Source organism: Alligator mississippiensis, chromosome 12, assembly GCF_030867095.1.
Source record: "Alligator mississippiensis isolate rAllMis1 chromosome 12, rAllMis1, whole genome shotgun sequence".
NCBI lineage: Eukaryota > Metazoa > Chordata > Crocodylia > Alligatoridae > Alligator > Alligator mississippiensis.
The window spans coordinates 46537638-46820640 of record NC_081835.1 but is presented as its reverse complement, the minus strand read 5'-3'; the positions used below and the strand labels follow the sequence as shown (position 1 = coordinate 46820640).

General features: G+C 49.4%; 7 protein-coding genes across 15 annotated transcripts; 2 read left to right on the top strand and 5 right to left on the bottom strand.

The window, feature by feature from the left end:
• Positions 1-4683: 4683 nt before the first annotated feature.
• Positions 4684-17991, bottom strand: GPR62 (G protein-coupled receptor 62). Its single transcript, XM_006275146.4, has 2 exons — positions 13678-17991; positions 4684-7363 (listed from the first exon to the last, which is right to left on the bottom strand). The coding sequence occupies exon 2, from the start codon at positions 7247-7249 to the stop codon at positions 6023-6025; it is 1227 nt and encodes a 408-aa protein (XP_006275208.1). The 5' UTR covers positions 7250-7363; positions 13678-17991; the 3' UTR covers positions 4684-6022.
• An 81-nt stretch (positions 17992-18072) lies between these two features.
• PARP3 (poly(ADP-ribose) polymerase family member 3) lies at positions 18073-39793 on the bottom strand. 7 transcript variants are annotated; one of them, XM_014600143.3, is made up of 11 exons: positions 39660-39793; positions 28332-28547; positions 27846-27971; positions 25142-25333; positions 24387-24522; positions 23471-23697; positions 22542-22700; positions 21826-21912; positions 19702-19879; positions 18858-19004; positions 18073-18565 (listed from the first exon to the last, which is right to left on the bottom strand). In XM_014600143.3, the coding sequence occupies exons 2-11, from the start codon at positions 28518-28520 to the stop codon at positions 18396-18398; spliced, it is 1611 nt and encodes a 536-aa protein (XP_014455629.1). In that variant the 5' UTR covers positions 28521-28547; positions 39660-39793; the 3' UTR covers positions 18073-18395. The 7 variants fall into 7 exon arrangements, with proteins under 7 accessions (XP_014455629.1, XP_059571391.1, XP_059571390.1 ...); XM_059715408.1 differs by lacking the exon at positions 39660-39793 and adding an exon at positions 36359-36497 and having other exon boundaries at positions 18073-18461; XM_059715407.1 differs by lacking the exon at positions 39660-39793 and adding an exon at positions 36359-36493.
• A 171-nt stretch (positions 39794-39964) lies between these two features.
• RRP9 (ribosomal RNA processing 9, U3 small nucleolar RNA binding protein) lies at positions 39965-55710 on the top strand. Of its 2 annotated transcripts, none has more exons than XM_006275147.4 (15): positions 39965-40092; positions 40180-40265; positions 40914-41032; positions 45718-45785; positions 46458-46499; positions 47907-48033; positions 48777-48898; positions 49823-49915; positions 50706-50806; positions 51400-51534; positions 52309-52371; positions 52460-52617; positions 54077-54156; positions 54509-54582; positions 55500-55710. In XM_006275147.4, exons 1-15 carry the CDS (start codon positions 40003-40005, stop codon positions 55603-55605), a joined length of 1464 nt encoding a protein of 487 aa, XP_006275209.1. In that variant the 5' UTR covers positions 39965-40002; the 3' UTR covers positions 55606-55710. The 2 variants fall into 2 exon arrangements, with proteins under 2 accessions (XP_006275209.1, XP_019331430.1); XM_019475885.2 differs by having other exon boundaries at positions 39966-40092; positions 52460-52605.
• A 1836-nt stretch (positions 55711-57546) lies between these two features.
• Positions 57547-79577, bottom strand: LOC102568116 (metabotropic glutamate receptor 2). Its single transcript, XM_019475884.2, has 4 exons — positions 78777-79577; positions 69650-70713; positions 62489-62663; positions 57547-61683 (listed from the first exon to the last, which is right to left on the bottom strand). The coding sequence occupies exons 1-4, from the start codon at positions 79480-79482 to the stop codon at positions 61610-61612; spliced, it is 2019 nt and encodes a 672-aa protein (XP_019331429.2). The 5' UTR covers positions 79483-79577; the 3' UTR covers positions 57547-61609.
• A 19295-nt stretch (positions 79578-98872) lies between these two features.
• Positions 98873-101606, top strand: LOC109280253 (IQ domain-containing protein F5). Its single transcript, XM_019475886.2, has 3 exons — positions 98873-98963; positions 99851-100012; positions 101131-101606. The coding sequence occupies exons 1-3, from the start codon at positions 98937-98939 to the stop codon at positions 101545-101547; spliced, it is 606 nt and encodes a 201-aa protein (XP_019331431.1). The 5' UTR covers positions 98873-98936; the 3' UTR covers positions 101548-101606.
• Positions 101607-108356: 6750 nt separating this feature from the next.
• GRM2 (glutamate metabotropic receptor 2) lies at positions 108357-109352 on the bottom strand. Its single transcript, XM_059715411.1, has one exon. The coding sequence runs from the start codon at positions 109222-109224 to the stop codon at positions 108682-108684; it is 543 nt and encodes a 180-aa protein (XP_059571394.1). The 5' UTR covers positions 109225-109352; the 3' UTR covers positions 108357-108681.
• Positions 109353-153302: 43950 nt separating this feature from the next.
• Positions 153303-281954, bottom strand: TEX264 (testis expressed 264, ER-phagy receptor). 2 transcript variants are annotated; one of them, XM_014600114.3, is made up of 6 exons: positions 281854-281954; positions 279988-280082; positions 278455-278743; positions 252729-252950; positions 179909-180080; positions 153303-154191 (listed from the first exon to the last, which is right to left on the bottom strand). In XM_014600114.3, exons 3-6 carry the CDS (start codon positions 278710-278712, stop codon positions 153869-153871), a joined length of 975 nt encoding a protein of 324 aa, XP_014455600.1. In that variant the 5' UTR covers positions 278713-278743; positions 279988-280082; positions 281854-281954; the 3' UTR covers positions 153303-153868. The 2 variants fall into 2 exon arrangements, with proteins under 2 accessions (XP_014455600.1, XP_006275202.1); XM_006275140.4 differs by lacking the exon at positions 281854-281954 and adding an exon at positions 281320-281427.
• Positions 281955-283003: the final 1049 nt, after the last annotated feature.

The window sequence follows — 283003 nt, the reverse complement described above, 5'->3', positions numbered from 1 at the left end:
AGCAAAATGCTCACAGCCATTGCCCATGCCCTGGACACTGGCATGGGGACTTTCAGGCTGGTTTGGCAAAGTGCTGACTCTCAGGAATCTTGATGCTTTCCTCCATTCTCTGGCTCTTGGAGCGGTCAGAGAGAGGCATCTCAGCAGTCATTTAAATAGAAAGTGAGTTTCTTCCTTGTTATGGAGAAAAGCTTGAGATCATGATTCAGGTCCCACCTCCAGATGCCAAAGCCAGAAGAAAGCAATGGAAAAGAGCCCAAAGCTACTGCTTTTGAAACTGTTTTTAAAGCAATGTCATGAACATTGAGGCCTGATTCTTCAATGCCGTGGGTTAGTGATACTGGGAAAAGGCCAGTTCATCCCTGAACCACTTCTGTGGCTTGCAGTCCAAGGGGTTTATGGGACCTCAGGGCTTTACTGCAAGGAATGTTGGGAAACAAGACTGTATGCAAGGGTTTGACCCTTCTCAGGGTATGACTGCTACAGGTGGTCAGGGCTTGAGCCTAAAGAATCACAGCCCAGAGAATCAGGACAGACAAGGGCACGTGGCAGGGGTCCCAACTAGGGGTCAAGGAGCAGGAGGGTCAGGAGGCTAAGGTCAGTAAGGGGCTGGGATGTAGGCAATCAGCCTGAGTAGAACCATGAGCCAGCTGGGGTCAGGAACAAGGGGCAGGGAACAGGACTGGAGCCATGGGAGCTGGAGCAAGCAGCTGTAACTGTAGGGGACTGGGACATGGGTAATTACAAGATGAGCCAGGAGCTGGGGTCTGGACTGGAGTGTGGAAGCTTAAGGGGTCAAGCAGCTGGTGAAGAAGTCGGGAAGCAGGACCCAGGGAACAGGAACCCAGGAACAAACAAGCAGGATCCAGGGACTGGGAAAGCAGGAACCAGCAGGCAGGGCTTAGGAAGCTGAGCTGAAGGACCCAGCAGCCAAAGGCTAGACAGGGAGGTCTGTGCCCTGTTGAGCAGCCTGCTGGGCACTGAACATGCTGCAAGCAGGAAGCCATGTCCATGAATGCAAGAGGAGCCAGCTGGGACAGTTAGGCCCCTGGCAGCCAGGCCTGCATGGGAAACCAGGCTCAGCTGAGGGCAATTCAGCCTGCCTGCTGCCCTGGCTCCTGACAATCCTCAGCAAACCCTGGGATGAGGATTCTGCTAGTTCTGGGAGGGGTCTTGCAACCAGTAACAGGTTGTCAGGATCTGGGTAAGGACAAGAGAGCCTCAGTTCCCAATGACCAGCAGCTCAGCTCCTGGGCTGGGCAAAGCCTGCTTTGGGAAGCTGAGGGGTGGCTGCTTAGCAGACAACAGGTGCTGCCCTCCCCTGAGTGCCATGCCTGTGTCGAACATGAGATTGGGCAGTGCAGCTTCATCCACTAGGCTCGGTGCCTCCAGCTTTCATCATGAACTAGATCCCGGTCAGACACGACCCCTTGCTCACCCCTGACCAGGATGTGAGGCAGAGCGGGGAGCCCAAGGAAGGGCATTAGCTGGAAAGTGCCTCCCCCTCCAGCACAGCACCTGGCAGGGCATTGGCTGAGTTTGTGGTTGGGACCTTCAAAAATGCTCAAAACATCCGGCTTGCCTGACAAAAGGCTTCCAAGAGCCATTGCCACAGCAGCCACCATTAACGCATAACCACACCAACTGGGGGCAGTGCCCCCAAGGTAGGCTTGCTCCAGCAGTCTGGCAAAGTAGCTGCCGCAGTGGCCCTGGTATTAGAGACGGGGCCTCAATGGCCCCGAAATGGGCACCCAGCTGGGTAAAGGCCCCTGGAGAGACAGTGACAGCCAGCCAGCCGGGTGCTGTTGTTCTCCCTTGAATTAACATAGCAAAGGGGAATGTCCTGCGCTGTGCAACCGGCCTCTCCCCAGGTGGCAGGGGCCTGTGGCCCTCAGCAAAGTCACCTTCATCCCAGAGCCCATGGGGAGCTGGACCAGTTTGGGATGGTCACTGCTCAGGAGGGTGGGTGGGAGGAATGGAGAATGACACGAAGGCAATGGTTTGCATTTAACCCCTTCTGTGCTGGTGGTCTTTGTGAGGTATGGTCACCCCTTCACCCTCTCCCCATTGTGCATGCTGTATGAGGGGAGGGGGTTCCTACCCCTTGGAAAGGGGGAATCTCTCTTTGCTCTTCTCCCCTCCCCACAACATTGAGTCAAACCAAACTCTAGCATCACCTATCTGGGGGCAGGAGCTCCCTGGTCTAGCAGGAGATGGGCTGAGCAGGCCAGGTGCTGTGGTTGTGCAGAGAGGCCCATGCTGCAGCGTGATGCAGGGAGGGAGGGAGGGAACAGAGGCCAGCAGATAAGAGGGAGAATGCAGCTGCTTTATCAACAGCATCCAGTACAATAGAGGAGCTAGTCGGAGGCTGAGATGGCTGCCTCCAGCGCAGCCTGTTGCTATGTGAATGGGCAATGCGACCTTTCCCCTGCCTCCTGCCACATGCTCCAGGCAGGGACTGTGGGGCTTGGGGCCAGTGCTGGCTGCCATTGCACAGAGCAGGCTTCTTCCTTACTCCCAGAGCCAGCTGGGGTTTGGGGTGCCCACGACTGGCCAGGTCAGGGGACATCATCAGAGATCGAGAGAGGCCATTTGGCCTCATGGAACACTCCCCACCCCGACCACCGCCGCTCTCTGGACCCCCTGTCCTACAGTCTAAAGGCAGCTCGCTCTCTCCACAGAACAGGGAGGGACCCAGCAGCCAGCAGGTGGGGGCTACGCCCCAAGCAGTGGGGAGGTAAAGCTGTCTGCTCTCCATGGAATAGACCAGGGGCCATGGCAGGCTAACCCCAGGTTCAGTGTGAGCCAGGGAGCTTCCCACATGCGTGTCATGGGCATCTTGCACCTATCTGGCTGGGACATCCTCCTTTCTGCCTCCACACAAGTGTCAAAAGCCATGCACTGGACAGAGGGTTGCATCTGGCCTGCTGGACTCAGATGAGGGCTGGAGGGCTTGGAGGCAACAGAGAGGGAGCAAGAGGCACACGAAGACCAAGGAGGCTCTACTTGGGGGCTACGGTCGTGGCTGGGGAATGGGAGTGGTTGTGCATCAGGTCAGTGCCTGGGAATGGCAGGGAGGCCTTTGTGATCAGGACATGCATCCTCTGCATGCATGCCTGCTCATGTACTCTTCCCCTTCACATGAGAAAAGAGATAGGGCCCTGGACTAATGGGCTGATGGTCAGACCTAGTACAGCACCTTATGTTCTAAAACCCCTCTGATGTGTCACCAGGCAAAAGAAATAATAAGGAGTTAGTATAAAATCTTCCAGGCTGGGTTTTCCAAGTGGGTGACAGGTAGCCAGCCCCATTACCTCCTGGTCCCACAGGCCCCATCCCAGCTGCCAGCCCAAGGCCCTTATTCTCCACCCATCAGTGATCCAGGGGCAAGGGTCATTTTGAAGCTGTGGCAGGAGCTGACCCCTCTGCTCTTGAGCCTTTTCGCTTCATCCAGTACACCCCATCCCTCAGTGGGATCCTGGAGCCAGAGCTGGGCTGTGGGGTTCATGAGGCACAACCGAGTTCAGCTCACTCCCTGGGGCTGGCAGCGTGTCCATTTGTATCAGTAAACACGGGGCTATGACTCACCACCCATGCCGTGGGACCCAGTTCCTGGTGTGATAAGATCTGGAGGATACCTCCTGCTGCAGGAGAGCACAGGGGAAGGCAGCCTTCCCCCCAACATGGACCCATGGGGAGGTTCCAGGATGTGGTGGACAACCCCACACAACGCACATAGCTCCTGATAGGGGAGGACGGACAGTGCCTGTGCTGAGGATCAGGACGGAGGTCTGGCTGAGGTCTAGGAGGTTCCAGCAGCACTAATTATGCTGCCCAGACACCCACTCCCAGCATGGACACACTGCACCAGGGTGAATTGGGGCTGGGAGCTGTGTGGCTTTAGCCCAGCTTGTATCCACGTGCAGACAAAGTCTTACACAAGCATCGCCTGGCTATCCTAGGGCTGATGCTGGCAGTTGCACCAGCAGGTACAATGCCCCAGTGGAGGTGAGATTTTGGAGCCAAGGTCTTCTGCCACTGATGCTGGGTGAATCATTTCACCATGCTGCATGTAAAACAAGGATGATGATACAGGCTTGTGTCACATGGGAGGGCTGTCTAGCTTAATTTCTCTCTTTGCAAAATACCTGGAGACAGTCCAGCCTCAGTCACACAGAAGGCTCCAAGCTGGTCAGCTAAAATCACTTGCACTGTTGCACGCATGTTGGGAACACCTGAGCATCAGGGTAGGGAAGGTATCTAACCATTTGCCATCATGGTTATTCAGCGGCATGTTACACCTCCTTTACATGTGGAGAGTGGAGAATGGGGCCTTCTCAATGACTAAGGAAGGAGAAATGGACAATGTGGCATTACAGGTGCTTTACAACTTGAATTCCCAAAGCAACCTAGTCTTCCATTTCAGAAAGACAAGGGGATCTTGGCAAAACCCAACCCAGTGAAGAGTTTGGGCCATATGTGACAACCTGCCAGTGAGCAGCATCTGTCATGGCTTCTTCATTCCTACTATTGGAGACCCCCTACCCCAGAAACACCCTCTGCAGCTCTGTAGTCAGATCTGTCAACAAGCAGTCTCATTCCCTGGTGTGGCCAGGTGGAGAGATTGTGAAACATCACATGGAAGCAGTCTCTGTCAAGCAAAACCAAGCCATGGCTCCAAGCTGTGTGATCAAGTCTATTAATAGAAATCGGTTAAAATCGCTCTTTAAAAAATACATTAGCAGTTAATTAAAAACCTATTACATGTAACCTCAGGCAAGTCCTGCTGTGTGGGCAGGGGAAATCCCCACTCACCAGCACCCGGTATTTAGGGCTGGTTGTCTCTATAGAGAAAAGCATTAACCTTTGTACTGCAGTGGGCTCCGAGCCTGGCACCGAACTCCTTGCTGGTGTGTGATTTGATTGTGATGGCTGCAGGCCAGGTATTACCCCTGCCATGATCCTCATCTGTTACTACCTAGCACCCTGAAACGTGGCAAGCCTCCTATGGTCCCTGAAACTAGGGACATTACCCCACAGATGAATCTGGCCCCCACCATAAGGAATAAGGACACAGTCCCTTCCGCGTTCCATGGCAACCTGCATTTGTCTCATCGAGTCATTGCAGAGGCTGCTTTCACTTTGGATTAGGCTGAGTGTGCATGAGGTGCCCCTAGGCAGGCAGGAGCTGGCTCCCTGCTGCTTTCCACTAGCTCCCATCACAGCTTGGCACAGCAGCTTCACCTGTCCTGTTTCAGACCTCACAGGCTTTCGAACAGAGCTCTGCTTGCCCAGAACAAGTGTCCATTTCTAGTGTCCACCTCAGATGGCTGCCTATTGAAGTCCCTTTGATGGCACATTCTCTGATCCCATGGGCAGGCACAGCTCTGAGGTCAAGAAAGTGAATCCACACTGAAACCCTCTCTCCACAAGAACAGATAGGGGCCTGGCTACCCCTCACTCACAGCTAGAACTTATTAGAGCTGCCTGCCCATCCCTGCTCCTGGAATTGCTGATCCGTAGATCAGAGGGAGGCACGGTGATCTACCAGACTGAAACAAGGGAGAAGGGGACAGAAGGGACCCACAGACCTTCTCCCCCTCTCACAACTATCCAAGTTGTGACTGATTAGGTGACCTCTGGTGACCTCTTGATTTCCCTGACAACCCATCTAGAAGACAAGGTTGTGGCAGGAGCTCTCCAAAAGCTCAAAAGCTCTATCTGGAGTGCATAATGAAAAGTGCTTGGAGAAGAACAGGATTAGCTCTCATAAACACCCATCCCTCCTCCTTCCACCCTCCTGCTGGTTTTCCCTACCCCACTGTGGAACAGCATTGCCAAGTCGGCTTTACCCTCCCATGCTCAAGAAGATAAATCCTCTCAAATACATCATCCTTCACCAGATCAGAAAATGGCCAGTCAGGCCTTCCCGTGAGCTGAAACCCCACATCAATCCTCCATGCTGCAGCAGCCAGGATGCAGACCACAGTGACCTGATATCCACCCTAACCCCTGTCCCTTCTCAGTTTGTTTCTTCTGGGATTTGACCTGGAATTCTGAAGCCCATCATGGTCTGGTCCACTGTGTTCCTGGGGCTGGAGTTGATGTAGCTGGACTGGGTCTCCAGTGTGCAGCCAGTCCTTTGTAAGAACTGAAAGAAGTTCTCATGGATAGACCCCTCTGGACTAGAGAGACAGAGGTCCTGGGTCAGGGATCTGTTGAGGCAGTTCCTCCCTAGTCTGGACAGCTCTTCCCGTATCTGACGGTTCAGTAGCCCGTAGAAGAAGGGGTTGATGGCAAAAGAAGAGTAGGCAAGCCAGGTAACAACAATCTCCCCAGGGCCCCCAGCAGGAGTGACTGAGTTAACAGAGCAGTGTAAGTGAAAGGAGAAGAACGGCAGCCAGCAACACAGGAATTGGCCCACAATGAGCACTAAGGTCAAGGCAGCCTTGCTCCCTCCAAACACTCGCTCTGGGGACAGCCGGGGAGGCAGGTTTCTGGTTGTGATGATAGTCACTTGGCTGTTAATGGAGTCTGATCGTTGCCTGGGAGTGGCCGTCCAAGAAGGGACAGGGGCATGCTTCAGGGAAGCAATCCGGGCCACTCTGTAGATGCTGCAGTAGACGGCAAAGATAATGAAGGTGGGCACGATGAAGCAGAGGGTGCTGAAGACAATGACAAAGATCTTCTTGTGGGCTCCAGGGCTCCAGTACACTGTGCACTTACTGGCACTGGTGGCTCCATTGTCTTGGGGCCACCCCACCAAAGCCAAGACTGTGATCAGGACAGATTTAATCCAGATGAAGACCACCACAGTGACTGCCAGCCCAATGGTCATTTTGACCTCATACCTCATTGGGTGGACGATGTAGTAATACCTCTCCACACTGATGACTGAGATGGTGAGAATGGAGGCGCTGATGAAGCAGATGTTCAAAAAGATCAGGGTCTGGCACTCTGCAATGCTATAGATCACCCTGTTGAAGCATGAGGAGCTGGAAATGATCCCCAGTGGCATCAGGAAAATGGCAGACAACAGATCTACCAGGCAGAGATGGCAGACAAAGATAAACTTCCTCAGGAGAGGGGTCTTGAGGATAACTACCATCACAGCTGTGTTGGCGACCAGGGCTATGACATTCAGCAGGACCATGAAGAAGAGGCCGACAGCCTCCTGGAATGTGGAAACCTCAGCTGCTGAAAAAGGGCCTAGTCCCTGAGTAGCATTGAGCCCAGTTCTGTTTGCCATTGCACCCAACAGCTGATTCCAATTTCCCAGCACCTGGACAGCAATAACCGCTTGTCACCACCTTCTAGAATCATATAAATCCATCACCATCTTCACGGACACATCTTCTCTCCTCTGTGGAAAAAGTGGGAGGAACAGAACGTAGAAGAATTGTAAATGAGCAAAGAGAAAGCCTTACAACTGATTCTGACCCCAAATGACCCTGGGGATGGTGAGAAAACTTCACCTTTCTGGGCATCCACAGAATCCCATTTAAGAGTAGTTCTGTGGTTCTAGGGTTGTTGGCTGTAGCCATGTTGGCCTAAGGACATACTCGGGCAAGGTTCTTTGGATAGATGTGATATCTTTTATTAGACCAACTAAACTATTTAGATATCACATCTACCCAAAGAACCTTGCCTGCATTCTGTGGTTGAATGCAGTCCTTCAAGCCAACAAAGGCCAGAGAGATTCAGGAAGTGGCACAGGAAAGAGCAAGGCCAGAAAAGGAATCACAAGCCAACCTGGTGAGCCTTCTCAGAGCTACAGAAATCAATGCACGGTGACCTTATCTATCCACCTGTGTATGCCACATTTAGAGATGTTCAGGACCATAGCCAGACCTTCCAAGAGACATGAGCTCTGGCTGGCTGGAACAGTTCAGCTACATTGTGTGCATTTGTCCTGCTGCATTGGGGGAGCACTGTATGGCTGAAGCTCTTAGAATGGGGTGTAGACCCCCACCTCAGGGACCAGTGAACAACAAGCTGTCTGGTTTGACCCAAGCTATTTAGCATTAAGTAATCAACCTAGGCTGGAGTGAAACTGGTAACCCACAGGTACCTGGCTCCAGGTCCCATCTGATGTCTGGGAGATGAGTAAAGGGGGACAAGAGAAAAGACTGAGGTATAAAGGAGGGGTGTCAAACATATGGCCCATGCACTGGATTCAGCACATTAAGCCATGCCATCTGGCCTGCCATGCTCCTAGAAGAGGTGGGAATGGGGGGGGGGGAGTGGCACTGCCAAAATCCAAGGTACAGAGCCCCATTGGGACACATTGGGAGTTGTGGGACAATGGCTGCATTAACACCTGCAGCTACCTGGCATTGCATGCCCCATCACCACATCCAGATCCAGTCCATGAGAAAGCCCCCACAGTCAGAATCCAGCTTGTGGGGATAGAGAGAGCAAACCAGTTTGACAGCCCTGAATAAAGTCTATGAAGTCTGGAGAAGAGTGACTGTAAGCGTCAGTACAAAACCAAGGGGTCTCCAGGAGGGCAATCCCTCAGCAACGAGAGGAAACCCCATTCCAGACCAGGCACACACTGCCCAGGAAATGCATAGGTGCAGCAGGCTGCCAAGATCTTGCATTAGGCAAGAGTCACTGAAGGACTGGGCACTTCCTAAGCAGCCAGGATACCCAGAGGTTCTAGAATGAGAGGCACACATGTAAGGGAGGTTCCAGCTGATGCTTCTGGGAATAAGCCAGTCATTAGCTTCTGGGGGGTCAGGAGGTTTCCTCCACTACTCTGAGTCAGCTCATGCTGGGTCCTGGTGGAGACAGGATGTTAACCCTGATGAACCCCTGCCTGATCTGACCTGGCAGTCCCTGGGCACCCATGGCAATGAACTCAGGGCATGTGTGTGTGTGTGTGTGTGTGTGTGTGTGTGTGTGTGTGTGTGTGTGTCCTCACTCCTCACTTCAAATTTGCTGTACCTAGAAAGGGAGATCACTTCTCCCTAACCCTGAATGGCTTTGTGTAGTTGAGGGTGGAGACTTGTCTATTGCACTGTGGGCAGGAACCCCTACAAGAGCCTACTACAGCCTCCCAATTGAAGGATCTCAGCTACACACTATTTCATGGAAATGGGGGATTTCCCCTTAGCTTGCTCCTTTGGCCTTTTGTCTAAGGGCAAGCGAGACTCAGGGGCATCTGAACCCCAAAGCCTCTAGGCTTGGGGCTTGCACGTAGGATGCCTGCCACAGATCTGGGAGTATCTGAAGCCCCAGGCTGAAGAGTCTGGGAGGTAGAATACTTGCTGGTGGTAACATCACATGGACCTGAATGACTGAGCTCTGCTAGTCAATGGAATCTGGAACTGATTTGACTAATTTAGCTTGAGACATGAAATTAAAAAAAAATCCAGCTGTGCTGCTGCTGTATCTATATTTCTACACACTTTCTTCTGACTGCCCCTGGGCTGCCCTGGCACATTCTGGGCTGAGCCAGTCCTGTCCTCAGGCATCCAGGGCTGGTTGCAGCCCCCTGCCCAGGTTACACAGCTTTAATTTTTCTGGAAACTCATCTGGGCTGCTCCTCCAAGGGGACTTTCCCAATTAAGGATCAAATGCATTCCAAGGGTCTCTGCAGGGCTATAAATCCACAGGCAGCCTTGGAAAGTAGCCAAGGAGGCACTGACATTTCAAGCCCCTCAGGAGCCAGCTTGCAAATTAATTGCCACTTCAAGGTTGGAGCAGTGTCCAGATGAACTCACCCAACTGGCCCCTGGCAGCTCAGATGAACTCTGAAGAACTAGCTGAAAGATTCACCTATCCAAAAGGGTCTAGTTGTGTTGGAGTTTATGGCAAACATGGGCTGGTTGGGAGTCACACCTCTATCATCTGCAGCTTCCCAGTTCAGGACCTTGTACTGCATTGCTGAAGCCAATGCAAGCTTTGCCATCTGCTCCAGTGGCTACAGCAGCATGTCCTAAATACTGAGAGGGAGCATTATTTTCTCCATTTTTAACCTAAACATCACAAAGTTGCTGCATGTTCTGAAGCAAGAATTGGTACATGTGACCATGGCTGAACTGCTGCTGGTGAGTACTCAGGGCTCCTGGGGTGGTGGTGGGGAGGATAAGTGGCTTTTTGCTGAGATAAGCCAGGCAGGTGCTTTGTGGCTCTTCAACATACCATCTTTCTGTACTGCCCTAACATCAAATCTGATGCTGCACCTGCCTGTTCTGATTGTCTCCAATGGATGCTCAGCCTTTTACCTACCTGGACAATTTCTAATCAAAGGCAAATTTCCATCATAAGCTGCCAGGTTACAAAGCCCCAGATGCTGTCTGCCCTGATGCTGGGCATCCCAGAGCCCCCTGCAGCAAGTCTGTGAAATTGACAAGAATGTCAATTTCACAGGTGCTATTAGCCACCGAACTCATCAGAATGTCAATTTCACCCAGCAGCTGCTGGGTCCAGGGGATGACCTGAAGTGTGGGTTCTGGTTGAGGAGACATTTTCATGCTGAAACCAAATTTAGAAAAGGTGACATTTCCTGGAAACCAGAACCCAGCTTTTTGCCAGTCGCTACTCAGAATATTTTGCTTCCCAAACTTCTGTGCATGAACCTATAATGGCAGCATTATAGAAATATCACCCCCAGCCCCCTCCAAACCAGCAGCCCTGCAGGAAAGGGCTGTCCTCTCAGAATCCTTCCTTAGCTATCCTGTTTCCCCTGGCTTTCAGATCCATCCCCTGAGCAATGACAAGGGAGGGGCTCAATTCCCAGCTGATTGTTCCAGGATGCCCTCCTGGACCCCTTTCCCTTTCTCCCCCCATTGATCAGCTGCTCCAGAACCAGACAGTGGCTCTAGTACAGCTTCAGAGGTGCAGGGAGATCTCCCGCTGCTCATATTCTTTGAATTTCCATGATTCAGATCCTGGGCCAGTTCCCTCTGTGTTCATAGCCATGGGTGCTGCTGAGGGAGGGTTTGAGGCATGAGGGTCTGAGGTCCCACTCATGATCTGGAGCAGAGTACAGGGCAGGGCAGGGGAAACAAGGCAGACAAGAAGGGGGCCTGTGGGCCATGCTGGGGTTGGGTGAGTTGCATAATGGCTGGTCGGGGAAGGCTTTGGGGGGAAAGTTGGGCTCAGAGGGCTGAGCAGTGTTCAGGTCTGGAGAGGAGTGGCAGATGAGTGCAGAGCAAACTGTCAGAACTGTGGTGATGGGTCAGCCTGGAGGGCTGGCTGGGCCAGGGGGACAGTGTCACTGCACATGAAATGTCTTCTGGTTTAGCCTGAGAGCCAGGCTTTGGATCTGGGGCAGGAGGCTGGGGTTAGTCGTGGCTCTGTCTGATCCAGCAGGACATTTGGGATCTGACAATCCATGGCCTTTGGATGGGACAGGGTGTCCAGAGTGCCCAATTGTGCCCCACATGCAGGCAGGGAACAGCTGGGTACATGAATGGCCCTGGATGGGTGCAGACCAGGGCCTGCTACCCTGAGTAGCAGGACATTCCCCAGTCCCAGTGGCAGATGGAGGGATGTACCTAACTTTCCCAGTGAGCTCCCAGGGTATGCAGCACTCTTAGGGCTGGTAGTGCTCTGATTCTGCAAAGCAAAGACCACTCCTGCTCTTGGTAGCTGGGGATGCCCCATTCCCCCATGTGAATGCAGTGCTGGGGCAACTGCTGTATCCAGCCTGCAAAGCAAGGACCCTGGTCCAGACAGCCATAGCCCCTGTGCTCAGATCCTCATGTGCCACATTTAGTACAGGCAGTGCCGGTGCTCTCTGGTCCCAAGACTCCCTGCTGGGCTGCAGCTGTAGATTGAAGGTGGAGCACCCCTGAGTCTCCAACCTGCACCTCTGAGTGCCTGGAGTTGATGTAGTTGGACTGGGCGCCATCCATGGGGTGCCAACATCTGGTGAGCCTGATGACATGGGGTCATTTGGTACCAGTCACTGTTGTTGGGTGTTTGCCCACGAGCAACTGGACCAAGGCCAGAAAAACCCTCCAGGGGCAGCTTTGCTATCATGCACACAGTATATTCCCCACACCAGCCCCCATCCAGAGCACCCCATGCCATCCCAAAACACCTCCATCTTCCCCAGGGAAGGGTGTACATTCATGCCAGGGAGGGCAGCATCCATGCCCCATACTGCTGGGTCAGTTCAGCCCCCACTTAAATACAGTGCCTTTTTCCCAGCATCCCCTCCCCAGCCACTTCAGTGCCAGGCTTGCCTATGGGTCCCCTTGCTACAAGTACCCGGCAAACTCTTTATCAGCAGTGCCCTTGGAACAACTCCAGCCCTACTGCCCAATCTGTCCCCAGAGTCAAACCATGCCAGCCCCCTGAGGCATCCCTCATGCTGGCAGAGGACACTGGGTTTGATCCCAACAGCAGGAGCACCCAGCTGGGCTGAGGGCTGGCAGGGAATTTGGAGAGAGCCTTGCAGGGGACTGGGTGCTAAGCAGCAGCTGCAGATTGGAGGGCAGTGCCAGGCCACCAAAGGAGCCAGTTCTGGTGTATGAAGGTAATCTCAGCCCTAAAGGAGCCAGGAGCAGCAGGGCTATGGGGAAGGTGTGAGACCATTACTAGCATCTCCGCAGGAAGCGAGGCAGGATGGGAATGGTCAGGGATGCTCAGCAGCAATACCAGGCTGTGTGCCTGGGGTGGGCTGGCAGATCCAGGCTGGGAAGGATCCCCTTCATTAAGTGGTGAATGTGTACCCAAGCACCCACAGCCTCCTGTCTGTCTGGGCACCCTTTACCAAGCCATTTCTAACCCAGAGCTTGTGCACCAGCAACTTGCAACAGGGTCTCAGAGGGCACATAACGTCTGATGCTTACAAGAGCTGGACAGAAGTAAAAGGAGCAGTTTTGTGTGGCCAGTATCATAGGTCCAGATTCTGGACTTGCTCCCCAGAGCACACCAATGAGCACACCCTTGCACACACACTGCAAAACTACACAGCGTACCAATGGGGCCCTGACACAGCCAGCAAGTGGGCCACAGAATCCCCCCTGCCCGGCTCTATCAGCAGCCAGCTCTGCTGCTGCTACCCCTTTCCTGTCCCTCCCTTGCCTCCCCTCCCCTTCAGCAAAACAGAGTGAATGGCAGGGCAGGGCACAGGTCTGGGAGCCAGGCAACCTGTTGCCAACTCTGTCACTGATTGGCCGAGCAACCTTGACCACAACAATGTGCCTTGGTTTCCTCTTCCCTGAGCTGGGTGCAAGCCCCATCAGCCACTGCAGCAGAAGACCTAGGTCTCCAGTGCTGTCACTGGGACAGCGTCTTCCACAGCCATGGCTAAGGCAAGTCCTCTCTCTCTGGACACCTGTGCCTACAGCAGGTCTACTCCCAAACAGAGGCACCATTCAAAGAATGACTCCCCCCCCACGTTACTGCACCAGCCAAGGTTCCTAGCACAGACCTGCCCAGAGCAGTGCCAGCTCCTCTCCCTGCCTTGCCACTGCCCCATGGTAATTTCATCTTCTCCTGTGCCCCCCAGTGCCTCTCCCTCTCTGATCCTTGGTTACTAGCCCTGGACACATGGAACATGCTACACAGGAAGACTAGAGCACTGGGGAGGGTCCTGGGCACCTAAGAGGATCAGCACTCGCAGGGCATTGGGGTGACTAGCATCAAGTCATTTAGCAAGACACCCATCCTCCCTGCCTGCCCTGTACCCCCAACTCCTGGGAGGAGGATACTGACCTGACTGGAGTGTCCCTGAAGCCTCCTCATTGGCTGGGGGCTTCCTCAGCTCATCTCTGCCAGGCTGGGGCTTCGTCTTCCCCTGTTGAACACGAGCTGCTGGAGGGGCTCAGACCACTCCCTGCCCCAGACTCGGGGGCACTACAGGCTTGCCCCAGTCCTGCAGGTAAGTGTGACTGAGCAACGTCTTTGGCCACTGCCTGGCATGAAGGGCTGGCAGCTGCTGTCCACGCGCCCAGTTGCTTTGCAGATTCGAAGCTCTGCCTTCCTGCACCTGCCTTGAGTGAAGCACCAGAGGGTCTCAAGGCATCTGCCTAGTGGGGCTGTGCCCACCTAGTGCACCTCTGTCTGGCATCAGCTCCTGCACCCCAGCCCTGGAAAGGAGCTGGGAAGCTGCGGGCAGCTGCTGATCTGCGCTGTGGATGGCACAGGCTGTCACTCCAGGTCTCCGCCTGGCCTTTTAAAGCGCTGTCATTCACATGGAGAATTCTGCTGGGTCCTAACAGCCCCACACTCCCACAGCCACGCAAGGGTGGCTCTGGGCAGGGAAACCCAGTGCCTAGGGGTCACCCTCTCTTCCAGGGCCTGCTTCTGCCATGTTGCCCCTGCAGCAGTAAGCCATCAGGGCAGCAGGAGGGCCTAAGACACAAGCCCCCATTAGCTGGCTCAGGCAGGGAAGAGGACCTGGCAGTACCTCACAATCCCAGGGTCTTGAAACCCCACAACTCCTCACAGAGTTTAAGGGCTCTGGGATCAAAGCAATTCCACCCTCATCCCAAGCCAGGCAGGGCATCCGGTACTCGGACTAAGGGACAGTGTCCCCCAGGCTCCCCTCTCCTTAAGGGCACATGGCACAGCAGCTCCAGGGGATATGGACCTGCCTGGTCAAATCATTAAACAGGCCAGTGAGGGGCCCATCGTATGTGTGGCAGGGGGCCTTACCAGCCCATCCACCACTGTCAGACCTCCTCAGTGTACCAAAACTGCAGCCTATAGACAGAAAGGGGCAAGATTTCCAATGCGATGAGAGATCTGAAGCGCCCAGCCAGGGATGTCAGAAAAGAGCTGGATTTTTTTATGAGAGCTGTGTGTCTCCCCACATCCCCCTCACCCACAAGCCAGGCCCTTACTCTCCCAGAAATGAAGCTCCCAGAAGGGAGGGACAAGAACTGCTGGTTCCTTTGGAAACTCCTGGCACAGACAGAGAGATGGCCAGGACTGCTAATGCCTTTGGAGACAATGGAAGGGCATGAAAGTGCCACCACAGTTATCCTGGGATCCAGGACTCCCAGGTACTGTTCCCACCTGAGGTATTGTATGACCTTGGGCAAGTTACTTCCCCTCCATGTGCCTCACTTTCCCCACCTGGGAAATGGGGAGAAGATTCAGCCCATGGCAAGGAGAAGGGTGTCTGGGGTGGAAATGTAATTCCTTAATGCCTGCAACGTGCTGCATGACCCTGAGCTGGCAGAGTGGGATTCAGAGAAGCCCAACAATGCTTCTTATGGCCCAGAGCCACAGGAACTCCAAGCAGCCCAGCTCTAGCTCCCCATGGCACTGAAGCTGGCTGCACCGTATAGGAAGCCCACTCAGCTGGGCACAGCTTGCTGCTTTCATCCCTCACAAGTGGGGCTGTTCCTGCTAGGACTTGGCTTTGCAGGAGCCACAGGCAGAGCCAGGGTAGGAGCCTCTTGCTGGATGCATTTCACCTGTCAACCCCCCAAACCACCACCAAGTCCTGTTTCCTCAGACAGGCCAAATACTGCCAGGGCCCAGTGCTCATGCCATGCCCATGCTGATAGCAGACAGCTGTCAGAGAAAGGGCCCCCACCAGTCCCTCCCCACCCCCAAAACAGGGCTGGGGAAATAGCCCAGCTCAAAGAAGGGGCTGATGGATGATGTCTCCCCCCAAGAAGCAGGGCTAAGCAATTGTAACAAACCCTCAGCTGAGAGGATTTCTGGAGGTATGGAAGGGCTGGAGAAGCAGGGCAAGGGGGAGCCTGGTGTGACAACGGGGCTAGAGGTCTAGGTTTCAGTTAGGGCAGCCTCCAGCCAGAAGCAGATGGCTCTTCTTGTAGGGAGGGCGGGCAAGCATCAAACAGCAGCTCCCAATCCTGTCGCTCTCAGGCAGCAAAGCTTCCTGCCTCAAGTCCAATCAAACGGTGCCAACACCAGGGCTGAGAACTTGGCCCCTTCAGTATGCCTGTTTCCATAGCAAATAAGGAGGACCAGCCCCTGGGTAAAGATCAGAGGCTTGAACAGCTGTTTGATGGGCAGGAGCCAGTCATGGGGAAAGCCTCAATGCAGGGGAGGACTCCCCCTTCCTCTGGTCGACCAACCAGGCTCCCTGTTGACACTGGAACATGAAGTTTGTTTACATTTTTTTTTTAAATGAGCCCATTATTCTCAAGTTGTTTTATCGCTGGATTTAACTGGCCTATGGGCCACAGATGCTGCAAGGGGATTGGCTGGTTTGGATAACAAGGGGTGGGGAGGGCATTGGGGCTGGACAGGATTTTGCACCCATTGACAAGTGATGTCATGCTGTGGGAGAACAAAGCGATTGATGGCAGTCCCAAGGCACAGCCTGCTGCCAACTCAATGCCTGGTGGGGGTGGCACTGATGGAGAGCAGCGCGTGGGGCACTACCAACAAAGGGTAGCTGCGCTCAGGTCAGTGCCCTAGATGCAAAGGAGGGCTCTGAGCACATGCTGGGGGCCTCTGGGATGCCTTTTTACATAGTTAGCACAAAGAGAGCACAGAAAGGGGGACAGGGCTGATGGAGGAAGACTGTCAGAACTATGCAGGCAACCCTGGGTGGGGATAGCTAGTGGGGGTGAGGAGGGAGCAGCAGGAGGCAATGTGCCTGTCTGAACGTGACTCCCAGCAGCACTATTGACACTGAAGCCTGGGGCTTGGGAGCAGGCTGGAGAGTGCGTGTCTATGAGGCCCAGATGTGCGGGCTGGGGCTGCTGGAAGCTGCACGTTCCAAGTCACAGCTTGGGGACAGAACGCCACAGCTGCACTCAGGGACAGACACAATGGAGCACGGCCACCAGAGGGGCCAGGCCAGGGCCCCGCTGCCAAGATCAGCTCACAAGCACTGTGAAGGAAGGAAAGTGCTTCAGAGATGGTCCCTATCCCCTGTCTTCCTTTCTCCCCACATCTGCATGGGTCAGAGACTGAAGTAATCCCAAACCCCAACTGCATGGTGAAAACTAAAAGACTGTCTTAGGAAAGTACTGAGGACGGGTGCACGGGAGCATGCAGGTGACCATTGTAATGGGTGTGTGGGTTTTAAATGCATTTTAAGGTTTGTGTAGAAATGCTCATCCGGGATGCTGTATATAAAATCTCAGCCCCAAGGAGCTCCTGGCTTCGGTGGAATCAGGCTGTCAGCCTCCGACTCTCCAGTGCTGCAGAAGCCATCTCCCCTATCCCTGCCAGGCATGAGCAGGCTGAGGGCCAGTCTCTCAGGCCCAGCTTCAGTAATGCCATCTACGTCAGGGGCGCTCCCAGGCTCAATACCCACCTGCCATATCCCAGCCCAGGTAGCACCAGAAGCCACTGCATGGCCCTGTGGTCCCTAGCCCCTGCGGTGTGCCCTCTCATACCCCCACTCCTTCTGTGAGTCAAAACTTTACCTAGACATGGCCCTGCCTGCCTCAGCCATCGCCTCATATCGACACTGCTCCCTCTCCCCACACAGAGCTGCACCAGCCCCAAACACCAACCCACAATCGCTGCTCTGGGCTAGGAAGAGAGGGAGGCTGTTGTTGTGCCCTCTCTGTCATGAGAGGAAGAGCCAGGGATGCTATGGTCATAGGAGCCACACAAGACCCCAGAATAGATAGGGGAATGTTTCTCACTAGTCTTCTTGCCGCCAGTGCTTGGACTAGCACATCCCGTCTCCAACCCAGTGCTGACCCCAGCTCCCCACCTCTCTTTGTTGGCTCCTCTTCCATAGTCTCCAAGGTGCCACCTGCTCTGCCTTCTTTCTATCTACCTTTTCTGCCACCTCCACAACCCCACCTGTGTCTTCTGCCCCAAGCTGCCATCCCCCTTCCTCCCTGGCAGCTGTCTGTGGAGGTGGGGAGCTCTTGCATTCCCAGCCAAAGGAAAGCCCCCTCCCTGCACCCCGCTGCCAGCTGCTCCCAGCCTAGACCCCTTTCCCATGGGCACCACCATGAGTCTCACATTTGGCCCATTTTCCAGGGAAATTCCCCTCCACTGCATCGCCCCTAAGTATTGGAGCTCTAGAGAGGCCACTCTAGGTCCATTTCCTGCTGGGCAGGTGAGGGGGTGTGCACAGAGATGCTTGGGCACACCAATGGGACAGGACTGGGTCCATGGTGCTGCCTCAGAGCCAAGACTGGGGCCCTTCTCCAGCAGGGGTGCAATGGCATAGACTTTTATTTATAGTAACAAAAGTCCTGAGGGCATCGGCTCCCAGCCCAGGGCCCACTGTTGCTCCTCAGATTTTACCTGGCTCAGGCACCAGAGCTGTGATCTCCCAGAGTAGGATTCCCCTCTTTTGGGGCACATCATGCAGCACACACCAGCACGCCCTTCACCCAGGTCAGCAGGGCCCATTGGAGCCAGCAGGCAACGGGCACTGGCAATGTGCTCTTGCTGCCAGGGACATCAGTGCCGTCAATGCCAGTGAGGAAGGTTCCTGCCCACGGTGCTCCAGGTAGTCCCAGCCCCTGGGAAGCCACTCAGAAGTGGAGCTGGACAAGGTAGCGGATGCGACACTGGCTCTCCTGGTAGATCAGGTATTCGCTCTGGGAGAAGGAGGAGTCCTGGTATTGGGGCATGGTGATGGGTGGCCCCTGGGACACCAGCACCTTCTTCCCATCTATGATCAGTTCCCGGTCATAAGCAGGGTCTGGGGGATGGGGCGGGATTAGTGCATAAGAACCTCACCCCCCTCCTTGTCCCATCTTCAGTCCCATCTCCATCACCCCCACTCAGGTTTGGCTCCCCCCCAGGTCCTGTTCTAGGTCTCGCAGCCCAGTGCCTGCCCCAGACCCCTTCCACTCTAACTGCTCCATCTCCATTGCTAAGTCCCCACCCAGATGCCAACCTATCACCTCCATACTGCCCTGCTCCCATGTCTCTACCCATGAGCTGGCAAGGATGGCCAGCTGGAAGAGCAGACTGGGAAGCTGTGGGTTTACCTGGTTCAGTCCTGCCACAGGCGATCACGCTGTTGTAGTTGGCGGGAGGCTTGCGCAGTGAGGAGTCATCCTGCGTGATGCGATACTCCTTGCCCAGGGCTACCTCATTCAGGAACATGATCCCAATCTGCTTGGAAGTACAGCGCACTGCAGGGAGACAACAGGGCTGAGAAAGGGTCCTGGCTGCAGGTGGCTTCCTGTGCCCAGCCTACTTCTCCCCAGGGCACACAAGGCTCTATTTGCCCTGTTGGCCCTCTCCAGAGCTGACGTCTGCTAGGAGGAAGAGATCAGTGCTCTGTAGTACCCTCCTCCTGGCTGACAGAAAATTGGCACTGAGGGCCAACCCTGTCCTACCCCACTTGCCAAGGAGGCAGGAGTCTGGGCTGCGAACTTGGGGGTGACAGCAGAATGTCATGAGGCTAGGGGAGAGAGGGGATACAGTGAGACAAAGGCTGCTGGCTGCCAGGTTGCCATCCAGCTCCCTGGCTCTACCCTCAGCTGTTCACTGTGCTCCCCAAGACTCCTTTGCATGGCCTGCTTTCAAGGACTCAAGTAGAGTGAAGGGAGACAAGAGGACTCCCCTCCCTTTTGGCTGATAAGGGCCTCTTAACCCCATTGCTTGCAATGTCCAACTCAATCCAGCCAAGTGGACTGCACCTCCAACAGGAAATGGAGGCTTCAATGACAGCATCACACCCCCTGGACAGATCCTCGGCCTGAGGATACTGCCAGTCTCCCCCGAGCCCTGAGGGAAGCGAGACTGCAGGAGCAGGTGGGGAGCACAGAGTGGAGCAGGAGGCGGCCCTGGGGGAGTTGCACTCAGCTGGGGGAACCAGAGCCTTACCGTATCCTGCCGATTTGCTGTTCTCTGAAGCAAAGTAGAGCCCCTTGCCCACACGGCCGCCTGAGTGTGGCATGATGCGCAGACCACTCTTCAGGATGGCAACAATGACAGCCACATTGGTGCCATGCCATAGCAGGCGCCGGTTCTCCAGGCTCTCATAGGCCTTGAACCGCTCACCCTGTGGAGACAGAGAGGTGCAGCACTCAGTTCTAGGCAGACTCAGGGCTGTGAGCTAAGCTCAAGTGTAGTCACTACACTGGTCTGGTACCCGAGCCAAGATGTACTGGTACTACAGGAAGACAAAAGGACAATGGAATTATTAATTTGGTAGCCTTTATGTATTACTAATGATGGAGTTCAAATTTCTGCTAAAAATACTGACGTCACATGGGGAGATGATATAATATAACCTGGAGAGGGTCCAGAGAAGGGCCACTCATATGGTTAAGGGCCTGCAGACCAGGCCCTACGAGGAGAGACTAGAGAAACTGGATCTTTTCAGCCTCTGCAAGAGAAGGTTGAGAGGTGACCTTGTGGCTGCCTATAAGTTCATCACGGGGGCACAGAAGGGAATTGGTGAGGATTTATTCACCAAGGCACCCCCAGGGGTTACAAGAAATAATGACCACAAGCTAGCAGAGAGCAGATTTAGACTGGACATTAGGAAGAACTTCTTCATAGTTCGAGTGGCCAAGGTCTGGAACGGGCTCCCAGGGGAGGTGGTGCTCTCCCCTACCCTGGGGGTCTTCAAGAGGAGTTTAGATGAGTATCTAGCTGGGGTCATCTAGACCCAGCACTCTTTCCTGCTTATGCAGGGGGTTGGACTCGATGATCTATTGAGGTCCCTTCCAACCCTAACATCTATGAATCTATGAAAAGAAATGGCAGACCTCATCTGGTGGAGAGGGGTCTGGCATAGACTTTTACATGGGCAGGCCCTCTGGGGAGAGCAGTGGGTTGGGGTATGGGTATAGAGATAGGTAGTGGGTATGTGCTGTGAACTGTGCAACAGGTTTTTAATGATTTAACTGTCAAAGTGTGCTTTGATCTGCCAAGTGAGACACAGGGGCTGCTTGGCAGAGTGTTGGAGGTACAGTTATTTATACACACACACACACAAGCTTTTTTTTTTTTTCCAAAAAGAAAAGGATTTGAGCAGAGATAGATTTAAATGGAATTGTGTAGTGGAGGGTGCATCCCTGTCCAAATCCACTGCAGACAGGTTGCCCTACACTGTTGTAACTAGCTTCCCACTGGCCAGCTTCCCAGTGGGAGGGTCTCGATTACATGCCGACTTTATGAAAATGGGAGACTCTTCCCTAGCTTGCTCCTGCAGCTGTTCGGCTGAGGGTAGCTGAGACTCGGGGGCATCCAAGCCCTAAACCTCTGGGCTTAGGTTTGCACGTAGGATGCCTGCCATTGGATTTGGGAGGATATGAAGCCCAAAGCTGAAAAGTCTGGGGTGGAGGATACTAGCTAATTATAGCGCCATATATGGCCTTTGAATGATTGAGTTTTGCTCAACTGAAAGGATTTAGAACTGATCTGGCTAATTTGACCTGGAATACATTTTTCCCCAAAATATAAATAAAAAAAGTCAGAGCTGGTAGAAGGGCTGGGTCCTTGCTCAGCAGGTAGGACTCAAAAAGCAAGTATGGAGAGGAGCACCAGCAGGATGAGTGACCCATTTCAGGCAGCAAGGGGAAAGCTGAAGCTTCAGGGCCCTATTAGTTGAGGTTGTATGCAGACTGCCACACATGGGACACTTTTCAAACACCCATCCACCAAGTTACCTTTGCCAAGTAAACCCACTGGTGTCAGCAGTGCTAGGAGCCCTTGCGTGGATAGAGCTCTCCTGGACACCACAGTTGCAAGCACCAGACCAGCAAGACCCAGGACAGTCTATGATTAACACAACATATGCAGATGTTTAGCTGTCACCCTGAGAGCTTCCATGTGCCTGTGTCCATGTTAGCAATGGCTATGTGGCAGGGTGATCAGTTCTCAGCAACCAATTCCCAGGCACATTCTGCATCCCAAAGGCTCCTATTTGCTCCCAGTGTGTGAGCAAGGCTCCGAGTTCTCTTAAACCAGCCTCTGAGTGGTCTTCTGCAGACCTCTCACCTCCCCCTCCCGGTCCACCTTCCAGATGTTCAGGATCTTGAGGTTGTGGTAGGTGCAACCAGTCTTCTCAACATAGGTTTGGATCACCTGCAGGAGAATAGAGTGAATCCTGGGGTACAAATACTGCTCTAGCCACCCCCAGCACAAAGATCCATGTGTATCCTCTCAGCTAAGGGCTGGAAGCTGGTCTCTGCCCCACATATGTAGGTCTTTCTGCCAGGTGCTGGTGAAGGCTTGGACACACCTAAACCAGCCATCTGCTCCCTCAATACCCAGACAACCCCACTCCATGCACCCACTGGCTGCTCCCCAAACAAGGGATTAATCAGGCTGTGGCTCCCCCCACACTTGACCATCAGCTCCACTACTAGGGCCTGCACCCCTAGGTTGCCCACCACAGCCTCCAGGTTCTCCCTGGAGGCCCCCTCAGCCATGCTCTCAGAGCTGGACGGGGAGGGCACCCACTGAGTAGCTGCCTACAAGGCTGAATTGTGCCCTGGTAGGAAACAGCTACCTGCCCACTTTCCAGGTTCAGCACAGCCAACAGGAGGGCTTCATGGGAGGGAAGGGGGGCCTCCAAGGACCAGCCTGGACATGTAGAGGGAAGACATCCTTGCTGCACTCCTGGGGCCCACAGATCCTCTCAACCTGGACTAACATTTCTCCGCCCAAACTGCTGCCTACACCTGCTGGTATGGGGCCAGCTGCCACTGTACCTGGTAGTCCTTGGATGTCGGCACCAGCAGGGAGAGCTCACATTTGAGGAGCGCATAGTCCTTATCCAGTGGATGCGGCACTTCAACCTTCACCTGCTCTTTCTCCTCCTCCTTCTTCTGTGCCTGCAGGCTCTGAGCCAGCTCAATGTCTGCCAGCACCTACCAAGGCAGAGACCCAGCCTGAGCTTTACTCTGGAAGCACATGGCAGGGCATCTTTAGGGAAAAGGGGACAGCAATCCTGGGGGTTCCTTGCCCACTGCTTGTCCTAGTACCTCACACAACCTAGCTGAAACATGTGTGCCCCAGAGGTCCTCACAGGAGGCTGTCTCTAAAGAGAAGATGGCACTACACTCCTGATGGCTCATAGAGAAGGAGTTTTTCCTGAACACATTAGTGGAAAGGGCTGGGGCCTGGGGGCAGGAGCCTGGCAGTGCTGGTCCCTACTGCCACAGCCCACAGAGCAGCAAGCAGCAGACTAGTTGCTAAAGATTCCACACTGGGGAGCTGGCAGAGCTGCTTTCCCCACATGCCAGTCTCCTGAAGGAGCAGAAGACACATGCAGGCAAAAAGAGGACACTGCAGCTTCAGGGCAGTCTCTGGATGGCTATTTCCAAGCCTCTTTCCTGCACTGACTGTGCTTCCTGACTCTGACCAGAAAGCAAAGCAGCCAATGACACTTCCAGCTGCATACAGCACTGGGCAGGAGGCACAAGGACAGCCACGGGCAGGAAGGGTTCCCCTCACATCAGGTAATGCCATACTCCCTGTCCCCCAGTCAATCCAGCCTTGCACAAGTTTGCCCTCCTCTGAGCCATGCAAACTGCTGACACCCCCCGCAAGGCAGCCCCTATTTGGCTGCACAGAGACCTGGCTGCAGCCCTGTGGGAGATGCGGGGGAGGTCATCCCACCCATGGAGAGGACCCTTACCAGCAGCATGTCCTTCTTGGCCTGGAGGACCTCCTGTGTGTTGATGGAAGGGGGTCGGGCCCGCCCAAAGTTGTGGGGAATGACTGTGTAGAAGTGGGAAGACAGCTCCTCCAGCTGCCCGTAAGGCTGGGACGGTTTCTGCAGGGCCTTCTCAATGGCCTCCAGGGCCTCAAAGCCCTTGGCAATCTGCTGCTTGCTCAGCTTCCCCAGTGGCATCTTCTTCACATCTGCAGGAGGCAGGCAGCCACGGGTGTATGGGATGAGCCAAGTCAGTCGGGGCCCAAGCACTCCACCCATGCCCACCCCACACCCTCCTGCTGGTGAATGACTCGCACAAGCTCTCGAGATCAGGCAGAGGCCTTGACATCTCCCCAGCAGCCTGCAAAGGTTGGGAGTTTCTCTGCCACATGAGAGAAGCTCCTAGGATCCCTCCAACTTCCACCAGCCTCCCAGCTGAGGGGCTTGCACTGCAGACTCCTTCCTCTGAGGCATGGAGGAAAGAGCAGTGTCTCACTTTAATTCATCTCATCCAAACCTCAGCAACCCTCCAATTCCAGCTTTGGAGACCCTCAAACATCCCCCTGCCCATGCTTCCCAATCTGGGGTGAAGCTGTCCCCAGCTCTTCTAGTCCCAGACAGCTCCTGAATGGATATCCAAACATCATGCAGTTCTGTGATGCAGGCCCTCTAGGCAGAGGGCACCACACCCACCTCCTGCACTGTGCTTGGGCTCACCAGTGCCAGAACTTGGCCCTGGCTGAGTGGTGGCAGCATCACAGCCCAACATCCCATCACAGCATGAGCTACAGAGCAGCAGCCTGGCCTCAGGGACAGTTCATGCCACCCTTTAGCAGTGCCCCACCCCTTTGGGGTGTGGGGCCCCTTGGGGACCCTGGCCCACTCCCCTAGGCTGTACCTAGGTTCATGGTCTGCATGGCTTCTTTGAACATGTTGTTGCTAAAGATGAGGGACACCAGCTCCTGGGTGGCCTTGTTCAGAGTACAGGGCAGTGTCTTCTGCAAGCAACTCTTCTCTCCATCCACACTGTCTACCTGGGGAGGACAGGAGACAGCCCAGGGCCAGATTGGCAGAAGAGCACTCTTTTGCACACGTGCACACACACACACACACACACACACACACACACACACACACACACACACACACACACAGAGCAAGAATTTCCCACTTACCCAATGGGACCAAGCAGCCTAGCTGCGTGGGGAAGACCCCCTCCGCACACACACTCCACCCCCAAGTTCACTGCCCTCCCCAGCGGTGACCATCTCTGATGTGAAACAGCCCAAGGAGTCAGGACCACTGATACAGGGTTCCTTCACTCCAGCAGCCATGGGGATGAGCCGTTGCATTGAGAGCCAACCACAAAGGTGCCTGTTTAGGCATTGTGCAGGCAAAGTCCCCCCCTCACCCTGTTGCTCCCACAGATGAAGTGACACTTCTGACAAGACCTTGGCAATACAGCCCCACACTGTGACTGCACAGCAGGGGTGGGTGGGGAGGGTGGGGCCACTGCTCTCCATCTCTCTAACAATGCCAAGCCAGCCCTGCAAGCCCTGGGCACATGACACCCTGGTCCATGCTGCCTCAGACAAACACAGTTGACCCAGTGTGGGAACAGCTGGTGAACCCACCCCCATGTGCACTGCTCACCTTCACAGACACTTCCCCCTCCTCCTCATCCCCAGGCTGCACTTCGATCAGCGTGTACTTGCCAGCGTGGGCCACAAAGTTTTCCCGTTCGGCCCAGCTGTTCTTGGTCTTCTCCCTAAACTTCTTCTCAAAGTCCGTCTTGGCTGTTTCCAGGGAAGGGAAGCTGGTGAGCTTGGACTGGCCCGGCTCTCCCTAGGAGAGGCGGAAGGGAGCAGGGTCAGGCTCAGCTGTCTCCTTTTGCCCTTTCCCAGGACTTTCCCCTAGACTGGGACTGGCAGCTGAACTGTATTGTGCAGCCACAGGCACCACGGTTTCCAATGCACGGCTGCAGCCTGTGGGGACTGCAGGACCCAGCATGTTACTCCCCACTTGACCGGGGCAACAAGGTGACACTGCTCACTCGGGACCCAGAATTGCTGCCTGCCGCACCCCTTGCAGCGTGCAGGGGTGCCAGTTCCAGCAGACCTAGCTCCCCCCATGCTGGCTTTGGACTCATCTGCATCTCCAGCTTTGCCAAAATTGAACTGACTCATCTCAGAGCCACACTTGTGCTCTCGTGCCCAGTTTTTCTGGCTACTCTGAGGGAAAAAGTTAATTTTCCCTACCTCTGATGGGGGATGAGGGAGGCATTCATGTATCCACAGTTGTCTGCAAGCTCCCCACAGCCCCAACCTGAACCACCACAAAGAGGAAAGCAGAGACCAGGAGACTCAGGCTGAGGGAAAGCAGGCCCATTTGAGAAGAGAGAACAAATGACTCGGTCCAAGGGGTGAGGGACCATGCCATGGGGGGACAGTGTATTCTTATGAGAGGCGGCACGCGCCTGCATGAGTCCTTGCCAAGTAGGGTGACCACCATCCTGTTTTTTCCTAGGACAGTCCCAGATTTTGGAGGCTAGTCCTGGGTGCAGTGTATGGTCCAGCAGCACAGTACCCCAGGAAGGCAGCCAGGAAGATCGCCTGTCACAGCATGCCGCTTCACCTCCACCTCTTCCTGCAGCCAACCGCTGACTTGGAAGGGAAGGAGGAAGGGATGTCCTGTATTTCCAACTGGGACAGACGGTTACCCTATGCTGCGGGGCAAGGATAAGGCAATCTACAGACGAAGCAAAGCCTTCCTAAGGGTGGGGCCTGGCTTCAAGAGACCCAACTAAGCTCCCTGGAAGGCTCCAGAAAAAAGCCAAGACCAAACCTGGACTCTGGGAGAGCTGCAGACTTAAAGCTATGGTTCTATAAGAAAAACCCTTCAAATGCCTGGAAATGCAGTGCTCAGGCCAAACCCGGCTGACCCTGCCCCAACCACCACCTGGCATTTGCGTGCTTTTCTTCATTGTCCTGCTCAACTGTCAGGACAGGCCAGCTAGGTCTCTTCTGCCAGGGAGTTCAAACAGCACCCATAAAGAAGCTGCAACCAGAGCTCTGAAAAGTCAAGAAACCTGGCCTGAGGGCTCCTGGTAATGTGTCAAGGAGGCCTGGAAATGACTCACGCTTTTGCAAGCAGCATGGTTTGGCCTGTGACCGGAGGCAAGCTGATGAAGTGGGGGAAACTCGCAGCACTCACGGGCATGCGCGCGCGCACACACCCCCTTGAGGCAGCTGGGCTCCAGGCACTCAGACAAGCAGCATTCATGATGACAATGAATGGCCTGGGCTGCAACTGGCTCTCTGGTGGCAGCAGCAGCAACTTTTCTGCCTGAGAAGGGAGTTCCTAGCATGAGGCAATAGCTCCAAAGCAACAATTCGTGGCTAGCACTGCAGCCAAATGTCTGTTATCCCCCCTCTTCCCCACAGCAGGGTGCTGAGCTCATGAGGGTCCCTGTTTAGCAGAGCTCACCACTGAAGCAACCAGGCTGTGACTGCCATGAGGAAGGCAGCCAACTCCCCCACCGCAGTACCTCCCATGCTTTGGCAAAATGCTGTGCTGCTTTGGTCCCTCTCTCCTGGTCTGTGTGGAGGGGTGGGAACAGCACGCTGTATCCCCTCTGACCAAACCTCCTGGGGGAGTTTACCCCACTGTTACCCCAGTGGCCAAGGGCCTGATTTGTTGGTGACTATGGGCCAATGCCAATGATCTCCCGGGGGGAGGGGAATGACAGTGCCATGATCTGCCTCTAAGGATGGGGGAAGGCAAGAGGATGAGAGGTCGAGTCACAATGTGTGACTCAACACTTCTCCCTCTCCATTTCCCGGAGAGAGCAGTTTCCTGCCAAGATGATTATCCAGGACAGGTTCCAAAACACATGGCCCACGAGAAGATGAGCCCTGCATGGGGAAAAAGAACAACAGATGCAAATCTGGAAAGACTCAGCCATGCTCAGTCCCACGGGACAAAGCAACCCAGTGGTGGTGGGTGCTTTAGCATTATCTGATGGGAACCAAGACAGATGAGCAGCCAGCTCTGCAGACACAGCCAGGAGAGACCAGGAGCTGAAAAACAAGTTCAAGGAAGAATTCCATTTTGCAGGTATAAGGACCTGGCAAGTCAAACCTGTTAATGAAGCACCGAGGACCCAGACTAGAGGAGCTGCCAGCACCACAGAGACCAATTGCTGGACAAGTGTTAACACCCCAGTACTGGCATGGGCGGGCAAAGACCGCATCACCCCTAATAGAAACCTCCTGGTCAGAGAGAGGAGCTTCCCCTGATGGGTGGGCAGGAGAGGCCCTGTCACATGGAAGGGGCAGGTGCTTGGGAAAATACTCACCACACGGCCCCAGTGGGTCCAGCAGCTGTAGGCGCCATTCTGTTCAATAAGCTGGATGATGTAGAACTTGTTGTTGTTGTGCCCAATGTTGGTTTGGTTCAGCGTGCACTCATAATCCTCGTGAATCTAAACCCAAAGTACCACGGCATCCACTCAGCAGAAGTGAGGATGGACATTGCACCACTCTGGGGTCTAACAGGGAGGGGTCCCCCAGGCCTGTCCTGAGGAGAAAGGTGAGCTGACAGGGCTTTTGCTGGGCACAGAGGGGGAGCAGCCTCCTGTCAACTTTGCCAGTGTGCCTCCAGATTCACATGGAGTGAAAGCCCCCAGGAATGCAAAGCCAGAGTTCTCCAAGGGAGGGAGCTTCCCCTCCAGGGCAGAAAGAAGCCCTCTGAAGGACAACATCTAGCCAGGTGAAGCAGAAAGGTGTCTCTGCCCCCTGACTGTGCCAGAGGGGAACATGAATCCAGGTAACTCCCCTCTTACCTGGGCATCACTGGCACTGCTCAGATGACAGGCAGAGTCAATTTTGGCTTTAAGCTTCTCCTTGGGTGCTCTCTTCAGTGCCTCCACAGTGGAGTGGAAGCTGTCCACTTCTGGCTCTGGCTCTGGCTTCACCTTCTTGCCCTTGGTTACTGCTTGAGCCTTGGTAGCTGCCTTGCGTTTTGGGGCCATGGCTCTCTTCAGGTAACAATCAGGCTGCTGCAACAAGAATTGGGGCCACCATTAGACTGTACCGAGACATTTATTCCCCGTAGAGGCAAAATGGAAGGCAAGAGGTTCAATCTCTGCCACAACCCAGCAGTCTGCACAACACCTAGACACAGCTTCAATCTAAACTAGCGGTAGGAGAGAACATCAAGAGATCTGTAGGGCCATGGACAGAGAAAATAGAGGCACTGGCAGTCAAGGCAAAAGCTGGAGGTCTGGAGATCTGAACTGCCACCAACTCAACCTTGCAACTTCGTGCAAGCAAGTCATGTTGCAACTGTTCCCACCCACAACATGGGAATGAAAAGCCTTTCCCCACCTCCAAGAGGGGAAGTATGAAGTTTCAGCGCACTGACTTGTGAGGAGTGCTTAGAGATGGACACTAAGCAACTGTATGAAAACTCACATTTGCTAGTGCTCTTCTAGCTGGACTGCAGAGTCTTTCCCATTACCTGCTCTTTCAGAGGAAGCATCTGAGTCAACTCCTTATTTCCTGGCACAATTGTCATCCTGTCCCATCCTCCCCCTCCCAACCTTGTGTACCTCAACAGATCCCAGTAGAAGGGAGGAATCAGTGGTCAAGTCACCCCCTGGTATCATGTCTGTCAGAGCTGCACTTGGGTCAGCTCCACCAGTTACGTTTCACCCCTCTTGGGAGCAATCACAAGGACAAACCAAGCCAAGAGTCTGGAGCCTTGTGGAACTGGCCCTAGGCCCTTCTCCAACCTAGGCCTCAACAGCCCTTGGCATGTAACCTCCAAGGCCATCACTTCCCTATCTGCAGGACAGAAAGAGTCCAGGTGGTTTTTGGCTAGCATGACTGTTTTGTCTTGGGTTTTGGCCTCATGTCTTTGCATGTGCTCTCTTACCACAGAGAGAAAAACCCAAAGCAGCTGCTCAAGAATCATCAGCTGTCATAGGTAGGCATGACCAACATTCAGGCGTCAGCCCATGCTCAAACATCTAGCTTGTATTTCTCTTTCCTGAACAGAGGCTGATACATTTCCTCTTGGAGAACAGCCAGTCCTACCTGGCTTTTTCCCCCCCCTCGGGTAGTCAAGGGCTACCTGGCCATCCAAACTCCTCTTTGTTCCTTGGGCCTTGGTTGTCAGGACTGGCATAAGGCACAGTGCATGGTGGGAGAACCTCAGTCTGCCTTTTCCTCTGTCTGCCAGGGACTGCATTAAATAGCTAAGGACTGTTCTTTAAGATCTCCCAATACTTCCTGAGCTGCTATCTACCTTCTGCCAGGGGCCCAGAGAATCCCCATTTTGCATTGGTCTGGAACATGAACAGGTCTTTATTCCAGAGAAGGGAAGATGATGATCAGATGCCCCATTCTCTGCTGCTCATGGCCTCTCTCATTCTTTCTAAATACCTGTCCACACTAGTTTGAGAATCAAGACTGAAACCCACATTGTTTCAACTTGGTTAAAAGTAGATCCTATAACACTAGTTTCTAACACTCCTCACCTAGCTATACGAAGAGCCCTACTGCTTGAGAACAATCAACCCATGGTAGTTTTGAAGCACAGCAATAATACAGTTGAACACATCCAAGGAGAAACCTGTTTAAAGAATTTTTAAATGCTGATCACAACCCAGCTGTCCAAAGCCACAAGTATGCGCCCCTTGTGAACTGCAGTACCTAGCTGAGTCCAGGAAGCACCCGCACCAGACTCAGCTTAGCTGACCTGAGTTAAACTTTCAGATTTTATTCACCTCTATTTGCAACTCAACAAAAAGTGTCCAACATGAATATAAAGCATTCCAAAGCTAGAGCCATAATATCCTCACAAACAAAACATCCCACACAACAAATAGCTGGCTAGGACTGTCCTTGGACTAGCTAGAAGAGCTTCCCTTACAGGTTCTCTCTGGCATCATGCAAAGCAGGTTTCTTTCTTGACCAAGGGCCTATTTAGGAGGTTTTAAAAGAAAAAGATGATTCGTTGTGCCCAGTTTTGCTTTGTCAAGTGCATAAATAAAGCCTGATTTTTCAGAATTATTCTAATATTAAAAACATATGACAGCTCCTAAAAGTAGTGGATACAACCCTGGAAGATTCTGTGGACCACCTGCAAAGTGGCAGAATAACCAAGGAAGCAAAATCCAACTAATGGGAAGTAAAGAGGACTTTTATCAACTCCTTTAAATGCCGCTGTCATCATTAAATGTGTTTATTTCAAACACTCAACAAACACTTTGGAGAAAAGTTCTCTTTGGTAAAGATTGCAGGAGCAATCTGCAGAAACTGTTTCCAAGGATTCCCCCAGTTTACCTAAGACAAAACATACGGAAAGCCAGAGACAAGGCAGCCTAACCCCACCAAAGGATGGTCCATGAGTAGAGGGCCTTTTCTTCCCACCGCAGCAGAAAAGAGAAATGAAAACAGCTCCAATGTAGCCCTTCCTTTCAGTCCCAAAGGTAAATTGAATCCAGCTGGTCACCTAGCAATCTTTTGCTGCAAATTCTCTCTTGGCTTCATTTGCCTGCACTAAATCAAAGCAACACAGTGCTGGCACACTGCAAAATAAAGAGGAATTCTGCCTTGGAGACATCATTTGATTCAATCCATAAGGCACTTGGAAGGGAATTAAACATAGAAAACCAAAATGAGGACTAAATGGCAAGGCATCCATACTGCAGAAAAGATCTGGGGATCAGAGCAGCCCACGACTGAATAAGGAGTCAGCTATGCGAAGCTGCTGCAGACTAAGGCAGATGTCGTTCTGAGAGGTACTAAACAAGGGTATCGGAGACAGGACCACAGGAGGTACTACTGCCCTTCACTCAGCATTGGCAAGGCCTCTGCTGTGTGCAGGTTTGAGCAGTATGCTTCAAGAAACATGAGGACAAACTGGAGAGTCTGGAGCACAGCAACAAAAATGATAAGACGGTTGGAAAATGTCATCTAGGAGGTGAAAGAATTGAGTGTATTTAGGCTAGAAAAAAGATGAATGGGGAGTGGTAACTATCTTTAAATAGGCACCAGGTTGTTAGAAAGAGGATGGTGATGGTGATCAAGTGTTCTCTAGGTCCGCTGCAGGACAAGAAGAAATTTGCTTAACTCATAGCAAGGGAGGTTTTGGCTGGATATGAGAAAAATACTTCTAGCTGTGATGCAGAAAGACTACAGAGCAAGGTGGTGGAACCCCCTTCACTAGAGCTTGTTATGGCCAAGGTAGACAAACATCCATCAAGAAAGGTTTTGGTACACCCGAGCCTGCCTTGGAGGAAGGGAATTGGTTGGCTGACCTCCTGAGGTCCCTACCAGCTCTGTGTGTGTGTGTGTGTGTGTGTGTGTGTGTGTGCGCGTGCGTGTGTACGTACACATATGTACACATGCACAGAGCCAATGTATTCCAATCTTGTCCCTCCCTACCATGCCCTGCAGTCATTATTCACATTCTAGAGCTCCACAGGACTCCATATGAACATGTGTGTGTCATGAACCCCATTACATGCAACTGTGTACAAATAGGACAGAAGTACAACTGCAGAGCAGAATGCACTAGGGTCTGGCCAGCTTTTGACCTGCCCCTCTGGGGAAGCCTTGCCTCAGCACGGGTAGTAGCAACAAGGTCAGGTAAGCAGGTATAAGCCTCACAGGTACAAAGGGCAAGGTGGCACACAGGAGGGAGGGGCACAGTTTGTCCAAGTGGTCTGGTACCCAGCAAAGCAAGAGGGGCATTGGAAAGGCAGGGATACAGGGAGAGGGACAAGGTGGCACAGCAATTATCATTTGCTCCTGACCCAGGATTTCTTCCAGGACAGGAAAACTGGGAGTCTCACTCCTTCAGTCAGTCCCAGGGCAGACCAATCCTGACCAAAACAACAGATTCAGACCAGCACCCCTGGTGTCCAGTCATGCTCTAACAGGCCAGGAACTGAACGGAGAGGCAGGATCCCCTCACTTGCCTTCTTAACCCCCCCTGGATCCTGGCAGCACAGGGAAGCAGAGGGAGCGCTGCACTCACCTGCGGGAACTACCTGGGAGCTTGCAGGACTAGGGTTGTTCTTCTGTGTCCGCAGGGAGAGGCTGGCAGGGCCTGATGCAGGACAAGTTTGGACAAGCTGGAGCTGGTGCTGCTGCCTGCTCACTCGATCCCTCCCTCTCCCCTCCTCCTGTGACTTCAGCCTTCTTATGCCAAGCAACTCCCCCAGCAGGAAGGGAGCCAGCTCAGTCCGGCAGGCAGACAGGAAGGGAGCTGGCAGCACTATACCTTGCTGTCAACCCTGACTCTAGCACCAGTGGGCAGCTCTTCCTCTGTGGACACCTAGCCAGATGGGACCCTAGGGCTGCTGGGAAGCAGGCAGGGAAAGGAAGTGAAATGGCAGCTAGAGAGATCCTCCCCACTAGCAGGGAGGCTGGCCTGGGGCGGCAGTTTTCTGGGCCCAGCTCAGATCAGATTCCTATAGCTCAGCTCTGAACACAGCTGCCTCTCTGCAGAGTACAGCAGGCAGTGAACACCCTCAAGCTGAGGGCCACCAGTGACCCATGGTGCCAGCACCTTCCCTGGTACCATAGGTGTGTGGGTGCAAGGAGTGTGTCTGTGATCCTCACCACACAGTGACCTAGACTACTTACCACATTCCTCAGTCAATGGGAGAGTCCAGGAGTCTTCCCTGTGCCAGGGGGGCTGACATCTGCCTGGGCACACTGCAGTCCCTGCACCTGTCTGCTCCAGCCCTGTCAGTCAGCAGCAATGTGAAGGTTATCACATTCAGAGGAGCACTCCCTAGCTCTGCACGGACCCCTATGCAGAGGGGCACCGCTCCTTACCCTCCCCAGCCAGCCACTTGGTGCAGGGGGTGGGGTGGGGTCTCTTACCATCTGCCCAGGCCCAGGGAGCAGCAGAACTAGAAATAGGGTCCTGCAGGCGGCAGCAAGACCTGCTGCACAGCAGGCTAGAAACAAGCACTTGGCTCCAAACAGCTGAGGCCTGTACAGGCAGCTGTACTCATTGCCCTGTGCTAAGGGCCTCTGCAAGGGAAGCAGAGGCACAGGGACCTTCCAAGCAGGGACCTCAGCTCCCCCCAGCAAGGTCCAAAGAAAGGCATCTGGCCCAGCCACAGTCCTGCAGCTCCACTGCCCATTCAAACCTGCATAAAGAAAGTGAGACATACCCCACCATCCCAAGCCCACAGAGTTTCAGCCTCAGACACACACCCAGCTCAAGCCCAAGGCTCTTTTCCTGTATCAGAAAATGAGAGTAGCATTGGGCACTGCCAAGAGGCTGAGATGCAGTGCCTAAAATCTGCCTGTCCCCTACTTTGCAAGCCCCCAGGCTCAGCCCCTCTGTACCTTATCACCTGTTTTGTTAATCTATTCTGGCTGGTACCTGTTTTCTCTGCCCCCCTCCCCCTTACTGCCCTTCCTGATCCACCCCACTTCCACCCACCCACCCACTCTCTGATCTGAGGTCGTCTCTCTTCCATGCATGAAAATGCAGTGAGGTGAATGGAAGCAGGGCAGAGAGCTCAGGGCCCCTCCCTACTTCAGCTGTACTACCCAGGCCTCCTGCAGGACATGCCAAACAAGGCAGGCATGCTCTGCTAGCAGCAAGGTTTGGCGTTTCTTCTCTGTGCAACTGTTTCTAGGTTGGACATGCAACCAGCCAGCAGCTCCACCAGGTATGATGCAACTTGGCTTGCGTTCTATAAACAGCAGCTGATGGCTGTGCTGGCTAGCAGGGGCAGGTACCACACACACACAGCAAAAGAAACTTCTCTCATTGGGCTTTCTTCCACACCCCACTGGTCTCTGCATTGGTACAAGACAGTGTGAACAGACAGGCTGCTGCAGAAATAGTGGCCAGCCTGGGCCTCCCAGCCTTGTGCCACAGGGTACATCAGCACCAAAAGGAAAATTCTCCAGCACCTTGCAAAATTTAGGGATGGGTGCTGATGAGTGTGAAGATTAAGCTGAACTGGGCCTATTCACAAATGTTAAAATACAAAATACCGATGACAACTGCATAGTGCAAGAGGATGCAATTTTGTATCTGGACCTTCTGAAAAGAAATAATGAGGCATACTTCAGGGGTGCACTTGGTAGCCATGTTTATCTGAGATAAGAAGACATACCAAAAACTAGAACTCTTGGTTCCAAAATGATACCTTTTATTAGACCAATTGGGAAATCACAAGAAAATTGTCCCTTTTTGCAAGTTTTCAGGATCAAAGTCTTTTTGTCAGGCTCTGGGAAAAGAATAGATGGTACACGATGGTAAAAAGTCCCCGTAGGTGGGAAATAAACTTCATTTTTGCACAAAGGGAGCTGAAAATGGAAGGCTGTCCCTTTGGGTTCATGAGAAGACACTCCCATGGACTACTTCCATTTTATCTCACTATATCTATGATGGTTTTAAGCAGGCTCCTATGTGTCTGGTATGTGACTGTGTGAAACGTCTATCCTTAATTAATTATTATAATAAATATTTCTTTGCAATTAACTCACGTTTATGTGCAGGAAGAGACATCCTCTATATGGGTTTTGATAGGTGCCTCCTGATTTAATTTTGTTTTGCCACAGTGGTTCCCTTGATCTTCCAAGGGCAACTCCTCAAAAACTGCAATTTTCCCAGTTGTTAAACAGTTTCTCAATATGTTCCAACTCAGTAAAAACTGATAACCTCCTGTTACTGAAGAAGGGAATTCAATCAAAATTGGGACTTTCTGATACCTAATAATGAAGAGTTTGATTAACAGGATTTTCCTGTTAATTATTGCTTGGGTTTCTCTCTTGATTTACACAACTGCAAGAAATGCTTTGAAGATGCTGAGCTAAATGGTATAAAAGAGGAACAAAACAGCTAACAGGGCACGCTTCAAGATTGAGAAATCATTCTGACAACTACTGCTGTGCCCAGCTGATCTTCTGGTGAATGGATTGTCACCTTGAGAAGCTGACAGGACTGAGACTGTCTCTTTGCCTGTATTGGTGAGATAATATTAGGGGTACACCAATAGAGATTTTTTTGGGCAGATACCAATAGCTGATTTTTAAGGAGGCATATCGGCTGATACCAATCTGATTTCCGATATGCAACCCAGCAGCTTGAAGAGCAGTGTCCAGCCGGTAAGTCTGTTGTAGTGCAAGAGGACGGGGAAGGGAAGGGTTGGGGGGGGGGGCAGCAGATTGAGACTCCTGTGGTGAGGGAGGGAGTGACGCAGGGGCTGTGGCAGGGCAGGGCAGGGCATGGGATGAAGCTGTGGCTTGTACAGGGGGTGCCAGGGGGGTGGCTCCTGCCACTGCAAGCACCCCAGGAGGGCATGGGGGGGGGGGGGGGGTGCCCCACGGATCTGCACATGGGGAAGGCCAGGCCAGGCTGCTCCTGCAGGCTGGGGCCAGGGGCTATGCCAGGCTCTTCCTGGAGGGGACTGGGCTGAGCTGTACTGGGGCAGGCAGCAGTGGTACAGGGAAGGAGGTTGGGGGGGAGGGTATGGCGAATTTTGGCATGGCTGCAGCACCTCCCCCACCCCCGTAGACCCTTCCCAGCACTGCTGCCACCCGCCCCAAGCACAGCCAGCCCCAGCCCCAGCCCGCAGCAGCCCTTGCCCTTGCCCCACATAGATCCAGGAGGTACACCCCCCATGCCCTCTTGGGATGTGCACAGTGGTGGGAGCTGCCCACCCCCCCGCACCTCCTGGATGAGCCGCAGCTTAGTCCTGAGCCCCACTCTGCCCCAGTTGGGCAGCACTTGCCCCAGCCCCAAACCCGCCCTCACTGCGGGGGCCTTGATCTGCCCCTCCATACGCCTTCCCTTCCCCCTCCCCTTCCACCACAACAGACTTACCAGCAGGACACTGTTCTTCAAGCTGCCAGGCTGCATTTCGGAAATCAGATCAGTATGGACCAGCAGGTCTCCTTAAAAATCAGCTATTGGTATTGGCTCCAAAAATCTGTCTCCCTTGATTGACACAACTACAAGAATGCTTTGAAGATGCTGAGCTAAAGGGTATAAAAGAGGAACAAAACAGCTAACAGGCCACACTTCAAGAATGAGAAATCATTCTGACAAGAACTGCTACCATGCCCAGCTGATCTGGTGAACAGATCAATGCCTTGAGAAGCTGACAAGACTGAGACCGCCTCTTTGGCTGTACTGGTGAGATACTAACACTTTTACAGCTAAATATACTGGACTTTGCTTTTTTTTAAGGTTCATTTAACCGTGAACAGTTGCATTCTGAATAGTCCTGAATCCCATTTCATAACTTAACAGGTGCAGCTGCCGGGGCTGAGGTCCACGTGCTCAACAAAGGGAGAACAATGCCCTCTAGTGCCTACAGCACAAGGAACCAGACATCTGCAGGCAGCTCTGTGGCAAAATCTCACTCATCCCCTCTTGTAGGCGGGGCATGCCATTGCCACTGCTGAATTTCCTGCGTGCTCTAAGCTTCCAATCCAAACAGAGCCCTGGCACTGCTGTAGGCCAACTTGTGGTGCAGTGTCACAGAGACCCTATGCAGGGGGATGCTTGCTCAGGACCAGTGCAGCCTTGCCTAGTCTCTGAGAACAACCCCTGAAGCCAGACCAGGTGTGGCTTTGAGAACAACTGAGGAGGAGTCAACTTCCCACTCCAAGACCCCCGCCTTTCAGCCTCTCACTCTCTGGTTCTCTGTGGCCCTAGCTTAACAAGATGGCATCCAGTTCCTCTTCTGAGAGAGGGGCTTTACCTTTTAATGGGAAGAACATGCATAACCTGTTTCCAGCCTTGACTCCAAGGCCAAGCTGGAGAAGTGTGGCTGAAGCAGAAGGCCCTGAGGCCTATTTCTGCATGACCATAGAACAAACCTATGCAAACATAACAACTAACTTGGTCAGCAAAGGAAGCAATCAGCATGTCCAGTTAAGCCAGTAATGACATTTAACTGAACAGAGTAAAAGGCCTGAATATTAGAAAGACTTTGAGGTAAGTCTGGACCATGGAGTCTTTCTCACTCAACTTGCCAACTCTGACCTTGATTCCTACCAAACCAGGACCCTGCTATAAAATACACTCACTTCTGCCCCTCTCTTGCATATTGCTTCCTGTGGGAAGCTCCCCTCCATTTACATGCCTCCCCTCTAACCCCTGGCTCTTTTGTTCAGCTTTTATTTTCCACTGCTCCACATCCCAGCCCCTTTATACAGACCTGGGCAAAACAGTTTGCCTAGGCCTCAGTTCCCCCCCAGGCCCCAGTTTTTTCCATCTCTATAACTGCTACAAAGTAGTACATAAAGCAGATATGTTCCATTTCAGTTGTAAGCATGCTAATAACATTTAGCGAATTATGCAAATCTATGTGGTGCCATATTTTAACCATATGTGTATGATAAAACTTAACAGAAGTTCCCAAAAAACCTCCAAGGCAGGCCAAAAGAACCAGAGTGCTCATCAGCTTTTTTTTAACCTTGTTCGTATGAACTGTTTAAAGTGCATTGGCAAGGGAAGAAGTTAATTTATGGACTACTGAGCACCACCTAGTCTAGGAAGATCCAATTAATGGCAAGACCAAATATAAGGAGGCTCCTCTGTTACATTTCTCAGTGCTAAATCTTGGCTAATTTACACCTTGCAATGACTGCTGAGGAACTGGTTTGAAATTGCTCTCAGGGGCATTGGGAACAAAGTAAGTTTTTTAAAATGTATAGTCCTTTAGCTGAGAATATAAAAATTAGACCTTCAAACACTCCAGTTGGAGACTGTCTTTTGAAATAAATGTAGCCGTTAGCCCTCTATTCTGACCTCGGACAAAACGGAGAACTGAAAAAAGCTGGGTAAAGAAGCATATGCAGTATACCTTCCTATACATCTTTCTGTTAAAAAGACTTATTGGGCCTGCACTAAAGTCTATTTTCATTTGCCTGAACAGTCTTCTAGTTAGTTAAAAGCCGACAGGCAAATGGCTCCATTTAGCAGAGTTCAACTGGTTAACAGGCTGATGATCGCTTGCCTCAAAACCAGGCTGCCCACTAACATTTAATGACTGTCCTTAGTCTGTGAGGGATATGGTGGAGGTCTTGTCCACCAAAGTGGACAATCATTTATGGCAGGGGTGGCCAACCTGCAACATACGAGTCATTAATAGCACAGACAGCCCTTCTGTGCGGTAAAAGGGAGATCAGGGAGGGGACAGACATGAGTGGAGCTAGGATTTTAAAAACAGGGGTGCAGACAGTGTGGGGAGTTCTTCCATATAAAGCAGTACTTAAGTTTTCTCCAGGTAAAGAGAAACAAGACGCTTTACTAATGTACTAGAGACGTAGGGATATATTATTCAGTTTAACATTAAAGAAAAAAACAAATATAACTTCACTGGAATGGGTTACACATTGTCTGCAGATCTCCATTGTCAGGAGCAGCTGACAGGAAGCAGCACCGCAGAAGAGGAGCTAGCTGGATTGGTGGAACAGGAAAGACCCTCAAAAAGGAGAGGGCTTTGTTCCCAATGCCCAAGGAAGAGTTTAGAAGGAAGCAGGTAGATTTTAATGAGCCATGAATTCAGCTGATGCTCTCACGGCAGCTCAAATGGAGGCGGCTGGTTTGCAATTTGGCTGGAGCAGGAATCAAGGAAGGGTGCAAGTGCACTACTGCACTGCCTCTGGAGAGGGCAGGGAGCAGAGCAGCAACCTGGGGACAGGAGGGTGCAGAGCTAATCTGTGGCCCTGCCGCGGGCAAGGCAGCCTCCACCAGCCAGCGCGACCACACTGCCCAAGATAACAGCCAGGACTCGCACTCTGATGGGGCCAGGACGCATGGCTCACATCAACCCCCCCGGCCCCAGGTCAGCTCCAGCTATCTCCAGCAGCCAGCGCCGCCCACCGTGCTCCCGCCTCCCCGGCATCGCTGGCTGAGGTGCCAGGTGAGACGATGCCCCTCAGGGCAGCAGGTGCTTCTCGACCAAACTGGGACTAGGGGCATCACTCCCAAACTGGGCACCAGCCACTGCTCAGAGCCGGGCCTGCGCCTCCAGCCAGGACTACGCACCCCAGGCCCAGGTCTCGCTGCCCCTGCCTGGGCCCAGGCCCTACTGCTCCCCGCTGCCACAGCAAGGCCGCGCCGCCCCCTGCAGGCCGCCGCAGGCTCCTGCACCCTCGCGGCACGCACTTACCAGCAGCCCGACAGAGCGCAGCGCACCTGCGCCGGAAAAAAACCCGCCCCCCTCGAGGGAGTCTCTCTGATGGCAAAGACGGTTTGGACGGACAGCGCAGGCCGCCAATAGGATATGAGGAGGCGTGGCCCAAAGGAAGCGCTATCCTATGGGGGAGGGAGGAGAGGCCGGAAAGGAAACTCAGAGAACGAGGCTAGACCGCCCGCCCCCGGCAGCTGTCCCAACCAATGGCGAGGGGGTGAGGGGCGGGGCCGGAGAGGGCTGTGCCCAATGGGAGGGCGCGGGGCCGCGGCTCGGGGCGCCACGTGCGGGTGAGCGGGGCTGGAGCGGGGCCGGGGTCGGCATGGCGGCGTCCGGCAGGAAGAAGCAGCAGCAGCAGGAGGCGGCGGCGGTGGCCGCGGCCGCGGGCGGGGCCGGGCGCAAGCGGCGCAAGGTAGGACCGGCTTGGGCGGGCTGGGGCTGGGGCCCGGGGGGCGGCTGCCCTGCCCGGCACCGCGCTGACCCCGCGCTCGGTCCGCAGCTCCCCGGCGCGGAGGAGAAGCCCCGGCAGAAGGTCGCCGCTGCCAAGCTCAACGAGGAGATCTCCAGCGACTCGGACGTCGAGAGGTAGCGCCGCGCGTCCCCGTGCTGCCGCGGGCAGGGCAGGGCAGCGCTGCGGCCCCCGGGTGGTGCCGCCAGAGAGGGGGCCCAGGCCGGGCCGTGCCCGCGCTCTTGTCCCTCTCCCCCGCCCAGGGTACACGCTGCATCCTTGGGCAGGGGCTCCGCAGGTCCCTTCCAGCCCGGCTTCTCTGCGCCCCGGCGGGAGCGTGATGTGAGAAGCCCCCAGGCGCAGGGGCGGGCGGCTCTGCCCCGAGCCCGGTCCTGGCTGCTAGCGAAGCCTGGAGAAGCAGCTACCTCCCCTGTCGAGGTTGCAGCCGGGGCTTGATTCCAGGCCGGGCTCTCGCGGGCCCTGCTGGGTGGAAGGGGGTGGAGGAGACTTTCAATGTTGGGCCTGAGCACAGGGTGCTGTGGAAATGCTTCCCCCATCAGTTTGTAACTGCTGACATGACACCTTGGGTAGAAATGTCCTCTTCCTGCATTTTAAAAAAGGCCAATGGGGATATTTATATACTTCACACAGCTGCTCTGTGCTCGAAGGTCCCTCTTGGCTGGGCATCAGGTAGCAAAGCATGTCTGGAGTACAGTCAGTATGAGTAGAGAGGGGAAAATTATTCCTGTGTGTAATTGTCCCCTTTCCTTGTCTGCTGTTTCTAGCCCTGCGTTATCTGGGAAGCGGAAGAGGGACAATGAGGCGGAAGAGGAGATCGAGGAGACAGCTCAGGAAAAGAAGCTGAGATTAGCCAAACTGTACTTGGAACAGCTTCGTCAGCAGGGTGAGCACCTGATAAGCTGGGGGGCGATGTGGATGGGTGGTGTAGGGGGTGTTAGGGGAGAGTGCGCTTAGTGAGCCGCTGTCTGGCTGTGGCTCATCCTTGGCTTATACATGGGGAAAGTGGTCTTCTGTGCTACTTGGAGATGTTGTGCTGGACTGATCTAACTTGATGAAACTTTCTATTGGAAACAGTCGGTATACAAAGATGAGGCTGTGTTCCCCAAGGATTTCTCAGTCTGAATTGTTTGATCCAAATTAATCTATGGCAAAGCATAGTTTGTTAATTCAAACTGTTAATCATGTAAAGGAAATAAGATACGGTCTCTTGTGTATTTGGTACTTCCTTCTTTGCTTACTTTCCTGAACATGGCACTTCACTGTTGTTACACAGGTATAAAATGCAAGGCTTGGTTTCTATACATCACAGCGGTTGTGCTGCGTGCGGTGCTTGAGGAATCTGAAGGGAAAGCTCTTCATAGCTATGATGTGGAGCCTGTTGTAAAACAGTCAGTATTTCTCCCTGGAACAGTCTGGCATGGAGGCACCTCTTTCTTTTCCTAGTTTCTGAGTGCTTCTCTGTCCAGTACTACATCCTCGTTCTCCCTCTCTGACCAGACCCTAGGTTACTGCACCCTGCGCATCGGCCATGACTGTCTGGGCTGTGATTTGGCATGTGTGGGTTTCTCTTTGGGAGTCTGAGTAGCAGTGAATAGACTGACCAGGTAGCTTTAAAATCCAAGTACTAGGCACAAAGCTATTCGGACAGTTTTAAAACGGCAGTCTGTGCACATATGTAATACAATCCCTTTCAACACCAGCAGCTGGCCAAAGCTTGCAGTCTTGTAGGCTCTTCTGGAGTCCAGGGTTTAGTGGCATGGTTTGCTTGCAAGAATGTAGAAGTCTAACTAAGCAGAAGGTTTTAAACCATCAGAGACGGGCTTGGAACTGTTTGCATTGGAGAGGTTTACACAGAGCTCTATCAGCTGGGGACACAAGGCTCATACCCTGTAATAAAGGTGCACTGGTATATTGGTGGCATATCGGATTGGGATTGATTAAAAAGAAAATCGATGTTATTGGCAATCGGCTTTTTTTGGCCGGTATAGCTGATAATGTCACCGATTAAATGCCCTGTATGTATGCACAGTTGCAGCATGCACGCGGCCAGGAACACAGCCTTGCAGCTTGGAGAGCAGGCTTCTGGCAATATGTCTGTGCAGGAGGGAAGGGGCATGGGTGGGGGTGCAGATCAAGGCCCCCACGGTAGGGGAGGGAGTGGGGCAGGAGCTGCAGGCAGCTCGTTTGTGGGGTGGGGCGGTGGGGCACCTCTCTGCTTCTGTGTGCACCCCTGGTAGAGTCATGGGGAACATGTACCCTTCCCCCCCAAAATATGTGCACAGAGCAAGGGCAGGCTACCCACAGCAAGGGCCTCTTCCCAGTGAGGAGGCTGGGCCAGGGCTGTGCTCAGGGTGGGGTGGGCAGGCATTGGTGGTGCTGGGAGGGGGGGGCTACAGGGTGGGCTACAGCCACCCCAAAACTCACCATAACGCACCCCTCCCAATCACTACTGCCTGGCCCCCCTCCCCCTTGGGGAAGAGGCCAATGTAACCCCTGGCCCTGAGCCCACAGTGGGCATCCTGCCTTTGCCCTGTGCCCGAATTGGGGGGGGGGGGGCATGCCCCCCCAGGGATGCACGCAGCAATGGGGAGACACCCACTCCTGTGCCCCTCTGACAAGCCACCCATAGCTCTGTCCTGTGCCCTGCCCCATTTCCTGCCTTCACTGGGTGGGCCTCCATCTGCCCCTGCCATGGTGCCGCCCCCCCCCCCCCCCCCCCCCCCATGTATGCTGGATGCTGCTTTCCAAGCTGCCGGGCTGCATATAAGCTATCAGATTGGTATTGGCCAATATGTCTGGCTAATAATCGGCCCTTGGTACTGTCCAAAAAAATCTTTATCATGGCGCACTTGGTTCTTCCAGTACCTCCCGTCTCCCTCTCTTCTCCCTCTCTTCTACACAGCCACAGCTCTGTCAAAAGAAAATGGGCTGTGGAGGGGGGGGGGCAGGGGAATTGGGGTATCTGTGATGGCAGGAAAGGAACCTCCTTCTGGCAAAGCTGGCCCCATACCATGGCACCCAGCTGTCTTTATGCTGTGGCAAGAGCAGCCTTTGGTAGTGTGGACATAGCCCTCAGAAACCTCTCTGCAGGCTTCTCCCAGGGTCATTCAGTGCTGTTTGGATGAAGCTTCTGCCTTCCTTGCTATGTCCTTCTCCACCCCCATCCTCACACTTTTTCTCAAACTATACCTTGCTAAATCCTTCTGTCTAGAGCTATAGAATTCCTGAGTGGCCTTTCAACTGCCTTTTGTTTTGGGTGGAAATGGGGGCTTAACTCTCCTAGTCTTACAGCCATTTCAAATGGAGATCTTAAATAGAGGGTGGTGGCCAAATCTCATTAGTTTAACCCTTCCTATAATGTTGGCTTGCCTTTTCTCGTGGTAGCTGAGGCAGGCCTGACTTCTTCAGATACAAAAAATGGGCTCCATGCCTTAGCCTGGTTCCCCCAGACAGTTGCCTCCATTCCTACCTTGAGAGAAATGCTTTACAGCCCTTCTTTGGAGCTCTCCAGTTCTTCTGTTCCCTGCCCTGACCCTTAGTCAGCCACAGACCTATAGGAAATTGAGTGATTAGGCTGGACATTATCCCTTAACACCTCTCAAATGTTTTCAGAGCAGTGGTGTATGTTTACCTGTTCCTTGTCTTTTTGCCTGCTTTCCCAAACTGCGTAGTTGACTTACGTCCTGTTCACACTGTAGCTGTAGGAACCAGACTGGCATACATTATTCACAAATTGCAGAGCAGTTCCCTAGCATCCAAGGTTGTCACTCTCCAGAGGCTTTTGGGGGAGGCAGAGAATGGGTGCAGTTCCAGGACCTGAACTCAGCACTTGCCAGGTGTACAAGACTTGTCCAGCATGTCTGAGAAGCTCTGTGTGCTCAGAACTCTTCACACAGGAGCAGTTCAGCTTTTTGAAACAGTTTAAGAGTAAGTGTAGATAGCTTACACTGAATGAGTGTGAATGTACTGTTGCTAAAAGGACCTTATTCTGAAATGCTTAATAAGAATGTGGGGGAGATGTTGGGTAGAGAGACATTCAGGCCTTAAATCTGCTACTGATTTGCTGTGAGATCTTGGATGAGGCACTCGGCTTCTCAGTGTCTTCATTTCAGCTCTGGCTTAAAATGGGGACAATCCTGGGAGAGGAAAAAGCAGTGAGCATGAAGGTTTGGCTTTCATCTGCTTGACACCCAAGTTCTGTCTCTATGGACAAGACAAATTGTTTCTTGACCATAGCAAGCTACCAAATAAAAACAGGAGTGTCTGTTAGCAGGCACTTCATTTAAAACTGCTACAGCTTTTATGGGTTTGTTTTTTTTTTTTAATGAAAATTCACCTGCTTAAAATGGCAGAGCATTGGGTGTTTTCATGTATGGCAAGCGTAGGCTGCCATCCCTTGCCCCCACCCACAGTGAGAGAATCTCCTGGGATGGGCCCACAGATACAGTGTCCTTTCTTGAGCAGCCTTAAAATGTATCCCTGCAAAAGCATGCTGAACCTTTGTGCAACCAGGCAAAGTCTTAAAGGCCTGTACCGTTCTGTACTGAAAGTATTGTCTGTACTGGGGCAGGGGTAGGCGCTGCCCAGCCAGGGTGCAGGGCAGAGCTTCTGACAGCTTTGGGGGGGGGGGGGGGGGGGCGTCCCGCTGTGCATATCCCCAGAGAAGGAATGGGGGGGCATGTGCCCCCTGCTTTTGTGTGCAGGGTGAGGACGGGTTGCCCACTGTGGGCTTGGGGCCGGGGGCTGCACGAGTCTCTTCCCTGGAGAGGGTTGGGCCAGCACTGTGTGCAGGGCTAGCAACAGTGGCACTGGGACGGGAGGCTATGGGGTGGGCTACAGCCACCCTAAAATTTGTTGTAGCCCACCTCCCAGCACCATCATCACCCAGCCCCCTTACTGGGAAGAGACTGGTGCAGTCCTAAGTCCACAGCAGGCCGCCTGCCCTTGCCCCACGCACACATCTGGGGGGGCACATGTTCCCCCTGCCTCCCCTGGGGGTGTGCTCAGTGGTGGGAGCTGCCTCTCACATGAGCTGCCTGTGACTGTCCTGTGCCCTGCCCTAGCCCCATTGGGGCTCCCTCACCATGGGGGCCTCAATCTCTGCCCCCCACTCTTCTTCCCTCCCATCAGCTCCATCCCCTCCACAGACTTGCCTGCTGGACACTGCTCTCCAAACTGCCGGGCTGCACTCCTGTCCATGTGCATGTTGTGGCTGCGTGCATATGCGCAACATTTATCAGTGACATTATTGGCCAAAAAAAGCCAATTGCCAATGACGTCAGTTTTCCTTTTATCAATGCCAGTACAATATGGACTGATATATCAGTGCACCTCTACTGTTTATGCCTTTTGATGTGGGCTTGGGTAGTCTGGTGTTGAACAGAATACTATGGTACAGGGAGCTGCTGACCTTTGGCTCAAGGTGAGACTTAAGTCTGGAGTTGACTGCCTAATGAGGGATGCAGTGAATAGGGATCAGTGTACAGAAGTCCTTGTTTTATTGTCGTCTTATCCCCCAACCTCCCTTACCCTGTGCCTTAAGTCTGTGTCTCTGCTTACCTTGGACAGAGGAGGAAAAGGCTGAAGAGGAGGCTTTCAAGGAGGAATTGGTGGCTGGCCGCCTGAAAGAAGATGTGGTGAGTAAACTGCATAGGGGAGGACAGCTGGTAGGTGCAGGAGTTCCCTACTTGCACAAGCTGGCTTCCCCTCATGCACTCCTTGGGAGTCTCCACAGCCTACTCTGAGCGCCTGCCTTGAGGAGTCCGACATGTGGGAGGGAGCAGATTCTCTGCATTTGACCCCTGTATGAGGCCCTAGCTTCTGTAGCTGGCCAGAGCAGAGATAAGTAGCTGCAGCGGGGAGAGGGGATTCCAGGGCAGGGTGTCTCAGTCTTCTCTCAAATTGGTATACACTCTCTGATGCTAAGGCAGACAACTGTTTCGTGCATTGGGGTCATTTTCTCTGCTAAACTGAGCTGTTCAATCCCTGGAACAGCTCTCTTCTAATTAAACCACATGAGGGCCAAGCGAGATGCACCCCCAAATTTCTCCATTGTCAGGTTTCCTGGCTCTACCCTCCAGAAGCCGTTTGCCCTAGCAGCCTATGGGCCAATAAGCATGGGACTTGTTCCTTACAAGACATGCCCATTGGCACTCTATCCATGGGGCAGTTGGGCATCTCACTTCCACCCTTAGTAATTAAGCTGTCCTTGTTCCCCACTTCATAATGGTAAAGACCCCTCTCTGGAGCACAGGGGCTGAGGGTCTGTGCCTTTTCTGATCACATCTAACTTGTTCTCCCCTCAACAGCTCGAACAAAAGGGAAAACTGCAGCGACTGATCGCCAAAGATGTAAGTTTGCAAAGCTTCTCCCTGAAAGCTCCACTGCAGACCTCAGCTGAGGCCTCTAGCCATTCTGGGCCAGGGAGGGAGCAAAGCTATTTACCTGTGCCTTGGCCTGAGTTTCCCTTTCCTGGCTGGTACCATCTCCATTCTTTGAGATTAGTTGTTTTCCCACCATCTACAGCCATCTATGAGTATGCCCTTCAGTGGAACTGAGGATCCTGGTGGGAAAGGTGGTCCAGATCTGAGGTTTAGATTTTCTTTGCTCTGCTTCAGCTTCCCTGAGTGACCCTTGAGCTGTATCATGCTTCAGTTCCTCTTCTGTGAGGTTAGGGTCGTAGCTCTGTTTGGCCTTCATGTCAGCTGTGCTTGGTCACCATGTTGATGTGGAGGGGTGTAGAAGTATCTTAAATACTTAAAAGGCCTACAGTTCTACAGTTGGGTGTCTGTACTTAAAAGGTCAGTGGTCCTGTCCTCTTGCTGCTCCCAGTGAAGTCAACAGCAGATGGAAATCCAGAGACTGTTACCAATAGGATTCTTTTTGCCAAAGCCCCCCAAGGATTGACACAGCCCCTTGTCTGATTTGGCATCAAGTGAACTTTAATAGTAACTGCTACACACTATTACAAGCTTCCTCCCTGTCATATGACCTGGCAAGTGGTTTCTTTAGTAGTTATAGCAGTGACCTTTGGTGGCACTGACTTCAAGTCCTCCTCTGGGTGTGTGGGACATTTGTTTCTGGCTTTCCCGCTAGTCAAGCAGAAATTCCACGGCTGCCCTCCATCTTCCTAGAGTAGCAGCATGAATACACACTGCTCTTTTGTTTGTCCATTGCTTTTATAACTTTCTCATCCTAAATCGTCCAATCCCCAAATTCTTTACCTCATCATTTTAGATAAGGTTCTCCAATCCTATTCAGCTTTCGGTTTTGTTTCCTTTTAGGGAAACTGATATATCTGTTTCACCCACCATACCAGTCACAGCACTCACTTTTTCCCCTGCCTTATAAAATTGTACAGAGTACCTTATTGCTTGGTTCTGGGAAGGCCTAGACTATGGCTAAGAGCCTTTGCATAACTCAGTTTGCCAGCTACAGGGACCCCTGTGCAGTGTATAAAATGGCTTGAAGCACCACAGACCTTGCATGGTGCTGTTTCACAGCAGAAAATAATGGTCCAGAATCATTTGTGGTGTAAAGCAGTGTATTCCTAAGGTAAAGCCAGTAGAGCACTTTGGCCTAGCAAATCTAGCTGGCATAAAACTGAACGTGGTGCTCATTCCAGGTCAGAGTTGGGGGTGTAGAATCAGTATTGCTAAGGGCTCAGTGGGGACCGCCAGAAGCTTTCTTCTGGAGGAGAGGCCCCAGTAATGGACATGTGTTTGGGCCCTTGTTAATGGGATGCTTTGTATGAACAGCTGCAGCCTCCAGATCCAGCAGAAATCAGGGTGCTACGAGGGCACCAGCTGCCCATCACCTGCCTGGTCATCAGTCCAGATGATAAGTACATCTTCTCAGCGGCCAAAGACTGCTCCATCATCAAATGTGAGTTTCTGCCTCCCTTCTTAGCCAGGGCACTGCAGAGTCCAGTTCAGGCAGTGTGTCCCAGCACTTCCAGAGAATGATAGTAAAGAGCTACCTTGGGCTGAGCTCCCCCTGTGAATGGCATGGACTAATGGTGCTGCAGCGGCCCATTGTGGTGGGTGGGTGGAATAGCTACGTGGTACCCTGCACTGTGCCCCATACTGTGCAGGCATGGCCACAGAAGCAACATGAATCTGGACAGGGGGAGATAGTGTGGGGAGGGCAGGGGTAGAGGAGTCTGCAGTATAGGGCACAGTCCTCCCTCAGGTTTCCGGTGGTGTCTGGCAGGCCAGACACAGCCCGCAGATGTAGAGGGTAAAGTTAGAGCAGCATGCACTGGGGCTAGTGCAACAATTCACTTGGAACAAGTAGCCTGTTAGCCCCAAACCTCAGAATTGCCCCTGGCTTGGAGCAAATGAGACCTATGGTGCTTTGTCAGGAGTGAGGCAAGCTGTGTAACATAAGGAGCCTGGGGGAGGGGTTCCTATGGAATGTGGTGGCTGGAGACTAGTGGCTTGTCTGGTTCATCAGTTCATCCTTTGCTTCTCCACCCACTGGGGAATGGAGATCTTTTATCTCCTTGTGTATTCCAAGAGGTGGTGCCTGGGGTCTCTGGCACAGCAGCCCATTTAAGTCTGTAACCTTACTAAAGCCTAGTCCTACAAAGGCAAGGTGGAGGTGACTAGTGGAATCTGGTGTCACAGGGGATGTGGAAAGCGGGAAGAAGGAGCACGTGATCCGTGGAGGGAAGAAGGGCACAGAAGGGCATGTTGGCCACACAGCACACATTCTCTGCATGGCTATCTCCTCGGATGGCAAATACCTGGTAAGAAGAATTGTCAACGGCTTGGCCCTCCCTTGCAGGTTGGCTTTGAGGGGGTTTACATTGTACCTCCTGTAACCTAGTTGCATTCCCCTCCTCACCCCCATCCCTCTAATGTTAGTCCCTTGCTTGGGCACTATGTATTTCCCTACCAGCTTTGTCATCTTTTTTGGATTCACAATCCTAAACATCTACTAGTAATAGTCCTCAGTTATGCTGGGATCCAAGGCTTCAGCCACCATGAATTCCTGGCTCTTGCTATTACTATTCTTACAGACTCTAGACCCCTCCTTATCCCCAGCCCTGCCACTCACTCTCCATTCCTGGCCCACTTCAGAACATGGAAGGGGGTTTGGCTCTGGCAGACCCAGCTGGGCAGTGTTTCCATCTAAATTCTACACGAGTCACATACTAGCTGTACCTAGGAAGGCTTGTGCATAACTACCCATGTCCTGGTAGCGATGCCTGTCAGGCTCCATCTCTTCTCTCTGCCCCAGATCTATCTCTTGTCTCTGTCCCAGAAGCTTCGTGGTAGCCATGACCACATTGTAGTGATCTTGTCTGTGACCTGCAACTGAAACTTGCCAGCCTTCATCTTCTCTGTTTCTAATAGCACCAGACTGACAGGACCACCCTGAGATGATGAGGAATGGTGAACCTAGTAGTTCTTTGCTCTTCCCAGGGAAGAAAGGAATCTGGGAACTAAACCCAAGTTGGCTGGAGTTGAAGCCAAGTTGGCTGGGACCTTGCCTGCTCATGGGCTCTGTTCTCTGAGCTTCTTACTGATAGTCTTTATACCCATCAAGCAGTGAGGATGGCTGAAGTGTAATTGTACATCTGACTGTGTGGGGCATGTGACCATTGTTATCTGGGAAGGCTGGCTTTGGGCTGAGGTGAGGTTGGGGATGAGTGTCCTCTCTCTGGCAGGCCACAGGAGACAGGAACAAACTGATCATGATCTGGGAGGCTGCAACCTGCAAGCACCTGTATACATTCACCGGGCATCGAGATGCTGTATCGGTGAGTGTGATGGGAGGGGCTTGGGGGGGGCGGGTCTGTATGAAAAATGGTTCTGGGTACAGGCACCTTCTAGCACCTGGACTCAACCCACAGACCCTGGGATTGCTGGGCAGTGACTGTGGAGCTGGGCCCCAGAGCAGAGTCACTTGGGGAATTTTGGTGGCCTGTTGCGGGCTAGGGGAGTGGGCGTGGTACTGACCAAGGCTGCAACAGCTCACCAAAACTCCTTAAGTGCTCTTTTGGCTCAAATAATTGCCCACCCCTGGCTAAGACCCATGTTTCTCTAGGTTGTGCCTTGGGATGCCTTGTCTCCATGGGACCTTTGTTGTCTTAGTTACAGGAGAGGCTCTTGGAAAATGAGGAAGGGCTGAGTGTAGTGGGGTGGGAAAGCAGCTGCTTCTGGGACCTTCTCACAGTGCTGTCTGTCCTCTTGGAAAATTACTTTCTGAGTTGGTCTCCTGTTTGAACTTAAGCTGCCTGGTTTGCCTCATTCCTGAGCTTGTCTTTCTCCCTGGGAATGTGTTGTGCGCCTGACAGCTTAGTCCCTTGGAGGGTTGAGGAGCTGAATGTGCCCCTGTTCCAACTGCTCTGTGAGATCATATTGTTAACCTCTGGGAGCACTTCCTGGGCTCAGAGGGTATGGGCACTGGTGGGTTGGGGCATTGGTGTGCCTGTGCCCTGGGGAATGCTGAGCCACTGACAGTTGCCCCATACTGCAGTCCTGGCTGCTTTTGTGCCAGTCTGCTTATCTCGCCTGCTGCTAGTTGTCCTCTTTCTCTCCTGCACATAGGGCCTGTCATTTCGGAAAGGCACGCACCAGCTGTACAGTGCCTCACACGATCGCTCTGTCAAAGTCTGGAACGTGGCAGAGAACGCCTACGTGGAGACACTGTGAGAACTGAGGCCTCTGTGCCATGGGCTGGCAGAGCTGAAAAGGCTCAGTAGCTTCCAAAGGGGCTCTAGAGATGGAGAGCTGGGCTTTTGCAGGTCTGGGATTCATGGGTGGGGCATCCAGAAAACTGGGGCAGCAGGGTGCACCTTATTTGGTCCCCAAGCTGCTGTCTCTTGGCCCGTCTGCCCAATGAGTGGTGTAATACTTAGGTGTTGCTGAGTTGTCCTTGTGTGAGAATGTGACCAGCAGCTCAGAAACCTGCCTCAGTGCCAAGCGCCTTTGTGTAGCTACCTTCGACATCTGTGCTCGCTCTTTACCACATCGGTTGAGAGGCACAGCACTGCCTGGCCCATAAGCCCAATAAGGTGCAGCCAAAGGCCATGCTAATCCAGGAGCACATGCAACAGGCCTCCACTGTGCCATGCCCATGAGGGGAGGAGATTCTCTTGGCCACAGAGCTTTGGCAGGAGAGGGGTGAAGCTGCCAAGCTGGGCTCCCTGGATTATTGAGGTGCTCTTGGGACACGTACATGGGAGCCGACAGTTGTACAGCAAGCTGAGGATTCATACTCCATCCTCTTCCTTCCCCACAGGTTTGGACACCAGGATGTCATCACAGGACTGGACAGCCTGAGTCGGGAATGCTGCGTCACATCAGGTGGGAGAGATGGCACCATCCGGGTCTGGAAGATCCCTGAAGAGTCTCAGCTTGTGTTCTACGGGCACCAGTAGGTCTGAGAAGCCCTAGCCCCTGCTTAGGGTTACATGCCATGATGCCTGCGGTCTGCTCTGCTTGTGTTCTCCATCTCTTACAGCAGTCTCCCTGCAAGTTGCATCTTAGTGCCCCTGCCTGTGCCATGCTGCAGAGATGGGATGAGGGTCTGGACTCCCATCAGTCCATTATTACACTCAGTTCCTCTCAAGCTGGGGTTGGTGGATGTCATGACCACAGCATCCTCCTTTAGCACATGCATTGACTATTGAGTGGCATGCGATGCATTTGGTACATGCTAGCCCTTGGTTATATCAGCAGTACCATCTGATTCATGGGACTTCTGCTTCGAGCTTGCTGGAGTGCCTCCAGGGGTTTGGGAACTCTGGCCATGTTCCCATGTTGGAGCAGCATATAGTGGAACAGTGCCAGGCTGTGCCAGATGGACTGATTCCAGGGATATAACTGGGAGTCACAGGGGGTCGCATACAGTTAGATGTCTGGATGGGATCAGTCAGTAAAAAGGGGAGATCTGCACTTCTTGGAGAAAACCCAGGGAAGGCCAGTGTTCCTCAGGCTGTCTCTCCTTGTAAGTGTCTGTCAGGAAGGCCTCTTAAGGAACATGCTGAGTGTGTCAGTGGGAGCTGGCACTGTGGACAGGTAATGCCTTCTCCTTTAGGAGTTACATCAGAACAAGCTAGTCCAGGCCTCTGGCATCTGCAGGGAAAGAGTTTGGAACAGCAAAGAAAGACCAAACAAGATCTCTTTTCCTTGCTCCCTTTCCTCCCAGGGGCTCCATTGACTGCGTCCAGCTGATCAATGAGGAGCACATGGTATCTGGTGCAGATGATGGGTGAGTACCTGTGCCAGGGCTGTGGCATCCTGGCGCTTTAATCCCTGGGGCCACTGTCTCTGGCCTCACCAGCTGTTTCTTCTTTCAGGTCTGTTGCCCTTTGGGGTCTTTCAAAAAAGAAACCACTAGCAACTGTGAGGCAAGCACACAGTAACCATGGTGCTCAGGGACTGGAGCAGCCGTATTGGATCTCCTCAGTGGCTGCCATGCTGAACAGTGACGTTGTAGCTACAGGTGCCTCGCGCTGTGAGACCCTAGCTTTTGCTGTTGCTCTGGGCTGGGGGCTATGCAGGTGGGAGGGGGAGGGATTCCCCCCCCCCCCCACTCCCTCCCACCATTTGAGGTCCGGTTTGGAGCCAAGAAACCCAAGGTTTTCCTTTGGCCTTGGGCAGGGTGCTGTGCTGTGCTGTGCTGTGCCGTGCCATCCTCTTGCTCTGTAAAGCTGGAACAGTGTTGGTCCGGCAGGGAGGGGAGGGTGCTGAGTAGCAGCTTTATGAAATGCTCTGGAGTCACTGCATGTCAGATGTCATCGGGGAATGTATCTAGTGTCCTGATCTATCAGGGCTCCAAGTGTGGCTCTGCTTTCCTGGGCTTGCATCTCCCAATCAGCCTCAGGGTGTCTGCAGAGCAACAGGCTGTGCCTGCTCTCCTACATCTGGCATGGGGTCTGGCAAGAAGAGCTGGCATGATCTGTTTGGGGCTGGTCCTGCTTTGAGCGAGGGGTAGACTAGATGACCTCCTGAGGTCCCTTCCAACCATAACTTTCTATGATTAGCTTGACACAGGCTCCCACCTGCCTAACATACAGTTTGGTTGTACCTGAACTGTTCTGAGCCTGGACAAACCAAAATGTCAGCCAGTAAATAACCAAATTCAACAGGCTTCTTAAAGGAGGCACCTGAGAGCAGCAGTGCGGGCAAAGTTATGAGTTGGAGGAGAAGGCGCTTCCTCATTGTTCCCTCTCTCCTGTAAGGAAAACAGGCCCTCTTAGTTCTGGCCTAGGTTCTGAGAGGACAGCCCTCCCTGCTGTTGGGCTCAGCAACTTCTCAGCCAGTCCCTGATCCTTGCTGCTTGGGGGTTAGCTAGGTCATCAGTGCTGCTGGGCCACAGCCCTAGCTTAGAAGCTAACTGATGAGTGAAGAAATATTCCCCACCTCCATGAAAAAGGAGTGATGGGAGCAGGCTGGGAAGAGAGTATGAAAAGAAGAGGGCAGTAAGCTTGAGTTGGCCTCAGATGCATGACACACAGGAACCGACTGGTGAGCTCTGAACAGGGATGATACCTCTTGGGTGGTGGGGAAAGTTTCTGGTGATACCAGCAGGGCCTCTACAGAGACAGGGTCTGACCTGTCATATCTATGTGTTGCTCCACCCAGTTCCCCTCTTCCAGATATGCATGTCCACTTGCTATTGATCCTGTACAGGGCTACATTCATCCTGATGCCCAGACTGGTCCCAGTGCCTGCCCAGCAGCTCCTGTTCATGCTGCAAGGGGAGGGGGCCCTGAGGCTTGTGGGATGCTCTTTGTGGATACTGTCTGTGTCCTAGGCCCTCTATAAGCAGGGGGAGATGGGTGTAGTCTGAGGAGGCAGGTGCCTGGTTTGTCCTGAGTGCCTCAGTGAGGAGGGGCCCAGCCAGAACCAAAGGGGCTGCTGGGGGTGCCCTGTGTAGCCCTGTGCAGTTCTCATCTGCCACTCTGTCGCAGGCTCATGCAGCGCCAGTGTGAGGCTGTGGAAGTGCAACGAGGGATTCCGCAAGCTGGAGCTGCTCTTCGACATCCCCCTGGTAAGGAAAAGGCGTGGGCACGCTGGTGCCAAGGCTCCGTCTGGCCTGGTGAGGGAGAGGAGAGGGCATACGGGAAGGGAAGGTCCTTCGTACCCAGGGTCCCCCATCTCCAGACAAGTGTAGGGCCAAGAGGGGCAGGTGTTACTGAGCACAGGAATGTGCCCAGAGAGGCTCCCTCCTACTTTATGCCTGAATCCTTCAAAGCACCCCAGGGGAGCTGCAAAGACTCCTTACATGCCAGACTGGGATAGCATTACCTCCTGGGAACCAACCACCACAGCTGATCAACAGTCCTAGCCTATAGTGGCCCTTGCCTCTTGGAGCTTGTCCTCAGGGCCTTTCTCTCTTTCAGGTGGGCTTTGTCAACAGCTTGAAGTTCTCAAATGCAGGGGACTTCCTGGTGGCTGGAATCGGGCAGGAGCACAGGTACTGGCTGCTTTTGTGCCCTTAGGGCATTCGTTCTCCCACCTTCTTAGGGCACCCTCCACAAACGTTGGGCTGCTTCAGCTTACCTCGGTGCTTCTCAGCTGGAGTGCTGCCACATGCTCCTGCCTCTGTAAGACTTGTCTGATGAGCATAAAGCAGGCAGGAGCAGAGTAATGAGCAGAGATCCTGGCTTTCTCCTCGTCCTCTTCAGTGTGCCTCCTGCCAGGAGAAGCATGTGGGCTCAAATCAGGCTGCAGCTGCTTCCCAGCCTGCCTCTGTAGGAGGCATGTGGGACACTTCAACCTGGCCCCAGCATCACCCACGCTGCAGCACTCAAGGAAAGGGTTTCAGCACTGTCTCCCCATATGTCATGGCCTGGAAGAGCCTTTCTGGCAAAAAGGCAGCTAGATTTGACTTTTCAATCAGGCTTTTAGACTGTCTCAGCAGCAACAAAAGTTCAGTGATGTACTGGAATGGGGGGGAAACCTTCAGGGTAAAGGATACAGGTGGCAGGGGGTGGAAAATGAACCTCCTCTAGCCTTCCTGCCAGCTGACCTGTTCCTCCAAAGGAGTGGCTAGAAGATTAGAGAAATATCCTGTGTAGTGCTGCAAGCCCCAACCCCGCTGCCAGGGCAAAGAGGTTCTAGTCTAGCCTTGCCAGTGATGGGTGTTTGAGCTGGTTGTGGGGAGAAAGTTCTTGTTTCTACTTCCACTTGTGGACTGGAGATGGCACCTCCTGGGTGCCTGGGAGTCTCCTCCCAGCAGATCATGAGGAGCTGTGCAACCTGTTTAAACTGCAGCACCCAGGCCCTTCTTGGGGAGTGGGGGCTAGCATTGGCAGCAAGTGGTGTCTTCGGACTTCTGCCTGGCGTGTTCCTCGGGTGGTGAAACACAAACTCGGGGCATCTCTCATTCAGGTTGGGCCGCTGGTGGCGAATCAAAGAAGCCAAGAACAGCATCTGTATCATCCCCCTGAAGAGGATGGCAGCAGCTAGCAGTGTGCAGACGGGTGAAGGCTCCTAACCCAAAACTCCCTCCTGCCTCTGTCTGCACAGTTCTGTTACAGCTGGAGCTTTTGGAAAGAGACTTCGAAGTTTGGTTTTTCATTAAACCATCCCCTCATTTGTATGCCCTGCTGTCTTTGTCTCGCTGTCCATCCTACTTGCCAGAACCTAGATGGCAGTTGCCAGTGTTGATTGTACACTGGGCATGGGAGGCAAGTGACGGCATTTGGAATGGAGGAGAATATCAGGCCTCCTCGGTTCTTGCCTACCCCTCCTGCAGCTGCCCACTCGCTCCTACCCGCAAAAAAGAAAGTGCAGCTGCCAAACCTGTTCACAACAGTTACGGGCAGAGAGATCTTCTGTGTCCACGGGGAGCATTGTGCCATGACGGCCTTGCTTTGGCCCCTTTCCTTTCCGGCCTCCAGCACAGCTGTGCCACACCTCATCTCTGAAGGAGAAAGTCCTCTAACCAGGTGAAGCCCTGCCTCACAGCAGGGCTGGGATCATCCAGTGGAGGCTGAGGGGAGATTAAAGGGAGCAGCACAGGTTTGGGATTTATGGCAGAGATGTCATGAAGAACTTGCTTCCTGCCTACTGAAGGTGGAGCTCTCTGGGAGTTTTGGCCCTTCCTGCTCGTCCTTGGCAGGGGATAACTTTCTTTGGGCAAAGTTAGAGTCAAGCTTGGCTTTGCTGAGGACATCGTGTCATAAGGGAGGAGCTGGAACTTGGCCAAATTGAATGTCTTGGGGTTATGTGAATAAGCAGTGTTCCTTCGGCTTGAGATCAGTCTGGGGCAGTGCACGGGCTGAGTGACAGAGGGACAGGGCACCTAGTACCCTCTGCTGCCTTGTCTTCGCACAGGAACAGACCTCTGACCAGTCTGGTCTTGGCAATATGACTTGTCCTGTCTTCCTGTGCTCAGTTTGCTTTGGGAGATTGTGCATGACTTAACAGTAGGTGAGTTGATCACTGCTGTACTTGAGCCATGCAGAACAAAGGTCACAATAGACCCCTTTCAGCATTTAGGCTCCTGTACAGAGTGCTGCTGCACTTGTTTCTGCCTGGCTCTGGTCTCTGAGCCTAGAGCTCTTCAGTCGGAGAGGGACTTAGACCCTCGGATGATGCATCGGGCTACTTTTTTTTAAAAGCTAAACCAGAGAAGTGGGGGTCTCAGAAATAGGTGCCTGGTGTTGAAATGCTGACCTGCAGGAGAGTGACTTCTCTCGCTTCAGCAACAGCTAACAGCTGCTTGTTTATTCCTGGCTTCAGGGAAGCTGAAGCTGACTACCAGCAGCTCTGGCTTTAGTCTGTTTTGTTGCCAGCCCCTCCAAGATTTGCCCAGTCTCTTGGTCACAATGAGTATCTCCTATGCTGGTGAACTGTCAGCAAGCCAAGCCCTTTGCATAAATCCCCAACTGAACTCGGTGCTCATACATACTGGGTGCCAGGAGAGAGAAGAACAATCATTAAGTCAGACCCCTTCGTGGATGCTGTTGCTATTTAGCACCTTTTCATCACTTTGGTCAGTGTTGTCCTTCCTATTTTAGAGATGGGAAAATAGGCACAGAAGGGGAGTGATGGTTCCAATGTCACCCACTTGCCCTTCTCTGTACAGATACTGCCAAACAGGCACCAGCTTGTTACTGACCAGGCATTGACTGGAGCCAGGGACATATCAATTGCTTTGTGACTCCTATATGACCGTGGTATCTTGAGGTGCCACCTGAGCATGGCACCCTCAATGCATTGAGCAGCTTACATTCTAAGAAGCAAAGTACATAAAAGAAATGGTATTATCATTTTACTGGGGGAGAGAGGAGGGCTGTCTATTGCTGAAGGTTGCTTGTAGCTGTTTGTAGAAGAGCAGAGTCCCATGAGCCACCCAGCCCCTCTGGTTAAGAGCTCATATTCCCATGCTCCCTCTCCCCTTGCTTTACACAGAGACTCTATGAAGCCTGGCTGCTGCAAAGTATTCAATTAAAAAAAATGCACTTTATTTACATAAATTACAAAAATCACAAACTTGTTCACAAAAAAATCTACTCTTAAAAACTCGCATCGTTGGAAATACATGGATCACACTGAGAGCTCTAGCTGAGGTTCAAACAAAACTCACCATTTCTTCTGCAGCCTACAGCATGGGAATTTGCTGTTGTCTGAAAGGCTGCTTCCAAGAAATAGCTTATAAAAATTAAAAAACACCAAGAGATAGATATAGAGTTATATTCCCCAGCCCAGTCTGTCATTTGGTTTTCAGTATTTCCTACTGACCTGGAGCAGCAGGAGTGATGAGCAATGAACAACAGCAGGGGTTGTTCAGTGACATGGAGTAGTGCGCTGATTCTGGGGCTGTTCAGTACCCTGCAGCACATGCCTAGATAGCAGCTGCACTAGCAGTGTTGGAGCTGCTCTGCTGTTAGCTACCCTCCTTTCCTCTCCGTTAGAAGTACAAAGGTGGCAGAAACCCCAAGATGGCAGTGCTCAACTGCTGCATTTCTTAGAGGTCTGTTGGATGCAGGCAGATCCTGTGGTGCCGCCTCATTCTCTAGTTGCTTACCTTGAGATGGGATATGGGGCTGTGAATTCAACTTTGCCCCTTTGTGTGGTGGTACCACTCAGCCCTTCCTACCCAAGAGAATCAGTACAATGGCTAAGGTGAGCCTGCTGTCCTGGAGGAAAATGCTGTGGGAAGGTGGTGTTGGCAGAAAAGTGCAGCATTGGCACTGGCAGTGTGTCTGAGCTCAGGACGTTGGCTTTCTAGTGCTTAGTACCACCATCCTGGGGCTAGTGGGAGAACGTATAACTGGCAGAAGCCTCCTCAAAGGCATTAGATGTACTTTTGCTTAATTCCTCTGGATTAAATACGTTGATATATATAGATGGTGAGTTTTCCAAGCGGCTAACAATGTAGTTTGGGACAGGAAACGTATTCAGAAGCCGAACTACATTCAGAAGGCAAAAGACAGGTGGCTGTTACATTAACACACTAAGTAGCTTGCGTCTCATGCAACAGTTACCCCTGTGTTTTATAACTGCTGTGTTCCTTTTCCTGCTTCAACTTCCTATGCCAATGGGCAAGACAGTTGCTCCTTGTGTTGTTGCCACAGACATACCATGGAGTTGAAATCAAATTGCTTAACATGGTGCAGTAAAGATTTTCTTATGTCCCCCTGCTGATCCTTGTAGCCTTTAAATCCCATTGCCCTGTCTTTCCACAGGCTGTTGCTCCCTGTGTTTGTGACAGATGCACACAGACAACAGGAAAACGTCCAACCAGGGAAAAAAATACAAAACCCTGGACCTCTATGCAAGCTGCTATACAAAAAAAGAAACATCAAGGTGGTTGCCCTACAGCAGAGCCATCTCACTGAGCCTGTGGGCTGCATGTGGCTTGGCCTGGGAGGGGTTAAGCTGTGGCCCCTGGGCTCCTGCCCAGTTGCCACTCCCTCTGTGCTCCCCCTTCCTGTGACTTATGCTGTGTCCCTGCCCCAGGGGGTGGGAGTGTGGCATGGGGAGCTGAGGGTGAGCCTGGGACCGTGTGTTTGGTGCAGCAGAAGCAGGGTAGAGTGAAGGGAGAGGTCTGCACAGCATACAGCCCAGGGCGGGGGCCATGGCTTACCCTGGTATGGCCCTCAGTCACTTAAGTTGGACAGCGCTGCCCTATAGTAAGCTTTGGAGCTATTTGTAACCATAATAAGTAAAATAATTCAGTGTGAAATTAATGTCTCTTCAAGGTTCTTTTCTTCTTTTATTTTTATCTCTTCTGCTATGTAAAGAAGCCCTGGAAGGATTGCTTTTCTATTAAAAAAAAATTAACAGCCCTGTTTGGTTTTTACTTTATATATATCTGGGCTATCATCTATCAGACTATAGATATATTAGAAGAAAATGAATGATGAGTAATCAGCATTAATAATCTTGATATCCCTGTTTTGGCTAAACATTTTGAAGGATTAGAGACTGCAGATAAGGGCTTTTTTAGCCCTCAGTAGAGAGGGATCAGATATGACATCTTTGGAAAGACAGTTTTTCTCCCGTGTGTTTGCCAGGTGTCAGAATTCATTGGTCATTTACACTATAAAAAAGCAAAAGCTCTTTAAAATGCTGTTAAAAAAAATCCTTCTACCTCTTTCAATCTTATGATGTCTTCAGTGTTCAGTCCTAGGGCAAGCACAGGGGGTATCAAGACCTATGGGTAATATTTTGAACAGGGAAAGTGGGCAAAAAAAGCAAAGCATTATTTTTTAAATGCCTTTCAGGCCTAATTTAGCCACTGGGCAGGAAGGAAGCAATTGGCGATGGAAAACGAAGAGATTGAAAAGCTCTGAGCAGCTTTCTTAGAAATGAACAAAATGGAGGCTTCCTGCCTTTCTCTGCTGGCTCTTGGGTGATAAAAGGGCCAAGAGGAACGCAGAGAGGGAGGGAAGCAGATTAGCCATCTTTCCTCTGATGGCATCTTGGAGCTGCTTGGAGAGCTTGGGGCAGGAAGGTTCACTGCAGTTTTCCTTTCTTCACAAACACCTGCTCTCCCTGCTTGTCAGGCTTCCTTCATGTCAGAAGCTCTGGTCGGGGTTCACTGGGGCTATTTTGATCACTGCCTCCTCCCTGCCCCCCGTCCCAGTTCAAAACTGGGTTGGTTGGTTTTGAAGCAAGTAGTGACTCACGTGGGGTCCAGCTTTGAAGCCCCCTTTGCCAATATACAAAGTGCAGAAGCAGTCCATACAGTGCTTTCTGCTGCAGATGGGAGCAAAGAACAGAGAGGGTGCCTAGGGGATCTGGCCTGCTGCCTGGTTTGAATATATCCTAGGGAGCAAAGGATCAGCAGGGGACACAGCAGTGAGGAGCAGTGAGTGTGCCCAGTGGGTCTGGCACAGCATGAATCCTATCACCAAGTACAAAGGAAGCAGCAGACCTTGCCCGCTGCCTCCTACATTGCCTAGGAGCAGCAACCTGTACCCATCGTTCCTTGTCCCTGCCCAGGGGGAGCAGGAGGCAGCGCTCCCCTCCTGTACCTGCCCAGATGTCTTGTCCTGTCCATTTCCCTTTCTGTAGGATTTGTTTCATCCTGTTTCTTAATCTTCCCCTCAGCCCTTCTGCCAGGCTCCTGAATAGCAGCTATAGCCACCCCTTATCACAGGTGCCCCCTCCCTGCCCCCTGCATCATCATAACATTTGATAAGGATAGGCCAGGCAACAGACTCATCCACCTTCCATGGCATGTATGGTCCATGAGTCCTCTCCCTGCCCCGGAGAGCTGTTGTTTAAGAAACCTATCCTGGAAGCACCTTGATTGTCTGTCTCTGAGGGTGGTGGAGTCATATTCCACATGGGGAATTCCCTGCAAAATGAGAGATTGGGCCTTGAGCCCCCAGTTAGCTCACCTTAGTTTGAAATCTTTCCCAGTGCCTCCCAGCATCATGGGCTGCGAGGAGGTCCTGGCTTTTACCTTCAAACCATAGCACCTTGAATCCCTTGGGATTGTTCTTGCAGGGATGTAAGAGTGGGGATGGAGGGAGTTGCTCTTCATTCTGGGGAAGAAAGGATCAAAAGAGAGCAGCCTGCAGGATTTGTTCCCTTCTGTGGATGCCCCCAGGCTCCTATTTCAGGGAAGAGAGAAGACAGGAGCTATAACTGCCTGGGCTTTGCTCTCTTCAGTAATTTGTCCTGTGAGAGCTAACATGGGGCTGAAGCTGCCAGGAGAGACTTCTGATTCCACAGAGAAAGAGTATGGTCCATCCACAGCTCAGCTGGTCCAGTAAGTACAATCATGACTGCAAGAGTAGGTCTGTGTGGCTCCGAGCAGGGGTTTGGGAAGAGGAGGGGAGCAGGACAGCAGCAACTGCCACCAAGTTCTCATGCGACGGTTGCTTCCCTTGGGGATAGCTGGCCCAGCAAGGCATTGCTGGGAGAGGGCTGGGAGGACAGCTTGGAGAGACGACAGGCCCAACAGGAACGCAAAAGGCATGTCTGCAGCGGGGACCACAGAGACAGCACCTGCTTGCCCAGAGCGGACACCTGGCGCTTCATAAGGACGAGGTTGTGGAGTCCACCACCTCGCGCCCATTACACACGGTGGGGACGTACTGAGAGGCCGACCCTGGCAGGGGAGGAACGTAGAAAATCATCAATAAAAAGCAGGTCTTGATTCCCAGCTTAATCCTTCCTCCCCCTTCATGGTGTATCACATCCCCCACATCCCCTGCATTACCTGGGGAGTCACTGGAGCCACAATGGGGCTTAGCTGGGGCTAAGATTGACCACAAGCTTTTGCCCAGGGGTAGACCCTTCCTGGCTGTGGCCCCAAATGTAAGACAGTGCAAGTCACGTGTGTGTCCCTGTACCCCAGCAGCTGTACCCTGCTTTCACACCACCAGGCTTCCCCTCTCCCTCACCCGGGCAGCAGTCACTGGCACTCTGGAGGCCTCAGCAGCATTAGCAGCCATGCTGGTACCTGGCTATTAATGGTGGGGGGAATTGGAGTGGCAAGAGGGTCTCAATGGCTTGTACCATTAGTGGGACTCGGTGCTTGTTCCATTAATTGGGAGGAGGTTGCTCAGTGGTTCATGCCATTAATGGAGGAGGAAGGTTGCAATGACTTGCGCTATGAATGGGAGAGAGGGAACCCATCGAGTTGTCATTACGGTGTGGAGTGGGCCACTTGATGGCTTGTTCCACCACTGGGAGAGGGCAGACAGTGCTGTCAGCCGTTTTCTGTCTGAAGAGTTGCTGATGTGTGAATTTCAGTGCTCTTGAACCAGAGATAGAGCACAAGGCAATATAGCCAGGCCCCTCCCTGCAGCACTTGGGTCCCCTTAGCTCCGAGGTTCCCCCAATGGGACTGCTGCAGGGCCCCACCCCCAGGCTGGGCTGGCCCACGGTGGCTGGGGCCATCAGTCACTCACCATGTGAGTGGCTGGAGCCTGCGGCAGTCGCACTGAACCGGTTCGTCGCAACGCGGTGGCTGGCGACATTCTTCTGAGGCTGGAAGAGGATGATGTGCAGCTTGGGTGTGAAAAGGCAGCCAAGGACCACAGTGCCACTGAGACTGACAGAGATACACATGGTGGTGGTCTGGACCTAGAGGAGTGAAGGGCAAGCATCAGCCCAGATGCACACAGAGAGGGGCCAAATATGTATGTGCTGCCTACTTTGCTCAGCTGCGAAGACATGGCAGGGCATGCCCATTGCAGGCCAGAGTTAAAGGCTGCTCCACAAGTGCCAATGTCATGTCCCCAGCCTGGGGGGGGTCATCCACATATTCTTTTCTAATGGGCACTACTTTACTCCCATCATGGTAGAAATGGGCCAGAACAAAAGCTCTGAGCTCTGGGGAAGCCTGGATCTAACTCTAGCTCTGGACGTGGAACTTAGCCGGCTATCACCTCTATCATAGGAAAAACCCAAATCCTTGTGCTGCAAACGTGGCAAAACCCTTAACTTATACCAGCTGAAAAATGTCCATGTTCAGCCTCATGTCTGCTTCCTAACCAGATACAAATCTTCATCCTTTACCATGAATGGCGCGTGCCCCAGCGGCTGTCGGAGCATGGCAGTGGCAGGAGCGCAGCAGCAGTAAGTGCGGAGCTCCCGCAGATACCGCTGGCACTGTTGGCGGCAGGGGGAGGGAGAGGTGGCGAGCACCAACCAGGGGTCAGCGACCACCCACAGGCGCTGCCAGCAGCGGTGGCCAGTGGGGACTGCTGACCACCTGTAGACGAGGTGGCAAGCAGCGAGTGTCCACAGGTGCCACCGACAGTGTCGACAGCACCTTTTCATAGGGGTGCACTGCCACGCTCAAGGAGTGCACATGCACCCACATGCACCCCCCACGTGTCGCCAGTGCCTTTTACAGACTCACACACTATGCCAGAGTTGAATGGGACTCAGCCATCTAGGCTTACAAGGTTTTGAACTGCTGGAAGGAGCAGGAGTGGGAGGTATGTACACATAGGCAAACAACCATTCATATAGTAGCCCGGACTACTAGCTGTGCGATGGTGGTGACGTGCCGTACCCCAAGAACCCCATACATTCAAGAAGCGTTTGCATGATTATCTTGCTGGGGTAATTTGACCCCAGCTGACTTCCTGCCCTTAGGGCAGGGGGCTGAACCTGATGATCTCACAAGGTCCCTTCCAGCCCTAAGGTCTATGAAATATAATTATATATACAATATAACCGTATATAATACAACAGCAACAAAAATAATGATAGAATCATAGAAAAGTATGGTGGGAAGGCACTTCCAGAGGTCATCTAGTCCAGCTCCCCTGTCTGAGGCAGGATCATGCCTGTGCAAATCATCCCATACAAATCCATTGTCTAACCTATTACCAAAACTACGTGGTTGAATCAACCCTGTCACACATGCTGAAGTAATTGCTCATCACTTTTCAGGATCAAGCAACATTATTTAAGAAGAAATTATTTCATGTTATCCTGTCCCAAGTCACCAGCCTCATTAGCTGCCACACCCGCTACCTCTCTTGCTTGGTGAACAGCGGATGAGCCTGCCACTGATGGAAGATTTTTTGGCTGTCAGTGCACGTAGCTGAGTTCTGTCAGTTTCTCATTCTGAAAATGTGCCTGCTTTTGTCACATGCCCTAATGCAGGGCCAATATCCTCTGTACACCAGGGTCCCCAAGCCACTTGGCCTTATGTAACACTCGAGCCAGAGACTGCTCATTTCTGCAGCAGACCAATGCCCGGGAGTGACTGTTCAGTCTCAGTCAGAGGCTCCAGCACTCCTTCCCTGAGGTGCTCAGTCATCCAGATTCAAGGTCTCAGGAGGTGGAGGCTGAGGCTGGCCTGCCTTGCAGCCTTCTGCTCTGAATCCAGGCTGCCGCTCTGCATATGACACATGCACCTCCTTCTCTTGTCCTCATCTCACATTACAGATTGTGTTCTAACGGCTTGAATTATTATTATTTTATTTTCTATTATTTTTCCATAACTAACAAATAAGTGAAAGCGACAAGCTGGCATTTTCCAAGGAGTGAGTTAGGGCTAATAACAGGTTTCTTGGGTGCATCTATATGAGACGCTTTCCTTGAAATTAAAGCAAATTATGACACAGTAAGCATCACCATCTACATGTGGAGATGCTTACTGCACAGTAACTTGCTCTAATTGCAAGTAAATTTGCTACCTGTAAATACAAGTAGCAAATTTACTTGCGATTACTTACTGCGCTGTATGGCACATGTAGATGGCTGACCAGGAGCAAATGTGCTCCTAGACAGCAAGGGGTGGGGGACTGCTCCCTGTTGCTGGGAGCTGCCTGCTGCTGGGGCAGGCTCGACCACTGGAGCCTGGGCGGGGGCAATGTCCCCCTGTCTGGGCAGCAGGCAGTTCCCATCTCCCGCTCCCCGATCACAACTGGGGAGTAGGGGGGTGAAAGTTCCCTGCTGCTGGGGCAGGGGGACGTTGTCTCTGCCCAGGCTTCAGTGGTGGAGCCTGCAGCTCCAGGTGGCAGGGAGCAATGCCCCAGCCCCCTGTCAGAAGACACCTGTCTCCTAGCCCCATGCTCCCTGCCAGCCCCTGAGCTAGCATCCAGGGTGAGCCTAGAACTCCCTCTGGCTGCTGTAGGGGGTGGGTGCAGGGCTGGCAGGGCAGAAATACTGCTGCCATGAGCAGCAAATCTGCTCCCACTTCCCTGCAAGTGTAGATGCCTGCCCGGGGTGGTTTTACTCTAGAGTAAATTATTCAAGAGTAAACCCACCCCAGAACATTTGTACATGTAGACGTGCCTCTTGACTCTAGAAAGGTTGAGAACCACTGCTCTACACCCTAGATAGCAGTGTCAGTCCAAAATTACAACCCAACCAGCTACAGTCTTAAAGATGCTAAATAGGCTCATTTGGAGCTAATTTGATTGACAAACACACCATTCTGCCCATTCCAGATAATCACGTATTTTCTGGACCATTGTGGCTGCAACAGCTCTTCAATCCTACCACATGTAGACAGAGCCACAGAAGAGCGCTTGAGGAAAGGGTCTGAGCCTACATAAGAGAAACTCAATTGAGATCAACAGGGTTATGCAACTATTCAAGTGCAGCAGGGTTGTCATCCTCCAAAGGACTTTGTCCCTGGACATCTACATAATGTGGGAAGGGGATAACACCACTCTACAGATATACAGCCATTTCTGGGTACTACGCTGAATGATCAATGGAATTTATTGATTTCTAGGAAAAGATGCTTGGAGTTTTTATGGGCTGATTCTGATGTCACCTACATCTTCACACTGTAGCCAGTAGTGTTACACCAATGGAGTATTATTACTGTGCTTTCTTATACATGTTGCACTAAGACCCAGTATACTCTTAAGTGCTTTATAAGCCCCAAAGAAGGGTGGTCTGGCTTTAAGCAGATCACAGTTTAAAGAAGCCAGAGCTATTTTAAGTCTTTTAATAAGAAGCTCATCAGGAACATCTTCAGCCCCTGTCACCCACCCTCTGGCTTTGATTCATGCCCCTGACTGCTTCATTATGTTTTATATGTTAGGTCAGTGATGGATTAAAGGCTGTTCAATGCAGAAAGCACGAGGACTTACTGTCACGTATGCTTAGGGTATGGACATTACACAGGGTATAAACAACCACTGCCCAGGGGCAATGCATAGGGGGTGTACGCGGGTGCACATGCACCCCCTGCGCATGGCGGTGCATCCCCGACACTGTCAGCGGCGCCTGCGGGCAATCCACGATTGCCCCTGGCCGCTGCCGGCAGTGCCTGTGGGTGGTCACTGACCCCTGGTCAGCACTTGCCACCCCCAGCTTCCCACTGCTGACAGTGCCGGTGGCATCTGTAGGAGCTTCGCACTCCCACCACTGCACTCCCGCCGGCACAGCCATGCCCCACCCCCAGCCACCGCAGGCATGTGCCATTCATGCCACTGTCCATGTGTACACTTTTATCCACATGGAATTAGACCCATGGTATCTCTACTTCACTGGGGGCTAAGCAACCATGGGTGAGCTTCCACTCACTGGGCACATTTACATAAGATGCTTACTGTGCAGTAGCCTAATAACACTGTGCAGTAGAGTGCCAGTCAAAAAACATGCTAATATGCTACTGCACAGTGTTATTAGGCTACTGCATAGTAAACATCATAGAAAAACTGCTCAGTAGCACGAGTTACTGTGCATTTAGTTAGTACTTCATTAAGCAAGTACTAAATTAAAAGCGCAGCAACTACTGTCCATTAATGAACATGTAGATATGCCCAATGTGATATAAAGGCATGCACATAGACAGTTACTTTTGAGCAGATGATACTCAGTAAAGCCGATCCCAGTTTAAACAATGGACACATGTTTGTATGTCTATACCTTAAAAGTGACTGAGGTTACCGTTCTATTACACTGGACAATGACTCCAAAAGAATATTAAGATTAAAAGTCAAGTTCTCTAAATGAAGGAAAAGCCAGAATTAAGGTTGTCCATGCATCCCTAAATTAGCCCGCATTGTAGACATGCATTATAATATAGTCCTTAATGACATGATCCCACATTATTTTTTCCATGGGACCCCTGCCTGATTCAGCGACCAGGATGGAAAGTGTTCAATGAATGAGAAGAGCTTCAATATTGTGATCTCTGTCACTGCTCTGTGCATGGCCTCAGGCCTATTTACAATTCAGATTCTGCTTTGAAAAGAGAATTGTTAATTTCCTCCTGGGCTTCTCTACAGTGCTCATCACTGTAGTAGCTGAGCACTTCACACATATTAATGAATCTATTACCCTAGTTTTATGGATGGAGAACTGAGGCACAGAGGCACTGATGGCCAAAGTGTCCATGGATTTTGAGTGCTCAATTTGAGACCCGTAGGAGTTCAGCTTGTAGAGCACTTAACAGGCTATGGCATTTTCTGTGTTCAGAGCACAGCTCCAACTGCCTTCATGCTCAGCCCTGCTGTATGTTGGGGCCCAAGTACAAAAATATATCTATATGCCTCTAATAAAGCTTCAAAATCTCCATCAAAATCCCCATGAGGTTGCTCATTATCACTGTCCCCATTTTGAAGACAGGAGAAGGGATTTTACCCAGTCATTGATAGGATATGGAACATGACCCAAGGCTCCTGGATCCCTGCCTGTTTTACTAACACTCAAGCCATGCTTCCTTCCAAAAACACTGTAAAGCATTTCTCCAGTTTGTATCATTAAAGATTGTTTTCTGCTGAAGAGCTGTAACATGGCTGGGTTTGGCTCTAACATTCATCTTATTTCCCACTAGGTGCTGCTGTTCCTCTGCAGAAATGCAAAAGTAAATGAGCATTTCCTCAGCATCTTTCTGGACCCCTGGCTTCTGTCTCCTAGACATTGCATTACCAAACACTGCAATGAGCACAGGGGCTAGTGATTAGGTTTGAAGCATTCCCTTCTCAGTCTGACTCCATTCCAGAGGAGGGAACTAGTGCTGCTGTTCCTCCAGGGGCTCAGCCCTCAGAGTTGCAGTCTGCAGAGGGCATCGGGCCACGAGGCGCGAGTCTGAGGGCTTCGCCCTCTCTGCCAAAACCGCGCACTCCTCATTCTGCCACTTTGTTTTGTGTTGCTCCTGCCTCCCCAACTACTGCCATGGTAATGCCTAGTTTTCTGTTTCAGTTGCATTAGTAAAATCAGTTTCTTTGACTAGTGACTCCTGCCAGTAGGCATTTAGCTCTGTAAATAAAGGGGAAGCCAGTGTGTTGGTCTAGTCCTATGTTACAAAGCCAGCCACACCAATTGGTGTTCAGGCCTGTAGCACTGGCAAAGCAATGTAGAGCCCAGGGCTTGAACAGGGAGGGAGGATTGTAACAGAGGTGTGGGGAAGCAAGACCTTGCATAGAACTCATCTGCATTATGGCTCCTGTGAACCAGCTTACCCCTCTCATCAGCACCCCGAAAGACCCATCCCCTTCCTCTTCTCTAGCAACTGAGTGAGAGCTGTGCTTAGCCCTAATCCTGATCAACGTGGGTCATGACAACTGCCCTCAGGAGCTTTTCAAGAAGACACAGTTGAAGAGTGGGTCTCTAATAGGCCTATGCGAAGTGGCTAGTATTTGCTTCAGATTTGGATTTGGGTATTTCGGGGAACAGTGATTTGATTCAGTGATTCAAATCACTGTCCCGAATCAATTCAGCCGAATCTGATTCAGAGATTTGGCCGCCAACAAATTGGCCAAATCTCTGAATCGGCCCCATCCCCCATCTGCTCTCCCAGCCCTGTCAATGGCTGCTCTGCCCGATCCCAGCTCCCAGCTCTTTAAAAAAAAAAGCCCGGCACTCCACTGACCCCCAATGCCCTACACTTGGTGGGGGGCTCTGCTCACCGGCAGAGTCCCCAGAAACCCCAATGGCTGCTGCAGTACCCGGTGAGCATGGGGCTTTTTTTGTTTTAAGAGCCAGGAGCTGGGGCAGGCGGGGCAGCCATTGGAGGGGCTGGGCAGGGGTTGGGGGGCTCATGGCACAGCCCTCCACACAGTGCAGGGCAGTGGGGAGCAGCAGGGATTGCCCCCCCTGCCCCCCGCCACCACCTGGCAGCAGCCAGTGAGTGGGGGGTTTTTTAAAGACCCAAGAGCTGGGGCAGGGCGTGGCAGCCATGGGGGGGGCTGGGAGAGCGGGCAGGGGTTGGGGCCTGGCTGGAGTCCCCCCATGGTCCCCTTGCCCCCTTATGCAGCCCCCCTCCCTCACCCCCTATTTACCAGCACAGAGTCCCAGTCCAGCTCCCTGCGGCAGCGAGCAGGGACTGCCCGAATCTCCAAAGCTCTCCAAATCTTTTCCAAATCTATTCAGAGAGCTTCGAATCGATTCGGACCTTTTAATTGGTCTCCTGATTGGATTTGGATTTGGAGATTCGGCCACTGAATTGGGCCAAATCTCCTCTGAATCGAATCAGTACCTGAAGCTTCGCACAGCCCTAGTCTCTAATGACCAGGAGTCCTTCCTGTTCCTTTCCCCCAGCACTGCTGCAATCCACGGGGACTTGGAATACAAGGCCGTAGCCAGGCTGTCCATTACACATTTTCTCACCTTGTCAGCCATAGAGCCTTACAGATAGGATCACTTACCCGATAGTCACTGGAGGTGACATAGAAGATGGGCAAGAAGGCCAGCCAGATGATGCATGTGGTGTACATGGTGAATCCAATAAATTTGGCCTCATTGAAGTTTTCGGGGCATTTCCTGGTCTTGAAGGCATAGACTGTACACAGGACGATCAAGAGGACATTGTAGGTGAGTGAAATGAGCATGCTCGAGTCCCGGTTGTTGCACTTGAGGGTGACAATGTACCTTTTGTCAGGCTCTGTCTCCTTTCCTGTGCCAGGGGTCTCCACCATGAGCCAGATGATCACAATGATTAGCTGGCAGGAGATGAGGGCCATACAGATGACCACCTGTGAGGTGGGGCTTATGAACCGTGGGCGCTGAACCCCTTCTTTCACCCCGCTGAAGATCCTAGCAATCCGGTTGGTCTTGGTCAAGAGGGCAGAGTAACAGACAGCAAAGGAAGTGCCCAGCCCCAAACGCCGCAGGGTGCAGACCTCAGTAGAGGGCTTTGTGATGAAGATGAAGGTCATGCTGTAACACATCAAGACCCCAGTGAGGAGGATGTAGCAGAGTTCACGGCCCGAAGCCTTCACAATTGGTGTGTTATTGTTCTTTATGAAGACCCCAAAGACAAAAAGGGTTGAGATGAAACCCAAGCAAGAGATGGTGACTGGCCCAATAGCCCAGACATCCTTCCAGCGGATGTACTGCTGGGGCAGCTCAAAGCAGCCATTCAGCGTCTCATTGGGCCAGTACCCAAGACCACAGTCCATGCAAGTGAATTCATCCAGGAGATATTCGTAAGGCTGGCATGGGATGCAGATCCAGCAGCACATATCTCCTGGCTGCATGCTCTTCATTTCATTCTTCTTGCAGGGATCGCTGCACTGGGACACAGGAACAGAGGTCTTCACCCATGGGATGAGGGTGATATTGAGGATAAGCCCTTCTGCCCAATAGCCCACCTTCTGGTACCGGTATCTCCCATCAGCTCTGTGGTAGTTGAAGATATTGTAGCGGCCAATTCCATCACCATATCGGTCGAATCTAACCATGTTTTTGGTGTCTGCTGGTCTGAATGGAGCTGTGGGAGGAGGACAAGAGCAAGAGATTCAATATTCAGGAAGGCTGAGCTTTCTCACTTATTTGGTCAAAAAGTTGAACATTTCTTCCACTGCACCCTTGACACTAGGATTCAAAGGAGTGGTGTTATATTAAGAACATGTCAATGCCATGTCCTTGGGGCTTGTAGGGGAATGAGATGGAGAAGATAACCAGGAGGTAACCACTGCCATTGCTCTCAAGCTGTCAGCCTATTTGAAAATGGCAGTGGAAGGTGCCCTTGGGGCAGATTTATCACCTCATTCCTGGCTTGGGTGTGGAGTGGGACTGGGTGCACTGGGAGGGGGGAGATGTTGTGTTTGCTAGCTGCTTCTAACTAACACCTTCAAAACCTTGAGTCAAGATGAAGCAAGCTGCATTACCTATCACTAGCAAAACCACCCTGTCACTTCTGAGCAGAACTGACTCAGTCATTCACAATGAGAAATGTATTTGAGCAAATACCTTTTTTTAAGATCATGAACAAGTCTCTACATTTTCAAATCTCTCTATTTTCAGAATTGTTCACATGTTTGCTTCAGCAAGTAATTCTTACCCTGTGGCCTATATAATTCATGAATATTACAATCAAATCTTCAATCTGTTAAGTTGTCCTACTAATTTATGAGGCTGTACTTTGATTACAGCATGACTTGTGAGATGCATAGTTATTTGAATATTCTTAATTCACGCTCTGTTGGTCAGTTACATAAACTATCCAATCAGGGAACATAATTAATGCCACATGCCTTGTGTAATTAACCAACACAGTGTGAATTGCAAATTGTGAATTTTACAACTCAGTATACCATCTGGAATTCATTTTCAGTGACTCCCCCTGCATTCAAACTAATATTTGCTTACTGTGAGTATTTGTGCTTGTAAAGGAGTGCTCAGATGTTACTAGAAAGGAAACATGAGAGCATCATGAACACGACTGCATCCAAATTCAGGTTGAATCTGAGCAAATATTCACAGACTTTCCCCCCACACAATTCACATTTTTCTGCCTTGAATGTTGCACTGATTGCTCAGTGGTTATACTACTGCTGAGATCTGATATACAAAGCCTGGTGTCTTCCTAACATTATATTTCTTTTTGCCTAAATACGTCCTTTTAACTTGATGATCAATTCACTCCCCAACTTCTGCTAATATTTCAGTTTGGCTTAAAACCTGTCATGTAGAACTACTGCATTTTTCTCCCAGAGATTCCTTCCTAATGAGATCTATGATATAGTACATTCATCCAAGAAGTACTGACTTCTCCAATAGCAGCCTGGCATCCCCAGGAGGCTCATATATAGGCTGACCTTAAGGAAATTGGGACATCTGGGACATTTATCTGGGACATTCCCCCTGCTCCCCCCCTGCTCCCCCCACATGTCGGTGAGGGTGAGGCAGCATGCCAGATAGGCAAGCAAAGCAGTCCATGTTATGCCAACTCCCAGCCAGACTGCACCCCACTCCCCTGCATTTCCAGGACTCTCATTATAATTCTCTACAGCCAGCCAGGACCAGCCTCTGAAATCTGGGACTGTCCAAGCTAAGCTGGGACATATGGTCACCCTACTCATATATGAAACCAAATATAAGCAAATTGGCAATAGCTCCATCTACATGGCCTCTCAAAAGACTTGTTGGGAGCTGAGTTTTATAGCCAGGTACTCAAGGATAACACCTCCAGCAAGGTGCTCTTCACAAGGTTGTTGGGAGATGAACTGTGTTCATGTTACACTGGATAGCAGCTCCATTAACATGAAGCTGGGCTATGGGGAGCAGAGAGTAGACAGAGAGCAGTGTGCTCAGCTCCCAGTCTGCTCCAGAAGCTGGGATCCCAGAGGAAGGTTCCTGCTGGGGGAGGGCTCTCAGGGCACTGTTTCTGCCCATTTTAAGGCTGGCACAGCAGTATAGAAGGACTTTGAGCCAACTGAAATTCAGGCCCAGATAGAATCAGAATGTTACACGGGATAATACGTCTAGAGATAAACTTGTCCCCTCCCCAGTGGAAGCCATGCTAAGCTTTCAGACAAGCCTAACCCCTCAGTCTCTCAACTGTCTGGAGAGACATTATCTCAAAATTTACTACTTTATGGAGCTGCTGCCACTATAGCTATGCAAGCAACAGTATGTCAGGCAGAGCCCCTAGTGGCGACACAACATGTGTCAGTGAAAGGGGACTTTCTGCCTGCTCTGCTCCCCTTGAAAAACTGAAGTTAAGCTGGCAGAAGCCCTCTTGTGTACAGAGCTGCACCCACACGGTGGGGCTGGCCAGCAGTGCTACATCAATGAGAAGTTATGATCTTATCTATCAGTCACTTGTGTGGAAATAAGTTTAACCAGGCCTCTTACTTGACTAAGAGGAGAGACAAAGAGAGAGAAAGAGAAGAGAAAAAGATGCTGATGCTATGTGTTTCAAAATGTTCTAAGATAACAAGATCTGTGGGCAAGGAAGGAGCTCCCCAGGGGACACTTGCCTGCCTGTACACTAATGCCAGGAGCCTGGGGAATAAGCAGGAGGAACTCATTCTCCTGCTCAGTGCAAACAATTACGATGTCATAGGGATCACGGAGACCTGGTGGGACTCCACCCATGACTGGACCACGGGGATAGATGGCTATACCCTGTACAGGAGGGATCGTGTAGAGAAAAGGGGCGGGGGTGTAGCTCTCTATGTTAAGGAAAGCTACACATCCCTGCAAGCCGATATTGGCGACCAGGGTAGATGGCTGGAGACCCTCTGGGTTAAAATCCGTGGGGAACACGGCACAGGGGACACAATGGTGGGAGTCTACTACAGACCTCCCACCCAAAGTCCTGAGCTTTACCAGGAGTTTGCCCAGGAACTGGCTGAGGCAGCTTGCTCCAGGACCATGGTTGTCATGGGTGACTTCAATTACCCAGACATCTCGTGGGAGGATCGCTCAGCAAAATCTGAGCGGTCGCAGAGCTTCCTCTCATGCGTGGATGACCTTTACCTGACTCAAGAAGTCTATGGGCCAACGAGAGGCAAAGCGCTGCTCGACCTGGTACTGGCTACTGGGGATGACCTAGTCGGCGACCTAGTGATCGATGGGAAGCTGGGTGACAGCGACCACGAGCTGATCACCTTCACCATCCGCCGAAAAGCTGGCAAGTCAGTCAGCAACACGCAAGTCTTTGACTTCAGGAAAGCCGACTTTGACAAGCTCAGGAGGCTTGTCAGTGAGGCCCTAAGGGACCATGACCACGGGGAGAGGGGAGTTCAAGAAGAGTGGTTGCTCCTCAAGGGAGCGATCCTCAATGCACAAACTAAGTCTATCGCATCTCGGAGGAAAGGCAGCAAGAGGGCACAGCAGCCCCCCTGGCTCTCCAGGGACCTAGCAGACCTCCGGAGGCTAAAAAGAAAGGCCTACAAAGGATGGAGGATGGGAGTCACCTCCAAGGAGTATTATTCTGCACTGGTCCGGTCCTGTAGGGAGCTGACCAGGAAAGCCAAGGCTGCAACTGAACTCCAGCTAGCTTTGAGCATCAAGGACAATAAAAAGTCCTTTTTCAGATATGTGGGGAGCCGGAGGAAAAGTAGGGGCAACGTTGGACCCCTGCTGAACCAGATGGGGCAACTGACAACTGACGCCCAGGAAAAAGCCAACCTATTAAATAGGTACTTTGCGTCGGTCTTTCATCAGCCCCATGGGACGCCCATGCCCGCTACAGGGCTGGGAAGTCCGGGTGAGGGTGATCCCCTGCCCTCCATTAATGCTGACTTTGTGAAGGAACATCTTGAGAAGCTGGATACCTTCAAGTCAGCCGGCCCTGACAATCTTCACCCCAGGGTACTCAAGGAGCTGGCGAGCATCATAGCCCAGCCTCTAGCGCGGATCTTTGAAAACTCTTGGCGCTCTGGTGTAGTGCCCGAAGACTGGAAGAAGGCCAATGTGGTACCTATCTTCAAGAAAGGGAGGAAAGTGGATCCGGCTAACTATAGGCCCATCAGCCTGACTTCTATCCCAGGGAAGGTCTTAGAAAAGTTTATTAAGGAGGCCATCCTTAATGGACTGGCCGACGCCAACATCTTAAGGGATAGCCAGCACGGGTTTGTTGCGGGTAGGTCTTGCTTGACCAATCTCATTTCCTTCTACGACCAGGAGACCTATCACCTGAACAAGGGAGATGAGATTGATGTCATATATCTTGACTTCAAAAAAGCCTTCGATCTGGTGTCCCATTATCGTCTCTTGGAGAAACTGGCCAATTGTCGCCTTGGGTCCTCCACGATCCACTGGCTGGAAAATTGGCTCCGGGGTCGGACCCAGAGGGTAGTAATTGATGGAAGTCACTCATCGTGGTGTCCTGTGACCAGTGGGGTCCCCCAGGGCTCTGTCCTTGGACCCATACTGTTCAACATCTTCATTAATGATGTGGACACTGGAGTCAGAAGAGGACTGGCCAAGTTCGCAGATGACACCAAACTTTGGGGCAAAGCATCCACACCAGAAGACAGGCGGATGATCCAGGCTGACCTGGACAGGCTCAGCAAGTGGGCGGATGAGAATCTGATGGTGTTCAACGCCGATAAATGCAAGGTTCTCCACCTTGGGAAAAAAAACCTGCAGCATCCTTATAGGTTCGGCAGTGCTATGTTGGCTAGCACTATGGAAGAAAGAGACTTGGGGGTCATCATTGACCACAAGATGAACATGAGCCTGCAATGCGATGCTGTGGCTAGTAAAGTGACCAAAACGCTGGCTTGCATCCATAGATGCTTCTCAAGCAAATCCCGGGACGTCATTCTCCCCCTGTACTCGGCCTTAGTGAGGCCGCAGCTAGAGTACTGCATCCAGTTTTGGGCTCCACAATTCAAAAAGGATGTGGAGAAGATTGAGAGAGTCCAGAGAAGAGCCACGTGCATGATCAGAGGTCAGGGAAGCAGACCCTATGATGACAGGTTGAGAGCCCTGGGGCTCTTTAGCCTGGAAAAGCGCAGGCTCAGGGGTGATCTGATGGCCACCTACAAGTTTATCAGGGGTGACCACCAGTATCTGGGGGAACGTTTGTTCACCAAAGCGCCCCAAGGGATGACGAGGTCGAATGGTCACAAACTACTACAAGATCGTTTCAGGCTGGACATAAGGAAGAATTTCTTTACTGTCCGAGCCCCCAAGGTCTGGAACAGCCTGCCACCGGAGGTCGTTCAAGCGCCTTCATTGAACACCTTCAAGATGAAACTGGATGCTTATCTTGCTGGGATCCTATGACCCCAGCTGACTTCCTGCCCTTTGGGCGGGGGGCTGCACTCGATGATCTTCTGAGGTCCCTTCCAGCCCTAATGTCTATGAAATCTATGAAACAAAAACCTTCATGCCTTGTTTTGCCTTGATATATTAAGCTTTGTGTGCAGATTTTAACCTCCTCCTTTCCTTCGAACTAGAAGCTGATAACTGTTCCCAAAACATAGTGTTTTCTTTCCTGAACAAGTAAACTGCTTACGTGTGACAAACAAATGATCAACATCTTTCTGTTTCTCTCAAGGTTGCTATGTCTGAACCCTGCATCTTTTCTCGCTGTCTAAAGTATAAATACGCTTGTAAACTTGTAGAGGTCAGAGTTCCTTTGAGAACTCTCCTTGTGATCACTTATATAGCTTTAAATAAACCTAGATGGCTCTGCCAATTCTAATACAACCACAACGCGAAGTTTGATTTCTTCCACATTTGGAAGGAAGGAAGGAAGTCCTTGGTCTGTAGAACACCTCAAAGGCACATCCCTCTAGTGAACTGATCTTAATGAGGTGCAGGGGAACATGCTTTGCCTTCCAGTTTAGCACAATGCAATTCTCAGCAGCAAGTCATTCCTGTAGAGTGCATGACTTTTAATTACTCACAGGCAGCTGGAATAAACCCAGGATGCAAAGAAGGATGCAGCTTGGAAAACACTGACTCATCCTTGCTTCTGTGGTATCTAAAACCAGGGGAGCAAATGTTTCAGAGCTCAGAGCATGTGCCTGAAGAGTCTCCGAGGAGCTATACACCTGGGGTATCAGTCAGCTGCACATGGGGTCAGCACTATATCGCCTCACCAGAAAAAGGCTCTGAACTACTTTAAATTGCTTTGACTTGTATCTGAACACTGTCTCCCTGACGAGAACGCTGAACATAAGGAAGAAGAGACACAACCAGTCAATTCTCCAGGCATGCCTGTCCTAGCTGGTTATATAGATGCTTCAGAAGAAGGGCAGGATTGATGTGGAACATGTGATCAGTCTTCTCCAATATTTTAGTGCTAAATGTTAAGAGTTAGGTTATTAAAGTAATTGCGAGCGGATCTAGGATTTTGAAAGGTGGGGGGTACAGATGGTTTGGCACATCGTCACATTTAACACAACAAATATTCTTCTTCATTTAAAGAGAATCTAGAAACTTTACTAATATGCTTGGGGGCCACCACTACATTATTCAATTTACGATCAAAGCAAGAAAAAACATAATTTTATTGGAATGTGCACTTATTTGTTAGATTATATATTAAATTTATAAAGCACAACCTCGGCAAAAATAGTCAAAATAATTGGTTTCATTAGTCCTGTAGTCATTATAGTTAAATATGCACCTCTTATCCAGATTCATAAAGCAAAATATAGTCTTCCTGCGCATCCTCATATCGCCTCCCTTCCGCTCAACTACAAATCCTCATTTATGCCAGGGCCTTACCATCAAACTTGATATTGACACTGTCAATCATTTCTACACCTGAATTAATATTACCACGCCTGAATTAAGGTTTATAACTAGAGCTAAAAACAGACTGTAGGGCTGGGAAACAGAAGAGAGACATTACCAGGAATGGTTAACAGACAGCAACATTGCAGAAGAAGGGATAATTTCAATTGTAGAACATCAAGACCGTTAAAAAGGAGAGAGGGTGTTAACATCTGTGAATTGAAAGGAGATTAGCAGGAACTGAGGAGATTATACTGAGGCATGAAGTCAATTGACTCCCCCATTGCTGCCTGAAAGGTCACTGCTTCTACCAGGTAGTTGGTTTTTAAGGTCTGGATGGAGCAGGAATGAAAGGGTGGTACAGCTGTCCCTGGATCTGCCCCTAAAAGTAATAATGGAGGTGGCTTGCTGGAACAGCAAAGGGCCCACTGAAGAAAATGGCTTCAAAAGCACAATTTACCCAGTCATTCTGGAAGAAAGGCAAAGACTCATTCCCAAAGACGTCCAGCTTCTAACTGTAGCCAGTCAGAAGTCTAGGTTTGGGGGCAGGGAGGGGTGCACTGATGCACTTGCACCCCAGTTTGATTCCTGGTCACCCAATATTTAAAACCAACTGTCTGGTTTTAAAGCATTTTAAGTCAGGCAGTGCTAAAGGAGTCACTTGTCTTCATGGCTCTTTATAGTATACCTGATCCCTTCTAAATTCTTCATTCCAAAGGTGTTAACACCCATCTCTTCTTTTTAATGGTCTTGATGTTCCACAAGTCAAGCTATCCTTTGTTCTGCAGTTCTGCTGTCTGTTAGCTGCTCCTGGCAATGAAGTTCTGACTACACAGCCTTTCAGATTGTTTTAACTCATTCTAATGAAATTATATTTGTTTTTGTTTCAATCTTAAACTGAACAATACAGCCCTAGGCTCCTAACATATTAGTAAAGCTTCTAGTTTATTTTTAACTAAAGAATAACATGTGTTGTTTTATGTGTGATAATGCACCTCATCATCTGCACCCCTCATTTCCAAATTCTAGATCTGCCCATGTCTAGATACAAACTGTATCATGTTTGTAGTATAATCATGGCACCAACCTTGCCCTGTTTGCCTTCGTTCTGTGGCCACAGGATTCTCTAGGTGGGGCCAAGATAGGAGGAAGCATCCTGTGGAGATCCCAAGCCCAATTTGTTCATCCCCATGAGATTCCAATTTGGGTTGGCTGGTGCAGACACAAATGGCTGAAATTTCCCCAGCTTTGATTGACCAGTCAAGTCTCCCTCTCCCTCCACCTCCCTGCCCTTTCACCCAAGCCCTTCCGCTCAACTACAAATCCTCATCTATGCCAGGGCCTTACCATCAAACTTGACATTGAGCATGAAGTCCTTGTAGAACCTCTTGCCATTGACGGGCTTCATGGAATCACACAGCTTGGTGGCATTGGGGCATAGCGCCTGGTGCATGTTATGGAGGGAATGGGCCATGGCATAGACTGCATTGACCACAAACATGATCTTGGATTCCTGCTCGAATTTGCCTGTCTTCAGGGAGTGCCGGCTGCAGTCCTGGGTGTGGAAGCTGCACTGAAACTTGTGCTCCCAGAACTCCCGGAACCAGGGGTTGCGGCTGTTGTTGTAGGGGTCAAGATTCCGAAAGTAGGTGGCAAATTCCTTTATGGGGTAGGCTGCTAGTTCAATGGTGATAGCTCCCTCTGCCACTGGCTCACTTCCAGCCACCACGCTCTCCAGGGCACCCCAGCCATCACTGGCCACCCACGTGAAGGAGACATTGATCCTCTGTGCAGCTGCCAGCAGCTCCCGAGCATCTTCACTCCTGGTGAAGAGCACCACCACCTTTGCACTGGGCTTCTGCAGCAGGGCCTTGATCACCCCGTCAAAGGTCTTCTTGTTCATAGAGCGGCCCACCTTTTCAGAGGTGGCAATGCAGATGTTGCGAGCACGGGCTTCCTGCTCAAAGGCCTCGATGCCTGTCTCACCGTAGTCACCCTCTGAGGCCACTGTGGAGACATAGGTCCAGTTGAAGAAACGCAGGATCTCAGCCATGGCCTTGGCCTGGTAGAAGTCTGGTGGAACAGTACGGGCAAAGTAGTCATAGCGAGACTTGTCGCTGAGCTTGGCACTGGTGGAGGCATAGCTGACCTGTGGGATCTGGAAGAGTCGCAGCAGATTGGCCACCTACATTGAAGATGAGAGGAGGGAATGAGTGAAATCACAAGGTGTGCATGGGGAGGGGGGGGGAGGGTGGGAAGGGAGGGGAGAGAGACAGAGAGATAATGTATGCCCTGCCCCTGTTTGCTGGAGAGATCATTACCATCCGTGAGGAACACCCCAGCTCTCATGGATCTCTGGAGGGGAGGAAGCTTGCTCCTGAAGGTCTGAGCTCCTCCCAGCTCTAACAATTACAGTGCTATACACTGTTGGCAACATTCATAATCTATTGCACTGTAGGCACAGAGATGAGGATGAGCATGGGAAAAACACCCATCTGAAGATCCCTGGTGCCCAAATTGCATAGCATTAATCCATGCATTAGGAATGGGACAGACAGACAAATACAGCTTCTTTGGCTGCACTTTATCTTCAAGGTACATTTATAAAAGGCTTGTAAGCAAAGGATTGACAACGTCAGAAGTATGTTATAACATGAGGTGTTATTGGTGGTTATCAGTGCATCCTCATAAGGTGCAACAGTTGTTTTTAAGCCAAGGTAAAAAAAAAACTTACTGGTCTGTTGCCCTCTATAACCATTTATAACAACTTATCAATCATTTACTAAAAGTCTATGAATCCTTTGCTAACTTTTGCACTGGATTCTGCCCCAGGGCCCTTTCTCATTCTGGTAATCAGAGAAACTTCTCCTCAAGCACTTATTGGAAACATAGCTTTATCCCAGCATATCATGTCTGCCAGGGCATCAGACAAAGTCCTCCCTTTTAAATGCAGTTTAGCTCTGAAGAGTGACTTTAAAAAGTGCCCTTATAATTCAGTGACTCCTCTCACAGAGTGTCATGATTTCTGGCTTGAACGGAAACAGGAGTCTCTAGCTCTTTGCTCTGAAAAACAATCACAACAGTGATGTCTGACTTACACTTCTACAGGCCAGTTTTTATTCCACCTATTAGTTATCTAAGTGCCACACCAAGGCCCCTCCCCCCCCAGAGTTGAGCAACAGGTATGCACCTCTTGCCGCTCCAGCAGAGCCTGCTGAGTTGCCGGCCCCCACAGGCAACATGGGCCCAACTGCAGCTCCTGCCCCTGCTCTCCCCAAGACAAAACGTAAGGTGTTTGTTGTGGGAGACTCTCTCCTGAGGAGGACTGAGGGGGCAATCTGCCGCCCCGACCCCTTAGCCCGGGAAGTCTGCTGCTTCCCAGGGGCCCGCATCCGGGACATTGCGGAGAGGATCCCCAAGCTCCTCAAACCCACAGACCACTATCCCATGCTCCTTATTCATGTGGGCACCAATGACACGGCTCGGAGCACTCCCAGCCAGGTCATGAGGCGCTACAGGGATTTGGGAGCGGGGCTAAAGGGTCTGGGGGCACAGGTGGTGTTCTCGTCGATCCTCCCAGTCTCAGGCTATGGGCTGAGAAGGGACAGGAGGATCTATGTGGTCAACCAAAGACTGCGGCGCTGGTGTCGTCAGGAAGGCTTTGGCTTTCATGACCACAGCCTGCTCTTTGGCGAGAAAGGCAGTGAGCTGCTGGGAAGAGATGGTCTCCACCTCTCTCCCCTAGGGAGGAGGCTCTTCTCAGCCAGACTGGCTGACCTGCTCCATCGGGCTTTAAACTAAGCCCGTTGGGGGACGGGTGGACTACCGCCACTGCTGGCCCACTGAGCAATCCTTGCAAAGCCAGCGGATCACGGCACTCAAGGGAGCCCGCCCCAGCCCCAGCCCTGGTAAAATCTGTGGGCAAGGAAGGAGCCCCCCAGGGGGCGCTTGCCTGCCTGTACACTAATGCCAGGAGCTTGAGGAATAAGCAGGAGGAGCTCATCCTCCTGCTCAGTGCAAACAATTACGATGTCATAGGGATCACGGAGACCTGGTGGGACTCCACCCATGACTGGACCACGGGGATAGATGGCTCTAACCTGTACAGGAGGGATCGTGTAGAGAAAAGGGGCAGAGGTGTAGCTCTCTATGTTAAGGAAAGCTATGCGTCCCTGCAAGCCGATATTGGCGACCAGTGTGGACGGCTGGAGACCCTCTGGGTTAAAATCCGTGGGGAACACGGCGCAGGGGACACAATGGTGGGAGTCTACTACAGACCTCCCACCCAAAGTCCTGAGCTTGACCAGGAGTTTGCCCAGGAACTGGCTGAGGCAGCTTGCTCCAGGACCATGGTTGTCATGGGTGACTTCAATTACCCAGACATCTCGTGGGAGGATCGCTCAGCAAAATCTGAGCGGTCGCAAAGCTTCCTCTCGTGCGTGGATGACCTCTACCTGACTCAAGAAGTCTATGGGCCAACGAGAGGCAAAGCGCTGGTTGACCTGGTACTGGCTACGGGGGATGACCTAGTCAGCGACCTAGTGATCGATGGGAAGCTGGGCGACAGCGACCACGAGCTGATCACCTTCACCATCCGCCGAAAAGCTGGCAAGTCAGTCAGCAACACGCAAGTCCTTGACTTCAGGAAAGCCGACTCTGACAAGCTCAGGAGGCTTGTCAGTGAGGCCCTAAGGGACCATGACCACGGGGAGAGGGGAGTTCAAGAAGAGTGGTTGCTCCTCAAGGGAGCGATCCTCAATGCCCAAACTAAGTCTATTCCATCTCGGAGGAAAGGCAGCAAGAGGGCACAGCAGCCCCCCTGGCTCTCCAGGGACCTAGCAGACCTCCTGAGGCTAAAAAGAAAGGCCTACAAAGGATGGAGGATGGGAGTCACCTCCAAGGAGGATTATTCTGCACTGGTCCGGTCCTGTAGGGAGCTGACCAGGAAAGACAAGGCTGCAACGGAACTCCAGCTAGCTTTGAGCATCAAGGACAATAAAAAGTCCTTTTTCAGATATGTGGGGAGCCGGAGGAAAAGCAGGGGCAACATTGGACCCCTGCTGAACCAGATGGGGCAACTGACAACTGACGCCCAGGAAAAAGCCAACCTATTAAATAGGTACTTTGCGTCGGTCTTTCATCAGCCCCATGGGACGCCCATGCCCGCTACAGGGCCGGGAAGTCCGGGTGAGGGTGATCCCCTGCCCTCCATTAATGCTGACTTCGTGAAGGAACATCTTGAGAAGCAGGATACCTTCAAGTCAGCCGGCCCTGACAATCTTCACCCCAGGGTACTCAAGGAGCTGGCGAGCATCATAGCCCAGCCTCTAGCGCAGATCTTTGAAAACTCTTGGCTCTCTGGTGTAGTGCCCGAAGACTGGAAGAAGGCCAATGTGGTGCCTATCTTCAAGAAAGGGAGGAAAGTGGATCCGGCTAACTATAGGCCCATCAGCCTGACTTCTATCCCGGGGAAGATCTTAGAAAAGTTTATTAAAGAGGTCATCCTTAATGGACTGGCCGACGCCAACATCTTAAGGGATAGCCAGCACGGGTTTGTTGCGGGTAGGTCTTGCTTGACCAATCTCATTTCCTTCTATGACCAGGTGACCTATCACCTGGACAAGGGAGATGAGATTGATGTCATATATCTTGATTTCAAAAAAGCCTTCGATCTGGTGTCCCATGATCGTCTCTTGGAGAAACTGGCCAATTGTCGCCTTGGGTCCCCCACGATCCACTGGCTGGAAAACTGGCTCCGGGGTCGGACCCAGAGGGTAGTAATTGATGGAAGTCACTCATCGTGGTGTCCTGTGACCAGTGGGGTCCCCCAGGGCTCTGTCCTTGGACCCATACTGTTCAACATCTTCATTAATGATGTGGACACTGGAGTCAGAAGTGGACTGGCCAAGTTCGCAGATGACACCAAACTTTGGGGCAAAGCATCCACACCAGAAGACAGGCAGATGATCCAGGCTGACCTGGACAGGCTCAGCAAGTGGGCGGATGAGAATCTGATGGTGTTCAACGCCGATAAATGCAAGGTTCTCCACCTTGGGAAAAAAAACCTGCAGCATCCTTATAGGTTTGGCAGTGCTATGTTGGCTAGCACTATGGAAGAAAGAGACTTGGGGGTCATCATTGACCACAAGATGAACATGAGCCTGCAATGCGATGCTGTGGCTAGTAAAGCGACCAAAACACTAGCTTGCATCCATAGATGCTTCTCAAGCAAATCCCGGGACGTCATTCTCCCCCTGTACTCGGCCTTAGTGAGGCCGCAGCTGGAGTACTGCGTCCAATTTTGGGCTCCACAATTCAAAAAGGATGTGGAGAAGCTTGAGAGAGTCCAGAGAAGAGCCACGCGCATGATCAGAGGTCAGGGAAGCAGACCCTACGATGACAGGCTGAGAGCCCTGGGGCTCTTTAGCCTGGAAAAGCGCAGGCTCAGGGGTGATCTGATGGCCACCTACAAGTTTATCAGGGGTGACCACCAGTATCTGGGGGAACGTTTGTTCACCAAAGCGCCCCAAGGGATGACGAGGTCGAATGGTCACAAACTACTACAAGATCGTTTCAGGCCGGACATAAGGAAGAATTTCGTAACTGTCCGAGCCCCCAAGGTCTGGAACAGCCTGCCACCGGAGGTCGTTCAAGCGCCTTCATTGAACACCTTCAAGATGAAACTGGATGCTTATCTTGCTGGGATCCTATGACCCCAGCTGACTTCCTGCCCTTTGGGCGGGGGGCTGCACTCGATGATCTTCCGAGGTCCCTTCCAGCCCTAATGTCTATGAAATCTATGAAAGTGTAAGTCTATTCCACCTGAAAAGCCATGAATGCCTCTATTTTTGTAACATCCTCTGGCCCTTAGGTCTGAGTGACAAAAAAAAATCAGGGAGGAGGAGGAGGAGGGAGCCCCACCCACCTTTGGCATGATCAGGTTTTCAGGGATTTGAGCAGGTAGAACAGAACCGCACTTAGGCACCTGAATCCACTTGTGCACCTAAGAGATGGGACAGATTCTGGCCCTCAGTGTCCACAGGGAAGCACCACTCCCAGGGAAGGGCCAGGAAGGAAGGAAAGGAAGGTCCAAGACCCTCTGCATTGTCCCATTGTATTAGTTTATATGGCAACAGAGGTGCTGAGTGCATGGCCCGAGGGTCCTGCCCCCCTTTGGGAAGAGGGCTGTCACCTGAAATGTGTAAAACCTTCCACATGTCCATCATCTAAGGCCTCTCCCCCCAGCAAAAATAAGTTAGGTGCAACATAGTATGGCAACATAGTATCATGATACAACATTATCATGCAGGGAGAGGAAACAGCAGTTCACTGGGACCAAGAGAAAGGGAAGAGGAAGAAAGACTAGGCACGAGATCCTGCTCCAGGAACGTAAGCAAGCCAGGGCTGTCTGTGTGTTTGACTTGCTGAGTTTGTTTGGTGGGCTGTGTCTTCGGGTGTGTGCTCTGAGCAGCTGGGAGACCTGCTAGCTGAGTGTCCTGATTGCTGCCTGTGTCTGACACATGCCCTAACAAGGGGGTGGAACCAGTCCAGACCCGGCAGGGTATAAAAGGAGACTCCCCAAGTAGCCAGGGAGTGACTCCACAAGTGGCAAACAGGGCAGTCTGCAGGTCAGTTCGCCATCCCCCTCTTTGAAGGAAAGCCTTTAAGATAAACTATTTCTTTAATTAAGAGTAGCTAACCTGCATATATTTCATGTAAGTAGCTAAAGCTCAGCAGTTAGACCAAGGATGGGCAATTATTTTGGGTGGAGGACCGCTTACTGAGTTTTGGCAAGCCATCAAGGGCCACATGACAGGCAGCCAGGTGCAGATAAATATTAATTTTCTAATTTTTTTAGGGGCCCTGCGGCTGGATAGAATGGCCTGGTAGGCTGCATCTGGCCCGCGGGCCGCATTTTGCCTGCCCCCAAGTTAGACCGGTACTTAGGCCCTGTTGCTTAACTAGAGTCTCAAGTGAGGGCAAGGCCAGATTAACCCTTTAGTGGGCCCTAGGCAAGCAAACTCATCGGCCCTGAGCTGGTCGAGAACTCTTTTCCCACCCCAGTGCTGCCACCCATGGGAAGCAGGGCTCAGAGCTGATGCTAGGAAGCAGCTGCAGTAGCAGTGAGGCCAACAAAGGGGAGGGAAAGGGAAGGGAGGAGGACGGGGTCATTCGTGCCACTGCCACGGTGTGAAGGACCAGCAACCCCTCCCTCTCTGCCCTCCCTGTCACTCAGGGCCCTGGGCATGTGCCTAGCTTACCCATGCATTAATCCAGCCCTGAGCAAGGGGAAGTCTGCTAGGGAGTTTGCCTGGAAACTCTCTCTCACCTTCCTTCACTGTAAGCTTGTTCAGAGGAAGCAGGCAAAAGAGAACCTTTTAGGATCATGGAGCAGCGAACAGGCCAGTTTACAGGGAAGTTTGCTAGGGAAAGCCTACTCAGAACGAGGCTTCAGGAAGAGAGGTGATGGGCTGAGGGACCCAGAGAAAATGGCTGGAGGATGTTGCAGTACCAGAACCACTGCCAGATCCTCTTCTGCTTGCACCTGTGACATGTCTGTCCTGGTAGAAACACTCACTGTCGAGGCTTCCACCCAGGTCCTGGCTTGGTGTTTTGGAGACTGCAGCTTGCAGGTTCCTTCCAGTGACAGCCAGGTGGGGAGCGCCTGTGATGTGAGCAGTGCCTCCTGGTGGTGTCCCTCAGGGAGCAGGGAAGAGAGCTACAGGAGGTAGCAAGGCTCCAAAGCATCCTCCATTGTGAGGACTTCATTGATCCAATGTTGGAGAAGACCTCTAAGATTGCAGAGGTACAGCTGCCAGAGACAATACCGGAGAAGGAAGAGGACATGGACTCCCAGGAAGGTGGAAGTTGGAAGCTCGTGACCTCTGGCATCAAGTGGAAATCTTCGCCTTCACCTGCAGCAGTTTGCCTGGAGTCCTAGCAGTAGAAGAGCAGCAGCACCTTCTGTTGGCAGAAGAGCCCAGGCCAGGCCAGGCCTCCCCAAGGTTGGGAGGATTGAGACCACTGCCACCAAGAGGAAGCAACTCATAGTGTTGGTTGGTGACTCCCTTCTGTGGGGGATGGAGGCATCTACCTCGTGGCCTGACCTGTTGTTTCAGGAGGTCTGCTGCTTGCCACAGAGCCCAAGATGTCACAGAAGGATAACCAAGACTCTTCCGGCATCTGACTACTACCCCATGTTGCTCATCCATGTGAGCTCCAAGGATACTGCCAGGGGTGATTCTGAGCAGATCAAAAGTGACTGCAGGACTCTGGGTGCGAGGCTGAAGGGGCAGATGGTGTTCTCCCCAATCCTTCCAGTCAAGAGGAAGGGCCCAGGTAGGAGTGGACACATCCTTCAGATCAATGCATGGCTGCACAGATGGTGTTGGCAGCAGAGCTTTGGCTTCTTTGACCATGGGATATTGTTCCAAGAAGAAGGATTGCAGGGAAGAGCCAGGATCCACCTGACAAAGAGAGGGAAGAGCATCTTCACAGACAGGATTGGTAACCTAGTGAGGAGGGCTTTAAACTAAGTTTGTCAGGGGATGGAGACCAAAGCCCTGAGGTAATTGGGGAAGTGGGTGACTTGAAGAAAGCACAAGCTGGAGGGGGCAACAGGGGAAGTGCTCTCATTCTTCTTGAGAATGTAGAACAATCAGCTAGTTACCTCATGTGTCTGCACACAAATGCATGGAGCCTGGGAAACAGGAAGAAATGAAAGTCCTTGCACAGTCACGGGACTATGATGTGATTGGAATAACAGACTTGGTGGGAGCTCGCATGCCTGGGGCACTGTCATGGATGGGTATAAACTGTTCAGGAAGGGCAGGCAGGGGAGAAGAAGAGGAGGAGTTGCACTTTATATAAAAGAGCCATATGATTGCTCAGAGCTCCAGTATGAAACTGGAGATAGGCCTGGTGAGAGTCTCTGGGTTAGGGTCAGAGGGGAGACCAAGAAGGGTGATGTCCTGTTGGGTGTGTGCTATAGACCATCAGACCAGGAGGAAGTGGTAGATGAGGCTTTCTTCAAACAGCTAACAGAATTTTCCCAATCACAGGCCATGGTCCTCAACGGGGACTTCAATCACCCTGACATCTGCAGGGAGGGCAATACAGCAGTGTGCAGACAATCAAGTAAGTTTTTGTAGACTGTTGGGGACAACTTCCTGGTGCAAGTGTTGGAGAGGCCAACTAGGGGCTGTACTGATAAACAGGGAAGAATTGGTTGGGGATGCAGTAGTGGATGGCAACTTGGGCAGCAGGGACCATGGGAGGATTGAGTTCATGAACCTAAGGAAAGGAAGGAAGGAGAGCAGCAGAGTAAGGACCCTGGGCTTCAGAAAAACAGACTCTGATTTACTCAGGGAACTGATAGGCAGGATCCTCTGGGAGGCCAGTCTGAGGGGGACAGGAGTCCAGGAGACCTGGTTGTATTTTAAAAAAACTACTGAGTGTGCAGGAACAAACCATCCTGATGCACAGGAAGACTAGCAAGTATGGCAGAAGACCAGCTTGGCTTAGCAGCGAGCTTTTCAGTGAGATAAAACACAAAAAGAAAAGCTTACAAGAAGTGGAAGCTTGGACAAACAACTAGATAGAAGCACGAGAGTATTGCTTGGGTATGCAGGGTGAAATCAGGAAAGGCCAAAGTACAACTGGAGTAGCAGCTAGCAAGAGATGTAAAGGGTAACAAGCAGGGTTTCTACAAATACGTCAGCAACAAGAGGAAGATCAGGGGAAGTGTGGGTCCCTTACTAAATGCAGGAGGCAACCTAGTGACAGATGACATGGAAAAGACTGAAGTACTCAATGCCTCTTTCATCTCAGGTTAGGGTCTATTTAGAAAACCTGGACATGTACAAGTCCATGGGGCCAGACATGATGCACCCAAGGGTGCTAAGGGAGTTGACTGATGTGACTGCAGAGACTCTGGCCATTATCTTTGAAAACTCGTGGCAGTCAGAAGAGCACCTGGATGATTGGAAAAGTAGTAATATAGTATCCATGTTTAAGAAAGGGGAGAAGGAGGATCCAGAAAACTACAGACTGGTCATCCTCACCTCAGCCCCTATAGAAGTCATGCAGCAGGTCATCAAGGAATCCATTTCTAAGCACTTGGAGAAGAAGGTGATTAGGAGCAGTCAGCATGGATTCACCAAGGGCAAGTCATGCCTGACCAACCTGATTGCTTTCTATGATAAGATGAATGGCTCTGTGGATGTGGGAAGAGTGGTAAACATGGTATACCTTGACTTTAGCAAGCTTTTGATATGGTCTCCCACAATATTCTTGCAAGCAAGCTAAGGAAGTATAGGTTGGATGAATGGACTGTAAGGTGGATAGAAAACTGACTGGATTGTTGGGCTCAAATAATCAATAGCTCAATGTCTAGTTGGCAACCAGTATCAAGTGGAGTGTCCCAGGGGTTGGTGCTGGGACTGGTTTTGTTCAATAACTTCATTAATGATCTGGAAGATGGCACAGAGTGCACCCTTAGCAAGTTTGCAGATGACATCAAGCTGGGAGGAGTAGTAGATATGCTGGAGGGTAGGGCTAGGATTCAGAGAGACCTCAACAAATTGGAAGATAGGGCTAAAAGAAATCTCATAAGGTTCAATAAGGACAACTGTGAAGTCCTGGACTTAGGACAGAACAATCCCATGCACTGGTACAGACTTGGGGCTGGCTGGCTGGGCAGCAGCTCTGCAGAAAAGGACCTAGGGGTTACAGTGGACAATAAACAGAATATAAGCCAACAGTGTGCCCTTGTTACAAAGAAAGCTAACAGCATACTGGGCTGCTTTGGTAGGAGTATTGCCAGCAGATCAAAAGAAGTGATTATTCCGCTCTATTGAGCACTGGTGAGACCACATCTGAAGTACTGTGTCCAGTTTTGGGCTCCCCACTACCAAAAGGATATTGACGAATTGGAGGTAGTCTAGCAGAGGACAATAAAAATGGTTAGGGGGCTGGAGGTCATGATTTATGAAGAGAGGCTGAGGGAACTGGGCTTATTTAGTACGGAGAAGAGAAAACTGAGGGGGAATTTAATAGCAGCTGTCAGCTACCTGAAGAGGGCTTCCAAAGAGGATGGAGTTAGATTGTTCTCAGTAGTGACAGATGACAGAGCAAGGAGCAATAGTCTCAAGTTGCAGGAAGCAAAGTTGATATTAGATATTAGGAAAAACTTTCTCACCAGGAGGGTAGTAAAGCACTGGAACAGGTTACACAGAGAGGTTGTGGAATTTCCATCCTTGGAGGTTTTTAAAACCCAACTAGACAAAGCCTTGTCTGGGATGATCTAGTTGGGGATGGTCCTGCTTCGAGCAGGGGGTTGGACTAGATGACCTTTTGAAATCTGTTCCAGTCCTAATTTACTATGTTTCTATATCCTGGTGCAAGGTCACGAAGGGGGTACATTTTGTGACTCATATATTTTAGGATTCTAGGATCCTATTGGACAAAGTAGATAAAGGTCAGATGCTACTGGGACTCTGTGATGGATTGTGTTGGGTTCTGCTGTGTTTCATGCACCTTCACTTGTCCTATTACAAATCCCAGTTATAGAAACATTGTTAGGTGGGGTGATTGGGCAAAGCAGCCAGTTGAAATTTCAGGTCCAGGCTGAGTTTGAAAAGCATAATCTTTTGACTCGTTAATTAAGCAAATTAGGTCCTGTATCCTGATAATATCTCATACACAATTGCATTTACCCTTCCTGTGAATGGAAGTCATTAGTTACAGCAACTGCATGCACAAAAGGCCAGGTTTCATAGTTTCATAGTAGCTAGGGTCAGGAGAGACCTGAACAAATCATCTAGCCTGACCCCCTGCCACAGGCAGGAATGAATGCTGGGTTCACAAGACCCCAGACAGGTGATCATCCAACCTCCTCTTGAATTTGCCCAAGGAAAGGGGCGAGGACCACTTCCCTGGGAAGTTGGTTCCAGATTTTGGCCACCCTAACTGTAAAATATTGCCTTCTGATCTCTAACTTAAACCTATTCTCCATCAGCTTATTACCATTGTTCCTTGTCACCCCAGGTGGTGCTGGGGAGAAAAGACCTCTACCTATTTGCTGTTGATCTCCCCTGATGAGTTTGTAGGCAGCCACCAGGTCCCCCCTCAGTCTCCTCTTGCTGAGGCTGAACAGGTTCAGGTCCCTCAGTGTCTCCTCGTAGGGCCTGTCCTGCTGCCCTCTCACCAAGCGGGTAGCCCTCCTCTGAACCCTCTCCAGGCTGGCCACATCCCTTTCGAAGTGTGGCATCCAGTACTGGATGCAGTACTCCAACTGTGGCCTGACCAAAGTTACATAGAGGGGGAGTATCAGCTCTCTGGACTGGCTTGAGATGCACCTTTGGATGCATGACAAGGTATGGCTGGCCTTGCTGCCTGCGGTCTGGCATTGGCGGCTCATGTTCATCTTGGAGTCAATATGACTCCAAGATCCCTTTCCGTCTCTGTGCTTTCAAAAAGGGAACTCCCCAGCCTGTATGTATGCTATGGATTCCCTCTCCCAAGGTGCAGCACCCTACATTTGTCTACGTTGAACCCCAACCTGTTCTCGTCTGCCTACTTTTGTTGTCTGTCTAAATCTAGTTGCAGCCTCTCTCTCCCTACAAGTGTGTCCACCTCGTCCCACATCTTAGTATCATCAGCAAACTTGGACAGCGTGCTTTCCACCCCCTTGTTCAAGTCGCTGATGAAGATGTTAAACAGTGCGGGCCTAAGGACCGAGCTCTGGGGTACCCCACTGCTCACATCTCGCCAGGTTGAGTACAACCCATCCACCACTACTCTCTGGGTGCACCCCATCAACCAATTTTTTACCCATCCAACTGCGTAGGCATCAATGCCACAGTCGTTTAATTTATTGATGAGGATGGGGTGAGAGACAGTGTCAAAGGCCTTCTTAAAGTCTAGAAAGACTACGTCCATGGCGACACCATTATCCAAGGATATAGTCACCTGGCCATAAAAGGCAAGTAAAAGGTCAGGTAAATGTCTACCTGACCATTTGCCTGTGTAGCTGTGACAACTGTGTACACAAGTGCTACAATTGTACATGGAGATTATGTACCTATATTTTTGCATGCGATGGGCATACACAAGTGTGTGCAATTTGTAAGATTCTGTTTCTTGTTGTGGACAGTTACTGTGGACTCCCCACCTACTGTGCTATTTTTACGGTCTCTTTTAAGGAAACTTTAGCCATCTCAAAGGAATGGCATGTGGGAAACTGGGGGCTGGAAAGCTTTGACTGGCACCTGGTCCTGGGTAATAAAGAATAGTTTCTCATTCACCCAGTCAGAGCCTTTCATTCCTACATGTTCTCCCACATTAAAAACTTCCAGAGGGAGGCTGCTTTATCTTCATGCTTTGTCTTTGCAAAATATCTTCCACAGCAATAAACCTTTTCCCAACCAAGCCCTCCCCTACAACAGAGCTGATGGTAACAAGTCAGCAGTCTAACCTGTCAGCCCTCCCCTACTAGTTCTACCATGTTCCCTGTCAGGATGAAGGTCACGCATTACTTTCAGTGACATGCTGAAACTGTCTTCGCTCCTCCCTTCCTGAACCATTAGGGCTTTCTGAAAGCTGAACTTCCAGTTTCTTCATTTTTTTTTTTTATATTTCTCTCTTTTTATTTCACATTCTGTTCTCTGAATCTTAGGGGCCAATAACTTGATTCTGTTGCAATGTTTGAAGGGTCCACTGCACGCAATGTGTGGGAACATATTAATTTTCTACGTGCTTTTCAATAACAAAGTCAGTGTTTCTCAGTCAGGGTAAGCAACACCCTAAGATACTTTGAGATCATATTGTGCCATGGGGTGCTGCACAATATTAGCACTGTTAGGGGTGCAAACACCTAACACGTGATTCACAAAATAAACCCAGAGATTGCAAATTTAAATCATTGTATCTAAGCCATTTTGACCTGTTGGGGGTCTCTCTGCATTCTTTGCAACAGAAGAATTGCTTTAGTATTTTCTGCAGTCAAGAAACAAGTGAAAGCTACAAGCCCACATTTTCCAAGAAGTTCCTCCAGTCTAACAAGGGAAGCTTTGTATGTGTAAAGGTTGAGAACCACTGAAGTAAGTTATTAAGCCTCACAATATTGCTGCAAGGTAGATGGGTATTAGCCTGCTTCTCATTTTACAGGTGGGGAAACTAAAGCAGCTCCAGTCATATGTTTCAAATGTCAGTGTCTAGCATCTTAGACTAGTATGCCTGTGGACATAAGCCTGGTGCTCTCTGTCACAAGGCAGCATATGTGCAGGATGGAGATGAGCAGGCAACCAGCCTGATTCACTGAGCTCTTGTGGAGAACCCTGTAGGGCTGACACAAAAAAGAGGGTTAGGATTTTGAGGAAAGCTCTAACAACCATTTCAGGATGCCGTCAATCTTAATTTCCAGCAACAGGGGTCTCCCTCAGCTCATAGGATATCAAATACCTCCCAAAATACTGAATGTGACTTGAAGATAACGCAACTTCATTGTGCCATGATAGGATGTTCATCATTGTGACATGGCAGCACAATTCCAATCCACTGGCAAGGGCTAACAAGAGGCCTACATAGAACTTATGGCATCCCTTGCACCTTGCATGATGATGTCTGAGGCATCTCAAACAGATCATGAGCTCACTGAAAATCTCTCTGGAAAGAAGGGAAGACCAGAGAAGGAAGGGAGGGAGGAGTCTTCCTCTACATATGGCAAGCGTCTCTTGTGGGATCCCCTCACTCCTCATGTGTTAACATTCCTGGTAGTTCCATAGTTTGTTGTTAATGAAAATACCCACATATTTTATGTGGGTCATCAACCCCAGTGATCCCATTGCACTCCTTCTGCTCTATTTCCTGATAGTCCACCTATGGTTCACAGCAGTCATGAGCAGTGAAGGCTACTCACAGGCATCACCTGTGCAAATGAGCCCTGAAACTAGAAGCCATGAATCTGAGCTCTGCATCTACAGGCAGCCTTTTGAGAGGAACTGTCTATAGTGAGTGTGTTCTGTACAAATGTCTCATGGCAAGCTGACGTGAACTCACAGTGAAGCTCGCTCCTTCCCTTTGACCCATTGCTGTATCCTTCCTAACTGCAGCTGCATGTTCCTCTGAGCACAGGCCCTTACCTTTTTATATGCAATACACCATGCACACCTATATCACTGTAGAACTAACAGTAAGATATGGCCAGTTGATCCCATCTGCCATGACCACAGTGCTGAGAAGCTCTGTAGGACCAGCCATTGGTTGACGTATTCCTTAGGGTGATGAAGAAGGGACAATCCTATGAGATGATTGTGTGGGAATCCCAGTGGAGCTCCCACGATCAAAGCGGTTGCTGGATCAGTACCACAGTGTTCATTCCAGAGCTGTCCTTGGTATGTGTGCTCATGTAAACCAATAACAAAGGCTCCCAAACTGGCAGCTACTTCCCAATCACCATGAGAAGGGGTGAGAGGGGAGGCATCATCACACTGCCTGCCTCTTAATGAGCAGGCTATTTTCTGACACTCCAGAAGACTGTAATCTCACTGTTAATCCATGAAGTATAGCTTCATAGTAGCCAGGACAATGGCCTTGGACCACAAGGGAAATAAGGACAAGCTAAGGTTAATGACCAAAAGCAAACTACCCTCCACCAGTCATTAACTGCTCAGAGAGGGTGTGGACCTCAGTTGCCCTGTGTGCTTTCAGCAAGATGCTTTGCTTCAGTTGAATTGTTAGATCTAATTTCTCTGGATCTCTTTTCACCAGATGCTGGGGAGATGCAAGGTGAAAATGGAAACCTTACCTTACCAGGGAGGGAGATTCTTTTGAAAAATGTTGCTCTTGAGGATTCTGCTCCCTCATTTTCCTTCTTCCCTGTTTTCCTTGCTACATAGAACCACAATTGGCCAAGGATAAGTCAAGGCTAAGGGGGAAAGGATCAAGAAATGCAGCTCTAAAGGGGAGTGCTCGGAGTTCCAGAATGGCCTGTAATGACAGCAGAACTAGCCTGGGCATTGCTTTCCAGCCCACCATCCATGCACATGCCCCATTCTCCACCACTGTCCCAACCGCTCAGGAGGTCTTCCCCATACTACTCCACCCTTTCCCAGCTCCTACCAGGAGCTCTGGGAGCTTGTTTCCCTGCCCCTCTCCCCCGGTCCCCCAGCCCCCCAGCACACATTTATCTGGCCAGGAGTTCTGTCCGTTGGTGTTATATAGCAATAAGAATTGCAGACACTGGGCCACTACCTGGTTCAGGCAAGCTCAGACTGGAGGGAGGTAGAAACATCAGCATCATCATAGGCGACATATTCAATCTCCCATTGAAATATTGCAAAATTCTTCTTTGTCAGAGTAGGAGACTTCATAAAATTGTCTTTAAATGAATCCAGGAAGAGCAAGCCCGAGCAGGTCTGGCTTAGTAATTGGAATATGTAGACAGGGGCCAAACCCTGAGAGAGACGGTGCAGCAGCTACTCCTCTCATCATAATTCCACCCTACAGAAGTCTTGTCTGTGCTCCAACGTGGAGCAGGTGCCTTGCCACACAGGCAGTTAACAAGAAAGCGCATATGGAAAAGACAAAAGGAGACAGAGAGAACTATCCTACTGCATGCATCCAGCCACTGAGGGCAGAACAAGGGCTTGCATGCCTGTCCCAACCCCCTGCAAACAGCTCACATTGTCCGCTTATTCCAGATGCTCTGCAGTAATTCTCATTATCTTCAAAGGGAAAAAAAATCCCCACTAATGAGGCTGTTAAAAATACAGACTGTCAAAGAGGCCGGCGAGAGGCAGGCTTGTGATCTGATTGGCTGGCGGGAGCCTGGAGCCAGAACGCACTTCGCAGCTACTGATGTGGAAGCCGCGCTGGTTAATTAACATGTACAAATATGTTTTTAACAGAAAATTACATTCTATAATAGCAATAAGGCACCAGAGACCATGAATTACCCTGCATTACTTCATACCAGGCTGCGCTGAAAGCACTTGACCCTAGGCCTTGTGCTTAACTGTACACAATGTGTAAATTAATGGACAATAATTCACACCCTGTCATGATTTCAAGCCAAATTATTGCACAGTCCCATTCCAGTGTGCTCTGGCTCTTGTTAGGTGTGGCAGGGAATGGGCAGGTTTATGACAGTTCAGCTGTAGATGTTCAAGGCAGCTCACGGGGAGTGAGACTGAGAATTCAGACACATCCAGGTAGTGGCAAGGTGTCGTGGCTGGTGAGCTAGATATCTGGGTGGTACCTGAACATGTAGGATGTTCTTGGGGATCTCACGCCAATTGGCAAGAGAGCTGAGAGCCACATCTCCTCAGAGAGCAGGAGAAGTCAGCTTGGTATACAGGAGGCACACATGGTATCTTGCCATAAAGGGCAGTGACTGTTCCTGTCATTGTAAGCTAGGTAGAAAAGTTTCCCTCTTGTCCCCTCCACTGAATGTCCTCAGATATCTGCGTCACTGTCCAACAGCCAGGGCCTCAGGCCAGCTGGGAGGGTTGGAGCTGTCAAGCCAATGCGTGACGTCTAGTGGAGGACTGTCCTTGTGCTTTTCCATCTCTCTCTCTAATTGTGGATGTCCGAGTGCCCAGGCTGCACCCAATGACTCCTGATGGCAGTGAGCTCTGAGGGTTTCTCCATCCTCTCCTCTTTCCATTAGACCCACTTGACTGCTTTATGGCCTGATTACTCACCTCTGTCCCATTCATCCCACATTTAGCAAGTGGCACTTCCAAAGCTAGGTAACAAGTGAAAACTCCTTAACACGATGAGTGCACTCTGCATTACCCACCTGGCCAAACTTCTCTCGGTATCCTAGCCCTTCAGGTCTCCCCTCTCGGTGCATTTTAGTGATGGTCTCTCAGAACTCGTGGGCACGTCCCCATGAGCAGGAATATGCATTTCCCTGGGGACAAATAGCAGCAGCACATATTTGTACCACTGATAGTTGTCCCTGGGCATGCCCCTGCGTGTACACTCTGATGTGTGGCAAATTGCCCTAGGTGGGGAAAGGGAGGCTGGGGCCAGCACCTGGGCTGGCCCCAGCAGCCTTATCACTTATCAGAGGCCCGGGGGAGAGGGGGTGGTCTCCTGGGGCAGCAGCAATGGTGATCTGGGCATGCAGAGCCTGACTAGCAGCTGGAGTATGGCTTTAGCCAGCCAGGCTCTGGTTTCAGGCAGCACACGCTGCAGCCATGTGTGCCGCCCCACTTTTTTCCCATAGGTTTTTTTATACTGGGATTCCCATAGGTTTTTTATACTGGGATTTTCCAGTATCTAATTTTGCCACCGCACTGCAAATATGCAGCATTGTGAACTGAACGATGAGCACCATGTGCGTTTTGTGCCACTTCAAAAGGCTTTGAGGTACCACAAACCGGATGTTCCCACTCATCTGAATGCTCCCCATCAGTTTTTCACATGATTTGTTAAAGTGATGCTCAAAAGTCAAAGGTCTGTTTCTGGAAAGATATCTTTGCATTGTCCAGTCATTAAGAGCCATTTCTATAGGGATGCTCAAAGGTTCCAATCAGGACCGAGACCCTATTGTGTTGAGCACTTTACAAATGTATATGGGGATGCAGTTCCTGTCATTTAGAGCTGACCAATGTCATTTCAACTAAATGATGAATGAGAAGGAGCAAAGGGGCTGAGGATATTTGGGTTTTGTGGTTACACAAGGACAACACTGCTGGTTTCTGCTGGCAGCTGGTGTCAGCTCATTTGAAATCAGAAAGAAACTTTAAAGGGGAGTATAATGAGGGTTACTATCCCTGTGTTAAAAACAGAGAAAATAAAGACCCTTGAGGGGAAAAGACTTGTCTTCCATTGCACTGTAAGTCTATGCCAGGCTGAAAGCCAAACCTCCTGACTTGCCACGACATCATCTGCAAGCATTTCTTGTAGGACTGTATCAGTTAGAGGGCAGTAGCCATCTTAGAAAGTTGTTTCCTGACCTATGAACTCAGGCATCCTTGTTACCTGGCTATGCAGAGGTTTGACATTTTCCATGAGTCTTTGGCTTAGGCCAGGCTGGAGGTCCTCTCTGTATTAATGAGCCCAGACACCAGGCTGTCAACTGGAATTACAGAGGTGCTTTCTGACAAGGTTTGGCCTCCTGCTGTGGATGAAGCCTGTCTCCACTGAGGGCAGAGTTGGAGTGCGAGTCCTCAGCAATAATTCACAGCAGCTAGCATGGCTCAGCAATGAGCCTGTCTGCTGCATGTGACACTTGCTGCAATGGTTTTCTTTCATCAGTTTGGCACCTGCCTCACACTCATAACTTTTATTTCCATCTTTATGAGATAAGCACTTTCCATCATTGCAGCACTGCAGTGCTGGTTAGGACTGCTAGGTTTTAAATCCACAAGGGCAGTGTATTGCATGGCTGCTCTTGTCTGCCAGCCCTCCCTCCACCCTTCACTACACGTTTGAACATCCTGGAGGTTGAGGCATAAAACAGACAAGGTTGTGACAGTGTCTTGTTATGGGATAAGATTTCTCCTCCGATGGGCTGAGGAAGTAGAACTGGAGGCAGGACCATTAATGTCCCCCAAGCAACACACCCAGTGAAGCAAGAAGTGTAGCGAGAAGAAAACCCCATTCCAGGTAAAGTGACTGCTCCCACCTGCCTGCCCTACCACCAAAGTCATGGTGGGGCTCAGAAAAAGAAATCAGAGCAGAGGATATTTTTCAAATGAGTTCAGTACCATTGACAGGAGCCAGCCTGAAAGTCCTATGTGCTTGCAAGGTGGGCAGTGTTCCTCCTCTCAGGATGCCCCATCTCCAAGGCTCCCTTCCGATCTGGAGATACGAGCCATCTGAGTGGGGTTTCAGTCTCCACAGTGACCTCTGTCTTCTGGATCTTTTCTGAGCTCACCAATAAGGCTGCTACTTCATCCCAGTTGTGGCCTTGGACACTAAGAACCAAACGTAAGACCACCCACTTGTCTCATATATGTCACTGAATGGGTGCCTGTAGATGTGCAGGATGCCTCCAATGTGCTGTAATTACAGTGCATCAGAGCAGACTTGATTAATCAAGTTTGTTGGAGCATGCTAATTAGCATGCCTCAGCAGCCTCGGTGTATTGTGGATTTAGTGTCCACATGCTTCAAAATGGTGGCAGGGGTGCTTTAACTAAAGCTTATCAAACGAGCTTTAGTTAAAGCACCCCTGCTGCCATTTTGAAGCATGGGACACTAAACAGAAGAGACGCTGTGGGCGCTTTAATTAGAGTGGCTCCTGAGCGCCTCTCTAATTTAAGCACCCACCCCTGGAGCACATGTAAAGGTGCTCAAATGGCCCACCATCCACAGCAAAACCTTCAGCCCTGATCTTCAGCCTGACTGAGCATGCCACAATGTCCATTGTGACATCACAACTCTGACCACAGGATACCACTGCTATTATTGTCCTACGCGGCCCTCAGCCATTGGAAGGTGAACTCCAGCCACCTTTGGGAGCTTGGTCCTTCTCTGAGGAGTGAGGTGCACCATGGGGACACAAACAAGTAAAGCTCCTGTATGGATTGCATTCCTCACTGATACACCGCGGTTTACCTGCTAAGGGAGAAAATCTCACCCCAGAAATGAACACTCGCAAAGCTCAGATCCCTTCACCAGACATGGTGTCCTCTTCTCCACCCGCACAGTCCAGGAGAGGACAATCTCTTTGGTACAGGATGTTGTGGGTTCTGGATGCAGCTGGGGTAATGGAGGTAGAGGGAGAAGCCTCATACTGAAGAAGCATGGGAATGATGCCCTCCAGGAGAGGGCAGTTCACTCAGGGCTGAGCACAGCATGACTCCACTCCCTCCCTCTAAGAAAGGAGATGTCTTGTTCAGAAATGGGTTCTGCTGGGGGAGCGTGGAACATAACAGCACCTGTCTTAGATCTCCCTCATTCCCTTCAGCAAGCCAGCACTATATTCCTCTCACCCCTGCTTCTGTCCAACATACCTGTGGGCACACACACGCAGCACACACGCAGTTGATGCAGTGATGCAGCAGTTGATCTCTACACTTGCTAAAGGGTTTTTTCCTCTAGAGCAAGGCGAGGCTACAGGGAGCTATTCTAGGACCTCCTAATGCCAGCCCTGGGGCCTAGAATCAGAGCTTCCTGTGGGATACGATCTGGCTGACTGCAAAAATACTGACCCCGTTGATGACAAGGGCACTAATGAATAAACTGGCAATGAAAACAGCTGCAGCTGCCACACGATCTGTTGACTTTCCTTGGCTACTCCATCTCCAGCTCATATCCATGTAACTTTGTTGCTTGGGTTGTCTGGATAATCACAGCATGAGCTGAAGAGGAAAAGGCAATGGAGCAGCTGTATCTTCATCTTCAGACCCAGGAACTTTCTCCCTTCCTTAGGCTCAGCACCTCTTTACTTCCCTTTCTTTGTAGGTAGATGTGAAGGCCCTCAAGGACATCTCCAAAAAGAAGGATCCTAAAGAGAAGCCTGACATCCAAGCACTTGCAGGGGGGGACGGTGCTCAGAAAGAGTCCTCAGCTACTGCATCCCCCCCAGAGCAGCTGGGCTGTCTGGATCAGGGAGCTGTTACTGGGGTGAGTGCCCTCCCCTCACACGTGGGGTTTCTTTGACTTCAAAGGCCAGAGATGCACCCTACCCTGAGATGTCTGGGGCCAGCTCCCAGTGGTAACACTGGGGGTTGTGTGCACTTTAGCCAGCATGGAAAGACCCTAATATGTCTCATCATAATACTTTTTAAGCTACCCAGGTGCTGGAAGCCATATGTGATATGGAGACCCCAGCCTCCCCCATGGCAATTGTGGGGGAAGAGCTGAATAACCAGTTGCTAAATGTGTAGTGTGTCAGGAATAGTTTTCCCTGCATCACATACAGGGACCTCCCTTTTTCTTTGACACAGTCACCTTCTACCCGAGCTTTCTCTCTCCATTTCCACTCCTCACACTGCAGAATGGAAGGGCTCTGGTGAGGTCATTTGAGCCTTTCTTTCAGGCCTATTTGTTATGCAGGTGCAGTGGGTTTAGACCCACCAGAAAACTACACAAGCCCCCCTCAATAGTTAGAGAAAGGCTTTCATTCAAGGAGCTCTTCACCCCCAAGTCAAGATATTGCACTTTGCTGAGGAACTACAGTGTATCACACCCCTCCACCCAACCAGTCACAGCACCACACTGAGATTGTTTAATTTTTTGAGCCCATCAAGATGGTATTTCATGCCTGTTTAATGCTCCCCCAAAACAGGAGGTCCCGTAGTTCCCTGGCAACAAGGAGGTGCCTGGTCTGCAGAGCCATGATTAGTTGTAGGGTTGATCTCACTGCCATACTTTTAAACAGGCCTGGATATATCTCTATTTGGATGCCTAGTTCTGGACAAAAAGATGTTCAACAAGTATGACCTGTGGGACTGTGTGTGTGTATCTTATCACCTTGTAGTGGTCCCAAAGAAGATAGCAGCTTACTACTCCCACTGACCAACAGAGTCCTTCCTCTAACATAGGTGATAGAAGCCTGTATGTTAGGTCAGAAGGCGCCTTGCTGATGACCCATAGCTGGGGTATGAAACACCCATAGTGGTGACAGGTTAAAACTGAAGTTGCTTCCCATGTTTGAGTATTGACTTATTGAGGATCTGGACAATATTCAGGGACAACTTTTGTCTCAGAGCAATGGCCAGGTCTTTGTCTTCTATTCACAGGAGGAAGTGATTGCACCTGCAGAGCCTCCTGCTGAAAAGAAGGACCCCAGAGACCAATCCGCCATTACAATCCAGTCATGGTGGCGGGGCCAGCTGGTCCGGCGAACACTGCACCATGCCACACTCTCTGTGCTGGTGATACAGAGATGGTGGCGCCAGGTTGCCTTCAAGCAGAGGGAGGAGAGACGGGTAAAGGCATTGATGACATACATGAGGACTGAAAAGGCGACAGTCCTCCTGCAGTCACTGGTCAGAAGGTGGCTGGCCAGGACCCAGTACAAGAAGTACCAGAGGGCAGCTCTGGTCCTCCAAAACAGCTGGCGCCAGTACACCTATCACAGAGAGTCCATGGTGTGGGCTGGGAAAAAGATGGCAGATGAAGCCGTGGACTTGATCATTGAGATTGCTGTTGGCTAAGGAAACTCCACAGGGGAAGGCTCCTTACAAAGACAAGCACCGAGAGTGAAATAAACCCCTCCAAGACACCTTCCCTAGGAGAGAGACAATGATCTCAGAGTCTTTTCCTCAGTTCTGCTTTCATGAAAGTCTTATAGATCAGGAAGCAGGGGGCCTCTGAAAGTGCAAAGGCAAGATTGGCATCTAAAGGCACAGTCCTGGCCATGGTGTAATCCAAGGGTAAAGGTCACATGGGGAGTCTAACTCCAGAAAAGGGGGGCAGCAATTCATTCCAGATTTGTTTACTCCAGGCCAAGGTAGAGAGGCTGGCTGACAATGCTGGTCCCTTGGTGCATGCTGGAGAGCTAACATGTCAGTCTGCCTCCATCAAAAGCTACCTGTGCTCGCTTTACAACAGAACAACACAACATACCACCCAGCAGAAAATCCCCTCCCCCATGCTCCAATGCAGCCACCTCTGGTGTGCACCATGTTTAGAATCATAAACTTAGACGTGAACTCAAGGGTCATCCAGTCCAACCCTCTACATAGATGCAGATATGTTATTGCTAAAGCACCCCTGACGGCTACCTCTCCAGCCTCTTTGTGGGAATCTCCAGTGAAGGAGATTGCACAACGATTCCACAGAAACAGTGAACAGAAGCAGATCCATAGAGATCAGCAGAGGGAGTGTGGGCTGTGTGCTTAGACAGGAACCCCTGTGTCCTGCACAAAGGAACAATACCCTGCTTTTGCACCAGTGGTTTGCTATGTCCTTTCTGAATCAGGGCAGGATGGATACTCAGCCTGGTATCAGGGGCACTGTGGTCTTTTCAGTGCATCATGTTCACAGTAAGTGTATTGGAAACCAGCTGCTGATTCAGCGAGTGGTTCTTTTGGTACCAGTGCTGGTCCAAGGTCCTGTAAGGTCCAAAGCTAGGCAGCTGTGTGCTGCTGGAAATACCATCTTCCAGGAGAGATGGAAGCCTTAGACCCCACCCAAGCTAAATTCCAGCCAGTACTGCAACATACTGTACTGTCCTAGCTCTCCCCCAGCAGGCTTCATTTGGTGTAGCAATGCCCAACTCCTAGCACTTTTCATGTGAGGATGGAAAGGCATGTTACAAAGGAGGTTGGCATCATTATGCATCCCCATTTGACAGATGGAAAGGGATACTAGTGCAGAGAAGGGAAGTGACTTGCCCATGGTCACCCAGTAGATCAGTGGCAGAGCCAAGAATAGACTCCAGGTGAGTCCCAGTGCTTGATCCAATAGCCCACGTTACCTCCTATAATGATTTTCATCTTGCATCCTAAATAACTGGCTTCCAACAGCTGCTGTCCTGAGATAGTGTCCCTGCAGGGATGGTTGGGTGAGTCCTGCATAGCCAGGGTCTGATTTTGCTTCCAATTACAATGATGTGAGTCTGGAGTAGTCTTACTGAGTGCTTCCAGATTTACCCCAGTGTAACCAGGAGGAAAGCAGGGCACGGCTGCCTGTGAAAGGGCTTTAGGGCTCTTCTGGATGACATCAGCAGCATCATTAGCTGTGATTTTGCAAATCCAAAATACTCTGCATTGACAGCTCCTCCAAGAGGGTCTCCAGGCTGCTTGTTAAAACTGAGAATGAAGCATGGTGGATTCATTCTATGCCTGCTCCCAGCCAGGAGCTGGTACCAGGCCTAAGATGGTGCAGGCCAGTGGGGAAAAGCTCACACATGCCCCCACAAGAGCCAACAGTGCATGAGTCCTGAGACTGCTTCACCAGAACCTGGCAAGGAAGCCCCCCACTACAAAGCCAGCTCCACACTGTGCCAATTCCTAGCCCCTGTGTATGGGGCATGCTGCAGGCAGGGGCACCAGGAGGTGAGCAGGGTATGGCAAGGATTATTGCACAATGGCTAGGTGCATAGGAAGGATTATTGCACAACTGCTAGGGAGCCCTTGGGACACTGATGTCTATCAGGGCCCCTGGGGCCTCTCTAGTTGATGCCGTGTTGGCCCTGACTCTAGGTTTAAAGCCACCTTCATGCCCCAGGCTTTGGCCATGCAAGCTGCATTGCCATTCATCTCAGCTGATAAGCCCTACCAAGATTGTGGACTCAGATGCTGCAGCTGCCAGTGAGGGGGTGTTTGGGGTTGGTTTGTTTAACAGGAAAGTGAGGTGTGGGGGTGGTGGGGAAGGGGGGAGGGCATGTGTGTGTGTGCCTTGACACAGGTGCCTCTCCTCGCTCCAGGCAGCCTCTTTCAGTGACCTGAGGGATGCCGGCCCATGTGGGGGCGAGCAGACAGCAGGCAGGCACGGAGGGTGCTAATTCCGAAATGCTATGTCTCAGCTGGATCAAATCTGCAGCTCTGTGCACAAAGCCCAGGGGACTCACAGGAGAGAATCAGAGAGCGAGTGAGCGAACACACACTCGGCCGCCTTCCAGCCTGGGGGGGGACACACACAGCACTAGGAAAGCCCAGGCTTATTAATAACTGGCTCTGTGTTATCAGCACCACCACACAGTTCTATCTCCAGCTTGGCCAGGGTCTGCCACTACAGCTAATGATCTGCTTATCTTTTTAATGAGCTTCCTAATTATCTATTTTGCCTCTCCCCTGTCCCTTTGTATAACTGTCTGCCCAGCTACATACTTAACTGCTTTCTTGGCTATCTATTTCTCCATCTAGCTAGATATCTACTCTATCTCCAAAGAGAAAACGATCGCTTTATTTCCTGCCACCCACTTGCATTGTATTCATGACATTTTAATCAGAAATCACTGCTGATCATTTATTCCCCATACCCTGGCTCTTTGCCTCCTACAGCGTTCTCCCCTCCCCAGCCTATACCTGTCTTTTCTCCCCCTTCCCCACTCCCTTCTTCCCTCTCTCCTGGTGCTGTTTCCTTCTCTCCTTTGAAAGGTGCTCTTCCCTTATCTCTTCAGGGCCCCTTGGCTCTGAGAGGAGCAGTGGTTTGGGATCAGGGGTTCCCTCCGCAGCCCTTGGGGCAGGCGTCTGGCTCCAAGGGACCTCCTAATGCCTTGGAAGTGGAGGGAGAGCGATGGCCCCAGCTGTTCTGCAATCTGCTGCAGAGGGGAATTTGCAGAGTAAATCAAGCAAGCGCTGCAGGGAGGGAAGGCGGATGTAGGGATCTCATGACGTGGGACCTCCCAGTGGGCTGCAGTCATGCTTAGGGTCCTGCAGCCCCATCCAGGGAAGAAGGGGAGTCATACACAAGCAAAGGTTTCAGCCCTTCCTGTGTTTATTTTGCCCCTTAGCCAGACAGGGGCCTGGTCCTTCCTGCCTGCCCACATCTTGCTGGCTCCAGTGCAGTTCCATGGCGGGGGGGCAGTGTTTGGCCTGGGATAGCCATGGGATGCAAACAGCAGATGGCAGGGTCTCAGGTGTGCTGCCAGGGCCCTCTGGTACCCCTCCCGCAGGCAGGCAATGGGGTCAGAGCTGAGGCAGTCGCAAAATGAAGCAGAGTATTAGGAGAGGACACGGGGACAGAGGAACGGAGAACCTAGTGAATAGGAGCTGGTAAACCACTCCCCTCCCCTCTGTGCCAGCAGTGGCTCAGGGCTCGAGTGAAGGAGTGAAGGGGTGAACCCCCATGTAAGGCGGCAGCCAGAGGAGACCTTTCCCATCAGACACTCCTCTTAGCTCTTGCAGCCACAGGACCAGCACCTGAGAGCACTGGAGCACCACCAACAGGCTGGCTGGGTCTGCATCTCCATGCAGGAGGTGTTAGCAAGGAGTGTTCCCTTGCTCCCCCAGTAACAGCCTTACTATGTGCTAATGATATATTAATTTGCATTCATTATGGCATTAATACAGCTGCAGAGGTTCTCTGAAGCAGCAGCTAATTACCCTGTTGCGAGGAACCACACGCAATTGAATGCCTGGGGCCCAGCACCCTGTTAGCCTGCATGCCTGGCGCTCTCCATGGGAGGGAAGCCTCTGGAATGCGCTGGTGAAAGCAAACAGCCGCTGGGCTATAAAAAGGTTACACCCGCCCCATGCAGGTAGAGGAGTCAGGCTGTGATTAGTGTCAGCACCGCGGCAAGCAGGGGGGGGGCTCGGAGAGCATGAGGGAGCTGCAGCAGGCCAGGGCATCTTGTAGGGCTGAAAGGTGTTTGGTGTTCCCTAGGGGAGTGTTTGCTACAACTGTTCTTGGGGCAATGTATTACAGCCTAGGGGGCTGAGTGTATCTGCAATGCTCCCTCACCATGAGCCCTATCCTTACCCCTGTCATCTGAGTGTATCTGGTATAACTACCCCGGCACAGGCCACATCCCTGCTGAGGTCTGAGTGTATCTGCTATAGGCCCACAGCATGTGCCATGTCATCCTCTCTGGGATACAAAAGAATGTGGCTCAGCCCCCACTGGTGCTGTTTTCACCTCACAACCTACCCCCATCTCACTTGCTTTTATTTACTGCCCCAGGGCCTTGCAGGTCCTTTTGGCTTCCATCATTTATCCTTAGTGAGCCAGCCTCTACTTCAGGACAGACTTTCCTACTGTTTCCATTCCACGGTCCCACACAACCCATGGCCCTAACCCTCAGGTCCCTGTAAAGCACTGGACACACATGAGGGACACAGCTGTTCCTTGCCACTGCAGTTTCGTTCAATGGAGCATTGGTTTAACTGCAGACTCTCAGAGCCTAGAGCAATCCCATGGGTAGAGGGAATCCAAGCACATCAGCCACCCTCTGGCAGCCAGGACAGTTGAGGCTCAAGTAGTGAGGACACAGGGCAGCTTGGACATGCTTCCCCCATCAGTCACCTTCTGCTCAGTGCAATTCCTTGTGGAGAGCTGCTAGATCCATCATTGCAAAAGTCATTGCCACAAATGTAACTAATTGCTCTCCAAGCACAGAGGTTGGAGGCCAAGTGGGCCATGGAGACTGGGCCTCCAGGTTAGGCTGGAGGCATGTTGGTGGACAGCATGTCTGCTGCTTGTGCTGTTGCTGTCCAGGTAGTCCCTGGTCTGTATTTAGGAGGTTTCCGTCTCCAGGGCCATGGAAGAGCTACAGACTTGCCAGTCCTCCACAGCGTTCAATTGCTATTCTCAGCCAGTGGAGGAGAACAAAAGGAGGCTACCATGATGGAGTGGATGTATGCAAAGGCTCCTGACTGGGGCACAGGGGAAATGCCAGCCCTAAAAGCTGCATCTCTCTCCCCTCCTGGAGGAGCACCATTCCCAGCTCCATGGCATTGCTCTGTTTCACTGCACACATGATACACCCTGGAAGTGACAGGCTCTTTCTGAACACTGATATTATGGGAGCTGAAGATTGCATGTTAGACCAAGCAGTGCTCTGAGGAGGGAGGCACCTGTAATGATGGCATGCCATGCCACCTCTCACAGCAGCCTGGGTGAGCGAGCTCTGACAGTGCTCTCTGCAGCACGGTTATTATCTGGATCCTTGTGTTCTTTCTACTTCTCTTCACCTTCACGCTCCTTCCTCTGCTCAGCTGGGACAACCTAACTCAGGGGCGGGCAAAATGTGGCCTGGGGGCCAGATGCAGCCTGCCAGGCCATTCTATCTGGCCTGCGGGACCCCTAAAAAATTTAGAAAATTAATATTTATCTGCCCCTGGCTGCCTATCATGCGGCCCTCCATGGCTTGCCAAAACTCTGTAAGTGGCCCTCTGCCCAAAATAATTGCCCGCCCCTGACCTAACTGATTACAAAGGCCCCCCACCTAGCAGACCTTGCTCCTCAACCTCCTCTCCCATCCTACCCACAATGAGGGGTCTCAGTCAACCCTGCACCCCCATGACCCAACCTGGACTCAGTGGAGTCTCAATTACACCTGAGACCCATGCTCTGATCAGAGGTCTCCAGCACTTGATTGAAGACCCCCAAAGATGGAAAAGCTGATGGAATACACCTGGGGACTGAGCAGGACTGGGAGCAAGGGGCTGAGCAAACTGGTTGTGGTGGAGCTGCAGAGGCAGGAGGCAGGGGAAAGCCTGGAATGCCAAACTGCTAGCTGGCAGCTGTTTTGGGGTTATGACTTACAGAGGAGAACCCCTGGTGATACTCTCTAAAGTTAAGGAAAAGCTGTCCAAAGGGTGCTGCTCACAGACTTGCCATCACATAATAACCACCCATGCACTGGCCTGAGACCCCCTCAAGCATGGGTCTGTGAAGACAATAGCTTTTGGATGGATGGGATCTTTACAGAGCCACATTGCTCTGGTACACAGCTCTGGCAAATCCCGCCCTCAGTTGTCTCCATGGTCACTATCCAACCAGTGGCATCTGAGAGGCAGCAGGCTGAAATTCTGCATGCCACTTGGTTAACCAGTGGGCTTGTTCAGAAGCAGCTCTTCCATATAATTCAATATTCAATAATAAACCAAAGCAAGGTAGCTGTGCAATGCCAGTCAAACAACATGCCTGCCAGAGAGGTTCTAGCTTTGTAATCAAATGCCAAGGGAAGCAGTGTCATCATCCTCCATGAAGACATGGAATGATTTAGGGCCAGTTTTGGTCCTGACTCGTGCCATGGTTTGCAGAGTCTGTACACTGCAGCAGGGTTTGGCCTAGAGAAGTCAGTGCAGGAGGATGGGTTGGGTCACTGTTTCTCAGCTGTTTCCATACTATGACTTCCTCCCTACTCCTTGCCATCTTGCTAGGAGGCTCTGAGACAGGCAGGGCGGGTCAGGGAAGGGTCATGGCAGCCCCAGCACTGGATCATGATTCTGCTGAGAGCTGTAACCCCAACATGAGAAACTGGCAGGTAGATCATACTGTCAAAACCAAGCAACAGGCATTCCTGGTTCTTTATTTAATTGCAGTGAACCTAATGCTGCTGTAAGGTGGGGACTGACAGCCCTAGGGACTATACAGAGAAGAGATACAGAATACACAGCAACAGGGCAAGACCCGCACCCCCCATACTCCAAACCTGACCTTGAATAACCCAGTAGGAGTGGGAAGGCAGATGGGCAGATCTCTGTGGGCTGTCTAGTCCTTCATCACTCTGCTGAAGGCTTTGTGCTGTCTTGGCTGTGATCTGGGCTAAGACCCATTCAATTCATTTCACATACTATAGCCTACCCCTCCACTGTCAAACTGTAATGACTTTTCTTTTCTGCCAGTAGAAACTGGGATCAGCCCTGTCACAGAAGACTGATTCTATAGCTTATTTGCTAGTGCCGGTGTCCAGGGCTCTGTACCCCCTGGCTGCCCCATGCCCAAGGTCCCCTCTGTACTAATGGTACCTGGATGGAGACATCACTGTAGGAGCCCCCGATGACCCCAGTGATTGCTGTCGGTACGTCATCATGGATGGCATAGGAGCCATCAGGACAAATGTGCTCTGAGCCGTCCGCTCTGGTCAGGGAGGCACGGACAAAATCCAGGGACTGCTCCAGGGCATAGGTGTCCTTGGAGCAGGTATCCAGGATGTGGGCCCCAAGTGTGACCCCTGGCAGGATGGTGGGGTCCTTGTTGATTTCATCCAGGGCAAAGAGCATGGCCTCAAGGCGCTGGATTCCCCGGTGCTCATTGATCTTGCCGCAGTCCTCGCTGGCCCTGCCTTTCTCGTGGACTGGAAAGAGCCCCCCTATGACCAGGTCTCCCTCCATGCTGATCTCCTTCTTGACCACCGTGCTGTAGCTGGGGTTCTGGCTGTTGGCAAGGCACATGGCTGTGTGGAGTAGCCAGACCCACGAGGCAGCAAAGAGTGCCATGGCCCTGCCACCAGGGGGCAGCAAGGTCCACGCCGAACCACCAGGCAGCACTTCCTGGAGCGATGGTGCCCGACGTCCAACTATGGGCTGGCGGGGCACAGATAGTGCTGCCCGTGGGGAGAAGGGGAGCGTTCAGCACCTGCAGAGGCAGAGGGAGGAGGGAATCAGTGCAACCCATCCAGAGGAGAGAGCTGTTGGGTTCTGCCCCGAGTTTGTGACAGTGATGGGTGGTGGGCTCACTCCCACCTGAGACCTAGGACCACGCCACCAGCATTGACAATAATCAGCCTCTTGACAGCACATAAAGAGGGAATCAGCACAGCTGTGCCCCAGGCCTGGCCTGACTGCTCCATGCTCATGAATCAGGCCCCCTAGCAGTGCCCTAACAGCCCCCTGCCCCTTAGACCACCAGCTCCTCCTTCCTATAGGGAACAAGGACAGGAATGGTTGCTTGAGGGATCCATGGAGACTCTACATCTAGGGCCCAAGGTGGATCCAAGATGCCTCCCATATACAGCACTCAGCTGCAAACATGTATATGAGCATGGGAACCCGGAGGAGCCCAAAGCCCTCACCAGCCTCCTCACAGCATTCTGGTACTGCTGCTTTCCCCCTCTGTACGCTCCTGTTCCCCATTTCTCAGCATCCCTTGGGGACATCCAGATAGAAGGCTGCTCCAGGCCTGGGGTCCTGTTCTCTCTGTTAGAGGCTCCTGGGGAGCAGGGATATGAGGATTAGATATGTGACTCCACCACTGACACAGACAGTCTCCTTGGGGCTGTGGCATCTGTCCTGCCCATCACTAGAAAGGAGCTCCGCTTAGCTCGCTGCAGAAAGGGCAAGGGTGAGGTCAGAACATAGAGGTCATGACAGTCCCTACACCAAACTGGTATATCCTAGATACCAGAGAAAGAGCAAGCTGGAGACAGACAAATACAGGTAGATGGATAAAGGCACAGGCCCCCATCCTTGAGTTTAGCCAGGCTGGGCTCAACACTGGGCCCAAGGGAAGGCAAAAGTGCCTTTCTGCTTTGCCAGCCATGGGGGCTGCATGAGACCAACTTGCCATTTAATGCAAACCAGAGCAGCCTCAGGGCTGCTCTAACTGATGCTGACTGGTAACAGATCCCCACAAGCCATAGCGACAGCCAGGCTTTGCTGGAGTGCAGCAGCATCCTAACCACATCCCTCTCAGTGCCCTGCTGGGGGCAGACAGCTGCCTTGGCTCCTTCCACTCCTAGCTCCACTGCCAGTGTGGAACAAACTGATCAGGACAGGGATGAGAAACTAGCCTGACGAGTCAGAGCCTCAGACAAACAGCACAAAGGAAGCCATTCCTCCAGATTTCCTCATTTACTGTATGAGTTGTGCTGTTCCCCTACAATCCCTGCCCACTGCAACGAGACCCTAGCCAACCAGTACACAAAGTGGGACAGTCCCAGCTCGAACAGGTCCTAAGCAGATGCGTGGCCTCTCTTCCAATGAGTAGCCACACTGGAAACAGCTGTTGACGTCCTCTAGCCCCAGTGCTCCTCCCAGAACCATCTCAACACCATAGCATCCCGATGGCAGCATTAGCACTTGGCAGGAGCAACAGCTCGGAGCCAGTCAGCACCAGGGCTGAAATTAATACCCAGTCACACAGGTAGAACTGCTGAAGGGAGCTTCCTGCTCAGCACCAAGTCCCACCTGCATTGCATAAGGAGACAATCTCGTTTAAGCAGATGTCTGATACAAGAGAGACAGTCCTGTCCTGGAGCACTCAGACTGGTCTTTAGACTGTGCCAATAACTGATCACTCCCAGTCTTGAGCTGGTGTGTGGGGGCATATGCCCCTGTCAGGGGTATGACCAGGACATGGACAGTCAGGGCTTAACCCTAGAATGTCACAACCTAGGAGATCAGGAGCGGACAGGTCAGGGAGCCACAATCTGTAAGGGGCCAGGGCATAGGTGGTCCTCCTGAGTTTAGCCAGAGACCAAGGGGGACAGAGGCAGGAAGCAGGGATCCAGACTCGAGTCATTGACCAAGGGGTCTGGAGCATGCAGCTGTAACTGTAGCTGTACGGGACTGGGATGTGGGTCCTGACTAAACTAAAGCCATAAGCCAGGAGCAGCTATCAGAAGATGTGGGGGCTGGACTGGAGTCAGGAGAAAAGGTGGTCAGGAGCCAGCAAGTCTGAAGCAAAAAGCAGGGAGAGATCAGCAGGCAGGGACTAGGAACACACATGAAGCCGGGAAATCACAAAGCAGGACCCAGCAAACATCAGCAGCCTAAGGCTAGGCAGGGAGTCATCCCTTTTGCTTATAAGCAGGCAGCTACACCCATGCAAGCAACCAGGGTCAACTAAGGATAATTAGGCCTCTGGCAGCCAGGTCCACTCAGGTAACTAAGACCAGCTGGGGGCAGTTTAGCTTGCTTGCTTGCTGCAGAGGCTCCTAACACCATGTTCTGTACACATAGGTACCATAAAGAGAATCGCTCTATGGAAATTAGCCTTGTTTAAAAGCTATTTCTAATCTTGTGTTCTGGAGGAAGGCAATCGCATCTAGCAAAAGCTCCATCTTCTATATATCACCTATATCTGCCTGAGTAAAGACATTTAATACATGTTATTCTATATGTACTTGTGCATCCATGATTTTACGATACCACTGTGTATGATACAACATGCTCCATGTGTGTGATTTTGGGTCAGGGGATGAGTATATAATGTAAACACATGGCTCATATGTTGCTTTTTTAAGGGTGTGTGAATACACAGGTGTCTACATACGTGAATTCATATGTAGCAGTGCATGGTTACATACACAGAAAAATTATTGTGAAGGTGTCAAGTCCCACATATATGTGATTTCAACTATGGATGTTCAAATTCATACATGCATAGACTTGTGAGAGTGTAGATGTCTGTGAGTGAGGCTTCCTGCACACATGGATTTGCAGGTATGCGTAGATTCACATACATGTGTGGATTTTGTCTGTGTTTGCAGGTTTTCACACACGGGTCTGTGAATTCCTCTATGTCTGGCTTTGTGTGAGCGTGTAAAAAGCAGCTGGTCACACAGTGGATTTTTTGGCCCTTGGAAAAGGTTGAAATTTTGAAAAATAAAGTTCATGATGAATCAGGTTAGAAAGCCAAAGCTTTGAGGATTCTCATGAAAGAAAATTCACTTGGGGTCAATTATAATGCTTTGGTTTGATACAGCTGAAACATTTCCTTTTCATTTCAACCCCTTTATATGATGTTATAGAAAACCCATGTCTAGCCCAGAAGTCCCCTCCAAATGCAAGTCAAAGCTTTGCATTTCAAAAATGTCAAAATGAGGCATTCTGACATTTTGAAACAGTTGTCCAATTTCTTTTCCTGAGTTTTGTCAAAATCAATATCATTTCACAAAAACCACTGGATTCATGGAAATGGTCTTTTCCAGTGGAAAAGGATTTTGATGAAATGTTGCAGCTGGCTCTCTAATATGTGTGGGGCCAGAGGCACAGCAACTAGCAGTGCAGCTCCATGCCCGGGGCAGCTGTGCAGTGCTACCTCATGCCATGTCAATTGTAATGGTGTGATCAGCTGCTGCTGCTTTTGCACCCCTTCAAAGGCAGTGCTGGGGACTACTGCCCTGGTCCCAGCTCCCTCCCCTGCCAGTTATACTACTATGTTTGGCTTTATCTGCATGGGTCCGGACTTGTGTGAGGGTTCAGACACATGTACAGTTGTGCTAAGAGGATGGATCCCTCCTGGCTGTGGTGAATGAGTATGCGTAGGAGTATGTGGTCATTAATACCTGTTAGACTGAGCTGTTTGCCTCTTCCCTACTATGGGAATCAATAGGAGAAAATGATATAATAATTGTGTAATACTATAATTAAAACCCCATTAGGCAGCAAGTGTTTCTGTTTATAGCTGAGGAATGAGTAACATAATGATCAGTATCAATTCGCCTGACCCACTGGCAGGCACAAGGAGGAAGGAACAGCCATCCCTGCAGGGGAGAAATGCAAAGCAGGCTCAAAGGAAAGGAAGAGACAGCCAACAAAGAGATGACCTTGCCTCTTGCACCTCGTTTCTCAGCTCTCCTCGTTAATTCCTCACCCAGGCACAGCGGAAGGCAAAGAGAGGCAAGGATCAGTTGGTGTTATAGCTCTAGCCTGTGCAATCTCTTTCAGCTCCCAATCTTACTGCATCATTAAGCAAAGCCTAATCAAAGGGAGCAGAGCAGCCAACTGGGCCAAATTGGAAAGCCAATAAGTGGGCTGGCTTGGAAAGAATGATAGATCCGTGTAGCCACAGGTGCAACAGTTTCACAGCCAACTGGCTGGTCCTTCAAGGTGATGACAATCAACAAAGAAGGAAGGAGCAGTGTTTGTGCCTTCCCTTTTACATACCTACAGGAGCAGGCTCCCTCCATATCTCCATCCACTCACCCCAGGGGAGAGACCACTCACCCCAAATGGCTGCCAGCTTCCTGCAGGTGTGGGAGGCATCAGAATCTCAGCAACAGAGGCAGTGACAGGAAGATGCTGACCTTACATGTGTCACCTACCCTTGCTATTCCCCCTTGCCCATCAGCTCAACCTGTTTCATTGGCTTGCCCAGGCTGGGTATGAGTGATTTCTTGGTCACTCATAAATTTCATAGATTTCATAGACATTTCATAGATTTTTCATAGACATTAGGGCTGGAAGGGACCTCAGAAGATCATCGAGTCCAGCCCCCCCCCCCCCCCCCAAAGGGCAGGAAGTCAGCTGGGGTCATAGGATCCCAGCAAGATGAGCATCCAGTTTGCTCTTGAAGGTGTTCAATGTAGGCGCTTGAACCACCTCCGGTGGCAGGCTGTTCCAGACCTTGGGGGCTCGGACAGTAAAGAAATTCTTCCTTATGTCCAGCCTGAAATGGTCTTGTAGTAGTTTATGACCATTCGACCTAGTCATCATCCCTTGGGGCGCTCTGGTGAACAAACGTTCCCCCAGATACTGGTGGTCACCCCTGATAAACTTGTAGGTGGCCATCAGATCACCCCTGAGCCTGCGCTTTTCCAAGCTAAAGAGCCCCAGGGCTCTCAGCCTGTCATCGTAAGGTCTGCTTCCCTGACCTCTGATCATGCGCGTGGCTCTTCTCTGGACTCTTTCAAGCTTCTCCACATCCTTTTTGAATTGTGGAGCCCAAAACTGGACACAGTACTCCAGCTGCGGCCTCACCAAGGCCGAGTACAGGGGGAGAATGGCATCCCAGGATTTGCTTGAGAAACATCTATGGATGCAAGCCCACGTTTTGGTCACTTTACTAGCCGCAGCATCGCATTGCAGGCTCATGTTCATCTTGTGGTCAATCGTGACCCACCAAGTCTCTTTCTTCCATAGTGCTAGCCAGCGTAGCACTGCTGAGCCTATAAGGATGCTGCAGGTTTTCCCTCCCAAGGTGGAGAACCTTGCATTTTTCGGTGTTAAACACCATCAGGTTCTCGTCCGCCCATTTCCTGAGCCTGTCAAGGTCAGCCTGGATTGCCCTCCTGTCCTCAGGTGTGGCTGCTTTGCCCCAAAGTCTGGTGTCATTGGTGAACTTGGCCAGTCCGCTGACTCCAATGTCCACATTATTAATGAAGATGTTGAACAGTATGGGTTCAAGGACAGAGCCTTGAGGGACCCCACTGGTCACAGGGCACCATGACAATTGAGTTCCGTCAATTACTACCCTCTGGGCCCGACCCCGGAGCCAGTTTTCCAGCCAGTGGTTCGTGGTGGACCCAAGGCCACAATTGGCCAGTTTCACCAAGAGGTGATCACGGGACACCAGATCGAAAGCTTTTTTGAAGTCAAAATATATGACATCAATCTCTTCTCCCTTGTCCAGGTGATAGGTCACCTGGTCGTAGAAGGAAATGAGATTGGTCAAGCAAGACCCACCTGCAACAAACCCATGCTGGCTGTCCCTCAGGATGTTGCCGTCGGCCAGTCCATTAAGGATGGCCTCTTTAATAAACTTTTTTAAGACTCAAATACAGGTGGCAGCATTGGAAATGGAGGGATGGATGAACTGAGGAAGAATTTACCTTACTCAAGGCTCTGTCAGCACCTAATGCTCCTTGGGCTCTAGCCATTGGATCACAAGGACAAGGTCTTGCTATGGATTACCTTCTACAGGTGTCTAGCCATGTCCAGCTCTGAAGAGTCACCTCTCCCTCAGGGGAGCAGTGGCTGGTTCTAGCTCAAGGCAGTCATTGCCTATTTTTGCTTCCTTTGCAGTTTATGATGAGCTGCAGTGGATTTGCCTTGATGCCACCAACTTCCTCGGGTGACATTGAAAGGCTGAGTTTGCCTTTTGGAACCTGCCCTCTGACAGTGCATTTTCCTTGCACTGATCATTCACATTCAGACTCCATGCCTGGTTTGAGTTCTGGGTTGAAACTGGGGTAGGGCCTCCCAGGGCTTATAAGAGGATTGAACTTGTCACTTCATGCATCAAAGCTTTGCTAAATGTGAGTCCAGTCACAGAGCAGGTGGGATGATGTCCTTTTGCTCTCTCTCTCTCTCTCTCTCTCTCTCTCTCTCTCTCTCTCTCTCTCTCTCTCTCTCTCTCTCTCTCTCTCTCTCTCTCTCTCTCTCTCTCTCTCTCTCTCTCTCTCTCTCTCTCTCTCTCTCTCTCTCTCTCTCTCTCTCTCTCTCTCTCTCTCTCTCTCTCTCTCCTCCCCCCCCTTACAGGTCAGAAGCACCAAGAGTATCTTCTGCGCAGTGGAGAAGGCAACACTGGGAGAAGGCATCTGCAGTGAGAGGGGCAGCATGAGAAGGAAGCAAACATGCAGCACAGCAAACATTGTGGGTTCTTCCCCTGAACGAAAGGAAGCGTTTCTACTTATACATTAATTCTTTTACCGTAAATGAAGTGGGAGGTTTCTTGGGGCTTCTCTAATAACCTTTTTTTCCCCTGTAGCCAATAACATGTCATTTTGTCCACCACCCCCAACCATGAGAGTTTGTTGTTCTGTTTTGTTTTTAATTTTAAACATAGATTTTTTCTCTCTCCAAATTAAGCTATTTTAAATTAAAAATCTGATCAGCTCCCCCTCTCCCTCTCTGCACGGACAACTGCGGGGGTTGGAAATCAAAGGCTTTTGCAACAGACAAGGATTTTTTGGAAATAAATAAAGTCTCCTTAGAGATTCCTTCTTTTTTTCCCAAACCAGGCAAGTGTTTTGTTTTCCATTTAAAGTTGCCTTTGAACCCCAGGAAGGTTTTCTTTTATAATCTGTGCTGGCTCCCTTCTGCAACCAGTACGTTTCCAACACATCTTCATTCCTTGATATGTTCATCAGCCCCATTAGCATAAACAGCAGCTTCCTGCACACAGCGAGGCAGACGGATGGGAGAGAGGAGGACGAGAAGAGGAGAGACATCCTGCCTGCGCCTTTGTGAGTAAACAGGACCACATTTTCCCTTTCTCTGAAACGGCTTGTGCTGGCTTCTGTCAGAGGCAGGGTAGCAGGCTGGAGAGACCATTGCTGTGGTCCAAGCTGGCTGTTCCTATGCCCTCAGTTCTCTCTGAAGTCAGGATGGTTCTAAGGGTCTGACTAGAGAACAGGATCAGGCCTGTGTTCAGGCAAGTATCCAGGGATTATTAGCAAGTAAAGGAACACAGTCCTCATTCCTGACTGCTATGGCAATGCCAGCAGCCCCCAGCCCATTCCTCCAGTCTCAGCCTCACCACTGACCTGTTGGACATGGCATATCAACACCCTGGATGCAGACAGCCATTGGCCTGTGTAACAAGGGGACTCACTGGAACCAACTGTAATGATGAGTCCAATAATCGGGATAGTTGCTCAGTGGGAATCGGGTTGAGAATACCAGCTGATGGCCCTGGAGCTGGGAAAGCTAACGGCTCACCAGATGCCTCCTGCTGGGGCTGGATATCATCTCCTAACCTTCCTCTGTGCATGTGAAGGTTGCTAAGGAAGCACTTCATTCATGATGGAAAGGCACAAATTCGGTAAAGATGCACCCAATGTGCCAAGAAAGGAGGCTGGAGCCACAGTCTCTACCGAACCATGGCTGCAGAGCAGATGGATGCAAGTTGCTGCTGATGGAACTGAACCAGGAGTGGAGTCAGGCTGCCTGGAGAGAGACTCCCAAGCCAGGATACAGAGTGACACAAAGGTCCTGGGGACAAGAGACACAGTCCACCCAGCCAACACCCAACTAAGGAACTTTGAAAACCAATCAGGGCTGATCCAGTTCTGCGCCTGGCTCTAAGGGATTCGTTCTCACTGCTCGTGGACCCAATTGGATTTCAGTGACAGGAGGGTTGGAAACCTCAAGGGAGTTTATCTGCATTTCCTACTAAACCAGCACTAATGAAGGAGTGAGGCAGGAGGGGGAGGAAGACAAGAGTGCAGGAAGTTACCATATAAAGGAACTCTGACCTTTCCCTTCAGCAAAGCTCCTTAATTACAGCGCCTGTGTGTGCATGTCTGACTGTCACAATCTCACTGTGAAGAGCTATTGTTAACTGCAGCAGCACTGCAGTTCATTTACTCTGTTTTGCCATCTATACCATTACTTCCCCAGCTTCCCTACAGCATGCCACCTGCCTTCTGCCCAGCTACCTGCTCCCTGACTGCCCTGAGACCCACCTTGCTACTTCTTTGGGCAGCCAGACAAGCTAGAAAGGCAGTACTGATGAGCCCAAGCCTAGTGAACTCAATAAAAAGACCCCTGGGCTTCCATGGGCCTTTGATTCCTGTTTCAGCTTCAGGCAGTGATGGCCTCAGGTTTTAGGCTGTGAAGCGGGTGATCTCTCACTTGGCTACTGGAGGGTGATGAAGACAAAGTCATTGCTAAGTTTCTGATCTCAGGACACTTGTGGAACATAAGGTTGTGGACAATTCAGTTAGGAAAGAGGTCTGTGACAAAACCACTGGAGACACAAGGTCATAATTTGGGAGATGACACAATAGATGACATATACTCAGCCCCACCTCCTAATGCAGTGCTGACTTCCTCCACAAAGACAGTCTGTGCTTTATTTTTTAACACTTTGTTTTAGTAATTGACTCGTCCCTATACCTATTTGCAGATATTTTATTTGGTCTTCAGTCTTGTTTATATGCATGACTTTGGTTTGCTGTTTCCAACATATCTAATAATTCCAACACACAATTTGAGCACACATCTTTCTCAACTCACTCCTGTGTTATGATTTGGTGTGAAAATTAAGGGTGCATTGTGAAGGGAAGCCACCAATTTAACACATATACCTACAATTAACCTGCTGGGGCCCCATATACCAGTATGAAAATCTTTGTCTGCTATTGTACCAAGAGGTTTCTAAAATTACTTTTACTGGAACTGATCACAGAAAAACTATTTCTGGTCTTGCAGTTTGTCTACTCAGTGTTTGTAGCATTTTGTGTGTACGGATTCACAACAGAGAATTTTTATCTCTGAATCATAGAAAAATGGGTCTGGAAAGGTCTTCATGAGGTCATTTAGTCCGACCCCCTGCTAAAGGCAGGATGGTCCCTAGCTAAACCAGCCCAGCCAAGTGTTTGTCTAATCTGTACCTAAAACCGTCCAATGAGAGAAACTGTACAACCTCTCTAGTAATCTGTTCCAATGCTTGACCACCTTCATAATTAGAAAGTCACTCCTCTTTAAACTGCAACAATTGAGAGAGGACTCAGTAATGCCAAAAGCTCCTTGGAACTCATTCATTTGAAACAGACCAGCTTTCTAGCTGACAGCGTTCCTTTAAACTGGTTAAGCCAATGAGTGTCTTTCCTTCCACTATCAGAGTTTCAAAATTAGGATGACCCCCCAAGTCTGGCCTGATTTCCAGATCTCCCACCCACGCCCCTGTGGCTGGCAGTTGCCTTCTTGAGCTGTTTGCCATCACATCACCAGCTGATTAGAAAGCTGAAGCCATTGGCTTCAATTTTTTGGTGCTTGCCTTTCACCTTGCAAATACATCTCCTTTGTCTGCCCACGGAGCACCTACAGTTAGCTGCATATGGGAGCCAAGTGAGCTCCTGCTGTGCACACATGCTACCAATTAAAAAAAAAGCATCACTCCTGAATGTGAAGCAATGGGACTCATGCTGCAGATGCAATGGACAAGTTTTGCTGAGGCAATTGAGAAGCAGATTTTATCTGGTGGGGCTCTTTGGAGAAATGGTCCCTTACCAGAGCTGTTCACATCCTAACTCCATCACCTTTCCTCCTTCCCTCCCCACCCCCAACACAAATAATGGGCCGTGGGGAAGGGGGAGTGGGCATCAGAAAACAGGGTTTGGCCTTGTGATTTTGTAACCTGGTCTGAACTAGTCCTAGAGGTCTGCAGAGGTGGCTAGAACTCATGTTTGTTCCTGAAGGATCAGAGGAGGAATCTAACTCCTTTGTACCACCTGAGCCATGAAAAAGAGCCATAACATAACTGAAACTTAGTCCAATATATCCAACCCCCAAATACAATACTTTTTTCAGTGCTACTTCACCAGCTACCATACCCCGATCGTGATGACTCAAACTTAACACCAGGATGGCCCAATAGTAATTAGCACAGAGCCAGATAGATGGAGCCTACACACCTTGTCCCTCAAAGTCCACCTCTGGATTTCTCACCAGCTTGTATGAGGATCCATTGGCCACCATAAATTCTGGAGCTGTAAGACTCCTTCCTCTGCAAGTGAGGAAGGGGCAAACTTTCTATCATTGTCTTGTCACAGATCCTGCTTGAAGATGCTCTATGAAAGCAATAACAACAAAACTCAGAATCTGCAAAGGGGGGTGAGGGGGAGGAAGCAATCAGAGGGAGAAAGATGCTGTCTTTCAGTACCTGAGAAGGAAACAGATGCTGGAAGTGAAAGGTGACACAAGCCATTGATTAGTGGTTTTAATTGTTTTTCTGTTCGAGGCCTGAAACCTATAGCATATGATTCAGCCGTTGTCAGTGTTAAACACTGTCTGGAGGACAGCCAGCAGGAGTTAACTGCAATTATTTAAAGCCATTATAGCAAAGCCCTGAAGAAGGAATAGTGTAATGGAGGGTATAATTTGGGTGGTACCAAAAAGAGGATCAGACGGATCTTATACACACACTTCCTTGGTGTCTACCATCAGGTGTGAGTGCCACCCTCATCTCCCTGTCACCTCCACTTGGGTTAAGGCGACATGCAGGTCAACAATTCTTTTCCAGCCTAGGGGAGGTGAGTGTCAATGAGTTTCTTTCAGTGGCCAACCCATGTCAGTCGAGGGATGTCTGGGAAGCCGGGGGCTCTGATGAAGAAAATAAAAGCTGGGAAAACATTCTGCTGGTGGGCTCCATTGGTCAACAGAATAGTTCTTCTGGGGGAATAGTGGATTTTACAACCAGCTGGAAAAAGCACCAGGAAATATACTTAGGGACCAGCCAGTAGCAGTGGGGCGATGGAGCAATCCCATAACTAGGGGGTTTTTTCTCCTAGCTCTAGTAGATGTGAAACAGCAGGTTGTTAAAGCTGAAAAGTGGGAGTCAGGATCTCTGGGTTTTATCCCTTGCCCACCTTCCAGTGTCACTTTATCCAGACAAGCTCCCTTCTCTCTGTGTCCCACTGTCCCTCTGTAAAGGTGACTTCCCTGCCTTCAGGGGCATGCTGGGAAGGGTGATGTGTTCATGTTTGCTTTGAGTCCCTTGGAGGAAGGGCTAAAAATATCTCCAGATGTTTCAGAAGCCATTACCATTGGGTGTAATGTATCCTGCATGGTTATGGTGAAACGTTCACCTCAGCCTTAGTGGTCCTTCTGGCTGGTATAGCTAACATACCCACTTCTGCAGCTAATGGTACACAAAGGAAAGACACTAACAGCATCATATCCAGCTGCCTTTAAATCTCCAGCCTAGATGACCATGCACCCATTTATAGCTCTTGCCTCTGGATCAATAGCAAGGCACCTTGAGAGCTTTGTGATACTCTGAAAGGCCTGAAACCTACAGCATTTCCCCCTCTTTTGCCCTGTATGATAGGGAATGTATCACCAGCCTCCAGTTTAGCTCGAACAGCCAGTGAGGGCCAAGCAGAATATATAACAGGACCAATAGGGCACTTAGGGCCTTCCTTTCCCTTCACAACTCATCTCCCCATCTGTGAAATGGGGAAAATGGTACCCATGCCTACCATACGGATGTTGTGAAGACTAATTAATTAACGTCTGTGAAGCATTTGGATCATCTTGTGATGAGCGCCGCAGTTAAGCCCACAAGGAAATGAATAATTCTGCCCTCAGAGCAGCATTTGAATAATGCACAGTAAATAAGACCTAGGGCTGCACATTGAACAATCAGGCGGAAACAAAATATTGAATAGCTGCTCATTAAGTGGGCCCCAGCCTTCCCGTGCATGGACGAGTCGGGGGTCCCCCAGAAAACTGTATGCAATCATGTGGTTAAAGCCTGTCTCAGAATGCCTGTGTACAAGGGACCGAATAACTGTTGCACTGACAGTCAGAAATCTGCCTTCCTGACTTTTGACCTCTAGGCTTTAGTATTAGCAATGCTCTTTTAATGTATTTTTATCTATTGATACAGATTTCATTATAGAGGCAGACAGAGGGAGTGAGAGAGAACAGAACTGAATGGATCAACCATTCAGAGAGAGAGAGACCTGAATAAGAATGGCCAAAGCTAATTCATTTGCAAATTCAGATAACCATTCCTGGGAAACTATGTCCATTTTTCTCTCTGTGATTTTCAGGCTGATGGAAGAAGCTTGCATTATAGGAGATGCAAGTGACTGGGGGCTGTGTTGTACATGGCAGAATATGTCCATTTGCCATCATTCATGAATGTTTGACAGAGCCAGTCAGAAAACAAGTTATTCCTGCCTAATTTTTTGGAAAATAACAGTTTTTCTCACTTTTTATCCCCAATAATTTTCACAAATATTTTCCAGATTTTCTAAGAAAATCATGAAAACCAAAAAGGTTTTGGCTACTGGAAGTGAATGGGAGTTTTAACATCAACCTGAGTAGGATCAGGATTGAGGCCCAGACACAGGTTCGTTTGCCTTGTGTTGACTGAGGCCCTCCCTGTACCAAACACCTCAGAACTAGGGATGGGATAAGACCACCAGGAGGGAGAGAATCAGCTCCATTGAAACTGGCCCTGCTCCATCTGGCTTCATTCTCCATGTACGTCCATGCAGATGAGTGTTAGTGGCACGGATAATGTGAGCAAGTTATTACGGTCGATCTCACTCGGTACCTACCTATTCTTCCAATCAAGGAACATAACCAATGCCATGGGGCACACCTGCCCATTCACAGCAATTCACATCAGCTCAGAGAGAGTCAATCCAGATGCTCAACACGAGATCCCACTTTCCTCTTACCTAGTACTTATTCTGAGGGTTTGATCAATGTCTCAGCCTAGTACAGAGCCAGTGTTAGACTCAAATGCTCTTAGACAGAGATTTAATATGGACCCATCTCACGTGCTAAATGATTTCCACTCACCCTAGTGGAGCTCTCATGGCCTTGGGCCCTAGGCAATTGCCCTGGCTGCCTGTCCCTAAAACTGACCCTAGCCAACCCTAAACACTCCCCAGCCACTCAGCCTATCCATCCCTCCCAGTTCACAGGAGCAAACTAAAAAAAAAAAACAACAAAAAAAACCACTGAATAATTTCAAGCAATGAATACATTCAAGGAAATACTGGTTTGCTCACGGGGATTCCTCAAGCGAGAAAGAGGCTAAACTCATCAAATGCATTATTCATGAAGAGTCTTTCACTGCTCCGTCCCTCCCCGTTGCTTCCCTTGCATCCATCTAGCTGCCTAAATATATCCAGTATTTGAGTACTTAGCTACTGTCCACTGGGCATTAAAGACCTCAGTTGTACTACTGGCTCTGCTACTGCTCTGTGATGTGACCTTGGGCAAATCCCTTCACCTCTTAGTGCCTCTGCCTCCCTGCCATTCTCCCTGGCTATTTTGCCTAGAAGCTTCTTGGAGTGGAGACACACTTGCCACATGCTTGCACAGTACCTAGCATTGTCTCAGTCTCAGATGGGGCTTCTTTGTACTGCTATCCACACACAGGTCATCTATAGTCTGCCAGAACCTCAGGTCTGGCTCACTGCAAGATTTGCCAGCATAACTAGACTGCATAACGGCGTGAAAGGATCACACCCCCTAAGTGCTGAAGCTCTGCCAGCAAAAACCAGCTGCCAGCCTGAATGCACCTATGCCAACAGAGAAGGGCTTCTGCCCTGTTAGCTCTTGCCCTTTAGGAAGTGGTGTAGCTCCACTGGCAGAAAACCCCCTTCTGCTTGTTTACCTGGCATCTCCACTAGGGGGCTCTGCTGGCATAGCTATGGTGGCAGCAGTTCAGTAAGGTAGATAAATGCTCAGATAAACAGGCTGCAGCCATGTTCCCCATAGCATGTCAGGCCTGAGCCCCCTCTTGGTTGGTGGTTGGCTTCCCCAAACCACAGACCTGTCTACTGCTTGGGTAGTACAAAAGCCAGACCCCCTGACTATCCACAGTTTGAAAGTACCCCAAACAGGTAAAACACCTGGAGCCATCCAGGGCCCTGGCCCTGTGCCTTGATGCAACAGAACAGACCTCTATGGTGGTTATGTACTTGCATTCGAGGGCTGTGTCCTGTCAGCAACACTCCAGAGGGCAAATGGCAAGCTTAAGGCTGTCAGCTCCCAGCACCATCACAGATAGCCAGAAAAAAGCAGAGGGTTGATGCAACCAAAATGCTCCTTCCTCTCCCTTTCCCTCCCCCCTGATGTACCACCCTGTCTTTCTCTTTTTTCTTGCCTCCCACCCTTTCTCCATCACTCTCCTATCACTCTTCCCCACCTCTAGTCTCTCCAAGACCAGCCTAGAGCCAGAAGACAAGACATCTGTGGATGGCTGATCCCATGGGAGGCCCGTTCAGTGGCAATGGGACAGCTGGAGCACCCTGTAGACCTGACCCTTTGTGAGTCAGAAGTATGGGTTAGAAGGTGTGATCTAGAGGGCATGAGATCAGCCCTCATGTGAGACATCTCCCAAGAGCAGTTCTCAGAAGGGTGACATCTACAGTGCATTCAGCAAGCCCAGCATATCCCTTGGCCTCTTCCATCTTCCTGGTACTGAGGCCAATTTCTTTTACAGAAGTACAATGTTGGTTTTTTTCCCCAGCTTCTCCTCCCCCTTTCATGCGCCAAAGGAAGAATGCTGCTGTGCCTCAGTTTACCTCTCTGAACCTCTCTGAGGTTGAATGACAGCACTGTGAGATTTCTACATGTGAGGTGCCGTATGAGTGGTGAACCTGAGCAATGACTAACAGTGACACATATGTGCAGCAAACAGAGCATTTAACCCTCTTTCCCCTTCTGTGGGGGTGCCACGGGCACCTGGGGTTCCCAGGCAAATCCTCCACTCAGCTGAGAGGGGCCTGCTGCCTTCCCAGAAATTCACACCTTCATGTTTACTGTGCTGCTTGTTTGCATGCTCTCCGAGCTGCCGACACCTGTCCGCCTCGCCCCCAGTCGCACGCCTTTCTCACTCCTCACTGTTTACACACTTCTCCCGATGAGGCTCGTCAATTATAAATGTTTACAACTTGCAAACAAGCAGCTCTCTGGCTGCGACAAACACTTCACAGCTCCTCTGACCCAAAAAACTCCAAGCAGCAGCAGTGGAGCCTGCTTCTCTGCATCCTGGCCCTGCAAATTCCTCCCGGAGGCTGCGGGCAGGGCACTGCTCCACACTGTGTCCTAGCAGCACAGGGGAAACAGTATCACTCTCCCAGCCGGAGCCCTCTAGATGCTGGTCATTCCCCTGGGGTTGTCATCAGTTGGTGGGTGAACTGTTAAGTGATGACTGTTGGGAGACCCTGGACTCAAGTTTCAAAGGAGGGCAGCGGTGGAAACATGATGACCCAATATAATACTTTGTCTTTGGGCAGCAGAGGCTGAGCCGAAAAGGTTGGCTCTTTCAGCTTGGTAAATATAGAAAGTTGCAGTTAGGATCCAGAGGTTCTAGGTCTGGTCCATGCTGATGATGACCCACCCAGGGTCTCCCACTCATGCAGTGGCAGAGCCCGAACCACAAAATCCTACCCCCCCAACTCTTATTCTAGCTAAGCCAATCTTATTCTCTCTGTTCAGCAAATGAGCTCTCAAATCATATGCTGGTGGTCCCCATTACATACCACGGCAGTCAGAATCAACTGCCACAGTGTTACTACCTTTTTCTTAGCAGCACAGGCTGGCATGGGGGACACTCAAAACAGAGCTTGCCAAGCTCACCAGGATGGCAGAGGAATACCAGGTATCAGGGTGCTGAGGGCAGGGATCCCTTCAGTTCCATCCCTCAGTGCTGCCAGATCTTAGAAACACGCCAAGTCACTTCAGCCCAGCACCACATAAGCAGCTGAGCTGGAGTCCTGCTCTTAGAACATGCACCACCAAAGCTCAGCCTGCGGCATTCCCAGGAGAGGTCGGCTTCTCCCTTAACAAGAGCGCTAGCTAAGCCTTTGTCCCTCCTGAATGGATGGGCCAACTTACAGCAGGGGCTAGGGACAGACTTTCCAGGGTTCACACTCAGCACACTGAGCGGTCCTGCTAATGGGTGCTGAGCCCTTCTGAAAGCACCAGCTCATCCATATCAACCAATAATGAGCCAGCCTAGGATCAAAGATCAGCAAAGTCATGGCTGGCCTGGAGATCAGGGCTCTTCCTAAAGCAGTTGGACCATGCTGAAGGCTTCTTATCTGGGCAGCCTTCCCTTGCAGACATACCCATCCAGCAGGCCTGATCGAGTCCTGTAAAATGTACTCTGTCCCAGGGTGTATGTAGCCTTGGGGGCTGGAGCCATCCTAGAATAAAAACCCAGGACAAAGCAACCCTGAAGGCAGCCTCCAGCCCTCATGCTCGGGACAGTGCTACAATAGTGAGCCACAGAGTACACATCAGCCACAGTTTCAGGGCGGGCTTGTCAAGTCCTCAGCCCAGCTGCATTATAACAACAGCATGGATGGAGCTGCCATTCATCAGGTCCCGGCAATTATGCTCATTTCAGCATAATCCCCAGAATCCCATTGCTGAGAGATCAAGGCAAAAAAACTACTGCTTAATAGGCTCAATTTCCTTAATGTCTCTGTCTGCTTAGAGCCTGGGATGCAATGCATGGGAAGGCTTTGTGCTGAGGCTTACCCAGGTAGAAGGAATCACAAGTATTTTATAAACCATCATCACAACACCTTGCAACTGGAGCAAAGCACAGGGGCAAAAACATGTGTCTGGATAGGAATAGGGTCTGGCTAGGAGCAAGTAGTCCAACCCCTGTGCACATATACACATGACCATCAAGAGGCAGGATTCCTGTGTGTATTTCTGTGAGTGGTATGTGAGCATGTGCACACAGACAGTGTGTAGATACTAACCTGTGAGGCAGTGGCTCCACTTGGGGAGCAGCACTGTGGCTAGAGCAAAGCCGGCATCCCCCTACCCTGCTCCCTGGCTACAGCCCAGTAGTGTTTGCCTCTATTCTGCTCTGCCCTACCCTGCTCTTGGACCTCACTAAAGACAGCACAACACAAGCCTTTCTTTAATAGCATGGCCTTTACCAAAGCAGAAATCTAGCTCTGGGGTAAGCTGTGGCTCTGGGAAAATCACCCACCCAATGGCCAGTGGCATCATCAGAACCAGACTTAGTATACAGCTTGGAGTCCAGAAAGAGCAAGGTTAAGAGATGCTGTCAAGGGAGGAAAAAGAAGAAGAGGAAGGGGATTGGGCTTGAAGAGATAGAAGATCTAATTCTGCTCCAGATTTCTCTAGTGGGACGCCACTGGAGGCAACATTGTTACATCAGTTCACACCTGGTGGCATGAAGATTCAGAAACCTGAGCCAGGCACCATTAGGACCCACCACCACACCTGAGCTGTAGCCTCTGCTTGCTGCTTCCTCACCTACTCCATCCCTCTGCTACTAGAGGAGGCATCAGTGATACAACATGTGAGCAGGGCAAGCTGGGTCAGGGTTGTGGCTCAGAGATCAAGCTGATGTCCCATAAGCAGCCAGGTGCAGGGGGCATGGGGAGAGGAGTAGACTTGGACAAGGCTGATAGTTGGCTTTGGCACTAACAATCCCACAGAAGTGCTGATGCTCCAAGCTAATGCACTTCCAGGGTAGGAAGTCCTTGCTACCAAGGCAAGAAGGCCACTGGGAAAGAGGGTGCCTGTGTATTGTAGGGATGGGTCTAATAGAAAGAGAAAGAGTGGAAAGGGATTCAGTCCCAAACCAGCTAACAGGCCTGAGGCTTCTGAGGCAGGCACTGGGCAGAGCTCTGGGCAGCCTGGCACACGGTGCAGGCTGTTGTGCTTGTTGCAGTTGGGATTAGCTTGTCTCTGCAGCTGGGGCACTGCCCTTGCAGGGGTAAGGGTGGAGGGCTCAGCTGCCATGGCTAGATCAGGGGCAAGGGGACTTTTCTCAGGCTGCAGGCAAAACCTGGTGGTTCCCTCTGGCCTTTCAGTTCAGCTCACCCCCTACGACATCTCTGACTCCTGGCCTGGATCGTGGCAGCATGATGGATGGGATGGCTGGCTGCACAGTGCTTTCTGCTTTATTCTGAGATAAACAGGACAGTGAGGGTCTGTGGCAGGGAGGGCCTGCCTGGGTTTCCATCCCTTTGTTCTTATCTCGATTTGCCCCTTTTTTGTCCTTAGCATCAGGCCTAGGGGGCATGGTCTCAGAGCGAACCAGTTATGAAGCATGCAATATTAATTGCATCACAGCAGCAGCTGGAGGTACAAATCTTGGCTAGGACCCATCCTGTCCTGCTCTGAGCAGGCACACAGGGAGAACCAGCCTCTGCCCATCCGAATGGACAAGACAGGCTGAGCAGGGGAAGATGAGCAGGAGCCCAGGGAGGTAAACCCTCAGCTGGTGTAAATCTTTGTTTCACTAACTCCCTCCAGAGGCAGGAAGTGCCTGGGAAATGTCACCCAGCAGGTCCATGGCAGAGCTGGGGACCCCAGCCCTGGCAGCTGTTTGGGATCAGAGCTCTGTGCACCCTGAGACAGCAACATGCTCCCTGACCACAAGGCTGTACAGAGCAAATGGCATCCCAGGAGGTTTGACAGGCTTGCCGTGTCAACAGCTGGTTCAGCCAGCGGGCCACGTGTGAGACTGCTGCATGCTCCCCATCAGCTCTGCCAGGCACAGACCTCCCACAAGGGCCAAGGTGCTTGCTACAGCCCAGAGCCATGCCAGGGCATGCACAGCCTGGGGGAAGTACCAAAAATTCCCAGCTAGCATCTTGCTACACAGCATGCAGGTATGTCCCTTTGAATGCAGACCCCAGCCACAGCTCCCCTGTCCCTCCCCTAAACCAGAGGCCTTGCTGAGAGCCAGGATGCTTCTGTGGGGAAGGCTGAATGAGCCATAAACAGGCCAGAGTTGGCTTCCTTTAATTAAAGGTTTGCCAAGCCCCTGTCCCTCCCCCTTTTGCTGGAGTGCCAGCGTGTTTGGGTGTGTTGTGGCAATTCAAGCAGTATCAGTACTGCAATGTTGTCACAAATATGGCTGAGCAGAAGGTGGGTGATGGGGACTGGAAGGTGGCAATGTCTGGGAAGACACAGAAACAGGCAGTGGCTAAGGACTGAGCAGGGGGTGGTCATACAACATGCCCCCAAATCACATGCATCAGGCCTCTGGGGCCCTCTGAGAGGCTGCATGCCCTACTACCCGATGAGCCCCCCTCTCGTGCCTTGGCTCCCACCAGCCCCTGCTCACGCTCAGGGCAGTGGTTCCAGCCCCTACAGCCACTGTCAGCTCCAGCCTCCAATGTGGGCTCAGATAGCAAGTGACAGAGCCTGCCTTTCTCCAAGCTCCTGCAGCCGGAGGTGTGTCCCCTGTGCCATTGCAGAGAGGATGGACACACAAGCATGCCCTTGCCTCCAAGGCCCAATGTCAAGCTGGGTCTGACTGTCTCCTGGTGTGGTGGGGTAATGGCAGGGGGTGAGAGGATATGAGCAGGCAGAGGGCTTTGCCTTCCCCAGAGGATGGCCTCTCAGTCAGGCAAGGGGATTTGTTGGGGCCTGCTTTAACTGTGCAGTTCAAGGAGTGCCTGGGGGAAAGGAGGGCACATGGCACTAAATCAAAGAGGGATGAGCATCTGGGAATCTGAGGCAACCTGCAAGGACAGCAGCACTTTATGGAGCACTGCTCAGGGCCAGAGTCCCCACAGCCATCTTAGGAGGTATTATGCCACTGAAGTCAGTGCTGTCCAGTTCCACGGCAGCACAAATGCTTATGCCCCAGGTGAGTGTAGCCCCTAAATTGCAAAGCACAGCCCCTTGAGGCAGCCCCAGAACCACACTTCCATCCCTGGGGCTGACGGAGGCCTTTCCCTAAGCTATCCCTAGGAGCAATCCACACCACTTTACTTACCAGGGGATCAATCCAGCCCCTCACCAACTCAGCACCTGTTAGGAGAAGCTGATAGCCTTGATGAATTCAGGGAAGAAGAGTTGTTAGGATCTGGTAGCCAGGGTCCGGTGCCTTCCTGAGCCCAGAAATATTCCACCGATATTCACTGGCATTGTCAGAAACCTCTTTTTTGGTTCTGTTTGGGCCTCTTTCCAAGATTCCAAGATTCTTCTAACCATCTAGTTACCTGGCAGGAAATTTGAACATCCATATACCAAAACATTCAGCACCCCTGATCACACACCTACTGAACTCACAGGTCAGGTTCCCAAGTCATCAAAGTGACTTAAAAATCTGCAGTGGAGTCATATTTATCTGCCACTGTGCTTTCATCTTCTGTGCTGCCCAAAGAACTAACCTGTTTTACAAACAAAAGTGAGATTCTGGTGTGTTCACAAGGTGCCCAGGGCCAGCCTTCAGAAAAACATCGGGTATCACAGGAGAAAATGGCAAGAGTTGGCAACACCATCTTCACACCAGAGAGCTGGTGGAGATCCAGAACATCTGTGCTAGCTCCCCAGCACAGAAGCTGGTGAACAATCACTATACTGTAGCACTTAACAGCCATTAACCAGTTCATCTGCATGCTTCTGTTATGCAGCAGAGGGTGGCATTGCTAGACTCACTCCATAGATGGGGAAAACCAAAGCCAGCAAAGGGTGTCTTTAGCTTAACAGCAGGGGTGGACAATTATCTGGGCTGGAGGGCCACTTAAGGAGTTTTGGTGAGCTGTCGTGGGCTAATGAGGAGGGGGCAATTGATCCTATCTGACCCAGGGCCTATCCGCCCTGCACTCACCACCAGGGGCACCAGACAGGGTGGGCGGGCAGGGTCTCCCAGAGAGAAACTGAGGCCTAAAGTGGGGAAATGATATGCTCATGTCCAGGGCAGAACCTCCCTCTTCTGAATCCCAATCTAATGCACTATCTACTAGCTCACCCAGTTTTTCCTTTGAACACTGAGAGACATGTGTGACTGGAGACAGTGCATTGAGGTAAGTTTTCTGTGCAATATAGTTACTAAAAGCCCAATATTATTTGGAGTTGGCTCCTCAGAGGCCTCTGAGAGGTGACAGCAGCTCTTGGTGTGACCACAGCAGATCTTCAGCTGGTGAACGCTAGTGAAGCTTAGGATCTGCCCCACTGTACTCAGCCCTGGGGCATTTCCCAGCCAGAGCAGAACTGCCAAATTGTAGGGAGCTCAGAGAAAAGCATGGAGGATGGAGGGAAGAGGGAGAGGGTGACTTAGAAGAGGGAAACCTCCATAGCTGCTCTAGGTATAGTGGAGAGGAGAGGAGAAGATAATGACCTGCCAATAAGTGAGGGCTGTGAACACACAGAGGTCCTATAGTGAGCCCATGGGAGTAGACCTGGGATCAACAGGACAAAGCTAACAAAGGACCATGCTGGATGAGTGTTGTTGGGACCCTTCTGGCAGGGAGATGTGCTAGGCTAGAACCAGTCCCCCTGGGCAGCAGTGGGCATTCCTGGACTGGACAAAGTACTGAGGGAGGACCCCACCCTGGGAGGGCATTCCAGCAAGTGTCATGCTCCTCTAGCTCCCATGGAGATAAATCAAGACCTCTCCTGCACAAATACTGCCCTTTTAACTGGGCAGGGGGAGGAGGGGTCCATGCTGCCTCCTTGGTGGCAAGGAGAGATTCAATCCTTGCTCAACTGTGCACCCTCCTTCTCTCCCCACCCCGGCTGCTCTGTCACCCCCAGCTGCTCTTTTGCTCCCACGGTTTGAAGCCACTGATCATTTTATAGCTATTGCATTTGCAGCCTGAACCCAGTGACTGTAGACCAAAGAACAGACCTGGACAAGACACCACCTGCCTGCAACTGGCCTCTTCTTATCCACCTCCCTCCGCAGTTCCAGGTCCTGCCCTCACCTCTACTCAGGCATGCCAGAGCATTGGTGCCAGGGGTGGGGCAGGGAGGTTTCAGGTCCAGGTGACAGTCAATGCAGGTCTGTCTCTCCTTCCCAGTCTGAGGGGCCCTGGGCAGACCTTATGGGATTCACCAAAAGGCAAGTGAGAGGCCATCCCGAGGCCTCCCTGAGTTGTGCTCTTGCTCTTGGTCCTACAGGGCCAGCACAGTGTACAGTGGGCAAGCTGACTCCTTCCTGCCATCTGCCTCATCAGCCCAGCACTCATGAGCTCAGTCCCCAAGTAGACTGTTATTCTGGGTGATGGTGGTAGAAGGCAGCAAGGCCCCAGCTGGATCCCCAGGCCCTGGGGGAACCTGCAACCTCAGGGCTCGGAAAGCCTGGAGAGCTCTGGGAGCAGTCACTAGGCGCCAGAACTGCAGGGAAGCATTTCTCCCCTCTCAGGGGCAGAGCAGCTGGCAGCTCCTTCCTCTGCACCCACTACAGATGGAGGCAGGGCAGTGCAGACAAAGGACAGGACCTGGCATGGGACACTGCTTCTCTCAGTGCCCTCTCTAAAGCCAGGGGAGCTGCGCCTGCCCCAGCCTCACTCCCAGGCACCCAAGAGCAGTGGAAAGGCACTTCCATGAGCTACACATGCAGAATGCACACTGCAGCCCCATAAGGCCTCCACACTGAGGTAAGCACAGCCCCCAGGGAGCTGCCTCCTCCCTGGAGGCCTGTGCCATGCTCCTCACCCCAGCTGGGCCAGGCCAGCATTCCCACTGCAGTCATTCGACCATGAAGCCAGGCAGTCTGGAGGAGGCATGGCCTGGCAATCACGGCACCAGCCCTGCTATAAGCAGGGGAGGGTCAGTTCCTGTCACAATTCATATTGTGCTGAGCACCCACAGGCTAGTCACCTCATCTCAGGGCATTTCTGCCTCGCCACTGGCAACCCCGGGGGTGACAAGGCTCCCTGCCCCAGCAGGGTATGGAAAGGCTTCATTTAATAACTTGTGCTAGGTGCTCTGGGATCCCGGGGTGGAAGGGGCCAGAGGAGAAGGGGGCATGACTAGACCTGGGGCTTTAACGGGCCCCTTTCTGCACTAAGACGTGAGTTTCCTCCCAGGTGGGTTCCCTCTGGGGCTGTGTGCATTTCTGGACCCATTGTCCCCACAGTGAGGGAGATAATGGAAGTGCCTCTGGCTGGCCCTAGCCCACGTTTATCCTCTGCCGTTTCAAGGAGAGACTCCTTAGGTCACAGCAAAGCACAGCTGTGGGATCCCCCATATGCCTGTCACTTCCCAAGGGGATCTAGCTGTCTGTGAACAGCGCTGGCACAGGGTGGTTCTGGACTGGCCCCCGTGGTCCTGCTGGCTCTAGAGCCAGGAGGAGCTGCATTGTTACTGATTTCCCATGGGCCAAAACCTGCACTGAAACCACAGGGGCCAGCACAACTTTTTTATTGTGGAGCTGTTCTGGAGCTGAGTCTCGCCCCTGAGATCAGGGCATTGAGGTCACAACTCAAGGAGACCCTGGAGCCCATACAGGGATTCACACCTTGTCAGGAAAGCACTTACATGCTTCCCTTTGAGCCTGACTCCATGCATAGACTTAAAACATGTGCCTTCATGCCCTCCTGATTTGGAAAAGGCACTATGGTTGGCAGCCCTGCTCCCATGGTAGTAGCTGTGTCTTCATCTCTACCTATTCAAGGGGTAGTGCCTGGTTACCCTTGGCTGTTACAAATGCCCTTCAGGTTTACAGAAGCCTGGAAAAGCATCAGTGGCAGCCTGCTTGGGAGGGCAGCAGACAGTGCGTTTTACATGTAGGAGCAAAGACAGCGCAGGTGCCATCCAACCTGCTGCAAGCATTAACTGAGCTCTCCTGTTGCTCTCTTGTCTTCCAGCCCGACAGCTCAGACTCCGCTGCAGACTCCTCTTGCGGCAGTTTTCTGAGACACAGAAGATGCAAGGAGACTCGGAGGTTAAGACCCCATCTCCTAAGGCCCTTTGTTTAATTGACACCATCAGTCATTTCAATAAATTGCCCCAAAATAGTTGTCCTGCTGGGGCTGCTTTATGAGAGGGAGATAGTGTGGCAGCGAGTGCCTGATGGATGGCTGTCCAGGGTGATTTCAAATCCACCCAAATTAATTCCAGCTGCCTTTTTTGGACTAGCTGGTCAAATAGTGTTTGAAAGACACAGCTGGAGAAGACAGGCAGGTTTAGCTGCTTCCTTATTCTCTGTTTTGTAAGTGGAGGTGAAGAATTCAAAAGCATCATCAGGACTGGGGGGGGAGGGAAGGGGGGCTGGGAGCTTCTCCCTAGCATTGCTAAAGCAAAATCAACTTTTGGAAAGAAAGGAGTTTGTGCTCATTGTACAGCACCTGCTGAAGAGCGCACTTTGATGTCCATAAATTCTATTGCAGGGTTCATGTGGCTGTGACTCTGGGACTGGCAGGCAATGCGCCGCCCTTTCTCCATGCAGGAGTTTGTTAAATGTTATACCTTTATCTTTTTAGCACATTCCTGGCTCTAGACTGAAAAGGAGAGTGAATGCCTTGGAGTCCTGCTGTGACCCACACTCTATAGGACTGGGGAAGTGTTGCTGCTTTTTTATTGTGGAAAAGACAAATCGACTGCTGTGTTTCAGGATGGGTAGACAGACAGACAGACAGACAGACAGATATGGATTTTCTGGTTAAATTTTTCCTCATTTAGTTATTTTTGCTCAATTGTTAATTGTCTGGTGACTTTTTGACTGACAATAATGACACAGGTCGGTAAACTGGAAGAAAATAAAAACAAACACACCTGATGGCCACCTTCTCTTCACCTTGCTGCTGTGTGAACCCTGTGTATTTGCAGGGGGAAAAAATTACAGAGGCCGAGGAAACGTGGGTTCCCAAACTGGAACATAGCAGCAGTGGGGCTGGCCACTGCTAATGAGTCCTCCACAATTGGGTCTCCAGGACTGTTGTCATTTCTGGTCACTTGGCTTCCTTCCTACTTTTCCCCTTGCTTCCCCCTTTTTCCTGCCTCAATACCCGCCTCCCCCCATGTGGTTTATTTATTTATTAAAAACACATGCGGGGAATCCTGCCACTTCAGGGGATGGCAGATATTCATACTTTTTTAGTGTTACCCGAGAAGGACACTGAATAATTAAAGCTCAGCAAAACCTCATCTAATAGAGGTGACAAGCGATGGGTGAGCTTAAAATAATAATCGCAATAATCACAACAATAGTACTATTGCTTTCCTAAGAAAGCCAAGCATGACACATTCTCTTCTCTGCCACCCATGGGCTCTCTGCCCAGGGAGCTGTGCTTGGAGGGGGGGAGCTGAGTTCCCGAGTGGACCCCCCACAACTTAAACTTTGAAAGAGAACGGAAGATCAGAAAAGACAAAGGGCGGCCAGCGCAGCCTGCCTTGCTCCCCACACAGCCTTAGCTTCTACATCTGTCAGGCAGAATAAGCTTACACTATATCAAGGCTGTCTATAGGATTAGAAAGCCCCAGACAAGCAGTGTGTAGGAATCACGGAGACACCCCCCCCATCCAAAATATCCAGCAAGGAGGCTGAGACCAGAACACCTCCTTTAGGGCACAGGGGCCAAGGGGACAGTATTGTGCCTGGAAGTCCCTACCCCCACCCCAAAGTGCAGCCAATATTGCCATGCCTGAGGCCAGCAAAGGAAAGGGAAGGCTCTGGTTATCACCAGCTGCCAATGTAGAGGAATGGGGCTTACCTCAGAAGCAAAGAGCACCTGTTAGTCTCTGGGAGGCTGCTCCCTCTGGTGCGATCTTCTCTCTAGGTTTCCCATCAGTCGGGCAGAGATGCTCCCACTGGCTTTGCCCGAAGAAGTCAGTGCCTGCTCCTGGCTGAGGAGATGCTGCCTCTGTCAAGGGCTGGAGGTGCTGTGCCTCATTCCTCTTCGCTTGCATAAGTCGCTGCCCACAGCTCTGGTGCTGGAAGCTCTTGATGTGCTTCGCTTGCGAGCAGGTCTGCCTCCCTCTCTCGCTCGCTCGCTCGCGCTCTCTCTCTCCTCCTGTGATGCTCACAGATTTGGCTCACGTTTGAAACTCCTCCAAAGAAGCTGATGCCAAATCGCTTGCACGGCTTTTTTAGCCCTCCCCAAGGAGCTGTCCGGAGTGAGAGCTGCTGACAGGGAGCGCCCAGGGCAGCACTGGGCTCAGCAGGGCGCAGAGAGACAGGGATCAGGTGCCTGAGTGCCCAGGCCACAGCAGGGGCAGCCCCACGGGGATCTGTCCCCCTGCCCTGATGCTGAGCAAAGGGCTCAGCCCTGGGGCCCTGCCCCAACTTTCTCACACCCCCTGGATGGGTCTGAGAGCCCAGGCTGGGCAAAAGGCTCATTTCCCTGGAAGGACTGGGAGTTGCCTGCATGCACAGCCCTAGGTCTGTGGTTTTCAACCTGTCCATGGGTTTTAACCCCCTGGGGGTCCACAAACTATATCTAAGGGGTCCATGAATGATGACTATGATCAATCAAAAGTATATGAATACCCACACTTACAGTTCAAAGGGGTCTGCACCTCCATTCAAATTTTGTAGGGGTCTGCAAATGAAAAAAGATTGAAAACCTCTGCCCTAGGTGATCATGGAGGGGTTGTCCCAGCTGAGATTAGCTCAGGCCCCATCCAACATGCCCTACTAGGGCAGCAGGAGGCCAGCAGGGCTCCCAGGAAGATGCCAGTGCCCCTGCCTATGTCTATACCTCTTGGGTGAAAAGCAAACCCGGGGCTCTAGCACAGAGGGACAAGGCAGAGTTTGGGCAGATCCAGGCTTCATTTTTGGCATGGGATCACTCCTCTGCCCTGCATCCAGCTGTAGAGACAGCCTGAGGGCTGAGGACGCAGCTACTCCCCGCACAGACGCATTGGCCTGATGATATAGAAAGATGAATTAATGCCTTGACTCACTCCCAGCCTGTGGAGAGTTGGGCTGGGACCAATATTCCCCCTTCCTTATGCTGATAGGTGCTAACCAGGCACTCACTGCTCAGTGCTCAGTAGGGCCAGGCAGTTTGGTCCAAGGCCCCTGCCCTGCTGCGGTAGGGGAGAGGGGTGCTTTACATTGCTGCCACTTGGCTTTGGCTCATCTGCCTGCCACCTGCTACCTCTACATCCTCAAGTGGCTGCCTGGTCCTGTCCCCCTGCTCTGTCCTAGTTGCCATAGGACCTCCATCTCCCTGACCCCAGGACACCTGCTCTACATCACCTGGACTCCTTGGGAACAGGCCATCCCATGTCCATGAGGTTGCCAGGCCCAGGCTGCTATGGTAGCTGTGTGTGCTGTGGCCTATGGGCTCCTTGGCCAGAGGGAGGCCATGCTGTCAAGGCACCTTGTCCTACAGCTGCCCAGCAGCCCTGACCCCTGCATTCCCACTGCCTCCAGCACCATTGGGGAGTTCATGGAGTGCATGGGGGGCTGTTGTCCCAGGGGGACCTGTGGGGGAAGGGGGAGTGGACCTGTAACTCTTCTCTTATACCACAAGACAGGCTCCTACACCTGAGCAGACTCTAGGGAAGATGATGTCAAAGGGTCCCCCAGCACCTACCCGCCGCATGGCCCTGCTCTGTCACACGTACACACTCCCTTCCCTCCACTCACCCCCTCCTCACACAGCTCCTCCCCAGGCATCCCAGCCTTCCCACACACATCCTGCTTGCAACCCTGTTCCCTCTCCATATACTCCCCATCTGCAGGTATTCTCCTTTCCCCAGGCCCACGCACACTCTGTCTTTACAAACATCGAGGAACCCCTCCCCCTTGCACACACCCACACAGCTTCCTCTTCACACATGTACACTCTGGGAACACATGTAGGGCCTTCCTCTATGCCCACACACCCTCACAGCCTCCTCTGCGTACACACGCACAAGCTCAGTACTCACTGCATCTCTTGGACAGGCACACGCCTTCTTGGTGAGCACATAAGCATACAAATACCTACTTTTTCTTGGTGTGTACATGCTTGTCACACATCGTGCCTGCACACACACACCACACATGTGCACACTCTCTCCACAGCCATCCAGAGGCACACCCCTCACACACGCACATATGCAGACCTGGAAAAGGATAACAGTCTGTCAGACTGGCCCTGGTCCTGATAGTGACTACTGGTGAAAACAGGCTCCCCACTTTCATTCTCCTCCCCGTACCCCCTGCCAAGACAGTGCCACTCTGCATGGACCCCCTCAGCAGAGTGTGCTCATATGTTCAAGCCAGACCTCACAACCCCATTGCAGCTTGTCCTTGGAGCTCACTGTGACCAGCACCCCCATCTCTCTCCTCTAAGCTTCTCCCCCATCCAAAAGGACCGGTGGCAGGGCTTTCTCATTGCCAGCAGATTCTCCAGTGGAGTTGGGAGCTAAAATAAGGGACCTTTTTAGCATGTAGAGACCAAGGGGATGGACTCAGGGGGCTGGGGGATGCTACTGCATACAGGGGCCCCATGATTGGAGCATTTTGCCATCTGTGGAGCAGCAGCTTCATCTCAAGAGGTTACAGTACAAGCCCCCGCTCTCTGCAAGCTGCCTGCAGCCTGGCCAGCCCCTCTTCCCCTCCCCAGCAGCACAGCAGGTCCCCTAACCTGAGCACTGCTCTTCCCTACCTTCCCAGCCCAGTATTCCCCATAAAGGGGATCCAGTCATCCCCAGAGATTAACACCCCTCAGAGGCTCTGGGAATTCACCTATGATCCCAGCCCTGCACTGGGATCCCAGGCCTGGCACACTAGGGTGCCTGGGATGCTGCACTGCATGCTGGCACTTCCAACACCACCTCCCAGCCCTAGGGTTCCCAACCCAGCACCCTGGCACCCAGCACACTGCACCATACTCATGGCTGGCACCCTGGGCCAGGCTGCCCTACTTGATGCCCTAGATGAGGCCCCTGGCACCCAACCCCCGCCATCCACCCCACACCCTGCAGATACAGCATTGCCCCACACAGCCCCCAGCAGCCAGAAACTGCCCTTTCACCACTGTGCTTAGCCCCATTATCACTGTTAATAGATCTTGGCCACCCCCTGGGCTCCTGCCATCACCATCTGCCCAGCCCTTGCTCAGCACTCCCGAAAGAGTGACTTTGTCTTCACTTGTACTCCCTTGGAGCTAATTATGAGACACTAATTATCTCCCCTTTGCACTGAACTCAGTCTGAAGCAGCCTCTTGACCTAATGTGCATGTAGAAGGTCAGCCTTGTGTTACTGGACTCTGCATCCTTGGCCAGTCTCTGTGGATGTGACCCCTGCAAACTTCCAGCCTGGCTAGTACATTAGCCATACTGCTGTCCTTTGACTCAGGTTACTAAGCCACTGCAGGATCAATTCAGAAGAGTTCCAGAATGAGCTGCTCCTCCAGTACAGAAAATGCTTCCTGGGAGCACTTCTGCCTGCTACACCTCCCTTTGAACCTATGTGTCAGTTCATGTGCATGGGCATGTGTGTACACATGCATTTATATATGTATGTATGTGTGCGCAAGTGCATGCGTGTTTGCCTGTGTGGTGCATGTGTGTGCACCTGTGCATACACAAGTGTATGTGTATACTCAACTGTGTATATATGTATGTGCACAGGTGCATGCAGGTATGCACACATTTTTGTATGTACACATGTTTCTGCAAGTGTATACATGGGGGGGAGGGTGTGTGTGTATGTGTGTGAGTGTGTGTTGATGAACATATCTGGGAGTCTCTGTGCCTAGGGACAGCAAACTAAACTCTGCTTTTCCCCCTAAGGAAGTTGCTTCCATCCCTCCCAGCTGAGGGGATCAGTGGTGCACTCAGTTCTATAGTCACATGGGAGGGAGCAGTCACTGATGACCAGCTAATGACATGTCACAGTACAGCCTAGCAGTCAGAGCAGGGAAATCTGGGCTTTATTTCTGCCTCTGCCTCTGCCCCTGACTGAGCATCCCTGAGTTGGCCATATTCCCTTTCTGCACCTTGGTCTTCCCTTCTGCACAACAAGGGATAGTGCTAGTTTCCTCCCAGGGCTGTGTGAGACAGTCTTTGCAGACAAAGGTCCTGAATTGCCATGTGAATGCTGGGGCAATGGGTCCAGAATTAAGAGAGTGCGGTACCAACTTCTGCTCTACCCCCAAGCTGCGATGGACCTCTGTGTTTCCCCTGCCAGCCTTTGTTGGTCTTGTCCATTAGGAGGGTGAATTCTTCAGGGCAGGAACTGTCCCCCAGGAAGCATTTGTACAGTGCCCTGCACAACAGATCCTAAGCTCCTCAGGGCTTCAAGGCACCAGACATCTCCTGAGCTAGGAAACATGGCTGCTGGGCAGATGCAGGTTTCACATTGAGACCGTGCAGCTGCCACAGCTTGTTTGCTCAGCACATGTTGTACAGCTGCTGAGTCAGCAGGTGAAGCCACGGCTCTGAGCTGTGCACAGGAACATACCAGGAGAAGAGGAGCGGATCCCCCTGCCTGGGACACACCTGGCAAGTGCCTGCCCTGCCACTCTGCTATCCAACCCCAGAGCAGATGGCAGGGCAGAAGGATGGGCCTGTGGACAACACACAGACCTGGGCATCAGGGCTCCTTGCATCCACTCCTGATTCTGACAGGCCTCATTCCAAAGTCACCTCCCTGATCTGTGCCTCAGTTTCCCTCCCTGCCAAATGGGGTTGTTGATACTAAGCAGCCCCACCAGGGAAGCTAAAAGGGTGAATCTACTGATGCCTGGGAAGCTCTTTGCAATCCTGGCTCTGGAGCTGCTTCAGAAAAGCTGCCACAAATATGGCTCATCTCCCTCTCCGGCACATCATAGTGATACTGAACAGATTTCCAGTGAACCCCTCCCCTGGCCACAGGACAAGGTGCCTTTAGGAGCGAGTGCCAGTCAGGCCCCAGGCCCCACTGTGGATTCAGCAGTGCATGAATATTTCAGGGAGTTTTGTTATTTTGTAATAACCAGCCACAAAGATAAACACATGGGGAGAGCAAGATTTTCCACCCGGGCTGGAGGAGTTTAATATTTCATCAGGTGCAGCACAGAATGTTTATGAATGAGCACATGTCCATCGCAGGTGGAGGATGAATCGCAACCTTTTAAAACCAGGATGTCCGTGTCTCCTTCATGAAAGTGCCAGGAGCGCTAAGCCTTCCCTGGACTAGCCTTGCGCTCCCTCCCCCATGCCATGGCCTCTCCCAGCAGTAGGGAAGGCACATGACCTTGAACATCCTCACCTGACATAGGTCCAGGCCTGCCATGTCCTCTCTCTAGGGATATGGCCCTCGCTGCTGCAGTGTTTGAGCACCCCAGGATCCTTCATGGACCTTAGCATCACAGAACCCCATCTGGTGTTTAGCACCAGTTTAGAGATTAAGGGTAGATTAAGTGACTTGCCCAGGGACAGACAGAAAGTCTGTGGCAGAGCTGGGAACTGAGCTTGGCTCTACTAAAGTAATCTGCCCATGGGACCTCCTAGTGGATGAACTCATACAAGGTGCTCAAGGCCCATCTCTGAAGGTACCCAGCACAATCAAGTGACAGCTCAGGCTGCTCCCAAAGGAGAGCCCATGCAGGTTTCTCTGGCGTCCCCAAGGCTTTGTATCCCAGCTCCCTTTTCAACCTGCCACGCTCTGGTGTTCTGCTGCCCCCAGAGCACCTTAGCATGCCTTATCCCTTCTTCCTGATTGCTGTTCCCTGCCAGGGCCATGGCCTCCCAACTCAATGCTGCCTTGGACTCTTCACCTCATGCTCTCAAAGGCATCCTGGGCTCCTTTGCACCATCTGGAGCTCTGCTTCAAAGGAGCTAATGCAAAGGTCACCCGACCCAGGATGTCAGGGTCTGACAGGGACCTCCTGGGTCCTGCAGTCCAGTCCCCTGCGATGGAAGGTGTCCGGGCCACAGAATGCATTCATGAGCTGCCCAAGCCCCACCTTCCAACCAGCAGGCTGCTTGCACCTGCTCTGCTCTCACCGGACAGCTGTTCCAGAGCGCCACCACTATCATGGTCTGGAACCTGCTCCTACTTTCCATCCTAAATGTATGCACGGGAGTAATAGCATGCCTATACTTCACCAGGGTATTGTGAGGATAAGTACATTGAAAGGGGCGACATGCTCAGATCTTGCAGTGATGGAAGCCAGAATCAGTAGTTAGATCAGCAGTTCTCAACCTTTTTAGACTCAAGGAAGCCCTTAGAAAATGTCAGGTTTTAGTTTTCACTCATTTTTTGACTCTGAAAAAATAACTACAGTAATTTTTGTATTGCAAAATGGCTCAGAAATGGCTCAACGGGTCAGAATACTTTTAACACTATGGGTTGTTATTTGAAACTATTGGGTTTATCTTGTGATGATGTCTGCACACCTAACAGTACTACCACTGTATGGCATCCCATGGCACCCCTGAGAGGATCGCAAGGTAACCCAGGGTGCTGCAACACTCTGGTTCAGAATCACTGCCATAGGCAGATGGACACCTCCCAGACACTGGGATTCACCACCTGTGAGCAGGAAGCTTTGGGTGAGAACCAGACCCTCCAACTTCACTCTCGCTGATGGCTTCAAGCCTTTTCACTGTGAAGCTCCTTTTCTGTGTTCATCTGCCTTCCTTACTGTGCTCCTGCTGTGCAGCTCCTCTCTGTTCACAGGCTTCCAGGCCAGAAGGGAACTTTGTGGTCAGACACTCCAGCCTCCTGCATAACCCACATCATGGAGTTTTCACCCAGTACCCCACTACCGGGCCCATATTCCTCTTTCCCTCCTTTTCCTCCTCACTTTCTAATTCTCTCCTTCCCCTCAGAGTGTGATTCTAACCTCACTACATTTGTGCTCAGCTGCCACCTTCCTTCAAGGTCAGCCCTCAACCACTCATATCCGGTGCCTTCCTGTGTGCTGGACTGTTTCCTTCTCTTCCCTAATCTCCCCCTCCCACCTTTGGAGATCAGTTTGACATGGAGTTCACCGCTAGGCAGAAGTGCCTGACTAGCTGCCTTGCAGAAGGGACATACCAAACCATCCCTGCCATGGACAGGGGTGAGGGAAGAGTCCTTGGAGTCGTAAATACCCAGAAAACTGAAGCAAAAAAAGAAAGCAATGATAAGAAAGTACCAAATGATCACTACAAACATCCCAAACTAGCACCAGTAACCTGGTACTACTGCACCAGTAACCTGGTCAGGAGAGTAACAACACAGGGGCAAGTGGGGTGCAAACCCTGTGCACTGCCTAAGAGGGGTGCAGAAGTGGAGCCAGAAGAGTTCCTCTCCCCCTGCATTTTCCAGGCAGTGGCTCTGCCTCTGGCAGTGACGTGGTTGATGGGTGTGCAGGTGGTAGTGTCATGCCATTCAGGGGCAGGGGCTGGCAGAAACAGGGGAGGCATTAACTGTCTTGCCTCCTTTTGCAGCTGAAAATTGGTTGTTAAGTGGCTGTTTAACACACGTGTCAGCAGCAACGAAAAAAAGGTAATATCTCCCCCTGCAGTGCTGAGCCACCAGCCCCACCCGCAGACCACTGCCTCCCAGGGGGCAGAATTGACCAGTTACACCTCCAAGCATGGTTGTGGGTGGCCCACTTATCATGTGTTAGATGTGGTCCATCATCTTGTATATAGCGTAGGCATATGCAAGGATTGGCCCAGACTTGAGCTGATATCTCTTCCATACTAATAATACAGTCAGGTCTCTATCCAGAATGATGATGATGGTTTTGCAGTGTGAATGGAACATTAACGGCAGTCTTTCATCTCCACAATGAAATTCTGTGCCATCCCCAACACCTATGTGTCTAAGCCTGCTTGGTGCATCAGTAGTTTTAAGCCTTCTGCATATAAAATCAATATTTAAATACAGACAGAACAAGATTTTCATTTCAGGACAACCCCCCCCCCCCCCCCCAAAACAAAAACAAAACCCAAACGAATCAAAATTCTCCAGCAGTTCAAGTACCCTAATGAGTGACAAGCACCAATACTAATCACTTGGCTTTGAGCTTTAGGCATTCAGTCCCAAATAACTTCTTCAGACCCGGCTTCCAGACTGTGGCCTCTTGTGCATGTGCGTGGTATTAGCGTACCGGCATCTTGGTGTGCACAAGTGATAGATTTGAAGCCCAGACGCCCCATTTGTGTCCACAAAGCCCAGGCCAAGGGAAGTTACATGTAGACACCCAATCCATTCTGCATTTGCATACCATTTGTGCTCACAAAACCAAGGCATGCAAAACAGAAATGGGACATGCAAATCTTATGGGTGGATGGCATGTAGAGATGCATGTGCACAAGGGGATGAAGGGCAGGGATGAAGTCAGGAAGGCCAAAGTACAACTGGAGTAGCAGCTAACAAGAGATGTAAAGGGTAACAAGGAGGGTTTCTGCAACTATGTCAGCAACAAGAGGAAGATCAGGGAAAATGTGGGTCCATAACTAAATGTGGGAGGCAACCTACTGACAGATGATGTAGAAAAGGCTGAAGTACTCAATGCCTCTTTTATCTTAGTCTTCACAGGCAAGATCAGCTCCCAGACTGCTGCACTGGGCAGCACCATTTTGGGAGGAGGTGAGCAGCCAGCAGTGGTGAAAGAATAGGTTAGGAACTATTTAGAAAAGCTGGATGTGTACAAGTCCCTGGGTCCAGATGCAATGCATCTGAGGGAGTTGGCTGACATGATTGTAGAGCCACTGGCCATTATCTTTGAAAACTCATGGTGATCGGGGAAGTCCTGAATGCTTGGAAAAGAATAAATTTAGTGCCCATCTTTAAGAAAGGGAAGAAGGAGGATCCAGGGAACTACAGACCAGTCAGCCTGACCTCCGTCCCTGGAAAAATCATGGAGCAGATCCTTAAGGAATCCATTTCTAAGCACTTGGAGAAGGAAGTGATTCGGAACAGTCAACATGGATTCACCAAGGGCAAGTCATGCCTGATCAACCTGATTTCCTTCTATGACAAGATGATGGACTCCGTGGATGTGGGGAAATCAGTGGATGTGATATACCTTGACTTTACCCAGGCTTTTGATACCATCTCCCACAGCATTCTTGCAAGCAAGCTAAGGAAGTATGGGTTGAATGAATGGTGGATAGAAAGCTGGCTGGATTGTCAGGCTCAATGAGTAGTGATCAATGGCTCAAGATCTAGCTGGCAGCCGGTACCAAGTGGAGTGCCCCAGGTGTCAGTTCTGGGGCTGGTTTTGTTCAATATCTTCATCAACAATCTGAAAAATGAGATGGAGTGCACCCTCCGCAAGTTTGCAGATGACACCAAGCTGGGGGGAGTAGTAGATATGCTAGAGGGTAGAGATAGGATTCAGAAAGACCTAGAAAAATTGGAGGATTTGGCCAAAAGAAATCTCATGAAGTTCAACAAGGACAAGTGCAAAGTCCTGCACTTAGGATGAAACAATCCCATGCACCAGTACAGGCTGGGGGCTGACTGGCTGGGCAGCAGCTCTGCAGAAAAGGGACCTGGGGGTCACAGTGGACAAGAAGCTGAATATGAGTCAACAGTGTGCCCTTGTTGCCAAGAAGGCTAACAGCATACTGGGCTGCATTAGTAGGAGTGTTGCCAGCAGATCAAGAGAAGTATTTATTCCCCTCTATTCTGCACTGGTGAGGCCACATCTGGAGTGCTGCGTCCAGATTTGGGCCCTCCACTATAGAAAGTATGTGGACAAGTTTGAGAGAGTCCAGCAGAGGGCAGCAAAAATGGTTAGAGATGAGGAGAGGCTGAGGGAACTGAGCACATTTAGTCTGCAGAAGAAAAGACTGAGAAGGGATTTAATAGCAGCCTTCAACTACCTGAAGAGGGGTTTGAAAGAGGATGGAGCTGGACTGTTCTCAGTAGTAGCAGATAACAGAACAAGGAGCAATGGTTTCAAGTTGCAGCAAGGGAAGTTTAGTTTGGATATTAGGAAAAGTTTTCTTGCTAGGAGGATGGTGAAGCACTGGAATGGATTCCCTAGGGAGGTGGTGGAATCTCCATCCCTGGAGATTTTTAAGGCCCGGCTAGACAAAGCCTTGGCTCAGATGATCTAGTTGAGGATGATCCTGTTTTGAGTAGGGGGGTGGACTAAATGACCTACTGAGGTCCCTTCCAACTCTCATTTTCTATGATTCTATCATTCTATGGTGAAGTACAGCCCTTGACCAACACAGCCAAGTATCAGATGGAAAAGATTTATTCAATATAAATTTTTTTCTTCATGGGATCATAGGGAAGTAGAGCTGGGAGGGACCTCTGGAGGGCATCTTGCCCCCAACTCTTACAAGGATCAGTCGTGTAACCCATCCCAGGTAAGTGTTGGTCTAACCCAGAAGTGCTCAACCTTTAGTGCACAGGGCCAACCTGTAGCCTAGTTTGGTGCACACAGTCATTCTGGAGTCTGATCCAGTGCATGGGATTGGTCTTCAGGATCTGTCTGTGGTCCAATTTGGCTATCTCTTTGCATTGGACCAGGCCTCCAGACTGGCCCAACTTGCCAACTCTGCATCCCCAATCCAGTCATGGAACCAGGTGGCCTGGGCATCACTGGTCTAACTTATTCTTAAAACCTCTGGGAAGAAGCCCTCACACACAATCCCTACTTCTATGAACAATTAGCAGGCACGCTGCCAGAAAAATCAAACACACCCTTGAACTTGCTACAGGGAAAGCAGAGGGATGAGGGCACTGTCAGTGTCCTGCCACTGCAAGGGCAGGAAGTACTGCTAGTTTTACAATACTTATCAGGAAGGCACAGGTGATTCCGCCTCTGCCTTCCACAGAGATCTGCACTTAGGCTGTTCAGTATCAAAGAAGAGAACTAGAAACTCTAGATTTTTAACCACAGGAACTGCATGGAGCGCCCCTGGCTTATACCTGACTCCTTCGTGGGCTTCATGGGAAGGCAGTGATAGATTTGCACCTCTGTGTCTGCAAAATCCTCATGCCAGCCCAGTTCTCCATGCAAAGTGATGCCTCGTGCAGCACTGGGCCACTATGAAAGGTTTGCTCTGTTCTACTCTCCATTCAGCCAGTTTGGCAACTCAGGTTTTCTCTCTGATCCCAGTCGGAATTTAGCTGGTGGGCTTAGGCACACAACATGCTCATTCCAGCATCCTGAGCCATCACACCAGGATAAAAGAGTGGCAGATGCACGATGTCCAGCTTTATGCTGGTGGAATTAACTTGAGTTTACCATAGAGTTACCCCAGCAGACATCAGGGTGAAACTACGCTGGTGCTTATCTTCTGTGCGCATAGCTAATGCCATTTATACTTTTTACTCAGAGCAAAGAGCCTATTATCTGCTTCCCTGCCACCTGCTGGTGAAGCACAATAACAGCTGCCTACGGTGTGTGACTGCCCTGAAATAGATGTTGGTCTGTCTGCTCTCCATCCCAGGGTAATTTATCAATGTACACACTGTGACACCATCAGAAAGGAGCTGGGCATCTCAGCCCTGCGTTTGGAGACAGATACTCGAATTGAACTAGAAAGAGATGTGACCTAAAACAACGTTAGGACCCAGGTACTGGGAGCTCACTTTGGTTTAGGCCCATTTCCATGCATCATGCCTCTCTCTCATTCATAGATACCACTTCCACCTTCAGAAAAGCATGCAGCGCTCTAGTAGAGACCACATGAAGCAGATTCCTAGGGTTTATAGCCTAGGAGCATAGGTCCTGCTGTGATCTCTACCTCTGCCCTGAAAGCAGATTTCTGGATCCAAGCTTCTTTCCAAGACAGCAGGTCCAGGGTCTGGAGGGGGCAATATCCGAGAGCAGCCAGACCTGCAGACTGCAGGAAGGGGCCCCTAAAGCCGAGTTGCATCAGGGTCCCATTTTGTTCTTCTCTGGTATAAATCCTTGGACTCCAGTGGATCTGCCCCAGAGGTGAATTTGGCCCTAGGTTCCTATCTCTCCACTGGCTGGCTTGCTGTGTCCCCAGCTGTGCCCACCACAGGCCCAGTCCAAGCTGACATCTGTGGAATGACTCTCCTTGACATCAGTTGGCCCTAGGTCAGATCCCTTGTGTATTTCCAAACTGAGAGGCACCCATGGTTACCACATGGCTTTCACCGCTCCACATAAACAGATTGACACCTGTGCTGGGTCAAGTCACCAATGAAGGTGAGGGTCTGGCAGCAGTGGGCAGGGCCAGGCAAAAGGAGGGCAAAGTGAAAGCTGCTATGAGCAGGCTCCTGCCATTCCACACCTGGGCTCTGGTCTGGCTCTGCTGATGCACTCGTGCCTTTCCCAAGGTCCAGGCCATGTTGTGTATTGGCCAAGGGTGGGATAGGAACAAGCCATGAGGTTTTTCATGGGGCCCAGTCAGGACTAGAGGCCTGATCACCAGAGATGGCAGGTTGCTGGGCACCTACATGCACAAAACAGGAGTCACAGTCCTTAGGAGGAACCAGCCACCTCAGAGCACATTGCAACAAGACGGATTGCATCTGGCTCATTGCTGTCTTACCCCCATTAGACCTCAACAGGCAGAACAATGGTCCAGAAAGACAAGCAGATGTGGCTTGAAGCAGCTGAAAATCTATAGCAAACAAGTCCCACCAGACCAAGAGTTTGCTGTAGGAATCTGCAAGCCCATGTGTCCCCTGTGGCACTCCCCAGGCTGGAGTGCATGGTCTGGATCCACAGAGAGCTGGAGAGAGGAGTTATGGGCCAAAGCGCTGTATCAGAGGTATGGTGGGGACACAGCTTGACTGCAGAGGGTAACAACTCAGGAGACCAGGAAGACAAGGCCAGGAAAGCCAGAATCCTAGCTAGAGTCAGGAATCAGGAGCAGGCAGTCAGGAAGCCAAGGTCTGTAAGAGACCAACACATAAGTCATCACCCTGGGTAGCCACAAGCCAGGGGGTTTAGGAGCAGGAGGCAGGAATCTAGACTGGAGTTACTAGCTAAGGGCAGGCAGCTGTAGCTGCATGGGACTAGGACAGGGTGGGCAAAATGTGGCTTGGAGGCCGGATGTGGCCCGCCAGGCCATTCTATCCAGCCTGCAGGGCCCCTAAAAATTTAGAAAATTAATATTAATCTGCCCCGAGTTACTTGTCATGTGGCCCTCAATGGCTTGCCGAAACTCAGTAAGCGGCCCTCTGCCCAAAATAATTGGCTGCCCCTGGACTAGGATGTGGGTGATGATATGTTGTAAGTTCAGCAACACCACTCTGGACACTGCTGTGTTGAACTAATAGTAATTTATTATTATAACTCTCTGGAATCATATCCAGGGTGGATCTTAACAGTTGCATCAGTACATGTATACAGACCTTCTACCTGCTCTGCCTCTGACTTGACCCAGCCCAGTCCTGTGGAGGGAGAGGAAACAAGAAAACCTCTGGCTACTCATGGCAGAGAACAGGGAGTCCCCAGTGCTGCAAAACTGCCACAAGCAACTGAACCCTGCAGTGCTGAACAGGAGGGCTTTGCCCTTCATGGGACAGTGCAAGGAAAATCACTTTAGTGATCACTAAAGTGACAAGCCACAAGCTGGCTGTTAGCATACAAAGGACTGGGCTGGAGCCAGGTCAGTCTGGAGCAAAGGGATCTAGGGTGGGATCTGGAAGGAGTCAGCAGGCAGGAAACAGAATGAGGAACAAGGAATCAGCAGTCCAAAACCAGTCAAAGAGACACCTGTCCTGTTGAGCAGCCTGCTGGCAGTGAACAAGATGCTTCTTATAAGCAGGCAGCTGAGGGCCAGCTGGAGGTCATTAGGCCACTGGCAGTCAGGCCCAGCCCAGTATCCAGGGCCAGCTGGGGGCTAATTGGTTTGCCTGCTGCCAGGTTCCTGACAATAGGCCCCTAAACTTAACTCTTTTCTAGCATATGGTAGGGGAGGCCTGTCTTACTCAATGACCCCTCAAATACCCCTTCTCCAGGGGGAGGTTGGGATGGACTGCACTGGTCTTTCTCCCTCCCCCTGGTTCAGGCTTCAGGGCTCCCATCCCCACAAGGTGTGCTCTCCAGGGCTGGGCAGCAGTGGTTTTACCAGGGGGCTGGTGCTGTCTTTGGCTGCTGGACCTTATGTTGAGAGAGCAGCATCCCTGGCTGCTCCAGAGGAAGGACTTGCACTGGGGGCAGCTGCATGTGTCCTCCCACCCCGCTGCCCGGGTAGCTTCTGGTGGGAGGAAGCTGTTGACCCAGAGGAGGTCACTGGAGGCCAGCACTGCTTGGATGCTCCCTCCAGCTCCTCCTCCCACCATGGGACAGGGCAGTCCCTGGCCATTCCTCATGACAAAGGCAGGCCCATGACTTCAACTGCAGAGGGAGCATTTGGGCAGCAGCAGGACAGTTGTTGCTCCCCCTCCAAAAGAGAAAGGAGAGCCATGGGGTGTCAGGGCTGGGAGGGAGGAGCTTGCCTGGGCCAGCGTGCAGGCGCACTGTACCTGCCCCATGCACTCAAGCCTCCAGGATACACGGGTTCCCCCCTGACTGCTCTGCCAAATGAGGCTGCATACATTGGTATATGGCTGTGGTCATGCACCCCCTACCCACACCCCTACACACCTGCTCTTCCATGTACTTACACATCCATACTCATACATGTGTATCTGTGTCATACACAGCATCCACACATGTACACATATAGGGAAGGCCTTAGGTGAACACAGTGGCCAGGCAGGTATGGAGGGCTGAATGCACACACACATGCACCACTGTAAAACAGGATTTGTTTCCAAATGACAAGACACGAGCTCTGACAGCTCTCCCCTTCCCCCCACCTCACAGCAGGATTCCCAGACAAGCTGCCATTACTGTGAAATGGAGCAAACTTCCTTTTTTCCTTTACAGCCCCCCATGCAACATGCAGCAAGGGGATGGTCGTGTGGTACCTCAGCCAAACCTGGGGGAAGGGTATTGTCTTGTCCAGCCGAAGCTTCTTGCTGTTGCTTCCTCTGGGCACTTGCAGCAGCCCTCCTTGCTGGAGAGAGATGAGGAGCTTGATTGCATACACTCATACAGACGTGTACACAGACACAGTGAGGTGTGTACAGATATGCATGGGGGCCCGTGACTTCATGAACATAAACTTACCTTCCTGGACACAGGAACATGGATGCACTACCTTGCATATAGGCTCATATGCCTGCACATTTAGATACAGATAGGCATATAGCCTTGCATACAGGTGCACATAAAAACACAGGGAAACATTCACACCCTCCTGACTATTTACATGCACCTGTATGCATGCATAGAAACATGCACATATACCTGCACACAAAAAAGCTCCCCTACACACATGCTCACAGAAACAGGTACACACCTGCCACGTATATAGACACGCGCACACGTTTGTTCTCACAGGCTTTGAAACTGTCTGAGGTCTCTGGTGTAAACACTCCCCTAAGGCTGGCAGCATGAGGTCCTGCTCATTGAAGTCCCAAGTGTGCCCAAAGGAAGTCACTGGATGCCAAGTAGCAGTGCCTGATGATGCTCAAGTAAGTCCACAGACCTAACCAGCCTCAAGAAACCCACCACCATGGGCAGGTGCAGACATCCCAGAGGTCCCATATGCCCTGGGAGCTCCCACCAATATGTCCATGGTGATGCCACATAAGAAAATCCCCTGGGTGCCAAAAGGTTAGTGCCCAACCAAGTCCCTGTGTTCAGAGTATGTATCTGCTCCAGCTTCTGGATGCTGGGACCTCTGTGGGGAGATGAGATGCAGACAGAGCAGCCTTCTGCCTCTGTGGATTTTGAGGTGGGGCTTCCCACCCAGGTGCTCACAGGAAATGGGAGACAGCCTGAAATGCAGTGGATGGTGATGACACACAATGGACAGGATGGCAGCCACAGTCTGACTGTGGATTGCTCTGCACAACACCCCCTGGAAGGATGAAAATGTAACAGTCTCAGTGGAAATAGTGATCAATGGACTTGGAGCAGCAAGAACAGCAGCAAGTGCACGGAGGAGAGGAAAGGTTCAGTGGGAGCGTTTGGGGAGGGGGCCGAGCTGCCAGCTGGGCCGAGCGGGGCAAGCAGGTCATTTTGCTAACCGTCACCATTGATTTCTCTGCAGACTGGGTCGATGCTGAGGCACAAGGCAAGGCTGAAGATTGCTGGGTGCTGAACTCCATTCATGCTGCATGGATCTAGGTCCACTGACAAACACTGAGCAAGTCATTGATCTGGGGCTCCTACAGGGAGGACGTGAGCTGAAGAGCATATTGGCAGGAGGGAAGATTGGGACTTTCAAGCCTCCCTCCTGCCCTCTCCCTCCTCTCTCTGGATGTCTCCATCCAGTCAAGAGAACAGAGCTCTGAAAATGCTAAGGGTCTCCACAGATCATTTTTCACTGATCTCAGTTCCAAGTTGTCTCCACTCTATACTACTCTATATCCATACAAGAGCCTTAGCCAGGAATGCATCCTGACCAGTGCCTCCTTTGACCCTCAATGCAGATTAGGGTCTGGGTCACCAGGCTGACCCAGTTCAGTCTACAGGCTGCATCCCCAGCATTACTTGGGTTTCGGTGACAAGCTAAAGGATATGCTATGATATAAAATCTGATCTACAGTGATGCACACCACTGTGAAAGCTTTCAGCTCAGCACCTGGGAACCTCTGGCAGTGGGAGAGCAGTACATAAGCTCCACTCAGCAACAGCCTCTATGAAATCTGCATCTACCTCTACATTCTCCCCCCACCACTACACCCCAGCACTGAATGGGCACACTTCCAGCACCAAACTGTGTCTGCAACACTGTATTAGTGCATCTGAGAATCACCAGCACTGAGATATCCCAATACTCTGTGTGCGCGTGTGTGTATGTGTGAATCTCCCCTAGCTCTGAAGTATATCTACAGATCCTATGCATAACCCCCCAGTGCTGGGAAACCATTGCAATAGCCCTGAATACCCTCCCCACTTCTACATGTACATACAGCATTCTGTCTATAAACCTTCTGCACAGGAAAACCACATTTTGGACCGGCTCCCACACAGACAATCTCTTCTATACCACAGCACCCCATCCAGGCATCTACAGTATAACCAGGGAAGAACTATGTTCCCCACAATTACCCCTAAGAATACTATGCAGCAGCTCCCTGCCCATCCCACCCTGCTCCCCACCAAAAAACATGTGAAAGCCTTCAAGGAGGCTGTAAAGATGATGCAAAGTGTCATTCTCATTCTCTAGCCTGGGACTTGGTCTGGCTCTAAAGAAGGCAGGAAAAAAAGTGGGAATAGGAAAGCAGAGCAGAGAGCTGCCAGAACAAGATTTGAACCCTCAGAGGAGAGAGTCTTGGGTGGTAAGGGGACAGTTTAGTCTAATTGTGTTTGAGGTCATGGAAGTGAAGATTGGCAGATGGAGAGATAAACCCTCTATTCCCCGTAGGTGGAACACAGGAGGTGGCAAGGCAAGCTTCTCTTTGCTGCCTCCGCCAGCATGCTTTACCCTTGCCCAGAGGGACATCTTCTAACACAGAAAGAGGAGCTTGGTCTCCCCGACTCTTTCAGTCCAAGTCAAGTGGCAGCAAGTCAATGCCCCTAGTGAGGATGCTATCACTGGTGTAGGCTTGTGTGTACTGAAAGGCCTCAATGAATTTCACTTAGACCCCAAGCTGCTCCTAACAAGAGTAATGTCTCCAGCTCCAATCAGCAGGGAAAGCCAGGTCTTCTACAAGGTAGAATAATTTGAGAGCGGAGAAAGTTTGAAGCACAGGGACAGTCCAGCTAAATGTGAAAAAGGACAAGAACCAACGCTTCCAGAGACAGCCCCGTGACCCCTACCCTCAAACCTGCAAAACTCAGAGCAAAAGCATTCACTTTATTACAGATCCCGAACGCTCTGATGTCAGCTTCAGAACGGCAATTTTACATTGTACCTTTCATTTTTATGGAACAAAACCATTGTTTGCTCTTTGGTGCCAGTAAATATGTGTCTGTGTGACAGAGAAACAGGCTGCCTGGAGGAGAGGAAGGGGCTGGGTGTGGGGGTGGGGAGAGGACCTGGGCTGTCCACACACACACATCCACTGGCTTGTGCAGAGCTCACTGTGCATTTACAGACACACAAACTGCAAGTACATTTCACTGCTCATCAAACAGACTGCACCTCCGCCCCCCAGCTCTCTGCTGTAATACATATGCTGGTGAATGGCTACTGCAGAACAGCTCCCAGCAACAATTCCCCTTGGTATAACTGTCCTTCTCTCTACCACTCAAAGTGCCCATCTGCAGAGAGCAGGGAGCAGGTCTCAATAAGAATCAGTGACTGAAATCTCTTGGTTGGAGAGAAAGAAAACAGGACAGGCAATCAGTTCTCTGTGATTACAATCCCTACTAAAGGCAAGGAAGCTGGAAGAACTCTGCTTTATTCTTCTCCTCTCTCCTTCTCCAAGGCAATAGGCTCCTTGGTCCACTTGGTCTTCATGCTCTCCTGGTCCTCTGTGTAGCTCAGTTCAGAAGGTAGCGCTGCTGAGCTATCGCCATCCCCACTGACTTCCAGGTCCAGCTCCTCAAAGGAGGAGCCGCTGGCCCCCGACTCACTGTAGCTGTGCTCACTGCGATTGTCTGTCTCATCCCGGCCGTGGCCAGCTGTGAATGGTGACAGGATGGAGGTGGCCACGGAGGTCTCTCGGCTGTCAGTCGTGGCCTCCAGGCTGATAGAACTCGTCTCACTCAGGGTGTCAGCCCCTTGGGAAAGGAGAGAAGAGGAAGAGGTTAACACAGAGGAAAGGGCAATGCAGAGCAGGGCAGAGGAGGCTGTTCCTACAGCTCCAGCCTTGGAGAGTTCAGTCCCATTGTTATTCCATTAGCCCCCATGAAGGGGCTTCTGCCAAGGGAAGAACCCTGTCAAAGAGATATTTGCAAAAGAGATCAAGTCCAAACAAACTGTACAAATCCTCTCATCCTTCCCAGCAAGGGAGCTCACCTGGGAAGGCTGGGGGAGATCATGGGGAAAGTGCCATCCTGCCAAGGAGGCAGTCTCTCAGCTGCAGAAAATGCCAAGGAGCATATGGCACAGGCATGCATTATCACCCCAGCCCATCTGGCTCTGTCCCAAACACCTGGAGACTAGGGCGCTTTTGGCTGGTATGTGCTTCTCAGCAGGCATCTGTTTGCATTCTGGTGTTTCTAAGATACCAAGTCCAGATTAGGGCATTAGGATGACCAAGCAAAAGCCAAAGGCTCCAGCCCAGCTGAAGTTACCCTGTAAAGTTTCATATATGCCATCATAAAGCACCAAAATAGACTGTGGGGCACAGTAATAATCAGGTACAAAGTACCATGTCATTGCAGGAGTTCAGGTTCACTGAGTAATGCTAGGTTGTTAGGACAGCTACTGCACACATGCTGGACAAGATACATTTCACCCTTATAGCTCTCAGGAAGAGACCAGCTTCTTTCTATGACACTTTGCTTTAATTTCTGTTCTCCTCTAGCTCCACTGTCCCCTTTCCTCCTGCAAATTGATCCCCCCTCCCTTCCAACTGCCTAGTTTTTCCAAGACACCAAGATCTCCACTCCACTCCTCCTCCCTCTCCTCCTGCTAGCAGAGAGCCTTCTGCTCTTCATACTTCTTATTGCCCCACCAGTCACCCTCTGAGTGCTGAGTTGCCCTGGGTTCCAGGCTAGCATATACCTGTTAGGAGAAGGGCAGGCTGCTGGCAGTTGCCTCCCCCTGGCTTGCTCCTGATGTGAAGCAAAAGGCAGTAGGAGTGAGGGGCACTAATGGAGGAGGGCTGGCTGAGGAAGAGCCTGGGGCAGCGTCATGAAAGACAGGCTCAACCAGTGAGCTGACCAAGCCGCAACATCCTTTCAGACACAGACCCTCTCATCCCTTGCACCACACCCCAAGAAACTGGCAGCCCTGAACAAGAAAACACCATAGGACTAGCCAGTTTTCTAAGGGTTTAACCAGAAGACATAGCAGGCCAAGTAGCAGGGAGTAGGCACTGCCAGGAGAACCCGAATTGCACTTCTTTGAATGGCTTCAACATGCAGTCATACAGCCCTTTACATTTCAATGCACTCTCTGGTGAGCTGCACCCAAACCTGCCCCCTAGCACTTCGTATTTGCCCCACTTGTGCTTTTCCAAATGCTTTAAGGCACCAGCACTTTCTGCAGAGAGGAGATAAACATCTGGGTGAGCCTGCAGAGTCCTGCCATGGGGTGGCAGGGGCAGTGAAACGGCTTCACTGGGGAGTGACACCACTGAGCACTGACAAGGAGCTCTATACTGGGCATGCAGTGATGGAAATTTGGAACTGCCTGTAGCTTGACTGTCCTAGAAGTGAATGAAATCCAGCACGATTCATGGCCAGGTGACAGCCAGTGGGAACAGTGGGGACACTGCCTGTGTCTGCCAAACGTGCTATTCTACAACAGCTCCTGTGGAATAGCTCCCAAGTGCACACTCCATTCGATAATAAACAGGACTTTATCCCAGTATTCACACAAGGGAGTTAGTCCCTAATAGCTAAATGCTACCAGAGGAGTTACAGAGGACTAGTTATTCATGAGCAGCTATACCCGTCAAGGTCCCCTGGGTAGCCACCGCCTCCGGCTATTAGCAAGCAGGCGCTGTCAGCATCACAAAAACGCTGCTACTGATAGCACTAATTGGTCGTCAGCGTCAGCATTTCTCTCCCATCACCTATGCCCGACCCCTGCAGCACAGACACACCAAGCTCCAGGCTGTATAAACCCCCCTGCTCTGAAGGACTTGATTCTCAAAGGAAAGCACCTTCCTCCAGCCTTCAGCTGGCTGGCATGTGTCAGAGTTGCTCCACTCTAAGTCAGAACTTTCCTGTCTCAGGAGAGTTAAAGCAGGTGGTTGTGGCTGGTGTCTGAGACTGAGATCATAAAGAACAGGCACTTCTATCAAAGGAGCTCTTTGTGCCTTAGAAAAGCATCATGTTGCCCCTGGGGGAAATAGAGGCACCAAGTGGGGAAGGGACTTGTTCCAGCTTACAGTGAGTTAGGAGCAGTACCAGTGCTAGAGCCCAGGTTCCTTTCACTATTGTGCCTTAGGCACAAGGCTCAGCTACTCCTGCAAGAAGCTCTGCTCTTGACATTGTGCCTCAGTAATGAGCTAACAAGCCTGTTGCAGGTGCACGGACTGTGATAGAGATCAGCATGGCAGTGATCACATGAATATAGCCCAGATGCTTGGAACTGGACACAGGGCTGAGCCCCGCCAGCCCTCAGGGGAGCAGTGCGTGGTGTAGGGGGCTTGAGCATGTGTGAGCCATTGCTCACTACTGGATGGAATGATACTGATTCACCTGCCAGGGTAAACTAGGATGCAGCTTCTGCCCTGTCCCCTGGACCATATGTGGGCTGGCACCTGTGGCAGCTGGATGGTCACCAACCTACCTCCCCAGAGTCTGGCTGCTCCAGAAGTCCCTGGCAATTTAAGTTTGTATTTCAAAGGCTCTGTACTTTGCCCCTTGGGTTATGTACTTCAGACATGGATCTGGACAGGTTTTCCAGGAGGTGAGCTGAACAAGCTGGATGTGCAGTGGGCCACTGAATTCTGCTTCTTGGGAAACGCATGTTAAATGTCTCAGTGAAGTGAAGCTGGTGATTTCACTAAATCCAAGCAGCTATTTTTCTGTATCACTCAACTGTCACAACATATATCCTGGGCTCCCTGCACGGCCCTACCAATAGCTCCAGTCGTGGCCTGCAGTGCACCCCAACCAGAAAACAGGGCAGGACAAGCCTACAAGGGGAGTTCCCGAGCTCTGCTCCTCTACAGCCCCTAGTTCACTCTCCCAGAGGAGGCTCTTTAGAATCAGAAAGCTAGTAGCTGCCCTGGAGACTTGAGCACTTTCAAACAAGGCTCCATTTGTTCCCAGGACGCATTTCAGCATTAGGTCCAGCTCCCTGCACTTCCACTAAAGCTGCCCCCTCCCCCTGCCCATGCAGCTCAGACGTGGGGAGACACTGACATTTGTCTCTTGGTAGCTCGGTGTGCCTAATGCTTTCCCCACCTAGGGGCATAAGCATGGTCCAAGGAAGACAATAAAGGCTTTGTGGTCCAGCTGCCCTCTCCTCTTGCTCCAGTTCTCTAAATGCAAGCCCTTCAGCCACTGTGCTGCTGTCTGAAACGAGCCCTACGTGTGTGTATCCACGAGGCACTGCAGTGGACAGGAGCACAAGAGGCCAGCCATGAGAACACCAGGGGTGCCCTTCTGCGCCTAGAGGATCAGTGTATCATGCCATACAGGAGGGGTGAAAAGGAGAGGTAGCAAGAAGTAATTCAATTGCGTGCACACCCCCCATAACTAGTACCCTGAGATACAGCCTCAACCTTAGCAGTGCAGATATCCCTGGGGACAGTGTTGGAGGACAGGGTGGCAACATGCTCTATAACACAGTGGTGTCTTGAGGTCCATAGCCAACAACTGGCATCTTACTAATATTGCACAGGCAAAAGCAATGTAATAGTCCATCAGGAAGGCTGCACTCAAAGAGTTAGAAATACAGAAGTAACATTCAGCCCTTTTGTGCTTGTGCATTATGATACAGTCTTTCATTACATGATCACATACTATTTTGAACAAAGGACCCTGCCTCATTCAGTACCAAGATGGACAGCATTCTGGGAATGAATCCAGGGCTGTGCAGCAAACAGTTTATTGTCTATAGGACTGTGCCTCCTTTACCATGGAAGTTGGATCCATGTAGTAAATGAGACAATGAAATGCAAGAAGAAAAAGGATGGTCGTGAAATGAAAGATACCACCTCAGTGTTCTTCACTTTCTGAGTACCCAACTGGAGATACCTGGGCCTTGTCTATCACATGTACTGAGTACTGTATGTAGCTGCGTGTGTGTGTGTAACATCTGTGTGGGAACACTGAGTGCTTCAGTTGGGTAGTGAAGTGGTACCTTTGGAAGTAAAAGCCACAGCAAATAGCTGCATAGCTTGTTCTTCACTTACCAACCCACTGTGAACAAAGTGAGTTGTGAACCACCGGGGATATGAAAGAGCCAGGATCTACTGGTGTAGATATACACATCCATCTTGCATGGATGTAACAATGCCTACTCTGTCGTCTCCTGCACATCATAGCCACAAAGCATCCTATAGCGCACACAGGATCCTGAGTACACATGATATTCATAAGGGCAAGACGAGGACATCACCAAAGCTGTGGCACCAAACCCTTCTGTGGCAGGAATTAGTTATTCATAGATTCATAGATTCATAGATGTTAGGGTAGGAAGGGACCTCAATAGATCATCGAGTCCGACCCCCTGCATAAGCAGGAAAGAGTGCTGGGTCTAGATGACCCCAGCTAGATGGTTATCCAACCTCCTCTTGAAGACCCCCAGGGTAGGGGAGAGCACCACCTCCCTTGGGAGCCCATTCCAGACCTTGGCCACTCTAACTGTGAAGAAGTTCTTCCTAATGTCCAATCTAAATCTGCTCTTTGCTAGCTTGTGGCCATTATTTCTTGTAACCCCCGGGGGCGAATGTCCAGATGTTCCTAGGAAGTGGGTCATACCCCATACTACAGTTAGGCCAAAAAAACCCAGTGATCCTTACTGTCTGACTTGAGGAAAAGACCTGTTTGAGGAAGGCCAATGTTCCCTCCTGACTCCAAATCTGGTGAAGGACTTCACCCTGAATGTGTAAGCAAAACCAATTGGCCAGGCCCCTGAAAGGTTTCTCAGCACCACTTAGGGTATGTCTCATGGCCTGTCTTAAGGAGGGGATCACCTAGTCTGCAAAATCAAACCCAGGAGGTCTCAAACTTGGTGACCCATCACTGAGACATGCAAAATGTCAGCCCCTTTCTCCCTCTGTGCCACAGCTCCTCTGCTGTAACTTGGGGATGATGAGAATGCTTTCCTACAGCGCACAGGAGTTATGAAATTAAATTCATCAGCTGTGATGTGCTCAGACATTAGTATACCACAGAGAAGCCCATGCAAAAATAAATAATCCCCTACTGAGTGTGAGGAGTGCAAGAAATATGGCAGGTCACCTGAGGATATGAAGAAAAACTGAACGGCTGTTTCATTTCTTGAGGGTCTCCATCCTATGCACTGAATAAGACAATGATTATGTAGGAAATAACTGTATGGGGTCATGTGATGGAGGACTGTATCATGTGCACAAAGAGCAGAGTTAAGGGTAAAAAAGAAATATTAATTCTGGCATTTCCTAGAGTGCTTGATTTTGCCAGTTGGTGTTTTTCAGCATCTTTCTGTTGAACATAGATTCCTTCTTTTTAAAACCTCACAAATCACAGTATGTACCAGTATTTATGTTAGTTCAAGAGTATCTCAGGTAAGCAGCTCAGCCTATATAAGAGCAAGTATGGTACTGATAAAAACCAGACGCTGGGTGAACTTGACAATTTCAGCTCCACCATATGTGTTCGTTCAGTCTGCTGCTTTCTAGTGGCCTCTTCTTCTCAAGATCCACAGCTCAATCCACTCCCAAATTCTTCTCCGAAGCTGAGTCTGCCTGGCCCATCCTGCTGTAGTAACCCAGCCTTTTTACCAACAAATCCTTCCACATATCTCCAGCTGATGGGCAGCTGGAAGCATGAGGACCCCGGCACCAGCCAGGAACAGAAAGAGTCACAGATCTTTTAAGAATCTCCTCAGCCTTGACCCCTTCAGTGAGACATGTCAATAGTCATAAAACCTGGGATGTGCTCTCTGCATTTAGCAAGCAATTGTCAATGCAGAATTGATTAAAAACACTGGACTCTGGAAGATTGTTGCTTAGTGCAAGGCTGTAGAAGGAGCTCTGAGAAACTCAATCCCACTTAAGTTAAATATATCTCATGAAAGAGCCTCTCCCATACCCCTGATTTCAGCTCTAGGCCCCACAGCTTCCCTGTCTCAAGGGCATCTGGCCCTTGAAAGCAGTTTCATGAGCCTGAGCAGTGCTGCATTTCAGTCAAAATTAAGGCACCCCAAATCACTCATTCCTTGAAAATCTTGGTTCTGACTTTTTAGCTTTAAAGACTTGAAACGTCTCCAATAATGGCATGAGGTGCAGTAGGCAGGACCATCTCTCAAATCTAGGGGTTAGCTCACCAAAGAAGATTAGTGGACTCCAACCAGTGTCCACACCAAACTAGCTCTGCACATTTGGTGTACTGAGCTCAGGAGAAGTTTTGGACCGGATGGCTGCAGAGTAGGGTGGAGGGTGCTGGCAGGGCTGTGTGGGGAGCCCTGGGCTGGAATGGCAGGGGGCTTCAGGTCAGGAATGAGAGGCACTGGCAGGGCTGTGGCAAGCCCAGAGCAAGGGGAACATATGTCATGACTGAGGTGCAGGGGGAAGCTTGCTTAGAGCCTGCTACTCCTTTGCCTGTCCACAGGCAGAGCTGTTAGCATCTCCCAGCAGCAAACAACACTGACAATGCACTTCTGTCACGTGCAGCCTGCAATGTTCTCTCCAAATGAAATTCCACAGGTATTTGCTGCCCAAGTAGGCAGGGGCCTGCTTGGAAACTACAGAGAAGCAAGGAGAGGAAGGGGATGATTAGAAAGGCGAACTACTAAGCAGAAGCGCACATGCCTCCACTGGGAGACAGCTGCAAGCCCAGGCACAGTATCCCTTTGCCTGGGGCCAGGGGTGTTTTACAAGCCTACGAAGTACAGAAATATTTAGGGACACGACCCTTGAAGAGCTGGACTCCAGTGAGATTTGTGTCATGGATGACCCCCAGCAGGAAGACAGGCAGCCTGAGAGGGGCTGAGACCTGGAGCCTGGAGGATAGGGGGAGACAAATCTGAGCAGACAGATAATTTTGAAGACCTGTCTCAGGAAGGCCAATGTTGCAATCAAACCCCTCATCACCACAAGGCCACCTGGGTCACAGTATAGACAGTGGCTGCTGATGGGCCCACTGCTCCAGTTTCTTTAATAAGTATTTGGAAACCTCCACCCTGCTCTGATTCTGCAATCCAAACCCCATGTGCAGATGGTTCTCTCTCTGTCCTCCTAGGTCCACCCTCTCCACAATCAGAGGACACATCCCAGTCCACTGATCACTGGCTGACCTCTCAGCACGCATACAGACCCTTCTCCATGATCCCTTTACCATACATGCCCCAGAGCACCACTTGGATGCTGCCTGCCTCTAACCTCCTCAGGTCTCCATCTCTATGATCTGTGTCCCCACACCCAGTCCTTGGGCAGCCAGCTTTCCCTGCCCACTCTGAGAGATCAGATCATAGTCTCCCCATCCTCAGCTCCAGTCCCTGGATCATTGTCTCATTAGTTTGGACAACAACACAATTAAAAAGCTGAGAAAGAGACAAGTGTGTCAGATAAAAACAGCAGCTTAGAGCCGTCGCCAGGGCAACTGGCTGGATGACAAAACCCGCCTGGAAAACATTAATCATTGTCAATTATGACATCACTAAGTTATGACAACAGCAACAAACATGAGTGTACTGTTTCTGGGGAAGAAGCAGATTGCCTGTGTCACTAACACAGCCCTTTGCTGATTTCTTTGTCTTCTCAGAGGATAACGTGCCTCTGCACTCTGAGGAAACAGCTTCAAGACTCCCCCCAACAATCACTGATGCCTTGTTGTTTAAAGAACAGCCAGAAACCCAGAGCTGATTCTCTTAGGGGCTCTAGAGCTCATGGCACTTCTCAGCTCTATCCCGAACTCAGCATCTGACCACAGGCATGTCATGTCACCACCTGCACAGTGAGGACGATGATGGTTTCACCAGTGACTGAAAGGCTGAATTTATGACATGGTTTAAGAACTCTGAGATCCTTGCACGAAGGGCAATCAGACCATGCTGAGCACTAGGGCTGTGCAAAATGGCACCATTTTGTTTAGACTTGCATTTCGACATTTCGACAGAACAGCATTTCGTTTAAAATTTAACTGCAATTCGAAACTGCTATTCTGTTTCTTTTTGTCGAAACAGTTTTGCTGTTTTGACGCTGTTTCGATGTTTCACCCATAGGCTATAATGGGGAAGCTCAAAACAGCCTATAACTTTGACATTTCTCACCTGATTTGGATGAAACCTGCAGGAATGATAGCCCCTTCCAAGGGCATGAAGCCTGCCACATTTCAAGGAGATAGGTGCAGGGGTTTCAGGGCAACTGAACCTCGAAGTCTTGAAAGAAAAAAACTCATGTCCCGTGTACGTGTTAAGACACAGCAGGATCAAAACTTCAGGCTTGCTAGCCTCTGCTGAGGCCACAAAGCCTGCCAAGTTTCAAGGAGATAGATGCAGGGGTTTGGGGGAAACTGCACCTCAGGCTGCTGGCAAACAAAACTCGGGACATGGGTGGGTGACAATGTGTGTGTGTTAAGGTGCACCCTTGCTCAGATGACACCAAGGCAGAAAGCAGGGCAGTTCAAACAATACTGCCTTTTATGCAGTTTTTCCATCCCTCCCCCAGAGCACTGGGATTGGAAGGCACCTCAGGAAAGGATGACAGTCACTGGCCAGCTACACAGTCAATAATGAGAGCACTCCTTCCTCGCTTTCACCCCTCTTCCCCCTCCCTCTCCTTACTTTAGTGTCTGTTTCCCTACAGGGATGCCCAGCTTGAGCTTCAAAACTCAAAACATTTTTTAAAATGTTAAACGTTTCGACTTGCCTTGTTTTGTTTCAAGGCTGTTTCGAAACTCTCTGTTTCACTTCGATTTTGTTGTTTCGAGCTCAAAACAGCTTCAAAATGAAACTGCCGGCAAAATTTCACACAGCCCTACTGAACATACTCACAAGCGTTTCTTAGCTGGCAAGTTTTGTAGGGTAAACCCACTGAGTCTAATTCTTTCTGCATTTGCACTGGCTTTACTCCAGAGAAAATCTACTGACTTTAGTGGAGTCATTCATGACTTCCCTAGCAGTCAGCAAGAATCAAAATCAGGCCTACTTCATTTCTGTGTCGAGAGCCAAGCATATTTATGACATGTATAAAAATTCAGTTGGTTAGGGTGGTAATGAGCGCTGGTAGATGTTAATATCCTGACCTGCTCCATCCTCTTCTCTGCATACACCAAAGAACAGTAAAAGCGGCATACATGAAGCTCAGTGTATACTGGTCCAGCAAGGAGGCAGGGAGCCAAATGGAAAGCTTTCCCTTTTATGGAACACTAACCCCCCCCTCCAGAAAAGCCACCATCAGGACTGCTTGATGTGCACATGGCCTCCCACAAGACTCAGAGCATTTTACAGCATTACTATCTAGATCCATACAAGGATCACTTCACATCACCCACCTCCAGGCTGGGGGTGGCAGCTGCTTTGCACCACCCAGTAAAGCTACACTGCCATTTAGGGATAGATAGAAGTATCTAATGTAATTAAAGGAACAGGGTGTATAAAGGGAAGGAGAATGTGAAATTCTGCAAGGACACTTACCATAATCTATCTGGAAAGTCAGCACAACACAGCACAGCACCTCCTAGTAACATAAGAGGGTACTGGCTCAGATGTCACTCAAAGGGGAAAGTGTCCCTACTGAAACATCAACTCCAATGAATGCAGCAACTCTACTGTCCTTAGAAGTCTCCAATTCAAGAGTAAACTCAACCTGTTCCTTTAGTGATAGCTGAGGAGATGAGAGGCAAGGTTTCTTGGCTACTATAATATTAGCAATCAGTAAAAGAAGTTGAAGAGGGCTAAAAGGAAGGAAAATCAGTCAGAAGTGAGGAAGACCTCACTGTGTGGGGATGGCTGGAGGGGAAGCTTCTTTTTTAACTACTGTCCAAGAAAGGGTAAAGCTCGATAATCATTTTTCATAACAAGGCCAGATGTATTGTTTTGCTGTGTCTGGAAGCTTGAGAGGACAGAGGCAGGCCCGCTCCATCCTTCTGAAACCAAGGTTGCCCAGGAGAAAACAGCAGTTCCCTGATTTTATTAGTACCAGCAAGTGCTTTGCAATAAAAACAAAACAAAACACTAGTAACTAAAGCTCAGAAGATTGAATTGTTTTTTTCTTCCCACCAATTGAATGGCAGGAGTTGGGCCTCTAATGGAGGAAGGTGGGGCAATAGAACGTTCTTCCAAAAACTCCATTAAGTTGTCATGGACCCTTGCTATTTTCCCATTGCCATCTCTGCTGATTACTAAGGAAATGAAATAATAATGGCAGTTGTTTCCTTTCTGATCAACCTCATTCTACGGGGCTGATAGTGACAGCAGCAATTCTGCTAGGACTGAGCTATGGGCTCAAGAAAAGGCTTTTTGAAGCCATTCTGGTTCAGTCCCATTCCATAATTCCTGCTGGGAACCAGTGGAACATGCACTCAGAGGCAGGGCACATATCTTAGTCCATGTTCTTCAGTCCTTGGCTAAGAATGCTGCATGGCATGACTAAAGACAGACTTGGCCCTTCTCTTCCTGGGCATTTATCTGCCCAGAACATCTAGTGGAAATGAGTTGCACTAGGTTTCAGAGAAATCTTCCTTTCTATGCATAAATCATCTTCTTTCCCCACTTCCCAGTGTCCTCTTCCACCTTCCCAAAGCAAAAAAGAGTAAGTAGGAAGACAGCAATGTTCTCCCCCACAGGTGTTTGTTCTTCATCAGTCAATCCTGGGCTGAGCTCGGCAGTGTCTGCAAAATACTCAGATCCCAGAATGAAAAGTGCCTGATAAGCATTCATTCATTCCAGTGATTAAAAAACAGCAGAAAATTGTGATGTGTTTTCTAACAGATCAAGGAGTCCTGACATAGAAACTACATTTCCAATAAGTTAAAAATATGTTTTTTAACAGGAAAAAGTCTCACAACGTCTGCTCTGTTTGAATACTCACTGGAGGAATATCGCATGTGTGAGCAGGGAGCAAAGCAGGCAGAGCCAGAGAATAGGGAAAGCTGAAGAACCCTCTATTGCGTCAAGGACTCACAGTAGTGCAGCAAGGCAGCTAATACCTCTAGAACATCTGAGAGGCTCCATACTTTTGTCAGGCTAGGCATGGAAAGGAGCACAGGAGTCAGGAAAAGGATCTGCAACAAGAACAGGTTGGGGAGAGAGGACAGCCTGGTCCTAGGGCTCTCAGCCCTTGTGATGGAATTAAACTAATTCCCTAAGTGGCTTGGCTGGTTGGTTCTTAATATAGCTGCCAAGTGAAGCCCCATGGCACTGTTCTCAAAAGGTTCAGCTTCTCTTTTTGAAAAACCGACTGATGAACTAAAGGAAACAAAAAGAGATGCTCCCCTATGAGATGATCATCCTCTGGTTCAGTAGCTGTTTCCCCTGCTGCTGGAGGGAGCTGTACCTGTGAGGTGGGGATAAGGAAAGATCATTAAGTCCCATCCAGCATTCAAACAGTTTATCTTAAGGGAGCCCTTGGGACAACTGACAGTACTTTGGGAAAACCTAAAATGGCTCCAGGAAGTCCATCCTCCAGGTTTTACACAGCACTCTATGGACATCCATGCAGTGCAGACAGGCTCAATGAAGTGCACTAAGATGCAGCACCATGACTTTAAGGAGGTTCTGGATCAGAAGATGCAACATTCGCAAAAGTCTTGGAATCACTGAACAAGATGGTCCTTCCTTAGCAGCTGGTTCTCAGCCCACAATCCTATAATACTGGTGTTCTGTAGGCTGCAACCAGGCGGCACATAGGTTGGTTTAAGTACAGGATGGGAATAAGAATCCACTCTAACTACAGGAATTCATATAACATCTAACAATGTAGGTTGTTACTTATGAAAACTCATGCCTCTCTGAACCGGCTAGTCTCTAAGGTGATACCCTGCTCTACTTTCTACAAGGATTAAAATGATCAAGATGACACGGCAAGAATTTGGGGGGTTTCGGTCTTTGTACTGCTGCCCTACAGGGCCCAATGTGGTTAAATGCCTGATTCTGGGCTCTGATAACCCATGCCTGAGAGCCCTTATGGAATCTTTTTTGGGAGGAACTGCCTATAGGAGACTTGTCCATCAGCTTTTTTCATCGAGATGGTGTAGGCAACGTGGCCTTGTTCACTGTAAAAGGGAAGTACAATGAAAGGGCAAAAGGCAAGAAAGGGAAAAGCACATATCCTGGTTCTCTAAAGCCAGCAATGCTGGGGGACTAGTCTTGTAGTGTGCAGCAGACCAGCTGAGACTGCAGGCCCAGCAGAAATGTGCCCTCCACTCACTTCACTGAGCCAGGCTCAGGGTCACTTGGCAGGTGGATAGCAAGTTTCCAAAGGAGAAGCTTTCAGTCTAGAGTCCTCAGAAACAGTAACTTAGGAAGGCTGTGGAAAGGCTGCTCTAGTTAACCTGGAGAATTAGTGTAGCTGCACTGGATTCACATCCCCAAACCCTTCCAAGACACTTCTATTATGACTTCAGCCTCCCCGTTCATTCTAGCCTTTGGTCTGTCCTAGTCTAACATAGCCAGTCATGACAAACAATGTAATGGCTTTGTGATTCAAACAGATTTCCATTCAAGACTCCCAAGTCATGGCACTTGTAAGCCTCACCAGATGGGAAGCAGAGATTAGGAGCAGGAATAGGAGTTTACTTTGAAGAGCTGCCGTGTGTTGTCATGAACTAAAGAAAGAAAAAGAAGGGAGAGAAAAAAAATGAGAACCTTGAAAGTTAAAAGCATTAATAAACTTTATGCATGGTTTCAGGCTCCAGTGCTCTGATCCTGCACTCTTAGAACTGCATTGTTCCAAACCCCCAGCAGCCTTGTCTCTTTGTTCCGCGTTGAGGGCGACAGTAAATAGATTCATGTTTCCTTTTAGCCAGGCACTTTTTTTCACCACTCTGTCACTTTTAATCATGTTTGAACATCCTCAGTTGGCAAACTTGGCCATTCTAGCAGACTCACCTCTTCTGAGGATGCTCTGGATGCAGCCAGGGGGTGCCCCCCAGTGAAGGGGCATAGGGCAACACAAAGGATGGAGGATGGGCAGGTGGAAAAGCAGAGTTGGATATGGGATCCCCTTGGCAATAGTGAGATCACCGTGAACCCTGGTACCTGCTGCCTGAACAGATCCCGCTGGTAGATGTATAGGACAGCATCCAGAAGGCTGGCAGGAGTAAATGTCACAGACCTCATAGATGGCAGTTGGGTGAAACAGAAAGACCAGCTTCTTTGGCAGACCAGATGTCTCATGGGCATGGGCAAATCTCCCCATATTCCCCTGGCATCAAGCTTTTGGTGCCCAATACACTTTCTTGTCATAGAATCATAGAAAAATTAGGGTTGGAAAGGATCTAAGGAGGTAATCTATTCCAACCCCCTCCCCTTGTCAGGATATTTGATTTCAAGACACCCTGGAGTTTGCAATTTACACCCATGAATCACTGCAGGAACCCCAAGACTCCTGCTTGAATTGCACCAACCCTCTGGCAGTAGTTCCTCATAGTTCTCCCTGTTTAAAAAACCCTGCAGGGACTTTCTTCAATCTAACATTCTCTCTACTCCTCTGCCTTTGCTCTCCCTGGGCCCACACATTACCCTCCTTCTGTAAGGACAAGGGTGTTCGACTCTGCAGCCCCTGCCTTACCTTTTCACTGTTCTTTGTCAGTTCCCACCTCATCTTTAAAGTGTTTATTTCCACTCACATCAATGCCAATGCCAGCATCAGTGCCTCCACTAGGATTTCATTTATCTCAGTAGAACTTCTGGAGCTTGGAGGAAAGAGTCCAGACTAAATCAAGCTGAGTACCACCAGAGTACAGTCATGTAACCTTTGGCAGTCACTGATCAGCTAGGACTCCACATTGGACATAACTAAATGTGAGATCCAAATAAGAGGCAGGTGTAGAGAAGGCTGGTGTGAGGATCCTGATTTCCCTGCATCTGCTCACTGAGGGCACCTGCACTGTTCTTTTCCTGTTAAGTAGGATTTCTCTTATTAGCTCATGTTTCTGCCAGGTAGATGCAGTCACACTTTAGGGAGGACAGTTGCTAAATTTAGCTCAAGCCAGCTCATCAGAGAGTCTCAATATTCCTTCCTCTGTCTGACCTCCTGAAATGACTTGCCTCATGCAGAAGGGAAGACATCAGGTCTCCAGACTACCACCCCCTCTAAGTGCAGAAAGGGGCTACTCAGAAGACAGTGTACCAGCCCATGCATCTATGCCATAACCCAGAAGTGTCAAACTTTCAGTCCATGGGCCAGATCCAGCATGGGGGATGGGGCTAAGGCACCCCTGCCTTAGCTCAAGGACTAAGTCTGCTGCTTAGTAAAAATATCCATGCTCATCATCCATTCCTGAACACAAAGATGATGTCCCTCCAGGGACTACTGGAGTGTTCACTGTGTACTGGAGACAGCTGTCATACTCCAACTGTCTAGAGTTGGCCAGGCAATAATGAAGACATCCAAAATCCGTGGCCACTCATGACAACAATGGCTGCATTATTTCTCAAAAGAAAGTTTAGATTTGGCAGAAGATGAAAGACTTCGTTCAGTAAGGAATGCTCCCTATGCTTGGATGAACATTTTTTTTAAAGCCACAATCCGAGATATCTCAGCGAAATTTGATACTGACACCAGCAGCAGCATAAACAACCTGCCTCTGGGTACTACCAGTGGCCTGCTGACAGGAGTGTCAAGTACCATACTCACCAATGAACTGCCTTCAAACAATAAATAGGTTTCCTTCCAGCTGCATAGGACTTCTGTAAGAAATCCACTTGAGATCACCCTAGTCAGATGTCAGGACACATGGAGGATGACTCATAACTGCTATATGTACAGGAGTTCAAAGTCGGAGGCAAGGTGGGGAAAGGGACACCCAAGAGTGTTGCTGCAGTCTAAATATGTCTTGTGCAAGCTGCTTCCCATCTCTCCTCTTGTCTACGTCACCTTCATACATCCCTACCCCTCAAAAGCCTGCTGATATGAAGGTGTGAATCCCTATGTATCTCACTCTCTTTGGCCCTCACCAGCTCCATTCCCAAGATGACAGAGTTGCTGGATTCAGCATGGGCAGGGTGTGAAAGTCTTATCTACAACATGTAGCTGTTTCAGGCATTGAGACAGCCACATGAATACCAGGATCCCTGTTATTTATTGTTTCCTCCAAGGACCCCAGAAGTGGTATGACAACCAACAAATCAGAGTTGCCTTGCTGTCCCACCACAGTAGATGCATGAATCAGGAACTTGGAGAGAAGATTTTCTTAATTAAAAAGAGAGACAGTTTCAGACATGCCAGGTGCAAAGACAACTAAAGTTAGTGATGGGGTCAGTTCTGACTAGGAAGTTATCTCCAGGCTGTGATCACAGGGAGCTGCAGAACCCTCCTGAGACTTGAATCATTATTATAACAAGATTATACTGTATTTATATTAGACAGGGACTGAAGTTGCAAGGCTCAGCTGTGGATCACTTCAAGGGTTTGGTTTGGCCGATTATAAAGATAAGACCAGTTGCAAGGTAAAGACCTGGGTTTGAATCCAAATTCACCGGATTTATAGCATCTTCTTTAACCCAGATTTATTCTTAACCTCCTTAAGTTACATTTCCTCAAATATAGAGGAAATTCTCCAGTGGGCAGAGCTGACTGGCATTCATACTGAGAGCACCAGAGCTGCAACAGTCCATCCATGTGTTGAGAGGAAAACCTTCTGTACTGGGAGTTGGCCCCTGATAAAAGAAACTGTGGTAGATCTTGGAAATGTGTTAAGAATTGCCTGAGGGCCTACAGCACTGACTCCCATAATAGGATGCATCTGACAAGGGGCAGAGCAACATGGCACCAGTTAACTCATTCAGGTTGGCACTTTTTGAGCACCAGATTATCCCAGATGTTGAGCTGAAGCAGTAGAGGAAAATAGTTTGCTTGATATGTCCTATTTGATGGTCTCAAAAACTGTCCTCTTTGATGGTGACTGACATAGAAAATATTTTGCATAGTGCTAAAAGGCAGCCAACTCTAGGGTGCAACATGACAGCTGATCTCCACCAACTGTAGAAGGGACATGAAAGGAAGTCCTCTAATTGAAATTACTGGGGGGATTTCAGGGGAGCAGAAGATAATCACTGCATTGCAATTTGGCTAAGACAACAGAAACAACAGCCTTTCCTCATGCCACAAATGGCATGTTTGTCTGTTTTTAACAAGCCTCAGAGGCTCACATGTCCTCCAGATGAGGACATGGAGGATACATCTTCCAAGAATTCATCACCCAGACAATGAGCTGAGGCATGAGTTCAGTACAGAGGGAAGCACTGTGTGCTGGATCATCAGTGCTAGGCTGAGAACTCTCTTAAAAGTTGTAGCATATACTGTTTAGGTGTCCTGCATGACTACACTGGGGGATTTCCTGTGTTCTATCTAACTCTTGGCCTAACCCTGCTTCTCCTCCATTGGTAGTAGTACTGGAGGGTGTGATAGTGTGGAATAGATATGACAGAGCACACAATTTTTAACCAGCCTGATATCATGCTTGTCAAAAGGACAATACTGTCTACACTTGTGCTTCATTTTTCCAACCACCCTTAGCTTGAATTCATGCCTTTAATACCACAGCAAGATGCCTTAACCACTTTGTCAACAAACCTCTGCTGGGGTGAGGGACCTCCTGGAAATCAGCTGCACTATGCATCCTATTTGCACTGCACAGAAGGAAATGTGCTTGATAGGGAAGCACCTGCCAGAGCCTCCTAGGAAGGTGTGGGGCTCAACTAGGTCACAGCAGAAAGAAAATGCTGGATGGTAGCCCTGCTGTTCAGGGAATGGGGATAGGTCACTGGGCATGTCCAATATTTTGTCATGGATGCTGTCACATTCTGACAGAGCCTCCACCTGAAAGTGCTTCATTGTGATTCCCTCCAAATGGCAAGGGACCTCAGTTCAATTTCTGGCATACAAGCAGCCACATCACAGCAACCAATGCTGCAATAATGCTAGATGACAATTTGAGCAGAAAAGCCCAGGACAGCACAGTTCAAGGAGACTGAACTTCACTGTCACCTGCAAAGGTGGCCCCTTCACATCAGGGCTTAGGTGCATTCCTAAGGACAGCTCACGATGATGCCATTCATATTGTACCTGCTTGGGAGATAAACAGAGAACCTCTCTCACTGGAGCTGTTAATCTGGCACCTTTCACTTACACAAAATCTCTCTCTCTCTCTCTTACACACACACGCACTCATGCACGTGAATTAAAGAGACATTAAAACTGTCACCCCAAGGAGCAGACTTGTAGCTCATGGACAATTGCTGGAAGGACATGAGAAAAGCAGCTAGTCAGGCCAAAATGATATGCCACAAAGGAGACTAGAGACAGAAAGACAGAGAGATGATCCTGGAAGAAAATGAGCAAAGGGAAAAGGAAACATCTCCTCCTTTCTTTGGCCACTTGGTAGGACAGGCAGGGTAGTTCAGTATAATTCATAACCATTCTAGCATTAGTTTTCCATGCAGAATCACCGGGAATCTAAGAGGTTCCATCTTTCATCTATCCTCCTTGCCTGACTGGGGACACCTGCTCCCTCTTCAAGAGAAATTCAGAAAGAGGGACCATAATGGAGATCTTCCTATGCTCTAGTCTCAGTGTTAGGGTGACAATATTTGGATTTTAGGGAGCACTGGATTTGCAGCTGAATACAAGGCTGTAACCTGTGGCCCAGCAGAGCTGCCGACCACAAGGCAGAATAATATATTAAAAGTATATTGCAAGACACTTAGGCAAGCAGATTTTGCTTATGAATGCTTATGCTAAGCCAGCCATTTGCTTATGTTAAGTAACCATGTTAACTGTGTCTTTAAAGTGAGTCTGTGTGAGTCTACATGCTGTGAATGAGGTGAAGCTTTAGGAGTGTGGAAGATGGTATAACCTGAGACAGAAAAACAGACTGGAATGTGAAAAACAACATGTAATTGGTAACAAAATCCAAAATAAACATACATGAAAAGGTGAATGGTGATTAGTGAAGAAGCCTCCAGAAGCTTCCAGGTTTGGGTCAAAGACAGCCCATTGACCAAAGAAGAGAAGTCAAGGTCTTAGACACGCACTCAGAGCAAAAAGACATGCAAATGAATGAAATGCATAGGCAATTCCATGCTAATGAAGCAAACCATAAACAGAGGCGGAGCTTGAGAGGGGAGGAGAAATGGGTGGAACAAAAGGAGGAGTGAAGGTGGAGTAAATGTTAATGAGTATAAACCAAAGTGTATAAATGTAGGAAAAACTATTGTTCACAGCTGCTCCCCTGGTTTCACAGGCTGTATGTCTGCGAGGGAGCTCACCCGAAGCTGTCTCCATTCTGAATAAAGCTGTTGTGAGCAATGTGTGCTGGTGTTTGCTTCCTGCTTGCTCTGGCTAATGAGCAACAGAATCCAGGAGCAATTGGATCATCATCTCCTTAGTCGTTGGGCGCCGCAGGGAGTCGGGGTCTAACACTCACGTCAAAGCAACTCACCTCCAACCTAAGGGACACTATGGAAGTGCCGTCTCTATGCGTTGTGACTATTTTAGTGTGACATCATGAAGCTCATGACAGTCACCCTGCCGCTCCGCGCCTATGTTGCATGGATGTTTCTCTTTTAAGAACAGATCGCTGGCTCTGAGAGAGGACATGACAACTGAAGGGGACAAGCAGCCTGAGGCTATGTCTGCACTTCAGTCATCGATTGCAGTACACAAACATACCTGTGGTAGCTTTAATCTTGCTAGCTCAGGGCTGATAGCAACAAAGTCTTGGTCGCAGGGAGGTCTAGGCAAGCCCACCCAGGGCCCTGGGTATTTACTTATGAGGTGTCTGTGCTACTAAGGCTTCACTGCTATTGTTATTAGCTGACTGAGAGGATGACACCACCTGAATGCAGAGTAGGAAAAGGGCTATACGACAGGTGAGAGCCTGGGGAGGGCATACTGGAATTTCCAAAGGACTTGTGGACAAGCAAGGGTTAAAAAGTGAAGAAAAGCTTTTGTGGCCTCCTGCTGTGACCGAAGAGCCTAATCCATAATTCTTCCTTTCAGTGCGTTGGCCCTCCTTCCCCAGCCAGGCTCTGAGCTCTATCAAATATTCATCTCCTCTCTCGCTAAATAATAGATCAATGTAATAACAGGAGAGGCGCAGCTAATCACAGTGTTTCAAACCCCACACAAAAGCCACCAGGAGATGGGCAGGGGCAGGCAGAACAGCAGGGGTGCCAGCTCCCGGGCCTGCCAGGCTGAAATGACAGAGCAGCACGTGAAGCAGGCAAGGAAGCTGTGTGTAACCCCCCAGCAGGACATGTACTTGCAGCCTTCATTCAAGGAAGGTATATCGTGACCCAGTGACACAGGCACAGCAACAAGCTGGTCCCTCTAGCAACAGGTGCTAACCGGACAGACACACAGACTTCTTCTGAGAGAGAAAGGGGAAATATGGGGAAGGCCCACAGAGGCTGGGGGGGCATCGTGAAGTAGCAAGCTAGCTTTTCACAGTTTGAGATGGGGTTCAAAGCCTGCCTTGGGTTTATAAGAGATGAGGAGATCTAACTAGCACTGGTTCAGATCTGTGGGCACAGCACAAGGCTCCTGGCCTTTAAGCTGAGGGATTTCTGCTTAAATGTAGTTGAAGACTGATATAGCAGGGAATGTTTCAGGTCAGGATTAAGGGCATCAGTAGAGCATGGTGAAGCCCCTAGGGCTGGAAGAGCAGGGAACGTGCAGGTCAGGCCTGCACCCTGCACAGGCTCCAGAAAGGAAAGGCAGGACTGGGAGGACTGGTGATGTTCTGTATCCGTTCCACCCACGCTTCCTCCTTAAAAATGGTTCTTTTGGAAATAAGGTCACCAGAAAGCATTCTGGGAGGCCTTCTGCTATAGCCAGGTTGCTAATGGTACCAATTTATCAGTAACAAAGATAGCATCTGAACTTGTTAGCAGAAGCCACCACCAAGAATCCATCTCCAGTCACTCCAAAAAACACGCTCTTCCTTCAACCCATGTCAATAGGCTACTTTTGTTCGATTTGACCTTCTGATCCTCCCTGTACTGACAGGGTCAAGTCAGAGAGCACCCTGCTGAAAGCAAAGCTGGAATGAGGGCTCTTGGAGCCCACAGCTGATGCTAAAGCCCTAGAAAATAATTAAGTGCAAAACAATGCTAATTGTGATTGACACCAGACCCCGGAGAGCCATCAGCCTCTTGCCAAATCCTCCTTCTGCTGACCTTGATGGCTGCAGAAAATGGGAAGGATTGGTGCTAAATCACAGGTGCTGAGCATCCTAATTCCTCTTGGCATATTCACAGAAGTGGTCATATTCATTGCAGTGGGCAGAGAGATTAGCTAAAGTAGATACACTGAACCCAAGCCAGTAGGCACTGAACACCCTCCATTGGTACTGAAATCAGGTAGAGTTGAGGGCACTCAGCACCTCATAGGATTAAGTCGATAGAAAGGAAATATGACAGACAGACTCGAGAGACAGATGTGATTTTTTTCAAGGTTGCAGGATCACTGCTCAACTTCAAAAAACCAAAGCCCTTATTGCACATCTACAGGTCGCTATGTTCTGAATGACACCATCCATATCCGATGTCTGTGGGGAAATGGCAGAGCCTTCTGCTGGAAATTCGTAAATGAAATCACTAATGCAGACAGACTTGGGAATTTCTAATACGGCTCTTTGTAAAGAGCTAGGAGAACCCCAGACAAAAGGTGCTGTATTGGGGAAGAGTATTATTAAATACAATGGCTGCTTGGAAATCAAAGCAGGTTTATAAAAGCCCCTACACATTTCCTTTGTGTGAAACTGCATTTTCCTGGTTTTTTTAAACATCTAGGAAGAGGTCTGAGGGTGAGGGAGAAGGTAAAAATTGCATCACCTGCAGATTATTTTTGACACCCCAATCCCACCATCCTGTAAACTACATAGTTTAGGGTTGTAGCTTGATGAGAAGAAGGAGGAAGATGATAAGACAAGATCCAATCCCGCAAAGCACTGAGCTTCCTCGTTTCCTGTTTGCCTGCATGGGAGTGTAAGGTGCTCAGCAGCTTCCAGGGGCCAGGACCAAAGAGAAAAGCACAAATCACACACATCCCATTCAGCTGCCCCATATAAATATACTTTATAGGCACACGTGCACAACACATAAATACGTTTCAAGGGAACAATGAATAAGGCTACATCCTCATCCCAGGATTTGGTTAGCATTGCAAAATATTAAGGGCTGGGTCTGGGTGTAAATCATGGTACATCCACTGACTCCAGAGAAGCAACACTGAATTATCCAGGCTGAGAATTTGGCCTAACATCTGTGGGGGGCCACACCACTGCCAGATTTATCTGATATTAGTTTCTACACAGATACCTTTATAACACTGGGAAGGCTGAGACAGCAATCAGATGGGTCAAGTGATGATCCAAAAACCCATGTAATTATGGAAAAACAACTTTGCAGGTCAGAACTGGGCCACTGTGGCCTTCATATCAGGCCTATACAGCCAGAAAAAGGGGGCATAAATCAATGGATAACGAATTAAAAAACACAGTAAGCTTCTGGATCATTTAAGATCCTGTACCCACCAGCATATGCATTTGAAGAAGCCATGACTCAGGATGAACCTGTTCTTTTGAACAGCAAACAGAGGGTGGAGGGAAAGCAATTTAAGGAAAAAAAAAAAACCTTTCTACTCACCTCACAGTCAAGGCCTGACTTCAGCTTGGCTGTGAGCAGAATAGAAAGAGTGCCAGGGACAGCCTCATGTTCCACAAACCCTTATGTGCAATGTTAATGGGCAGTGGACAGTTCTGTAGGGGAACTAGAGAATGGAGAGGTAGAAGGTACTTATTTAGTTTTTACTGTTATTTCTTGTATAAGTTTGCAATGCTTAAGGGTGCTGAACTGACAACCCTGGAGGTCTCTTGTCACACAACAAAAATATAATAATAACAACAGTTCAAGACACCCTCTCCCCCCCAAACCCAAACCTATAATGAACCCATCAAGGAAGGGGTGTGCCTCCATAGATCATTTAGTCCCTGGATTCTCTACTGAGATTACTAACATAAGGGCCAGTTATACTGGCACTGTGTTAATACCACTATCTACACAGTCAAAGCTGGCCTAAGACCAAGAATTCATGTCACAAAGCCCATTGGCCAAAAGAGAGAAACAATTTTTGGTCACTATGAAAGCTGGAAGCTGTAGGGGAAAAGTGGCAGGGGACAATCACTCTGGATAGACCCTGCATAAATAGCCTCCCATTTGGATTCACTCTGTGCCATTGTGAGACACAGGATACTATGCAAGGTGCACCTGTGGTCTGATTCAGCGTGGCATTTATTTTCTTATGTACTGCTTACCTGAACTGGATTTCAAGCAACAATGCACAAGTGGAAGGCTTTCCCCACCACTAGCAGTCTTTCCTGAAGAGGCATTTGCTATTATTTGCTACTCAAAGGGTCACTTTATTCTTCCAACTTTGATTTTAAGTGAATTATGCCAAATTGGTGGAATTGTGACATCAGGGGAGAGGGGTTGTGACATCAATGGTATCTCAACCAATCATTAGTTTGATTCACACACTGAAATTCTAATGGTGAAATTGCTGTCACAATTGCTCAGTGTTTTCTTTTTTTTACATTTCACAGTCATATGTCATGGGCATGGAGAAGGGTCAGGAGGGGTGAAGAAACTGTGACTACTCAGGGCCTATACACTACATTAAGCTCCATCATCAGTCTCAGTTTTACTCATACTAAAATGGCCACCTAATTATTTCACAGCACTGACATATAAACTCAACCCTGGGTCTTTATGAAGGCAATTGAAACCTCTCAAGGCTATGATTTGAAGCTGGCTTTCCACAGTCAGAAAGTCAGCATTGCATCAGGTCACGTTTAGAAAGATTATCTTTGCCATCAGAAAGTTGGAAAAAAAATGACAGAGCCATCAAAGAACTGCTGGCACTCTGTAGACTGTGTGTTGCTATAACCAGGTCCTCATAGTGACCTCACAGATGTGAAGTCTAAACATCTTACAACATCACAAGCGTGAAATAACTTTTCCTCCATACACTTAGCTGGTGAGGGGAATTTTAACCACCTGTAGGGAATATCCAATCTCATTAGATTTCTCTCTCTCTATAACCATCTTTCTGTTTTTCAACAGCTTTATAGAAACTTTTTTTCCAATCAATTAATAATGATAACCAAAAGCCATGTTACAGTAAAGTCAGGTAATTCAAGCCCTGGACAGATATGCTGTTTGAAGAGCTCCAAATGCCTTTGAAGCCCTCCAAACAGTGTACTGCTGAAGAAGCACCTGAAAAATAGCAAAGCATTTCAAAAATGATTCTGGGGAAAAAAAAAATCCACATCTTTGAAATGCTTCCTTTTAAGGCACTTCCTGAAATGTCTGTCTGCTCGACTGGTCCTTTGGCATCCCACGGTGCTTAGCTCTCCACAACCCCCAGAGGGGCAGAGGAGAGGAGAGGACTAGGACAGACAGTCAAGGGGTGCTCTCTGGTGCACTCATCAAGCCTCAGGAACCTTTGCCATGCAACGATTTTCCTACCCTGCGGTTACAGAACTGTGTCATTGCATGCATTCACAGCTATTCTGAAGTGCTTTGAGGGTAGGGGACTGCAGGTCTGCATGGTGCCAAATTTGAAGTGCTCTGGCCTCAGAGAGAAAGAGAAGGGGTTGTGCCTCTCACTTCTGCCCCAACCTCCAGCCCATGGGCCAAATCCAGCACATGGGCTCCCCACAGGTCCAGAAATTTGGCAGCAGGGGACTGGGGGCAATTAACAGTGGCACTGCCTCCATCCCTCCCCCCCTACCCACCCACCAAATTTCCAAGCCCTGTGGACCAGATGGCATGGCCCTATCTGCAGGGCTGAAGTTGGGGGTCTGATCTGGTGCAAGACTTGATACAGCATGTGCAGCTGGGGGTATGGGCCTGAATCTGGCATACTGGGGCTCCAAGCTGTGGGCCAGATGGGTTCCCAGCCCTGCACCGAGCTGGTCTTTGCATAATGAATTGGGCCCAGGTCTCATGCGCTGAATCGGGCTATGGCCTAGTGCTAGACCAGCCCTGCACGCTGGATTGGGCTCGTGGGCAAGGATCCAGTTCATAGACTGAACCAGAACCACTCATCTAATCCACAGAGCCAAAAAGTTGGGCATCACTGCATTAGAGTAGAGCTTTTCTTACATGACCTCAAGAATACAAAGTTATCATGGGTGCATGTATGCAATCACTGGAGATCAGAAACCAAAAGGCATGCAAGGATTTGAAGGTGTGCAAAGCACTTTTATGCTGCTGTCCATTAACAAAAATGGTCATAAAATGTTGCCTATATGAACTGAAAGCTGTAGAGGAGAGTACAAATTCAGCATAACTAAACACTGTCTTTGTCTGAATAGCCTGCAACATAACATGGTGCATCGTGTGATAATATAAGGGAAGACCTCACTGCAGTACTACACAAAATGGTGTAGAAAAGCTGAACCGCTTGATGCTTGTGAAACTGGAATCCCGAGTGTAATGCTGAATGAATAGATGTCTTAGAAAATGGCTTCTCTGCTTGACTTTAAGTTAAATTTGACTAAGCATTTAAAAGAAACAAAATCTAAATTCAAGACATGCAAAAACATTATAAAACTGCCCATGTGAAAAAGATGTATCTTGTTTTTTAATTTACATCAGTACATAGATGTACTAATTCATACATAGGTGTAGACGACCTGAAACATATGAAGTGGGCTTCTCACCTGCTTCAAAGGAATCCATGTATAATGTAATGTACATCCCATAGATAAAACATCTGCTCCTTATATAGCACAATCACAAATTCCACATCATTTTGTTACACAAAAACGTGAGCACGTGGGCTGCTCCCGGCGACTATCACTTTGTGTTATTATATCAGTAGCGCCATGATAACTGCGGACAGTGCTGTTGTTATGCACGTACGGTGATTATAATTGTTTCCTTTATATATGCACAGGGACTCCAGTAGATCTCTTTCAGCAGATGCTGTTGGACAATTCTGTCATTGGGTGCAGAAAACAGTTACCTAGGTTATTCAGAATTTCATATGTGAGAGAGGAACAGGAGATCAAAGAAGGGCTATGGGATGAGAGAAAACAGCAACAGCTAAAAGTTGTCTTAACCAAACAGTGGTAATGTAGTGGGACCCTTTGCAGCACTACAGTTAAGGATGGGAGTAGCTTATTGTCTCATTGACATTATAAGCACTACTATGCAGCGGTAAGATATGCCACACACCCTCAGGGTTTAGCTGGTGACAAGATCAACATTTATTTCAATTTAAGTGATTTGACGGAAACAGGAAGTAATTGCAATAGGACCCTGCAGGAATTTAATGGTGTTTAAAGAAATGTGTTTCTTCAATTCAGGCTGCTCCCCTTCATCATGCCTGCTCTGTGTATAACTCAGAACTGGAGACACCTGCATCCAGCTAATCCTGGGGAGACCTGACTTCCACGGGAAAGGAAAAGGAGGATGCAGGTGGTCCACAGGTACCTGTGATGTCTGTCTGGGCATCTTCAGCCTCGGCAACTGCTGCTCGGCTCTTCCTCTCAATCTCTTTCATTTCAGGCACGTAGAAATCCCATTGGCGGGCAAGGGGACACAGAAAATGTATTTGGTCTCCTTTGTAGATCTCCAGCCTGGGATAGGCACACAGCTTCCTCTCCTGAGAGAAAACAGGCACACATAATGAGATATAACCCATTACAAGGCTACATCTCCACATGACCCCTTTGATCAGCAATTCCCAGGGACTTGTGAACCTGCATCTACTCTTGGTTGCAGGCAAATATGTATTTGTTCAGTTGCTTGGACCATATCCCCCAAGACCCTGGATGCCTGAACCTGTGAGAGGCTGAGCGCCTTCTGACAGATTGCTGAAGACCCTCAATTTGCCAATTAGCCAACACGCAACATGAACACAAAAATACCACAGAGAAAATAGAATAGAGAAGATAGAAGATAGTCAAGGGAACTATAGGATGCTCATAACATCATAGGACAGGGCCCCAGGAACTACTGAAAAGACTGTGCTGATTTCCATGCATATGTCCTTTCAGGCACCAGAAGAGCAATGAAGAGATGGTGGGACCCAGCTGAGGAGAACCAGTTGTACACATGTGAATGTGAGCTCATAGCATCCTTTCTTTTCACTTGTGCCACCCCAGCCCCCCCTTAGAATGAAAAGAGGAATTCTGTTCCTAAGCCATGGAGAAGCTGTTCATCTTCCAGCATCCTGTCAAAACCTGTGTTCTTCTTGGTGGTAAAAGGGGCAGCTTCTCTCCCACAGAAAGCCCTGCCATCAAGTCATGGCCATTAAGCACAGCAAATTTAACACCCAATAATTTACTATTAGATGACTGAATCAATACTAGTTTTCAGCATGAGTGTTTTGGAAGAGGCTCAGATGATAATGAGCCTGGAGCCAATGTTGTGACAAGCAATTCTTCCTTTGCCTGGCAGCTTCAGCTGAGAAAGGGTGGTGAACTCTGCATTAGTAGAGCTGGGCTGTGCTGAAGACCCTTCAAATCTGTACTTTTTAGTCAGTACCCTAGTCATATTAACAAGGGTTTCACCAAGGGATTGTTTTTACCAGTTCTGCATGCATACTGCATCACTGTACAGCACACCATCCCCTTCTAACCTACAATAGAGCTTAACTACCTGATGACAGCAGGTGGTACCAACATCAGTGGAAGCTACCCCCCCATCTCTTTCCATTCCCAGGGTTATATGTTCAACATGTAGAGAAGGGGTCTTCATTAGAAAACAAGGGTTTGCTTCTATCCAATGTTAATCAAAATGTGTTAAAATCCCAGTGAAGACAAGACAAATGTAGTTTTAACTGACATTAGCTGGTCTAGGAAAATCCTAAAGCTTTACCCTGTATAGCCCCTTTTGCCAAGGAAGCTAATGAAATGGAGACTCTGTTACACCCAAAGGATAATCTTTGGGGAAGAGTGTAAAATCAGATCAAACTTGTTCAGATAGAACAAGCCGAAACTTATACAGAGGCACCAAGGACTCAGCTCCCAGCTCCCTCTCCCACTAGCTCTGACAGGAGGTCAAATTAAATAGCAGAGTGAATTCTATTCCATTCAACTGATTTACATTGGGGCTGTACCTGGGCCTGGGTCTCTGAGCTTCACTTGGCCAAACCTTGGAAAACAGATGTTACTTTGCTGTCTGTTACTAAAGCACTTAGTAGCACTGACCCGCAAGGGGGATTCCACTGAGGACCAGCTGCTGCTCCTGGCAGGGGCCTGCCAAGCCTCAAACCTTTCTCCTTCGCCCAGACATAAGAGTCCTCTGAGCAGGCTCAGTGCTTCACTGAGTAATTAATATAATCCAGGCAAGACAGATAAAGAAGCTCCTTTCAGAAGTGCAAGGGAAGGAGAGTTTGAGGCTAATGCATGGAATTTCAGACACTTTCCCACTTCCTTCTCTCCCTTTGCCCTGGCTACAACCCCTCCCTCCTCATGAGCCCACTTAAAGCTCTCAGAGATCTGACCAGCCCAGCCCAGCTCTGCACCCACTGCTGGAACAGACATCTTTTTCCTGAAATCCAGGTGCCAGCTGAGCCAGCCTGGAGGTGGAGGGAGGGTCTGAATGGGAACATACTCACACTGGTACCACGCAGGATCAAACAGGCAGGGCCCAGGGGACTCACGGGGGGACGGACGCTGTACTAAAAGAACAGCTGGACTTTCTGACTAACGCCCACACCTTGCCCGCCCAACAGCTGCGTTGCTTGACGTCTATTATGGTTTGCCTGCCAGAGGGGCAGTTTGTTTTCGAACATGATAAGATTTAGAGGAGGGGAGAGAAGGGAGATTAGCTTTTTCTTTTAAAATAATTGGCAGCTTTATTTTGGGATGTGCAGTGTAGGCTCAAACAAATGTCCCCAAATAGCCCTTGGCTAGGAAAGCCTCTGCCAGCATACCAGGCACTCACCAGCGTCATCTTTGCTCTGTAACTGGAAGGACTGGGAAGCAATGGAGACATGGTGATACACGGCTGGGTTAACAAGGCAACAAGAAATGAGGGGCTGCTGGAGAGGGGACTTTACACTCCAGACAGAAGGTCAAGGCATGAATGGCACTAGGCCTTGTCAACTCAAGGAGTTGCGCCTTCCACCCTAGTCTGAGAGCTGGTACCACCGTATGCAATGAGTTTGGGGGACGCAGAGTAAACAAGCAAGCAAGTAGTAGATGGGTCCTCACCCTCATTAACTGCAGTGCCAGCAAAGAGTGACTGGGCCAAGCAAAATACTATCCAGGAGTGTTTCTCCTCCACAAGACAGGTAAGACTGTTTGGCAAGGAGAAGCTTGCTCAGTCACTGCCTCTTTCTATCTATTCTAGATGCTCCCACAGGCCTCTTCACTGCAGTACTTGTGCACCTTGCAACTATTTATAGATTTTATCCTCCCTTTCCCTGGGTAAAATTCTCTCTATTTTACAGATGGAGAACTTAGACCCAGTGAGATTAAGTTATTTACCCAAGGTCACATGGGGACTGTGACTCAGTGGGGAACCATCCCCCAATCTTAAATCCAGCTCTATCCATAAATGATCCCCCTTACTGATCTGATAATCTATTGCTTTTCCCCAGCACTGAGGGAATGATCATTTTTGTTTAAACAGCAAGAAGGAAAACAGCAAACAGAACATCAGATTGTGCAGAGGCAGGCATGGCCCTGACAGCTATTCCAAACCTTCCCCTGAACTGAGAGCCCACACAATGCAGGGAGTGCAGCTCTAGGCATCAGAGAGTTCCTGACACGTCACTCAAAATAAACACAGATCTTTAAAGCCCTAAAGGTTCCTGCAGGAGGAGGTCTGGACCACAGCAGCTCTCATCCTTGAGGTCTGACACACAAAGATCTGCTTGGCTTAAAAACAAAAAGGATGAAGGACTGCAGGGTTCCCTGGCTGAATAAACTCAGCTGGAGTAAAGGGCAAAACAGGAAACCAATGGTACCCATATAAAGCTTGAATAAAAGGCATTTGCTTGGAGGCCCTGTGTAGGGGATGTGGGTCCATGTCCCACAGGGCCCCTCTACCACTGTGAGATACAGACTGGGCTAGATGGACTGTTGGAAGTTATGTTCTTATAACGAGGAAAGGATGACAGATATGGGACTGTTCAGCCTAGAAAAGAAAAGACTTTGCGGGTATTTGGTGGCAGCTTACAGATATATCAGGGACAGCAACGGGGGCTAGGTGAACAACTATTCACCAGAGCACCCCAGAGGAAAACCAGGAGCAACAGCCATAAACTCCTAGAAAGTTTCATACACCTTGCTAGGGTTATTTGACCCCAGCAGTCTTTCTTGCCCAGAGTGGGGGGACTGGACCCAATGATCTCATAAGATCCCTTCCAGCTTAAATTTCTGTAAATCTGTGTGTGATTCATGCAGCATCTGGTGTGCAATGCTAGGACACAAAGCTAGGTCTCTGCAGCCATTCATGACTCCCAGTCCACCTGTTGTTGCATAAGAACTGGCAGGAAACTCCCCTGCTCTCAAGGATTTCACAGTGGTCCTTGCTCAGAGTAACCCCCTAAGCTAGTCTCAGGCACAGATTCTTAAGGGCAAGCCCTGTAACTCCTCTGACCAAGATGCGGCTATTAAGTTACAGCACCTCTGTTTGCTAGTCCCATCAGTTAGCCCAATTAGCTAAGCTGCTGATAGGGATCTTTGCCCTTAAAGAGAATGCACAGACCCAGAGGTGAAATGTGGAGAAGTAGACAGTCTTTCCAGACTCAGTCAGCATTTAACGGTCAAGTCGAACACAAAAAACAGAGTCCTTGGGTCAGAACAGCCAAATCAAACTTAGAGAAAGTCCATATTGGGTACAGAAGGTCTGTAAAATATGGCCTGTGGGCCAGATCCAGCCTGGGGAGCCACTGGATCCAGCTCACAGAGCTGGAAAGCTTTGCCTTTGCCTATGCTCTTACTAGAACCAGCCAGCTTCCAGCTGTGCCTCTGCTGCTGCCACTTTTCCTCACCCTCCCAGCTCCAATCTGACGCAGGCCAGGTGATTTCGACAGTGCACTGGTGACAGGAGGGTATGCCCTTGTCAGAGCTAGGCAGCTCAGAGCTGCACCTACACTCCCGCTCCTCAGCTGGGGCGTAGACACAGCTTCTAGCCACGGCTACATGGCAATGCCCTGTGCCCAGCAGCAGTGCCCTCAGATGGGGAGTGCTCTCCACATAGGCTGGCTTTTAACTAGAAGCAGGGTAGCTGTGAGCAAGTTAATTAACACAAGGGGGTAAAATGGCCCTTGTGCACCTGAAGTACCTGAAGAACCATGGCTATTAGCTACTCTGCTTCTGGTTTAGGTGGCAGTCCAGGCAGAATGGTGCAGTGAGTATGAAGATGCCACTGCCACAATGGCATCTGCCATGTAGACCTGCCCAGTGACATCCAAACTGTTACAGAATCCTCTCCCCTCTTCACTGCTCACCCCACACCACGCATCAAAATCATAGTGATTCCTGAATAATAGATTAGCATGTCTAGGGGGAAGAAACTTCAAGGGGGCCCCAAAGCCTTCCCCTTCAGTGAGCAATGAGACTAAGTAAGGGCTCTGTTGATGCATCTCTGCACTGGCCTACAGCAATGTTGCTCTAACTTCTGGCCCCATGGACTAGATAAGTTGAGCCGGATTCACACACAGAGTGGCTCTATGCCAGGGGTGGGCAATTATTTCAGGCGGAGGGCCTCTTACTGAGTTTTGGCAAGCCATCGAGGGCCGCATGACAGGCAGCCAGGGGCAGATAAATATTAATTTTCTAAATTTTTTAGGGCCCTGCAGGCCAGCTAGAATGGCCTGGCGGGCTGCATTCGGCCCAGAGGCCGCATTTTGCTCGCCCCTGCTCTATGCACTGATCTGACTGCATAATGGATCCTGCCATGAAGAGACCCTGTGCACTGACACATCAGGCTGTGTGACCCAGCCCACAGGACTTCCCACACGTTTGGAAATTTGGCAGTGGGGAAGCACTGACGGTGTTAACTGCCATTGCTCTGGGAGCCCTGGTAATTAACACTGCCACTCTTCCCTTGCCACCAAATTTCTAGACCCATGGGAAGCCCCAAGAGGAAGAAGACATGGCCTCGTGGGCTGGATTTGACCCACAGACTGGAGGCTGCGTAACAATGGCCTACAGAAGGGGTTCTGAACACCCCAACCTCAACTTGTAAGATGTTGGTGTGCTGGGGTGGACAGCGGGGGAGCCGTAAGGGGCCTGATCCTTGTGGCAGCACTGCCCCAGCCCTGTCTCTGCTGTTTGCCCCAAAACACACATGCCAAGCAAAATGCCTTTGCATACCATGCTCTGGCATATGGGTAGGGGGTTGCACCCCCGGCTGCCCCTCTTGTCACTCCAGACCTGGAAACTGCACAACTCTATCTTCGATCCTGATTGGCAGCAGGCCCTGTTTTTCAAGTGCAGGGCTTCCTCCACAGCTCTGCTAATGCTTCCCTTCTAGCTCAATTCTGGGACTACCTGGAACAGTTCATGATATGCATAGGAAGGGGCTAGAAGGAGACTGAACTCTATTTCATTTGTGACCAAACCTAAGTTAAAGGCTTTTAAACTGAGGATTTCATTGTGCCTTTGGTTCACAAATGCAGCTAGCAGTGAGACTGCAGAGGGGAGCCAGTTCCTTTGCTCAGGTCTGGGGAAGGGGATCATTTTTTTTCCCCTGGTCTGCAAATTCACAGGAGGAAACAGAAGCGAGCAGGGTCTGATTTATTTGCTCTGCAGGGAAATCTGCCTCATCCTGATTAATAAAACCAAGATTTGATTAACCACCCTCATAGGCAGAACCTGCATACTCATGCCCAGCCTGATGGCTGAATGAAGCAAACTTCATGAGCCATAGGGCTACTGCTGGAGCCACTGCCTGCTCCTTTCCCCATATAGGGGTAATGGCAGCAGTCAGCTTCCCATTGCCTCTCACTTAATAGCTGGGTTATAGATTGACACCCTACCAGGATGCTCTACAGAAGCTGCTATTCAAGCACTGCATCAGAGCTGCACTAAAGGCAGCCCCAAGAGCAGGCTGTTTGCTGTATGATATGGAGGGAGGAGTGGGTCTGGTTTGGAGGATATGAGGAGTTAAAGCGCAATACATCAAGTAATCCCAAGACCATGGTTCAAGGCTCTTGCTGATCCATGAACAATTTATCTCTTTCCTGAAAGCACAATTATTTGGCAGAGCACAAAGAAGATTACCACACGGTGCTTGCCAGCATTGACACTTTCGGACTCCAGCCTTCACAACATGTCTATTTTTAGTAGCGTGGCCAAGGAAGGTCCTAAAGAAGCAGCTCATTTGAAGGAAATAAAATGGCTACAACATGTCACAGACAGACACTTAATTATTCAATCCTTTGGGTTGGATCCAATTAATCTGCCCCACTCTATTATAAGAGGGGGAAACCGAAGTATGAGAGAGGTTAAGGGTAATGCTTTCGTTAGTAAACTTCAGACAGCCTAGGCCTGATATGAAGAAAAAACTAAGTCAGAGGGAGCTCTGAGAATTCTCCACCTGTGAAAACCAGACCTGAGGTATTTCAAGTTGGGGAGCCAAAAAAATAAGACATCCACAAATTAGTAGCCTTGTTTGAACATGATGGCTTGATCTGCTCCATGCCTTGGTTTCCCCATCACTAAACAGACAGTGGTGTGGACTGCAGAGTGTAAGGATTTAGCAAGGCCTATTGAGGATACAATGTGTTGTTACTGTTGTTATAGTGCTTATGGTTGTTGTTTTTAATTTTAGACAACGAGATGGCTAATGTTACCTTGGTATATCATGCAGCTACTGACTTCACTGGATGGTATCAGCAAGCTTATTTCAGCTAAAGGTGGGCTTGATTTCCAATATTTGCCTTCAACTTGGAAGGGAACTCAGATCCAGGTGTTTGGCTTGTTCTATTACATTTGCAAAATTATTTGTAAGTTATTTGCAAAACCTCCAACACCTGCAAAGTTACAGGTATTCAGAAATCAGGATTTAGGTTCAGGCTCATCTGCAGTTTGAACACACAGGAAGGGCCAGGCTAGTGGCCTAAAGCTGAACCAGGGAGTCAATTTCTTGTTCAATCTCTGTTACAGGAGGGAAGGAAAGCAGCCCCTCTAATACGCTTTTGCAACAGGAAGCACAGACAATTTCTGCTGTGTCTCAGCATAGTGCATTGCTGTAAGGAAATCACATTTCTGCCAAGGAGCCTGGTCCCTTAGAGAGGTTGTAAAGACCATGATAGCTTTCCAATCCATTTGAAGCATTCCCACATCAGGGCAGGTGAAACAGTCACAAACACAGATCAAGAACTGTATTTTATAAAAATTGTTCGGATTGTTTTTAAAGGCAGAACAGAGCCGATTTTTATAACTCTCGTTTGTTTTAAATGACACTCTAAACAAGAACCTTTCCTGCTGCTTTTCCCCTGGGCATCTAGCTAAGCAGCTACCAGCCCATCAGGAAACTTTGGCTCAAGAAGCTATTTTAGGTTATTGCAACAAACTCCAGAGACAGAATTTTCAGACTTACCACCTGTCTCAGTTGCGTCAGGCTGGCCCTCAAGCATCAAGAGTTGAACAAAAGTATCTTAACATGATTCTATATAGAGGGCACCTAGCAAAGAACCTCCAAGGGCATCTGCAGAGTAGAGTTTAATCTTGGAGTCATGATCTGATACCTCCCAAGCCAATTTGAGTATCTTCACTCCAAATTTGATATTATCCATTCAGGTGTCTATACCACACCATGCACCCACTTAATGGTAACAGAATGCCTAACATAGCTAAAAGGTTTACCCAGTCAGAGTCTTCTTTCCTCTTCTTATTCAGAAGCTGATATAAGGCTACCTAAAATTTAGCTCCTCTTCTCCATATTTGTCTCCTCTCCTGCTCTGGAAAGACAGAGCAGTGGCTTTCATTTATGTTAATGTAGTAATGGATGTAACTAGCTTAATGTTTACTGCAAAACTATAAGAAAGGGATGAGTCTTGCCTTTTGGCCAGAAGACACACAAGTTTGAGGTCTTCCTCATCTCTTGTGGAAGGCAAAAGTCACAGTTCTGTCTCCAGCATTCACTATCTTTGAACACTGCAGTTATTCTCAGGAGTTTGTAGTCATGGAAAAAAAAAATCTTTGAGCTAGCTGAGAGCCAGCCTATTAAGACCTTCAAAGACCAGAGGTAACATATGAAACTTGGAGGGTCAGTGTATTAACAATGATGTCCCAACAACCCCTGTGTTTGCCATCAGGTAGGCTGTTGCATTTCACACCATCTCAAGAGCCTTATTAGTGAGATTATGCTTGCTTTTCCTGAATACTAGGAGTTTTAATAAAGCCTAGAGGACATCAACTCATAGATCACTTCAGAAAGGAACTCATAGATCTGACTGGAAAGAATGAAATCATCTCACCAGCTTGAGACGGAAGACGACAGTTTTTGCCTCTATTGCTGTTTGGTCACCTAGAGCACGTCCCAATGAGCACGCACATGAAGTCTGCAGTGCCTCCAGCCACACGTAGTGCACGTGCACCCATTCACTGTGCTGCTAATTTGCAGTGTGGCAGGTTTTTTTGACACCAGGAGATCCCAGTGTAAAAAAAACCACCCACTAAAAAAAGAAGTACAGCGCACACAGCAGGAGCATGCACCACCAGAAACAGAGCCTGACTGGCCAGAGCCACACTCTGGCTACCAGCCAGGCTCCAAACAGCTGGCTTGGCACCACTGCTGCTTCAGGATGCCTCCCAGGATCTCAGGTAAGGCTGCTGGGGGCCACCAGAGGTGCTGGCCCCAACCTCCCCTACCCAACCCAGGTCAATTTGTTTCATATTTTCTAGGTTTCATAGTTTCTAGGGTCGGAAGGGACCTGAACAGATCATCAAGTCCAGCTCCCATTTGCTGTGCATCAAAGCACGCGTGCAGGGACAAATGTACCACTGCTATTTGTCTCATGGGAAATGTGTGCCCCTGCATGTGCACGCTTGTTGCGACGTGCCCCTAGACTCTAAGAAAAGCTGAGAAGAACTCATAGTCTTGACATTAGTGTGGTAAGTGCTCTCTGTTTTGCCAGTTCTTTAAAACACTCCTCTGTAAACGCTAGTATCACTTCTTTCTTCCTCAGGTTTACTGTTAGCTAGCTGTTTCTCATTCAGAAACAGACTTCATTCAAGTACCAGCATGGTAAGTAGCAGTACAGTTTGCTTTTGCAATGGGAGAACTTATGAGCTGGGCAGCATCAGTTTCTGCCGCATCCACCCAGCATTTGCCGCTGGTATGAAATCCACTTCATAAAGAAGTCAGAAGACCTGCTACTGAAGCTGTGAAATAAAGGGTTGGATAGCTTTGGAAGAGGAATATCAAGGTGCAGTGTATTGGCTGTACTTTCCTGGGGATTTCCATACTCCACCAGAACAATACAACAGGCCTTCTCCACTTACTGGTGTCTATGGGGAGCCATGGCCTTCTTGAAAATATTTAACGGATTTAGTGTCTTTTCCCAGAGGTCCAGGAATGCCCTCTCCATGCATTCAAATAAAGGGAAGATGCTCTAGAGAGGCATAAGATGGTGAAAGGGTAAAACAAGTTCCCAATAACCTATTTTGAGCAAATCACTTAATAACTTTGTGCTTCAGTGTTCTGGCCTGTAAGACTGGATATTATTACTTCCCTACCCCATTGAAGGGTTGTGAGTCTCTGCTCATTTTTACTGAAGACTTTGGTCTCACTGAGGAGTGAAGAATCCAGAAGTACAGGAGCCAAAATGGACCAAGCAGGTGGGATGGAGCTGAAATATTCAGACATAAAAATGCTACTCCCAAATACCTACAATTTAAACCTTCTTACTAACCCCAAAGATGACATGTAACACCTGATCAGCTATATTAAGAAGACAGACCTTCTTCCTAGCCTCTATGTGCTCCATGGCTCACAAAGAAATGGAAGAGTCTTTTTCTCAATTGTACTTGTTCCAGAGTAGTAAAGAGCAGATTCCAGAGTTTCAGTTTGATTTCCTTTGGCATTCCCTTGGGAAACTACTGACACTTTTCCTGTACATTCAATGGCCTGTTGTTTCTGAAACCTGCCTTATTACCTCTAACAAGTCTGAACATCCCCTTTTCTGCCTTTCCAAGACTTCAGAGCATTACTGGAATGCTCTAAAGCCAGAAACATGGCTTTTAGGATGCATCCAAAATACAGAGAGAAGAAAACAACCTGTTCCATCACTGGGGCTTCCACGCCACTCCGCTCCTCTCAGGAACAGGGCTACTGATGCTGTTCCGAAACCTCATGCACCAACTGTTTCTGTAAATTAGAGGTGAAAGGGGATCGGTGGCTGATTGCCACACCAACTAGGCCTGCTAGGGAACAGCAGCTTTTGAGCTGCTTCAGATCATCTTTAGAAGATGAGGCAGAAATGAGGTCAGGGAGACGTGTCGCACTGTTCAACCCTTCCCCAGAGAGCTCCACTTCACTTTGAACAAAGATTGTAAGCAAGCACAGTCTGTTTTCTGACAACCCAAAGGTGGAGAAAGGGAAAACAAGGGGTTTCAGTCCCACTGAACTGCTTTCTCAGATGCTGCAGAACTAGCTTCAGGCACCTGGAAAACCAACCACAATAAATGGCCCTACATAGAATTTCTCACAGGACACATGGCACCCGGAACACATGGAGCCAAAAAGAGCTCCTGGGTCACAAATTTGAATTAGCTTTTAACCCACTTCCGGTTTTCTACTAGAAAAATGTACGTGAAAATGTTTGCAACTGTAAGGCTTTTCATGCACACGTGCCCACACACCACAGAGCTGAAACCAGCTCCCATGATGCCCAGCTACTTGGTGATCATAGGATCATAGGAAAGTAGGGCTGGAAGGGACCTCAAGAAGACATCTAGTCTAGCCCCCTGCTCAAGGCAGAATCAGCTCTAACTAAATCATCTGAGCCAAGTGCCTGTTGAATCCTACCACTGATCCTGCACACTTTCTCACCCCCTCAGTTCTCTCTCCAGTAGCTGCAAACCTCTGCCTCATCAATGTCTATACAAGATGAGCATGGGTACAAACTAAAAAGCCAGCTACTGATTATGTGACCCTCCAGATATGCACAATGAGCTGAACAAACACTGTGCTGCAGGACATTCTCAAGGAGATGCAAAGCAACAATAAGGTTCAGCAGAGGACTGCTACCCATAGAAAACTTTTGAAAATATTGAACTGAGCTTCAGCTGATGTAAACCAACACAGTTCCACCAAGGGCAAAAAAAAGACTACACTAATTTACATCAACTGAGGATATCCCAGTATCTTCATAACAAAGGAGCAGCAGTGCTCAAGCCAGAGATGAGGAGGAGCAGGTCAAGAGTGTCATTCATGTGGAAAGACAGAAAAGTTCAGGTTCTGGGAATGCTGTAAATCAGCCATTTTTAAACAACAACTGGATGTGGGGAGAGAGAAAAGAGTTGAAGAAGAGCCTCTTGTTTCAAGCTTGAGTGACTGGTGGTATGTTCAGCAGTGACAGAATGAGGAGAGGAGCTTTCTTTGGAAAGGAGGATCAAGGATTCAGTTTTGGTCATGTTAAGTTTAGGATGCTGGCAAGAAATACAGGAGGAAATGTCAGAGACACAAAGGGAGATGTGGGATTGGATGGCAGTAGATGGGTGAAGAAGGGAACAGTGAACACAGCAAAGGTGGCTAACACTGTGTGAATAGATTAGATCAGAGATAGTAATCCAAGGGCCACAGAACTGTGGCTTCAGCAGCATTCAGCAATAAGGGAGCTATTCCTGCACCATGCTGCACTAAGCTGCCTGGACTGTAGCAGAGGGGGAGCTCAGCCTGTACCATGCTGCAGTCGGGCGTTATGGGCTACAGCAGAGGCAGGTTATTGCTGCACCAGGCTGCATTTAAGTGGCAGGGGAGGAGCTGGGTTGGCAGCTGGATCTAATGCCCACCCACCTCCAACCCAAGCTGGGTTGTTCCAGCTATTCCTCCACCCCCACCAGAAAGTGTTGCCAACCCCTGGATTACCTAGAAACAGAGGGTGTGAGAAGGACCTCCACAGAAAGTGAAAAAGGGGTGGAAGAAGATCAACCAAAAATGGTGCAAGAATGCTAAGGAAGCATGATAGAGGGCAAACCAGATGATGGCTGTATCAAAAAAGTCAAAGGCAAGGAGAAGAGCAAGATCAACAATGCTCAACACAAAAATGAGTCAGAGATGAGACAGGAGAAGAGCCCTAGGGATCTGCAAAGAAGACACAGCTGGAGAAGCTGAGAGGAATTTCAGTGAAGCAAAGAGATGGTAGACTGGAGGGGAACCAGGATTTAAGGACAGGAACTCTAGGCAATGACTCTAAGCCAGTGGTGCTCAACCTTTCTGCCTGATGGGCCTGCTGAGTAGTGCCCAGTCCATCTGTGGGATGTATCTGGCTGGCAGGCACAGTGGGGCCCCATCCAGCCAGGCAGAGCAGAGCAAGGGCCAGCCCAGCCCTGATCCAGCCACATGGGGGAAGGGGGCATCATCCAGGGAAGGGGGCATGGCTTAGCCTGATCTGGCCATGCGGGGGTTGGGGAAGGTGCATGGACCATCTCTAACCCACTGTAAGGGATTTGGGAAATTGGCAGTTAGGGAGGGTGGAGGTATAAATTGCCATCACTCCCATGATCCCAAATTTCCCAAACCCTGGGGAGACTTGCAGGCCAGATGCCATGGCTCTGCAGGCCAGAGGTTGAGTATTCCTTCTCTAAGCAGTTTACCCCATCAGCATGGGAAGGAAGGGACAAAGGGAAATGGAGTGGCATCTGCAATCAAAGGTAATTTTTTGAAGGAAAGAGGCAGAGAAGAGTCTCTGGTTAAAAAGAGAATGGATGAGGGTAAAAATGGCAGCAAAAGAGCTCAGGGGGCAAGAGAGGATGAAGTCACTTGGCCAGAAGGAGTCAGGGGAGGGGAGCAGGCAAGTAACTTCAGAGCGGGAGAGAAAGGAGATCAGAGCACAGCCTATTAGTCTGTGAAGAAGCTGGTGAAATTCTGTGCTAAGAAAATGGTTCTCAGGAGAAAATCAAAGGCTGCAAATGAGCAATGTGGAGTCAGGAATTCATTGAGGGTAAAACAGTGTTGTCTGAGAAGCAAAACAACAGCACAAAAAGCGCAGGGAATAAACCTGTCATGGAGAAACACAAGCAGTCACAGGGCTTTCTCTAGACAGGTTCAACAGTGAGAGAGGAGGTAAAGAATCAAGTGCTAGAGCAAGCTAGGGTCAAATCTTATGCTGGGACAGAAGGAGAAAGAAGCAGAAAGTCAAGTAGAGAGTGGACTGATTCATCAGCATAGAAAAGTGAGGGGAGGGAGAACTGAATGGTAAAGAAGTTATGGACATAGGTGGACCAGAGGAACAGGGAAGACTGACAGTGTTTGAGGGAATTGAGACAATGGTCAGAGATGGGAAATGAAGACCTAGATAGAGCAGGAATAGCACATGGTAAGGACAAAGGTTTTATGCATCTGTTTCAGTGTAGGTCAGGGGTGGGGAAATATTTTGGGCAGAGGGCCACTTACTGAGTTTTGGCAAGTCATCGAGGGCCGCATGACAGGCAATCCAGGGCAGATAAATATTAATTTTCTAAATTTTTTAGGGGCCCCGCAGGCTAGATAGAATGGCCTGGTGGGCCGCACCTGGCCCCTGGGCTGCATTTTGCCTACCCCTGGTGTAGGTGGATAAGACACCTCTCTATGACCTATGTCTATGACCTCTATGAGAGGTGTCTTATCTACTCTATGCGACTTTGGTCAGGCCGCAGTTGGAGTAGTGCATCCAGTTCTGGGCGCTGCACTTCAAAAGGGATGTGGCCAGCCTGGAGAGGGTTCAGAGGAGGGCCACCCGCTTGGTGAGAGGGCAGCAGGACAGGCCCTACGAGGAGACACTGAGGGACCTGAACCTGTTCAGCCTCACCAAGAGGAGACTGAAGGGGGACCTGGTGGCTGCCTACAAACTCATCAGGGGAGATCAACAGCAAAAAGGTAGAGCCTTTTTCTCCCCAGCACCACCTGGGGTGACAAAGAACAATGGTAATAAGCTGATGGAGAATAGGCTTAGGTTAGAGATCAGAAGGCAATATTTTACAGTTAGGGTGGTCAAAATCTGGAACCAACTTCCCAGGGAAGTGGTCCTCACCCCTACCTTGGGCAAATTCAAGAGGAGGTTGGATGATCACCTGTCTGGGGTCTTGTGAACCCAGCATTCATTCCTGCCTGTGGCAGGGGCTCAGGCTAGATGATCTGTTCAGGTCCCTCCTGACCCTAGCTACTATGATACTATGATATACCAGCATGGAAGTTTAAGCTACCAGTAATGAGGATTTGGCATTTTAAGAAGAGGAAGTAGAGAACCAGGTACCAATTTAAACAGAAAAATATGGGAATGAGTCAGTGAATGGTAGAGAACTGCTACCTGGAGGGGAGAGGAGAACATAGACGAATGAATGCTGCTAGGAGGAGAAGAATGAGGAAGATGGTGGAAGAAGAGGTCAAAACTGACTGAGATTCTCAATGCCCTCACCGAGGACATATCTGAGGGTGTTCCAGAGTAAACAGTATGAAAGAATAAGAGACAGTGCAAGAAACAGCAACTGTAGTGGTAGCGATGACAGGCTTTTCTGAGAGTAAGATAGCACGAGCGAGCTACAAAGGTGTCATGGAAAGGCTGCTCATTTTCCAGATGAAGTGAGCATGCCAGCAGGAGAAGGAGAAGGGGAGTTATGGGGATGAGTTGAGCCTGCCAAAGAAGGGGAAGGGATCTGGTTGCAGGGATCATGTCCAGGAAAGGATCAGAAAGTATCAAGGCTGGAACACAGGACAGTATTAGATTGATGCCAATGGAATCAAGAAGGCAGCAGACAAGATCCAAATAAAGATATGGGGTGAGGCAAGATAGAATAAAGGAAAAAGCGATAGGAATGATAGGAGTCAAGTGGGCTGTGGAACTGATTGAGAAGTTTATTCTGTGGCAGATAAGACTGGGAGTTGGCTGTGGGAGGGAACTATCAGAAGAGAGAGGGAAGTCATTTTAGGAGATAAAGCTTCAGAGCAAAAATAAGCACAAATAACTCTATGTACAATGAATTAGCAGTGACTCAGTGATGCAGTCAATCAATAGGGCAGTTAAACGAGCAATAGATTTAGCAAAAGATTAGTAAGGCCATCAGTTAACTGTGCAGCTAATCAACTAATGGAGTGACGAGGTAGATGAGGAAGAATTTGTTAGGAAAGGCCCTTGAGTCGGTGACTCAGTCTAGTGCTAAATCTTGAAACACACAGCTTAGCAGGATGAAGAAGATAGTGATGGCAGCAGGGGGCAGGCTAACAACTACGAAGGGGAAGCAGAAGTAAATGGGGCATAGAGAAGCGAAGTGACTTGCTCAAGGTCACACAGCATGTGTACAGCAAAGTCAGCAAGGGATCCCATATCTTCTGGCTTCCTGCCTTGTGTTTCAGCTGCAAGACCATCGTTCCTTAGAGAATCAAGCCCAACAGTCCAGCGTACAGGCTGGAAAAGGTGCAAACAGGTCATGGCTTGCATCAATGCGCAGGCAGGAAGATGAAAACAAAGACATCGTTGTCAGGTCAGTCCAGAGAATTTGCAAAGGAAAGAATACAATGATTATAAGAAAATCATAAAAACAGAAGGCTGGAAGGGATGAAAGGGGCACATCCAGATAAGCACTCGCGTGTGGTATGCGGAGCTGCAGACCCATCTGCGGTGCTGCACACCTCACGTGCCGCACATGCAGGTGTTCACCAGGAGATCCTGGTGTCAAAAAACCCTGCACCTAAAAAAAGAGGGGTGGCACGTGTGATGGCAGTGCACGCTGCCCATAACCGGAGCCTGGCCAGCTGGAGCCACACTCCGGCTGCCAACCAGGTTCCCTGCTGCAGGATTGCTGCAGCTGCAGCCCCCGGAGACCCCCAGGACCCCAGGTTAGGCTGCTGGGGCCAGCACAGATCCTGGTTCAACAAGGACAAGTGCAAAGTCCTGCACTTAGGATGAAGCAATCCCATGCACCAGTACAGGCTAGGGGTTGACTGGCTGGGCAGCAGCTCTGCAGAAAAAGACCTGGGCTTTACAGTGGACAATAAACTGAATATGAGCCAGATCCTTGTTGCCAAGAAGGCTAACGGCATTGAAGCTGCATTGGTAGGAGTGTTGCTTGCTAGTAGGTCAAGGAAAGTGATTATTACCCTTTATTCAGCACTGGTGAGGCCACATCTGGAGTACTGTGTTCAGTTTTGAGCCCTCCACTACAGAAAGGATGTGGACAAATAGAGTCCAGTGGAGGGCAACAAAAATGGTTAGGGGGCTGGGACACATGACAGGGTGAGGGAACTGGGCTTGTTTAGTGAAGAGAAGACTGAGAAGGGATTTAATAGCAGCCTTCAGCTACCTGAAAGGGGGTCAAAAGAGGATGGAGCTAGACTGTTCTCAGTGGTGGCAGATGACAGAACAAGGAGCAACAACGGTCTCAAGTTGCAGCAAGGGAAATTTAGGTTAGATATTAGGAAGAATTTCCTCACTAGGAGGGTGAAAACACTGGAACAGGTTACCCAGAGAGGTTGTGGAGTCTCCATCTTTGAAAGTTTTTAAGACCCAGCTGGACAAAGCTTTGACTGGGATGACCTAGTTGGGGATGGTCCTGTTTTGAGCAGGCAGTTGGACTAGATGACCTGCTGGGGCCCCTTCCAACCCTAATTTTCTATGATTCTATGATCTTTCTCCCTCATCCTCTCTTTTCTAAACTAAATACACCTACTTCTTTCAATCTTTTCCTTTAAGGTCATATTTTCCAAACTTTTATCACTTCTACTGCTTCCCTCTGGATTCCCTCCAATTCATCTAGATCTTTCTTAAAAGTGTGGTGTTCAAAGCTGAATGCAATACTCCAGATGACGGCTCATCAGTACTGAACAGAATAAATATAGACAGCACCTGGGTATTTCAGGATACCTCAATACAGAAGTGGATTCTCATCAGCAGACCCTACAGTGGCATGCTGTTGGAAAGAGGCAGTGTCTACTTCACAGACTTTCCTATTCAGCCACAACCCCATTCAGTTTAATTAGTAGTAAGCTCTGTTTTTCCAGCTGGTCTAAAGGGCAGCTAACAAGAAAGACAAGCAAGTAGGTTGGCTAGCTGCCCCACAGCTGGTGCCCCAGCATGATTTGGCATAATGATATTTTTCTTGCTAAAGGCCAAGCAAGTCCCACTGGCCAGCCAGCCTTCATCTGCCCATTTGAGCCCATCCACATTTTCTTTCTTTCATCAAATTTCCCATCTCTTTTCTCCACTCACAGCATATCTACATCACTATTTAAAGGTGAACTTGAGGGTTGCCTTCAATGAATCCAAACCACACGAGCCACCCTCTCCACATTGACTTGCAGTGGTTACACATGAAGTACAGAAGGACAGACAAGTAGCAGACTGATGGACTCCTAGAACCCTTCTCGGAATCATGATATCTGTCCACTATTTGTCTCCTTCTGTATGTGGCTCTTGTTATGGGTAGCAGAGATAGGAAGTGGAGTATAGACAAACTAGAAGTCAGGAACAGGAACTGGTGGGATTGCTGATGGTGAACCTCCTTTACTTGTGGCTGTTACACCCAAGTGAGTTCCAAACACACTGGAAGGAAGGAAAAATTAAGAGGAGGCTGGACCTTGGGCTATTTCCACCCTTGGGCTATTTCCAAGGGTTGAACTGGACTGCCACCAGGAATAAGCTTAAGGGCTTTTAATGTAGATGGCTGCTAATTTGAGGCTAGAGGGTGGGCATAAATTGCAACGTACTTATACCCTTAGGGCTCCTATACACGTGCAGGGAGCCTGCTCTGACATGCTGGAAATCCATATTAATCAAGTCTGCTGGAGCACAGAAATTACTGCGCTGCAGCAGACTCTACCATCACGTATATCAGTGTTCCTGCGCTGAAAAATGGTGGCGGAGCACTATGAACTACAGCTTGTTTGATGAGCTTTAGTTCAAAGTGCCCTGGTGCCATTTTTCAGCACAAGGATACTGATACATGTGATGCTTGGGTGCTTTTAATTAGTGTGGCTTGCTAATTAAAGCACCCCCACACACCTCCCAAAGCACATGCAAAATGCCCTTAGGCTGTAACCCGGGGTGGGCAATTATTTCGGCTGGAGGGCCGCTTAATGAGTTTTAGTGAGCTGTCAAGGGCCACAAGGGTAGCCCCAATCCTTGACAGGTGGCCCACCCCCTGGTCGCCATCTTGGGACTAGAAGTCCTGCCTCTAATCTTGGATCTTTGCCACCAGAAGTCCCTCCCCTTGTCCCCAGAAGTACTCCTTTTTGGAAGGGGGTTTGCCATCTTGGAACCAGAAAAAAACCAGATTATATACTAAAAATCAAACATGTACAATAACATTTTAATTTTATTTCAAAAAATATTTTTATCTTGATTTCTGTGTGTTTGTGCCATGTATGTAGAGGTGATTACATAATAGCTCAAAATAAAGTCTTACTTTTGTATATTGTGGAGGGAAATGGCGGGGTACGGGTGGGTGGGTATGGGGTTTGTGGGGGATGGTTGTGGGGTGCGTGGAGGAGAAGGCCAGCTGTGGGTGTGTGGGGGGGGTATGAGTGTGGGGTGTGTATGGGGGGTGTGGGTGCATGTGTATGGTGGGGTGTGTGTGGGGCCCCCCTACAAACATGACCCCGCACTGTGCACAGCCCCTGCCACCAGCAGCAACAGCAGACAGAGCCCCTTGGCAGTGTGCAGTCCTGGCAAGCCCCAGGACTGCACAAGGCTGGGCCACCAGCTCTATCGTGTGGGGCTCACATGCCTTATCCCTGAGCCTCTGGGGGGAGCCCCATGCAATGAAGCCAGCAGTGCAGATAATGGGGCTTAGTCAGGGTGGCAGGGAGAGGGACGGAGCTGGTCCAACTCCAAAGCATGGAGCTCCCCGCCATTCCCCATGACCTGCGCATAGCAGTGAGAGGAGCCGGTCCACTGAGTCCATCATGCAGGGCTCCCCTCAGAGGCGCATGGCTCAGGTGAAGAACCTGGAAATTGCCCCACATGATGGAACCAGGCAGACCCTGCATCCCTGTTGGCCCAGGCTCTGCGCTCCTGCTGCCCCACCCTGGATCCCCACTGGCCCTGGCCCTTGGGTACAGGCATGTGTCCTGTGCTCCTGCCCAGCTGTCACTTCACTCCCCCGCACCATCACCACCACTCCCCCCTGCCTGCCTGCCACTGCTACCACCACTCCCCTCCTGCCACCGCCACCACTACTCCCATCCCCGCCACTGCCACTTCCCACATCCCTGCTGCCCTTCCACTGCCACTCCCCTCCCCTCCTCTCCCTCTGCCCACCCACCAGCACTGCCATTTCCCCCCCTGCTGCCTGCCACTGCCACCACTTCCCCTGCCCACTGCCGGTTCCCTACCTGCAGAACCAGGGTCAGGGCCATCCCATGGGCAAGGGTTCAAGTACAGCATGCATTGCCCACGCAGGATTGAGCAGGGGTTCGCCCCATGTGAGCACAGCAGGGGCAGCCCATGGCCGGGCCAGATACAGTGAATCAGCAGGCACCACGGGCTGGATGAAATCGCCTGGCAGGCCAGATCCAGCCTGCCGGCCATATTTTGCCCACCCATGCTGTAACCTATTTGGGATGGAGATCTATTGTATTCATTCAGGACAGCTCAAAGAAAGTAAGAGAGTTGTTTCAAGTGGCACATCTCAGGTATCACAGAGGCATATGAGGGTTTGCCCCTTGGCATGGCAGAAAGAGATGATAATATAAAATAACAACTATACAAATGGAGCCTTCCTCTTTGCCAGTTTTCAGTGCTGGTCAGTAGTATTAGCCATTAATGCCACAATCACAGTACCATGGTGTGAGGTAGTGGAGTGGACATAACTAAAAGGGAGGCACTGCCAGAGTGGACACGCACCAGGGAACAGTCGTCAGAGCACAGGCCAGCGTATTGCTATAAGAATCACCTCATGTCTGTAAAGAAACAATACAGAGAACGAAGACAAATCAGGCTTTGTCCAGACAGCTAGAAGCAAAGCTGATGGACAGATGGGCAGACAGCTAACAGATAACCAGCAGATAGATTGGCTGGGACATTTGATAGATGAATGCTGCAGACTGAAAAGAGAGACAGAGACAGAGATTGACAACTTCCCATTTTCATTCTCAGCACCAAGGGTTATTTTTTCTAAAGACATGAAGAGCCTCTGATCTTGTGAAACAAATCATACCCCAAAGCAAGCCTGACTGTTTCCCAGAGGCAGGTATGCAGAGCAATAAGCAAGCAGCCAGCTAGCTGACCCCAGCATTCACAGAAGTCGGGAAGCTCAATACAGAGAATGTCTGAAGCTCAAGCAAAACAAAGCAGCATGAGCTTCATCACTCCCCTCGCCCCTACCGCAGTTTCTCAGAAAGCAGAAATAGGGAAAGCATGCAAGTCTGTCCAGAGCTCATAGCGAAAGTGGGTGCAAAGCAGGTTTGTTTTCCCTCTTCACAGGGGCCCTGGATATTGCTCATAGTCCTGGAGTCACACCTGAACAATGAACCCTTTCCTTTGGAAACCACCTGACCTCTCTCAATGGCAGGTATCCCTAAAAACTCTTCCCCCGGAGGGCACCTCCAATTTAAACAGAGAGGTTATCTTCCCATCCCCTAGCCTTGACACTCGCATAGGAAACAGAGTAATAGGAACAGAACTCACAAGGCCTCATCTGCCTTTTCACCAAACCCCCTGCACGGCTCTGGTAGTGTAAAATGGTCTCAAAGTGGATGTGAAAGTAATTATTGTGTAAAAGAGCCTTAGGCTAAGTCTCTATTACGAAGTTTGGCTGGCATAGCTATAATGGCTAGCAGGTGTTAGAAAAAACAATTCACCTCAGCTGACATAACTGTACTACAAAAAACCCTGTTTGGACATTTCTAAGCTGACAGAGGAGGGTTTCTATCATTTGAAAAGCTGGTGCAGCTATGCTGGCAGGAAAGCTCCTGCTGCCATATCTTCCACCTTGGTGGTGGCACAATACTGACACAGCTACGACAGTAACAGCAACAGTAACAGTGTAGGTAAGATTTTAGTGCAAAGGCGAGTGAGATCCACAGGCAACAGAACCTGTGCCATATCAAAGGGAATAGTTCAGAGGCCAAATCTGTTTGGCCTGGCACAGAAAGAAAGATTGTCCATGTTTTGATCTTCGTCTCTAGAGACATTGCATTCAACCATGCAAAGCGTGGTTTTAAGAGCTAAAATTGGGCCTTGGCTCCCCACCCCCAGAACTCTCCTGGGGACCTCCAAATGCCCAGGCTGCCAGACATTGCTCCCTGGGGGCCAGAAAGGGAAACCTTTCTTCACTCCCACTCTCCATCACCCCAAGACTTCCCCAGCTCAGCTGCCGATCCATCTTCACTTCTGAGTCCTACTTAATTACTAGTACAAGGGACCAATCTAATTAAAATTTAATTTACAGCTCAACCTGAAGTTATTAAAATACAAGCTGAATCCTGTCAAAATTAAAAAAAGAAGGAAATAACTTGTTCATGCTGCATAATGCCCCTTGGTGTTTGTCGGGAAACAGAAGGCGACTTGGGGCACTTGGGGATGGGCTTTGTCACTTAGTCAGGCTCATCTGCTCAGAAATTCAAATGCCACCAAATGTATTGCCTCAGCTCCCACTGCTGTAAGAATTCGCTGTTTATTAAAAGACCAGCAACAAACAGCCTCACAGTTTGGCTGTGACAGGAGGTTTCAGCAACAGACCCTCCTTTGTTCCCCACAAGGCTAGGACGTGCTGAAACCATCCAGATCCAAACCTGCCGTCTACAGAGGAGAAGTGGATCTAGTCTTTGTGCTTGTTCGAGCCTAGCTGCCCCTAAACAGCTCTATGAAAGGATGCAGACCAAGAGGCCCCATTTCTGGGGTGAGGGGGGAATCTAGTTTCAGGTGTGCAGGCAACTAATCACCTGCTTCTTGAGATAACCTTTCATTGATAGTATAGGCTGACACAAGTGTAATTTATGCCAAATTCAGTTCTAAACCACCTGATGAACTGGAACCAGCAACTTCTCAGGCTTCAGTGTTTATAAAATACCAGAGCAAATGAGGGAACGTTCAAGTCTCTTCCACATTTTATAGGATCTTATCCCATACCTGAGCTTCCCTTGCCTCTGATCTTTCATTACCTCGGGCTCGTATATAAACGGGGGACCAAACTCTGCAGTCCTTGCTCAGATAATGCCTCCAGTTCCTGAATATGGACAGTCAGATTCTGGCCAGGGAAGGAGAGGAAGAGGGAAGAGAGATATTAAACAAGAGGCATGGGAGAGAACAGAGAAGAGTTAGAGTCAGACTCTATGGAGCGTTTGCCACCTTTCTCTACCTGGTGGACTGGTGCCTTCTGGCAACATGTGTACATGTCTATAAAGCTGAAATGTTATTGGAAAAGCCAGCAGGGGAGCAGGAGACCAATCATCCTGACAGATGCTCCCTCTTCGACCTGGCCCTTAGAAACACACAGCCAACATCTCTGCTTCCGGACAAGGACACGCACGCAGCGCATCTATTGAAAAGATGCTTAAAGCAGTAAAGAGAACAGTACGAGACTAGTTCTGAAGCAGTAACTCTCCACAAACACGCAATGCTTTACTCTGGATAGATGGCTAGTACTACCGATTTGGAGGAGGGGGGGGAAAGGAGGTTTTGGTCTATCTGGGTACTTCAGTAGCATAAGGATTGTTTAACTACAAGGTTGCTAGTTCAAATCTGATCAGGGCTAGCAGGTTACCCACTGATGGCTGTTCAGTAGCTAGCAGGGATTTTAGCCTTGATCTCAGTACACAGGTTTCCTCCATCACAAAACCCCTCACAAAGTAGGGCTGATACTGACTGGCAGGCTCAAGAGAGAGGCCAAAGGCTGAGCAAGACTGAACTCCTTCCTTGGCCCTACAATCAGAGTTACAGCAGTCTGGCAATGTTCAGCAGGAGGGAAGTTTGTGTATCACAGCTGCCCTGAGGGTACTTGTTCAGTGGACAGAGGACTTCAGTCACTATTGCTGCTAGGATGACTTTCTTCACCAGCACTTTATATGCTTCAAAAGAAAAAAAATAGACTTTTGCTCTCCACAGAGCACATGCTGAGACCTAGCAACACAGTGGATTTGTAAGAGTTGCTTCCTGATGCAACCCACCACCTGAAGCCTCACACCAGTGCAAAGAGCTGCAGCAGGCCCAAGAATCAGGACCATAATTTGTGTGTGCACAGCTAATTCCCCAACACAGCAGGTCTCTTGCTGGAGGAAGGATGTTCTCCATAGTCACAGAGAGGCTGCTGTTAGGTTTGATGTTGGCTGTTTGTCTGTTATCTTGTCACAATGGGTATTAAAGTGCCAGACGCTGGTGTGATTTGCCTTCCTCTCTTACAGCCAGAGGATATGATAACACTGTACATGCCACAGTGGATAAAAAGTACTGAATATAAATGGAAACTCTAGGGACCTGCTCCTGATCTCACTGTTACACCAATGTAAATCTGGAGAAACTCCAGTGACTCACATGAATACACTGAGCTATAATCAAGAAGGATTCAGCTGTTGCCTCTTGTATTTCTTTTAATAAGAAGTGGGGAAGTGAATGCAATTGTTTTAGTAAATCAAAAGAAATGCAACCCTTGCCCAGGTCTTATCATCTGGAAATCTGTTACCTTTCATATAAAGCTATGACTTGGGAATATAAGAAGCAATGATGCTGCCTCTTGGATGATATTCAGATAGTCTTTTCCATCCACACAAGGGCTTTGCAAATTTGAATGCCCCTCAACTGCCAGCGAGGTACAGCTGCTTCTGGGGTGGACTGTGCCACTTTAGCACCCAACTTACAATGCCTGTGTTACTACACAGGGTCTCCCTTAGAGCACTGCCCTGGACTGAGAAGGGTTTGCTGACAACACTGCAGCCTGTTCCATCTAATCCAGGGGTTGGCAATACATGGCCTGCAGCTGGATCTAACCCATGGAGCTGGGGGCTTTGCCTACACCAGTACCAGGACTGGGTAGCAAGAAGCTGTGCTGAAGCCAAGCAGCAGGGAGAAGCAGTGGCAGCCAGAACGTGGGCCCATCTCAGGCCTAAGCTGGGCTGTTCCAGCCCGTGGCTGCAAAATGTTGCTGTCCGCTGGTCTAATCTAATCAAACCAAGCAATGCATGTTATCGACGGAACACAAGGGTGCTTCTCTGGAAATACTAGCTCTTTCTCTCCATTTCTCCCTCAAAGAACACTGAACAGAAACAATGCATGCAAGGGGATGGATACTTGTGAGGGTCTTTTTATCCCCCCAGAACCGCCATGGCTCAGGAGCAGCAGAGCTGTGTCCACTGTAATGAAACAGGGAGCCTCTGCAGGGGCTGGCAGCAAAAAATACCTGCTTCTCTACCAACAGTGCTAAATGACAAGGCAGTTATGTTCCAGCACATCCCGAGCCCCTGCCTATTATATACCAGGACACATGTTCCTTGCTCTTTACATTTGTTCTGCTTTTAAACTCACATTGGGTTTGCTCAGATGGGTCCGGCTCGCCTGAGGGAAGCAGCTGGAGACCTCCACAGAGTGATGCATTTGTGAAGTACAGGACAAGGTTAAGAAAGCTCGCACTCCTCTCCCATTTAATCTTCTGGCTCATTACAAGCCAACCATAAGGAAGCTCTGTGGCTTCCCCGCATGGTGATTCAATTCGGAGAAGATTTGGCCCAATTCAGTGGCCAAATCTCTGAATCCGAATTGAATCAGGGGACCGATTCAAAGGTCCGAATCAATTCAAAGCTCTCTGAATCTTTAGGAAAAGATTCGGAGAGCTTTGATGATTCGGGCAGTCCCCGGTGGCTGCAGCAGGGAGCTGCGGCTGACTCTGAGCTGGCAAGTACTAGGGGCGGGGGAGGGGACCATGGAGGGGACCTCTGCCAGCGCCTCCAGCTCCTCCAGCCCCCCCATGGCTGCCCCCCCAGCTCAGTACTTTAAAAAAAAGCCCTGGTGCTCACCGGGTGCTGCTGGGTGGGGGGATGATCCCTGCAGCCCCCCCACTGCCCCACACTGCATGGGGGGCTCTGCCACAAGCCCCCAACCCCCCCCCCGCTCCCCCTACAGGTGCCCTGCCCACCAGGGCTCTGACCCTTTAAGAAAAAAAAGCCAAGAAAAGCCCCGGGACTCACAGCCTCGGGGCTTCAGGGGCTCGTGCAGACCCCACCACGTGGCGCGGGGCAACGGGGGGCAGCGGGGATCGCCGCCCGCCAGCAGGAGTGGCGAGTCTGGAGGGTTTTTCCTTTTTCTTTTTCTTAAAGGGCCACAGCTGACCCGTGTGGGGCACCTGTGGGGGAGCTGGGGGAGGGAGGGGGGGTCAGGGGGTTCGTGCAGAGCCCCCCATGCAGCGTGGGGCAGTGGGAGCAGCAGGGATCGCCTCCCGCCCAGCAGCACCCAGTGAGCCGGGGCTTTTTTTTCCAAAGAGCGGGGAGCTGGGGGAGGCAAGGCAGCCATTGCCGGCCTGGGAGAGCATGTGGGGACTGGGCCTGGCCTCGCTGATTCAGAGATTCAGCCAAATCGAATCGGGACAGTGACTGGAATCACCGAATTGAATCACTCACCCCTGAATTGTTCAAATCTGAATCAGAAGCAAATACTAACCACTTCGCACAGGCCTATTCCTCTTCCACCCCACTCTGTGACTAAGTGCTTTGTCTCAAATGCTTTGACTTTTTCGTTCTGGAAATAAACAAACTAGGGGAGGGAAGGAGGGAGAAATGACAACCCCCCATCCTTCCCAATGCAGACACTGTCAAGTGCCCTGGGCCTGACTGACAGCTCTCGGGATGGAAGCAATAAAAAGGAATTAAGAGGAGCGGGTGGGGGGAAAGTGTGAGGAGAGATTTCATTTTATTATTTAACCTTTACACAAAGAGCAATTTGGCACCTGGCCTCGATTCACTCCATGCATTACGATGACACACAGCCCAAATGACAAGCAGATGGAGACAAAACTGAATGGACAGACGCACAGACAAGGGAAGCGCAACACAGACACACCTGCCAATGAAGAGGCACACACGCGGATGTACAGATATGTGAACGTCAGGCCTGTGGGAAGACAGGTGCCTGAACACAAATACCAGTCTAACCACAAGGCATGGCTTGGCATGACTAGTCAGCTGACACAACAGTTGTCTGTCTTTCACCTTGCATGCCAGGTATCCAGGGCACGTTTCTCTTCAGAGAGCAAAGAGGCCAGCCTGAATTGCTGCTTTCCACTTCTCTGCTTTTGTGTCCATCTGCCATTGGCTTGGGTGGATGCATCCAGCACACTCAATTCCCAGGCCCTCACCCCCTTCCTGCCTGCCCTTTCCAGGTTCCCACAGAGCCAAGGGTGTTAAGGGTTTGCTCCTCTCTTATTAAAGATCCTTGAAATCTCACATTTCCCAATTAAGCTGCTTCCTTACCTTCTGCCATCAGGGGTACTATTCCATTGTACCCGACATTTACTCTGCACCCATCACTGTGACATCTGATGACCTAGAGCTGTCCTATTACCAGCCCAGCATGCCAGCCCAATGACTCCCTTTCCCAACATGAACCACTATTCCCTGTGTCTGCCCCTGCAGGAGTAAGTGTCTAGAGAAACTCTATTCTCAATATGCTGAGATCTTAGGCCACTATTTTAAAGACAAAAAATAATTAGTTTCAATACTTCCTCCTCGTCTAGCACCTAGTCTCACTGCACTCATACTAAAAGCAAAGCTCATGAAACTAGCTGTTAATATTTTTAAAAGTAAACGAGGCCTAGGGACTATTCCCACATCATATAGGGTTACATTTCCCTCACCTCAGGCACACAAACATATGCACATTTTCTCTTCTACACACACATCCAGGCACACACAGGGTGTCCGCAAGACTTCTAGGGATGCTTCTCAAAAACAGGCCAAGAGCATCTATGCTGAACAGAACAGAAGTCCAGTTTCCCTTCATGAAGCATGTGATCCGCTCCTGTGTATTTCGTATTTCTCTACCCCAATGTTGTTTTCATTACTGAGGACCCATTTGCCCCCATCCTATGAGGGAAAACCCAACCTTTAGTTCCCAGATGGAGGGAACTAAGGTAATGCTGAAACTTAAAGGGTGAAATAAGGGCCATGAACTCTGAACTAGACATGGGGGCAGTACCCTGAACCCCACCATGAAGAGGAGGTCCCAGAGGCACATTCCTCCTCGGTCACTGTTTCCTTGGGCGTGTGAATTCCTCAGTCACTATCCACCTGCTGTCTCATCTCGATCTGTAAGTTATGTGGGGTAGAGGCTGTCTTGCTCTGTGTTTGTACGGCAACTCACACAATGCGATCCTGGTCTATGACCAGGGCTCCTAGATGCTACAACAATATATAGATTGGCTCATGCTCAGTAATGACAATAATCTCAGTTGTGTTGGAATGGCAATATGCCTCACTTGCTGGCAACAGAAAGCCCCCCCTTCCTAGGAACAGCTCTGAGTAACCCCATTCATACCCGTTTTACTTAAAGCTCTACACAGCTTTGGTTTGGACTTGTATTTTTCTCTCCTGAGGTAAAATACAAAACACTTCTTTGTGCTTCTTTTTCATCTGAGTTTGCACAAGGTCAACAGAAAGCATATCCCAGCAGGCACTGTTAGTCTTACAGTAAGTGCAGCTCAGAGACAAAGGTGCTAAGAAAGGTTATGAGAGACTCACTAGGCTCTTTGGAACAGCAGGTCTCCAGTGTGACAGCAGTGAGGAACCTCAGCAGCACGGAAAAGACACCAGCCTCACTCCCCCCCTCTCCCCAGATGTGCTCATCTGCATGGTTATGTCTGAAGCATGAATAATTTTAACTCCTTGAAACTTATATGTAAAGGAGACTATAACCCATGCATGTTATTGTTTGGTTTTGCCTATGTTAGTGGGTCCACATCATGTTAAACCCATGTTACAGAACTGTGCTATAGCCTCAATCCCATTCACACAGATAGCCTGTGTTACAAAACAGTGCACAGACACCATCAAAAGCTAGAGAGCAAAAATGGAGCTGAAAGATGTGATAAATCTTCAGCTAGTGCTGCCAATGAGTGCCTTTAAAGAAGAATAAAACTGATCAATGTGGCTGGTGTCTGATCTCATGATGACACTGTACAGACCCCTGAGCAAGGACCAGCAAATGAAGCGGGTTCTAAGTTCTAGAAGACCTCTTTCTCTTACCAGCTCCCAGGACAAGCTTTGTGTTCTCATTGCCAGTAGCCTGGCAGGAGCATTGTGCTTTGATCATCTGCTGCATTGAGCAGAAGTGAAGTGATTATTTTCTGAATTTCAGAAAGTAGAAGTTATCTCCTCAGTACAAACCATCTGCAGGCCCAAACTTGAATGTTAACCCTGATGGTGTGTGAGCTGCAGAGATGCTGCATGTGGACCACTGCAGTAGGCATCATTAAGTCACAGTTAACTGCCTGCTAATTAAATAAAATTTAATTAAAACTAAATGTGTCAGCCTAGTGGCATTGGGCTTGGCCATTTGAACTGCAATGCAAAAGAGTCGAGTTCACTTCCTTGGCTTAATCTTGCTTTGCCAGGAATGGGTCTGCTGCAGAGACAAGTGCTGTATAAGGAGGAAGAATCCTCACTCTCTGTGCAGCATCTCCTGTGGATGAGGTATAAAAGATAAAAATACAGACCAGATATAGAAGCCACAGCAGGTGGGGAAAAAGAAACTAATGGCAATTCCATATAATGATAACCACTACGAGCAGGTTTGCACTGTCTCATCTTTGGAAAATGGTTGCTTGCCCTGGCTCTTGAGATAGGCACACTCACAAACAGTTCACACAAATATTTTGTGCACATCATTACCTTAATGATGTGCACAGCTTTGGCAACTGTGCATGCAAGCAACCAGTTAGACAACTACAAATGCAAAGGAACATAAAACCGGACAGAACCTTCCAGTCATCAAAACAGACCCTTGCTGTTATAGGCAAACAAACTATGCTTTATAATCCCTTTAATAAATTTATCAAGGTCCAGCTTGAATCCAGCCAGGCTGTTTGCCTTCACTACTCCACTAGCCCAGACGTCACTGCTCCGATGGCCAGAAATCTACTAATTTCCAGCCTAAGTTTATTCATGGCCAGTTAATGCATATTTGTTCTTGTGCCATTGTTGCCCTTTAGTTTAAATAGCTCTTCTCCCTTTCTGGTGTTTACTCCCAAGCCTGATGTATTTGTACAGAGCAGTCATATCCCTCTTAGCCTTCTTTATGTCAGTCTGAACAAGCCAAACTCCTGTAGGCTTCTCTCAGACGCTAGGCTCCCCATTCCCCTGATTGTCTTGCTAGACCTTCACTGCACCTGCTCCAGATGGATTCACCTGTTTGAAACATGGATAACCAGAGCAGTACACAGAATTCGGGGGAGGTTTCCCCAGCCCCATGTACAATAGCAATAACATTTTCCTACCTGAACTGGAAATATTTTGCCTGATCCATCTTAGGAATTCAATTTCCTGTTTCACAGCCACCTGCAACTGGTGCCTCATGGTCAGCCTGAGATTAAATAGTACCCCCATACACTTCCTGCATTCAATCACTGCACATAGCTTAAACCCCAGTCTATTGTGTGCACAAATTATGACTGCACATTTTTGCACACATGCAAATCTGAATGTATGGGCTTGAACATGCTGCAAACTAAACAGCAAGAATGCTTGAAAGTAACTGAGGTCTTAGGTGTATAGCAAAAACAAGAAACACTAGTGGTCACCATGGATCAGACAAACATACTGTAGTACCATGAAAGAATGTTTAAAAAATACCCATCACTACTACACCTGGTTCTCACCAACTTATAAAAGCCTTTGCTTTGTCCTTATCTAAAGCTTCACAAGATTTGTATTGCTTTATTACATCACAGTAGAAATTAGAGCATTTCTACCCATGATGCAGGCACCCAGAGAGACCAGATCCTGACTCACCAGCATTGATAATAAAGCCAAAGCAGAACTTCTGAGTAATGCCACGGAGGACAAGACACACTGGAATGGCCCATCTAGAGGCTGGGATCAGCAGGGAGAGAGAGAAGCTAAGAGACTGCTCCGTCACAAAGCAGAACTGAATGTATGTTACCTGCCTCTGCGGTCTTTGCCTTGCCAGAATGGGCTGACACTGGCAGACGAGAGAGGACCATTAGTGGTCATATCCTAGGTGTCAGTAAACAGGCTCTTTCTAAAACAGATAACCCTAAATAGTCCTAAGGTGGCTGACCAGGGATGCAGTGTACTGTTGTGTACTGTGCTGCAAGGAAGAGTGGGGGTGTAGCTCCCTATGTGAAGGAGCAGTACACTTCCCTACAAGCAGAGATTAGCACCCAAGGAGGGTGATTTGAGACCCTCTAGGTTAGAATACGGGGGAACATGGTGAAGGAGATATAGCTATAGGACTGTATTACAGATTTCCTAACCAGGAGGAAGAGCTTGACCATGAATTCGCTAGGCAACTGGCAGAGGCTGCACGCTCTCGGTGCATGGTCATCACAGGTGACTTCAGCCACCCTGACATCTCATGGGAAGAGCATTCAGCCAAATCTGATCGGTTGCAAAACTTCCGCATTGATGAGCTCTCTTTGACACAAGAAGTCTACAGGCTGACAAGAGGTAAGGTGCTGCTGGATCTGGTACTGGCCAAAGTGGATGATCTAGTCAGCAACCTGAAGAAAGAAGAGAAGTTTGGTGACAGTGATCATGAATTGATCACTTTCTCTATCCATCTCAAAGCTGCCAAATCAGTCAGCAATGCAGAAACCCTTGACTTTAGGAAAGCTGACTTTCACAAGCTCAGGACGTTGGTTATTGAGGCCCTGAGAGACCATGATCTGATAGGAAGAGAAGTCCATGGTGAGTGGTCGCTTCTTAAGGATGTGACCCTAAAAGCACAAGGGAAGTCCATTCTGGCCTATAGGAAAGATAGCAAAAGGGCTGGGAGATTCTGCTGGCTCAATAAGGAATTCGTGGACCTCCTGAATCTGAAAAAAGAAGCTTATAAGAGATGGAAGTCGGGAACTACCACTAAGGAGGATTATGCAGCACTGGCCCAGACCTGTAGGGAGCAGACCAGAAAACCCAAGGCTGAAACCAAACTCAAACTGACTACGGGAATCAAGGACAATAAAAGTCCTTCTTCAAATACATAGGAAGTCAGAAAAAAAAACAAAGGCAACATCAGACCCTTGCTGAACCAAATGGGGCAACTGACAACTGACACACAGGAAAAAGCTAATCTCCTCAATGATTACTTTGCATCTATTTTCCAGCAGCCCAAGGGGATCACCCTGTCTGACAGGATGCAGGACTACCAGGATAAGGGCAATCATTTGCCTATAGTTGGGGAAGATCTTATGAGGGAACAGCTTGAGAAACTTGATATCCACAAGTCAGCTTGCCTGGTTGGAATGCATCCAAGAGTGCTAAAAGAGTTGGCTGACATCATAGCACGACCAATGGCAAGGATATTTGAGAACCTGTGGTGCTCAGTAGAGGTTCCTGAAGATTGGAAGAGGGTCAATGTGGTGCCTATCTTCAAGAAAGGAAGATCCAGGGAACTACAGGCCAATCAGTTTGACCTCAATCCCTGGAAAGATCTTGAAAAAAATCATCTAAGAAACCATCAACAACGGGCTAATGGAAGGCAACATTCTGAGAGATAGCCAACATGGCTTCATTGCGGGTAGGTCTTACCTGACCAACTCATTTCCTTCTATGGCCAGGTAATGCATCACACCAGGACAAAGGAGAAGAGGTAGACATCATATATTTAGATTTCAAAAAAGCCTTTGACTTGGTCTCCCATGATGTCCTCATGGTAAAATTGGGGAACTGCGACCTCGACAGCCTTATGGTCCGATGACTGGGGAACTGGCTCCATGGTCAGACCCAGAGAGTGATAGTCGATGGAACCGAGTCAACATGGCGTATGGTGACCTGTGGCATCCCCCAGGGCTCAGTACTCGGACCAGTACTCTTTAATATATTCATAAATGAACTGGATTTAGGTGTCAGAAGCAGACCGGCTAGGTTTGCAGACTATACAAAATTATGGGGAAGTGCGGTCATGCCAACCAAGGATACTTTGAAAGGTCCCAGGGGGTATGCAGGGGTGAGTGGGGATGGAGTGCCACCACCCCGCACCACCGCCTCACAGGAGCAGGGCTGGGGCAAGGTGAGAGCAGAGCCGCACAGATGCTGTGCTGCTGCCGCTTGTTACCTCCATGCTCTGTGTCCGGCCTCTCACCCTCCCCCCCCAGGTATGCTTATTAAAAAGGGGGCCGCTGGGGGTACACTTATTTAAAAAGGTTGAAAATCCCTGCGCTAGAGGATAGGCTGGCAATTCAGGCCAACCTAGACAGGCTCACAGGGTGGGCAGATCAAAACCTGATGCCATTCAACTTGGGGAAATGCAAGGTGCTCCACCTCAGGAGAAAAAACCCACATCATACTTATAAGCTCAGCAGTGTTACACTCACTAGCACCACAACGGAAAGAGACTTGAGGGTCATGAATGACAACAAGATGAACATGAGCCACCAATGTGATGCTGCAGCCAGCAAAGCAAATAAAACTCTGGCTTGCATCTACCAATCCATCTCAAACAAGACCGAAGAAGTCATCCTCCCACTTTACCCAGCCTTGGTGTGGCCACAGCTAGAGTACTGTATCCAATTCTGGGCTCCACACTTTGCTTCACACCATTCTAAAGTGTGGAGCAGCTTTAGAGAGTCCAGAGGAGAGCCACACGCATGATCAGAGGTCAAGAGAACAGGTCTTATGAGGAAAAGATAAGAGGGATGGGACTCTTCAGCCTGGAGAAGCAAAGGCTCAGGGGTGACTTGGTGGCAGCCTATATGTACATAAGGGGTGTGCATCAGGATCTTGGAGGACATCTGTTCACCAGGGCCGCCCCAAGGGAAGTCAAGATCTAATGGGTCACAAACTGCAGGAAGACTGTTGTAGACTGGACATAAGGAAAAACTTCTTTACCACCTGAGTCTCCAGAGTCTGGAATAGACTCCCCCAGAAGTGATGTAAGCACCTACTCTGGATACCTTTAAGAAACGCTTGGATGCTTATCTTGCTGGGGTATTCTGACCCCAGCTGACTCCCTGCCCCTTGGGCAGGGGACTGGACCCGATGATCTCGTGAGGTCCCTACCAGCCCTAATGTCTATGAAGTCTACTTAATAGGCATGCAGGGTTTGTCATGAAGCCTATGAGGCTGCTTCTTGCAGGCCAAAAAACAAGCTGTAACTGAATTCTGCATCCAGCTAGAAGCAGTGATAACAGAAGCTATGATTTCTCCAACTTTAAGCAGCTAAGCGGGTGCAGGCTTGGTCAGTTCCTTCCAGGAAAACCAGTATCTCTTCCCCCTTTTGAGTCAGTATGACATATACATGGCATATACATCCAAATTGAGCCTTGTAGATGTGGAAAGTGCTATCTTTTGAATAGGCCCCGTAACCATGATCAAAGTTCCAAGGAGGATCCTACATTGTCTCCCCAGGATGAGTACGGTGATTTGCACACCTATGTAACAAGCACATAACCACTGTTCTCAATTGTGGTGTAGTGTTCCTGCATGCTGTTAACCAGCTGCCACACTTCCCCCCAAGAAATTGTTGATTTCAGTAAAATAATTCCCATACACCCATACTTTGTAACAAGATCCTTTGGGATGAAAAGTGTCCTATACCTGTAAGATGATGTTATTCCGATGGCAAGAAATCCCAAACCTATTTCTCTCTCATCTGGATGCCAGTCAGCAGGCAAAGTGTACAATACAAACATCACCAAATAATTAAATGCCATGTGGGTTAGAAGATGCCAGCTACAATAAAATTAAAAATCAAGGCAAAACCCTCCAGGTAGCAAAGTGCGTCACTTCGCAATTAACACCTCCCACAACCAGCAACACCTCTGCCTGCAGTGCTGTGCTAGAAGCAGAGTGAGTTTCATCACTCCACTGCTTTGTCGGGGATTCCAATTTTGATTTAAGAAGTAATCGTTCTGCCAGGGCACATGCAAGGAGAGCACCATCTCATAAATCAATAACAGCCAAGTCTGCAGAAGAGGCAGGTGAAAATCAGCTTAGGAGGTGCCCTCTGGAACAGAGTGAAAGGAAGAGGGACCATTTCAAAACTGGAATCTGAGAAACTCAGGCGCAAGAGATGGGAGTTTTTCATTTTCACCTTGACGAAAGCAGTCCACCATGCAATTTACACCTCGGCTGCCTTCCTTATACTTCCTGCCGCTAAAACACCCGGCTGCTCCCTCCCTGGCACACACAGATGCACACAATGAACGGGGCCAGAGGAACCTGAATACAACAGCTGTCAGATACAGTGAAATTGGTAAGTGCCAGAATGTACAGGTGTGAATTCCTCAGCGCAGGAGCTCCCCTCTCTCTCACCCAACTTGGGAACCACCGGCTGGCAATGAGTGTTGGGCGAAAAGGTTACACAGGCTCAAATCTACCTGTGTCTTTCTCATTTCAGTTGGTTTAGTCAATTGTCATGTGTGCTCTGCAAATCAACAGAACCTAAGTAATTTCTTTTTGAAGACCATGGACACTGCTGTAGAAGGCATCTACACTCCCTCCCTGTCCCAGCACCCAAAAAATGAATACAGACTGCAAGGGGCTTCTTTTACTCCTCACTTCTGCCCAACTTTAATTACTTTTCTCTTTCCAACAAGCACCAGCAACTTAAGTGCATTCTTTAACCAGAATCTTCCAATACAAACAAACAATGTGAAAACACTCACTTACTTGTCTGTGTGCCTTAGTTATCATCATAGAGGGGAAATATCTGGACAACAAACTAGTCAATATAGGACATTCCTGTTCAAATGGAGTGTATTTGGTTATTGCTCTGCTCCAGATCTAAAATTAGACATTTCTGAAAAGATGGCCACCTACTGAAAGAATTGCCCATGACAGCCTAAGAAGCTGTGTACAACTGAAGGACAAATTACAAAAAGGCTGGAAAGAAGTAGGAAATCAAAGAGCCTGAATAATACAGGAGCTGTCCTACTGGAGTACCACACTGGATCACCTGACCTAGTATCCTGCCTCTAACAATGGGTGATTTGGCACACATCAGAAGAGATTGTAAAACAAATATGGTGTATTAATGTGCTATACTGTAATCCAATGCAGGAATGTCTTCCTGACACCAAATAACTGCATTCAGCTTCAATAATAAAGATCAGTAACTCTTTATTGTTAACCTAGAAGTTATAACTGTGGATAGTGTTTGTCTTTTTAAATTGTGCAGTCCTCTTCAATTACATCCTGCAGCAGAGTGTTCCACAAGTTAAACAAACAGTGTATTAAAAAAGAAACAAATTCCTTTGATCTACTTCTTAAATACCATATTTTCTCACAACATACACCTGTTTTTTCCAAAGACCAGTTCCTGGAAGTTGTAGTGCATGTTGTATGTGAGAAAATTCAGTAACAGCAGTTTCTGCTGTTTACTGGGCAAAAGCAAAAGTAAAAACTGTACATGATCTGCAGGGAGCAGAACAACAAACATGCTTGGTTCCCTAGCTGCTGCTACTCAGTTACCTTCATAGATTTCATAGACATTAGGGCTGGAAGGGACCTCGGAAGATCATTGAGTCCAGCTCCCTGCCCCAGGGCAGGAAGTCAGCTGGGGTCAAAGGATCCCAGCAAGATAAACATCCAAATGTCTCTTAAAGGAGTCCAGAGTAGGTGCTTGCACCACCTCTGAAGGCAGTCTGTTCCAGGCCTCGGGAACTCGGACAGTAAAGGAGTTCTTCCTTATGTCCAGCCTGAAATGGTCTTGGAGGAGTTTGTGACCGTTTGACCTTGTTGTCCCTTGGGGCGCTCTGGTGAACAGGCGTCCCCCAGATCCTGATGCACACCCCTTATATGCTTATAGGCAGCCACCAGATCCCGCTGAACCTGCGCTTTTCCAGGCTGAAGAGTCCTATAGCTCTCAGCCTCTCATCATAAGGCCTCTTCTCCTGCCCTCTGATTATGTGCATGGCCCTCCTCTGGACTCTTTCAAGCTTCTCCACATCCTTTTTAAATTGTGGACCCAGCATTGGATGCATTACTGCAGCCTCACCAAGGCCGAGTACAGCAGGAGGATGACATCCTGGGATTTGTTTGAGAAGCATCTATGGATGTAAGCCAGAGTTTTGCTCACTTTACCAGCTGCAGCATTGCATTGGTGGCTCATATTCATCTTGTGGTCAATCATGACCCCCAAGTCCCTTTCAGCCACAGTGCTAGCAAGCGTAGTACTGCCAATCCTATAAGCGTGCTTTTTTTCCCCCAAGGTGGAGTATCTTGCATTTTTTGTGTTGAACGCCATTGGGTTTTCATCCGCCCATTTTCTGAGCCTGTCTAGGTCGGCCTGGATCACCATCCTGTACTCAGGTGTGGACACTTTGCCCCAAAGTTTGGTGTCATCAGTGAACTTGGCCAATCTGCTTCTGATACCAATGTCTACATCATTAATAAAGATGTTAAAGAATACAGGCCCAAGGACAGAGCTTTGGGGGACCCCACTGGTCATGGTGCACCACGATGATTTACTTCTGTCTATTACCACTCTCTGGGTCCGACCTCGGAGCCAATTCCCCAGCCACCAGATTGTGATGTAGCCAAGGCCGTAGTTGGCCAATTTTTCCATGAGGAGATCCTGGGACACCAGATCGAAGGCTTTTTAAAATCAAGATATATGACGTCGATCTCTTCTCCCTTGACCGGGTGATATGTCACCTGGTCACAGAAGGAGATGAGATTGGTCAGGCAAGACCTACCTACAACAAACCCGTGCTGGCTATCCCTCAGGATGTTGCCATCAGCCAATTTATCAAGAATGGTCTCTTAGATCATTTTTTCCAAGATCTTTCCAGGGATGGAGGTCAGGCTGATAGGCCTGTAGTTCCCCGGATCTACTTTCCTTCCTTTCTTGAAGATAGGCACCACATTGGCCTTCTTCCAATCTTTGGGCACTTCACCAGAGCACCAGGAGTTCTCGAAGATCCGTGCCAGGGGCTGAGCTATGATGCTTGCCAGCTCCTTAAGTGCCCTGGGGTGTAAACTGTCTGGGCCAGCTGACTTGAAGGTATCCAGCCCCTCAAGGTGTTCCTTCATATGGTCAACATTGATGTAGGGTAACAATTCTCCCTCACCCAGGCTGTCCCGTACCATATTGAGCAGAGCCACCCCTTGGGGCTGGTAAAAAAATGACGCAAAATACCCATTAAGCAGGTTGGTTTTTTCCTGGGCGTCAGTTGCCGGGTGTCCCATTTGGTTTAGCAGGGGTCCAATGTTACCCCTGCTTTTCCTCCGGCTCCCCACATATCTAAAAAAGGACTTTTTATTGTCTTTGATACGTGTAGCCAGTTGGAGTTCAGTCGCAGCCTTGCCTTTCCTGGTTTGCTCCCTACAGGTCTGGACCAGTGCAGAATACTCCTCCTTTGAGGTGTGTAACAGGGGGCTTAAGCCGAACCCCTGTTACTAAGGGTGAAACTAAGACTGAAACCAGATCACAGGTGAATAAGGGGGCCAAGGCACACACACTAGGAGCCGGTAAGAGCGTAATGACCACCGCCAGACATAAAAGGCAGGGCGTAGCATCAGACGTTGCCCTTGGGGCACTAGAAGAAAAAGAAGAGAGGAAATGGTTGTTGGCGGGATCACTCAAGAATTGGAGGACACTGTGGATGAGAAAGGAGAAGATGGTCCTTTCCTGGTGAGATGTGGGAAGCAGGGTGGGGGGAACACTTACCTCCGCGATGAGTGAGGGGAGAATTGACTGGCAGAACCTCAGGGTGGCGGGAGCTGCGATCAACAGTAGCTCCTCACCCCGGGACAGACAAGAGGCATCCAGCGCGGCAGTGCATAGCCACGCTTGAAGAAAGAAAAGTAGGATCTCCACTGGGACAGTGGGCCCATGACCAGCTATGCAGACCTCCGAGAGGAGCACGACACCAGGGACCAAGCCTGAAGAGGGAACTGGTATCGCCGCAGCTATGGAGAATCCATGCGGCAAGCAGCGGAGCAGCTGGGAAGCTGTAATTGACTCAAGCGGCGGGTTCGCCACCTCCGACTAATGAGTCTTGGCAGGCAAGTAGACTTTCATAGATTTCATAGATTTCATAGACATTAGGGCTGGAAGGGACCTCGGAAGATCATCGAGTCCAGCCCCCTGCCCCAGGGGCAGGAAGTCAGCTGGGGTCATAGGATCCCAGCAAGATAAGCATCCAAATTTCTCCTGAAGGCATTCAATGTAGGTGCTTGAACCACCTCCGGTGGCAGGCTATTCCAGACCTTGGGGGCTCAGACAGTGAAGAAATTCTTCTTTATGTCCAGCCTGAAATGGTCTTGCAGGATTTTATAACCGTTTGACCTTGTCATCCCTTGGGGCACTCTGGTGAACAATCATTCCCCCAGATCCTGGTGAACACCCCTGATAAACTTATAGGTGGCCATCAGATCACCCCTGAGCCTGCGCTTTTCCAGGCTAAAGAGTTCCATAGCTCTCAGCCTGTCATTGTAGGGTCTGTTTTCCTGACCTCTGACCATGCCCGTGGCTCTTCTCTGGACTCTCTCAAGCTTCTCCACATACTTTTTGAATTGTGGAGCCCAAAACTGGACGCAGTACTCCAGATGCGGCCTCACCAAAGCTGAGTAACAAGGGGAGAATGACGTCCCGGGATTTGCTTGAGAAGCATCTATGGATGCAAGCCAGCATTTTGCTCACTTTGCTAGCTGTAGCATCACATTGATGGCTCATGTTCATCTTGTGGTCAATCGTGACCCCCAAGTCCCTTTCATCCATAGTGCTAACCAGCGTAGCACTGCCAAGCCTGTAAGGATCCTGCAGGTTTTTCCTCCCAAGGTGGAGAACCTTGCATTTTTCAGTGTTAAACACCATCAGGTTCTCATCTGCCCATTTCCTGTCCTGCCAAGGTCAGCCTGGATCACTCTTCTGTCCTCAGGTGTGGATGCTTTACCCCAGAGTTTGATATCATCGGCAAACTTGGCCAGTCCGCTTCTGACTCCAATGTCAACATCATTAATGAGTACTAAGAAGAAGGGGGCAGACAGCAGACACACTGCCACAAAGTGGTTCCAGTCTTCCATCCTTTATAGGTCTTTCTTTTTAGATGCAGGAGGTCCACAAGTTCCCTGCAGAGCCAAGGGGGCTGCTGTACCCTTTTGCTGCCTTTCCTCCAAGACAGGATAGACATAGCTTGTGTTTTCAGGATCACTCCCTTGAAGAGCAACCACTCGTCCTGAACTCCCCTCCCCTTCAGGTCATGGTCCCTTAGGGCCTTGCCAACAAGCCTCTTGAGCTTGTCAAGGTCAGCTTACCTGGACTTCAGTGTTGCTGACTGACTTGCCAGCTTTACGGTGGATAGTAAATGTGATCAGCTCATAGTCACTGTCCCCAGCTTCCCTTCGATCATTAGGTCGCTGACTAGATCATCCCCCATTGCCAGTGCCAGGTTGAGCAGCACATTGCCTTTTGTCGGTCCAGAGACTTCTTGAGTCAGATAGGGCTTGTCCACACACATGAGGAAGCTTTGCGACCATTTGGATTTGGCTGAGCGCTCTTCCCACAAGATGTCTGGGTAACTGAAGTCTCCCATGACAACCATGCACCAGGAGCGTGCAGCCTCAGCCAGTTCCTTGGCAAATTCCTGGTCAAGCTCTTGATCCTGGTTAGGAGGTCTGTAGTAGACTCCTACTATTGTGTCCCCTTTGCCATGTTCACCATGGATTTTAACCCAGAGAATCAACAGTCATCCACCCTGGATGCCAATGTCAGCTTACAGGGACTTGTAGCTTTCCTTGACATAGAGAGCTACACCCCTGCCCCTTTTGTCTACACAATCTCTCCTGTACAAGGTATAGTTGTCTATACCTGTGGCCCAGTCATAGGTGGAGTCCCACCAAGTCTCCGTTATTCCTATGAGATCATAGTCATTTTTGTTTAGCAGGAGGACCAGTTCCTATTAGGAACTTGTATTTACTACAAGGAGGAATCATTTTCACTTCATTTTGCCTTTTAAAAAACAAGGTGTGTATCTTATTCCAGGGTGTGCTCTATGCAAGAAAATACAGTATGTGACTTTTAAGCTTTGTCAAGTACCATCATGTTCTTGTATGAGGGGATGGCGTAAGGTAGGGTACCCAACTCTCTTCCATTTCTCTCTTCCATTTCTTATTTTATAGACTCTTGATATATCTCATCTTATTCTTTGCCTTTCCCAAGAGACCAGTGTAAACTGCATCCTTTCCTTCCCTTACACCTCTCTCCCAATATCATGTATAGCTTGGGGCTTGGTTACATTTTGAGGCTCTTGCTGCCATGGCTTTGCCACTATATATATGGCACCCCATAGTGGACATGCAGCAGATGGTGGCAAAAGGGGCTTTTTCTGTCAGCTTTGCTACACCATTTTCCAAATGACAGAAAACAAGCAAGCTGAAACCCTCCTCTGTCTGTAGAGCTGCATCCAGAAGTGGGGGTGGGGGAGGAAGGAACGGAGGAACTTTGCTGAGAGACCTATATCGGGTAGAGGGTGTGATCTTTCTATACTCTTCATTGATATAGGTCTTTCTGCAAAATCTTCAGTATACACCAGGCCTTGCAAAGTAAGCTCTTTGGGTCAAGCATGGTCATATTGCCTGTAAAGTGTCATAAATGTCTATTGTGCTACATATATCACAGAAAATAAAAAGTCTAATCTATTTGATCTCTTTTCATTATATGGCCAATAATTTTTGTTTCTGTCCCCTGCAACTTCATGGCATTTGGGATTTGTAGTATAACAGCCACACATCAAAGGTGCTATAGTCTTCAGATAAGAAAGCCTTTTGACTAAGGGAGATCAGTACCTCAGCTGGAGATGGCCATCTACTGCAGGTTCCAAGGGACCAATTCCTCTCCTTTCAGATCTCAGAGGACAGTTCTCTATCAGCATTTTGCTCCCCAGAACTAATACAGGAAGCAGGGGAAGAGGTCAGAGAAATGAAGCCTGGTATCACGGCTGAATGGAGCAATGCTAAATTGCTTTGCCCGCTTCATTGCCTCATGCAGGCTGCCCAGAGCTGCAGCTGTGGCAATTTCTTTGCCTCTTGCTAAGGAGGGTCCTTCTGTTTCCTGCACACAAAGGCACAATGTGGAAAGAAATGATGATGCTGTAGGTACTTCCTGCTTGTGCCAGGAGGCCCTCTTCACTGAAGACTCCAGCACTCATGCCAGTGTCAAATGCATGAAAAGAACCTCTGAAGCACAAGTCTCTTTCCCTTTGACAGATTAGCATTGGGGTACCTGTTGTTAGCCTACCTATTAAACCAGCAAGTGGAATTTCGGGGTAAAAGTGATCCTACAATGTGATCCTTAGTTCAGAACCTGATTCAAACCAATCATCATGATGGCTTCTGAACCTTTTAACCTAGATGTTCCAACTCCAATTTCAATACCACACAATCAATGTATTCAGCCCAGGTCTTAATGGTGTATCTTTGGGTTTTCGCACACATGTACCTTTGCCATTTTGAAATAGAAACACTCAATTGAGACTTGTCATTTCAAACTTTCCAATTCGTTACCTTATTGACAAACACTCCTATGCTGCCATCTCCACTCAATTCAGCCTGAGTAGTGGAGACCCTGGAGAAACAAAGTCATTTTTCTTGTTTGTGCTCCGAATTGCCTCAACCACCGACAAGAGACTGAAATATTTAAGCTGCTGCTCAGGCCTCATGTCCTGCCTCTGTTCTTCCTCTTCTACAGAATCTCATCCTTTTCACAGAAACTAGTTAACAACCATTGTGTCAATCTGTAGGTTTTACTTCCTGGAAAGTGTGAGCCTCTAGCTCTTCTTCTATAACTTCTATGGCAGGGATTTTTAACCAGAGTACACAGTACCCTGCGGTGCCTTGAAATCCTTTCAAGGGTGCCACAGAGTGTCACGCAATGTTAGGTGTACAAACATGATTCCCAACATAAACCCAGAAATGTCAAATGGAAATCTATAATGTTAAAACCATTCTGATTTGTTGTGATCTTTCTGAATTCTTTGCAACAGAAGAATTACTCTATTATTCTTCTCTGGTCAAAAAATGAGTGAAGATGAAGAGTTGGTATCTTCCAAGGGGGCCCTTGAGTCTAACACTAAAGCTTGTTGAACGAGCCATTTTGAAATGTGGGGATGCTGAATATACGTGATGCAGTGGCTGCTGGAGCATGCTAATTAGCATGCTCCAGCAGATTCTCAGCAGTCTGCTCTGATGCATACTAATTAGCATGCACCGGAGCAGAGCTCCGTCATGTGTATAGGGGCACGAACTGGCAGCCCCACCCTGGCTAATGAACCAGCTGGCCACTATTAGGGCCTCCTGATTGGCCACCGGGGACAGCAGCCACCCCATTTAAGTCCACAGGCCAGCCAGCATTTTTATTGGAAAGTTGGATGTGGTAAACCTCTCTGGATCTTGTGTGCTGGTTTTCTGGATTCTGACCTTGCTCAGCTCTCCTTCTGAACTCTGGCTTTTGGGAGCTCTGCTCAACTTTAGTACCTTAGTCCCTGACTCCAGAACCCTGACTTGGCCTGTGACTTGGATTCTGCCTCTGGAATTCCTCCTTGGATTTGGTAACCTCTAGCTCCTGCCCCTTCCTGTGCGGCTATGCTCGCCCCCCCTCCCTCCCCAACAGTCTCTGTCTCTAGCCCTTCCCTGGTAGCCTACCCAGTAGGGCAGACTGCCTAAAGCTTAGTCCTTGCACCCAAGGCCCCCCTTGAAAGATACCAGCTCTTCATCGTCACTCATTTTTTGACCAGAGAAGAATAACAGAGCAATTCTGTTGCAAAGAATTCAGAAAGACCACAACAAATCAGAATGGTTTTAACATTATAGATTTCCATTTGACATTTCTGGGTTTATCTTGTGAATCTGCCATTTTGAACCATGGGATGCTGAATACATGTGACACTGTGGGCACTTTAAATCGAGCGGCTCCCAGAGCACATGTATAGATACCCTTAGAGCCTCAGGCAGGTCTGACCAACTGCGCAGCTGGACTACCTATTAGGGCCCTTGATATTGCATCTAAAAAGGTTGAGAATCACTGCTCTATTGCTACTGGAACACATTGCCTAAATAATAAAATGACACACCGTGGAGGAAAAGTCATTCAACAGCATAAAAAAAACAAGGGCTTTATTAATAGTACTGGTATTTCCTTATAACCTCACTCTGCCCTTCCATAGCTCCCCTTTAATCCAAGGCTCTCCCTACATTTTTCAAACAAAATGAATTAATCCTTGTAATGTTCCCACTTTACAGGCAGGAAAATTGAAACACAAAGAAAATAAGGACCCAAATTTGTTAAAGTCCGATTAACTTGTGTGACTTGGCTTAGGTCACACAGGGAGTCTACAGCACAGCCAGATAGGCAATCTAGCTCTCCTGATATCCAGGGCTGTGATTTAGCCACAAGGGAAACATCAGATCCCTACCGATGCAGATATACGAACCTGTCAATTTGTTTTATTTAAAAGAAAAGTGTATTCCCAATGGAGGAAGACCTGATGGGAGTGGGGTAGTTTCATCTTTCTTCTTTCACTGATTATTTCTGATAGAAATGGTGCTAGATTTGCGTTTTTGATGATAATTTGAGTTTCTGAAGGAATACCAACCTTTTTTCACTGTTATGAATCCTTGTAAGTAAATGATAAAGACATTTTTCCCTGTGGGCTTCCAGAAAAGCCACATCTGAAGTCCGAGGCTTGAGAATTGATACCTTTTCCAGTAAAACATTGATGATCTTGCAAAGAGGCCAGAGATCATGGGGAGCTCCCACTTGAAGAGAACTCATTGAAAGAGCAACTAATGAAGTCCCTAGAGTCTACAGTTTCCCAGCTACAATGTGCCAACTATGTTAATGATTAGCACTATGAAAACTCAACTGCAAACAGCAACGAAGGGGAGGCAGTTGGCAAAGAGAAGTAGGCTGCTATCCAGGTAGGAGCTGGCCCAGAACTTACAAGTCTGAGTGACAGAAAACCCCAGTTGGAATCAAAATTAAGTGAAGACCAAGGGAGCTGAACAAACAGCATCATATTAAAAGTTTAATATCCAATGGCTGGGTATACTGCTGTGAAAAATGTTCAAGTTACCTCTCCCTGAGGGTCATTTTTTTCATGGTGAGAACAGCCACAAGCTGCATTTCTGTGCCCTGTTTCTGGTCTCTGCAGAGCCTCTGTGAAATCTTCCAGTATGAAATAAGAGCAGCAAGGCCACTGTTTGTAAAACAAGTCCTGGATTGAGTTGGCAGCAATGACCATTAGAAGAATTCATCCTTTAATGTGTAAATGGAGCTGATCTGATCAGGACTCACAGAAAGAAAAGGCACAGCATGTCTGTCCCAGCATCCTTTCTACATAGCCATGTGTGTCTCTCTGCATTAGGAAGAGGCCAAAAGAAGATGATCCTGGGCTGCCCTCTGGTACCTAGGTACAAAACTCATTGAGGTACCTGGAGCCAGATGAAAATGGAGCAGAAAGGAACATTCTAGCTTTCTTTTCCTTTCCCTCACTCAAGGACAAGACACCCTTCTCAGCATGGACAAAGCCTGGCGTCTTTTTTGGTACCTGTTAAAAGCAAATGGGAGCTGAAAAGAGACTCTTCCTGTTACCTCATCTTTCACATGAGATGACAAGGAGGATGACAGGTGTGCCTCGGTGAGGGATGCTGGGAAATCCAGCAGAGGCTCTCCTCCTCCTGCAGGGCACAACAGGGGCTGAATGGAGTTCCAGCTGCCGGGACTAATAGGAACTTCATTCCTTATTCATTCTGGTCCACTGTACTGGATTCCTTGTTGACTGGTGTCCTGAGAAAGTGTTGGGCATTTAAAATACATTAGTTTATTTTTACAATGTGGGGTTTCAAGTCCAGCTGGAAACTTGTCTGAAAAGATGGGGTAGGGGGGATGGGACGAGGGTCTGAAGCAGTGGGAAAGGGAAACCAGGCATGCGGTCCCACCTCTCCCCTTTAATCAGGCCCTTCCCTCCCAGACCAATTCAGCACAGCTGGGAGGGGGCTGGTGCAATATCCCCAGGGGGGCTCATTACCACAGCCCAGCCAGAATGTGCTAGCTGAGAGCTCTCTGCTGTAGTGCCAGAGTGGAGGGTGAGCCAATTACCAGCCGGCGCTGTCAGGTAGGAGAGAAGCAGAGGCACAAAACAAGCTTCTTGGAAGGGAAATCTTTTTTAAAAACACTAAACACAGGCAGTAGGAGAGCGAAGGTTAGAAGCTGTTTTCCACAACCCTTGCAGCCACACTGCTTTCCCTTAACAAGTTCAGAACCATGGTTTTGGCCATGTGGATCAATCCAAAAATCAAATTGCTGGGAATAAGACAAGGAAAAGCCAGTCTAGCCGCTCCCATTCCATAACCTGCATCACTGTCCTGACATCTACAAATGCTCTGACAGATGCTGAACAAATAAATACAAGATGTTCTACATGTGCTCACTCCTTGCCTCCCAGTAAAGGAGTCAGCTTCATCCTAAGCCCCAGCACCATCTTCTTCCCCAAGGACTCCAATCACACTCTGCTCTTTCCAAGTTCCTGGCTATCCTATCAATTCCAAACATTGCTTAATGACTACCTCTCTCTACCCTACTCCACTACCATACTACCTACACAGAAAATTCAGCTAGAATCCACGTACGCAATACCATCTCCATAAAAGACCCAAACTTCTCAATCACAACCATTCCCACAAACTCTCCACAGAAGAACTCTCACCTCCAAATGTCCAGCAGATGCCCCTCCCAATCTCAACTACCCCTCCCAATAGCTAGCATCATCTCAATATCATTCCTAGCCCCCAAGATCCCCAATACACACTGATCTGCTGGCACCAGAGATCTCTCACTGACAGAGCAATGCTTAACCCAGCCTTTGATTGGCTTCCCACAGCTCTAAGCCCAAGGATCCAGAAACATACCTATGCTTAGCTTCCAATATGTAAGCCTTATGGATTCAGATCCAGATACATACAAAAGAAAGAGGTTGTTTGATATCAATTCTATGTGAAACACACCAGGAGACTTTAGATACATGAGCAAAAGACAATCAATGTGGGATAGGAGAAAGTGTAGGTCAAGCAGAGGGGACTCTTAACTGCTAGTCAGGTAGTAGACAGCAGTAAAATAAACCATGGGCTGAGGTGAGGTAAGGCAAGAAAGGAACAAAAGAAATAAAAGACTTGGATGAAGGGGTCAGTGTGAGAGACAGATGGAGAGAGGAGGGGAGAGGAGAAATGGGAAAAACTTTGACTCTGTAACAGGGGCCATTTTCATGTTGTTTGCAATGCAGCCTCATGCATAGCTTACACGTGGATCATCTAGATAACGTATTAACTGTCTAGTTTCCTGAATTGCTTTTACTGTGTCACAAACAAACATCAAAATATTCTTTCATCAAATCAAACTCAGGCTTATTTTAATGCTGACCAGATGTTCCCACCAACTGTGAACTCGTGTGGAACTAACAGAACGGCAGCTGGCTGTGGTAGATGATAAATATCCAGGTCTCAGTATGTCATAGAGCTTCTATCACCTTTATGCACAATAAATCCTACTGTATATATGGGCAGTGGGGAGGGAGGGAGTTGAGAGAAGTGACCATCCATAAACACAGAAATGCTGTCAGCATCCATAGGTGGAATGAGGCAACTGTTATGAACATCTAGCAATGCAACATACCAGTATAGGAAAGGAAGTGAAGCATATACAAGTGAGGAATCCAGTAAGGCAGAATGGAATTAATCAAATGGACTCTGGATCCAGGATGCCAGAGCTAATTCCCTGCTACCCTGAATACAGTGGATATGACCATCCACAGCTGCAAAGGGACAGCAGACCTTTGATCTAAGCCAGGCATTGGCAACATTTTCCAGCAGGTTGGACAAGAATGAGCCAGTTTGGGTCTGAGGAGGGCAGGCATTAGAAACAGGTCACCTCTGCTGCTTGTCCCTGCTGTCCATCTACAGCATGGTGCAGAAAGAGCCCCACTCTGCTGGAGCTGGTATTGCTTGGCTGCCGAGCAGTGAAGAGAAATTCCCTTCTGCTGGTGCCCTGGGTGTCTGACTGCAGTACAGCATGGGAAGATCCCTCTGCTGCCAAAGCCAGAGCTCTGCGGGCTGAATCCAAAGTCTCCATGGGCCAGACTTGGTCCACTGGCCACAGATGGCCCACTCCTTCGCTAAGCCTCACCTGAAAGACAGGTACCATAGTAGGGCATTGAACCCTTCTTGATACTTTCCCTTGGAGATCTCCTATGCAAGTTTTGGTCAGGTCCAGATAACATGTTTGCAGTGGGACGCATTTAAAGGCAGCACGAGGACAACAGGAGAGGGGAAACTGAAATCTCCTTTTCCCCACTTCCTCCCAAATACAATGGAGTATTTTCTTCTCAATAGAAAGACTGGAGAAAGGATGGGAAGAAGGAGTGAAGTATGAGCAATCAAACTGACAAAAGCCCAAGGCCACAGTCTGGTTTCACTAACAGTCAAGACTGGGAAGTAATAAATGTATGATGGAAAGGAGAACTGGCTAATCAGTTACCAATGTCTATGTCTCTTGTCACATGGCAAGAGACAAGCTCCACTCAGTCCTGTGGCTCATGTAATGTGGCAAAGGAGGCTTTGTTTTTTTATTATACTGTGCTAAAAATTGTCATCTGCCAAAACTTCTCTAAGTGGTCATTATGAATTCCTCATATTAACGGGAGATAAACAAGCAGAACAAAACCAGCTGTGGATTTAGCATCTGACAGTAATAGTACAATCTGTCAAAAAAATCACCTCAATTACTCCAAAACCCCAGAACCTCCGAGCCATTCCAACCCTCCCTCAAACTCTTTGAAATGTAAAGCCGCACCGTCTGGTGTAATTTAATTTGAAGCTCATCAGCATCCCCTGCTTTAGATCAGCAAAGGCCTCACCAAGCTTTGGGAAGAAGAAACACACATTCATACACACCAAACAGAGAGAGCTAAAGGCAGTCAAACTTCAGTGGCTTGGAAGATTTAAACACACCTCGAGCCTCATTAGTGTTTCCATTTCTCCTTTACAATGTCAGCAAGGGCTGGTTTCGATTTTTTCTTGGCTGGCTGTGTGCTGGGAGACCTCAGGCTTTCCACTGCCTGCCAGGGATGTCTTGCTTTCCCATGCAAGGCAAAGAGGACTGGCCTTTAAGAGTGGATTCAGGATGAATATCACCCCTTTCTGGTTTTGCTCTCAAGCAGCCATAGAAATCTAGGTCAGGTCTTTCCTACATCTATATTCTGCGTTGAAAGTCCATTGCAGGAGGCTTAAAAAATCCTACTCCAATTCCTCACCTTCAGCTTTGAAAACAAAGGCCCATTCCAAAGGCTCCTAGAAATCTGGTTCAAGTTCTTCTGTCTCTCTCCACACTGTACCCTAGAGTCCATTCTTGTGTGGTTTCTGGAACACACTGCCTTTTCCTTGTAGCCACAGGAAACTTATTCAAGCTTTTCTTGGAGCCCAGAGCTATAGCCAGACTACATTCCAGGTTGGCATGGAAATCCAGTTCAGTTTTTTTCCTCCACTTCCAATTTCTGTAGGATGTTCATCTCCAAGTGAGGCTGCAGCTAAGAAAGCTGAATGCAGTATCACAGTGATCAATGAGATGTGCACACCAGAGTGAATGGACTAGACTTGCGTCTTTCCTGAAGCTTAGATCCTGCTCAAAGCATCTCCTGGCCTGAACAGCAAAAGGATTTTTCCAACAGCCCAGCATTCTCCTCTCATTTACAGCAGCCCACAATGATTAGAGAAATCACTGGTAAAACAAAGACAGTATGTATGATTGTAAGCACAGTTCTGAACATAGCTATTTCCATGCTGAGTGTTTTTAGATATCACTGTCAAGTCCACAGCGCTGACAGAGCAATTCTTTATTCTAAGCACAACCTTTCTTTGGTCAGTACAGATTTCATGGGGTGCAGATTACAGGGAGACATGGGAGGGCTGAAGCTCTAAGAAGAACTATGCCCAGGTTTAAGGACAGCATGGAGAAAGTCACTTCTGAACTTCTTCCTCTCCCCTTTAAAAGACAGGGAAATGGCCAAGACAGCAATCCAGAATGGGAGAGAAAGCAAGAAAGAAACACATCAAGTGGAAGGAAGTACAGAGCTGCAGGACAGCAGCTGCAGGCACATGGTGTTGAGAAGCAGCTGCAGGCACAGAAACAGACTTGAGCATTCGCCCCAGACTTCTTGTGCTCTTAGAAGATGAACTTACCTAGAAGAACTAAATCAATAGGTAGGAAGTGCCTTATGTTAGCAGAAGGATGAAAATACTTCCTATGGCAATTGTCTTCACAAGCATGTCCTTTGCTCTCTGCCACGTTGCTGGTGCATCTCTTTCCTTATAGACTGGTCTGATCACTCCAGCCCAGTGCAGGGCAGGAGACTACAATTGAAGAGAACTAAATGGCAGAGGCATTTTGTTCTCTTCCAGCAAAGTCCAATTCCAACATACTCAGTAGAACTGCACTCACTAGAAACAGGTTTCAATTTGGTCCAGGCCTCCAGGCTCCCCTATCTTCCTGCAGGATTAAAGGACAAGGTTGAGCGTAGCAGAAGCAGACTGACAGAATGTATTGGCACAAACCGCACACCTCCAGCCTGCCATTTTCTCTCATTACTATTCCCTTGTTTCATTGCCATTTGATTCCAAGAAACCAACATGACAAGGTTCCACTCACCATGTTCCAAACAGGCAATGGAAAGAGTAGCCAAGTGTGCGCACATCTGAGACAAAGGGAGAGGAGCTAGCTGCAGATCTCTGCTCGTTAGTCGCTTGTCGGCTCTGTCTTTTTGACACAGCAGTGCCAAGTAGTATGGGAAGCCCAGATATTATTGTGCTATCAGGGGACACAGGCTGGAAACATTCATCAACTGCATAAATGCAATAGCCCGAGGCTGCTTTTTCTTCATTCATACCTGAGGGATGTGGGGCGGGGCACAGCCCTATCCTACTGTTATTCCTGATGCAGCTGCCAGAGTTAAGAAGCTGTCAATGCTTCTATCTATCAGCTGCTTGAATTTTTCAGGGCTCCCACTCAAACGGAGGCCTTGGCTTTTGAAATCAGCCCAGTAAAAAAATCAAACAATAAGAAACTACCCATCTCTTTGTTTTAGATCCTCAATCTGTTGCAGCCTGGAGCTGGATTTTCCTTGGTGTAGCACCTACAGGGAGCAATAATCCTCCAGAATATTAGGGGGATGCAGTGATGTTTAGAACTTAAATAATAGACTGCTACTGGGGCAGCGTAATGTAGAAAAGAGCCCCCACTGGACTCACACATTTTTATAGCCCAGCCCATCCCATCAGTCCCCAAGTTACAGCCAATCACTGCTCTCTGGTAAATGGCTAGAGGGCTGCTGTTAAGTGATGTTTCTTTGACTCATTCCAACACTGTTGCCTTGCTAACCCCTACTGACCCAAGAAGTGATCCAAGACATATTATTGTTTAACACAAGACACAGCTGAACTCAAGGGCTGAACTCTGGACTGAAGTTCCATTGTGCAAGGCACTTTAATAGTAGAGAGGACATTTAGGTCTCTGCCCCACAGAACTTGCAAATTAAAATGAGTTCAAAGGCACTGGACTTTGTCCTTTTGTATAATCAGATTTTTTGCAGCTTGTTTATCCACACGGTAAACTTCCCCCCTTGTGAGATTTTTTAAAAAGTGTATCTTGAATAGAGGAACAATACAGTTACCCTGCAGTTGCTTCTCAACAGTCCCCACCAGAGCTATTTCATTGCTTATCTTAGCTTTGTATAAATAGAGGTTTGGACAAAATCTAGCCACCAAGCTAGATATGGAGACAATGCCTGCTTGCAGGGTCACTGGCAATGTTTGAGTGGAGTCTCCCTGCCCACCAAACTCCAAAGTAGCTGCAATCTCTGTGTCTTTTTGGACTTCAGCATGCTCCTGGATTTAACAACAGCAGCTAGTCAAGAATACTTTCCTGCCAAAAGCTTGCTTCTTCTCTGGTGCTGACCTCGCTCCTTTGTTATCTAGAGGCTGAACTACTCTCACATGCTCTGTCTCAGTCTCCTTCCTGAAAGGAGCTCAGAGCTTCAGTTATTCTTCCACAAAGTCTGGGACTAAGCAGAACTTTCCCTGCAACTGCATCTCCAGCTTGCGACAAGACCAGGACTGGGCACCAGAACTGCAATCAAGAAGTTTCTCCTTCACACCCAGAGTCATGCCTGTGCTGGGTTCAGACAGCATGAAAGATGGAACTGCTGTTTCAATTGCAGAGATGACAAAAGCAGGATGGGAATGGTGACAGAACTGGGATGAAGAGTCTAAGAGGAGAAGGCTTGGCCTGGAGGATGAATAGTTATTGTTTGGCAGTATCTCTGCTGGTCTAACTCCCTATGCCTGATGAAGGGTGACTGCGCCCAAAAGCTTGCTAAGAACTTTTTTCCAATTACTCAGTTAGTCTAATAAAAGATATCACATCTAACCAAATAACCTTGCCTGCCTACATCCTTAGACCAACACAGCTACAACCAAAAATTCAGTATCTTTACGAGTGACACTGGATCTAGCTGTCAAATTGGAGTGCCTTCACAGGACATCTGGGGCCAAATCTCATACTTAGATATGCAGCCTGGCACTATATCACATAAAAGGATCATTTAGACAATTGATAGGGACCCACCGAATTCACAGCAGAAGTAGAGTGCATGGTGGCTTCTTTAATCTTACATGTTCCCCTCGCCAAAGCTAAAACCGTGGTTTTACACATGGCATCGTTTTTGCCTCCCCACCAGTCAGCAGCAAACAGCAGGGCCGTCTGGGGACCCTCAGCCAATCAGTGTCAGGAGACAAAAATGGTGCCATATTTAAAACCACAGTTTTCACCTCCCCACTGATCAGGAGCAAGCGGGGCCCCTCCATCAGTCAACAAGGGCAGGTTGGGAGTGGAACCTGCAAGATTAAAGGAGCCACAGCACACCCCACTTCTGCCATGAATTCAGTATGTCCCTAACAACTGAGAATCTAAGTTAGGCCAAAGCTTATCAATTCAACCTCCTATCCATACTATAAGCTCCAGAGACACAAAGAAGTGCTAACCAGGGGATACATAAGAACCCTCATTTATTATACTCCTATAGTAAAGTCATCATCCTGGTAAAGCTCATGCACCAGGTTTTATTCTAATACTCCAAACAGTCAAATAGCTAGATATTTTTAATTCAGCCTTCAAGAGAAAAGTTTCTTACCCCTTCCAAAAACAGGGGATTTCCCCCAAGTATTATGCTCATCTACAAACTGGAACATGAAAGTCATCCATGGTACAGAGACAGACCTTCTAGACCTAAAAATGTCACTTCTTTGAAGTCTTATTATCTCCTAACTCTGCAGGACTCAAAATGGGAGCTTTATAGCACTGGAAACTGGGCCATCCGGTCCTTTTAGGTAAAAGAAGGTGATTCTGAGAAGTTTGGTTCACAGTTGTTACTTTTAATTTTGCTATTCCTCTGAGCACTGCACTGCTGATTTTGCCAGAAGAAGGAAACTAAAAGAACCATCCCAATAAAACTGTCTAAAAAAACCAAAGGGGGGAAGTGGGATTGCAATGATATACGTGACTTGAATGATATAATAGTGAGGTGAAGTTTTATCAGCACAAGTCTGCGATGGCCTCACCACTCCTGAGGGATGCTTCCTCCCAAGCACATATCAAGGAAACCTTTAGACCAGACCTCATCATCACGTGTACTCTATAAATATCCCCAGCGGCATGCCTGCATAAGGATAGAGTAGATAAAGAGATCTGACAGACAGGCGCTGTAGCATTTTCCTCTCCCCCTTGCCCAGGGCAAGCCATTTTATTTATTTATTTTTGACGGCCAAGTAAAATATCATTGGCTTTCTCCAAGATCATTAAGCTTCACAGGAAAGGATGGGTGAGTGGATTTTGTGCCTGAGTGGCTACATTTTCATGACAATTTTGTAAGGCTGAATAATGGCAGAGGTTCAAAAAGCAGCTGTTATTAAAGCGACATTCCTTGCTGCTTGCTTTCCGGGAATGGGGTGCCTGATTAGAAGGCAAGGGAATGGGAAGTGTGGTTAATAGCCACTGTGATGAAGGGTTTCTTCTACAAGGTCACTGATAATTGTCAACACCTGTTGGGAGTCCAGCCTTTGAGTGGGGCTGACCAGCAATTCTCTCAGAAGCTGCCTTTGAAAATGCTCCTAAGTGGAGGTAGTTGTTGTGAAAGGCTCTGCCTCATGCAGATGGCTGCTGAGCTGCTAGCCAAAGCCAATGGCACAGCTGGACAAAAATAAGAGACTAAATGAGCTCACTGTGGCTCCACTGCCCGAAGTCCATTATTGCAACCTCCTGGCAATCTCAGCAGGGAGGCTGAGGATGGAATGGACAATGGATCTTGAACTCTCCTCTCATCCCCAGCCCATACTCCCTCCAATGTCAATGTCTGGGACACATACATGGTCCTGCTGCCCCCTGAGATCTGCCTTCTCTGTGTATAAAGAGAAGGCATCAGTCTCTGGCTTTCACCCTCTGGCACTACCACTAACTCCAAATTATCGTAACAAGAATAAAGAGTAGCAATCTAGCCCTTATATCCAGGCCAGAGTCACCAACCTCCAGCCATTCTGGTGTCCTATGCACTGTGGGGGAGGATGAGCAGAACTGAGCAGAAAAGCTGAATTGGGATCCATCTCACACTCAATTCCAAGAGAATGCCAGGCCACCTTGGCAAAAAGCCCATTGCCCAGACCACAATAGCAATGAGGCATGCTGAATTCTGAACTGCAGCATGGGCAGAAACGGCTCTGTCATCTCTTAAGTCTAGAGAGAAGAAAATCATGGACTGTCTTCATTTGCATATACATATACACAAGTGAGACCCCTTCTATATGCCCCATATGATTGCACAGGGCCAGCCCTAATCCTATGAAATGAAAGTGACTGGTGGGATACCACATCCTATCCAAACCCTTTTCCTTGAGGCCTAGACATATTTCCCAGTATGCACATGGACATTATTTTACCCGTCATTGAAATGCAGCCACTTCCTGAGTGAAGCATGGGAATCACTTAACAGTGCATAGCTACTCTACACAACTTCAGAACAAGAAAGGCAAGCCCTTACTAAGCAATACCATACCATTACTGACATAGCAGCAAGCCAAGGAATAGGGACCAGCCTTCTCGATGTTATGAGAAGAATCAGTACCATAGTTTTATGTCTCATCTAAACAACTGATCTTTAGAGCCTTCCCTAACATCAAGACAGAGTTGGGCAGGTCCTGAAGTCTCCCAACCAAGTCCGCAGCACAGTTTGACAGGTGAGACGTGAGATACTCATAGCCCAAGATGGCATGGCAGCAGGTACAAGGCTCATTTGTGCTTATCACATTTGAGACATGGGCAGCTGGCATGCCACCCAGCCAGTCACACACACCAGCCGGCACAAGTCATTTGCTGCCAGTCCTGTCAGCACAGCTTCCAGCCCCAGATGCAAAGAGCACTCAATGGCAAGTCACAGGTCACCTGCCTGTCTGCAAAGACCATGGAAAAATTGACAGCTGGTGACTAATGGCTTGGGGCTACCAAACGTTTCCAGAAGAGAAGAAGCAAGGAGAAAGTTTGGAGGCTTGCTGTGAATGGCAGCAGAGTGCCCCAGTCTCTATATGCTCTATTACATATAATGTCAGAGCAGATTTCTTTGCAGGAATGGGTTCCTCACAGTACCTTTCTGTCTAGGAAATGTCCTTACCTGCCCTGACTGGCACAGAGTTTTGGAGGACTTGAGATGCACAGGATTTTTAAATATTTCCCATCAGTTTGAGGCTGGTTTAACTCCATTGATTTCAATGGCATTTCTCCAACATAACTGAGATGATGAGAAGCAAGCCCAGAGAAACTCCTTGCAACAAGAAGAATGATTTAGAAACACAAGAACATGGCTTCCTGGGCTGCTGAGTCAGCCCCTGCATTCACAGGTAATTGTTAACCCAAGGAATTTCCCAAATCAAAACTTTAAACCTTTACACAGCACTAGAGAGCACAATACTAGGACCAGCAATCACCTTATCACAGGAGGTATGTAGAACCAGAGGAGGTGGCAGTGCTGACAACATCTAACACCACAATGATAGGGAAATAGTTGGTTCATATATGCTTAGGCAAAGCTAGGAAGAACTGGAACACAGAAGAACATGTTTCTATTAGGCATAGGCCTAGGCCAAAGATTCTGGATCCAGATGCCCCCGAAATGTGAGCATGTTTCTATTTTGAGGGTTTGGCTTGATCCCTAGCAGAGGTAAGGGGCCAGCTAAAAAGTCTGGATCTGGTTTTGTTCTTGATGCAAATCCCATGAGGGTGCTTTCTGCTTTCCATGCCAGTGCTTGTCAGCTAGTGAGCAAGTAGTGCTCAGAACAAACCCTAAAATTTCTAAGGGAGCTTTTATTTCATAAACATAAATAAATGAAAGTTGCTATGAATGCAAAACTGACGCATAGGTGAGGATTGCCAGCCATCAGTGAATGTGCAGGCTTGCTGATTAAAACTCCTTGAAAACTAGTTGTCAATAAAAGTCAGCGAAAAACGCATCTATTAGGGAAAGAGGCAAGATCATTTTGAGGAAATGCTTCCAAGGACACGTCTTTTATCTTTCCTGTGAGATGGATACAACGAGCCCATTACACAAGTTCTTGGAACATGAACGGAAATGTATAATAGCAGCAGCAATGGTCTCAAGTCAGCCACAACAGACGTACAGCACAGAATGCCAGTCCTCCCCTTCCCATAATCTTCCCCTTCAGGCATACAGGAATAACTAAGCAAGTCTTACACCAGTTTCAGACATTCAGCTGACCTGGGTTCTTGTGAACAAGCAAATTTCAGAGGCAAGGCCTCTTCATTAAGGACACCCAGCTGCCAGACTCCACACACAGACACCCAGGAGTGGCAGCTGACTGGGGCTCCCACCCGAGCAGCACATCTGAGTCAAGGGCTCTGGTGAATCCCTGAGGCTGGGAGTGGTGATCAGCTAACTGGCTGGCTACTTGCCAGTGCAGGGGGAGCCTGGGATCATGATCTCAGGCTCCCCTGGCACCAGCTATATGGTGCAATTGGGATCTGATCCTAAATCCCATAATCACACCTCCTGCCATGCACAGACAACATGGCAAAAGGCACAACTGTTGGGATCATGCATTGATTCCATCACACCTTTAACTGAGTATTTGCCAGGGACCCTAAAAAACACATTGTTACAGGGTCTCAAAGGAGACGATCCATCACTATGGTACATTGGAGAGAGAAAGTCTTGCAGGTTTTCATATAATCTCCTAGATAAAATCTTTTAAAATCTGATCCTCCTCTCCTCCTGGAGAACATCAGGTATAACAGCTGGCATCAGCAGGGGTGCACCAGTATGAAACTCAGGCAAAAGAAAGGAGAAACGGTTTCTTTTTGTAAAATCTGCACTCGTTCTGCCATGAACTCAACCCATGCTGTTAGGTAAGTCACCTAATTTCCTTGGGCCAGATCCTATTCCACATGGACTTAGGCATCTGAGTGTGATCCTACTCTACCCTGCTTCAGTGCCTGCAAAACAGTTAATGAGAAAGGTAGGTGGGTCCTTTTCCTAGATTTAAGGCTGAGAAGTGGGCACATCTACACCTTCATTAATGTGTATTTGCTACTGTGCATTAAGTGTAGTACCTCTAATATGACATACTACATAAAGGTGCATTAGCCTGTGCACAGTAGCAGATGCACAGTAATACTAATGCACAGTAGCAAAGGCAAATTTTTTTTCGTGATGCTTAATGTGCAATAGACTAATTCATTCTACTGCACATTAGCGCATTATCATGGTTTTTGCTGTGATGCGGTAACATGCAGTAGAATAGGCTACTGAGCATTACAGCATCTCGTGTAGATACTCCCAGCATGTTAGAAAAGTAAGAGCATTAATATTTTTTCAGGGACTTGAGCAGGGTAAAACAGGATCATGCTTAGGTGCCCAATAGGAGGAACAGAATCGGGTGCTCTCTTGTCTCACTTAATCGATTTGTTGAAGAGCTGTAATATACTGCGAAATACAAAGCAGGTGGCTTTGTAACTGTTTATAAGGTACTTCAAGGTCTCAGGTGGAAGGTGCTATAAAAATAAAGAGGTATGATTACTCCTAGTGACTTCTCTAACAAAAAGAAAAGTCTCACTCTATGCTGCAGATCTAGGCTCTAGGGTGCGGCAGAAGGGGGAAATATTAACAATATCCTGGGTTTAATTTTAAATGAAATAAAAGCCACTGTTAAAATCTGGCATTCAGAGAGCAGTTTCATCCTCTGAGTTCCCGAACAGCAGCTCCTCCACCATCCAGCACACAAGACAGCAGCGTTGTCAACAGGGCTGTCCCGCTCCACTGCACACCACACCAACAGTCAGCAACATGCCATCCAACTCAGTGTGATGCAATGCCAATGGGGGTAGAGGAGGCAGAGCTGATGTCTAGTACATGTCACAGAAATACTACGTTGAAAAGGTTTCCCCTTCGGTGCCCTGTGCCAGGTCTTTAAAATATATACTGTTCTCAGTGAACTGATCCCTGGGCCCATCATCAACTGGGCCAGCTGGGCTGTTTCTTGACAGCAGCATCTGAAGCAATTTTTGAGGGAAAACAAGTGGAAATAATTCAATAAGGGATCCTCTAGGGTGCTACCTTCCAAATCCTGTTGCTGTGCATTCTTAATTTGTGGGACAACAACTGTAACTGACTGAAAACTCAAATGTGTGTGTGATGGGTTCTAATTCCAAATTGCAAATCTATTTGTAAAAAAAAAAAAAAAAAAAAAAGGCAAATTGTGAAGGTGCCCAAAGCCCCAACTGATGGATGTTGGGGGGGAAGAACTGATCTACTTCAATTATAAGCTTGGAATGGACAAGTTTACCACTAACAGAGATGGGGCCCAGGACACAGCATGCTGAACTACTTACAAGGGTCTGTGCTGATTACAGCTGTGAGGCAGCATGGATCAGTGGGAAGAATGTGGACAGGACCTGACTGAGCTAATCAGCCTGGGCAGAGTGGCACAAATACACCTATATTTCCAGTCTGGGAGCTAACATGTACATCACTAGCTTGGGTATCTTTGCGGTGTGCTGCTTGGAACTGCATAGACATGCTCTACCTGAATGTGTGCTGGGTAAGTCTCCCTGACGATAGAATTAAGATAATTATACTGCCCTTTCTTCAGAAAGTGCTTTGAGAGCCTTCATTGAAAATCTCTACATAATTGTTGTAGTTGCTATTAATATTCAAAAACATCCATGCTGAATGTTTTCCATGGGAGGTGATGCATCCCAGGGAGCTAATCAGACTGTCTGCACTTCTAGATGATCAGGCTGGGACTGGAAGGTGCTTGTATGCACCATTCTAACATTCACATGCATAATGTGGTTATGCATTTATAGTGTGCCTATGCAGCGGGCTAGCTACACACAGCATTTGCACTTTTCATGTGCCAGTCACATGACTGCATCTACATTCCTGCAAATGCACACACATTTCTGTGGTCCCTGAAGTCCACATCCTCATTCCAAGTCCCAACCCCTGGGTATGGCAGCTTGTGATGCTGTCAGTTCTGGTCTCATCTCTGCTATCAATCCATGTTAGAGAAGTCAAATCCTCTTTTACTCTCAAGGGCTTTTCTTCCCTATTTTTACTTCATGCATATAGATTATTTAATGACCAAAGGCAGGAGGGGGACCAGTACCCCATTTCTTAGAAAACATCCACAGGACTAACCTTGAAAAAAAATGCACAGAAATACATTTAGACTCAAAACATAAGCCATTCTATACAGGAAGGAACAGTTAATGGTCGCAATGCTTTGTGCTTCTCCAGCATCCTATACTGAAGAATAACAATGTGCTTTTAAATCACTCAGAGATTAATCGTCACTACTGACCTTGTGAAGCAGGAAAGTATTATGTGTCCCACCCGCCCATTACAACTGGGGAAACCAAGGTACAGAGAGGTTAAGTGATTTGACCAAGGTCTCTGGGCAAATCAGAACCAGAACTCAGGTCTCCCTCTAAGGCAGTGTAATCACAAGCCTATTTTCCACTCTAATTAAAAGGTATGAATTTTAACATGACCCCAAGGAATCACTTCTGGTTTAGTTTGGGTCAGAGACTTCTAGCCCAAGGGTTAGCCGCCTTTTAGCAATGGCAGGATGAAGCAGTTCAGTCCGAAGGTAGCCCACTGCTTGCGATACAGCCACTGCCATTGCTTCCTCTGCTGCCAATCACCACTGAATGCCACAGCATTCATCATGGCTGGGTGAAATTGTCTGATAGGCCATATCCAGCTTACGTCATAGGTTTCTGACCCCTGTTTTTGCCCAATACAAATCTATCTAAACCAAGTCTAAATCCTTACTGCTATAGGGATTAAAATACGGTTGTTTTCCTTATCTGTCATATTCTAATTGCCTCTGTACTCTCTGGCTGCCAACTGTAGTAGCAGAGTGCCGAGACATCCAGCTGTCACCAAAATTCCAGCCCAATTTCACGTACCCCTGAGGTATAATGGAGTTTAAATGAAGTCTCAGGATACTTGGGTACTTCTCTGAAAATATGAATGTTCTCTTATAGCTAGTTTTAGTGCTGTGCAATAGGGTTCATTTTCAGCTCTGGCAGCACTATCCCCAGTGACTTCTCCCACACCAGAGATGAATCTGATTCCATGTCATCACACTCACATATTGACTCAATGGAAGAGAATCTCTTCTGAGTTTCTCAAGCCAATTATACCATTGTCACTATCACTAAGATGACACAACCAATTCAATAAGATAATCATTCTGGCCTGCTGAAAAATCCATGATTCCCAAATAAGCACATGTAAGCAGCGTTCCCTCTAAGCTGTGCAGCCGCGCAGGCATGCCTGGCAGCGCGACATGAGCATGCCTGTGTGGCCATGCACACCATGCAGCTTAGAGGGAATGCTGCCTGTAAGAGTCTCAGAATACCTTTCAACTAGTACCAGCCACTGGGCTTCATATTAAGTCACTCTCACTTTAAGATACATTTCTATGCTGAGTCTTATGATGGCTGTGGATGAAGAGTGCTGAGAGCCTACAATGAGTATGACATGTTTTCTTTCCTGCCTAAAGTCAGAAGGGACTTCCTGTCTCTGCAGTATAAATTGGTGGCTGCAAAAGAAGAAAGGATTCCTGGATTTGAAGAACAAACACAGGTTCTGGAGCACCTGAGAGTCTGAGGAATTTCTGGGCAATCAGATTTAAGAAGCATCACTTCCTCAGATTCAGGGAAAAAAGAAACCAATCAGCAAAGACTCAGGAGAGAAAATCAGAGATAAGATTGGTGGTTAGTACCTTCAAAGGAAAATGAGGAAGAAATCTCTATGACTGGAGGCAGAAAAGAACCAGCAAGTTACAGCCTTGACAGAGAAGAGGACCTGGAGGAATTCTACACAGCTGGAAATTTCCAGCTGATACCAGATCTTCAGTGTGAAAAGCAGTAGAAAACTTCTCTGAAGATCCAATGGAAGGGAAAGATACAGGTCACCCTTTGAATAGCTACTCAACCCAAGTTTTAGGGAAACTGCCCATAGAGAACTCTTCAACCATCTGAGGGAGAAAAAATTATCCCTGATGTAGATTCTACACTAGGAAGAGTGGAAAGAACATTTTGAAATGGTCCAGAGAAAATAGGATGCTGTAATTTCTTTTTACATGCAGGTAAAGGTGCAATGGGATCTACTATACAATCCACACAGTTGTGCCTCCTGTCATGCCGTATGTGCTTGGCAGGAGGTATGATTGTGGGATCATGTATTAGATTCCATCACACTTTATTGTCCATGCAGAGGGAGCCCAGGATTGGCTCCCCCTGTACCAGCAAAAAGCAAACTCCCACAGCTGGGAACCCCCTTAGCTGAGGGGCTCCCAGCCACAGGAGCACCCCATGCACACCTGGGGCTGAGAGATCGTGGCTGTCATGATTCCCCCAGCCCCAGGGGTTTCACACACCCCTGGGGCAGCTGTGCCGCCCAGCTGCCAGGACCCAGAGTTGGCAGTTGCTAGGGTTGAGAGTTCCCTCAGCTGTAGGACTTCCAGCTCTGGCTGGACACAGTGCACCTGTGCAGCTGGGTGCCTGGCTGGGGAAGATGCTGCTACATATGCAAATTAAAGCTTGACAGTAACCAGCTATAAGGTTACTACATATTTTCCAGGTCTAACTTTGTAGTTGGTTGGAGCTTTTTATGGTGTGATAAGTACTTTGCATGTGTAGCTGGCATCAAGGTAATCTGTAATGTGTAGAGGAGGCCTTAGAGTAAGTTGCAAGATAACATTCTAAGATTACACCATTTTTTGAGGTTGACTGGGGTAAAGAACCCCCAATGCGATGCACTGATGGCACTGCTGTGCAGAGTAATTCACATTTGGTATCTGGCATCAAAGAACACAAAAGGATGATGAAGGAGAAATACATCCAAATGGTCTTCTCTGACACCTGTCCTGTCCCATGAGCAACTGGAGTCTAGAAGTGAAGTGGTGGATAAGTTACTGGTGTAAGATAAAGGGCTTGGGTTTAGTAGAAAACTGGTCTCCCCTTTCTCTGTATTGTCTCCATCTCACTAGATGGGGAACAGAATTTCTAGATCAATGTCTGGCAGCCTTTATGAGCCATGGGCCAGAACAACCCAGCTCCAATAGAACACAGGCCAGGGAGCTTCAGTGGCATGGGCACTGACTGTACCCAAGCCAAGGCCAGACAGTTGGGAGCTGTACCCATGATGCTGATGATTCTTCCCTACCTGCTCCAGCTGTAGCACGGGTTCAGCCCAAATCCTCTCCTGCTGATGCACCAAGGCACCAAAGGACATGAAGAGAAGACAAATTTTAATTGCTCATTTACCAATGATAAGACACTGGTAACAAGAGGAATCAGAACTGCTCATTTATAAGCATTAATTCAAACTAGTTGATATCACTGAAAACCTGGTGGAATGTTTCCCATGACTAGAATGTTAAAAATCAATGGGTATAACTGGCTTAGGAAGGATCAAATGGGGAAAAGAGAGTGTGAGTGGCACTCTATGTCAAAAAATGACAGTACCTGTTTTCAAGTCACTGACAATCAGTTGGAAGAAAATGATCCTGAATCCTTGTGAATCAATGTCCTCACAGATAACGCAGAAGATGGGGTACTAGCTGGTATTGGCTACAAACCACCAAATCACACTTGAATACAAGATAAACAACTCCATAAGCACTTATCTGTAATGTGTAAGGAAAAAGCTGCATCATGGGGGACTGAGTGACATATGCTAGAAATCTGATGCTGCCAGTACCAAAACATCCCTGGAATTTCTAAGCAGAATAGATGACATTTTCCTAACTCACAATGTGTTGCATCCAAAATGGAAGGGGGGGGAAATCAACATTAGACCTCATATTAGCAAATACAGGAGAACTGGTCACAGAACAAAAAATTAGAAGCAGTTTAATTATAAATTATCATGGTTTCATCACGTTTGTCAGAAGCCAACGGAGCAAAATCCAAATACTTATATGTATTCTGGGTGCTATAAAAGGCCAATTTCATAATTGTTTTCAGCTTTGCAAGCCAAATCACTGGGGGAGAACATTAAAACAGAAAAATGTGAATGATACTAGAGAATTTTTAAAGACTATTTAACTAGATGTCCAGAAAGCCACAAGCAAGACTGCCATTGTTTAAATAAACAAGCTGGTTTAGAAGGAAAGTAAAAGCAGCAATAAAAATAAGAAAACTATATATAACAAATAGAAGAAAGGGACAATTAATGATAATGAATACAAATCAGAAGGTAGAAACTGGAGAAACCTGCTAAGGGAAGCACACAAGGGAAAATCTATAACCAACTGAATTAAGAAAAAAAAATAGTTTCTTAAGTTTATTAGGAACACAAACAATCTTGACAATGGTATTGATCCATCACTAGACAGAAATGAAGAATTATCAATAGAAATGCCAAAAAAATAAAAGCATTCAATAATCTTTCTGTTCTTCAATTGGGAAACAGCCAGATGACATAAGCCATATCACAGGAGGATGACAAACATTTTCCATTTCAGTGGAAACTCGGGGAGGTTGTTAAAAGATAGCTACAAGGACAATTTTAAATCAGAAAGTCCATATAACTCAGATCCAAAAGTTTTAGAAGAGCTGTTCAACCTGCTCTCTGGACCAATCATGCTGATTTTCTTAGAACACTGCAGAAGTTTTACATGACCAGAAAAAAACTAAAGTTGCCCTGATATGTAACAGGAGAAACAGGACAATCCAGGTAATTACAGGCCTGTCACAGCCTGCCATTGATCCTGGACAAAACAATGAAATAGCTAACTCAGGACTCAATTAAAGCAAGTCTAGAAGTAGGGAAATGCAATTAATGCCAATCAATGTGGGTTTATGGAAAATAGATCCTGTCGACTAACTTGATATCTCCTTTTTGATGAGATTACAAGCTTGATTGATAAAGGGAATAGTGTTGATGCAATATATTTAGATTTATGTAAGGCATTTGATTTTGTATCACACACCACTTTGATTAAATAACTAGACCAACAGAAAATTAACATGACACACATTAAATTGATTAAAAATTGGCTAACCAACATGTTTCAGAAGTATCTGTAAATGGGAAACTATCATTGTAGCAATAGAGGGTTGGAAAGCTCAGTTCTGCACTGTACGTTAATTCAGGTTTTTTATCAATACGCTCGAACAAAACAAAACCTTCACTCAAAGTTTGCAGATAATACAAAGATTGGAAAGTGATAAGAAGAAAGACAAGCCACAAAGTCTCTTAGTAAGCTGGGGTCAAGCAGACAATATGCACTTTAAAATGGCCAAATATAAAATTATACATCCAGGAAGAAAGAAAGTAGGTCATATTTGGACAAGGATGGATTCATCCTGGAAAGCAGTGACTCAGAAAAAGAATCAGGACCATAGATAATCATCTGGATATGAAGTTCAAGTGCAAAACTAACTAAAAAGCTAGTGCAAATGGTGGACACATAGACAGAAGAATATTGAGCAGAACTAGGTGTTATGTTTGACTGCCACTGGAATACAGTGTCTATTTCTGCTGTTCACAGTTTTAGAAAGGCTGTTGAAAAAATGGAGAAGGTTCAGCAAAGAGCCATGAAAATGATTAAAGGCTTGGAAAACAAGCCATTACAGCTAGGAATAGAAATTACACATAAATAACTATAAGTGATCAGAAACTGGTTCAAATCTAACACAACAGAAGTTCAGTGCACATAAACAACTTTCAAAATGCCTGAAACTGTTTTAAGATAAATCCGGATGTACATAGTATCAGACTTAAGTGATTTAGGTTAAATCAGTTTATTGAAATTCTGTCCCAGATCCTCTCCAGATTCAAGTTAACTCACAGTCCCCCAGCATCCCAGGATGCTTTGCACCTCCCCTGCAAACCCTCCCTTGCAGGGTGAGCAGGCTAGCCTTGGCTCAAGCTGTCTGCTCCAGCCAAGCAGGGAGGCATGCTCTAGTGCACCCCAGCTTCTGGGCTGAGCCACTACAGGCACATGGCTGCATTTCCAGAATCACAAGTGAATGTCTGTTAACTTGCTTATCAGTTCAACCTATGCAGCTTAGACTAACCTGTAAAGATTGAATAGATTCAACCCCGGGCTTTTTGATTGCCTGTACTTAGCCCAAAAGAAAGACTCTAGAATCTGAGTCTTTTTGCTTTTCAAAGAGAAACATATAGGGTAACTTGGAGACAGTCTCAAGAGTACCAACAAGAGAAACAAAACTCTAACAATGAGCTCCTCAATCTAGCAGATGAAGAGATCCAATGAAACAGACTCTAGATGCATTCAAACTAGAAATAAGATATAACAGTAAAGGTAGATAACCAATGGAACAACTTACTGATGCTTCTGGTAGAGTCTCCATCACTGGCAATCTATAAGATAAGTCTGAATGTTTTTTTAGAAAATATGCTCTAATTAACAGAATTAATTCAGGCAAATCCTATGCCCTGGATACAGGAGATCCCCAGAACCAATGATCACGATGGTCCTTTCTGGCCCTGTAATCTATCAAATCATGAGTTTATTGCAACAGGCACATACTTACCTCTACTAAAAGAATCCAGGGTCCAAAAGTGGTGTAGTAGCAGGTATTCACTGTAGTGACTGTCATCAGGTTGCCTGCTTTGCTTAATACTATAGCTCTTCCCAGCACTTGTCTTAGAAGTAAATCTATTATAATGGGGATGATGGAGAATTTGCAGTGGGATTTCACTACAGTCCAAGGGAAATACTTGAAAAAAATGGCCAAAGAGCCTAAGTCTCATTTTCAAAAGTTACAGTGGTACTCAGGATCTTAAGCATCACCAAAAATTAATGAAACTTATACTTTTCAGTCATTTCTGAAACTGGGACTTTGGTGCCTTTGAAACTTTTACCCCAAAGCCTTATATCACCATCAGGCTCAGGATGGAGTATTCAGAGCCAGAACAGAATGTGTTCCAGTCTAAACTAGGGCTGCAGCAAAAGATAAGAGAACAGCAGTCTAGGAGATGGAGCTGTTTTTATCTAGAGAATAAGCAGCAAGTATGTAAGTTTCCTCTGTACTAACCCACCATCATGCCTCAATCCTAACCTGAAGGAAACATGATCTCTACAGCCACACAGGTCTTGGCCTTCTGAGATTCCTGACAAAAATGGCCAACCTGAGCCATGTGCTGTGGGAGCTGCAACAAGGACAGGTGTCCACTAAAAAAGTGGCCAGAAACTAGGCCATCCTTCACAGAGAACTCTACAAACCAGATGGACTTCCCCACTAGGATACAATTAAACACCTCACTGGCTGCCCAAGAAGCTGCAGGGACAGAAAATGCAAGACCCTCCAGGTCTCCAAATGGAAAGTTTAGATTTAAGGAGTCCAGTACATACGCATGCACAGGTGTGCAAGCTGCCACAGAGAGCTAATTAAACTCAAACCATGAATAAATGGTCCCTGAAATGGCAGGAGGTTACAGTTTAATAACCTGCCCACAATGTCATTAAAAATGCTCACTCTGGGAGAGTGTCTTTAGAGAAACTCATTTGCATTCCATGACCTGCTACTGTGGGGACTTGGCAGCTGGAAAGGGAGTGTGTGCACACCAGAGCTGCCAGGATCAGCCTCGGCCTCCTCTCCGATTTTCACATCCTGCATATATCCCATACGCTGCTGCATCTGTGCATCTCACATTATGTTAACTCTCACCCTCCTGCTCCCAACCCTGTAGTTGGCTTTAGTTGCTGTGAGTGACACTTAGAAGGAGAGGGGTAGTGTGACAAACAGGATCCATTTGGACATGTGCCTCACATGCCTGAAAATTTGTTTCTGAAGACATGCTCCACACATTATGTTTGGGGCAGTGTTTTCGAGTAGTTAGAACAGGACTCTTGGGCTCTAGTCTCAGCTCTGCCACTAGGACACAAGAACGCAGCCTTTTTCTCTGCACTTCAGTTTTCTCAGTGCCAACTGGGTTGGTCCCAACCTAACAGGAGGGAGAGGTGTTGTGAGGTGTTAGATCCAGGCCTGGGAGATTCTGCTCAGACAGAAAATATTAGAGAGGTGTTAGGTAATTTTATTATTGAAGATGTTGCAAAATAGCACCAAGTGACCTTTGTCCATTTTTCTCCTGATTGCCATGGGTTGTGCTGGGTAACAGTCAGAGTGCAAAATGCCAGTCCAGTGCCACGTTGGTGCATAGTGTACTGGTGAGAGAACTGCCTGGAGGCATGTTACGGGAAATTGAATGCTGGGCCCCACCACGGAGCCTCAGTTTGGTTCCAATCAGCTTTATCAGCTGACAGTTCTTCTTGGTCTCTGCCTACTTCCCAATGGGTGTATTCCTGCCTCAGGTTCCTAAATCAAACAAGTCCTCTGGGTCTCTGCTGACTTTGAGTTTTCTACCTACTCACCTTCCAGAAGCAGCAGCAACATAAATGAGCCTACACTAATATGGCATTGTGAGGTGCTCTGCCTCCTGACCTTCTCCTACACAATCCTTTTCTTCTCCTGTTTTCTTCTGCATTCCCATTCTTAACCTCTCCTATTCCAGAAGCAGCTGCCAAGCTCCTCCTGTACTCACTACCCTTCCCTACTCTTCACTGTCTACCAACCCTTACCTTATGGCTTCCTCACTTCTCCTGCCTCCTTTCAGCCTTTCTCCCCATCAGCCTCCCTCTTTTCCTCAGCTCCTGATTCCCTTTCTCTTTATCTCCAGCTCTTCCTTCTCCACAGCTTCAGTTCTTGCTTCCATCTCCCACACCCCCACTCCCAGGGCTTTATTAATGGGTTGCTAAGTTGTCCTCCCCTCTGAGATGATCCAATCCATTTGAACTAATTCCTTCTCTCAACTGGAGACTGCATTTCATCTCCATCGCTGCGGCACTTTGATGCTTCTTCTCTTTTCTAATCCTGTTCTCCTCCTCTCCGGATCCCGCGGAGAGGAAGAAGCAGAAAGGGGGTCTCCCCTGCTCAGTGCATCTGACCTGTGACTCTCATTAAAAGAATCTTTTTCAAGCCAGACACTGCAAACCCGTCTCACTTGCGTCTTGGGTTGCAGGAGGGAGGTGTGTGGGGGAAAGCTATTTGGAGAAGCTGTCTCCATGACAACGCAAATTCCCATCAGAAAATGTGCACAGGTCACCTGTTTCCATGAAAGTTTCTCTCTTGATGTCTCCCCACTGCCTCTCCAACAGGTGCCAGGGGAGCAGGTGCCATTTTGCTGTGCCAGCAAGGAAAAGTTAGCATGTCTCCAATTTTGGGAAAGGCACCTGTGGGAATGCTGACTACTGACAGCTGCAGAAGTCCACAGTCCTCTGCAATGGCATGCAAAAGGGAAAGAAGCTTGGGGTCCTGATGGCACATAGCAGAGGAGGAACAAGAACCTGACACCTCTGAGGGCTCAAGAGCAAATTTGAGTTAGCTGACAAGCAAAAAGGAGCTGACTGGTGACAAGCCTGGTCCCTAGTCCCTGCATCAAACCACATGATTTAACAAGCATGGCTGGATCTACTCAGCACTGGCACAGGAATGGAAGAGCAGTCAGTGGGACTAAAGTGCTCAAAACAGAGCTGTACAGGGAACCCAGGGCTGGAATAAAAAGAAGGCCAACGGATGGGAATCAAGGAGCATTAACAAGGCTGTGTAGAGAGCCTAGGGCTGGAATAGCATGGAGGAGAAGCAGGGCACTGGCAGAAAGGACTGAAATAGCATGGGGGCACTGCGAGGTGGGGTGGAACTCTAGGTAGGAACTGAAGTGCCTTTACAGACATGCCTGGAGAAGCTAGTACTGCTTTTACTTGCTGTAACAGTGGCTGAAGCCACATATTATGCCATAGTCCCCTGTCCCTTGAGCAATGAAACAGGTAATGGGTGCATTTTCAACTGGTACTACACCCTCCTCAGGGTACCACTCTCCCAGATCATCATGACCACATCTCAGTCCTACTAGTATGGGGTGGGGATGGGTCAAACTTGGACAAAGCCCCCAAAGACCAAAGCAGAGGATAGTCATTCTGGTGTAAGCAGCCCTTATGCCAGCCACAAACCAGAAGTGAAAATGGGGGAAACTGGTAGGGACAGGGAATCCCAATGAGATTCTGCCTTCTTGGCCCACTGTAACACATGCTGGTGTTGCCCTCTAGCACAAGTAGGCTATGGAGTTTTTCAGGGCACAATTTCATGGCAGAGCAGCAAATGAAGCTCTGACTGACCACATCACTGACATAGTCTTGAGGGCCAATGATCTGGTCAAAGATCCAGGAGAGGTTCAGGGTCTCTGGATTCTGCTCTCATCTCTACTACCAACTGGCTGATAATCCTGGCCAAAAGTCACCTCAATCTCTCCATGCACCAGTGTTTCCCAGCAATGTATGACAGCTACTTTCTTTCATAAAGTGCTTTGAGATCTATGAATGGGAAGTGCAATATAAGACTTCAGTAATTACTGGGGGTGAAAAGTGTGTGGGCCTGCTGTGTGCTGTCCTCCAACCAAAAGAATATTTGATCCTGGCCAAAGGCTCAGGAAATGGTAGGGGGATGACCTCTGATTTGATTTTCACCTCCATTTCACTCAAGGGACAACGAATAACTACTCGGATTGACAGCAATACTCTACCCCACATAAGGGGGTGTGCAATATAAACCCCAAAGCAATATATGCCTCTGACTTAAGATTCCCAGCATGGATGCTACCTGGTGACACTGTGCACAGACCTGAGGTGTGGGGGAGCGATGCCTGAACACAGACATCCCTGCCTTGCCAATTCAAAAGGGACAGGCTGAGTTTAGAACGTCACCTGTCCTCCATTTTTTCTGAACATGCGCCATCCCCGAAAGCTGGATTTTTTATTTATTTTTTTTTACAGAAAGGCAGCTCTCTCATTAAAAGCTGCCAGGTGTTCCCAGCACAATCTGTGGCTCCCTTTTTAGCTCTAATGATTTCATCTCGCGTGTGACAGATGCGCTCTTCAGGACCTTTCCTGGAGCAACGCAACGTCATCTCTGCACCATCAAGCACCGATTTAACAAACCTGATGCTCCCCCAGCCACCCCAACCCTCCTCCACACACACACACACACACACACACACACACACACACACACACACACACACACACACACACACACACACACAATCCTCAAAACTTATCACAGGGTAGCAGACACACATCACTCATAGAAGAGCCAAAGAACTGGTCTCCTGCACTGACTACACTGTTGTCCTCTAGCACTGAACATTTCCAGGAAGAGGTGTTAAGAGGGCTGAGCTACAAACACAAAACTGGAAGGTAGGTACTCTACCCTCCACATCCTCCACTAGTCTTCAAACCCCATACTTTTAGCAACAGGATGTGGTCACAAGTCAACAGACAGACTAATCCATTCATGGAGATAAGCACACCTCCTGCTGGCTACAGCAGGAATCTGCCCAAGCACTGAACATAATAGAAAAGGCTGTTTTCCCACAGCCCTTAACATACCCCACTGCAGATCGTGGGCTGGTGCTAGCGCTTGGATATCAATTTTTCAGGAAAAAAACAGGCTGAAGATACTTTTCACAGTTTCCCACATGGCTGGGATTTTTGCCAGGACTGGGAAGTATATAAATAGCCATTTCAAGATGAGCAAATTCAAGTGCCTGCGTTTGATGGCGGGATGCCACAGAAAAACATGTGCTCTGGCCTTTCCGAACTTCGAACTAAGCTTCATCATCCTACACAGGCCTCAAGGTTACAAGACGCTATCATCACAGTCTCCATTAATTGCCATGAGCCAGGACTGACAACTACTGCTCAAGAGAGGCCATAGGGAGGTGGTTCCTATCCTGCTCTGAACAAAGTTTAGGCACATTAATAATAGACTAGGTTTGACCCTTTCGAGGATTTGCTTTCATTGTTGAGTTAAATCACAATAAAATGTAAATTTGATTTCCAACCTGGCTGTGCCTAGAGGTTTCTCTCTAAGGCTTCCTCCATCTCTGACCCCAACTCTCTCTCCATTCGGAAGCATACACTCCCGCCTGAATATGTATAAGTCATCAAAAGAGCCCTACATCTACCTTCAGGTCTCAGTGCCTGACAACCTACCACAAAACCCACAAGGGCTACAGTTCAGGACTGAGGTGCCCTAACAAGACAAGGGGTAGCTAGGACTGGAACACTAGTAGGGGCTGTAGGTCAGCCAAGGTGTACCAGTCCTGGGGCAGCCTAGGTATGTGACACAGACAGTGGTGCAGATCAGGACAGGAGCTAATTGTCTGAGCTATGGTGGGCAGTCTGTTTCCAGCCTGTCCTATAAATACTCTAGTGAGCCCATTTATACTAACAAAACTACTGAACATTTGCCCACTGTCAGCTAAGAGTCCCAGGGGTCTATATTGGTATCTCAGACTTTCCCATAGCTCTCTACTGCTTGATAACAGTTTCCTTGCTGGGTGCCAGATCCTTCTGCAGGGCATCAACCCAGTCTGCTCTGTCCTCATGTTTGTGAAGGGTGATAGATATTCCTGCTACCTGGATGGCAAGAATGAGGGTAGCTTGCCCTCCAGGAAACATCCCATCACAAGGAAAAGCCTTGGGCTGAGCTTGAAGAAAGGAAGTGTCTATATCTGACAGCTGAGAGGAGTTTGGGGAGGGTGGGTTTAGACACATAAGGAAGGTGAAGTGGAGAGTTCACAACACAGCTTGACAGAGAAACAGAAATGAAAGATGAATGGAGCAGCAGTTGCCCAGAAGACCATAGGTAAAGGGATCCACTCCCTCTCCATCACCCTATACCAGGATTCCACAATAATCGCTACCACCTTCCAAAGGCAGAAGTACCTAAATGAATACTTCCTCAGATAGCCTGCTGGGCAGCAGAGATCTCTAACATCCTGCCACATGCACACAGAGGAAGGGCACACCAAGCCTGGGCAATCTTGAGGGAGAGATTTGTGCTACAGACTTCTCATTCACTGATCAACCAGTTGGAAATTGCTACCCAACTTCTTTGGAATAATTTGCAAGGAAGGTAGGGAATTGAAACTGACCAGTACAAGCAGATGTCAAGTTACAAGTAGATGTCTAATCCAGTAAGTGCCGGTATGCAACCAATACTTATGGGATTAAATTCCTAATCGTTGGGGAGCACTTTCATATAGAAACCCAGCCATTGCATTGGTTGGGATGGCAAAACCTCATAAGTGTTATGAGGTGAAAACCCATAACATCTATAGTAGTCAATGGCAGGAGAGGACCCATTCCCTTGTAAGTGAATAAGAGGACATTATTATTGGTAAACTACCTCCTATACGCAAAATAGCAGGAGAGGATCTTAGGCTATGTGACCAAACACCAAGAATTACCAGAAGATAATGGCATCTATAAACTGCCAGTAGCATGAGAAGGCATGGCTAACATGCTGTGAATCTGAGACATTCCACATGCAACCGTCACTCACCTTGATATAAGTGTCAAGAGCTGGGTGAACCCGATTCACTGCCAGGTGGATAGACAAGGGTGTGGTGAATGGGAAGGTGGCCATCACCACGTGGCTGGGAGCTGGAAAGGAAAAGATCTTGAAGCCAAACTTCTGGAAGAGCTGGATCATCTCCTCTGATGGCTTCTCCTCACCCTCAGTCAGGATGCGCCCCACAGCATAGCGGCATTTCTCAGGCAGCACCTAAGCAGATAAATGAACAGGTGACATCAAGGGGGGAAAAAAAGGCTGAAAAACATCTGAGCCAAGGTGGCCAAATTGTTCCACAATGACCAACTGGACATGGACAGGCAAAGGTTCCTCAGAAACCCAGCAGCTTTCTAATTTGCCAGGTGCTACAGCTACCTGGACAAAGCAGGAATGATGCATTACAGCAAACTGGGGTGGGACAGAAACCAAATAGCATCGCAGACTGCCAACCTGCCCCCTTATAAGCCTGGGCAAGGGAAAGCCAATCAGTTCACTTTTTTGTTCATTACGCCAATCCATAAACAATATTAATTCAATGAATCTAGAAAGAAAAACACTCAGCAAATGCTAGGGGAATATCCATTATTTAATGTAAAGATAGATGTAAATGAGAAGCTGGTGCAGTCCTTACTTGGGCAAAGGCGCAGCACCTTGAAAATGAGTCTCCGTGGAACTGGGCCAAGTAGAAAATTCTTCTATGTCCTCCCCAAGGTGGTTCATTTGTGAGCCAGGTCCCCCACCACAATGGCAGAAACAGCACTTCATAAATATAGATCAATGAATCCTCACCATTCTGTGATGGGAAAGCATGATCCCCATTTCATTGATGGGAGCAAGTGGGCTAAGAGGTAAAGGAACTCACCTATAACCATCGATCTCTGCTACCCAGTGTCAGCCAAAACCAGAGCTTGGAGCTCACAGATCCTAGGCCTATTCAGATCATCTTTCTCTTCTTAGTCACAAAATGGCATTTAGCTTTACCAGTTCCATAAAGCCAGGGGCTTTGGATATAAGACTCAATTCTATTCTACTGCCACAAACTATTCTATTCTACTGCCTCTGTGTAACCATGAACAAGTCATGAGCTACTCTGTGCCTCAGTTTCACTATCTTTAAACTAAAAAGAACATTCCTCCTTTCCCTTTGTGATAGCCCTCCCTTTGTGAGATCATTGGCTATTCATCTACCCAGAAAAGCCAAATGGGGCCGAATCAGTCATCACCAAACATCTTGCAATGCTGGCTATGAAACAGCAACAAGAGATTGATAGCCACTTCAAAGGCTCCTTGCTCCTATCTGCACATCATGAACCATTCAGTGGCTCCTTTAACATATGTGGGCACTGCCATATTAGGAATCTGCTGGCTGCATATTAAACAAGCTCTTGAAGTTTCTGAGGCCACAGTCCTGAGCTAGCAATTCCATCTAATCTACAAGCTATCACTTAATTGGCCTGCTTTACTGCACTCACTGATTGGTGTATTCAGTTGACCTGCAGGATTTGGGCTAATGTATTTTCAAAACTTCCTACACAGGCAGAATCCAGACGGAGGGTGGGACCTGTTCCTCTATGGATGGAAGATGGCCAACACAGGGGTGTGAGCGGCAAAGTAATGTCATTGTACCAAGCTGGCACTTGGTATGGGTGCACAGTGAACATGACTTGTACTGATCTGGTTTCTATGGGGACCAAATTCAGCTCAGTATAAGTGGGTGCAACTCACCATGAAGCCAATTATGGCATTTGTGCCCACATCAAAGAGGAATCTGGACCCACTGGGGGGGAGGCAGAACCAGTTAAACAGCATGGCAGAGATTCTTCTTAGTTGCTTTTGCTACTCTGATAATTTATTTTGTACCCTCCCCTACCCTCTGGCTACCACAAACCAAAGTGGGAATGTGGCAGATATGGGTGAGCTACTCAGGCATGGAGCACATAGTCACTATTTTTTTTTAATATAGCACTGTTCAGCTACAAACTTCTCTCAGCTTGGCTGTTCCTACAGTTCCTTACCAACACTGCTCAGCCCACACTCTGGATCCTTCCTATCTTCCTCTCTAGCCCATCCCATTTCCCTGCTGTTCAAAGTAGGTAAAGAATCCCCTGTCCCCTCCCAGCTAGTGCCTGGGCCTTCCAGACAGATCCTTGTAGCCTGCTAGACAATGTCATATACTTCGTTTTACAGTCAACTTCCCTCTGACAGATAAGTAACATCACTGATTAAGTTCTCAACAAATTTGGCTCAAAGCCTTACTATACCACCCAGAATTTGGCCCCCAAAATGTCAGCACATCATATACACACATCAATCCCATAGGAAACTGTGGGGCACCAGAAAAAAGCCCTCTAATTTCACTAAAATGGAAAGAGAAAAACATTCACTCTTTGCAGATGACAAGCAAAAACTCAGTGCAAACTCAAGCTCTCAAAAAATCGAGCACTGCTTTAAATAAGTCCAAGACAAGCAATAATATCCCTCAGTTTGCAAAAGAAGGAACCAAGGCACAGAGCAGCTGGGGTTGGCTCAAGGAGCATACCCAGCATCAGCGGCAGGGTTAAGGAAGAACCTCAGGCATCCTGCCACACCAGCCAGAAGCCCAGCCTGCCTCTCCTTGGTGGAGGTTTCCCCTCAGCTGGTCAGTAATGAACTCTCAACTCATGTGTAAGAAAAAGAGAGAGGTTAAGGTACTGACCAGGGAGTCAAGTTTGAAAAAACCAGACAAAACAAACTGTTGACTGCCTCCTATCTTGGAGACTTCCATGGCCCCGGTCCCTGGAGTGTGCGAGTAGCTCCAAATCTCTAATATGGTTACCTCTCCACACTCCCTGAAGGCAGGAAAATGCAGTTATCTGTTTTACAGATGGGAAATTGAGACACAAAAAGAGTGTGCGACTTGCCCAAGGTTCCTCTGAATCTCTAGAGGAGCAGAGAACTTAATCCGGGTCTCCTGCATCCCAGGCTAGTGCCCTGCCTCCCAAACTGTCTTTCTAGAGCTCCTCGCCCTCCTGAGGATCTGCTCAGCAAAGCTGCCTCACAGCACTCCTTCTGGGGAAGCCTGTCCAACCTAGCCCTCCTCAGCCAGGGGAATTGTGGCCATGGACAAAGGGCTTCCAAGAGAGAGGGAGCATCACTACCACAAAGGACTATCTCAACCACAGTCTAGCCTGCTCCAGCTGGTTGTTTCCAAGCTCTGTGTCTTTGTTAGATAAAGCAAGAGCTCTATTAAATGCTGCAGCCAGAGCATCAACTACAAAGAACCAAACGAGCAGCGTTCTGCCACTCCCTAGACCCAGGGGTAGCCGCTGTAGAGCCACTCTCACCCAAGGAGCATCCACAAGATAACAGACCCCTCATCAAAATCCTTGTCTTCTCCATCAACAGGCCTAGAATTTACTAATGGTTACATTGTTGTATCTCTGTTGCAAAAGTGGTTGGAGAACTCAGCTAAGCTGGCCAACTCTGGAAAAGGAAACCTGGGTGCAGGCTGCTGGGTGGAAGGTAAATGGAGTATAAAAAGGGCGGCCTAAGCTTGGTGAGCAGCAGGGACAGTTTGACCTTCACCTGGGAGAAAGTTGGATGAACTGTAGGATTCAGCAGAGTCCATGAAAGGAAAGTGCCTACAACACACAGGCACAAAATACCTCCAAGCGAGACTGACTTGGTACCAGCATGGCTCCCATCACTACAGCATCTCAGCAACTCCCAGGTGGTTAAAAATAGAAACAACAGCAATCTGTCTCTCCTGCTTCCTTTTCAACTCATAGGAGAAGGAGCTGGATTGGCATTTGTGCAAATGCATGAGAAGGGCAGCGTGGGTACAAGAAGACCTCACTGAAGGGAAGCTAAGTCCTGCTGATGGGCTGGACCCTCTCACCAAGTCCTGTAGCCATGGTACAACCCCCAGGAAGCTCCATCACCTGCGCCAATGAGCCCCCATCTCTTGGCTGATGGTGTCATTTCCCAAAGGAACACAAGTCCCGAGAAGCCATTGGCACAGAGAGGAGCAGGTCTCTGAGGTAACCCAGTTACTCCTGTGGAGAAGAGGTTCCCAACCCCTGGGCCAGAGCCCGGTACCAAGCTATGATGGCTTGGCTGCTGGACCAGCAGTCCAGAAGTGACCGGCATACTGCGGACTGGCAGCCAGGTTCGCTGCCTGTCTGCAGTATGCTGGTCACTCAGTATGCTGGTCCACAGTTTGCCGGTCTGCGGTCACTTCTGGTCCATGGTTTGCCGGTCCGTGGTCTAAAAAAGTTGGGAACCACTGAAGTAGAGTATTCCCTTTTCTCCTACTGCTGTCCTCTGAGTACCATGCTTCTGTGTCTGGAAAGCGAGGTGCTTGGACACTACAGTGCCCACAGCAGTAGCAGAGGAAATAGCAGCGCTTCACTCACTCTTACACCCCTGGCTTTCCGAGTCATCACAGTGTTCCCTTCTAAGCGCTGCATTTCCAAAATCTTAGGGAACAAACCACAACAGCACCAGCCCTAACTGACCATCAGATGGGAAGGAGAGGCTAAAAGACCAAGCAGCCAAAGCTGACAGGGCAATAGAGGCCATGCCCTCTTCCATCTACAGAGATGTTCCTACTGTCAGCCTGCTCTAATCAGGTTCTTATATGGACTTCCTCACTGCAGTGTCTCAGCCCCTTCCAGAAGGCACTGCCATTTGGGTTTCCCTTCCCAAGGCCAAACCATGGGTCTATTTATTCCAAGTGTTTAAGTCATTTAATACATCGCCCATTGTGCTACGTATGTGTGGGGAGTGGAGGGGTGGCAGAGCAGCACACCTTGCATGAGGAGCAGAAGGTGCTGAGGATGCAGGGTCTTAGCTCCTGAGGGAGCTTGTGCCACCGCTCTGCCTCCCGAGCAAATAACCTTTCCCCTTGCAGAGGACAACTGTATGATGCCCAAGAAGCACAGCTGCTCTCTGGGGTCCTGGTCCCAAAGCTAGAGACAAACTTTTAGGGTTGAGGTAAAACTAAAGAGGGGGGAAATTGGCACTGTTCTCAGGCCAGAGGTACTAAGATATAAAAAAAGGAAGAAGAGCTTATAGACAAGGCAGGGGGGTGAAGAGAGACAGAAGGCGAGGGAGAGAACTTTGCTAAAAGTAAAGTCTGGAACAATACTGGAAGAAGCTTGGAAAGCAACCAAATTACAGCCACAAATCTCTGCCCTGACTGCAGTGTTGGACAAGACTACGCTTCATTTTTCTACTTAAGATGCTGCTGTTATCAAGGTTTACCTGTAATGGTAAATTCCTCTGAGCTCCTCTGTCTATACCTGGAGAAACAAGGCAGGAAGCTCCCAAAGGCCCCTTCGCTTAATGACTCTAGGGAAGCCGTTCCTCAAAGCTCATCTGTTCAAATCAATGCCTTGACAAATGGCTTGAGATAGGAGGAAAAAGAGAGAGATGGGGAGAAAGAGAGAGGAAGAGTTCAGGCAGAGAGTGTGAGAGGAGGCAGGCTCAGCAGAAAGGAGAGAGGTAGCCAGTGTGTTCAAATGATTAAAGAAAACCAATGGACCAGGGAAACAAGGAGCCCTTCATTCTCTCATAGCCCACACAGATGTCTGTGTCCATGGCTAGCTAAGGCATGTACTTCTCAATCACATAAAGGAGGGAATCCTACAGACACTTGAAAAAACCATCAGTCAAACACCTGACATTTCCCTGCTCCCCATCTCAGCCAGGCAAACTCATGCTCGTCCTTCAACTGTTTCTCAGATCCTCAACATCTCCTCCTGCGGCCCCACATGCCACTTTGCATTCTGCCCTCCTACAGGCAGACAGGTCCATTTTGGGAATGGGATGCCTCCAGGAGACCCATATGCCACAGTGGCAAGATCACTGGTTCCCTGACAACACAGGGACATGCCAGGCTGCAGAGAAAAGCCATGAGGGCAGAATTCTCCATTGGCCACCACAGGAAACCTGGCTGTTCAAGGTGATAGGAGATGAGGCTCTTTTGCCTCTGGATCACTCCTCCAAATGCAGATCAAAAGCAACTAAAATTGAGGCCTCATGGTTGGTGGCTCTTCCATGGATAGAGGTGGTGACAGTACTTCCTGGGCAGCTCTGTCATTGTGCCTCAGTTGTGACTTGGACGGCATTATGGGATACTGCCTAATGAACTGGCAAACCTATCCTACAACCCCCATAGCAATCTGTGTCATCAATACAGCAGAGATGTCCAGAACCAGCTGGGCCATAGAGAAAGCAGTACCCTATGTGGCCATCCAGGTCACATCGGAGGAACAGTGGCAGAGCTGCACAGGAACGGCTGTCATTTATGCTGCCCTTGTCTCCAGAGCCAGGCTCTCAGCACCTTCCAGAAGCAAGAAAGTCACTGTGCTTGGAAAGCAGAGACAGCATCTTTGCTTTCCTGATCCTTTAATTGCAATTGGCTTGGGGCTGCATGCTGAGCCCTGGAAACTCATACCACCCAAGGGACACAAAACTTGCCACAGGCCGCTTAACCAAGCATTAACATTGGCCACAGAGATATTCTGCTGAAGCCTGCCTGCCTGCAATTCCTATTAATTAGGCCTCAGTGGAGGTGACAGGAGTCAGGAGAAAAGGTGCAAATCAGAACAACATGGAGGTCCTGAGGGTGGAGCTGCCATAATTACTAACCTCCACCCTCAGGACCTCCGTGGGATACAGGCCTGAGGGACAGGAGCAGCAAGCCCAGCTCCCATGTGGTGTTAGCAAAGGGGGGAAGGCTCAAGGGCAGAGCAGCACGTGTCCTGGCCCCCCATTAGCTCAGCCAGCAGGGTCTCCAGAGCAGGCTTTGCACTCCCCTGCATTGGGTGCTGTTGCGCTCCTCCACGTTGCATGTCGCTACACCCCAGACAAATCCACCCCTGGAGTCAGTGGAGGGAGCTTTCCCCTCCCTCCATGCTCTGCCCCTCACCGGTTTGCCTCTAAATTCCGGCTTCAATTTTGCTCTCTCTCCCCTTGGATTTCAGCTGATGCCAAGCCTGCGCATTCTCCTGTGGCGTGCAGGACTCCTCGCCTTTCCTTCCCCTCACGCCCACACACACATAGATATGCACTTTGATGCCGCAGCACAAGAATTTTTTTTTTTAAAGCAGAAATAACTGGGCAAAAATTCTCTCAGAAGCAACGATCTCGCCCAACAGAGCAGAGATCTGGTTCAAACAACACATTGCTGCCCCCACGTGGCAGAAGAGGAAGCTGCGTGCAACCCTCACCCAAGGGTCTTTCAAGATCATACTTCTTCAAAGAGTAGAAAGGACCCCAAACCATGAGCGAGAGAAAGATCAGTGAAAACAGAGCACCCTGTGTACCCAGAGGCTGTCATAAAGAGATGAACAACTATGAAGATTCATATATGAACTGTGCAAATCCTGAGCCACCTAGGCCTTCAGCGTTGCCACCCTGCTGCCTCTCGCAGCCAATCAGAACTTTATGGCAAGAGCAGACAGAATTCATCAGCCCGTCTGCTCCAAACTACCTGCTTTCTTACCTGTTCCAGTCTTTTTTTTTAATAGCTGTAGCAGAAGGGGCGCTGCTCCACCCTTCACAGAGAACCTGCTTTTCCTGCGCTCAATACTTACCCGTGGAATCCAAAAGGAAGCCAGTAAACACACCAGTGCGTCCAGACTGACAGAGCTAAGGAAGTACACAAGGAGAAACAAATCCTCTAAACAGGGTTCACAATGTGAAGGATGTAACCCCTAGGAAGGAAGGAGAAGAATGGAGAGGTGCAACTAGGGATTCTGGACTGAAAACTGAACCAAGGAACAGTTAGGCCAAAACAGGACAGGAAATTTGGTAATGATGGGATCTATCTGACTAGCACAGGTCCCCAGAAAGTGGTGGAAATGCTGCTCCTCCAATCACCTGGCAGTGGACAAAGCAGTGGAGAAGAATGTGTTGGGCCCTGGCCTATACAGACCCCTGCAGCAGTGAGTGATATTAGCAGTGCTAAACCTTCTGGCTGCACAGAACAAATGAGCAATGCAGGGCTGATCCATAAGCTGGATGTCAGAGGCAGGGTCAGTCTGCAGAACAAATCCAGCATAGAGTCAGCAGGCAGGATTGGTTCATGGGTGCAATGTGGTACATTAGCCTAGCCCTGTGAGCTGGCACAGTCTGGTGGCTGGGGCCATGCCATCCAACCTGTGGGACTCCCGCAGGTCTGGAAGTCTGGCAACAGAGGAGCAGTGACAGTATTAGTTGTTGCTGCTCTGGAAGTCATGGCAATTAATGCTGCCACTGCTCCCCCTGCCACCAAATTTCCAGACCCATGTGGAGCCCCACAGGTCAGATGACATGACCCATGGTTGAGCACCACTGAGCTAGATGATTGTTCCTATTTATTAGGAGGAGTTAAGTGCTGACGACAGACCTGGCAGGATATAAGGAGCAAAAGTGTGAGTCTTATATATCGGGAATGATGGAAAGAAAACCTTTTCACAGCTGTTGTTGAAGGAATCTCAGTCGTGATTCAGAGATTGCTGCTTTAAGAAGAGACAAAATAGCATTTCAGCAGATATAGAAAGAAGTTCCAGGGAAACAAAACTACACTTTCACTTCCCCTTATCTTAATGTTTTTAGTTCCTTTTTCAAGGCCAATATAACAAAGATAAACACTGGGCAAATAAATTAATCTAGGCCCAGAAAACATTTCATTAAACAAAACAGAAAATCACTAGTGGTGCAGGCAAGGCAGCCCTGAGCGCTCATTAAGGTTTGTTTTCTGCGGATTTATTTTACATTCTAAGTGACTTGAGCTTGTGTTTCCTCCAAGACTGCCAATGATTTCAGTATTGTAGCGCTGTCCCACGTCCACCAGGTGGCAAAGCCAACCTACAATTGAGATGGGAAACGCCAGGTTTTAATCAGTAAGGGTCAACCACTTATTTCTGGGCAAATGGATGGAAGAGTATCAACCAACCCCCCCCCCCCCCCCCCGAACATTTTGAAAGTATTAGGTGGGGACTAGGAGGTGTAAGGGTCAGAGGATGAAGGTGTCTGCACCTTAGTACCTTAGTACTTAGTGTCTGCACTACAGAACTTCGTTTTCTGTGAGACCTAACAAAGGAAGGAAGGCCCATCCAAGCCAAATGGACTAGCATAGTTAAGGCACATTGGTATTCATATCTAAGGGCACACAAAGAAACAATGCAGCCAATAGGGCTGTGCAAAGCTTTGGGTGGTAATTCAATTTGGAGGAGATTTGGTCCGATTCAGTGGCTGAATCTCCAAATCCAAATCAAATCAGGGGACCAATTAAAATGTCAAAGTCAATTCAAAGCTCTCCGAATCTTCAGCAAAGATTCGGAGAGCTTTGATGATTCAGGCAGTCCCCGGTGGCTGCAGCAGGGAGCTGCAACCACTCCAAGCTGGTAAGTACTAGGGGGGGGAACCCTGCCAGCCCCCCCCGACCCCCGCCTGCTCCCCCAACCCCCACATTGCTGTCCCTGCCCACCCCAGCTCCTGGTACTTAAAAAAAAAAGCCCCAGTGCTCAGCAGGTGCCACTGGGTGGGGGGGGTGATCCCCACTGCCCCATGGGGAGGCTCTGCCATGAGTCCCCCAACCCTCCCCTGCTCCCCCAGCCCTCCCACAGTTGACCCGCCTGCCAGGCTCCGGCCATTTAAAAAAAAAAAAAAGCCGAGAAGAGCCCAGGGACTCACCGCTCCTGGTGCAGCCTCAGGGCTTCGGGAGTTGCAGAGCCCCGCACAGGGCATGGAGCAGCCAGGATTGCTGCCTGCCAGCAGAAGCAGTGAGTTCAGGGTTCCTTCAGATTCTTTTTTTCTGGCCCATACAGGGCACCCAAGGGAGGGGCAGTTCAGAGGCTCATGCAGAGCCCCCCCATGCAGCATAGGGCAGCAGGGATTGCCCCCTGCCTGGCAGCACCCACTGAGTTGGGGGATTTTTTTTCCCCCTAAGTGCCTGAAGCTGGGGCAGGTGGGGCAGCCATTGCCAGGCTGGGAGAGGGGCCTGGCCTGGCTGCTTCAGAGATTCAATTTGAATAGGATCAGGACAGTGATTCGAATCACCATCCCCTGAATTGACCAAATCCAAATCTGAAGTGAATACTAGCTGCTTCGCACAGGCCTAGCAGCCAACATCACATCCCATCGTCTTGGACTCCCCAGCCTGAAAAACCAGGCATTCATTTACAGCTGGGTCAATCAGGGACAGCTTTCAGCACAAATCCAGAGCAGGGCTTGAACTCATGTCTCCAGAGCCACAGCAAGAGCACTTAACCACTCCGCCACTGCACCCTTCAAGGTATAACAAAACAATGTTAGAAACATCATGAAGCAGTCTTATGACCAAATATAATTAAACATGCATTATTCACTTATTTAGCTCTAGAGAGCAATAAAAACACCCACATATAAATAATAAATACACTCATGCAAAAAGCTTTGGGCATCAAAGTTAATTAAACTACAATAACAGAAACAGTAACCCCCTGGCAACACAAAGTCCTCCTCTGCAGGCGACACAAACCCAGCCACCCACTCCAACAGGTAATGCTAGCTCACCTGCACAGCAAATCAAAGCAACAAAAAAACCAAACCCTTTTGCCATCCCCTGAGAATGTTCTCCTCACCTTTCCACAACTACCCCATCAGGTAATCATTAACATTTATCCTCAACCTTGACTCATACAGTCATAAGCTGAAAGAATAATAATGGTGATAGCCCTGCCTTGTATTCAGTTTCTGGCACAAGTCAGCCACCTGTACTGGTCTTTCAATATGTGACTATACCTGTGGTGGTCCCTCGGACTACCTGTGCTCCTAAAGCTGGACATATGCTCAAGCACTTTGCTGGGTCTGGATAGGGACCTGTGTGCTGGACTGAGCCCTCTCAGAGGATTGATTTCTATTTCTTGCTAGTGGAAAATACATCTATAGGTAAAAATTATAGAAACAACCAGGGAAAGCAATTGGAATACTATCCATTAAAGTCCTGCTCCTTCAGTGCTCTCAGAAGGGAGCATGAAACATCCCTACTGGTGAAAGGCAACATTTATTCTCTGGGTCTTGGTGGACATGGGCTCCTGTGGTCCTGCTAGTGCAGTGATCAGAGGACCCCAGAAATCAGGTCATCTCATCCACCTTTCATGAGCCAAGGAAGGCTGGTTCTTTGCTAGACGGACACTAGTGCATCATCCAAATGACTCTGGAACCCAACAAGCCATGGGGGTGATTCCCTTTGATTTGGGGAGATGATCAACAGCCAGAGAGACCATGCTAGTAGCAGGAACATTTTTCTATGGCTCAGTCTTTCCTTAATATCCGCCCTTTCCTCTCACCTGCACACTGACAATTCTCTGCCCTCTTTGCTGGTACAAGCATGCAGTCCAAGCCTTGCTGCTATCTCCTAAGCAGCCCCTGCACTCCAAAGCTCGACTACTGTCAATGGGCAAAAGGAATACGTATCACCTAACTAGTGTATGACCTACAGCTGGTGCTTCAGAAGGCGTAACACACTCCTAGTGTGCTTGTCCACAGGGGCAACAAGACAAGCTGGCATGCCCAGTGCCAGTGTCTCCCAGTCCTTAACTCTCCCTGGCAAACTGCTGGGGGGTGGGGGAGATGTAAGCAGCTTAGAAGAGAGAGTGCCATGAACTTCAGAGGCTGGTATTTGAAGTACTTTTTCTCTAAAGCTGAGCAGGTCCCTCTGTCCTTCCTGCCCCCTGCCCAGAGGGAGCACATCTTCTGCCAAGGACACCACAGGACTCAGGCAGGAAGCCAGCTATTTCCATTGTCTCATGACATGAGCGGCTATTTCTGGCCATGGGTCAACATCAGGGATATGATTCAAGCACTGAGGGAGAGAGTTACAGGCTCCAAAGCGCACACAGTTGTGAGGAGGGATAGCAGGGGATGCAAGGAAGGGGCAGCTGGGTGGGGAAAAAACAGCTTATTTTCTGAAAGATTCCCATGTAGCTGGAAATGGCAGCAAGCCCCAAGGAAGGCGGGAGGTAGATCTGGACCTGAGGGCCCACCAAGGACTCCTGGGTCAATGGGACTCATTTTCCTTCTGCACTTCCAAACCTCATAACCAGAAATTGGGAAGTACAGGACAGGGACCTGGCCTGCACCAGCTCAGGAAAGGCTTCTATGGTAGGGCACTGCTTGCGCTGCCACTTTAAGGGCCTGGAGCTGGCAGCGGCAGATGCCTGAGGAAGGCAGCTATTTTGGATCTGGGGCTGCCCATTTAAACAGGGCAGCTTGGCTGCTGGAGGCCAGGCAGTGACACCGCCTGGCTGGAGGGCTGCTGGTGTCATCTGGAGGTAAGGGAGGAGCTGTAGGGATGGTCAGGAGGCTCCTGGTCCTGGGTATGACCTAAACCTGCACCCTGCCGGGAGTGGGTGGCCTGGGGGGGCTCCCAGTGGCGTGGGAGCCCCCAGGAAATGCCAGGCCAGTGACCACCCCGGTGAAAGGCGGGTTGGGGCACCTTAACCCCTAGCCCCCATGACTGGGTGGGTGACCCCTTGTTTGGAGGGTGGACCCTTGGAGAGAGAGAAAAGGGCCATAGACGCAGGCCTGTCTGGACTTCCCCTGACTGGCCCATGCTGGGGCCAGGACTGGAAGGGGCGAAGGGCTGGGAGGGGCCCACCGCAAAGGATGCCCATGAGCTGAGGGCCTGGGTCCTGACTGGCCTGGAGGTGGGCCAGGGCTAGAGGAGTCAAAGGTCCCGGTGGCGGGGGCACACCCGAAGGGGAAGCAGTTCAGGGAGCCATGGTGCCTGGTATGATGGCAGGTGAGACCGCCAGAGTGGAGGAATCCAGGCAGGGTTCAACAGGAGGATTGTGGGGCCCAGTACATGGGGGGCGGTGATGACGGGAACACCTAGATTCCATCTGTGAGGCTTGGGCTGTGGTGTAGGGGAGGAATGGAGGCGCAGATAGCGACCCCTGGCATTGGGGCAGGAAATGGGCAGCCTCCTGCTTATTAACATCTCTATTAATCAATTAACATCAAGGCATGGTGGGTGAGAGCGTGGGCAGTTGGCCCAAGAACAGGTGGGCAGGCCACTCTGAGAATGGCCCCTGTTACAGCTTCCCTCAGCTGAACTGGGCCCTGAAGTGAGAGCTGGGCAGGAAGATCTCACAAGCCCCAAGCTGCAACACCACCATGCCCCAGCACTCCCACACGAGGGAGAGCAGCTGGATGTAGTGACCTAGCTCCATTCCTCTTTCCATGTTGGCAGCACAATGCTAAGCTCCCCGGCAGAGCCAGTTTGCTTGCCTACCTGCCCTGAGCCTTCCCCGCATAGCTGTGGTTCTGCTGTCACAGGGTTACTGTATCCAAGAAGGCGTGGGGCAGCCCTGACCTGAAACTGTAGGTGCCAGCTTAGAGGTGGCCCAAAATGTGTGCTTTGGAACCTCACAAAGGGTTTCGGTGAAACACATGGATCTTACCAGCTGGTAACAATAGGAGTCTTATCCTCAGAGGCTGAATCCTGTTTGATTCCCTAAGCACTGAGCCACCTTTCAGGTACATGGGACCAAAAGGCACCTCCTTAGGTGCCCCAGGTACCAGTTACACCTCCAACAGTGCCTAGCGTGTGGAGTACTTCCCAATTGTTCCCTTCCTTGGAGAGGAGTAAACGCAATTTTGGTGGAAGTCAGATTTGTACTCCAGAGCACTCACGACCTCACTGCTGGGCTGGATCCAGTTTGCTCTCAGGTTGCTGGTACAGCAAGGCTGGACGCTTCTCAGGTTAGCACAGCAACGTGGAACAACAACAAAGCATACAGAGATGGCTCTAAGTGCAGAGCTGCTCTCCCCAGGGAAACAGTGATTTGCTCAAGGTCATCCAGGAAGCTGGTGGCAAAGCAAGAACTGAACATAGATCTCCCACAGCCCAGGCTATTTTTCAACTACTGTGCCAGCCTTCCACCCTAAGGCTGTACCATCCACCTTCATTTGTTAAAGAATACTTAGGAACACAAGCCTGGAGGGGACCTTGACTTCCTTGGCCATCCCCTGCATTCACAGGCAATTGTTTACCAAGGAACCCCCAGCACTGTCCCTTCAAACACTTACAACAACAAGGCACAAAAGCCAGAATTGCCCTATGAAATGTCAAGCAGGGAAAACAAGGACACTGCCCATGGCCACCACTGTAACTAAAGGGCAGCAGCTGGCAAATATCAAAAGGTCCTAAGAAAGGCAATCCTATCAATCTGACCTAGGTGCAAAATTCCTTCTAAATCCCAAATTCAGTGATCAAGCTACCTCTATATACCACTTTAAGAATAGCAAAAACACAGCTCTGCATCACACACACAAACTACTGAGCCAGAATTTCTAGTCCATCCTGCCTTACCAACTCTCCTACAAATGCATCCAGTTCCATCTTAAAGTGATTCATATTCTTTTTCCCCACTAGTTGGCTCAGGACACTACTCTAAAACTTCACTCCTCTGATTGTTATAACGTGCCTCTAATTTCTAATCCCAATCTATGTTTGTCCAAAGCCAGTTTGTAGCCATATGACTTTATGCCAATGTTATTTTTCAACCAAAAGGACCCTTTTCTTAACACATGCAGAGTAGTTATCATATCCCCCTTTAAACTGTTTTACTACTCCAAACAGGCCCAAGCTTCCCGTTCCCTTAACCATCTTATTGGCCCTTCTCTGAACCAGTTCCAGTTTAAATTAATCTTTTTAAACACTGCTGGCCAGAATTGCACAAAGTATTTTAAATGGGGCCTTATCAATGCCTTGTACATTAGTCCTAGTACCTCCTTGTCTTTACTACCCATACCCTGCCTAATATACCCAAGGACTGTTAGCCTGTTACAACAGAATCAGATCATCACAGAAGGTTTAGTTTGGTTGCAAGTCTCAACCCAGTATCCTTCTGCTGCATAAGAACTAGTCATTTCTGTAGCAGCTCCTAGCACCGATTAGGTCCCAATACCCCTTTGACTTCAACAGGAATGGCAGCACAGATGGGCTTACAGGGTTGGAGACAAACTGTTGTGAAATTAAGATGTTCTTTTATGCAAGTGAAACGAGATAGCTGAAATTATGGCAGCAGAATTGTTCCCAGAGCAGAAGATGATACAGAATTCCACATGTTGGCCTCTGAAACAAAGCTGGCAACGGTGCAAAATTTGTCTGATGCAATACTGCTTGCAGCTCAGCCTGCTAGGATCCTTCTGCCATGCTGGCTGCAGGTAACAAGCAGAGCCATCTTGCATCACTGCCTTTTCAAGCAAGCTGGTTTGTAAGGTGTGCCTGTACCATACACAGAGCAAGTGTACATAATACAGAAAGGAAACAGGCTTTGGCCACAGGCATGCTCCAGGGGCCAGGGCCTTTTGTCCAGGGAGGCCTGGACCAAAGGGGATGAGACCCTGGGGGTGAAAGCACAGAAGATGGTCCTCTCAAATGTTTCACTTCCACAATACATTATCTTGAAGGATCCCCAACGGGATCCTTGTAGGGGTGAAAACTACACTGGCCTGAAAGGTCCCCTGAGTATTGCAGTAGGAGTCTCATTCGTTCCCACTGAGGGTGGGAATACCACAAGGACTCAGTGCAACTAGGAGCAATTCAATGTTGGCTGAGAAGCAGAGAGGGAAAGGGTCTTAAGACTTGCTGGCTCCGTAGGTGAATAAAGGGAAAAATCAGTAAAGAGCTGCAGGAACAAAAGCATCTCCTGTGCAATGTGTACAAAGGGTCTTAAACCCACAGCTCCCAAACCCCTGCATTCTAAGAACTTGTCTATGGCTCCCTGCCCTATTATCAATAACTGGGCATTTGAAAGGCAACTCCTAACAGCCCTACCAGCCATGGATCATCTCCCAGAGACCCTTCTGACTGCTTTTCAGGGCTTTGGAGAAAAGAAGCTGCCTGGAGGTGGCGCCTACCAGGCTGGCAGCCAAATCCCTGCCGAGTTGTGAGGTGGGAAGTGCCAGAGGGGATTGGGTTTGTTGTCATTCTTCCAAGCTGGATGGCAGTGGAATACATCTCCTAGTGAAGCACAAAGCAGCTTGTGCAGGACGGGCTGGTGAGGAAACAAGAAGTGCAAGAGATCAGCATTTCCAACTAGTCCATTACAATCAGCCAGGACACTACGGGAGACCCAGGACCTCACAATACAGCATCACTGGCACAAAATGGCAGGCAGGTTGCCAGATGCTCTCAGCCAGCCTGTTTGTCACTGCTCAGTGCACAGCTTCCATCCTGCTCCACTGCCTGCCCTGCTTTGCCAATCCCTGCTTTGTCAGAGCCAATGGGGAAGGGTAACGCTGCTCACTACAGGGGCTTGACTGTGAATAAGGAAGAGGAATAAATAGCAGCAACCTTCCCAACCCCCCCCCCTCTAATCCCCCCCTACCTCAGAATAATTGGATGTTCCTGCTAAAATAATCAGCAGTTGAAAAGTTAAAAACAAATGCTAAATTGCCCTTGTTACTCTCCAGAGACAACACTCCCTGGAAATGGATCATGGATGATGGCTACTAACATCTCTGACCAGATACCTAAGCACCTGTCCAAAGGCCGGGTCAGTTTGCACACAAGATCTAGTCTTTCAGGGCAGCCTTTCATCAGGTAAGGCCAACAGCTTGGGAACATGCCCCTGCTCAGGGGAGCAAGATGGGGATCCACCCAGTGATAGATCTTCTCATTACTACTCTGAATTGCTGCCACTAGTCCCTTCCACTATGGGTGCCCTTGGGCACAGCTCTACAGCTCTATTGCATTTAGACCCTTCTGTTCCTGCTGGAATTTGGCCCTTATAGCTACTGCTTCCCTGTCTGTCTGCAGCATTGGCACTATCCTGGGCTATGCACAGATTGGGATGCACACAGCTGTAATGCTGGAAACACAGGCCAAGTTTTCAAATGCAAATATCCAAGCTGGACTCCAAAGTTGCACTTAAAACTTTTTAAAACGGGTCTGACAATTGAGTATGCTGAGCACCATACTAAACTGGAAACAGGAGCTGCTAGGCACAAAGAGGTCTTGAAGATCAGGACTCCCATCTAGGCACAGCCCTGCCAATTAAAAGCCTAATGTTTCTGAAACACAAGCTTGGAATCTGCCCACCACTATGGGACCCACGCTGCCTCTAGCACTGCAATCCAGCCCTGCCCCCTGAAAGGGGTTACTTCTCCCTCAGACTCCTCCATCAACCAGCTGAAAACCCTCCCCCACCCTTGCAAACAGCCTAGGAGTAAACAGCTCGAGCCCAGAAGGGGCTTTTGGAGTCCTCAGAGGTGCTCTGGTCTCCTCCCAACAGCCACAGGGGAAGGTACTTGTGTTTAGAAATAACAGCTCCACAGTGAATAGCAACACAGATGGCTGTTTCCATTCAGTGATCCCTTGAATCAGTCCAGACAGTGTGCAGTCACTTTTTCCTAGCACTCACTCAATCTCTCATCACCACAACCACACACATACACACAGAGTGGAAACCATTTCTGGCTCTCTGATCCACTCTCAATCTGACTCAAACCCAAGGTTCGAATTACAGGGGAGCTGGGGGAAAGGGGTGGGGGAGGGGTGAGCCCCTATAAGAATTGAGAGCCCCCTGATTTGAAAATCATAACCTTGGGGAGTCTCTGATTTTATTAGGACATAGTGATGGACAGCCCAATTGTTTTTGCAGACCCTTCCCACCCCCCCCACCTCCCCAAGAGTCAACGTGTAATTCGAACCCTGCTCAAACCACATTATATTGCACAGGATCATCCTTGTCCACAAGTCTGAGTACCTCAGACCCAGATGACTCTCTGGAGCTGGACTCCTTGCTTTGGTGATGCTCAGCATATAGGAGTTGAATCCTAGCTCAGCACATCCTATTAAGAGCTAGCTGCTTTCTTCCTTCTCCTGCTTGGAGACAACAAGCAGCTGCTTTTCATGTATTACCCAGGTACTGTGGAAAGGAGCCTGTTTTTGTCTGCTGGTGCCATAGGAAATGTTTCCTGTGGGGCATCTCAGCCTGGCTTGTCTTTGTAAGTATGAGGCATCACGGAGCTGGGCTCCAGCCAAAGCACTCCTTGTGCTGCCAGTCCACTTGAAAAGTAGCTGGGTCTTTTTGGGAGACTGTGTTAGCTTTCTGTGTTGGTTACTGGCTAAGTGAGGATTTCTGGGTTCTAGCCCTGCTGCACTGCCACTGACACCGCATGAAGTCATGTCACCCCCTTGTGCCTCAGCTGCCCCAGCAGTAAAATGGAGATAGCCCCACTCATTTTGCAGAGGAGCTGGGAGTCATTGCTCATTTCCAATTCAAGAGTGCATCAAAGTGCTTGGATGAATGAGTCTGTAGAAGTGCAAAATATTTTTTTTATTAGCAATAATAGCACCCAGCACAGAATCATAGAAAATTAGGGTTGGAAGGAACCTCAGGAGGTCATCGAGTCTAAAGCCCTGCTCAAACCAGGACCATCCCCAACTAGATCATCCCAGCCAAGGCTTTGTCTACCTGGGTCTTAAAAACCTCCGAGGATGGAGTGTCCACAACTTCTCTGAATAACCTGTTCCAGTGTTTTATTACTCTTCTAGTGAGAAAATTCTGTCATCTGTCACAGCAGGGGCCCAATGGCAACTGGGACATTGCAGCAGCACTATACTACAAATAACTCCTCACCCAGCCCCTGCTGAAATTAATGGGAGCTGTGAAGCTCAGCAACTCTTTGAATCACGTGCTTGATCCTGGTGCCCAGGTCCAATGGACAGCTCCGGAGTCCGATGTCCTCTGCTCATGGAGCAGCTACAGCACACATACATAGCTGAGCTGGGGCCAGCCTAAAGCTGGATGACAAAGATGTTGTGGAGGGGTGTCATCATCACTAGACTTGCAACCTCCAGGGACCAGCTAAGCCCTGACTTCTGCTTAGCCTGTCAGCACCAGATAAACATGTGGCTTGAGGATGGGGCTTAACAAGGGGTTCATCTCAATCCTCAAAGACGTACCTGGGGATTACCTTGTCACTGTAATGAGCTCTCTAGGGGCTCTGATCTAAGTCTGCCTCCAAACTCTTTGTACTGTACACATCTTCCCTTGGTGCCCAGGTCCCCTCTTTAACAGAAGTCTCCTTTCCCATTTGCCTTAAGAGGGCACAACAGCAGAAAATACTCAGACGTGTCTAAAGCTGAGCAGAGCCCAGAGCCGTTACACATTTCACTGAACAACTGCAGAGAATACTCAGGCACTCTGAAATGCAGCCACTTCTGGGCTGCTATGGGATAGTTTTTTAATAGCACACAGCAACACCAAGCAATGGTTTATCCAATCCTCTTTCTCTAGTCAGAGGTGGAATTTAGGGGTGTGGAATGTACTGACCATGGAGATCCAACATGCATACGGGATCAGCAGTACCACTGTGAATGACATGTGGAACACAGCACCTCTAGCAGGTCAGTGGCATTAACGTGTGTCCCAATACTCTGAGAAGACCCCTCTAGCCCCAATCTCACCCTGCTAGGCAACAAAAAAATCACCATATGCAGGAACATGGTCCCAGTGTGACCAGACACAAGAGAGACCTTCAGTGCCCCTCCATGCCATCTCCCACACAATGTCTGTCGCTGGGTACCTCCCTCCTGCCCCATAATCTGAAGGATCAAAATCTGCCTGGCACTGCAGCAAGTCCTCCTCCCACCAACAGCCCTGGCAGGAGGACTGAAGCCAATGCCACACACATGCCACATGCTGTGAAAAAAGAACAGCGCAGAGGGCTGAAGTCCGCAGCCTGAGCCTTATCAGGGAGCCTCCCGCCACCTCCATGAAGCAAGTTAACTCCCAGGGAACCAGAGAGGAGCTATACATTGTCCGGGGGCAAAGTTGCATCTATCCCACAGACTCTGCATGGGCACTCCTGTTGGTCCTCAGACATCACCCCAGCCCCCTGCGCAGGGAACCTGTGCTGACCCACCCTGTGGAAAGGCCTTCACAGTTTCTACAGACCCTGAGGGAGCACTAACATGGCTGCTGCCCTGTGCCTGCACTGACTTGCAAAGCTGCTGTCCCTCTTGTAATTCAGTCCATATACAACAAACCCAGGCTGCATCTCAAAGGGCACAGAGATCTCCAGCAGGTCCAACCCCCCAGGTCTCTAGGGAGCTCCCAAACCCTGGAACAAACCCCCAGAGCCACTTGCTGATGCTGACAGAACTGCTGTTGCTGAGCCTGGCTGCGCTCAGATCCACTTTTCTTTGTGGCTTAATCCATGCAGAGAAACCTTTTACACTGTCCCCCATTCAGCCTGGCTGAGTCAGAGCATGGAGGAGGGAGGGAGGTATTCAGAGGGCAGTTTTTGGCTCAGGAGGGGGTGCTGGTCTTGCTCATAAGCAAAAGCACCCCAAGCTCCCCATCCAGCAGGGGCAGTGGAGGAGCAGGAAAGTCCCAGCTCCAATTCATCTTTGATTTACAGCCAAACTAGAAATCAGAAAGTAACTCCTGCCCAGCCCACCCCCAACCGGCAAAATGGCTAGAGAGCTAAGCACCTCTGCCCCTGGTCCCCAGCCATCTTTCAGGTGGCAGAAGAGTTAAGTCTCATTCTGATCTACAACCTCACACCTTCTTGGACTGCTTGGCCAATCAAATTTCTCTAGGCTAGGGGTGTCAAACATATGACCCACAGGCTAGATATGGCCTGTAGAGCCCTATGATCTGATGGAAGCCACCCTCTACATGCCGCGGGTGGAGCTGGTCTGGCACAGGGACTGGACCTGGCACCGCAAGCAGAACAAGAGGTGAGTCAGGAACACACGCTGCATGCAGCCCAGGAGCCCAGCACAGGGCACGCACTGTATGCAGCACCCTGCTGAACTGGTCCTGTGCACTGGTTCCAGTGTGCACAGATGGCCTGGGGCCCAAACAGACTACCCCAGAAACAGCTTGAGGACCAATCTAGTAGGGCACTGCATGCAGCACACACCTTGTGCTGGCCCTGTGTTGCATGCAGAGCAAACCCTGGAGCAGAGCCAGCGTGTGCAGCACACTGCGTGGGGCTGGACTGGCCATGCACCCTGCACACAGCACCAGGGGCCAGGCATAGGGTATGCCGCACAGGCCCTAGATGTGGGCTCTAGTGCATAGTCCTGATCTAGCCAGCAGACCAGCCCAGTGACCCTTATCTAACCCTGGCTCCAAATGTAAGGGAGCACTTTCAAACATCCCCAAGTGATTTGAAAGCCCACATCCCATGAGACTCCCAGCCACTGCAAATCAGAAGCAACTAGCTGCAAGACAGGGTCTGATCCCTCACCCCAACCTAGAATAAAATGCAACTTCTGCCCACCTTGTGGTAGTGCCCTCACTCAATCTCCAACCTGACACAAAGGCTCTGGGGTGCACTCAGGTTTGTAACCTCCTTGAGGTCCCTCCTCTGGGGTGCACTCAGATTGCTCCTTCCTCTCAATCTCCTTATAGTCAAGAGAAAGACCTTGCAACTTGGCTCTCTCAGGAATTCCCCGATCATAAATGTTTCCTGCAGGTGTTGGTGCTTTACCTTGTCTACCAGCTAGCTACTACACAGAAGCAGTAAGAGGGAGAGGGAGAGGATGATCTGGCAGCAGTGGGAGGTTTGTGGTTAAAGCACTGGCTGAGGTTGTTACCTTCTGGCTGAGGCATCCTTTTACATCCAAAGGAGTTTGAGAAGCGCAACATATCATCAGGATACCATCTGGTAGATTCTTACTGACATGGGGGGAAAGGGATCCTGATTCTCAAGTGCCCCCAGCAGCAGGGGGAACAGGGCGATTGGTCCTCTCCATGTCCAGACAAGGAATCTCTGGGTCAGAAAAACATGCTCAGGGGACTCTTGGACCAGTATCGCCTCTGTGTTGAATACAAGGCACCCAAGAGCCTGGAAAAAGCATGGTCCCCCAGACATTCCCCAAGTGCTCAGGCAGAGGGCCTCAGGGATGGCCTCAATCAGCAGGCCACAAACTACAATAGCAATGGAGACAGACAGACAGATGGACAGATTGGTCTGGGCTGGGCTGGGCTGGGCTGCAAACAGAGCTAAACCAGGTAAGCACACACTAGAAGCAGGGCCCTGCCCCCACTCTGCCATCTCTCCTCCCCCATAGTAAAGAACCCCTGTTTGTGTGAAACCAGAGGGATTTTGTGTAGATGGATGCAGAGCTGCCCTGAAAAATGAATCCTCTCACAAGTGTCTGGAAGCCCTTTGCTGGTGAGCTCCAGCTAAACAACAGCTTCTTATAAAGCCCGGTGACATTTGCTGCCTCTTCAACCTCAATCTATACTAGGAGTAAATGGTGTTCTAATAAACAAGGCCAGCAACCTCCCTCCAGGGGCAAGACACTTGGCTTGCTTTAACCCCCAGTATCTCCCTCTCAGAACCTGTAGCTCACCTGGCAGCTGGGATCTTCCCAGCAGTGGTGCTTAAGGGGCTCAAGTCACCAGCTCTTTCCAAAGTCCAGAATGATTTTCTCCCAATGCAGCAAGAACATGGTCCTCCAGGTAAACAGCACAATGACCATGGGAAATACTCCCTCTCTTCCCTGCCTGCTCTGGTTAATTCCCCAGGTGGCACTTGATACCATGGGAGCTGGTGCTGAACCAATACCTCAACATCAGGGATGGGGCTCACTTTTTTGGGGGACCTGCTCAAGGGCTCAGCCTGGGGCCCCTCTTCTTTACTGAACAGCTATGCATGCTACTAGAACCATGCATATGCATGACTAGCAACCATGCATTGATGGTTGCTAGTCAGTTCATGACTGATCAATGCTACAAGGGGCTTTGGCCAGCTCCAACTCTGGACAACTGCACAGTTTGCACTGCCCTAAACACTGCCCCACACTGCACGGGTGTCTGGCTACTGAGGATCCACATCACTCTTTTTGGCCCTAGCTTTTCATGGACACTGAAGCCCTTATGATACTTTTCAAGGGGGTTTTAGCCTTCAGTTCTGAACAAGTCTGTAGGTAATAACATAGTTGCATAGTTGGTAGGGTCAGAAAAGACCTGAGCAGATCATCAAGTCTGACCCTCTGCCATGCCAGGAAAGAGTACTGGGGTCAAATGAGCCCAGCCAGGTGATCATCCAGCCTCCTTTTAAAGACCCCCAAGGTAGGAGCCAGCACCACTTCTCTTGGAAATTGGTTCCAGATCCTAGCTGCCCTGACAGTGAAGTAGTGCCTCCTGATACCTAGTCTGAATCTACCTTCTACTAGCTTTAGAACATGCTATATTCTTCTTTACTTATTGTCCTTAACTGCTGGGCATTGTTAAATGCTGCCACATTCCACTCCAGAGATGGTTAAAGTTTTGTCCCATACACTGTATATCTTCACTAAAAGAAGTGAAATGGAATCCCAAGGTTTGCCCACATCTGATGTCAGGAGGAAAGAAGGCAGGCAGAATCATAACAAACAGTAACAGGAGCTTCTGAAGTATCCCAAGAAAGTTGGGGTTTCTTAGGAGCTCAGGACACATCTTCTTTGTTGTTACCTAGCCAAGAATTGAAAACTGATCCAGAGCCTGAGTGCCTTGCAGAGCTGTTTGTCACTGGGATGCTAAGATCACACATTTTGCTGTTTAAGAAGGGACAGTCCTGGTGGAGGAATCTTCCATGGGGCTTTTCCACAAGAGGAGTTTCATTGGCGAGTCCTTGAGCATGGGTCCATGGCCTTTACTGCAGAGATTCAACACAAGAGCTGCCCCTCCTGATGGAGTTTACCACAACATAAGAACCCTCTGGTTTGGGATATTACAATGCACTGACATCAGAATAGGCAATGTCAACAATTCTGTCTTGCAATCTTATGGCCTCGACTACATGACAAAGTTGAAGAAGCAGAGGGCTGCCAGCTGAAGGAAGAAGGGTGAAAGGAAGGGCTGGATGCCTGAATTCAATATATAGCCAACTCTGGCCTTGTACTGAAGTTCTGATTTTATCATTCAAGGCATAATCTTTCCAAGTACCTCAAGAGGCACTGCTTGCAAGTGCTGAGGAGACTTGAGGGCACAAGACTCCTAGCCCAGGAGATCAAGAAGTAGAGAGGATCCACATGTGGCATGATTAGCACCCATTTGATAGTAAAAGGCCAGCCCGCTATAGCTTCCAGGAGTACTAGCACTTTGTCAAGTACATACATCATAGCATCCAGCAATCAATTTTTCTGATGCCCTGCAAGACCCTACATACCATCCTCCTATCCAAACCCAATGCCTGCCCACTCCTATATCCCATTTGTATTCTCTCCCCTCTTCATTTGGTTCAAACATGCTACTGAAACAGCTAGAGAGTACCTCCCAGGTGCCCTTTCTGTAGGGCGCAGCTGGCATAAAAGATTTACGTCAGCTACTTTCCCTGCTTTCAACTCCCCACTAGGGGTATATATGTCAGGGCAGGCAAGTGACAGGGGAGGGATCAGAACTAGACTGCAATGCGCAATGGCTATTCTCTACTACCCATGACCCACAGGGGCAAGGGCAGGACAAGGAAACACACAGGTGGCTTCAGGGCACCAGAAGGACTCTCTGCTGGGTAAGGCCAGAAGTACAAGGTCAATCAGTATGCTGTAGAGATTTCTTGTCTTCTGCTGTCTTCCAGTTGTCGTGGTCTGAGAGGTCACTGGTCACAGTGGGAGGTGAAACACTGTACACTGAAGTGCAATGTTTAAGTTGAACAGGAGCTGACATGTTGAGCCAGCTGAGTGGGACTTCAGAGTCTTCTAAAGGTGCCATATGTCAACAATAAAATAGAGGCAGGTATCAGACTGCCAAGGGGCATTCCTAAACAAGGGCCAGTTGCCCAGTTCCTGCAGGGAGCAGTAAAGCCAAGCAATAGCAATCAGCCGAAATCCTATGTCCCTAGCCCTGACTCCCCAACAAACACATCCATACACAGAGCTGCTGGCAGGCCCTCCCCTGCATTCCTCGTAGGTCACATTGGCTACTGCTGAATCTGTTGAGAGACAGTCTGTCTGTCCCGGACAAATGGCCACATGTTGTTATCAAGATTCCCTGATTTCACAAATCAGTCAATCATTCTTAACCCCCTGGAAAATAAGATGCAGGTTAGTTTGCTCCTTGTAGCTATCTGGATTGTGCCCATCTCAATCTAACATGCTATATTTGTGCCCATTGGACAATGACCTTTCTTCACAGTTCTCATTCTGAAGCCCAGGAGTCAGAAGTAACTACTTTATTATACTGGGAAACCTATGACAGGCTCAGAGAGGCACTCACTAGCTGGTATGACAATAAGAAAGTGATTGTAGAAAAGCAAAGAATAAGTGAGATATGAGGAATATTAAAGAATCATGAGAAAGATACGGAGAGAAGGGCAGAAGGGATATGAGCAAAAAAGAGCTGGGAGGAAGAGCTGATTTGCTATGAACCAAAGAAGTCCAGGAGGAAAAGCAGCACTTCCATCTAAAGCGTCACCTAATGCTTTGCTCTCCTGGTTGCAGACCACCTGGGGAATTACAGAGATAGGATGCCCAGCCAATGTATTCAGGAGGTCACAGGTTTACTGCCCTTCCTTGTCTTTCACTGAAGTCCTTCTCATAAATTTGGTTTCTTCTCCCCACATTGCAGCACCCTAAAGATTACAATGCTCACTCTCTAATCAGCCCTAGGTCTGGTCAACTAGAGCATGTTGAGGATTCCCAACTGTACTGACAGCCTTGATACCCACATTTCAGAGATCTGCCCCAGCCACACAGCTATATACCCAACTCCCAAGTATGGCTTACAGGCTGGCTCCCAGCTGGTTCTTACCGTGATAGGATTGTCGTAGTAGACAGAGATGGAGCAGAGCTTCGGAGAGATGCTGCAGCTCTCCGTAAACAGCTGCCCACTCTCTCCATAGGGTCCCACTCGGAACTTGTACGCTAAAGTGATACTGCGGATGGGCGGGGTGCCAGCACTAACGACTACTTCCGTGAAGAGTCCCGAGTAGACCATGAAGCCAAAGACAGTCAGCAACAGCAACAGCACGAGAACCGCAATCAGTCCAAGGACCACCCAGTCCGCCATGGTGCCTGGTGCCTCAAACCCCCCTTTCAAACTGATGGCAGGGGAGGAGAAAGGAAAGACAGGAGAGAAGTCAAGGTACATTTCAGCAAAGCTACTTTCTAGCAATAAGTGCCCCATATTTCCCATTCTCTCTTTCCAGACAGCTGGTGAGTGGGTAAAACAACAGCTAAGACCATCTTAGAAATTAGCAACATATCCCTTTACCTCTTTCAGCTTATGCAAATTGTGCCACTTCGATGCCTCTTGAGAATGTGGAGGGTACCTGGTCAGGGGATTGAGAGGCACTGCCCAATGTCTCCCAGTGACTAGCAGACAACTGGCACAACTGCCCATTTCTCAAGGGGCTACTACCAGGCGAGACTGAGAACAAGTCAGGCTGGAAGCCAAGGTCACTAGAAGAACTGTTATGGTGCAACACACTGGGCTGCAGATTAAGTACTTCAGTGAAAGATATTATTTGTTTTTCCACATTGCTTCCTGGCATCTCTGTCTAGAACATCCCTTTGTCAAAAAGCTGCAGGATGCTGGCCCTACTTCTTAGAGAGCCAGGCTATGATCAATCTTGCTCTAAACTGTGCCTTCCAACACAGTTGTAACTGGTCAGCCAGAAGGAGCTGAAGGCATAATTAGGTAGTTCTTATCCTGATACTATAATGGGGCCTTCAAGAAAGAACCAGTTTATTTCTCCTCCTAAGTTACTAACCTCACCTTTCATTTTAAAATATAGAAGGAGCTTTTCAAATCCTAACCAGTGTTCCACCATTTACCCCGATTGTTTGTGAATTTCTTTTCACTCTGCCCAGACAATGAAACCAACCTGGTAAATGTCACTTACTGGTTTTCCCACAGGATGTTGCTGTGTTTAACATTTCAATGCAATATAGCAAAGCAAAAAACACTTTAGGCTTGTTTTCCCCATCAAGAATATTTATAGTCATGTGGGATTTGGTGAAATCCTTTTGGGGTTTTTGAACATAACCTACATTTGGGAATATGTTGATCTGAAGAGTCTCTCTTCCAAGAAAGCAAGTTTGTACAGCAGAGTTAAAGAAACTGAACCACTGTGGCTGGTGTTTGTTTAGCCTGAAGGAAAATAAAAGCCACATCCTGGTAGAGACCTCAAAGGGCCTCAGTTCTTCCTGCTACTCTTCAAGCCAAGCAAGGATCAGGACAACTACTGTAAAGGTAGTCAAATCCATCTCTACTCTAACTCTACCTACTCAAGGGAGTTGGAGCCAGAGAACTTTGTATCCCTGTTGCTTGTGCCCTACTCACCTGGAAGTCAGAGGCAGAGTCTAGCTCATGGTCTCTGCTGCAGACTTTTGATCCACTTCTCAAGAGCAGGAAAGATGCCCTTTGGTAACTTCAGCCTAAAAACAGAAACAACAAAACAGCTGAGAAATAAAAAACCAACATGACCTGTTGTAGAGATGTTCTGTTGCCCTCTATGTTGTGGAGGAATCTGGGTTAATTCTCTCTACCACCTTCAGATGAATTGTACATTGCCTCGGTCTGGGTTTGTGCAGCCACAACAAAATGGGTTGAAGAACTACTTCCAGAAAGTGATATCATGCAAAGCAGCTAACCTCTGCACAGGTTTTGAGAGGAATTTAGAAATAAAGACTAAAAGAGATTTCTAATGTTTAAGATAAAATATTTAATGATAGAAAAGTTACGTTGGCACAACTTGAACCATACAGGGAAGCACTCTGCAGACTTTCCCCCAAGCAGCTCAGTCCTGCCACGTGCCTCTGCCTACTTCACTGTTGTGTCTGCCAGCTGTTCAGACATATCCCAAACCCGACTTACAATACCGGTCCTGGGACATCACACGGTACTGTGAAACACCCCAAACTTATTGTGAAACAGAGTATTTTCAAAAGTAGTTATCTCCAAGGAGTATAGGGTATTCCAATGCTTGGAAATCCCTTATTTCTGTCTCAAATGGATGCATACTATTTCATCTCACTTACTGATTTTTATAAGTCTTTTGAAACTTACTAATCTGCACTCAGCCTGACAATGTGAAATATTACAGATCACAAGGGACGGAAAACTCCCTTTCCCTATCCTCATCCATGTCTTTAATTTTTACATGGTCTTTCAGTGGATATAACTGAACAGCAGTGTAAAGAATAATTTGTCGTTTGCTCTCATCACTGAGAAAAGGAACTCACGTTTGCCTTTTTGGATTCCAACTTGATAGGTAGTTAGCAATAGCGTGCTACTGGATTTGTCGAGGCACAGTTAGTCTGCCTCTTGCAGTGCACAGTATTCTCTTGCAAGAGGCAGACCTTTGCTACAGCCAAATTCTGCTTGCAATTAGACCTGCAGCAAATCTGCAGTAACTCCAGTGGAAGCATTACTTAACCTGGATGTAATGGAGCAGAGAATCGGGCCCTATTTGCTTATTTTGAAAGCTTACTCAATACAAGTTTTAGTAATAAGGTCATGCATGATATCACACCAGAAAAGACAGGAAAGGAGAAGACTTTGGTAACACAAAAGAACCGAAAAGGACAGGGCTACAATCAACACCGTGCAACAAAGTAACAAGAGGCGAGAGAAGAAAACCATCAAGTAACCCCTTCGCTTATTTAAACCTACAGAAACGGGGGCCCGCGATCAAAGCGCATTCAATCAGAGCGACTCGCGCTCACACAACTGCTTCTTCCTCCCGCCCCGGCCTCTTGTTTTCAGCCGTGTTCTGCTTCCTGGTTCAAGTGCACCCGCGGGCCGCTGAGGTCACAGTGCCGGTGCCCACGAGCCCTTGTCCTCCCAGTCCTTAAAGGGCCACTGATGCTTTCCGGAAAACTTTGACACGCGCTGCCCCCGGCCCCGGCCCGCCCGCCCGCCGCAGTCACTCCTAGAGCCCGGCTCCGCTTGCCTCCCCCGACTCGCAGTCCTGGGTGTGACAGCTGCGGGTGGCCGGGGGGATTCAGTCTCCAGGCAAGGGTGCCGCTGATGGACACCCCCGAGCCCCGGGGCCGCGTCCCCCCGCCCGCGCTCCGGCTCCGGCTGCCCCGGGGCGGACCCTGCCCGGCGCCGCCGGGGCGCTCGATCTTGCAGGCGGCCCCGCAGCCCGGCGCCAGGGCTGCCCGCAAGCGTCCCCCTGCCCCGGGAGCCCCCGAGCCCACTCACCGCCGGCGGGCTCGGCCCTGCTGCTCCCGGCTCGGGCAGGCGGAGACGCGCCGCCCTGCGCGGCGGAACAGGCGGGGCGGGGCGGTCCCCCGCGGACCAGCCGGGAGCTGCGCTGGGGCCGAGCCGGACGCCCCTGCCCTGCCCTGCCCTGCCCTGCCCTGCCGGCGCACGGGATGCCGGGCTCGCCCCTGCAGCGGTGCCCGAGCCCCCGGCAGGCGGGACTGGACGGACGGGAAGAGCGAGCGCGGGTCACCCCCGCCTGGCGCCCAGCCCAGCCCAGCCCAGCCCAGCCCCTCGCCCGAGGAGCAGTTGTCACCGAATCGGACAACAGCCGGGCTGGAAGGGACCTCCGCAGGACGTCACGGCCCGGCCCGGCCAGCCCAGCCCAGCCCCTACCCAAAGCGGGACCAGCCCCAGCAATGCCGATTCCCGTGTAAAACGGGTTGCGAGACCCCTGCGGCTTGGCTGCAACGGATCAGGACGTGGAGACAAAGCTAAGGGGTGTGGGGAGGTCACTCACTTTGCAATAAGCATCCCAGGGGTTATTCATTCCCTCCTTCCGGTTACACCATTGCACAGGGCAGAAACTAGTCTCTTCCACTCCTCTCTATTAATTGCTGCTGTCTCCATCTGCTCTATGTTATTCAGAGCAGCTGCTCTGCTGTCCCGGCTAAGGTGATGTGCAAGTATCACAGAGAAAATCTGCCCCCAAACCACCTGCTGACTGTATCACATTCACTACAGCAGTGATGCCCAATCTTCCAGCCCCACAGGCCAGATCCAGCATGGGGTCAGCATTTGGGGTCAGGCCACGGGTGCAATAGAGCATGCCAGCCCAGCCCTGCACACTGGATTGACACAGAGAGACCCCACACGTTGGCCCTGGCTCCACACACCAGATCTGACTGTAGGGCCACCCGGGCACTGGCACCATCTGGTACTTGGGGCCATGTCCTCTGGTCAGCAGGGCTCCCCACAGGCTGGAGGATGGCTCTGCAGGGAGGATTCAGCCTACGTACCAAAGGTTGAGCACCACTGCACTAAATTATCAAAGCACCTAATAGTTGTCACCACATAACAGAGACTTACACAGGATCTAGTTTCCTCTCCTTCTTCCCCAAAAACTAGAGTAGGAAGATGTTTTATGGCT

Excerpts from the sequence above, each read along its gene's own strand:
- GPR62 (XM_006275146.4), bottom strand. The coding sequence starts at position 7,249 with ATGGCAAACAGAACTGGGCTCAATGCTACTCAGGGACTAGGCCCTTTT.
- LOC102568116 (XM_019475884.2), bottom strand. The coding sequence starts at position 79,482 with ATGGCTGAGATCCTGCGTTTCTTCAACTGGACCTATGTCTCCACAGTG. Across the intron at positions 62,664-69,649 it reads TCACCTCCAGTGACTATCGG|GTCCAGACCACCACCATGTG; the intron begins GTAAGTGATCCT and ends TCACTCCTCTAG. Across the intron at positions 61,684-62,488 it reads AGGCTCCAGCCACTCACATG|GGTCGGCCTCTCAGTACGTC; the intron begins GTGAGTGACTGA and ends CTCCCCTGCCAG.
- LOC109280253 (XM_019475886.2), top strand. The coding sequence starts at position 98,937 with ATGGGGACACAAACAAGTAAAGCTCCT. Across the intron at positions 98,964-99,850 it reads CACAAACAAGTAAAGCTCCT|GTAGATGTGAAGGCCCTCAA; the intron begins GTATGGATTGCA and ends CTTTCTTTGTAG. Across the intron at positions 100,013-101,130 it reads ATCAGGGAGCTGTTACTGGG|GAGGAAGTGATTGCACCTGC; the intron begins GTGAGTGCCCTC and ends TTCTATTCACAG.
- PARP3 (XM_059715407.1), bottom strand. The coding sequence starts at position 36,394 with ATGCAGCCTGGCAGCTTGAAGAACAGTGTCCTGCTG. Across the intron at positions 28,548-36,358 it reads TGAAGAACAGTGTCCTGCTG|CAGCCTGATTGTTACCTGAA; the intron begins GTAAGTCTGTTG and ends TTCTTGTTGCAG. Across the intron at positions 19,880-21,825 it reads AGGTGGACCGGGAGGGGGAG|GGTGAGCGGTTCAAGGCCTA; the intron begins GTGAGAGGTCTG and ends CTGTCTCCACAG.
- TEX264 (XM_014600114.3), bottom strand. The coding sequence starts at position 278,712 with ATGGCGGACTGGGTGGTCCTTGGACTGATTGCGGTTCTCGTGCTGTTG. Across the intron at positions 252,951-278,454 it reads ACTACGACAATCCTATCACG|GTGCTGCCTGAGAAATGCCG; the intron begins GTAAGAACCAGC and ends TTATCTGCTTAG. Across the intron at positions 154,192-179,908 it reads TGCCCAGACAGACATCACAG|GGGCTGACACCCTGAGTGAG; the intron begins GTACCTGTGGAC and ends TCCTTTCCCAAG.
- RRP9 (XM_006275147.4), top strand. The coding sequence starts at position 40,003 with ATGGCGGCGTCCGGCAGGAAGAAGCAGCAGCAGCAGGAGGCGGCGGCG. Across the intron at positions 52,372-52,459 it reads GTATCTGGTGCAGATGATGG|GTCTGTTGCCCTTTGGGGTC; the intron begins GTGAGTACCTGT and ends TTCTTCTTTCAG. Across the intron at positions 54,583-55,499 it reads GGAATCGGGCAGGAGCACAG|GTTGGGCCGCTGGTGGCGAA; the intron begins GTACTGGCTGCT and ends TCTCTCATTCAG.
- GRM2 (XM_059715411.1), bottom strand. The coding sequence starts at position 109,224 with ATGGCACTCTTTGCTGCCTCGTGGGTCTGGCTACTCCACACAGCCATG.